The 278226-nt window shown below is 45.3% G+C and overlaps 2 protein-coding genes across 6 annotated transcripts; one reads left to right on the forward strand and one right to left on the reverse strand.

Moving 5' to 3' along the window:
• The first annotated feature begins 10571 nt into the window (after window positions 1-10571).
• RALY (RALY heterogeneous nuclear ribonucleoprotein) lies at window positions 10572-150879 on the forward strand. Of its 5 annotated transcripts, none has more exons than XM_074843146.1 (10): window positions 10572-10721; window positions 60529-60619; window positions 128197-128461; window positions 133537-133609; window positions 141428-141475; window positions 141736-141896; window positions 142548-142661; window positions 143239-143384; window positions 148722-148770; window positions 149022-150879. In XM_074843146.1, exons 3-9 carry the CDS (start codon window positions 128206-128208, stop codon window positions 148764-148766), a joined length of 843 nt encoding a protein of 280 aa, XP_074699247.1. In that variant the 5' UTR covers window positions 10572-10721; window positions 60529-60619; window positions 128197-128205; the 3' UTR covers window positions 148767-148770; window positions 149022-150879. The 5 variants fall into 5 exon arrangements, with proteins under 5 accessions (XP_074699247.1, XP_074699245.1, XP_074699250.1 ...); XM_074843144.1 differs by lacking the exon at window positions 10572-10721 and adding an exon at window positions 11268-11443; XM_074843148.1 differs by lacking the exon at window positions 10572-10721 and adding an exon at window positions 12097-12115.
• Window positions 150880-164279: 13400 nt separating this feature from the next.
• Window positions 164280-175241, reverse strand: EIF2S2 (eukaryotic translation initiation factor 2 subunit beta). Its single transcript, XM_074842899.1, has 9 exons — window positions 175070-175241; window positions 170855-171035; window positions 169821-169924; window positions 168560-168695; window positions 168141-168241; window positions 167557-167705; window positions 166589-166645; window positions 165473-165558; window positions 164280-164749 (listed from the first exon to the last, which is right to left on the reverse strand). Exons 1-9 carry the CDS (start codon window positions 175082-175084, stop codon window positions 164574-164576), a joined length of 1005 nt encoding a protein of 334 aa, XP_074699000.1. The 5' UTR covers window positions 175085-175241; the 3' UTR covers window positions 164280-164573.
• Between the last annotated feature and the right edge of the window lie 102985 nt (window positions 175242-278226).

Below are 278226 nucleotides of genomic sequence, written 5' to 3' on the forward strand. Positions count from 1 at the left end.
TGGTTTGGGTTGTGTCAAGGCTCATGAGGCAGCTGATGGTGGTGGTGAAGTGCTCTCAGAGGGAGAAAGCAGTGGGTGTTGAAGACCACTTCAGCATAGAAGAGGTAAGTTGAACAATCGCTGGAGGAAATAAGACGTGTTTTAAAAGTGAGATTAACCATCAGAAGGGTTGACCAAAATGGTGGCCTAAAGACCTTCTCTTGATACCTTCTCCTCAAGGCAAATTTCTTAGTCAGGTGCTTTTCAGGGAGGTCAGTTTCACAGAATCACAGAATCACAGAACATCTTAAGAAGGGACCCATACGGATCATCAAGTCCAACTCCCAGCTCCTTGCAGGACTACCTGGAACTAAACCATATGACTAAGAGCATTTTCCAGACACTCTTTGAACTCTGACAGGCTTGGTGCTGTGACCCCTTCCCTGAGGAGTCTGTTCCAGGGAAACAACCACCCATTCAGTGAAGAACCTCTTCCTTAATGTCCAACCTGAACTTCCCCTGATGCAGCTTCATTCCATTTCCTCATGTTCTATCACCAGAGAGGGAATATCAGCACCTTTGCCTCTGCTGCCCCCTTGAAGTTTAACCCAGTTTAACCCTATACAAGTCTTCAACATGGCAACAATTGAGCAAAATCCCATTTCATGTACCAGACATCAAATGAGATAATCTATGGCCTCTTCTACTTTCAAAACATCCAAGCCTTTGGCTTTCAGACTCAATAAGTCAAGTCACTCTGTGAGGGCAGGTTCCTCACCGAGTCAAGAGTAGGAACAAACCCAAGCTCCTGCTCTCTCCTCTCATCTACTCTGGGGCACTGCTCACATCTTGTGTGCAGCCCTCACTGCATCACCAGCACAGGCTTGGGCCCATACTCAAGACCAACCTTGCTTCATACCACATGGCTCCAAACTAGTGCTGGACAAACTTCAGGAGGGAAATCCAGGCCTGTGCCCCCCAGCCCAGCACCGCTCCGGCACAAACCGATCCCTTCCTTGCATTCAGGTGCAGGGCTGGATCAGATTGGGCCAAGAAATTCTGGGCAGAAATCCTTATTTTTTTCCCTTTGCCACCATTTTAGCCTTCATCTAATCTATCCTCCTATGGATTTGCTTGTGATGTACTCTGTTATCTGTTTGAAAACAGTCCTAAAATTGACAGTCTTCACAGCGTTGCCTTGGCCCCATTAGGTCTCATAGATCAAGCATTATCTTCTCTACCTGGACTAGGAGGTGACTTGAGGTGCACCTACGTGATGGAGAGACCTGAGTTGAACCCTTCGGGCTCTGCAGTCTTCCTGTCCAACAGCTCAGGAGTTACAGCGTTGACCCCAGAAGCAAAGGCTGTGTTTGAATCTGGTACATCCTAATCTTTTATTCATGGTGGGTCATCCATGGTGACAAAGAGTCAAAGGAAGAGGGGGAAGAAAGATTAGAAGAACAGAGACAGAGCTGCATGGAGGTGCAGATGGGATCTCAGAGGGGACAGTCAGGATTAAGAGACCCATTTTCAAAACTGGCAAATGACTGTAGATGCTTTATGTTTCCAGATTCTGCACTCAGAAGCTAAGGAGCCCCATATTTCCAGTGAGTTAATTCCCACTGAAACAAGGGATGTGTTTTCTGTCTCTTTATTTGCAAATGTTTCAGAACAGTTCTGAGTTTTTCCACGGTATTTGAGAAGATTTACTAAGATCTATGTTGGGTTGTCAGTGAGCATAAACAGGTGTCAGTCCCTTGATCTTCATCGATTTATATCCATTTATGCCAACACAGGATTATTATTTCAAAAAGGTGGCTGTGAGTACCCAAGCTTTACAACCCAAGTTGTTTTAATTGGACTCATAGGTAAAGTGTTTCATGTTTCCAAAGTGAATACTCAGTAGGATGAATTCAAAGACACTTCCACAAAGTTACTGATACATGCTTAAAAGTTGGTGTTTCTGGGAATATTGCTGTCATTTATGCTAGTGTATTTACAGCAAGCAGCAAGAAGCAATGCAAATGCAGTCCATCTGGAACCACTGGCACTAGCATCCATTCAATAATAGCAACCAGCCAGATCTGGATACTTAAATAAGATAATGTTATATGCAACCACTTTTGTTGTTAATGAAGGTAACGTTGTGCATTGAACTAAAGATAGAGACGTGCACACACATCTTGATCCAGACTTCAGAATCTGGGTCTTCACATCCAGAATTTTTTTGTTTGTCCCATTAGAGAAATAATACTGCTAGTGAATTTTAGTTCTGGAGCCAACTTCTGCAAAATCTGAAGGAGGTGGGAAGTTGGATTCAGGCTTATGTCTGTCTACTTTGCTGAACACACTGGAACACTGTGCCCTCATTCAGAAATCCCCAGACTATAGCTCAGAGAAGATGCTCTGCTTGTGAAACAGTCCTGCATTGCCTTTGGTCGCAGGACATTAAAACATTAAAATAAGGGCCCAGAGGAGCAGAGCACGATGCTGCTCACGGCCCAGCAAAGGCTGGTCACCACTTCTGTATTTATGGAAGAGAGAACAAGATAAACTGTTAGAGCAGGAGGTCACTGTCCCAGCACGGAAGGAACTGGGAGAACTGGTGGACTGCTGATATTTTAAGGATTTCTGTTGGTACAGTCATGTCTTTTTTTTCCTAGGAAAAAAGTCCTTAAGAACCATGGATGACTGGGATTCCCAGGAAGTACCAGTAGTACCCAGCAAGTTTTCTACCTTACTGTTTTATGCTGAGGTTAATATTCCCAAATAAAAGACAACCAAGGGAGAGGCAGGTCATGTCACCTTCCACCGCGCAGGACTTTCATTTGCGAAATGTGTAGAAAATTAAGGAGACTACAGTTTTCACAAGTAGTTTGCTTGCTTGCCTTCTCTTCCAATGGCTATGGTTAAAAAGAAAGACCATGAAGAGAAGGATTGTATTTCATCTCTATAGCATCCATCTAAAACACCCCTGAAATGGTTTGCTTGGTCCCCAAGTCACTCTCATTTGAGGCTTCACACTTTTCTTTCTGCTGTTACTTTACATTTCATTATCTCAGTGTTTTCAGATGAAAATAGTCCTACTCTAACAAATTACTGGAAGTGTGTTTTTTCTCTGTTGCAAACAGATTGTTCCCCTGCTCTTCCTCAGCATTCAGCACACCGTGGCAGCAATATGCCTTTCATTAGGTGGACCAGGAGCGTTCTGCATCTTCCGTAATTGTTTCCTCCACAGATGCTGGGATTGATGTGATGGCAATTTCTGTGAGTTCTGTTACCTGTCCTAACACAAAATGCATACATGTGTGGGTACATCCACACATTACCTTTCACTGCCTGCTTACAAGCTGCTGTGGAAGCTGTGGGGGAAACATGGATGTAATTTGCCAGTTAGGTCTACTAATTACAGGACGTGTTTTTTGGAGGAAAAAAAAATAAAAATTGTTTTCACTTGCAGTCTTTCCAATCTGTTTTGAATTAGGAGACACTCAGGATTAGAAAGTGTTTTCTCATTAGAACAAATGTCACAGATTTAAAAACCTCTTCATTTAAATTCCTCCTAATGTTCTTTGGCTTGAACAAGTGAGCTCTTAATGTCCATTTTCATTAAAGCATTTCAATGGGATTTCAGCTGGACACCTAATGACAGCCAGTCTCTGAGAAGTGGATGTGGTCTAACTAAGAAGGGGAACTCCAGGGTAGGAACTTCACCAGAAGCTGTTCTTTTTTTGCTTTTTAGGGAAAAGTGCTAAAGGAAACACAAATTAAGATCTGTCTAGAAAAATGATCCCACGCTTACAGCAGGCAGAAGTACCACATGGTTTGGAAGATGCTGGCTGGGGGTGCTGGGTTTTGCAAAGAGATTGGTCTACGTTTCCCCGAGCCACTACGAATTTTTCTCTTTTTGCTGCTGTACTGGTTTGCAAGTCACCAGCATAGGCTCTGGCAGCTAAGCAGGATTTCTGGATGCAGGCTTTAGCACCCTGCCTCTGCTGTCAGATTCCTCCTCTCCCCCATCCCCTGCCCCCCAGATTTCTCATTCGGGTAAAAGTTTGGTCCTTCCCCCATCTCCCCAGCCAGCTCCCATGATGCTGGATCCATTTACCAGTGCACACCCATGGGAACCACAAGTGAGAAGGACCTTGTTAGCCTTCTCAGGAAAGAAATCCCTTGCGATGCCAGGTGATTTGGACAAGGGCTGCTGGGCCGGTGTCTGATGGTTACAGGAGGGCAGTACCTAAAGTGCTGAAAAATAAGGCATTGTTCAAGCCATTCACATTCCTTTTCTAGAGCATGGAACTAGCAGAGGAAAGCACGCTGATGGGGAATTATCCGGTCCCTCGATGCTCTTTTTTTCCAGCTACTGCCTGGACAGGACCAGGGCCCCCACTTCTCCCTTTTCCCCCAGAGCAGCTTGGGGCACCGCAGAGGGGAGAAGCCAGCCCCTGCCTCTGCTTCACCCCATGGTGCCGTCCCAGGTGGATCCAAAGGCAGGAGAAGGACCTGAAGACCAAGAGCCAGCAGGCAGCCAGAGCAGCATGTGGCAAGTGTTTCTCCACAGTCACTGTACACATGGAAAGGGAAACAAACTGTAGGGTCAGATCTCACTGACAGAAATCAGACAGCTCAGGTGAAGTCAGAAACTTTGCCTGGGTTCACACCAGTAATGTCTGGCTCACTCTCTCCCTCCCTGAGCAATGAATAAATCTGGAGACAGTTAATAATGAAAGACTATTAAGATAAGATTTAGTCTTTATTGTTCTTGTGCTTCCATCATTTGTCAGGCACTCGAACCAAACAGAGGAAATGTCGGTCCGGGAAACGCAGCTGATACCCATATGATAGCAGATTTATTGGTGCTTGTGCCCAGGCACCATCCAAGGGAGCAGGAGTGCTACCTGGGCAGGTGTTGCCACGTGTGACTAGCATTTCTGCTCCCTTCCCTCAGCACAGTATTATTTAAAGCAGTCACCTCCACTTGATAGCTCATAAAAAGTATCACTATTGGAGCTGGGCAGCGTTTCTGGGCCAAAAAACACCTTGACAGGCAATGTGTTGTTTTCAGGAAGAAAATGTTGTCAGCTTGACTGTTTAAACTCCAAAATTCAGGCGAAGAAGTTCATTTCGAATGACCCTTGAAAGTAATATTCTTTATTTGCTTCCCCCTCCCCATCATGTTAATTGTTTTTCTTTCTTTTTAGAGAGAATCCTGCTTGTACTCTCTGACATTCATGGGTTATGAACTGGGTAAGGTGGAGTGAGTGCTTAAGAGTCTATCTTTGATTTCCTCACTTTGGCAGCAGTAAGAAAACATATGAAAATAAGCAGAGGTTTTGTTTTCAGACCATCTTCAGCTGCATGTAGTGTGCAGTTCCTGGAAGAAAAGGCTCTTGAATATACACAGTATATACACAGGAACAAAAAATAATGGCAGTATTAATTTTGCATTGCACAGGTGTTCCTGCACTCGTGGCAGCAGCAGTGTGCAGGAGACTGACATGAAATGTGCAGCCCTTCCCCAAGACAACAGCTGTATGGATACATCGCAGCCGTGTTAGAGGCATCTGCTTTCTGAGATTGTGTTCTCTGAGTTTTTCTCCTTGAACATGAAGTTGGATGAGCCCCAGCTCCCCCCCTCCAACATCCTTTTATTGCTCTTAGACTGACTTTGAGATGGGGCGGAAAAAGAAATCTGACAGAGGTAAGTTCCAAGGTCAGCACCGCTCACCCGTCTCTGTCATCCCACTGAGCTCATAAATTGGTGTTAACACCTCCTGGAAAAAATGACAAATATAAAAAGAGAACTTTGCTCATACTTGGAAGCATACCCATTACTGGGGCAGCCACTGCGGAGCGTGAGTCCAGCAGGACTGCAAGCGCAGGCACAATCCAGACCCGTTCAGCGCTGTTCAGTCCAGCTGCGGTCCCCAGCCCCTGGCAGCACCCTGCCCATCTCCCAGAGCAAGCAGGAGAAAGCTGCCTTTTTAGTCAACTTATTTTTTTTAAACATCATAAAGCATCTATATATTTTTTGGTCCTCTGCTATTAGAAATCTGCTTTTGCAGAATGATCTTTTTTTGGCTTGTTCTTAAAAAAGCTGCTTATAACGTGGCCTCGTGGTGTGGAAAGCACAAATAACTTAGCAGCCTTTAGCAGCACCCCCCTGCTCCCCCCACTAACAATTCTCTTCAGTGGGATTCATAAAATCTATTATTGTTGCTGCAGATTGGCCACGGTGTGACTTTGGAGAAAATTCTTTCTGTGTTGACACTGTTGCTTCATTGTTATTCTTTCTGTACTGGTGGAACAAAATGAAAAATTCATTAAAAACAGAGAAAAAAGGGAAAGAAAGAAAACCACTGGCATTTCTCTATCTCCCAGCACAAAAATCAAATGTAGAAGATTGAAATCAGGGTGATGGGGAGAGAGGGGTAGAGGGTTAAATGTCTGAAGGATTCATAGCCACACATACGGTGTCCTGGACAAACATGCGAATAAAAAGGACCTGTCACCTCCCTTACAGGGTACGGCTATCAAATTAGGAGTCAGGAAGGGTCTCACAGGAGGACTTGCTTTTTTCAGGACATCCCAGCAGGCAGCGACCCATCAGAGGAGCTCCAGGAGCTGCGCCGTGGCCCCAGGGATCTCCCCAAGCAGTGTGCCCTGTTTTCGGCCCCTCTCTCCGAGCCTGGCAAGTCCCCACACACTCTACTTTCCATGCAGGCTGGCACCCGCGGTCCCCCACAGCCCCGAGTTCCCAAAGATGTCCCTTCTAGTCTGGCCTGCCTCATTTTTCCAAGCAGGGTGGCGGGGGCAGGAGGTGGCAGGGAGATGACAGGCCAAGGAGGTGTGGGAAGCTGAGGCTGAATGTCACAGTCTGCACTCTCAAGGACACCGTTTAAGGACTGGAGGGACAGATCCTATCACAAGGCACGGCCAGAGGAGCTGTGCCATGCCCTGGAGCCCTTCCTCGCCCCAGCAAAATTGCTGTTAGTCCTTCAGCCTTAGGACCAGTGCATGACTTCTGTTCAGGGCAGGCAGACCAACGGACTCAGAACAGCAGATCCTCACCTCTCCTCAGATTCCCAGCCTCTCCTGCCCATGAAAGGGACAGAGATGGACAAGGAGCATTGTCTGTGGTTCCTTACATGGGATCCCACACCACCCCATTTACCTTGGAGCTGGCAAAGGTTTTGACATGGTCTCCCACCACATCTTGGCATTCAAGTTGGGACATCACAGTCTGGATGGGTGGCTTTGAAAAGCAGTGAAAGTCTGGCTGGAGAGCTGGGCTCCAAGGAGGTTAGGGGTGGGTTGCGCTCTACCTGGAGGCAGCACCTCCCCTTACAAAGGGAAAGACCTCTCAGCGGTCTTTCCTGGGACCTGTTCTAACAGCCCTAGCAATGACCTGAGGAGGAGACAAAATGCACCCTCAAGATGACCCCAAACATGCAGTCAGTATGCTTGAGGGCAGGGCTGCCACTGAGCACAGCCTTCATGGGCTGGAGGAACAGGCCAACAGGGACCTTATGAAATCTGGTGAGGACAAGTGTGAAGCCCTGAATGCAGGATGGACTGTCCCCTTGCCCCGTACAGGTTGGGGACTGAGCAGCTGGAGAGTAGCTCTGCTGCAAAGGCCCTGGGGTGCCACTGGGCAGAAAGAGAACCTTGAGGAGCAGTGCACCAGGTCGTACAGTCAGTGAACAGAGGGCGATGCCTGCTTCCTCTCCTCAGCAAGATCGACCACATCTGGAACAGCACACGCAGTCGGGGCCCCCCTGGAGCCAAGAGATGTGCTGCTAAACTGGAGTAGATCCAGCAGACTCCCAGGTGGTTGGATGAGATCTCCAGGGTCCCTTCCAGCCTGAGCTCTCCTGGGGTTTTGTGGCTTCTCAATCCTCTTCCCAAACCTGCTACAGGTTTGCTCTGTAGCTGCAGCTTTTTATTCTCATGACAGGTCTCAATCTCCATGATCACCACTACATTACTTTTCCATCCCATGAAGGGGACATCCCCAAAAACAAGCATCTAAATCTTTTTAAAGAATAAAAATGACAAAACATTTCCCAGGATCTCTTCTCAGGAATGTCAGAGGGGAAGAATAATTCTTTTTGTGATCAAGAGACTTAACTTCAAAAGCATCCAAACTGCAGCTCTCTGCGGGGCACCTTTCTGCAGGGTTATTAATAAGAAATAATTGTTTTAAGTGCAGAAAAGTATGTGTACTTTCTATTCCCTTCCAAAAGCCCTGCATCATTTGTCCTTAATGAATAATGAAAGATGCTTTTGTATTGCTTCCCACCCATAGACTTTAAAGTGATTGTTAAGCAATAATAAATAGAACTTAAAGAAAATCAGATTTTGATGAAAACTTAATTCTGGACTAATATGAGAAGCACCTGCTTTTGCAGAAGTTTACAAACAGTACTGGGGCTTTTGTGGGTGGAGAATTTTGGTCAAAAATCTTCATGCCCCAACACTGGAAAAATATCGCTAAATTATTCTGAAACGCTATTGCACAGCTCCATAGAAATTATAATTTGGTGCTATTTGATCCTTCTTCTGGAAGGAAACCAGGAGCCTACCTTGCCCCGGATATGCACTTTGATACTCTGAATGCAGGAGTTCTGTGATTCACTGTCTCCCCTCACCCTGAGAGGGTGATTTAGCACGGGAACCAAAACCCAAGGAGGGAGGAGATTGTTTTCTGAAGGGAGAAGGAGTACAATGTCCCATGACAGACCAGGGTATTTGTATTTCAGTGGAAAAGCCAATGTATTCCACTGGGAAGCTGATGAGGTTCAGCCCTTCTTTGGGAATCTCAGTCTGAAGGTGAAAAACTGAAGCTTGGAAGAGATGTGTGAGTTGCCCAAGATGATCAAGGGGCTGGGCAGCCATGTGAGCAAAGGCTGAGAGAGATGGGTTTGTTCAGCCTCCAGAAGAGAAGGCTTAGGGGAGACCTTATCACCATGTTCCAGTATTTAAAGGGTGGCTACGAAGAGAATGGAGACCCCCTTTTTACAAGGAGCCACATGGAAAAAGCTGGGGGGGTGGGGGGGAAGTAATAGGTACAAGTTACTCGTGGGGAGATTCTGATTGGACACAAGAGGGAAATTTTTCACAATAAGAACAATCAGCCACTGGAATAATCTCCCCAGGGAGGTGGCGGGTTCCCCCACACTGAACACTTTTAAGATTCAGCCAGACAGGCTGCTGGGCCATCTTGTCTAGACCAGGCTTTTGCCAAGAAAGGTTGGACCTTTTTGCCAAGGAAAGTGACCCCTTCCAACCCGGCATTCTGTGATTCTGCTGGGTAGTTATGTTTAACTGAGCACTTAAATGCCACCATAGTTATGTTGGGATCAATGGAGAATACTTCTGGAGGGGCCTGTCTCTGCCTTGATTGCCCATTAATTAATCACAGAATCATCTAGGTTAGAAAGGACCTTGAAGCTCCTCCAGTCCAACCATGAACCTCACCCTGACCGTTCCCAACTACACCAGATCCCTCAGCGCTGGGTCAACCCGACTCTTCAACCCCTCCAGGGATGGGGACTCCCCCCCTGCCCTGGGCAGCCCATTCCAACGCCCAACAGCCCCTTCTGCAAAGAAATCCTTCCTAAGAGCCAGTCTGACCCTGCCCTGGCGCAGCTTGAGGCCATTCCCTCTTGTCCTGGTGCTTGTTCCTTGGTTCAAGAGACTCATCCCCCCTCTCTGCACCCTCCTTTCAGGGAGTTGCAGAGGGCGATGAGGTCTCCCCTCAGCCTCCTCTTCTCCAGACTAAACCCCCCCAGTTCCCTCAGCCGCTCCCCATCAGACCTGAGCTCCAGACCCTGCACCAGCTCCGTTGCCCTTCTCTGGACACGCTCGAGTCATTCAATGGCCTTTTTGGAGTGAGGGGCCCAAAACTGAACCCACTCATCGAGGTGCGGCCTCACCAGTGCCGAGCACAGGGGTGAGATCCCTTCCCTGTCCCTGCTGGCCACGTTATTTCTGACACAAGCCAGGATGCCATTGGCCTTCTTGGCCACCTGCGCACACTGCTGGCTCCTGTTCAGCCGGCTGTCAATCAACACCCCCAGGTCCCTCTCTGACTGGCAGCTCTCCAGCCACTCCTCCCCAAGCCTGTAGCGCTGCTGGGGGTTGTTGTGGCCCAGGGCCAGCACCCGGCATTTGCCCTTAGTGAAGCTCATCCAGTTGGCCTCAGCCCATCGCTCCAGCCTGGCCAGGTCTCTCTGCAGAGCCTCCCTACCCTCGAGCAGACCAACACTCCCACCCAACTTGGTGTCATCTGCAAACTGACTGAGGGGGCACTCGATCCCCTCGTCTAGATATCAATAAAGATGTTAAACAGGAGTGGCCCCAAACCCGAGCCCTGGGGGACACCACTCGTTATTAATCACCTGTGCTATGGCACTACCCCTGAAACGTCTGAACAGGGACAGGCTGAAGGGTTGCAGCGACTGTGCCGGGTCGCTCCTGCGGGCGGGCTCTTGCTCTTCAGGAACACGCCAGAGAGCTGCTGCATAAAATTATTCGCAGCCAATGTCCCGGTGACCCGGGGGCGCGTCCCCCGAGGCGGGACGGCGCTGTGTGCCGGTGGGGGACCCCCGCACCCCCGCACCCGGGGCTGTGCCAGCGCTGCGCGTTACCGCTCACGCATCGCCGCCTGTGTCCGTCCCTCCGCGGCCACGGCTGCTCGCGTGGACTGAGCGGTGGAATGCCGGACGCTACTTTTGGTGAGAAAACATCTCATTTTCTTAAGAGAATTGTTTTCTTCCTCGCGAGTGCGAGCAGCAAGCAAACACAGAACAGAGCAGCCGAGCTGGGAATCGGTCTGTTCCAGCGAGCCCCGAGGGAGAGCGGCAGGGCTGGAGGTCCCGCTCCGCGCGGACTCCGCGGCCCAGCGCGGGCGGCCGAACGCGGTCCGGGGGCACGAACTTGGGCGGCAGATCCGGTGAGCCCGGCTTAGGCAGCGCCGCTCGGGGAGCTCGGCGGGTCGGCAGCTCCTGGAGGCTCCCGGGGCCGGGACCGGCCCCGCCCGCACCCCCCGCCCCGGACTCTTCCACCGCGCCGGCGGCAGCGCGGGAGGGCGCGGGCGGGGTGCGGGGAGGCGGCGCTGCCCTCGGCCGAGGCGCAGCCCAGCCCCGCACAGCCCCGCAGGGCGCAGCCGCTCGGGCGGCGCCGCGGCAGCACCGGGCCCGGGCAGCAGCCGCCGGCGTGGCCGCGTCCCGCCCCCCCCGCGCCGTGTCGTGCGTGTGTGTGTGTGTGTGTGTGTGTCCGTGTCCCCCCCCCCCGTGCCGCGCCGTGGTACGGTCGGCGGGAAGGAGCCGGGGCGGCGGGGCGGTGCGCGGCACTGTGCCGGCGGCTCCCGCGGGGCGAGGGCGGGCTGGGGCCTCGTCCCTCCGTCCTCATCCTCTTCCTCCTCTTCCTCGCCGCCCCCCCGGTACCGTCCTGCCCGGTGAGTGCTCCCCCCGCAGCGCGCTGCCGCCGACCGGCTCCGCGGGGCCGCCGCTTGCGAGACGGAGCGCGCTGTCCCGGGGGCTCCGCTACCGGCGGGTGGCTGGTGCGAATGAGTTACTGCCGCCTTCGTTATTTCTTTTTTCCTTCAATCTTCTCCTTTCCCCCCTATTCACTGTTTTTCTTGTGTGTTTCCTTCCCCCCCCCCCCCCCCCCCCCCCCGGTGCACGTTTTCCCCTGTCTGAGGGAAGGGGGGAGGAAGCGCGGAGATGCCGGTACCTGCGGGATGGGGAAGATCCGCGGGTGAAAGCGGCGGCCGGTGAGAACCCGCCGCGGGGCCGGGCTGGGGCTGCCGGGCTGAGCCCCGCTGGTCCCGGCGCGGGGTGTCGGTGTTCGCAAAGCCACCGCCAGTGACTTTGTGTCCCTTGTGCCGCGGGAGCGCTCGGTCCCCGAGGAGAGGGTCCTTTCGGGCGCTGCTTGGGGCGCTTCGCCCCGGTAAAACCGGCTGCAGAAGGAGCCCGCCGGCCCCCCACGGCGCGGCTTGTGCCCCGGCAGCCGAGGGGCTTCCGTGCGCTCCCCCGCGCGGGTGCTGAGCCCGGCCATCTCCTGAAAGGCAGTTTTGCAGCACTTCAGAATGTCACCTGTCGCGAATAGGTCCGGGTTGGTGATTTCTGTAAGTATTCCAGGTGGTGTGTGAAACCCCGATTTTTACTCCAGGCTGCTGTCAGAATGGCTTTGGCGATCCGTGTGCCGAACAGTGTTAGCTGTGTGTTTAATTTATGATTAGAGAGCCCAGAAGGCTAAGATATAAATTGCCTGCATGGGGAACAGTGTGGATGTGCACCTTTATTTTCCTGACTGTGCTTCTGAGTGTAATTCTCCGGTTTGTTGTCTGGGGTGGGGAAGATCCGGGCTGTGGGGCTAAGCCGGGGATCGGGCTAAGCCGGGGATCAGGCTTTCCCGGGGCTTTCCGCGCTCCTGCAGCCGCTCTGTTTGCTGGTAGCTCTTCTGCTCAGGCTTTGGTGGAGACTGAAGTCGATAGCACACGATTGACTTTACCTTACTTTGGAGGCCAGAAAAAAAAAAAGACCCTCTTACTTCATATTTACTTCATATTAATGAAATCACTGTTGTCTTTTCCCTGCGAATAAATACCGTGAGGCCACGCACAGCCGGTGCCGGTGTGGGCAGCCTGGCAGCTGCTGCTGGCAGGGGCAGCTCAGCCTTGGGCCGGGCTTAGCTGAGCGCTCGGCGGCCGGGCTGAGCCGCTGGCTGTGGGCAGCGCTGGCTGTAATCTCGGCTGAGCAGTCGGGGGGGGGGGGGGAAGGTGCCGCCGTGATGTGGGACCTCTGGCTTATCCCTGCGGTGAGGAGGAAGCCGCCTCTCTGCTACAGGTGCTTCCCCTCCTGCCTTCCCTTTCTCAGCTGAGAAGGGAGGGGGGTGTGGTACTTTCACTTGCATTTTGTCCTGTCTTTTACGCTGCAGTTTGCTCTGACTTGAGGTCTTTGCGTGATTTTCTTCTAATGTAAAGGATTGGGAAGGAGTTTATTTTCTAAACAAAGCTAGCGGCGGAGCTCCTGGATGAGGAGCCTGTGCTGACAGTGTAAAGGGAAGGACGGCTTTTTTCTGATCTTCACGGGTGACCAGGGGGATAAGGAGCCCGTGTCATGAGCAAAACCTCAGCTTAAGCCACAGCAGTGTGGCTCTGTAGCATCCTTTATGGGCTGCCTACTCTCAGCAACAACTTGTCACAGGGTTTATTGCTCACGTTCCTGAAGTCTTTATATGACTCTTGTTTTCGGTGAGCGGCGTTCGGCTTGGCGTGTGATACCTTCCTTCAGGAGGTGCCTATGTTAGGACAGACACTCATTTAGTTCATTGTGCTGTGCCCGTGACGGATTGCTGGGATTCTGTCAAGCTAATGCGTAGCTGGATTTCAGGGGAATGGCAAAGCAGAAGAAGGTGGATCTCTTAAGAACCACTTTCTTTAGAAAAGGCAGATAATAGGCAGCGAGTTTTGGAAGGATGTTTTATTTAGGGATTGTAAAGAGAGGATTAAAGCTCTTGACAGAGAACAGTTTATGTGGAATAAGTGATGGGACTTGATCCTTCAAAAAAATAAAGCTCTAACACGTTCCCATCACCAAGAGAGCTTTCAGCTCTCCTTGTCCCAAATTATTCAGTGAAAGCAACAGAACTTCTTTTGCCTTGAGTTCTTTATTGGTGGCTGCATAAGGTGTTTTCAGACCTAGAAGTAAACTTGCATCTACTCAGAGAAAATGGCTTGTGGATACAAAAATCTTTGATATGCTAAAGGTACTGTACCGGAGTTATCCAAGATGTTAATTACAGGTATTAGAAATAGCTGTGTCTGTTTTGAAGAGAATTGCAGCTTTTCCTTCCTTGCCCGCTTCCATTAAGTTACTGTTTTGCCTGGCACAGGGTTGTGTTCCTGCGTTTGAAGAAGCGCAAAGGCATCGCTTGCAGAATTACTGAAATAAAGAGGATTTGTGGAGAGGAGAAGAACCAAGGATCAAATTTTGGGTCCAAGTTTTGATTCCAAAACAAGTTGTTTGTCTTTTCACAGCTTGAGGTTTGTGATGGAAAGGTTGAAAAAATCCAGCAAGAAAAACATGCCAGAAAAAAAATCTGGAATAAGCTGAACAGTGAATTTCAGAATAAACTGTCATCAGAGAGTGCTTATAAACCTACTGGAGAAAAGGGAGGGAGGAACCATTCAGATCAATAACAAGTTCTCTTTTTGTAACTGTAGAGCTTTAATTATGTAGTTTAAAAAAAATAATCTTAAATGTGTGCTTTTTATACCTGTGTTGGTAGCCAAGGCTAAATCTGCAGAGTTCATGCTGATCTGGGTAATCTGAATAAAGCTGAATAGTAAAGAGGCTCTTAAGAGAATCTGAAACCCACGAGGCATTTTTCAGACCTGAGTTATGTCACTTTTTTTTAGAGGTGCCTGGGGCAATTGCATTTTAAGAAGACAAAGCTTTTGTGTTCAAGCTGGCCTAGAAAAATGCCAGGGATGAATCCAAAGTAAAGGCTTTCAGAAGTTGTCATTTGTGATTAAGTTGATTTTGCTGTTGTGCACCAGAATGCTGCTGCCTTCCTCGGCGTGGCGTGAACTGTGTCTATTTTTATTTTTGCCACCAGTCCTAGTGTACCTGTTTAAATCAAGTGAGTAGGATTACATGGTTTTTCTCACCTGAAAGTGTATATTTAATTAGAAGGTCAGATGTCTGCTAGCTCCATCTCCGATATAAAATTAATTGTATGCTTTACGAAAGGCAGAATTGAGGTGACACCAGGGCAGAGATTGACTGGGAACCAGTGTTCTGCAGAATTAACATCTGCTTGTAAGTGTCTAGTCTCTCATTTAAGATGCTGGAACTGTCAAAGCCAAGGCTTGTAACAATGAGCAAAGACTGTTTTCTTTTGCATGGCTTAGGAAATCCTCAGCTTGCATGGAGACAAACATGCATACAGGTAGTGAATCTAAAGCTTGTCTTGTAGCTTCTCATGTTTCTTGCAGCTTAAAACAATCAGAAATAGTATCCTGTTGTTGCCAGGCTGTGGGCAAATAAGAGGAGGTTCTTCTGTGGAGCCTGAGATGGGGGATAGTGTGCACGATACAACGTGATGTGGAAGCATGAATGTGGAAAAGTGTATCGGCTGCAATCTATAGTTTTGTAAGCTCCCAGTGAGGTCCTCCTTGTTTACGAAAGGTGAAATACTGGGACTACTGTAATGACTTCATTTTCTTAAATAAAAAGAAAACAGTTTTTGTCTTAAAATCGACCCATCTTAAAGTAGCATTGGCCTTATTAACAGCATCCGAAGCTGTATCGCCAAGGGCAGGAGGTACCCCTGGAGTTAACCTCACCTTGAGAGACAACTGCTTTCTGCAGCTTTGTTCTGGATATCCAGGGAAAGGCTATAAGGGCAGCATGAGTCATCTTTTTGGCTCTTGTATAACACTGTTTAACACAAACAATCCTGTTTGTTCTGCTTACTGAGGCCTCTTCTATCTTCCAACATGAAGAGACCTGGGAGTGGATGTACCCTCTCCAGGGGGGACACGATGCGCTACTGCGGCTGTTTTGGAGGTGGGAGGATACTGCATCTGGCACCTAATAATAATATTTTTTTAAAAAGCAAGCCTTGAGAATATGTTGAAACCAAATACTGACATAGAGCAAGATGTGCTGGGGAGAAGCTCCTGAGGCAAGGCTTGGCCTTACCTTTGCAGGGAAGGTTCCCTGATTGATTGAAGGGTTTCTGAGCTTTTGGGTCTACTGTGATGCTGGAGGTGAACAGGAGGATGCTGACCTCTGTTTCAGTAGCATTTCTGCACCTGTAGTAGAGTATTTCCTTTCCTGAACATGCATTTGTAGACTTTGCCAGTGATGTTGCACAACTGTCTTTTTGTTTCAAAAAGTCTGATTTTAAAATAGAAAACATAATGCCAGGTTGTTGGTTTTTTTCTAAAAAAACAAGAATGAGGTAAATAGCATGGGCACCTCTGGGCTATGTCCGTGTGAATTCAGTGAATCCCAGGTGAAGTTTGCAGCATCATCTGAATGTGGTGTGTGATGGTACTAAACAATAGGTGCTGAAAAGCGCCATAGCTTTATCTGATGCTTTTGCAAGCAGCTTATATTTTGACAAATACAGCCACGGTGGGGATGAATGTGAACTCATCTTCTGAGTGCTACTACAAGCAGAATAAGAATGGACAGGCTAAATGTAGGAGCGATAAATATCTGAGGCAGTGCAGCTCCATCTCCTGCTGTGTCAGGATTAAGTGGCTCCTGCTGCATCCCGCCTTCCTCGGAAGGAGAACATCCTTCCACGTGGGGGTTCTGCCCACTAGTGAGAGTACTTAAACATGGAAATAAGGGTGACAGTTTCTTCGAGAGAAGATATTGTGGAAATGATGGCAATGGACACTTGTTCTGGAAGCTGGGAATAGATCAACACTATTATTCATTTTAATGTCATGAGTTCAGGACTACGCCAGCAAAGGACACGATGTGGATGGAGGAGGTGGTTGCACGTGTTCCCCACCGGGCTCTTTTTGTCTTTATTAGTCTAAATCTCATGCTTTCCTTCTGCCTCTAGCAAACTTTTTTTGAAAACTGTCTTGGGAGCATTTGTGAGAAAAATCCTGCCTTTAGAAGGATGTGGAGAGCACTGGTTCTGTCCTGTACAGGGAGAAAATACCTCTGCTTGGAGGTAGGGGATCTGTTTGAACTTGTGGATGAAACCCACTGTCTTAGAGAAATAAGGATGATCTGGTGCTCCATTGAAGAGGTTTGGACCTCAGCCACATGGGCTGCATGGTAGCAACTGCTTCTGTGGATATTGTATGATGGTCAACTGGCAGGCAGTGCCATCGGTGTTCATGTTACCTTTCACCTGGCCTCCACTCTCTTCTCCGTTACATCCTAGACTTGCCAGGACTTCAAAGTGACTCTCCTTGTCTGAGATATGGCCCCTGTGTAGAAGATTGCAGGTGGTCGGTGCTCCAATGTAATTTTTTTTTTTCTTAGCTAGGTTTGAGAAACTGTGTGGTTGCTCTGGGACATAACATTGCAGAGCTGATGGTGCTGCATGGCCTGACGGAGCATGTTCCTGCGGGAAGGGCAGCGTTGTGGTGGTTCGGTTGTTCGACAGCTCCTGGTTTCTGTCCCTGGAGCCCTGTCTGCTTGTAAAACAGGTATTTGCTTGTGACTGTTGGTTCTGCAGCAGTGTGCAATGCTTAGAGCTCTTACCACCTCCCGAAACTCTTCTGGGAGTTTGTAAGAGCTATAAGCACTCCAGAAATCCTTTTGAGCTCCTCTAGTAACTTAGGCTTACTTTTTTTATTTATATCTTCTAACTTTTGCTCCAAGGTTGAGCATGCAATTCTTATTCATGCTTGTGCATTTCAACAGGTCAGTAAAACTCTGCCTTGCACACATACTGCCCACATCTGTGGTTGGTTTAAGAGGCCACATACATTCTCCCCAGTCTGGTACCCAAGCCCAGGGACAGACCTCCCCACATCACTGCAGGCAGTGCATCTGTGCAGCTGCAGGCATGGGTCACTATACATCGTGTCACAAGGATGGGGACCTAGGCCATGGAACAGGCTTTGAAATTTCTGTTTATAAGGTGCTAACCTCATGCAGCCAGCGGCCTTTCTTTACCTCCAGTAGTGTCTTGGCACCCATGGGGCACAGGTGATGGTGAAGAGAAACATCCAATGTTAAATTCCACTGGAGGGATACCCTGTGACGCTCATGCTGTTGAACGGCTTCATGAGCACATGGGGAATCACTCCTGCTGCTGATACATACCAAAGGTGGGCTTTGTGTTTTTTCATCTTAATTAGGAGTGGAGTGCTTTCCTGCAGATGGGTTCCCCAGCCATTTGACTGTGGTATAAACAGCATTTTTGGGGACGGCACGTTAATAAGCAGAAGTTTGCCAACTCCTCCTGTGAGCAGAACCACACCTCATGGCAGAAGAGTGGCAGGAAGGGCTTAGATGATTTTAATTAAAGTTGTTGTGAGGAAGAAATTAAATTTGGTCTCTCTGCCCTGCTCGTATTACGAGGGGAGAGAGCTCAGCTTCTCTGAACTGAGCTATTAGCCACCTTCTGTTTGCCTAGGAAAAAAAGCAATTTCTTTGTCAGCTTTTACCCTGGCTCCTGGGCCCTGATTGCTTGTTTATCTTCAGCAGCTCCCCAAATCACTTTGAAGATGGGCTTAAACATTGATCATCTTTCACAGTCCTTCATCTTTGTTCTGCCAGCAGACATTACAAAAGGTATCTTAAATTACCTCTTTTCCCAAAATGAATGGGCTGTGTATATGGTCCAGGAGAATAAAGCTCTTTCAGCCAAAGTATAAATCAGCTGATGTCTCTGCTCCCAGTTCTGCTGGATTCACCTTCCAGCCCAGTCTGGAAAGCAGTAGGGATTCCAGGAAAGAAAAAAGCCAAGGTGCTACTTAATTTCAAGGCAGAAGCTACCAGTGCTCTGTTCGGTGAACAGGGTCCTGTTTAAAAATTACTTGCTCTCCCTTTATTGCAGCAGTGGGATCTTTCCTCTTCTTGCTGCTCCCTGAAGAAGGGCTGGGAGGGCTCTGCTGGGTGGTGCTGTGCAGGCGGTGGGATGCAGCAGGGAAACGATGCCTGGCACTGGTAGCTGCTGGCAGGGCAGTGGGGAGAAGAAACTTTGGATCTCTCTTCCTCCCTTTCCTGTTTGAGCACTGAGACCTGCCAGGACTGGGAAAAAACACTGCACAACAGCAAAACATTTATTCTGTATAAAACAGGCAGGAGACGGTGGAGGTGGCTAATTCAGTGTAGAAAAGCCCAGAAACTACAGTTGAATAGGAAGCAAGATTTAATAAATAATTATGTAGCGTGTTTGATGGCTACTTTATGTATGCAGATACTTTTTTTTTTTTTTTGTTAGCACTTAAATGGTAACAGCTCATACCAACCTCTTTCCTGAGTTAAGCTGGAAGGGAGTGCTTTACTGACTTGCTATTTAGATGCACAATCACCCTTGTTCCTGTAGCATGTTCCAAAAATACTCGTGAGAGAAGCTCCCGGAGGACTTGGGGTGTGGAGGGGTTTGTCCAGCTGAAGGGCGCTGAGAAGTGGGTGGTGCAGCAGCCTGAGCAGTGGGGGAAGAGGCTGCGTGTGTTCTGATACAGGCTGTCCTCTGCATTCATTGCTTTTATTATCATTTCCTTCTGCAGTTCAATTTGCAGATGCTGTATCACCATCCAATTTTGTGTGCTTCTAGCTGATGATGTATGCCTGTTCAAATACTGATTTGCAAGAGGGTGAAAAACACAGTGCTGGTGACCTCAGAATTAATAGATTTTAGCCATATATGTAGCATAAACATCTATATTTTATAGCTTGTTGTGGGGTATTGGTGCATAGGCTTCTGGCTCAGCAAGTCATAGGCTTTTGCCCATTAAGTCATGTGAGTGATTTATAGCTTGCCCCAAGTCTTCACAGCTGGGTTGCCAATCTACAGCATGTATGGGGAGTAAATATTGTGTGTTTACACAAAGCCTTTTCTCTAGAAGTCCTAAAAAAGAGGATGAACTCCATGCTTCAACAGGCTGCTCAGGCTGAGTGCCATGTCTTGGGGCAAAATGCAGTTGGACAAAGCAGCCCAGCAATATCTTATAAGTATAGACACATTTTTATTTCTTTCCTTGGTTGTAACAGAAGGGGAGCACTACCAAGCATCTCCACAACCCGCAATGATGCGACAGTGATGTGGGTGAGAAAGCTTTGTGCAATGATGGAAAACAGCCTTTAGATCCACTGAATTACTGTTTGGGAAAACACTTTTGGAAGCTGGTGCCCTCTGCCCGTGCTGGACTGCTGTCCTTGCCTGTAAGAAACAGGCTGATGCTGCCTGATTGCAGAGAGTGAGGACTTCTGCTTCTAGTAGCTGGTTTTTAAATTTCCAGCTAAGAGCGGGCAACATGTTTGGATTTTTTTTTTTCTTACCCTGAAGTTTGTCAACTTTTTATTTCACCTTCAGAGCCTCACAGTCATGAGCAAAGGGGAATCCCAGCAAGTAGACTAAAGACTAGCTGATAAAATAGGTGTAAACTGATTAATTTGCTTTATTCTTGTTTATTTCTTGAATTCTGTTTAAAGTTTTCTTGTAAGAATAAAGGAGAGCAGAATAAGGCTTCCCACCCTCTACAGTCACTACCATCCTGGTTCTTGTCCTCTCCCTGGGAAAAAAAAATAAAAAATTTAAACACACATGAAAAATCTAGAGCACTTGCTAGCCAATCTTTGACATCTTTCCTTACAGTAAGATAGTATCTGAAGCTGTTTGCATATAGCTAGTGGGAAGTAGTCATAGCTCTGGAGTTCATGCTCTAAATATATAAAAGGTAGGAGGGCATGTGACTTGGCCTGACCTTGGGTGGTAGCAGAGCTGGGAATAAAGCCAGGTCTCCTTGCTCCCAGTTTGTGCTCTTCAGTGTTAGTTAAACTGTTCTGTTGTCTCTCCTCCCCCAAAACCTGCCTGCAAAAACCTGAGTTGCAGCCGAAGGAGTTGGCAGTGTCTTGCATGCCTGAGCCCAGCCTTCCAAGCCTGCTGCTCTCCCCGTGATTCCCATTCCTTGGGGCTTTACCCTGTCATGGCTGATTTTCTCACAGAGAGGACTGGACCCTGGGAAATGTGATATTTAGCTCAGTGCAGGAGCATAGCAGCCATTTTTGTAAGGCTTAATGTTAGCTTGCAAGGAGAGAACCCTCTGCCAGGCACCTTCCTTGCTAGGAACTTGGCAGATCTGGCTGGAGTGCCCTAATTTTGTTTCATATTGCTGCATCTACTTAATTTTCCTCCTTTTTTTGTCTCGAGATTAAACTCTGGGATACTCTTATGACAACAGAAACCTAATGCACTTGAGCTTTTGATAGGCCATCTGGATGCTGCAGAAGCATGCAGCTTTTTTTTAAAATAGTTTTTTGCACTAGTGCTGGAGGTGATGCAGTTCTCGCCTGATTCAGCAGATCCAGTGCTCTGTTCCTGCACTTGTGCCATTAACCATCACGCAAAACTGCAAAGGTCCCTCTGGGACAGATGTCAGTCCTTCAGACTCCTGCCCAAAGTTGCCGGTGCTTTCAGTTTTGATAACAAAAGCTGTGTCTTAAACAGTCTGGAAAATGATCTGTTGAAAAGTCTGTTTAAAAAAGATGGATGTGGTGATACGGAGTTCCAGTCTGAAGCCTGGTGCAGCTCTCCTGTGTACAGCTGGCTTTTGTTCCTGCACATTTCCAGGCAAAGCAGGTGGTGGTTAATTTTTTTGCATTAAAAAAAATTAATCTATGGAGTGCTATGTGAGGCTACTCACATCTGTGCACTCTATGTAGGTCAGATGCGTGTTCACTTCTTTATGAAGACTAAACTTGACAGCGTTTCCTTTCTGCAACCAGGGAGGGAGAATCACAAAATTCACATGCTGGCTCCATAAGGAATGTCCTTAAGGGAGGACCCCAAAGGGGATGCAGGTGAAGAATGTTAGCTTTACCATGTGCTTCAGGTTTGTGACAATGAGCTTTATTGATGAAAGATTTATCTAAGCTGCGTATCCAGGGTTGATGGAGTGTCATATCAGATTAGCCTTACAGTTCAAAATACTAAATGCCTCTATGCTACGCTTCCAGCAGATGCCTCTTGCTTTGCACTGACTAAAAAGCCTGTTTCCTAATCTCTCAAGCCTGTGTTTCTATTGCTGTATTTCTTAAAATGCAGATCGCTCTCCTTCCTCCCCCCAGTCAATCCTGTTCTGGTATTTTGTGACTTGTTCTGACTCTGGCTGTGGTGGAAGATAAAATGAATTGGAAACAAACAGCCTGTCTTGCCCAGAAGCATGTTAAGAAGCTGATCCAACACCCTGTAAAATGGTTGAGAGTCTCCCTTTGCTTGATGGACATGGCCTCAGATCCAGACGTGTTTGGTGTTGTGGAAGATGCTCTACTAGGGTGAAACTAGTGGGGATCAAAGATACGGTTCTTACTAATCTACCCCCTTGAGCATGTTTGTTTAAAGGCCTAAACCAGTCTGGCTGGTTTCTACATGTTGCGGAGTTTCTTGTCCTCACTCCTGAAGTTATGTGATGATGTAAGAACTTTGTTTCTCACAGAAGGAAGCTCCTATCTTTGCAGAGGAAAAACTTGAAAATGTGACCCCATGGGACCCTAAGCATCCATTAAAAACACATAAACAGATGATCTAGGGCTGATTCTGAAGCCGAAGCAGGAACTAGCTCTGCTACCAGAATTGTTTTTCCTCAGCTGAGATGCCCTTGTAAGTGACCACGATTGAAACAGTGGCAGAGGAGGATCAGAGTAGATGAAGACAGATATATGAATGTCCTTATGCAGTCCAGTGCAGTGTGGAGGATATTTCTAGTATTAAAGCTCATCTGCTTGCACTGCAAGACTATCAAGATACATTAGAAATGAAAGAAGGGCTGCACCTGTCGCCGCCTTCTTCAGCAAACAACTAGCATCTGCAAGGAAATTAATATCATCAACAGCTCTTCCTTCAGCAAATGAATGATCGTCTGCAAGCACCACCAGCCTCCTGAGACCTGAAATTGGATGTGAAGTTCTGTACTGTGGAGCAGCTGGACGAGTAGGCAGCACCTCAGGACCTCTCAGCAATGAGCAGATCCTGGTGACTTGAGCAGACACTCGGCGATCTACCCAGAGCTGACTCGGCTGTGATTGATCTGTGGATTTAGGAGCATTGGTCTTGGAAACTGAGTATGGGGATGTGGACTTTGGACTTCACAGGGTTGCTCAAAATTGCTTGGAAAAGAGCAGTACTGGAGCACTTGATGGGAAATGGAGTAAAACTTCTGTCTGTCCTATTCTGCAAGAATTCTAGCTGGAGTCCTGATTGTCAGTGTGTAAATATGTGAAGGGAGTGTGTGAGGACATCTCAGTACAGATGTTTCTGCTGGAGAGACCACCTTGCTAACTGCTCTGTTGCTGTGCTCAGCAGGAAGTCGAGGGATGAGATGTTTCCTAGGACTGATCTTTCCCTTCTTCCTAAATAAGATGAACAGCCCATTGTTAGGGAAGCTCCTGAGTGCAACCAATCTCTTAAGTCCCTGCTGACCAACTGAAGCTAAGAGGAAACTAATGAAATCACAACACTTTTTTTTTTTGGCCTTTAAAAGGAAAATCTGCTGGTGAGTCAGGAGATTCACTGGGAAATCTGTTTGGGTTGTTTTGGACAGAAGGTGAGCTGAGATGCAGTGGTGACGGTGGTGGTTTAAAATAAAGGCAGAGATCAGAGCAGTGTTGTCGCCGTGCTGTTGGCTCTGGTTTATGCATGAGCACAGAAGTGGAGTCCCCAGAGCTGTTGGGCGTCTCTCGGCTATTCTGGTTGAGGGAAACAGAGAAGCTGAAGTGTTTTTCAGTTTTATGCTGACTTGATTTTAAAACCAGGGTGTAAACTCTGTATTTTTGGAGAATAAAAAAAGGGAGGGAGGAAGAATGTTGTTCCCTGCCCCACATTCACGTGAGAAGTGAAATGACTGTTTTGGTCAAAACAGGTAGTCTTGAACGTTTTCATGGCAATAAGTCCTTTTGAGAAAGGTGTGGATGAAGTTTGTGCTTCAAGGGGAGTGAGCCTGGCTGAGCCTTCCAGCAGCTTGACAAAGCCTTTATTAGTTTTATGTAAATTCAGAGTTAGATGGGAGAAGATGGGATAAGGCTGAGTTCAGGTGTTGCTAATAGCCTCAAAGTTTGGAGGAGAAGAGGATTTTGTTGGGCTTGAGCATTCATTCGGACCTCTAGCCACAGATAAGTGACCATTGCTTTACCTGGTTTCTGAAGAATTGATTCATTTTTCAAATGTTAGGGCTGGTTTTCTCTTAACAAAGACCTTTTGGCTTGAAGGTCTCACTTGCCGAATGTACTAAAGCTCAGGTGTTGGCAAACACGGCCTTTGGTGTACAGACACTTTCAAGACATCTGTCCCTTGCTGTGGCTCTCTTTAGCACTGCTCTTGATCCGGACGAGTGAGTGAAGCCCAGCTTTGTGCTGTTAGCTGGTGGTGGCTCACACAACCTGTGGTTGCTGTTGGGGTGGTGGGCACCATCTTGCTCAGAGGAACCCAGTAACCAGAGAGCCTCTCCCAGCCCAGAGACTGGGCACAGTTGGTCAAGGCAGCCAGTCCTGCGGTGCCAGGAAAGCAGTGCCCGCGTGACACACTTGGAGGCAGGTGGCTCTGCATCAAGTGTACTTGTAATTACTGGGTAGGTTGGCCTCCAGAACCAGGCTGCTTCTTAAGCAGCCCATTAGTTCTCTCCCTCCTCATAACTAGAAGGAAATCAGTCCTGTGCTTGAGCTGTTGGAATAAGTTCCCTGCCAACCAAGTATGACATCTCTGGTAGAGCAGCAAGGGCCATAGAGGTCCTAGGACTGTCAAAGTCTACCAAAGTCTGCCTCTGATCCCACCAACCATGCTATATGCCTCCAGCCCTCTTCTATGAGAGGAATTTATTAACCTTCTGCAGTTATTTTCTCTAGCTGCTCCTTGTCCAGTGCAGCCAAAGCAGTGCAAGGCTGTGTAGGAATGGAGGTGAAACTGCTCCTGCCCTTGAGGCTCTTTGGGACTGGGCTCTACACCCTGCCGAGCCGTAGAGCCTTTGCATACGTAACCTCTCCACTGGGGTGGAGCACATCCCAGTTGCTGATTCTGGAGCAAATCATCACAGTCAGAGTTCAGGAGGCACTTTTGCAGCTCCAGCACTTAACTGAGGTTGTCCCCACTGGCTTGTAGTATTAAAAGGAAGTAAAAGTTCGAATGTGCTGGGTTGGGGAGTCCTGTGTCAGCGCTGCCCTACTGCCAGTCCTGCTGATGCACCAAGGTGAGACCAATGCTTTAATTTGCTCTGTGCACACGTGGATTATTTTGATCTTAAATCATATGGGAATGCTACAAGAGCTGGGAATCCTGTGTCCCCTGCTTGCTCCAGTTTATTAAAATAACACATTCATAAACGGTAACTCTTCAAAGCAGTGTGCTCCAGAAGCTGCAGTGCTGTGTCATGTATAAAACATAACTCTGCAAAAAACAGCCTGTTCCTCTGTGGGCAACTTGTGGTTCTGGCCATCCTTGAATTAATGTTCAAAACCAGGTGTCTCCTGTCCATTTAGCAGAGCCCAAGGCTCCCTTAGATAAGAATATGACACTGGTTGGATGTTGTCAATGAGATCTTACTTGTGCCTTGGAACAGGAATTACTTCCTTACAGGTGTCAGCAGTGCCTCCTATGCTGTGGGATTTAGCTGCAGATTGGCATGAGTTACTTGGTTTAAAGGAAGAGAAAATATACCAGACCAAGCAATTTGACAAAATTTTATTTTTATCTGTATTAAAGTGTATTATGGAGCAACCCCAGCCTAGGCTGAAGCTTTCAAGTGCTGGTGGTTGTGTGTATGTCACCCTGTCCTCCTAGGAAAGAGATGGAGGAGATGGGAGAAGTAACTTTTTATGCCTTGTAAAGGGGGAGAAATGGGATGGTTTCATGATGATTGAATGATGTAAACTGGGGAGCACTCGGAAAAGTCATGTGTGAAACCTCAAGATTCCTGCACATCTGTACTGTCCCATCACAACTGCATGTTTCCCTTGGGTGGAATTTCATGCATTTCAAGGTAATCATCTGTTACAACCAGCTAAAAACTTGAATCAAAAAACGTTCTTCCTGTTTGTGGTATTCCCTGAGTAAAATATCTTTCATTAACCTTTTGTTCTCCATAGACACAGCTTACATTCTTGATGGCTTTGCTATCCTTTTCTGTTCCAAGATAAATTCCCCCCAAATCACAAGTGGTCTCATGATTTCAAATTTTGTATTGTTTTTCGAGTGTTGCACTTTTCTTTCCCCTCTATCTTTGCCTGAACTTCTCCAGGGATCTTTTTTCAAGATCTATTCTGCAAGATTTATTCTTGCAGCCATTTTAGCAAGATGGCTAGTAGCAGACTTGGGGGGGGGGGGGGGAAACCACCCTCAATTTCACATTGCTTGACCTCAAGAGCCCCAAGTGTCAAAAACCCAATAATAAACATTGCCAAATCTCAGAAGGTGGTGGGAACTGGTGACCCTGCACTTTGTATTTGGAGAGACTTGTACTGCAGTTCCAGGTTCCTGCTGCAGAGGTGCCTGCTGGTCTGTTTAAAATGCCATGCTGCACCTTTGCATATGATCAAGGCCTGGGGGGTTTAGGTTTCTTCAAAAAAAAAAAAAAGTTTTAGGCCCCAAAAGCCAATGAAATCCTTGAGGTTCCATATGGCTCCTCTGCTCTGAGTGCATTTTAATTTCTGTACACTGCTTTACTGTTACACTGGCTATAAAGCAGGTAACAGCAATGATCTTGGACAGGCAGCATGGAAAATTGTTATGGTAGATATTAAAAAGTTTCATAACTGTAGTTTGGGGAGCTTTGCTGGGGTGTCAGGGGAGGATGCATCCCTAGCCTCACTCTCTGTAGGACCGATGCATGTCTGCTTTGGTATGAAGTGTCTTTTCACACTTCACAGGCACTCCTGTATCCCTGCTTCCTATTTGATTTGGCTACATGCTGTCGGTGACAGACTTGATGACTTATGCTGGTGCTCCGATGTGTTGTGCAGGCTGAGTTGGAGTCTAATGGCTGGACATGCAAGGTGGCTGTTACCCCTCCAGTGTGCTGTTCTGATTCAGGACCTTGCTGGTGTCGGCATAATGACTTCAAGAGTGACAAAAATGCTGCAGGGCTGATGTCAGGCTTTTTCCAGTGTCTTTGCATGGGGCTTCACACGGCAGTGCAGGAGCAGCGTACACAAAAATGAGAGTAGCTTGTCATTAGCAACAGTTCTCGTGTCAGGATGATGTTTGAACAGAAGTGGCACGGAGCAGGATTGGGTAGTTGGAGAACATGCTGGCCTTGATCCAGCCTCAGCCACCACTTGCTGTACCCTCTTTGGTAGCACAGTTCACTTTGTTCCCAGAAAGGCAGATGAGATGGCAAACAGCAGAGGTGCCTCTGATGTTCATCTTGGTCCACACCTTAGCTGAAGGAGTTGGATGACTTTGAGGGCTTTTTGAACAGATGTGTCTTTTTGGATGTAGTGGAACCTGGACTGTCCTCCAGACCTGCACCACAGACCTGCAGGAGTGGAATCCTGCCTGATGGGTGCTAGCACAAAAATGACAGAGGAAGGTACTGTTTGTTGAAGACATCTAGAGTTGTTGCCTTTATTTCTCTGACAGTCCAATTTGCTTTCAAAACTTGTCAAATTCTTGATCTTCATGGTAACAGTCTCTTCTGCTCTGGAAGAGAGGTCTCCAGGCCAAATTTGTCATTTATCTCTCCCTTCTGTGCTGGAGCAGATAGCTGGCTGGGCAAACCCTGTTAGTATTCCAGTGAGAATCTTAGCTGTCTTCATCACTTGCTGCCTGCATTGTGGGCAGGCCGTGATAATCTGCACTGCTATTTCGTTTGCCCTAGGTATGTGTTAGATGTTGGACAGACTGGGAGGCCCAATGCTCAGCCCCAAAGGGCTGTGACCTCCTGCTGCAGGCAGGGTGTCCAGACAAGCCAAGATCCATCTGATTTCAGGCTACTCGCAGAGGCAATGTTCACATGGAGGTACACTATACACAGAGGTGTTTCCTTTTATAGAGATTTCATTCACTGTGTAGCTTTTTCATGCAAAAACAGTTTTACAGCTGAGCCGAACTTAGCTTGCTGGTATTCTGGTATGGGAGTGATTCTTCTGATTTTGCTACAGCTGCTTTGATACAGTATAATAGAAGAATGGAGCTTTATGATAAATAGGGCCTTAGTGGGGTGAGAAGAGCAGCAGACAGTAGACCTGGACCACACAACTCAAAAGAAACCTTTTGACCTCATGAGATAGCCTTAGTACTTTATTATTCTTGAAAAAAAACAGGTATCTCCTTTCTTCTGTAGAGTCTTGTCCAAAGGTTTCCCTGCTCTTTGTTGTATGCAAGTTAGACCTCATATTTCAGGGGGTGGAACAGCTACAAGCTTCTGGGGTGGTCTGTGTGCCCCAAATTTGTGGGGAAATTGGCTTTGTCACCTCTCTGAATTGAGAGAGGCTGATCCCAGCTCATTAGTAGTGTGAGTGAGCTCAAGAGATGATCCACCAAGGTGGATGTCCAAGCCCTGAAGGCAGGGCTGCAGGTAGGTTCTTCCACAGGATTCACGCAGCACAACCCTAGCAGGATTTGCCTGCATGTGCCATTGCAAGAGCTTTGTTTATTGCTATAATGCTGCTTGGTCTCTGCTCAGATGGACTCATCCTGCATGATGTACCAGCAAAGGCAATGACACTTCCCAAGCCTTTATTTTGCAGTATTACTTAATTCCTTGTTTTGAATACACTCTAAGTGTGTGTCTCTCTCTGTTCCAAAGCTATTGAAGCCTTTGGAAAGTCTCTCACTAGTTTACTAGTTCTTGGATGCAATTCTAGCTGTATATGGAAAATTTGAGGGTAGCCTGCCAAGCTGGTGCAGAATGGCCTGAAGTCCACAAGCAGGCGTTCTCCATTCCCTCTTATTCCCTCTCCCCCCAGCATCTGTGAAACAGGCAGGGAGAAGCAAACCAATGGGGTTTGAAAGGTGCCGTGTTCTCCAGGTGCTTCCTCTTCCCTTTGGGAACTTGGATGTTTTCCATAGTAAAGAGAGTATACCCTTAGCGCCAGCAGCTTTCTGATGAGCAGGATCTCTGAAATGTGAAATCTGAGAATTAAATCCCTCCACATTCACAGACACCTCTGCTGTCCATCCAGGCCAGCTCTGGTCACAGCTGTGTCGCTTCTGCTCTTCCTAATGTGTAATGCTGAAAATCCTGAGCTATTTTTGCAACTCCAATTAATCAAGGAGAAATACTGGATTATTTTTTAATATAATATTCACCCACATCTTTAGGGAGGAGAGGGGTTAGTGAAACTTCATTTCCCTGGGTGCCTTTGTCTTGCGGTTGATAATTATTTTTAAACTGCCCGTCATGTTGTGAGCTGGGTGGTTGTAGAGTTTTTTTGCAGTTGTCAAAATGTCAATTCTAATGAAAGTCTCAGCAGACGTGCTGTACCTAAGTGATTTAAGCCTTTAGGCTAAGCAGGCTGCTGATAGCATTTTCAGATGAGTCAGAAAGGTTTGTGTGTGTCTTTTTTTTAATATATTTTTGTTTGGTTGGAATGTCTTCATCAAAATTGGTTGTTGAGGGTTTTTTCCTTTTCAAAGGCTAAGCTGCTGCCTGCCAGCTTGCCACAGAGCTGTTTGGAATTCAGCATCTTACATGGCAGTCACATCAGGGGAAAAAGAAAGTGCCTGTGTAATAACAATAATTGAAAATTAATAGTAGATTAAATTAATACATAATTAGAAAACACTAATGCTCCTTGTGAACAAAGGCTGATTCCTATAGGAGCCTTATGAATTGAAGAGGAAAAGTATATGACGCTTTCCCTGGGCCCTGTCTATTCTAGCCTGCAGATCATTAAAGCAATTATAATTTCACAGAGGTTTGATCTGGAATTGATTTCTTTGTGATAATTCAATTTAGAGCCTTGCCTCCTCCAGGGTAGATGACAGAATATGAAGTGTATAAATCCTTAGCACTGTCCGCAGGCATGCGTGAAGGCTGGCACCCAGCCAGTGAGGGTTTGCTCTGAAGAATAGTCTTCCTTTGACCACCTGGTTGGAGTGTTGGACCTCTTAGTGCTTAATTAGGAAATTATCAGTATTGGCTTTGTGCCAGGCGATGTTGTAATAGGGGCTGGGTGGGAGGTGTGTAGGGGATGTATACTGAGTTTTTGAGTGCCTTCATCCTTGCTAGGAAGTGTATCAGAAAAATATTTGACCATCTCTTCCACAGCCCATGGCGATATCTTGAAAGATAATTCATGAGGGTGTTCTACCACATGAGCCAACCTTGGTGTTTCCCAGCCCGTCGGCTGCTTTGGGCTCATCCTGATCAGCAAAAGCCAACATAAGCTTGTCTATAGCTGGTAAAAGCAGAACAGTTGGCCCCAGTGATGCAGGGTTAGCTTTACCCCATGTGCAGGGTGGTTCTTCAGCTCTTCCAGAGCTAGGACCACTGATTCAGCCTGTCTTCCCCTTGCTAATCAAGGTGTTTCTTCTCTGGGTCTAGCTGGAGCTGCCTTCTGCTGGCTACCTTCTGTCGGGTCAGGGTGGGACAGGCATGCTCTGCTGCCCTTCCCTGGAGCAGGGTGTCAGGGTGGCTCCACAGCACACCCTGTCTCCTTGCTGGAGGCTCGGTGGCCAAAGCCATTCCAGTTGTGCTTAGAGGGCTCTGCAGAGGAACTGCTTGTCTCCTGCTTTCACATGGCTCCTTCCAAGACTGCCGAAGTGGAGATGTCTGGTATTTTCAGGCACAGGAGGAGGGAGTCCTGTCTGTGACAGTCTGCTCCAGGCCTGGCAGATTGTCCCAAGCAGCTCAGTGCCAGAGATGTGCATGATGGAACGAGAGAAGCTGTGCGGGGAATTAAACGCTGTGTTACACAGACCATGCTGGAGTGTGTACTGGTGTGCACTGGTGGCTGTGCCACCTGCAGCACACTCCTGCCATAGCGTGTGCCTGACATATGCATTGATGCCTGTATAGTCTGGTCAGAAAACAGTGAGTGTATCTTATGGCTTAATCTTTTGCTTGACTCTTACCTCTACCATCTTTAGATCATCTGCTCTTGCTGTCAGACAAAGGCACGTGTAGGATACATCTCTCTGTGTGTGCAAAGTCAGCTGCCCTGTGGCTTGGAGGGGGATGCAGCAGAGGAGAGGGGCGGCCTCAGTCCCTGGGTGCTGTGGAGTGCAGCAACATGCTGTCTTGGAGCTTCACTTGGAGCAGAGGGATGGACTTGTTACTGCCCAGTTGTGATGGGCTTGTGAAGGCATTTTTTTGGTAGCCAGACCTGGGTGTTGTGATAAAATGAGTAGAGAGAGAGATGAGGAAGGGAGGAAAGAAAATAAAGCAGAGGACAGCAAAATACACCAAGGCACAGCGAATCCAATGCAGCAGGGAACACTGGGACCTCATGAAAAATAGTGATAAAGTTTGCTAAGCAACTGCTGTGCTACATGCCTCTCCTCCCAATTAGAGTGCATTAGTGGCTTGCGGGAAGTAACGCAGCCAGCTGAAACTAGTACAGCCAGAAAGAAATATCCCTTTGTTAATTTGCTTTCTTCTTGGCCCAGCACATTTAATTTTTGTTTTGTAGCTTTGTGCACAAACACCCTGCATTTCCCTGATCTCCGAGGCTGTGTGTTTGGGAATCCTGGCGGAACAGCTATTCGGGCTGGGGTTTTGTTCCGGTGTATCAAATCGTATTTGTTAAAGTTGTGACTTCAGTTACTGTTCCATTTCAGGGCTTTTAAAAAATAAAAAAGGAACCTGCTCAGAAGAAAGGAGAGAAATTAAAGAGACTTTTAGCTTTAATTGCATTCATTAGGATTGCTGATGATAACAAGGGAATGTCAGGGAAAGATGAATAAAAAAATTCCATGATTTCAGTCAAAGGTAGGCAGGAGGGATTCATGATTGGGTTACATAACGCTTCTTCACAGTAGCAAGCACTTATTCAATGAGTGCATTTATTTTGATCTTTCTTCTATATTTAGTGAGGGGAAAAAGCCATCTCAGCCTGCAAGAGTTGTACCTCCCAGCGTTCTCCCATGACTGCCGTGGGAGCATGGAGGGGTGACATCCCAATTAGGGCCCACATGGTGGGTGCTGTTGTAGGGAGCAGGGGGCTGCCCGTGCTTCAGGGGGCTCCCCCAGGGCAGTTCCTAGGAGGGCACAAGGTGCTTCCAGTCTTGGGGTGATGCAGGAAGCCCTAAGAGAGGATCTCAAGCACCTGAGCCCTGTGACTAGGGGGTATCACTGCTCCCAGGTGCCACATGAACATGGAGAGGTGATGTGACACTCCATGGGGCCCCATCGCATGACACCTGCTGTTAGGATCCAGTGATGGGGCTTGGGACTGGTTTTTCATGAGTCAGAGAAGTGTAGTGTATTCCAGTCATGAAGAAACCAAACTGGCTGCAGCAAGGAATTTGGAGGCTGAATGTCCTCTAACATAGAGATGGATCTTTTTTTCATTTCTTCTGGATCCCTTTGAAGAAGTCTGTCTCCCCTTCACCCCAGGGACTGTAGCTGCAGAGCAGCACGGTGCCCTGAGCTGCTGCTGGTGAAAGGTCTGATGAGCAGCACCGCACCGCTGCCTGCAGAGGGTTTCTGGAAATGGGAGTTTGTCTGTAAGGGATTCCGATGCTTCAGTATCTGACATTTTGACAAGAACATCTGATATACTGAAAGTAGTAGTCACAGAATAAAAACAAATTTAGAGAATTTGGTGTTTTCCACTCCAGTTTTGGGCTTTGCAGTACCATTCTGGAACATGTTGCTGGGAATGTCAATAAAATAAAACATGAAAATGGGTGTTATTTTGATGTTTTGAAATACTGGTTCAAAAAAATCAAACCTCTTTAGCTTTTGCATTTCTCATTGGAAAAAAAACCATAATTGCACATTTTCTTTCAGGAAAATGGAAACAGTTTTGTTGAGGATTCTTTCATTTTTGTAAAAGAAACCAGTTTTCGGGGGTTGCTGCACACCTGGGTGATGTGACTTGGTCTTTCTCTGATCTGCGTTATTCAGCTGCAGTTATGACTTCTTGTTTGACAGAACCAGTATCATCACTCACTCTGCACTGTGTCTGCTGCTCTTTCCCAGGAAAAAGCTTTACTGTTCCTGCAGTTTCCTTCTCACCTACTAATCTTTTTTTACTTCTGGGATATGCTTAAGCTTTCAAGAGCGTTTTCCTTTTAAAGAGAAGAGGTTAACATGATACAGCTAACGTCTGTACCTTACGTAGCTAAACATTTTGACTGTTCCTGGTGAGTCATATTAGAGCTGTTGGGATCTGAACAAGTGGGGTGAGATCTACTGCTCTTGCTGTAGATGCTGTCACCTTTTCTGAGCAGTTGCCCTTGATAATGAAACACTATTTCAGCTTTATTGGTGTTTTTGTACACTTTTTGCAGTAGCTTTCCCTGTTTCTCCTTCCTTCCACTCTTCCAGTGAAAATGAACAGAGCAGAACTATTTCTTCCTGCAGGTGAAACGTGTCCAGAAAAATTTTGGTCAAATCCAGGTACGTTGCTGGCTTTAATGTGCTGTGATACCTGGGCAATGGTAGCTCTGTGGCTGCCCCTCCTGGGGTCAGGGTCTCAGCATGCTCAGCTTGTGTCCTGAGCAAGTGGGATAGAAAGATGTGATGAGTGTCTATACATTTTTTTTTTTTTTCTTCAACAAGGAATGGAGACCCAGAGGTTGTTCCTGGTCAGAGGATCTCCTGAGTCCTGGGCTGTAAACACAAGGCTGGTCTTTCCTCCTCAGCTGTTTGCAGCTGTGGACATTGTCACCCAGATAAAGGATGAAAATGCATCCCAAAGGGCCATGGAGGCATGCCTGGAAAAGCTGCTCCCAGACAGATCATTTTTTACCCAGTGCCGAGATGAACTTGTATGATAATGAGCTCAAATATATTAGAAAAATGTTACTTAAAGCATCTGGGTCAAATTGAGCTAATTGGATCTAACCTCACTAATTCAGTGCCCCAATTAATTCACTGTGCTCTGAGAAACTGGTGGGAGGACTGTGCTTTGCTATTCTCCAGTGTAGGGCACAGCCCAGCATTTGATTGTGGAAAAGCAGCGAGACGTTTGGCAAGGACTTTGGGACCAAAATGAGTGATGGCCTCATACATATAGCTGCCTGGGGCTGTAAAGTAACTACATCAAACGTGCTGTTTCATGAAAGGCAAAATGTTGGTGGCTCTCTCATATAAAATTTGGGAAGACTGTTTGCTCAGAGGCTTGGATCTTGGCAGTCTCATCAGATGTTAAGTCAGACTGGACCCTCCCCAGTTTGGGAATGGGATAAGCACAGTACTGCCCCAAATACTGTCCTGAGCTATTCCAGATTTTTCAGCCTAGGAAGTTGCTGCGAAAAAAACACCTCATTGTGCAGAGGAATGGTTCTGACTGTGCAGAGGGGTTCATGTTTGCAAGGACCAATGTGTGTAAGTGGGAGTCCCCAGACTGCTGTTGGAAACTCAGGCGCTTGGGTGCAGTCCCTTGCTTTGAGGCACCACCACGTGTGTTAAATACTGCAGCTGACTCTCAGCCGAGCCATGTGCACAGAGGTTCTTCCCAGCGTCTCCCTCAAGCCCTGCAAGCCGTGTGCCTCCAAACCCTTTCTGCCTGGCGCTGCTTGTACGTACCCCACTACGCAGCCCGGGGAGTAAGCTGGTAGGAATATGTCCTTTGTTGCATTCATGAGGTTTGTTTTATTTCCTGCTCTGTGTGTGTTTTGGGGGGTGCATGTCTGTGTTGAATCAAAACGAGATACTGTGCTGCTGGAGGCAAGGTTTGAATTTGATTCCTTCACAGTTTGGTAAAATTAGAGGGCGAGGTGTTTAATGAGAGATCCCCAGGTGAATGCCCCACACCCAGCATCTTGGGAATAGATGTGATGTTCCTAGCTTTACTGACATGCTTGCCTTGCTTTGACCCCTTGATAAGGCACAGTATGGTTACATTTAAGTGATCTGAAGTGCTAAGCTGCTTTTTAAAACTATTTTAAGACAAGGAGAATTGAAAGATCATAGGTTTAGGGACTGAATCCTGTCTCTGGCTGGGTGCGAGGCAGCTGAGCTTACAGAGTTTGGGGTGGGTTAAGGGCAGCAGCTCAAGGACCTCACAGGGATGCTCAGGTGTCTCTGCTTGTCATGAGCACTGAGTTGGGAGAGGAGGAGGTAGAGCCTGTGGGTTGGAGAGCTGGGATCTCAGCTGCTACCTGTGCTCTGAGAAGTGGAAAGGGAAGTCTCGATTGCTTCCCTTCTGCACGCAGATCCACCTTCTTGGAGCAGACCTGTGGGATAATACACGTGCCCTGCCTCTGCAGGGCGAGGACCTGCGATGGCTGAGGTGAGTGAGCACTTGGCGTTTGCTCTGCCTCCCACTGCCCTCTCGCCCTGCCAGGCTTTTCTGCTCCCAGAAATCTTCCGTTTCTTGAGTGCTCTCTTCTTGCTTTACGGTGGGCATTGTTATGTTTGCAGCCAGGAAAGTGGCTTTGCCAGTCACAGGGATCTCTGACTTAAAATGTGGCTATGAATTCATCCATGGTTCAGCAAGCCACTGCCCTGTTACCTGTCAGTGATCAGTCTGAGCCCCATAGGAGCCTTTTTCTGGTGTCACAGAGGACTTACAGGCACCTGGTGTAAGGGAATTGCTTATCTGTACAACTTGATTTCTAGCATGGTGGAGAAATACACATTGGAGACTGTTGAGCTAATAGACTGGAGTAACAATGATACAGGTATGTCTGGCATCTCTGCAGCATTTCTGCATTACTGATGAGACAGGCAGAAGATCACAGGAAGGTTTGAACTAACCTGGCACAAAAATCCCCAGGAAGTACTCTGCTCTGCTGCAGATTTTGAGGAGACATTACAGCCACAGTTAGGATGAAAAGAAAGCTTCATATTGGATGATCTTTAGGATCCAGGGCAAATTTAGCAACATCTTCCCTATTGCAAAGAGGGTAGGTGGAAAGCATCTTTCCTATGCATGGGAAGAAATAAGGAAAATAATTTCCATGTGTCAGGAAGCTGGTAGGGTCGCTGTGGACCTCTCTAGGTCACGGAGGAGATATGGTACAGCAGCCAGAGAAAACATGTTAATCCTTTGTCTGACCTTTCCTGCTTCTGGGAGCCCATGACTGCCCTTCGGGTGCTTGTCCGTGCACAGCAGTGCAAATAATTCATCAGCTTTGCTGTCTCACACTTTCTAACCTATGTAGCAGCTCAGCACAGAAGAACGTCTGATGCGTTTTATTTTTGTCCAATTTTGAACTGGCACTGTAGTTTATAAAGATTAAAAGTCGTTTTGTGATATGAGAGAGAGAAAAATCTTGCAGGTGCACTAGAAACTCCATAGGTCTCAGATTTCACTTTTTGTCAGAGTAGGAAATAGCTGTATGTCCATAACTGTTACTCTTCCTGCCCGTGCACCCCAGGAAAGAAGCAAGACTTGAACTGCCGTGGTGGTTGTATGTAGAAGAGACTTTGTGCCCAGTGAACAGATGGGTTGAGAAACTTGTCTGTGCATAATGTCTCATGGAAACTTTTTATCATAGGAAGATGATGCTTTTTTTCAAGAGGAAGAGCAGCAGAGATGGTAGGACACCAGGTGGATGACAGGGATGCTGTTGTGGTCGCACCTCTTCTCTGAATCTGGGGAAGGTCAGTGCTGAACTGTTGTGGGGGATGTTGAATAACAGCCACTTTCTCAGTCTAGATATGCCTCTGTGTGAAGATAGGGCAGCATGTGACATGCTTGCAAAGTGGTTTGGGCTCACTTGAAATGAGGCATAATACGAAGGTAAGATTGTATTTAATATACCACGTTTAATGGCAGGGCTTTCAGTGGAGCCCAAGTATCTTACTGACTTGCATCTCACTTGCATCTTAATGAATTCCAAGGGTATTTGATCACATACCTTCCCTAGGTGTTTTTGAAAAGCCAAGCCTAACAGCAGGAGGGAATGCAGAAGGATAAGCCATGTGTAGTGCCAGCAATAAAGATAGGTACTGAGTCCTATATATAGAAATTCATCATATAAAGATAGGTGGTTCTATCTCTCCTCTAATATATTCTGCGCTATGTTTCATATGTTCTAGCTTTAGTACCAATAAAGTTTGTTTTAAATTGGATTCTGGGAAAACAAGCAGAAAGGCAAACATAGCAAGAACCTTTGCTGAATAGTGATGTCCTGTCCTGGCTGGGAGCAGGCACGGTAGCTCATGTGCTCCTGCCTTCCTCTTGAAAGCACAGGGGCACTGGAGAAGAGACTCCTGCCAGAAGCAGGAATCCCAAGTTGCTAATCCTGCTTCAACAAGACCTTTACGTTTTCTGAACAGCATGGATCTGCTTAGCTGCATGAATCAGAAATACTCTTCCAATCTGTTTTCCTCTCCCCTTAAGCCAATGGGAATGGGAAATCAATTTAGGACAAATTGAGCTAAATCAAACCGGGGATGATGCTCTTTGAAATCAGGGAAATGCTAATTTAAATCAGGTGGCTGACAACTGTGGTCAAATTGCCAGGACCAGTGTATGCTGGGGGTCAGGTCTGGGCGATGGGTGGCTTGGGGGTGCTACTTTACAAGAGGCTGCTCAGGAACAGCATGCTGCCTGTTCTGCCAGTGCCTGCCTGCTCCCTTCCCTGGAGCACACCCGCTGCCTTCCCAGCCTGTGGGCAGGGCAGCAGAGAGGCATTAATCCTTTTGTAGACATCTCTAGCAGTATCTAGGTGGGATCAGCTGTGGGTGCAGCCACACTCCAAGCCAGACACAAACTAGTTTGCACAGCACTGAGCTGCTGACGAGTCCTTGGGACAGACAGTGTGTCAGTGTGAGGCCAGCATGTCCCTCCACGTCCCCTCTCTCTGCCTGGGCAAGCAGAAATCCTTAGTGTATCTCAGCAGGCAGCTGCAGCCCCTCTGAGGTTTTGTAATGGGGAAGCTGCTGTGGGTGAGCGGGGAGACAGCGATGCTCAAGGAGCTGGGTTCTGTTGGTGACTTCCCCATGCTGGGGCTTCTGGTTCCCATATCTCCAGAGCTAACCAAAGCAGCATTGCTCCAGCTGGGAAGACAAGGATTTGTCTTCTGATGTAAATCACTGCCCCAGATACTACTCTTTTGCCCCAGTGGTTAGTTTGTCTGCTGTGTTCGCAGTAGAGGAGTCTTTAAGACTGCTTCCAAGCATAATGGGATCATTTGGTGCAGGAAGCTGCCACTGGCACCAGCAGTTTGGGGTGGGGAAGCTCAGCCAGATGCATTGTCTTCCTCATCCTCTAAATGCTGGGTTTCCACATCACAGCACATACACTGCGCTGCAGGATTTATGAAGTGGGTGAGTTACATTCGCAAAAAGAGAACCCACCAAGTCCTAGCCAGGAAGACCTTAAGGCAAAGAATAACTGCATTCAGCAGGGACCCTTGGCCTGACCCTGCACACCCTGTGCTGTGCAGAGCGGTAGTTTTACTGACTTGTTTCCTGGATTAGGCTGTGCCATGTATGAGTGCACTGGCTGATCCTTCACCTTAACGACCTTGCTGTGACCTCTCAGAAGTGTGGGTGTTGTGAAGCAGCAGTGGCATGTGAGGTGCTGGGCCCTTGTGTCCCCTCCCCTGGCATCTTGGCACAGAGCTGCTTGCGAAGCCAGTGGGTTGGGGACTCGTACAGTGGTCAGTGTGTGCTGAGCCCTTTTTGGAGGATGCCACAAATCCCACTGGTGTCTGGGGGAGTTGAAAGCACTTACTGCTTCTGTTTGAAGATGAGCACAATCCTCAGAAATAGATACCAGTGTGTTTTCTCTCTTGGGACAGGACTGCCTGGGAAAATGGATGTGACTGTAGTCCATGAAATGCACAGATTTCTTACCAAGGCTGGCAGGGGTAATCCCAGAGTGGATTTTCGCTGGCAGTAACCATTTACCATAGCCAGCCGTTGGTGCAGCCTGTATCTTCTTCTGTAAGGTAATTACCACGATGTTACATCTCCCCATCTTGCTGTGACTTCCATTTTGCCATGTAGACACATGCTTAGTACCCTTTTCATTTCCTGAAGACAAAACAGTGATGGACAGTCAGTCTTCTCAGGAGGGGATGGGGGAGCAGGAGGGAATGGTGTCAGGACCCCCATGGAGCAGGTCTTCCATGTCTCTGGATGCAGAAGCAGAACCCAGCAGTGGTGACATGTTTGTGTTAATCTGTAGCACCTCCACCTTCATGCAAGGACACAGCAAGATTGCCATTGCAGAGATGACAGCGGGGGTGCCTCTGCATTCCCACTCTGAGATAATATTTCCAGGACCCAAGCACTTGCCCATGCATGGGGTTGCATAGCCCTGTGTGAAGTACCGCAGGGAATGGTGATACCTTCCTCTTGGATGTGCTGAGGAGGAGTCTGCAAAGCAGGGGGTGCCCAAGTAGGGGGCTTGGGGGCAACCAGAGTGTTGGCGGAGCAAGGAGAAAAGTGCTGACGCACAGGAGAGAAGCTCATGTTGGGGTGCTGCCTGAGCAGAACCCTCTCCAAAATGTTTGGGTGCGTGCCTCGGGCTGTCCCCTCTGTGTACCCAGCTGCCTCCATCTGTCTTGGCAAGGAGGAACCATGTGTGTGTGTCAGTAAAGTGAGCCAGGAGAGCCCAGCTGAGAGCTGCTGAGCTAGCAGGGGATTGCTTCAGTTGCCTCACGGCTTTGCTGACCCCAGCTGAACTGCTGGGTCCCCTCGTACAGCACCGTTTCGTGAGGGGAGCAGCTCACCTGTGGCACCACCCAAGCGCAGAGCCGGGTTTGGAGCCTCTGCATCGCTTTTGCGGCCGCTGTGCGATGGAGGATTCGCGCTGGGGCCCTGAATGTTAACCATCTGCACAATCTGCCACATAGTTAACGGGTTTTGGAAGCAGCTCATGTTTGGGATTTTGTGAAAGTTTAGAGTTGTTTCACAGGCAGTACACCATGCAGAAACAGGGCCGGGGGGGGGGGGTGTACAGTGATTCCTACAGCAGGGCTTGTATTGCAGCTAACACACATGGTATGCTGGAAGAGGGGCTGGTGTTTCCTTCAGAGGTCTGTCATTCCCCATTTGCTTTCAGCAGAAGGATATTCAGGTGGCAGGGGACATTCTATGGCCCCTCAGAAAAGCCATTCACATTTATCTCCAAACAGTTAAAATTCCATGCTTGTTTGCCTGCAGTTCTGCAGCCTAAGGACTGCCATCATTCAGGCATCTCGTAGCCAAGAGGAAAGTCCTGCCATCCCAATACAGTTCTGCTAACCTTTATGATGGAGCAGTTTAGCTAGGAAGGGCTCTTTGGAGGTCCTTAATCCAGTCTCTGAATTGTCGCAGAAGCTAAAGGAGATGTGTCAGGACTGGGGGGAGATCTGGGAGTGGTGTTGTAGGTCGCTCTTCCTAGCTTGGATGGACTGGTGTTTCACAGCAGAGGGCTGCCTCGTGCTTGACACATGGATTTCCCCCTCATCAGGCTTCTCTATCTCTATCCCAGTGGTCCTTTTTCCAAGGATCCCTCCCCAAACCTCCCTCTGAGCTCTTGTCCCCATTTCACCCTTTAGGGTGCAGTACCTTCCCCCAAAACCATCCCTGCAGGCAGCGCATCTCCAAAGCTCAGAGGCTCCATCCACCCCACTGTACGCAATTCTAGAAAGCAGCGCTCAGTTTGCTCATCCTGTTTGGCTGATGTTCAGCAGCTCCATCATTCTGGAGCGGTTCCAGCACACCCTGTTTGTGCTGTGGCTGGTGCGAGCTGCCTTTGGCTAAGTGCAGGGATGAGGCTTTCGGGCAAGCTAGGTCCTGGGGTTGGAAAAAGACAGACAAATGTGAGAGAGATGAAGCTGGTGGGCGTCACCTTAGAGAAGCAAATGTTCCCCCAGCAGCCACAGGAACTGCTACTGACAGTAAGTTTCCAGCACAGCAACAAAAAGAAAAAAAAATAGTCAAAAACTAAAGAAAATGAAAAATTCCAGAGTGCACTGAAACAGCAAATAAAAGATTACCTTACTGGGCAAGGCTTTTTGACAGGGATACAGACAGGGAGAGACCTATTCTGATGGCCTTGTGGCACTGTCATTCTATGCCATGTGGGATGTGCTGTTGGGAGCGTGCATTTCTCCCAGAGTATATAAAAAGCTGTCCTCTTCTAATCACCACCCACTTATCACCTTTAGGTAAATCAATACTTACTCATCCCTGTAAGATTGTTTCACTCAGTCAAGAAGAGATCCTGAATGAGGAAATCTTTTTTCATAAAATAACTTTTTTCATCAAATTTGAAATGTTTGGAAAAATAGATGTGCCAGGAAAAACGTTGAACAGAAAATGTTCCACTCAGAAGTCTGTTTTGAAAATTCAACTTTCTTTCAAATTTCAGCTTGTAATGAAATCCTCTTTTAATGTTTGTTTCTGTTATTAGGACATCATGGTAAATTCAAACAATTTGTGAAAGTGACCCTTTATTTCAGTCCTGGTCAGATAAAAACCATAATTTATACCAGAGAAAAAGCAGAAGATAAGCTGAACACCAGAGAGATGTAGAGTTTTGAAAGTTTGAGTATTTGAATATTCAGTATTTATTCCTAGGTGTAACAGATATCTAAGTTCAAGGTCTGTCTCAGCTGTACAGAGCAGATTTCTGCTGGGCCCGATTACTCAGCAGTGATTTGGGTTTTTTTCCAGACTAATTTCCATTTTTCCTCCTTTCAAAACCAATCACATGTTTTGTAGAGACTGTTTTGATGTGCAAACTACAACTGAAATCTCTGCTTAAGTGAAGTGAAAATGAACTTCTACCCTAAGTCGGTTTACTCTATGCCTGTACTTTGTTTCCTTCCCCACCTTTATTGCTGTGTCCCCTGGGGTTGAGCGCAGAGATGCAGGTACTGTCGCTGTGGGGGATACATGCTCCCACTCACATCATCAAGCTGCTTCTGCTCATCCTCCTGGCTCTGAAGGTCGCTCCCATCCTGCCCACCCAAGGGGATGGGGTCCTCTCCCAGCAGCAGGTACCTGGGAAGAGTTGGCTGTTTCTCTTTGCCTGTTGGGAGATTTGCTTTGTAAAACATCCTGAACGAGATGTAGGGGGTGGTATTTAGAAGACAGACTTGGAACAGCTCATCTCCTTGATGGCTGCCTGAGATCTTTGGTACTACCCTAAATCTCAATGAGCACTAGTTTTCAGGAGGAAGGCATGATGCCCTGTGAGCAGCTACCCCATGTGTGCAGAAGCTGTAGCTCGTGGTGGATGTGGCTTCCTCTGCTGCACCAGCCATGTTTCTCCTGATCTTGTTCATCAAGTGGTTTTGATGAAGAGCTCTCAGAGGTGTTCAGCTTTGAAAAATGTTTGAAATTCAAGCAGCGCTGCTTATTTGTGATTGGCCTGAGAAGTTAGAGGGTTTCTAAGAGTCACTGAGGGCTGTGATTGCAATGAACAAATGAGCACTTCTAGCCTGAAAAGCTTGCAGATGGAGAGGAAAAGTTTTTATTCCCACAAATAGGACTGGGAGAAATTTGAGTAGCAGGGACCATATACCTAATGGAAAGCTGTGGGAGAGGAAGAAAACAAGGTTTTACTTCATAATTTGACTCCCACCTGGTTGTGCAAATAAACATTTTGTTTAAATTAGCTCCAGACATGACTGCAAACATATATTAGGGGTCCTTCAAATGTTTGTTAAGGACTTTCTTTAAAGTGCTCCTTAATCAAATGCTTTTATCATTGTATTGTGAATGAGTTGTTTCTATAATTGGTTCCCCCTTTTCCCACCCACCAGGACTTCTGCTTGAGAAGCAGTTTAATGGAAAAACTCTTACGGAGAAGGCTATGATTTTAGGAGCTTTATCATCTCTACTGGTTAGAGCTTCCTTTTTCTATCTCCTCCAGCTTTTTTTCAAATCCTGCCATAACTTGGCACAGCTGGAGCTGAGGCAGAGTGTAGATGTTATCTTCTCTGAAGCTCTGGGCCATTTGGCCATCCATGGCCCAACCAGGAGAAGGTGTGGGCCATCCCCTCTGGCTGGCCACCCCATCACTAAGCAAAGCCTTGCTGCGTTGGCTGTGCTACACTGTCCCTGCTTAAGTGGGAGAAGTTACTTAAGGTGCAAATATTGCTCAGAGTAGTAAGGCAGCCATGTGTAAATTTGATAGTAAAGCTGGCTGTTCTCCTGCCAGTAGCTAATTCCATGGCTGGGGGCCATTTCGTGTCTCTGCCTCACTTCCCCAGCTGTAAAAATAGTCTAATGGGAAAACCACGAGTTCCAAGTCTCACAGGAAAGCATTTTCCTGTTGCTTTCCTGAATGCTTTGTGCTTTTGGAGTTTTCCTCTAGGGTGCAGAGAGCACTCAGCCCGTTGCAGGTGCCTGGAGCAGTGATGTGCCAACAGCTATCACAGAAGAAAGAGCTCAGGGAGCTTTTCTAAGCGGCGATGCTGTGGGGTGAGTCCAGATTCTGCTCCTGGCTGTGCCACAGGACGCTTTTCTGTCTTGAGGTGAATTAAAATTACTTTAGATTTCAGTGTCTCCACCTGGCTGGAGTGCTGAAGTCATCTGTATTACAGAGCATGTGGAAATGTCTAGGACCATGTGCTGGCTCTGAAAAATGGACTTGTGATGTGGCACTTGACTCCCAGTGTGAACTGGAGAGGTGGTACCCAAGAGCCTGACAGAGGTGCCAGGTTTGTGAGGGCAGAGCTGTCACCAGTGGGGTACCGCTGCTGTGACCCCGTTGCTGTCCCTTGTTATGGACAATGTGCATACTTGGAATTGGGGTACTCCCTCGCCTGCCTGGGAAGCAGCAGTTGACATGCAGGTGGGCAGAAGACCTGTGGCTGTTTCAGTAGGAGGGAGTGAGCACCTGGCTTGGAGATGGCACTTTTTTCAGGGGTCAGGGAGCTGTGAGACTGAAGGCAGCCAGAGTCTTGGTAAATACTTTGAATCATCAGTAAACATGGTGTCAGGTCCTTTCCAAACACGTATGGAGATGTATGAGTTGGTGTTGCTCACTACAGCGCTGTTACATGATGGACATTAAAACGGAAGAAAAAAATGTTGAATTTATGCTTTCCTGTATCTTCCACCTGATGTTTTCTCTGCTGCCCCATCCTTTGCTCCCTTAGCTTGTGCAGTGTACCAGTGGTGACCCACTTAAGCCCTTTTGAGAGTCAGTGAGGTGTTTTTAGCAGGTGGGTGAGGGTGTGAAGGATGTGTCTGCCAAAGGGTCCCCACGTTTGCTCCTCAGACTGACAGGGGACAAGCAGAGCAGTGGGTGATACCACCTTGGACTTCCCTCCATGATTTTGGCCAAGCACAGTGGAGGTTTGCAGTGAACCACCGTTTCTTTGGTGGCAGGAGATTGAGGCTCTTGGTGATCATTCAGGGGGGTGACTTGTAGCATCACCCAGCTTTTCTGCTGCAGGGCACTCTGTCCACATCTGTGTGTGGGAAGACATGGAGGCAAAATATGAGTTATGCAGCATTGCTGTTGGTACAAGCCTAGATTGAGTCTTTTTCAAATCTTTAAATATTCCTTCAAGGCAGAGTGGATTTAGGGAAAAGCTCTATATTCACATATGTCCAAAGAAGAATAAACAGATGAACTTTTTATATTATAATGTTTTTATGTTAACACTTTCTTTGGGGGACATGGGGAGACATCTTTTGAATTGATTAAATTCAGCTCCTACAAAGCCTGTGGTACCTGGGGATCCACAAGAGAAAGAGAGGAGGATACTGTTCTAAAGAAGTGAAAGGGCAGTGCTGAGGTGAAGTGTAATAAGACGTTTCTGACAGGAGGCCATGAGGGAACTGTCTCTCGTGTGCACACATACACACACAGCCTACAAGATCTATTTATATATAAATAATACAGCTGTTCACTGTGTAACTGGACCCTAAGTAAATACCTCATTTGTTAGAAAAAATGTCCTTTGTCTTCATCTTGGTGACAGGATTTGATGGAAGGACTAACGTACTTATGTGCAAATGACCTTGGAGAATTTTTTTTTCTTTTCTGATTAGTAATGTCATAAGACAATAAAGAAAACCAAACATACCTCCCCTCCCACCCCAAACTCCATGTTTTTTCCATCTATTTGAAACCTCTGGCTGGCAAGGCTAACTTGTATCAGTAGCAGTGCCAGTGGCTGCTTGTCTTAAGCTTGATCCATTCCAGGACACCTGAACATTGCTTTCCTTAGGTCAAACCTAAAGAAATAAGTGAAAGCATTTCTTATATGGCAGCCTCATGCCTGTTGCATCCTATGGTTGGGACAAATGTACTGACACTTAAACTCCAGAAGGTTTTTTCTTCCAGCTGGTTGTTCATCAAGACAGGAGGAGCTAGAAATTATCTCTGAAGACTAAAGCAACTAACTAAAGCAGGCGTGGCCGGGTCAGCCCCTTGAACACTGGACTCTGGCTTGAAGCTTGGCAAGGGACCACCCAACCTGGACTCTGTTTTTTTTTTTTCTGTCTCATAACTGCTCATGAATAATCCCAAACATAAACAATTTGGGGTTTTTTTCTTACAAGCAGCTTTGTGTTGCGAGAAGAGATGGGGAGTCAGCGCAGCCCCTCTGTGCTGGTAGCTGAGGTCTGTTCACAGCCAGCTTGTGGCCGTTTCTGTGTGGCAGTCTCTCCTCTAGCTCAGATGATTTTCTGCCTGGCCTGATGCTTGCCCCTGTGCAAAGCAGCTATATTGCCTCTCAGCTTTCATTTGCTGGGATAAACAAGCCAAAAATGGGCAACCAACTTGCTTGATACTTTTCATTGATGCTTCCCAGCTGGTGCAGCGATGCAGCTGGATCTGGATTGTGTGGGTCTGCACCCCCATCTGCCTGTCTGGTCTTTTGCAAAAGCTGCCTGATCCATTAGGCTTTCTCCAAATTACTTTCTCTGCATTTGGTATATAAATGTTCCATTCCTGTGTCCAAGCCACACTGGTGACTTGGAGACATTCCCTCCTCCTGGCCCAATCCACTGCAGAGAGCCCAGCTGGGTGTTTGGGGCTGGTGCCTCTGGTGCAGCACCAAGTGCTGCAGCATCAGCCTCCCTGTTACTCCATTTGGGCAAGTGAGTATCTTAGCAGAAGAAGAAAATACCAGTAGGAACTGGTCATGATATGTTCCACTTGCTCTTGCCTGATTTCTATCTGTTAGCCATACAAGATCTGCCAGAAGTTAAGCATCATGCACACCTTGTGAAGGTCTCAAAATTGGAGATGTCATTTTTTTCAGATTATCAGTCAGCTCTGGGAGCTACAGAGAAATCTGTTGACGTCTTACGTAACCCCATCCAAGCAATGTTTTTTCCACTGTGTGAAATAACTCAGTGAATTTCTAATTACACAAATCTAATTAAAGGCTGAATGTAACAACTATGCCTAATCATAATGATACGCCCATTTCATTAAAAAAAAAATAAAATTGCTTGTGTACAACCACCCAATTTAGTACAGAATTAATATCCGCCTCTCCGGCTGGAGCTGTGCAAACACTGGCTTGTGTGGGCATCCCTGGGAGGTCCAGTGGCCAAGCCAGGTCTGGTGTGGCTGCATTAGAAACACTGGCTCTTTTGTAAGTAGGTTTTCAAGAAGTGTCTGCGTAAGATGGGGGTGAGGAAGGACCCTCCCAGCTAGCCAGAGCTTTGATGGACTATGATCTGTGCACCATGACCTAGTGTCCAGGTGGCCACTGAACTGGGCTTTAGTGGATTTTGTGTCTGAAGCTCAGCAGTGGTAGAGCAGCAGAGGTGCCTTTGCTTCATTTTCATGTCAGCTCTACTTGATGACTTGGTCTTCTCTGAGACCAAAGTAGCACAAAAAAATGATTTATCCCACACTGGAGATCTTTCCTCCTGTGGCTTTTAGTGCGCCACACCACAGCCTGGAACGGATGGCACCCGTCTGATGAAAGCCTGTTTTGTAAAACTTCAGATCCGCTTTTCCCACGAGGCATGTCTGCCATCAGCAGCGAGATAAAAGCACATAACCACTGCAGCGGGCAGAAAACTAACGCCAGCCACGCTGTCTGGGTGCCAGGCAGCTTGTCAGGCCTCTGCTAACCCATCCACTGGTCTATTGATTCCTCCTTTCAGCTCTAATGCAGTGCCTGCTTTTACAAGGGCTCCAGCAGCATTCCCATCAGGAGAAGGTGGTTTCTTACAGCAAGACATGGACCTTAATCCATGCAATCGAGTGCAAGTTGCAGAGGGAACGTCTGCACTTGTAGGTGTAGAGTTTTCTATTAATACTTTTGCAGTAGTTTATTGCTGAAATCACTCTTGCAAAAGCAACTGTGGCTTTATCCTTTCTTTACCTTGGTGAATGCAGGAGGAAGTTTATCCTACAACATGGAGACTCCACCCAAATTTCTGACTGGCCTGCAAGAATTCAGATATCAGAGGGGAGCCAAATATGGGACAGAGGGAATAATACCAGGGCAGTGAGGTTAAATAGACAGATAATTGATTTTTTTCTGTGCTGGTCTCAGGTGTAAATCCATTGAGGTTAATGAAGTAAGGCAAATTGAATTGGAGACACCTGTATGGAAGCTTAGCCTGGCATATAGCCAGATTCAGAGGCTCCTCTTGGTGCTCCCACGGTGTTTTTAATGGCTCCATCTTGGTGTCAGCATTTTGCTCATTTATGCCAGCTGAGAGGAACTCTGATGGCTGTAACCATTTTAACTTGCAACCAAGAAGGCAAACCTCCCATCTTGTATCTTTACTTAAATACTTGGGTATGTGTGTGTGGGGTTTGTTTCTGATCTACCTGCAGTTATTTCATGGACCACTGTATCCTGCCAGTCCTCCCCAGGGTTGAACTGGTGGGTGGTGTTTGACTTCCCAGCTTCAGCAGGTGGGACAGGAGGAGAAGGGAGGCCTGGCAGTCTATGGATTAATGAGCCTATCAGGATTTGGGTAGGAGGTGATACACAGGTGGGTAAAAGGTGGGTTTGCTAGAAATGGAGGATCCAGCTATAATTTTGGGTGCAGAGGAGATACTCTCCCTGCCAGAAGAGCTGATGCCCGAGCTCCCAGGTGCTGGGATCATGTTGTGCCATGCCTCTTGCTCTAGGCAGGGAGGGGTCCCAGCCCTGGAAGCTGGCACGCTGGCACCAACATAAGCTGTGACCTCTTGGGCCAGAGCTCTCTTAGACCCTTACTCTTGCACACCTTGCATCCCGGCTGAGCGCTGCCCTAGCAGGACCTGCCACCCCCCCAGCATTCTACAGAGGACACTTCACTACAGTACAAAGCATTGTGGGCTGTGCCTGGGTTTCCAACAGAGGTGGCCCAGGAGGAAGGGTTGACCTGATGTCTTCTCAGGCCATAGAGGTGCTTCACTGGTTTCTCTCCTGCTGGCCTTAAAGCTCATGGGAAGGACACGTGTCTCATTACAGAAATGGGTCTGAGGGTTCAGTCACCAGCAGAAGGTCACCTGTCCTTTGCATCGCTTATGCCCGGCCATTGTTAAATCACAAGTGTCTGTCATGGGTAATAGATCATACCCTGTCCATCCCCTGGCTTCTGGTGCATTGCTCCATACAGCTGATTTAGCAGGACCTTTTGCTGCTCATGGCCAGACTTCTGAAAGTTTCTTGAGTCCACTTAGCTCCAGATTTGCTGTTCTAAATGATGCTGACAGTGAGCAGGATGCCTCGTCTTCCCTGCAGCCCCCTAGCTGCTGCTTCCCGACACCTGATGGGCTCTGGCACAGCGCTATTTAACCTCACTAAATGTAAAACTTTGCAGGTGTTACTGGAGAAAAGGACTCTGCCATGCAGCTCTCCCCTGGGTCTCATCTGTACTTCTGTTCTTGGGCTTTCCTTGTGATTACCCAGGCTCCTCTAAGAGCAAGACGGGAGCAAAATCAGGCTGAGAAAACCTTAATCTTATCATGGCCTTTTGCAACATTTTTCCCAAGCTTGGAGATGTTTGGGAAGAAGAGAAGAAGAAAGCTTTACAGACCATAACTTCTATCCCAGTTAAACTTCAAGTAAGGTCAGCCCTGGTACCTCTGATACGCACTGGAATGCACTGGTGTACTGGTATACACTGTTATACGTGCAGCAGCTGCTGCAGAGAAATTGGTTAGTGACAGATGCTGTCCCAAATGCAGCAAAATATTCCTTCAGGCATATTTGTGTCTTCCTGCCCTCTTGTAGTGAAGGACTTCTGGCGAATACAAAATTCTCATGGCAGGGAAGGCACCTACCTGGGGCAAAGCTAATATCCAAATGGCCTGGCTGTTCCTCTTACCCAGGTCTTGGGGGATACTTCGTTCCTGTGTGGCTGATGCTTGCATCTTATCAGCTGTGGCCATCCACAGGCTGGTTGAGCTGTCTGGGCTGTGGCTGTCAGAGCAGGCTCAAGGACCATTCCTGTCGTTGCCACCCACCAGTCATGCCACCTGAGGTTGTATCCCGCTGCTTTTGGTAATCACCTTTTTCCCTGGAGCTCTGACCCTTTGGGCCAATGAAGAACCAAGACCTGTCTGCAGCAGATGCCCTGGTCTGGTGCAGGGCAGGACCCCTGAGGAAGGCGTGGTGGGAGCACTTCAGGGAGCACAGAGCAGCCCAATCCTGCACCAGGGATGCAGGACATCTCCTGCCCAACTCAAGCTGCTGGTAGAGCCTCTGGGAGAGATTTTCATCTTGGATACCACAAACTCTGGACAGGTTTGAGCATGGATCCTGATGAGGCTTGAATCCTGAGCTCCCTATTGTGGTGGCAAGGGGGAAAGCCTTTACTGGAGCAGTGATTTTCACCCCTTGTTGTTTTCCTCTGTTCCTGCACGTTACCCTGCTTCATGCAGCAGCTAAAAATAATTAAAAGAAAGGCGTGAGCCTCCATCAAGGGAAGGGAGACAGGGAACCCCTGTGTCTGCAGGAGAAATTGTACAGCTGGCAGGAGCCTGTCCATCATGCATGCAGCATGTGTGTGGAGGTTTCAGTCTCTTGCTGGATAGTCACTGGCTACATAAACAAACAAACTGTTTTTGTCTTCGGACACCCTACTAATGCCTCTTGCTAGCCTTGACTTTTTGGCTTGTCTCTGTATTTTTAGCTGCAGGACACCCTGTCCCCAAACCCAGAGAGGACCTGAGTTTTCTCATACCTTTCTAAACATGCGAAGCCAACTCTTGCCCTTCTCCTTGTCCCAATTTAGAAAAGGGAGGACGGCAGTGGACTTCCCACTTGTACTGGTGTAGCAAAGCTGAGGACCTGAGATATGAATATCTGTTCGCCTGGGAGTTTATTGATGGTTGTGCTGAATAAGAGCCTTTGAGAAAGCATGAGGAAGGTGTCTCTGTGAGATGCAGTGACATAAGTGTAGAGGAGCCCTCGTGTGCGGACAAGGCAGGGACCCAAGGGTCAAATGTAGACTGAAACTGTTCAGTGCAGGGGTTTCTGCCCTCCATGAGTCTCCATCAGCGTAGCTGGTGGTGGAGCATCTCTGGGTATCCCCAGGTCTGCGTGGGGCAGGCACCACGGCGTGTGTACTCCTCCAGGACTGCGTGTGCAGGTGCCGGTTACACAAGAAGTCCAATACCCTTGGACTGGGGCAGGTTCAGCACCATGTGAACTGCACTTTTCTCCTTGAGCGTGGAACCGAGGGGGTCCAATATGATTTTCCCCCTTCTATCTTTTATCTTGTTCATATACAAAGTAGAGGAACAAACCCCACACTTGATTACATTCAGCAAAATGCAGTATTTCTTTGTATTTTACTGAGAGGGGGAAGAGTTTGGGAGTTTATTCTCTTCTATTTAAAAGTACAAAATGATTTAACACAATGCAAAATTAAATGTCACTTTGAATAAATGATCAAATGTTCTTCCTTTGGCAAGTGCTGAAACAAGCATGTGTTTTATTGTGTGGTAGTTTCAGTCGTGCTGAATCTACTTCTGCATCCTTCTCTACTCATGCAACAGAATCCACCTTTTCAGCCAGCTGAGCCTTTGCACTTACCTAGTCCTGCTTTCAGAGGTCCCGGCCCCATCCGACCATCTCCACCCTGGTCCTTGTCACTGGCTTGGTGGGACTGTGGGCTCACCTCCTTGCCATCCTCTTTGCTCCCTCTTGCTGCACCGAAGTCCTCACTCAGATGCTGGTTTAGGCATAGACTTGAATTTAAGCATCTGAACGGCTCCCTTGATGTAATTAAGGCTATTTGTGTGCTTGAAGTTAAGTACGTGCTGAAGCGTTCTGCTGGATGGAGGCATAAAAGCGCACGAGCTTCAACCGAGCAGTAAAATAGGTTTTATGAGGCACTGGGGGCTGCCAGCCCTACTCCTCATCACAGTGGCTGCTGGTGTAAGATGACCCAGGAATTGTGACGGCTCCCTGCCCTCTGCTGCCACAGACTAAATGTCCCGAGGTCTGTTGTTTGCACCGCACTGGCGTGTGTCCCTGTGAGATTGCATGACCACCTTGTCCCCTGGGAGAGCCACTCAAGGTCGCAGGCTGCTTTCCAACAGCTAGCAAGCCAACAACACCCATAGTTGTAATGTGCTATGGAGATGCTGTTTTGGCCTGTCAAGGTGTCCTGAGGCAGGTGGGGTACAGGGGTGGTGGGAGTGAGTCCCAGCCAGGGTGCCCCTGCATCCACATCCCCCCATCACAGGTGCCATCGTGGGAAGCAACACGCAGGGGTGGTGGAGGGTATTTATTTGGTCAGAGAGATGAAAAGTGAGACTGAATGGATGCAGGTGTAGGTTTTATTTGGTATGAGCAGGCTCCTGTGAGTCCAGCTGTTTACTGGGTCCTGGGGAAGATGGATAAGCACCACCGTGTGCTTCCATCCTGGCAGATTTGGTGATCATGTCTTGAGCTTGCTCTTCTTGTCCTCTGCCAAGAGAGGGTGGTGTGGGCTTACGCTGTTATCCCCCTGCAAACCGGGCTGGGAGAAGGCATTGTGTGCTATGCAAGGCTTAGCTGATTTTCAATTAAAGCAGAAATATGTATGTATTTTAGGGGGCGGTCATACAGTTCCTTACCAAGAGGCTGTTGCTGGATTTGCATGGGCAGTATTACTTGACCTACCTGTGCAACTGGTGCTACCCAAGCTAATAATTTCCTATCTGAGTGTCTATCTGAACAGCATTTTTAAATAGCTCTCTACTGTGCCTGAATTAATGGAAAAAATGGACTAAAAGTAAGATGAGAGTATTGAAGGGAGCAAATGACAAATTGGCTTTAGAGCATGGCAGCAACAAGCACTGTCAGGGGTTCATGCACTGACCTTTATCTAAACAGAACTGTATGTAACAGATAAGAATATTTAACCATAATTAATGTCACATCAGCGCAGAGAACAAAATGACTACATCAAACAGGCAAGAAATCCACTGCAAATTACTCAAAAGAGAAATGTCAGCTTCTTTATATCTGCAACCTGCCTTGTGCTGATGGTGCTGGAATTAGACAGGAGGGCATGCGTGTAAAGAAGCTATTAAAAATGATTTAGGGACTGGATAATGTATACATAAATGAGTGAGAGAGGCAGAATCAACCAGAACAACGGCAGGTCTGCTGGACCAGAGTTGTGTAAAATCAAACGCTAAACTGAGCTGATAATTGAGTGCTGGGATAAATGTGTATAAACCAGTTATCTCCACTGCTCAAGTTTTGACAGATGGTGTAGGGTTTTCCTGCCCCTTCCATCTCCAGGGGATCCTGGTGTGCTGTGCTTCAGCAGACACCTCTCACCCTGGTAGCTGAGCCCCTCTCTATGTTTTATAGATGGGAGGAACCATTGCTGGCCAGCGATGTTGAGGTGTTTTTAATTCTGTTTCCAAGTTGGGGTTGTCCCAACTTCCTGGAGGTTGTTCAGAGGGCAGCTGAGCTGGGATGCTGTGGGGATGTCTGGAGGCTGGTACGTGTCTCTGCTCCCTCCAGCCATGGGCACAGGCAGTGTCAGTGCTGGGCAGTGATGAAGAGCAAAGCAATTTGAGCTCCGAGGGGATGGCTGCGTTCATGCCGCAGACTGGGGGGCAGTCTGCAGCCCCTAATTTAATTTTAAAACAGATGATAGTGTGTGGATGTCCATTCACTAGCAGTGGATTTCATCAGTCCAGGTGACAACAAAAGCTTGAGTGAGGAGTTAATCCCCTCCTGATCTACCTCCTGCTATGGAGCATCCCCTGGCCCTGCAGCTTCAGGCCTGGGCTGGATCTTTGTCAGAGTGATTTGCATCCCTCTGCCCTGGAGTAACTGCCTACTCAGCAATGGTGCAAAGCACACCAGGGCTTGTGAAATGCGTGTGCCTGATGCCGTTATCAGTCCAGGTGTGTAGATGTGACATGACAGCTTCACAGAATCACAGAATCATCTCGGTTGGAAAGGACCTTGAAGATCATCCAGTCCAACCGTTAACCCAGCACTGACAGTTCCCAACTACACCAGATCCCTAAGCGCTATGTTGACCTACTCTTAAACCCCTCCAGGGATGGGGACTCCACCACCTCCCTGGGCAGCCCCTTCCAACACCCAACAACCCCTTCTGGAAAGAAATGCTTCCTAATAGCCAGTCTGACCCTGCCCTGGTGCAGCTTGAGGCCATTCCCTCTTCTCCTGGCGCTTGTTCCTTGGGTCAAGAGACTCATCCCCCCCTTCAGGGAGTTGTAGAGGGCGATGAGGTCTCCCCTCAGCCTCCTCTTCTCCAGACTAAACCCCCCCAGTTCCCTCAGCCGCTCCCCATCAGACCTGTGCTCCAGACCCTGCACCAGCTCCGTTGCCCTTCTCTGGACACGCTCGAGTCATTCAATGGCCTTTTTGGAGTGAGGGGCCCAAAACTGAACCCACTCATCGAGGTGCGGCCTCACCAGTGCCGAGTACAGGGGTGAGATCCCTTCCCTGTCCCTGCTGGCCACGTTATTTCTGACACAAGCCAGGATACCATTGGCCTTCTTGGCCACTTGGGCACACTGCTGGCTCCTGTTCAGCCGGCTGTCAATCAACCCCCCCAGGTCCCTCTCTGACTGGCAGCTCTCCAGCCACTCCTCCCCAAGCCTGTAGCGCTGCTGGGGGTTGTTGTGGCCCAAGTGCAGCACCCGGCATTTGCCCTTAGTGAAGCTCATGCAGTTGGCCTCAGCCCATCGCTCCAGCCTGTGGTTCAGAGCTTGGTAAAATCCCGGGGGAGGGAGATGATGCTTGAGCAGTCCCTGGTGAACCCCGTTTGCTCCAAGTGGAAACCCTCTGGGCCCGGCCCTTCCACCTGGGAGAGTCTCGGTCATTTCGGGAAGAGTGCTGGGCTGTTGCTATTCCTTAGAAATATTTATTGCCAAAAACTGGCAGTAGGTGATGGGAGGCAATCCAGGAGCTGAGCATGGGATTGACACCTTGCTGCACTTCTTGTATTGATGGCTGCAGATGCTGAGCTCATCAAGGTGTGATCTGCCCTCCTTGCCTGAAACAGGCTGTGCTGCCAGCTGAGAGGTGGGTCAGTGCCCCTCTGAGCCAGCTCATAGCCCCCTCTTAAACTTCAGGACAAACAGTTGGTGTCACTCACTCAGCCCAGACTTCGGGAGATTATTCAGAAAATGTACAAATCCAGTAAAAAGTCTGGCCCTAGACATAGTGAGTTACAGTCATTCTTGGCTTCGTTCCCCTACAGGAAGGGAAAAAATACCTAGTCTTATTCTAAAAGGGCCCTTGTGCCCATTGTAATAGCTTATTTCCTAAACATAAATTAATTTATCTGCATGACCTACTGGGGGAAGTGTCATTAGCCTCAGTTAGTAGAGGTGAGGTTGAGACACAGAGCTGGCGCCCAAGGTCATGGAGGACGTCTGGGGAAGAGCCAGGAACCACTCCTGAATCTCATGAATTTCTGGCTGGTACCTTAAAGGCCAGTCCTGTCTGTAATGCCTTACCCAACCTGCAGTCCTGCTGGCCACTGATTAGTTTTGTTGTCAGCATTTTCCTGGTGGGAGGAGGCAGCAAGGTGCCTCCAGATTAGCAAGGTTGTGAAAAATAGCTTTCCAACCAGCCTGGTGACCTTTTGACAGCAGGAGAGAATTTACAGGCAGAAGATGGAGACGTCGTGATTTAAAATTAGAAACGATGGGGAGCTGTATCTTTGCGCCTTGAAGTGGAACAGGAAAACTGACCTGTTCCTGATCCCATCCTGGGTGGCTGGGACATGGTTTAGGGTTTCATATCTCCATTACAGAAAGTGCTCTGGGCTGCCTGCCTCAGGCAAGGCACGCTTTGCTACCAGGTACCTGTGGCCGGGAGCCTTGGCTCGGGGAGCAGGACTGCGTGGGGGAGTGTGGGAGAGGGCAGGGAGCAGAGCTGCCTCCCGGCGCACACAGCAGGCACCATCTCTGCCTAAAAGCTACTGTGCAAAGTTCAGCTCTGCTGGTTCAGTCTGTAAAAGTGTCTGATACACTCAGCTGCTAAATAAACCTAGCCCAAGGTTGGATGAGCAGATAAGTTCCAATTAGAGGATCTGAATATTGATTTACTGGGAAGAAAATATGACATTAAAGGATCACTGGAAGACTAAAGCTGAACTGACGTAATATTTAAAATGAAAGGCCATGAATTTGCATCAGAATATAGGAGCAAGGCTTTGACAAGACAGGCAACTAATTAAAGTGCATCAGTTAAATGGAGTTCCTCCCTATTTTATCTTCCATGGTGGGAAATATAGAAAAGGCACTTGTTAGAAAAATAGGCGCTATTTATATCTAGGTGTTACTGATAACATCCAGAAAGGCACAAAGGGTAGAGATCTCTGCTCTGACTCATGTTTCAGGCATCTCTTTTTCAGGAGGAATGGTACAGTCCTGTCAGACTAAGCAAACAGACAAAGCAGGAGCCCAGGAATGCTGACTGTCTGAGCTGAGCTGCTTTGCATTTGTTCTGAAGTCAAATGGTTTGGTTTCTCCAACTTCCTGTCTCTCCTAGGGCTCTGGTGGGAGTCACCCGCAGGTTTTGGAAGGGCGCTGGAGGGCAGACAAGTGCTGAAATTGTCTTTGTGCAGAAGAGAGGCGGGGGCACAAGCAGGTCCAAGCTCCCAGCTTGCATGGAAAGCCCATACGGGAGAAGATCTCAGCCTGGAGGGACACACATGATGAGCCTGATCTTGGGCTTCCTCAGATGGAAAAGCCTCAGTGATTCAAGCTGTTTTGGGAAGACCTAAGCCAACTGAGCTGCCCTTAATTCTGTGGAGACTCCCTAGCAGCTCAAAGGATGAACTCCAGGTCTCCTTTCCCTTATGAGCAGCATAACCCATCTGCAGAGCTCTCCTTGCTCTTCCTCGGTTTTGTTCTCTGCAGAAGGTTGACTGAAATCCTCAATATTAGCTTGACAGAAGTGCTTCATTGCTTTGTTCCTCCCGGTGCTGGAGCATGGAGAAAGGGGGCTGAGTGACCTGAGGGAAAGCAGAAACCCTCTCCCACCCAACTCAACTCCCAGGGCAAGCTTCAGCACCTTGAGGTCACTTCCACGGTGGTGCACTCTGATCTCACCTGCAAGCATCAACCTCAGCTGGAGTCTTATCCAGGACGGCAAGGGGAGGCAAAGTGATGCCGAAGCAGGAGCAGCAGATTTAGCTCTACCATTTTTGTGTCACACAAAGGCACGTGGCTGCATTAATGTGCCTCCACTCACCCGTCCTCTACGCCAACACCAGCCCTGCCCCACGTTTTGCAGGGGCTGTTGCTGTGCCCTGGCACATAGTGCTGAAATTACCTTCTCTTCCTTTCAAACCACTTGGCTTTGCAAAGATGCCATTTCTTCTCTCCCATTTCAAAAAGAAAATTTTCTGAGAAGTTTGAGGGAACAAAGGAAGAAAGAAACCAAAGAGAAAAGGAGTTTTCAAGTTGTACCATCAGATTCTGGCTGAGACATGCTGCTGGTGTCAACTTTTTTTTATGCGCAACTGGAGCTGGTGCCATTTCACACCTGCTCCATGCTTGTTTAAATGACACATAATTATGATAGGCAGTGTAAAGATGAAGCTTCATCCCCAATTAAACTGCATTTTCTGTCTTTCATTTCCTCCCCCAGTTGAGGAGGAAACCCCTGGAGAGCAAGATTTTTAAGTTTAATGAAGTAGGAGGTGCCTGCAAAATTAAAGGTAATCTTGTTTATTAGAAGAAAATCGGAGCTGATACATAGTGTTTCCAGAATATTGTGTTTCTGTGTGATGCCCTGGGGAGTGTTTCAGGTTACTGGAAATGCCAGTGTAAGAATCACAGGTCATCATATGAGAGAGCATCCGGTCTGTGATAGCTGCTGACTGGAAATGTGTATATTCCCACTGCAGCACCGGGCTGGTCCCTCTTTACTTTTTCTGGAGTTCCTGATCGATCCCACTGCCGGTGCCAGTGCAGCGCCTTGTGTTTGGCATGTGGCCCTAAGGAGAAAGAGGAGCAGCACCAGTCCCACAGGTACATCCCTGCAGGCCCTTTGTGTGAGCCAGAAGGGCATGTTGCCTGTTTTGTACAAAGTATGTTAGAGACCCCCAGCACAGGCTTTCTGTTTGCAGGTGGTCTGACCTCAGCGGTTAGCAACTGGGACAGAACTGTAGCTTTGGGGAAATTAGAAGGTGTTTTCATTGGGGTCTTCATCCCCGCATGAGGTGGGGATGTGAGCATGGTGCTGGGGTGACATTTGCTGTGCTCTGAGCTCTGCCGGAGTGTGAGCACCACCTACCAACCCCACAGCTTTGCTGGGCAAGTTCCCTTTGCTGCTTCATCAAAATTCAGCCCATTGTGGCGAGTCCCCTGCCCTGAGGATGAGCGTTGGGTTTTTAAGGGTCTATGATATATCTTAGTCAGTATCTGCGCTATTTCATCCTTTATTCCTTCCCCCAACTTCCTCTGAATGCCATCCAGCCCCCGTGATTTATTACCCTTCAGTGCATTTCGCTTTTTGTTGGAGAATTTATATTTAATTTTTATGCCCGTTATCATTCAGGGAGAGGAGGGAAATGCTTTGGGAGCCCAGAGTGAAAATAAACCAGCACATTTTAGTGCAGTTACTTTGTTTGAAAGATGTTGTTGTATTTTGGCAGGGTACTTGCCTCCTTCCTCCTTCACTTTTGCATCGTAAGTTGAAGTGGTTCTAGAAAAATCACAGGACTGTGCACTGCACTGATTGCCTCCAGCTTTGTAAGGGCTGGAGACTGCTGCTCCTGCTGCCTGAATTCATTAGGACTCATGCAGTGAAGAGGAACTTGGTGTAAGAGCAAGACAATTTGGTTTTTCGTGTAGCTGGAGACTTGGGAAATGAGGGGATTATGCATCAGCAGAGGTGGACTTCCTTTTCTTAGCTCCCTTGATCTTCTTAGTGGTGAGGTTTTTCTGTGACACCTCCTGTACAGCTTCAACTTCAGGTTATCACGCACCTGTGCTGACCTCATCTGGGTCTGACTTAACATCCGAAGGGACATAGAGATGTAGTATTTTGGCCGTTGGTCTCCAAGAGGTGCACAGTGGAACCAATAGCAGAACTCAGAGCTTCTGATGCTCTTTGATGCACCATGTCCCTCTGCCCCTCATACTTCCCCTCCCCTCCCACACTTTTAGGTTCTTATCAGCAGGAGAAGGCTTTAGGAGCAAGATAAACACTTCTGTCTCAGTTGAGGCATCTGGGTCAGTTTGGGAGGAGGATGGGGAAGGCATTCAGACCTTCATTCAGATCTCAGGCAAAATCTCTGTTCCTCCTTCCTTCCTGGAATTTGCTTCTGTAATTCTCCATCTGCCCTGTTCTGTCTAAGCAATGGCGAAGTAGGGACCTTCAGGGCTCTGGCAGGTATGATCAGAGCAGGCCATGAGCCATTTTCTTTTGCACATCCCTAGGATCTCTGAGAGTTTTGATGTTCAGGGCTCTGCTCAGACCTAAGTTTCTCTTACTCTCTCCCCTCTTCTGCATCTCTCCTGCATGAAGGCCTGTTCTCACAGCATTGCTGCACTCATCGTTGATTCCAACACTTTTACATACTCAGTTGAACTTCTGAGAGATGCTACCAGATCTCTGAGAGGAGAGGCTCAATAAACTTGAATGATGCATCCATTGAAATGGAGGGGGACTGAGGAAACAGCACAGGGGGAAGTTCATCGTCCTGAATGCTTTGTTGGGTTCTTAGATGGTGGGAAATGTGGCCACATGGCAGCATCCCTGCTTTTAGCCTTCATCACTGCAGTGGGTTTCTCATGCAGAGCTTTGAACCCCTGTGCAGGAGAGATTATCCATCGGTGCACTGCCAGAGTGTGCAGAGACTTCTGCTGTGAAAGCCAGCATGTCACCTCTGATCAGTTCATTAGATACGTGTGACCTCATTGTTGGTTGAAGCCCAGTGCTTCATTTCTCTGTCTCTTTAGTGCTTTCTCTGTTTTAATTAAAAGCTTCATTCCAGTTTGACCTTTTGCAGTGCTGTAGCATAACTGAAACTGAATTGAGCCCCTAAGTACAGAGGGTCTCTCCTGGTGGGCTGGGTGGATGAACTATAACCATTCAGCCTAACGTTTATGATGACTGGCAGGAGCCCTGCCTGCCCCTCCTACCCTCCCCGGGGGATCAGACAGCCCATGTATCTGAGTATAGAGCAGGGTGGGAAAAAGTATTGTTCTTTCAATAAAAGCCATGGTTACTCAGGAAATATTGCAGGAGGTGGGAATCATCATCAATTTGAGGAGGGTGGAGAAGGAAGAGTGGGAATCTCACAGTGATTTATTGCCTCTGTTGTAGATCATTGTTAGCCCAAGAAGGCTGATTGGAAGCAATGGGTTTAAATCACTGGGTCTTGTTAATGGCTTGGGCACTGGAGTGGGAGTATGGAGACCTGGATCCAGTTCCCACCAGCTCTGGAGTGTATAGGCGGTGAGCTCGGAGGGACAGTCCTTGTTCTGGAGCCCAGGGCTGAAGAGCACAAAGCACGGAGGATGTCTCGCTACATCCCAGCTATTCAACCACAGCTCCCACTCCTTGTCTGGAGTTCTGGGACTGGTGTGGGGGGAGATTTGGTATGTGTCTGGTTGCAGAGGAGGAAGGAATTGTTGAGACCTAGATTCCCACCTCTAAAGCAGTTAGCCCAGCTCTTACAGGATGAGCAACCATGCTCTGCAGCCTTCCCTGCGAGGAGTGTCGCCTGCCAGCCTGACTGTGCCAACACGGCTGCACCAGGAGCCTGTTCACTGGGCACTGGTGTATTGCCCAGCATAAAAACGCCATAAAAAGTCCTGCAGCTCCCACTACCAAATTGCAGTATCCTGGCTGAGTTTCTACCTGACCAGTCTCTCAAAGTGATGTAAAGTCCCCAGAGGTATTTTGGCTGGGGGGGCGCGTAGAGGAACTGACTTAAAGCTGAACATTTCAATTCCATCAACAAAATGTTTCAATTCAAGTTGGCCTGACCCAAAGCAAAATCAAAACACATTTTCAAAACAGAAAAAAAACCCCATAAAGTTTCTGCTTTACTGTGGGGCATTTCAGTTTGAAGAAACTCTTGTTTTCCCTGAATAAATCCTAGCCATCGTGACCAAACATTCTTGTCTGCTTCTATCTGCCGGTTACCTCGTTCTCTGCAAGCGTTAACATGATGCATCAGTTCTTGTGGGATTTCCCACACCCAAGCTGGTCTGAACCACCTCCCCAGCAGCTATCCCACGTACTCAGCCCTGCGAATGCAACCGACTGTCTGCTCTGGTTTGAGCTCCTTGCTAAGCAGCTCAGAGTCTTAGCTCAGAAAGTCCTAGGTCTGATCCTTGCAGACAGCCCGCCAGCAGCTTTTCTTTCCTATGCAGCATACCCTTCTCTGCTGAGGGTTAGAAAGTACTGGATTATCTACTTACCACAGCTGGCAAAAAACCCTCTGTGTCCTGATTTTTGCAGGGTGAAGCGGAGACTGTAGAGGGGTGCTGCGCCTGCTCCCAGACCAGTGACGGGAAGGACTGACACTCCCCAAGTGCCCACACCAGTCCCAGTAAGTAACTGTGTCTTGAGGTACCTTTAGACGTGAGGAATGGTGGGAGGGATCCCTGCAGTTCCCAGCTGCTGCTGTTCTGCTGTGCGAGGCGGGACCTGGTAGTGAGATCTGGGGCAGTGAGGACACTTTGCTTGAGATGCTGAATTGTATGAGTGGGCTTCATTCTGGGTTCAGGCTGAAGGTTTTCTCTCTTTGAGCCTGCAGAAAGTGGCCTCACTCTGGCCTGGTGTAAGCATTCGAGGAATCAAAGGTTGATGGATGTGCTGAGAATCTTCCATTCCCTCGTGTGCTATTGGCAATAGGAAAAGAATTGCCTTAATTACACCCTGATGGGCAAATTGTGATCGTTTTGGACACAGTGGGTTCGGCATGTTTTGGCTTCTGATTCGTTGCTTATACTTCTAAAAGTTATGTTTGCAGTTTGTTGTGAGTGAACGTGAATATGAACGTGACTTCTGGGTAACGTAGAGGTGGACTCTGCTCTTGACTTTCCTGGTGCACACCCCGGTGCAAGAGGTTGCAAAGAGAAGCTGTGCAGAAGTGCTGCATGTGGGGGACGTTGTGCTCAAGGCAGATACACACCTTGCAGAGCTGGTGGTGTGGTGGAGGAAGGTGCCCAGAGTTTGATTGAAACCCTGGTACTGCCTCTGCACAGGGTAGGCAGAGTGTTCTCTTGAAAATGGGCTGAGAGAAAGCACCCTCTTGATATTCCTTTGAACACCAGCAAATCAGGACTGCGTTTCTTAGCACTTTGATCAGGACAGGGGAGTTCCCCCATCCCCAAAAGGTACAGCAGTGTCCTCAGGCCACAATTTAGGAAGATGACCAGCTCTAAAGTGCTGACAGACACAGCACTGTCAGGACATGAGCTGTAACATCCCCCAGACCTGGCTTGGCTAGGTAGGCTGAGCTGAAAGCATCTCTTTGAAGAAGAGGTTCTGTGGAGGAAAGGAGGAGAAGGGTTTAGGGATCAGGTCCAGTGACAGTGTGTGTGACCTAAGTACTGGGAAATGCTGGTCCAGGAATCGCTGTGGCTATTAGAAGTTTGCTGTGTTCCTGAGCAATGAAGTCAATGAAGTCCTGAGCTGGGATATCTCTTCCTGCTTTTGTGGGAGTTTTTAGTAAGAATGGAGTAACGGGACTCTAGGTGAATAAAACCTGGAGTTTGCTTCAGCAGAGGCTCAATGAAGATTTCAGGGCATAACTGTGCTATGCACAATTCATGGTGTGAAGATGGAACGGTGTAATGTTTTCAGCAGTGACTTTCCCCTCCACTTCCCAGACAGGTGGCTAAAAGCAGGTCCTCAATTTCCAGTTCAACAGGGTTTACAGTCCTAGTGTAACACATATGTTTTATTTGGTATCGTGGCTGGATTTTTCCTTAGAATTTACGTAGGAGGGAGAAAAAAAACATATGTGATCAGGTAAAACTTCTTAACATACAGGTAGGAGCTCTGGTGTTGCGTGGTGGACCCCAGGAGATAACATGTACACAGTAAATAAGGATCTAAGAGTTTTATACTTCTTACATGATTTGGAAATCTAATCCAGGAAACTGCAAATAACAAAGATTCACCTGAACTTTCTCAAACCAAAACCAGGCAGCTGAAGGAGAAAGGGAATTTGGGCTTGCTTATGACTTGTCTAAAACCATTTTCTGCTTCTAGCTTAATATACCTTCCCTTAGTAGTAGTGAGAATATCTTGACACAAAGTAGGACTAAAAAATTCTGACATACAGATATGTTAAACAAATGAGCTGGCTAAAAACCCTTTTCTGCATGAATAAGAGAACTACTGTGCCCTAATTCCATAGATGGGGATTTAACTCAGCAAATGAAATTACGGGATTCAGCAGCGTTGAAGAAATACCTTATTTTTTTAATATTCAAGACATTTTAAAAAGAACACTGCCAGAATTTTTTCGAAGTTTTGTTTTGGCTGTTGGCATATTAAACAGTGCTTTAAACTATGGCATATAAACCAGTGACATATTAAACAGTACTTTAAACTCCTTTTGTACAGGGTATTTACTGTAAGTGAAGAAAAGTGTCTTTTATCCTGCGTGTACAGACTGCAGAGCTTGAACTGCAGCACCTTCTTCAATCTGTGAGTTCTTCACTTTCACAGGACTTCTGAACTCTTGAACGCTGCTCGTTGATTATTTGCTTTTTCATTTTTCACTTCTCCCTCCATTTATTGTGAGCGCACAGAATAAAGGTTGATTCCAGAGGGAGGTGTGAAACTGCCTATTTCTTGGGGGATGGAGAAAAAGCTGTGAAAATATCTGTCATTCAGGCAATTGGCAAAGAGCATTGAGAGTAACTCTGGAGAACTAGGGAGGCTGATGAAAATGCCCATTATTCCGGCAATGCAGGAAAGGTCACAGAAATACCTGTTATTTGAGTCCACCCATACAGGGTTGGAAGTGTCCCGTAGTTAGAGGACACAGAGCATCCTTACGTAGCTCAGTGAAAACTAGGTGGATGAAATTTTCTGTCTGTCTTTTTAGAAAAAACACAGTGTTGGAGCAGGCCATCGCAGTGTCTAATCACAAATAAATCTGACTAATCACTTGTTCAGGTCATTTATCAGCTCCGGCAGTTCCTGTCCTTCCAGGATTAGGATGGCACTCGGTAGCCATTTAAGCTATGATCTGGTAGTGACCTTCTTAGCACCCTGTGGGCCAAGGAAGGAAGCGATGTAACAGGTTTCTTAATTTAGAAAAGATGATGCGGGTCAGGAGGAGGTCGCAGGTGTCGGTGCCCAGCGCAGATGCTGGTAGGTGCAGGCTCTGGGTAAGGGCTGCAGTGTCCGGTGCGAAGGGAGATGCAGGACGTGAATGGTGTATTCACAGGGTTCATGATCAAGTCTAAAAAAGCTGAACTGTGGGACCAAGTTACCCTCTGTGCCCAAGATACCTTTGTCAAGGAAATGAAGGGGCGGTAGGATAACTCATGAATCTCACTATAAAGTTGTAATTCTTTCCAGAGGCTCTACAGGTGACATGAACCATCAGAAAACAACCTCAGTGGTGTGCAGAGCAGGGATAGCCTCCTGTCAACTGCTTCTTCTGCTCTTTGCAACACTCACTTTGCAGCTCTAACATTTCAACAAAAGTGGGCAAGTACTTCATGCCTGGCGCAGACTGGCTTTGCCCTTTGTGGCTTGTTTTTTCTTTTTTTTATTATTTATTCGTCTGTGGACAATTAGATGATGAGATTTCTGCAGTGTGGATTTCTCTTCATACTTTTGCAAGCGTGTGCTGGGAAGATTATTGAATGCAATTATGTCATCAGCAACATCCCTTCCCAGGGCTGGGATACGGTGGAGGAGCAGATGGAGATGAAGTACCGAGTAGTTCAGAGCAGGGTGCAGTGCGCTTGGCTTTCTGTCCCCTGTTACCAGCCCCGTGTGTTTCTGACCACGGACAGACTGAAATGCAAGTATTTGCAGGAGTGCAGTAAAAATCAGTTGTCTTCAGTGGCTTGTGTGTTTTTGAAAACCTCAAAGGAAGGGAGAAGAAACCCAAATAATTGAAGCTTCCCTCAGACAGTTCCCAGTAGATAAAACAAAGTATGTGATTTTGTTTAGTGATAAATGGGAGAAGAGGCTTCAGCCCTGTCCCTGCTGTCTGCTGCAGAGCCCAGAGCATGGTCCTAGCAATGAGAGTGATTGCCAGCCACTGACACAGAGGTGCAGAAGTGGGGGTATGATGCCCATTTGTACCATCCCTTCTGCAGATGGAATGTTGGACGTGCCTGCAGTCACCTGCTTTGGCCGTTGGTTACAGCACAAACTGATGAGTCAAAATAGACCTCAGTAAAAGACAGAAAGAGCGACCCCTTCTAGGCCAACTAGAAGTGGAGACAGGGAGAACTGGTTAAAAAGCTGCCTGGAAAGTGAACCCGGGGTCTGTCGCACCCATTCTGTCTCCTTGTAGACCCAGTGATCCCAGGCTGTCCCAGAAAATGCAGGTGGACCATGAGGATAAGAAGATTGAAGCATGTACACACCCACCGTGCTCCAGCAATGGGAGCCCTGAGACCACCCAGAGAGGACCAATCTGTCTTGACACTTTATGCCAAAGTCCTGGGAATCTTGGTGCCTCTAAAGAGTTTTTCTTTTGCTATAGACTCAGTGTGGTGAGGCTATAATTCTTGTCTCAGGAGACAGAGCTGACGTGGTGGCTGCGAACCATGGATGGGGCGAAGGGCAGTCTGGGCTGTGTAGGACACGAACAGAAATCCCCTCCAAAGCTAATGCTCCCCAACCTTTATCTACAGTAAATAAACGCAAGGACCGTTAAAAATCCTTTCTAAGTAGACTCTCTGGAAGGATTGCCCACATTTCTGTGCTGGAAATAACCTAGTGGCATGTGTGATATTTGTAAGCAGTTACCTGGAGGATGTTTCCAGGCAGCTGGTTCATCTGGAACAGGTTTTGTCTTGAGTAGGTTCGTGCTTGCCTGATGAGAGCAGGCTGCAGAGCCCGCAGAGCAAACGCACGGTGAGAGGAGTGCTCTCCTCACACAGAGACCCCAGTCCATCACTGCTCTCTGCAGGGAAGCAGATGAGTTTTGGGCTAGAAGAGCCATGTTCTTGATGCTAAAGTTTGTTGTGAAAGCAGAGCATGTTGGGAGTTGTTTTGATCGAAGATGATTAGGAGTCATTTAGCAGTTGCAAGCACCAGGAGTGTGGTCTGCAGGCTCAGATCCTGGTGTCAGCCAGCTCTGAAGTTCTCCATAATGGAGCTGTCCCCTCCCTTTGCCCCCATCTGCATTCTGCCTATATGGAGCTGAGCTTAGCTGGCTTTGAGTGGGAACCCAAGCAGTTCCCATAAAGGATCAGGTTTTCCAGCGAGAGCCAAGTCCTGACACACTGAACTGCCGTTCTTCATGCTGGAGCCTTCAGAGGTGGATGCTGGGCGCTGACCTTCACTGAGAAGCTGTTTCCTCATTTCTGCCCATATCAGGCTCGTGTGGCTCTGCTGGGCATGAGTTAGTGGAAGATGAGATGCTAATTAACCCTTCATAAACAGCCTCCTTGCTCTGTGGTTTTAAATAAGCAAATTAATTGCATGGAGCTCTCACCTGCTCTGCAGCAGCAGGAAAGCTGTGGTGTTTCTGGATGCCAAGTGATGGTTTGGGACAGGCCATCACTAGCAGCTCTACCTGGGTGACCCTCCTGCTCTGGACCTTCCACCTGAGTGTGCACTCTGCAAGCAGAAGGTTATGTAGCTCACTCATTTCTCTCATATGAGAAGATAAGAGTGTTTGGTGTTATTTAAGGACAGTAAGGCTGAACAGAAAATCAAAAATATCTTTACATAGCATACATGATCCAGTGGATTGTACTGAACCTGGTTTGAGATTTAAAACCTTCATAATCCAGAAAAACTCCAGCATATGTCTACTTTTAAACCTATAAATTCAGTTAAAACTCTTATGCTCAAAGCAAGCCATGGGTTAGTAATACCTCCTGAGTCAATTTCTAGAGCTGAGCTAGTTTCCTGGGATCAACCCAAAATGTTTGATTCTTTTAAGAACTGAGTAAGCGATTCATAATGAATACTGTATCTGAGAATTAAGTTTGCTACGAATCTTGATCTTACCAAAATAACATGTCAATTTAAGTTATCTGACTTGGGGATTTTTGGTTTTTTCATTTCTGGATGTGCTTTTTGAAATTATCTTCTTTTCAGAGCTTCTCAAGACTTGAAGGTTAATTCAGATTAAGGTACTGTATGAATGGAAAACGTAAAATCTTTTCTGAAATAACTTCTGTGTAAGCACCAGCTGACAGATGATCACATGAGTCATTTCTTCTGCCATGACTGAGGATAATACCTGTGGTCAAACTTCAGGTGAAAACGTTTGCAGAATGAAACCTTAAAAGTTTCTGGATTGCTCCAGAGGGAAGGTCAGAACTGCCCCAGGTGTTAGTGGTCTGTCACAGGCACATCCCCTGGCTGTGTATGTGTCCATTGAACGGGAACCCAGCTGGAGTGAATTTGTGAAGCCTGGAGTGGGGTGGATTGTATTTATTGACACCTTAAATCCTTCTTAGAGAAACAAGCTAGTGGTCAGAAGGACATAGGATGGGTTCTTCTCACATGTTTCTGAACCATCAGGTCCTCACCATCTTGGCTTGTTTTCCCCATCACCTACAAGCTGTTTTCTGCCTCTCCTGTCAAGAACCAGTTGCTGCCCACTCAAGCAGTATTGTGCATTGTGGAGAGAAAAGCCAGGGGACAGGATTTACTGCTAGATGGAGTCAGGTTTAAATGTCTGTCTCCTGAGTTCTCCACTGTAATTTTCCCAGATTCCCTGGCCAGTCGGCTGGGCTTCAGTCATCAAAGGCATCCAGTTGGTGTTGAGGAGCTGGGCCTGAATGTCTCAATTCTCAGCCTCCAAAAGGGAATAGTCTTTCTGCTCCAGCTTGAATGGGTGTTATGACCATGGAAACATTCCTCCGTGAGGTGCTCAGGCACGGGGGACAAGACACAAGTGAGTACCTCAGTGCTGCTCGTTCACTCTGTCCTCTCCTAACCAGATGCAGCTTTCTGGTTGCATCTCTTAAGTACCAGAGCTGGGAAGTGAGTCAGAAAGCAGAAGTCAAGGGAATGCCTTAAAATGAAAATACAAAAATAGATCTCTCTTTGCACATCTTTTCTCGGCTTCCCATTGCAAGTCTGTAATGGCGCGTGCTTGATGGGATATGATGGCTCTGACCTTGTCAGATGCATCAAATATATGACATGTGAGCATGGATTTTTTTTTTTTTAAGGAGAGAAATAAGAATTAGCAAGAAACTCAGAAAAGACAAACAGACAGATGGCCACATTTCTTCATCAATAGAAATCCAGTCCTGAGATTTGCTTCCAGCTTGGCTTGAATTGGAGATTTCAGGAAATGAGCCAAATAGTTGCTTATTTTACTGTCTCCCTTCTGTAGCATTTCATTATCATATGTGCTTCTTCTGTGAGGCACTGACCTTTTGCAGGCAGTGGTGTGACACAGAGATAGAGCGCTAACGTAAGGGACCTTGTGCTGCCTGGAGAGTTTAGGCTGGATTGCTTTCCTGGGTGTACTTTAATATCCAGAGGATGATGGACAATGCCACACACCCTGTGTTTATGATGAGTGGGGCAGGGGGTTGGTTTGGGGTTTTATTTCTTCTAAAATCCTCTCTCTTGTTTGTTTTCTTCCTGAGGGTGGAGGTTCAACTAAAAAAAAACAGGGTCAGTGGATCAGTGAGGATGACCTTGGGATGTGCTGGGTAACATTGGAGGACTAATCTGGGTCTCCAGATTTCCTCTGGTAGATGAGCTCTGTAGGGACAAGCTCTTGGTCATGGGCTGTTCTTACCCCCTTCACAGCAGAGGGACAAACAGGTACCGTGACAGCCTTGGTCTCTTGCCTGTTCTCTCCTGTATGCTAGGGGAAGGCCTTATAATCAAACCTTGTTTCATTCCTCTGCATCTTTCCCTAAAAGCTTGGTTTTGCTGTGCTGTCTGGGAGCCAGGATGTGGCACCTGTGCCCTGTTCACCTCCCATCAGTTATCTCCTCCTCTGCATTGACCTCATCTCATTTGCCTTGTTGTGCCCCATCTCCCCTGCAGACTGTGACTGCAGATTGAGCACGTGCCTGGGTTGCATCAAGCACAAAACCAAACCCGGGTTGTCTCTGGGGTTCCCCAACCAGTGGCATAATAGCTCGGAGCAACGGTGTCAGGAAGAGCTTAGCCTGAAACCGGGCTGGTGGTGGCGGTGGGCTCTGTACCTCCCACCTCAGTGTGCGTGGCCACAGGGTGGATATATGCATTATCACAGAATCATTGAGGTTGGAAAAGACCCTTGGGATCATCGAGTCCAACCCTCAGCCCGACTCTACAAAGTTCTCCCCTACACCACATCCACCAACAGCTCATCTAAACAACCCTTAAACACACCCAGGGATGGTGACTCCACCCCCTCCCTGGGCAGCCTATTCCACTCTCTGACCACTCTTTCTGTGAAACATTTTTTCCTCATGTCCAGTCTAAACCTCCCCTGTTGCAGTTATATATACTTATGTATATTATACTTGAATTTCTTCCAACACACATAAAGCCAGGAAATACCAAAGATTTTGCCTGAATCCTATTGAATAACAGACTTCTACCCTGAAGGTGCTACGTGCAGGGCAGTCTCAGGCCTCTCTGAAGCTGGGTGAATTGAGGGTGTCGTTAATGCTATACCTTTGAACAATGACTCTTTGTAGTTAGGAGGGTTAGTGATTATAGGAATTAGTGTTTTAAAGGGCAAAAGCTTCAAATGTGGTTATATTTGGAGAAATAACTTGGGAAGGGAACATTGTCCTGCTCAGCAGATCTGTCTCCCATGTGACTTCGGGGACGTGCAGCTTAGTGTAGTACAGGTTCGGGAGAAACATCGGTAACAGAGTGCACACACACAGGTGGAAGAGTCTGTCTTACAACAGCTGAACAAGGGAAGCTGCACGGAGCGTGTGCTGACACCCAGCCTGCACTGGCTGTGTGCTCTGTGGCGTTAATTTAAACCACCGTGAAGTTGGTTGCCAACTGATGGGCTGTAAGTGATGCCCTGGTGAGTGGTGAACCATCACCTCGCAGGAACCCAAGGGCTTTCAGTCACTTGCTTGTGCCTTCGTATAAAAGAACAAGGCAGCTTTTGTTTTTTGCTGTGCACCAAAATTCCTACTGCATCTCAGTAGCAAAACTAATGGGAGTGCTACAACAGGTGGGGAATGACTCCAGGGTATGTGCTTGCAGATTGAGTTCATTAATTTTAAGAAATGCACACAAAATAAGGACAGGCACTCTCGGTGGAGATGCAGAGTGGGGTCTCGGGAGCAGCTTGCTTGGCTCTGGATCCAGCACAGACTGCCTCTGATCAAAGCCCTGCGGCACCCAGCTCTGCAGCATGCTAAAGTCAAACTGGTATTTCATTGAACTGAGTCCTAATACCCTGTGTGTCTCTGCTCTGGTATGTTAAAAAGCAGTGGAGATACACCCTTTTCCTACTCTATTTACATTACAGCTTCCATGAGACCTTACCTGCTTCCTATTATGTGTAGGGTACAATGAACTATCATTTAACTATCTATAGTCCGGTTCAAACAGCAGCTATAGAGAAGTTTGTTAGGGCAGAGGGAGCACGTTTAGCTCTCTCTGATGTTGTTAATTATCCATTACTTCTTGTCCTACTTCCCTTACAAGCATTCACTGGGGTGCCTGATCAGTGGCCGCTGAGACCTATGAAGGTGCTTGTGCTGTCTTCTGGGTTGACTTTGGCTGCTGTTGTCAGTGTATTGATCTTGCTTGTACCCTTCCTAGTACATCCAAAAAGTCTGCTTTATACTTTTTTTTTTTTTTTCCATTTGCTTGTCATAGCTTTGAATGCCTTTATTTCTTCTTCTCTCCTCTGACATAGGTATTTTCTGCTTATAATCTTATTAGTCATCTCTGAGCGCCGAAGCAACCTGTTCATTTCAAAGCATGCTGCTGTAAAGGCAGGTGTGATCCAGATTTGTCCAATTCTTTCTTTTCCCTTGTGATTTGAAGGGCCTGAAAATATTTGTGTAATTGTTTCCCCCCCCACACGTGCCCCCAAACCCTCTTCAGCTCTTCTGAAAATTGCATCCCTACTCCTCATGAGAAATCCTCCAAAAGCAAAGCACCGCCTGCGCTACAGTGCAATTAACAGCTGTCTAATGAAACACTGATATAGGGAGCTTTGCAGGGATGGGCAGTAGGAGCTCACAAAGCTCATTGCTCGTGTTGACACGATAACTGGAGGAGGCTCCTGTGGTCTTGGGCAGCCCAGTAAGTGCACCAGCATCCTGGGCTAAAAAGACAGATGCTTTTGAAGCCAGAGGTGGGACTGCCTGTCCCTGCTGACCAGCTGGTCCCGTAGAGGCTGCCTGAGTCCTGACCGCTGCAGAGCTGAAAGCAGGACCTGGATTACAAACAGAAAATCTGTCAGTGCAAAATTGGTGGCATTGGGGGACACCATCCTGCTCTGCACAGAGCTGATGAGCTGCTGCTTATCCTGCCTGGCACGCAACAGTAAATCCTTTGAAAACCGCCATACCCCAGCCCATGACTAATTGCTGCCTTCCTGGTGATGCACCTGAGACTGGGAAGCTGGCGATGGACCACAGGGGTTTGGGCTGACCCCACAGCTCTCTGGAGCACAGTGCCTGGCACAGCAGCCCTGGGGCCCCAATGCACAGAGATCTGGTGCCTTGAGACAGGGCTCAGGGCTGATGAGCAAGGAGACACCAGAGAGCTGTTTCACTCCTGTCTCACAAAGGTGGACAGGAACGAGACTTCAGGAAAGTCCAGGTTCCCTGGTGCTCAGGTGGGATCAATGACTGCCAGGCTGCCGGGTCATGCTGTCTCCATCCAGCCCCTTCTCCATCTCTGGTTCTCCCAGTGCGTGTCATCACTTTGTTCAAAGTGGAACATCTTCAGTGTAAAAGGGTGAAGGGGGCTCACCCCAGGATAACCCTTGAGGGAAGCAGGCTGCTCCCCTGTGCGGTCTGAGACCTGGCATTCAAGTCCCTGATGGCAAATGGACCCAGCAGGGACTTGGATGTAAGTCTGTGTTTGCCACATAAATCCGCTGAGGCCAGGGTCTTCTGCCCATCACCCAAAGCCTGCCTGTCCTATGAACCTGAAGAAGGCAACAGGATGCATCCACACCAGGACATGGGCTAAACTGAACTGCAGTGGCTGAGATGTTGGTGAATTTTGCTCAGAGCTGGGGGATACCTTCAGAGACCTCTGCAGGGAGTCTGTGGTTTCATTTTGGAGAGCCAGAGGGGAGTCCTGGAGGCAGCCAGCTCAAGTCTGACCCTGCTCACCACTTTCCTTGTGTCTCAGCAGACATGCATTTAAGATACCCAGCTAAAATACCCCATCCTGCAGGCAGCACCCATGCCCTCTCCTCTGGGGGCAGAGGGGTCGGTGGAAGGAGACCATTTGCAGGCAGGTGGGGGAGTGAATACTCCACTGCATTTTGGCTGCAAAACCCAAGCAGTGGAGCTTGGTGTACCAGCACCTCCGTATTAGCAACGCTGCCTCCTTCTGCAAGATGCTTCCTTTCTTCTTCAATGGTTTCCTGCTTCTCATAGTCTTGAAAATGCATCTGCATTGTTTATCTGACCCTCACATGTGGTCACAGCCTTTACAGCCTCTGCCTTGGCTCCTATTACACTTTCCAAGGCCTCTTCATTGCCCGGGTTTTCTAATCTTTCCGCCAGCACCCATGTTTTATGCCTTGGTTATGCCTCCCTTCCTTTTAATTAATTTTTCACACTACCTTGCTCGTCCCTGTTGCCCTCTTTTATTTAATTTATTGCTCACTAGCCATCATAACCCCTGGGCAAGCCTTTAATTTATCTTTTCCTGCGTCCCATTGCCCCCCTCTGTCCTTTCCCTTTATTGATTTCTCCAGTTTGATTTCACCCTGTGCTTGCCAACACGGTCTCCTACTCTTCCCTCCCCCTCAAAATTGCTTGGCTGAATTTCTCCCCCCATTAGTGACCTTGCTGCCTTGTAATTCCTGGCCCAACAGGGCTGAGATTGCTGTTTGTTGGGTCCCCACCTTGCTTGTGCTTAGTTTCCACCCCGACTTCCAAGTGTATCAAAATAACCTCTGGGTAATTCCCATCCAAGTGGCTGTGGTAAGGAAATGGTCCTTTTCCAATGTCCCTCCTCCAAATCTAAGAGGTTCAAAGGCTATAACCTGATGTAGCTCCTCCACTGAGTTGCCTGCAGGCAGGCAGTCGCTCCCAGGGGCAGGGATGGACTTGGGTCCGACTCCACCAGGTTTCAGCTCTGACCGACGGGAGAAGTTTGTGCTCTCAGCAGCTCTTTACTCTTGTTGTTATCCTGGAGATGAGGAAGTGCAGCTGTACCTGCCTTGGAGAGACCTTGGCTGCTCACAGCCTGACTCTCTTCTGAAGCTTTTTCCTGGTCTACATTTAAATGGTGAGGATACTGTGGAAGAGGAGAGGGAATAAATGACTTTTCTTCTGTCTTTTAGCTGCCTCCTGCCTGCCACAGCCCAGCTCACAAGAGCTGGGTGTCCACAGGCTCAGATAAAGAGCTTTGCTCTATGGTTATGAAGAATTGAATGCTCTTGTTTACGATCCATAAATAAATGGTCCATTTACTTACAGACCAGTTCCTGCTGTTATCACAATGGGTTTGGAAAACACATTACTACAGATAACACGGGTTATTTTGTCATCTGAATCCATGTGATTTGCAAGCTGAACCCAAAACTGGGAGAGGGTCAGAGGTTGGAACTATATGTTCTAAAAAGCATATAGCAAGGCAAGACCTAGAGCTATTACCTGCTTTCCTGTAGAACAGGCATAGGACATCGGCATGTTGTGGCTCAAAATTGTGATTATCTATATAGTTCCCTGAGCTGTCCACGCTAAAAAATAACTCTGGTTAGATCTGTGCTCATATACGTGGCATCCATTTTCATGGGACGTTGTGTAACTGAGCTTGTTTACGTCTGATGAAGGACCAGAGTGTATAAAGGGTGAGCTTGAACCTGTCTCTAGCAAAGGACACGTTTGGACATATCACCTCCCGTCTCCCAGGCCATCAAATTGGTAAGCCCTTGAGTATATCAGCCCTGGGGTATTATCACCATGTGGGAAATGGGGAAATACAAAGGGCATCTCAAGGGCCACAAAAAGCTTAGATAGGCAGCACAGGAGACAGCTGGGCTCCAGGTGTATGGGGATCAGACGGGTCTGCCTGGCATGGCACGCGTGGCACGCTGGCAAAAGAAGGTCCCACATGTCCCCATGAAGGTCTGTCCCCAAGAAACTAATTGAACATTGTTGGTTTAATTGGTAGGTTGGTTATAAATACTTGTAATTCCGCAGTGAGGTATTGACATGGTTATATTTGGCTAGGAAATAAAATATGGGTACTATATCGTTGAAATTGTCTGTGCCCCAGGTGGAGCTGGCTGCTGCATTCAGCAGAGGTGTGTAGGATGGGCCCCAAGAAGTGGGAATTCATCTCCAGCCTAAGGCAGACCTTCCTCCCTCCACTGTGATCTGAAGTTAAATGCCACAGCCCTTTGTTGGACTGGTTTATTCCATAGATTTTATTCTATTAATTCTCTTTTATTCTTCTTTTTAGTTCTTCCTATTTTCTGTTCTCCCTTCTTCATTTGGGCTTGATATCAAAGATAGCATCATCCTATAACTCTGAAGGTAGGTTGTTTTCATGATGCTTTCAGGGAAATCTATAGGTGTCTGTGAAGTGCTGACTCTTTTTCCAAATTAAGTAAGAATGCCTCCATGTCTATCTTCAAGAATTTTTATCATTGCATAGGAAAAGTAGACCACCTTCCTTCTAACTCTGTTGCTTTATATCTACAGACAGAAATATCCCTTTTTAATGTAAGAAGGGCCCCCCACCCTACCCATATAGTGGTTCACAGCAGTTTGGGCTGGGGGACTTTTTTTCCCAACCTATAAAAGGAAACTTTTGAAGATGATGAAGACCATTTGGGTGGTCTAGGGTAGCTAGGGAAATAAAACCAGAGACAGCTCCCTTTGTCATTGCAACTTGAGCAAGCTTACAAACTGGAGAAGAGAGCTGTACTTTACTGTTAGATCTAGAAAAAGGGGCTTTTGCTTTATTTTTTGTGAAGTTTGTATCAAGACAGTAACTGACAGACAAGGATGCGTAACTGTTGGGATGATTTATCTTCTATTGTGAATTGTGGTTCTTTTGTGAAACACCCCAGGCCCCTCTGTGTGGTGATTGATTCAATACATCTGCCTTCCCCTGTGAATGACATCTCTTCTCGTCTCCATAGGCTCTCTGCAAATAAGGAGCTATAAATAAACAACAATATCCGTATTTGCAGGGGGTGGAAAGCTGCATTGAAGCTTTTCCTTTATATGTTGTAAACAAAAACAGACGATTAAGGGATACTGTAAGTCAAAGCCGTGCAGAAATCAGGAACACAGACAGATGCTGCTTTGTGGCACATGAAACCTGCAGTATTGTAAAAAGCATGTGATACTATTTTGTACTTTGAGAAAAAAAGAGTATAAGGGCATGGAGAGTTTATAACGAGGAACAGCCAAGCCCGTCAGTGAGCTTTTTCTTTCTCAGGCCCACAAGCAGAGTATACACAATGGCATTTGTGGTCCTGGAGGTTCAAGGCTCAATGGACTGGCAAAAGTGATGCACTGAATGGGGGGTGAAAGCCTCTGCTGCTTTCTGGCCCAGGGGGCTGGAGGAAGCTGCAGTTTCCTTTCCCGGCTGTGGAAAGCCTGCTGACACCCACCTGTGGGGAGATTTGGAGAAAAAGCTTGTTGTTGTAGGGCCTCGGTGCAGTGAGCTGAAGGGGAAAGCCTGGGTAATGTCTCCTGTGTCGCGTATCCAGTGATGCAGAGAGGAATTAAGGGTTATACATAATGTAGCAGCATTAATTGGAGCCGCTGGAAAGTTTGATGAGCAATGTAAAATTTGGCTGCTTCTCTGATTTTTGGCTTTAGGACTCTGCGATGAGGGAATTCCTGCAGACATCCTCATCCTGGGGGTACAGCTCATGGGCGCCCTTGGCTCAGGAGGGTGATTCCGTGGGTCACCACCTGGGCAGTGCACCTTACTGGGGCCGTTGGGGCAGCATGCAGGGCTTGCAAACACCTGTGTGGCAGTTCCCACTGGCTTTAAAAGGATTTTCCAGCCATTGGGTTATGAAAAGTGCCTTATTTTGTGTAAAAATAATCTGTTTTAACATTTAACCTGCAGCTGTTCCATTGGGATTTTCCAAATCAGGCTCAGACAATGTTGCTGGCTACTTTGCGATGAGTTGTGATGCTTGACTTTGCAGGAGTACTACTCGCTTTGCACTGCAGTCACAGATGCATACGAGATGCTTGTGGCTATGGATAAGTCAATGGTAAATGTTTCAATCGGAGAGAGGGGCTGATCTTCTGTTGCTCTCAGTATCTGACATCTGGGTTTTTATTCAGACGAGCACTAGCTCAGGAGCTGAATGTCGGAGGCATGCCTGGCTGTTCAGAAGGTTCTTGATTAATTTGTAGCACAAGCCCAAATATTGGAGCCATCTGCCTAGTTGTAGTGGACCTCAGAAGTAAAACCATATGGTATTGTTTTTATTTCTTTGGAGAAGTAACTGAAAGCAAGGTCGACCCTGTTTGCCTCAGAGCAAGCGCTGGTGAAGAAGCTGTGAGCGGGATTAGGACATGAGCCTCGCAGGTGGAGTACATCAGAGTGCTCCTGCTCAGAGCCAGCCACCAAGTCCCCGCCACTTGGTTAAGAGTCTTTCTGTGACTTCATAGGGATGTTTTCCTAAGAGAAATGACCCCAGAAGATGGTTCCCTGAGCTTTTTTTTACAGCAGTGGCATTTCTTCCTCATAAGCATTTTTCCACAGAGCTGTCTCCTTGGTAAACTGTAATCCGTAGATCAGAAGCTCCATCACAGAGCCGCATGTGGCACGAAAATCCTTCACTATCCCTTATCAGCATCTAATTCAATTGCAAGAGAAAACAAAGCCACAGGGGGGGCTCTGCCAGCTGCTCGCTGCTGTCCTGTTTGCCCTTTGTCTGTCCTGCCTTTTAAACTCCTAATGGTGGCATCCAGAGAGAGATGTCACACCTATTGCAGGCAGGGACGTGGCCAGTGTCAGCTCTACCTGCAAAACTGGTGAAGCGTCTCCTTGAGACAACGCTGCTTTGGAGCACAGCAGACCAGGCACAGCACCTCAAATGCAAGATATAGTGGCCGGTGTTGTGGTGTCTGCACTGGAAACCTTTTGTGAAGGCAAGATGGAGTAGAGATGTAGTTTCTGCCTCTGGCCTTTCCCGTGAGCCCCGCCCCAGAGCTGCAGGGGAGCAGAGGGTGCCCTGATGGCTAATCCCAAAGTCCCTCCACCCTGAAAGCCTCTGCTGGGACTGATGCTGCAGCAGCCCCGAGCATGGCAGTGGGGCTGAAGAAGTGCATGAGGTCCATGATGATGACCTGACACTGCCTCGTGCTGTGAGTGTAGGATGCTTCCTACTGCACCGCAAACCAGCTTCTGATCTGGTCAGGGAGAGCTTCTCACATATGCCTACCTTTCTCTGTTCCTCAATCCCTATGGTCTACCTAACCTAATTTCAGAAGTATTTCTATTGTACCCACAACAGTGCGTCAGTCCCTAGGGTGTGTTTTGGGCTTCTTTGTCTTCATCATTTGCAGCATCTGTGTCCACTACCACAGTGCCAGAGCTGCCTTATTGGTGCAGTGAAGCTCATTTTCGGGCAGCAGCATCATCAAACTGGAAGAACATCTGCCTATATTCAGCTGACTTATATTTTCTTCTTAAGCCTTGGCATTAATATCAAACTTGCAAAATTGCAAGGTATTAGGTTTTTATAGAGACGCTGCTCTTTGTGTGACAAGACAGCTGATGGAAGTCTTAATACTGCAGGTGGTGTGCTGCCAATCCATCTAAAGCTGTACTGTATTAGCACTCTGATATCAGAAATATCCCTCCTGGTATCAGAAATATCCTTCCAACAGAGAACTTTGGAAAGCAGAGTACATTGCCATTATGTCTGGGCATGTGTATGCATGCTGCTTTTCTGGCTTCATGTTCAAATTTGCAAAGAATCTGTCACATCAATAATGCCTCCTATGAATTTGGATATTAGTGTGAAAAAAAAAAGAATAACATCCTATTTCCGAAAATGTCAGGTTGCAAGACAGCTGCCGAGGCATGAGGAGGGGATACGGCCGAGGTGGCCATTCACAGCTCTCCCCGTTGGGTTGTGTCTGCAGAACTGGGGGACACTCAGTAACTAACAGCCCCATCTGATGAAAATTCTTACCCCTTTTTCCCCTACCCTCTTCCATACTCATCTTCTCCCTTTCCTGGTGCGAGACAAGACCATGGGCAAATGTGGCTGTAGTCAGTCTGGGGTCCTGAGCCTCCCCAGAATTTGGGGACCCTGCCTGGCTTGGGGGTCCCATATCCAGACCCTCTTCCAGGGGAGACAGTGGAAGGGACGCATGGATGTCTGAAGTGAGATTTGGGCTGGTGACTAGACTGCCATTTTTTTAGTACCAAGAATTTGCTTTCTGTTGGGCCACTTCTATTTTTCAGTTCTAAAAATAACCCAGAACAGTAGGCAGGAAACAAAATGTATAATTTTATAAAATGAAGCTGTTGTGGTTATTGTGGACAGTAATATTTTTAGAGAATTCTTTTTTTCTCACTAAAATTCTTCATAGCGAACAGGCTCTTTCTCCCTGACCTTGTTCCAGTCAGAAAACACATCTTAGTTCAAGGTAAATCCCACTCATCCCTCCGTGATTCACCATTCCCTCACCCTGTACCAGATCCATCACTTGTCTTAGTGTTTAAAGCCAGGAGCACGGCTGGGATGAAAGGCTGAAGAGGGAGAGATACATTGCTCTAAGAACTCCAGCTGCAATGATGGAACAGCATTCAGTGTGGTATGAGCGGTTAGGGCAAAGCATGCAAGTGGATAAATATGCAATATGTTATATGAAGTAACTTGGTGATTCTCAATTAATACCCTAATTGCCTTTTTTTAAATTACTGACTCCAAAATCACTGAGCTGAGTTGTGAGTGCTATGGAATATAAAATTCAAGGACGCTTTATTGACGTTTTGGAATTACAAATTATGTTTGTTGTGAAAAAGTGAAAAACTGTCTGTTTAATTGGTTGTAGGTTGCAATTTGTGTGTACTTAGGTAAGAAAAATGCAGCTATCTAGGGGATTGTTAAAGATCACTTTCCTTTGAGTCAGCAAAGTTCAGAGCTGGGAAGGAAACGGATCTATATTCTATAAAACTTAAAACTAACGAGTAGCTCGGTCCAAGGGATTGCTCTTGGCAGAGTGAGAGATGCGCTGACTTGGGTGGGCCAGTGGTGGGAAGCACAGATTGAGGAAGAGGGAGCCTTCGGCGTTTCTGGCCTCAAAAAGAAAAAGCAGATTATCTCCTAGCTAAGGTGTCCTGACCTTACTTTGTATTACCTTCTGAAATGTGGGGTCAACCCCCTGGGTTAGAAGAAGTTTCTGGCTCCAAACAGTAATTTAGGATTCATCTCTCCTAAAAAATAGATGTCAAAGGCCGACCTGCTTGTCCAGGAATCCTCTCTGGTCCGTAGACAAAAGCAGTGATTCCTCCCATCTTGCATGGATTTCCCAAGAAAAGGGAAATCTAAACTGTCTTTGCCAAAAGCAGCTTGTGTTTCCTGCACCCATGGAAGAAAGTGAAAGCCAGCACAGGTAACGAAGCGCTGGCACCCGCTGAAGGCGCTGGAGGAAGATGAGGTCTCCAGAGCAGAACTGCCTTGGTCCAGGGGTCCCAACGCCGTGGAATAAACAGGCATGTGTCTCAACACAGAACGGTGGTCTCTGCTCTCCAAAATAGCTTCCCCTAGGAGAGTAACGTGATATTGGTGTCTTTCTGACAAAGCCCTTGAAATCACCACTAAAAAGTTTGCTAGTGCAGAAAGATTCGTTAACATCATTAAAGTGAAGCTTATACTCCAGGCGGCAGAAGCCTCTGAAGATTAAAGATCAACATTTAGACTAAGAAGGGGCTCTGCTCTTACTCATTTGATGAATCACAGTATTTGGCACGGGATTTCTTTGCGGAGAAGGAAATTGGGGCTGTCCAGTGTCAGCATTTTCTCTCAGTGAGGAGGAGGATGAAGAACCTGAGGGGATGGATGTGAGAGCATGGCAGTGAAATGAGGGGATGTGGGGAAGTGAGCAGGGAGAGCTGAGGGAAAGGCATAGGTGAGTTGAAACTTGGGTCTCGTGACTGCTTTCCCCTCTACAGCACGTTGCCTCCTTGCCTCTCTGTACTGTCTCCGTGAGCCATGGGGGTGCGGCAGGGTCCTGCCTGCATCTCCTGCCCACGCTGCCTCTCACCGCAGCGCGGGGGTTCTCTCCTTAAGCGATATCTATGGTCTGCTAAATGCAGCAGGAGGTCAGGTGCCTGCCATCTCCACCTTGTCACCAAGCTACCTCCTGTCCTGGTGAAAATAAAGGTGATGCTGAGGTAGAAGGCCCTCATCTTCAGCTGGTGTCGGTTGCTGTAGGTCTTGCAGCCTGAACAAAACAGATCCACCCTGCTGAAACCCTCGCAGCTCTCCTGGGGTCTGTGGGGTGGTGTCCCTGGGCCTGTGAGTCTGCTGCAGTTCTAAAGGCTTACAACTGCAAAATGAACAGTGGTGTTGGAGCAAGGTAGGGAAGGTCACAGCTACAGCCCTCCATACGGTACTGTGCCATGGCCAGTGTTGGGAGAGGCCACCAGGCACTCTTCAAAGCAGCGAAACGTGTGATAGAAGGAGGGGTTGCTCACAGGGTGTACACTGGGATGCTGCTGTCCTGCAATCCTTTTGCTCACAGATTGGCTTTGCGAGCTTGCAGAATAGTTTGCCCCTTTGGGCTCCATTTTCAGGATCCTGCCGGCCATCTCCGCATCTGACCAGGTGCTGGGGCAGAACATTGCCCGTGTACCACTGCACCCAGCACAGGAGTCTGCAGAGACATTTAACCTGTGCCCCTAAAGTCAAAGAGGGCTTTGACATTGACTTCAGTGTGTGTTCTATTGAGTCGCAGCTGGAGGGAGTTAAATCTTTACCATCCCACTGCAACTGCCTTTGAAACAATATAATTAATAGTAATACCTCCTGCTCCAGGCTGAGATTTAGTTGACGAGCAACTGTAAGTTCCTCCTGTGATTTTTTTTTTTTTCCTATTTGTTTTAACCAGATCTAATCAATGCTATAAAGGGCAAAGTGGCAGTATTATTTATTTATCATGGGAGCAGCACAGCAAACAGTCTATCACTTTGCAGTTTGCTGACCAACACTACAGATAATCAGTGTTTTTCAGTCGTTTGCAGGGAAGTCCTGCAGAGTGCGACACATCAATAATGTAATGATTGTAGGATTTGATGGGAAGTCCACCTTTCATAGATTTCATAGCTCTCTGTAGCAGTAACATTGGGTTTTTTGTTCTACAGAACAAAAATAAAAAGGGTGAGTTTTAATTCAAGTGTAGTTTAAAAATTACTTTTTCAGTGCAAATTGTCACGGAAAGTATTTTATTTCAAAGCTGTCATGTTTTTAATATGAAGAATGAAAGCTGTAACATTTACTGAGAAACAGTAAATTGTAACTTGGGGTTTTAATCTAAGAAAAAGGACATAGTGGAAATATTTTTCTACAAGCTTTGTGATTTCATTTCACATATTTCATGGAAAACCTTTCCACTTCCTGACCAGCTGCTCTCCAGCACTGTCAAGAAGGGGGTAATTTTCTAATAGATTTGAGAGGACTCCTTTGCAAGGCCACATTTGCTGCAGCGGCCGTTTGTCCTGACCCGGGCTGGTGTGTCTCTCTCCCCGGTGACTGCCACTTTCATTCCAGTGAACACTTGTGCATCTCATTTGGAAGGATCTCTTTTCACAGCACATGCTTATTCTTCAAGGGCAAAATTTGCTTTCAAGCCCCGCCAGAACAGCGTGGGCTGCCGAAGATAAGAGTGACAAATTGGCACGCGGGGAGTAAACTTGGGTCTTTGAACGCCATCGCCATACCCGGCCTTTCCTCAGATGAAGCACAAACAGGGGCACAGCACTCTCACAGATCACAGCTTATTAAATGCCCTCCTTAAGATTGTGAAAACATTTGCCTCGTTGCCCTAACAAGACGGTTCACCCTGTCCCTCCATCCCTAGTGCTCATCCGTGCCCCTGCAGTTGCAGTCTTTCTCCTCAACTGGTTCATATTTATCCACCTCCTAATTAGCAGTAATTGCTTCGTCTCTCGGGTGGCTGGGCTGAAGTCCTCTCTGGGTCTAAGCACAGGCTTGCATGCCCCTGTGGTGTAGGCAGGAGCCTGATGCGGGGCAGCCCGTGATGCCCGAATCCGGCGTCTCTGGCAGCTCCCACCCGCCCTGGGACAGGGATGAGCAGGAGTGGGCAGGAGCGCTCCCGGCCACAGGGAAAGGGGACGGATCCAGTTACTGCTAGCAGCGACCTCCAGCATTTCGCAGGGCTGGGAACAACTGGCTTCAGTGGACACCTCTCCAAAACCTGCTCTCTCCTGGCTCAAAGAGCCAAAAGGAGCCTTGCCCAGGAGGTTTCGTGGATTGTGCCTACAGAAGAAAAATTTTTAAGCCTCTCACTTTGAGCTGGCCTTTTCCAGAAGGGAGTTACTCACTGCTTGTGTGTCCTCTCAGCTCAGGGCTGGATTTGGGGGAATCCCTGCAGCATCCTTTCATTCAAGACCAGTCCTGTGGCAGCAAGGAGCAGCCTCAGGACCTCCCCAGCAGGGTACCCTGAAATATCCCCAGTCATGTCCCCCCTTGTCACCCCTGTAGAAGAAGACTTGTTGGCCTTCGCTGGGGCTCTGGCTGTTGAGGAGCAGCCTCAGACGTGCAGCTACCTACTGATCCATCTCCTGGTGACGCCGTTCACAGTTAGTGGGACAGTCAGGGTGTAATGCACAAATATTTGCTCTGTCAAGAAGCACTCAGCAGCCTGCAGGTAAATATTATTAGAGCAGTGAGTAGCAGTGACTCTGTTAATACAGTCCCAGAGATACGGGCACATCCTCTGCCAGCATGAACGAGTCCTGGGCTGAGCAGAGCAGCCTGTGCTCACACCAGCTAAGGGTCAGGCACCCCAGTTCCCCCACAGAGCCACACACAGTCCCTCAGTGGGTGATGTGTGTCCTTGGGGGTCAGAGAAAATGTGTCTTTCTTGCTTCTTCAGCCTCTGAAGAAATAACTGCACTGGGTCTGCATTGCTGATGGAAACAGTCTGTAGAGGTGATAACCCCCAGAAGCAGATACCCCACTGGTTTCAGCTGGGGCTCCCAGAGTACGCAGAGCCACTCACCTGTATCAATCCATGGTTCTCCCAGTACATCACTGGGGCAGAGGGTGGTATCTGTGTGCAGTGGCTTAGCCAGGGGCCAGATGCTGGACAGTAAGTGCAGAGAGCTGGTGGCGCCCATGCACTGACCTCGGTGGGATGCCTCTGCCTGCTTGGACCTCCAGCTGGGGAGGACCAGGCAGCTTGTTTGGTGATGGTGAAAGGAGAAGCAGCAGGGAAGGGCTCACAGACATCTCACTTTGTAGCAGTTGCATCAAAGGAGGAAACTTGGATTTTAGTGAGGAGGTTTGCAATATCTATGTAGCATGCAGATCAATAATACGATGCGTAGCAGCTGCTATCAGTAAAGTGTGTCGACGAGCCTCATTAACGTTGGCTTATGAATGCAGTTGAGTGTAATTGTTCCCTGTACTTAAAAACCAGAACCAGGAGAAATTGCTAGAATATATCCTCTGGGTGTGAAGTGCTGGAAATAACGGAGCTGAGGGGTAGACAGATTTAAGAAAGCAAATAAAACATTTCACCTGGTTTTACACAGACAGTCAACTGCTTAAAGCTGTTTCTGCTATCCTGCGAAGCGTGCGGTAGAGGCAGAGTGTCAGAGGGGATGGACTGTGTCTGGGCTGGGGCTCCTGAATCTGGGGTCCCCAGCTAGCATCCCACAGCATGCTGGTGTCTCCCTTGAGTGCAACGTTAACCTGCTGCCCCTGAGCAATGGGAAGGTGTCCCTGGGGATGGATTTCCTTAAGAAGCAACCTGGAGGCATCTCCAGGGTGTTGGCATTAGCCCATCCCCATCATTCCATGATTACTTCTGCCTCCTGGTGTTCACTCACAATCTAACCCAGCTGTGGCCAAGGATCGAGCCTGAGAACCTATGCATGATGAAAGTATCTCTTTCAAAAAGAAAGGCAGTTAAGATATCAACAGTCGAAGACTCCCCTGCTCCCCTTGTCACTGTGCCAGTGGTTAATCATCTCCCTGTTAAAATTTGTGCCCTTTATATCATTTGAATTGGTCGGGCTTCAGCTTACAGCCATTTATTCCTGTTCTGTCTTGACTCTTTTGATTAAAGAGCCCTTTTGTATCCAGTATTGTCTGCAGATGAAAGTTCTTACACAGAGTAATCACATCACCTTCCCATCCCCTTTTTGATAAGCTAAACAGAACAAAGTCTTTAATTTTCTCTTTGTCAAGCATTTTCTTCAACCCTTGAATCATCTTCACAGCTATAGTCTCCACTTTCTCCCTTTTTTTTTAAATCTGTAAAATTTAGATGTTGAATTAGGTGTTTAAGTTTTCAAATCAGAAGTGCAAAAGTCTTGCCAAGCCTCAGGCCCTGAGCGTGGAGACTTGCCTATGCCGGGGCCTAGATCTCACCCTTCGCTGTGCAGCCCCCAGCCCCCAAGACCGCCGCAATGCTTGTTGAGCAGGAAGCCCCTCAATGCCTGGGATTTAGGATCCCAAGGGCTGGCAGGAGGGTGCAGCACAGGTCTGAGCAGGGTCCATGTCATGAAACCAGCCTTGCTAGAAGCTCACCTCCAGGTTGCAGCCTCCTACCATGGTCTTTGCACTGATGGGCGCCCTTCTACCCTGCACGCCACAAGCACCAAACCCATCCTCTCGCTGTCCACCATCTCCTGTAGCAGGAATGAAGAATATTGGGAGAGATCTGGCCATGGCTTTGCCAGGTGGTCGTTCAAAGCCCTGCTACTCCCCAGTCTCCCAGTGAGCAAAGAGAATCTCTCTTGTCCATCTGTAGAGCCACAGCAAGCGCCATTGAGCTCCATGTTGCTCTCACTGAGATCAGTATGTGGCCCCACCAGCCTGCACTGAGCCATCAGTGTGGTTATTTATCACACAATCACACCCGTCGACCCTTTCGGATGAGGAGTGTGAGACACTGCACAGACCAATTCTTCGCAGCCAGCCGTCTGAGCCTGGATAAACAGCTCAGCATGGATTCTGCTCCGCTAAAGCCAACTGTAAAATCCCAGTCTGTGTTCCTCCTGTTGAAGATGCAGAATGAATTTCAGTTTAAAATAACATCAACCCATTTATTATTGCCTTCGTAAATAAGCCCCGGGAGAAGACTGTAGGTCAACATCTGTCTCAGCTTTGGCAATATCATTTTGAGATGAGATCTTCTTAAACTGAGTCAGTGTGAGTTACCAGCTGATATAAGACCTTTTTTCACATAACAAAGCCAAGACAGATACATCATCTCCTTTGTGATCTGGTGCCCCACCAAACTCCCCAACCAACTCTTTAACCCCCTCAGAAAGGCCAGCTCAGGATCAAGTGCACACAGGAATTTATATTGACCTGAAGTTCATTTCTCCTAGCCTTGCTCCCTGGTGCTTTTGTGACATTACTTCTTTCCCTTGGTTGTTCTGGGGACATTCTGTGCTCACAAGGGTGGGTTCAGACAGGCAGTGCCGGTGAGGAGGTGTTTACCTAAACCCTCACTGAGTGTCTACCAGGCTGGAACCACCAGACTCTGTGTGCAGAGGAAGCACCCAAGGCCATCATCACAGAGGACCAAGGGCAGCTCCAGCTCTAGTTGGACATTTTGCTTTCTGATCCTCTCATCAGAATATGCAGGGGAGAAAAGGAGAGACTCAAAGTGACCCAAACTTTTCTGAAACTGTCTTGAAGTTGCCACAACAGCTGTTGATTGCTTCCGGGCTCCTCCAATCTGGTTCACCTGAGAGGAACCTTTTCCTGCTGGTGAAGATGCCCAGGAAAAGTGGACTTGCAGGAGGCAGCATCCTGGTCATGCGGTCATTATAGCAGATGCAAATCTGGGGTATCCTCTTGAAATCAAAGAAGCTGTGGGACTCTGCAGCCATTGAGGATCAAGCCCCTTAATAAATACTCCCATCACCATCTCAGAGCCGTTCCAGTGATGGTGCATCCTCACTTCTTTTCAGCAAACCTTATAGTGGACCCAAAAAGGGGTTATGTTTGCATAGTCTTCACTTTTTTTATATCACCCTCTCATGATTTTTGAAAGCTTAGATATCTGAAGCGCTTAGCTCTGTGTTGAGTGTCTCATTAAATTTCAGAACCCTGCTTTCTTGGGCTCCGTTAATTAGGCGCTTGATTGAAAGTCTAAATCTGAAGACTTGAGTATTGACTACAGCTTTGCTAACCTAAGGTGATCTGTTCAGTGTAGTTAAAACTTACCTAGCCAATTTCTTTTCTTAACGTCCTTCACCCTGCTGTTAAACAGGCATCACAGATTGCTGGAAAACCCTTGTGTTTCTACTGTGTTGGCTGGAGAGAGGCACTAAGATTTATTTTAGCTCTTGAGCTTTGTTGTCACTTGAGTTTTCTGCTGCAGCTGTTGGTTAATAAAGACTGCCTGTCCATTTATCAGGAAGGAACTAAAGACTAGCAAGAATTTTGTCTTGAATGGTCAAGTAGCCCGTTGGGTTTTTGTGTTTGGTGGGGTTTTTTTAAGTACTGTAGAGTATTTCATGTATTTGCATAACATACAAGGAGCCCACTGTCAGATGCCAGCGTGCTTTTCATATCTGCAATTTAGTCTTCATCTGCCTGCAATGGGGTATTTAGAGCCAGTATCCCCATGGACACACATGTTTCTAGGTGGGAGTCAGGTACTTTACGGCATGATGGACCTGACCCTGTGGATCACACATTGGTGCTCCTTTGTCCAAGCAGTTACAAGGTGTGTAGCAAGGACACTGGGCAGCCAAAAGCACACAGCCTGGCTTGCTGGCGTATGCTGCTCCTCCAACCCGCGTTGCTTTTGCATCAGCCACAGAGAGAAACCAGCCAAGGCAGGAGAGCAGATGGAGGGGAACGAAGGACAGGAGGTCTCAGAGGTCCGTGCTCTGCACTGAGCCTGCACTGCCAGGCTGTGAGGAAGAGAAAGAGGAATACTCCCAAAATGAGCTTTCCTGGCTCCATGGCTTGGACTGGAGAGAAACACATGCTGGGTTAGAAATGGGTGGTGCAGAGCTCCCAGGAGAGAGCAAAGCTGGGTGTTGGGAGACCTCCAAGGCAATGAATCTCACTGAGGTGTTTGCAAGTGGGTCACTCATTTGGGTTTATACATGCCCCCCCATTTCTATCAGCCACATGCCAGCAGCACACTGAGACATCACCCAGCTTTGGTATCGGTGGCCAACTCCTTAAGAAAGTGCCATTTCAGGGGCGGCTGTAGCAACTAACTCTCCAGCTTCCTGCTTGCCAATGCTGCTCAAATCAAGCTGTAATCTCCCTGCAAATTGCCAGGTCGGGCAGTACCACTCACCTTGCTAGGGACTGCTAAGCCTGTCTCATGCTTGGTTTTGAAAGAAATGACTTTCTGGGTTTTGTTGTTCTAGGTTCTCCTTGCCTATCTCATAACTGTTTTCTATAAATTGTCTCCTGCAACTGGTATGTTCCAGCTGCTCCAGTATCTGCTCTAGGTTGTACATCTCCTCTCTCCGATCCCTTGACACACAGCCTTTTTCCTTCCCACTCTTCTCCTCCCCCCAGTTCATACCAGCTTGCTTCAATTAGCTGGCCCGCTCGGGCCTTCCTTGGCATGCTCATTTTTTCCCGACAAAGGGGTGACAATCAAGGTAGACTGTAATTTAATTGAATTTTCTTCTGAAGCTTTAAGTGGGATAATCCTAAAGCTTAGTCTTGCCTTTGAGTCACAGCTAATGGCCTTGTCACTTGTGAAAGGTTTTTTTTTTAGTTTCTTGGTCTAATCAGCATCTCTCATTCTTTACCGTCTTTGCTCCTGATAAATATTTCTGACCTGTTTGTAGGCAGAAGATTGCTAAGGCTACACAGCTCCATCTCTGAGCAGACCCGTGTACGTGTGTGCATAGGCAGAAAGGCTCAAAAATGGATTTGGAGGGGAGAAGTGTTACTACTCCATGCAAATGTAGCATTTTTATTTTCTTAAAGTAGTTGGCATTTTCTGTTCTTCTCTACCCAACTCCAGATTTTAAAATGTTAAAAGGGACAGTGATGCAAATGTGTTATAAAGTACAGTCTGCGCAGAACTGTGTCCAAAGTGAAAAAAAAAAGAATTGAGCAGCCCCTGATGTGGGTTTGCTGTTCACTTGTTGACCTTTGTACAAATCTTTTTAGGGTCGGATCTGATCCCTGCAGAGGGGTGACAGTGACACGCAGTCGTAAAAGGTTAATGAATTAGCAGTGGACATGTGAGACTTAGCTGCATTAGCTCCATTTATAGATGGGAATTGAGGCCCAGGAAAGGTTAAATATCTGCCTAGGGTTGCACGTGAGGCTGGCGGCTGAGTGAGGACCTGAATGCAGATCCCCACGTTCTCCTCTGACTGTCCCCGAGCGCCTGCTCTGCTGCCAGGCTCTGCTCTTGTGGGGCAGTGAGGCAGGAGCCCCCCATGCTGCAGCATCGCGGGAACGCACACAGGCCTGGCACCTAGGAAGGGACGGGCTAGTGGAGGTGAAATGATGCAAAAAGTGTCTTGGGATGAATGAAGAACGGCGGGACAGATGAATTCAGAGCAGCAAAATTTAGTGAAATGTGGTAGTGTTTATGTGCAGAGCTTGGTTTCCAGTTTCATGCTGGCCACTCACAGTGAGAGCGTGTTCAAAGAAGGCAGCAGCCTAAACCTCCTCTAAACCAGCTGCTTGTAAAAAAAAACAATTAAAGTACTGGTGGAAACACGCAGGAGGAAGTTGCCATCTTGTGGAAGTTGAAACGCTGGTAGTTGCCAGCACAGCTGGGAGCTGGTTCTGGCAGAGAGGGCTGGACGCAGCATGTCCCTGCCCCTGTGCCATAACACACCCGCCGCCTTCCATGGCCTTTGGGATGCCTTGTCCTCTACTGGTTTGGGATGTTTTTGAGTACTGGTCTCTATAACTTCATGTTTGGGAAATTTGGGGGTTTTTTTGACACAGGGTTTGTTGAGACTGTCAGCAAAGCCCATGTTTTTGGGGCTGTGTCTGCTGGGTTTGCAGCTGTGCTGGCGGCTGGTGATTACCAGGTCACTACCATAGCTGAAACCTTTGCTGCTCTGCAGGCTGAGGGAAAGATAAATAGTTGGTTTGGTCATTACAAGCATGTAGCTGGGAAGTCATGTCTGTCTGTCAAAGGTTTCGGGGTGTTGATTCACATGGGGATGGTTGGGGGGGCGCAGCTGGGGGTGTTGCTCGCAGATTGAGATAATTCCCCTTTACCATCCTGCCTGCTGGGCGAATTCAGCACCTCCAAATTGTGCAGAAACCCCATCTTTACATCTGCAACGTCTTTCCTGCGTGCTTTGCGTAGCTCCAGGTGAGGTTTGCAGCAGATCTGGAGGTGGTTCTGCTCAGCTGGACACGCTTGGTGGGCTTGCAGTGATTACTCCTGGGAGGCAGCAGCTCCAGGACCAGCTCTCTGCAGGCGCGCACTGCTCCTTCAGGGCATCCAAAATCAATTAGAAAGCCTCAGTTACACAATCTTGTCTCTCCTTTGAGGAAGCACAATCCTTCATATTTTTTCTTTTTGACTGAAACGATGAGACAAGGTTGATTCCTCTTTAGATTTCATGTCAACATGGCATGGTGGGCAGAGGGGGCGGGACACCATGGGCAATGCAAATCTCCTCCTTCCTTACTTAAGACCATAGCTTGCATCTTTTTGGAATATAAATTGTAAACTGAGGAGGGCATTAAATAAAGGCTGCGTTTCTCCCTCTCTCCTTCCCTGTCAGCAGAATTTAATCAAAATCCCTCTGTATTCTGCACAGAGCCCCCGGCTTTATACTTTATATCAGGGAGCCAGTCCAGCAAAACACTTAAAGTGGAGGGGTGTCCTGTTGCATGTAATTAGGCTGCTCGTGTGCTTTGATTTAAGCAAATAATTAACTGATTTCCTGGATCAGCACCAGGGTATTGAGCACCTTGCAAACTGCCCCTTCTTCGTGTTGTGGGGTGCAGTATTTCACATGAATTGTGTTAGACCTCTGCTCTGTGCACCTAGTGCCTGGCACCTGGTTATCCTTTCTTCCCTGGTAAACACTGATTTGAAATCTTTAACCCACAAAAAAATCTCTATAAGCATATACGTCATGTGCATTGACTCTGCTTTGTGCTTTGTTACCAAAATCACCACTTCCAGGGGAGGTGCCCTGCCACTGAGATGTGCCACTTGTGATTTCCTTTCTGCAGACGTGCTGGCTCACAGAGAAGGAGAATTCACTGAATAACTCATAGTCATATTCAGGTGGCATGTTTAAATGTTTTGCTTTGCTTAACCAGCTCCTTTCTCAGCTCCTGCTATTAGAATATGATATGACAGAATATTGCAGAATATGATCTCGGAGATCCCAGCTTGGCTCCATCCACAGTGCCAAGCTCCACACACTAATGGGAGGTGTAGTTTGCATTTGGCCCTGATCAGAAGGGCTAGAATTTCATCATTGCCATGTGGTGGACGTTCAGTGACTTGTGTTAAGTGAACAGCATCGTTGCAGTAAAATTGTGAATGCGTGTTGATCCATATTTATAAAATGGAGTTAGTTAATATACTCACTTTCTGGGTTTCATGAGTTTTTCACTGTTTGGGAGATACAGAAAGTGCAGTAAATGAAGGCTGTCTTGATATTATTGAAAGCTTTGCGGAAACATTTTCAAAAATGCCTGCACTTTGGGTAATAAGCCAGTTGAACAGTGTATTTTCTGGGTGCAAAACCTTGGAAAAAGTCTGTTAGTCTGGGAAGTTATACATGAAGTGAGCACGCGTGAGGTACAGGGGGACTTTGGAAGGTGCCACTGAGTGGGGTGGGTGAGGCAGGACATCTATCAAGATTCAGAAGGACCACCAGGATTGTCCTGTGGATAGCAAGGGTCGGCTTATAGCAAGGACTTAGAGTGAAGATCCAATCCTATTTACTGTTTCCACTGAAGGAGCCAAGGGGGGTAGTAGGGTCTGAAGCTGGGAAGATGCTTAATCACAGAATATTCTGAGTCCAGAATTAAGACACAGCCTGATCTGCTGGCGGTGCCCAGCCTGCCATGCTAATGGCCATGGAAATCAATGGCAATTTAACTGAACACTCAGGGCTGTGAGTGGTGGGCTGCAAATGGCAGCTGCCCAGGTGTCAGCCACTTTTGTTCTCTACTTTGGAGGTTTCAGCCTTCAGCCAGAGGGCAGAGCCATACTGGCAGGGGAGCGGGAAGGATAAAGCTGCCTTAGATGGAGGGTCAGAAATCTGGGAATTCACCCCACGAAGGAGAGATTTGGACCAAGCAGCACTTGAGTCCATGTCTTATTTTATTGTTGAGTCTGGTGCTATATTTTATTGTAGAAGTTGCAGAAGCTGACATGCAAGGAAGTTTTTGAAGAATGGATGTCCTATTTTTTAGTGCATCCTACTGAACAAGGTATGGATTTAGTAGAAATGATGCCATGTTGTTTTAGATCTGATGTGTTATATGCCAGAGCAGCGCCTGGACCTGCAGGAGGTTAAATCAAAGACCAGGTCCATGGTCTAGAAACTGTGCAGTTCCCTGGTCCCTCAAAATGCTTAGTGGCATCAGTTCTCAGGCTTTCCCTGCCTGTCCGTGGATAACAGTCTAAGTTGTGGTCAGGAAGAACAGCAGAAAGGGGAGGTCAGAGCTCATGTCAGACAGCAGTGTGGATAAAGAGAGGACAAAATGAAGAGCTGGTGGTAAATAAAGTGTCAAGAAACTCCTCTGCTGTTGAGGACAGGAGGGAGACAGGCTGGAGCCCTTTGCAAGGGGGAACAGTCTGCAATAACTCTGCTTTGCCAGGAACTTCTCGTGGGACGAGAGCATTGTTGCAGTGCCAGGGTTGTGCTGTTTAGATGTTGCGCCCAGATTTGGGAGGACGAATTGATGAGACTTCAGTTACCAGCAGCAGAGCTCGCCCAGCTTGCGCTGGCTGTGTATGCTCACTGTGTGCCAGTGTAGCTCGCACGCAGGAGCAAGGGAGTAGGGTTTAATTCATTTGTGTTTTGCATGGCTATCACCTCTTTGTCACTGCTGCTGCCACCTCTGTAGGACTGCAGTCACCTGTTCTGCCTTCTCTGCCATGTTGCTTCAGTTACTCTACTAATTTAATAGATATACTCGGTGTCACCCTGCACACACGCTGTCCCGTTACTCCTCTCCACGGCTCCTGTAGAGGCAGGTTGGATGGATCTTTTGTTTCACCTGAGCCAGCAGTTTGGATGTTCTTGTGGTTGTTGGTACTAGCAGGAGATATCATGTTCCTGTAAGTGGTTTTGAAGCTGGCTGATGACTTTCTGCTGGGATTTTGGAGGGCTGAAGGCTGTCTCACAACAGACGTCCAACAGCAGCTTCGAGTTCCCATTGAAACCCAATGAGATGGATGTACACATGGATCTGGTCACTGGGGCTACCTTCTCTGGTCATCCTTACTGTGAATATTTGGCCTGCACAGATATGTCTGAGACTAAAACATGGGTATGTTCTCTATGCTTTGGGCCCAGTGCTTTCTCCATGCGGTGCAATACCATATCGCACTGCGAAAGGCACATTTTGTGACCTGTGTTGGTAAGACCTCTTTCTGTAGGTATTCCAGCAACAATCCCATACCTTCACTCTCTGAGGAACTGCTCCTTTTACCCAGACTACATTGAATGTCTCTGTCTACATAACATGCCTGCAAAAATCCCTGAATAGTTTCTGAAATCGGTGGGAAGTGTTCATTGTGCAGGACATTTATCCTTTTTCTTTTGGAAGTAATAGCACCAAAATACGTGTTATAAGCCAGAAGGAGAAAGCTGCTCCCCAGAGCTTTTTGCTGGGGCATTCAGCGTCTTCTCTGAGTAAGCGAAATCACAGCTAAGCAAACACAGGCAGGATCAGGCAGCGTATGGAGCATCTGGGAGCTGCAGAACAAAAGCCTCTTTGCACTCCCAATAAATTGGTCCCGTAGGAATTTTGCTTTGAAATTATAATTGACCCAGGGAAGAAAATTATTTCATGGACTTTGAACTCATTAAAAAACTCCATCATTCATCTACAGTTTATTCCTGACACTTAATCAAAAGAAATTTAATGATCTTTCTAACGAACGTGATTTAATGTTGCTGGGAATGTGTCTACTCCAAAATACATGGCACTGATTGTAGGAGTGGAAGGTGTTTATTAGCTCTGTTTGTCACAGCTGCTAAGCACCTCTCAGGAATTTCAGAAATTTCCACAGTTAGGAACAATCATTTTGGCATTTTCTTTTAATCACAGATTTTTGTGAATTTGTGGAATTCCAACTTTTGTGGAGTTTTGTAGCTTTCAAACCTTTTATACAAATGAAAAATAACATATATCAGTAAACCCCAGATTAAGAAATATTTAGATTTTTTTTTAATCAAACTTTGAGTGGCAATTTTAAATCAAACTTTGAGTACACATATATTAAATTACAGGACATTTACAGCACGGCAGGGTTTGGCTTCAGCCAGCAAACCCTCTAATACAACCTATGTGTAGGAAAGCATCACCGTTCAAGAAAGCATTTTCTTATGTAGCCAGCTTAAACGGGGGGATTAATTTCTCTTAAAGAACTGCTGCAGTTTCATTGACTTCAAGTCATGAAACTACAGTGTCCTGCCCTGGCTGAGTGTCCCTAGGTGTAGTCAGAGCCAGCGTGGGTGCCATGGACTCACTGGACACTGCCCAAAACCGGGGTGTAGCTGTGTGTGGGTGCTGGGTCTTGCAGGCATCCCGCCAGGGCAGGGTGGGAGCTCAGAGCCAGGGCTGCAGTTCCCCTGCACATACTAGTTTTCCTCCTCATACTGAATCTCGTTCAGACTGCGGCAGCTGTTTGCAGCAGGCAAGGAGCAGGTTTGTGTCTCCAAGGACTCTGTGAGCGCTGAGGACCCGCAGGTCCCCGTGCTCGTTGCTGGCCCTGTTCAGCAGCCAGCTGGGCTGTAGCTGCTGCGTGCAAGGGGCGGCAAGCTGATGTGCCTTTGGCACCTGTGCTGGGCCTCCATTTCTGGATGCATTTTCTTTTGTCATTCAGCAGGTTTTGATCAATGCTTTTTCACCCTCAGTGGAAGACAAAAAGTCAGTAATGAATAACATGGGAACAGCTGGTTGAGCTACAGGTGTTGGAGGCCCATTCCTTAAGCAAGGTCTACTCCCCATTTATTTTTACTGGCATTTAGCTCAAGACACTTCAGTGAGAGAGAAGATAGTTTCACTCTGGAAGGTCCTCAAGGAGATACAATTTTGGGAAAAAAATTACACTTCCTACTCAAACTTGAAAGACTTACAAGATCTTGTTTTTAAGTGCCTTTCAGGTGGTGGGTTGCCTTCTTGAACAAGTGATGTCAGACTTAGTCTGTATACAACCATGACGTTTGCTAAGTAGTGCAATACCCTGGACTTTTGTTATTGCCTCTAGTCAAACTGTCTGTATGTCAAAAGAGGTAATGTTTCACCCCAAATCATGCTGCTGTGGTAACGCTGAGATTACAAGACATTTTGGAGAAGGTGGCTACAATACATACCTGCTGTTTTCACTCATCCTGAAAATAGAAGGGTTTGTAAATCCTTTGGTAAGAACTTCTGTAGTAATTTTTTAACAGAGTGTTGTCACCTGGCAATGTTTTCCAGAGGGCAAATAACACCCACTAAAGTCATCCTGGTGTTTCGTTAGGGACTACTCCTGCTCCAGTGAAGTTAATGGAATAGCTGATTGACTTCTGTAAGTGCAGGCCAGAACCTGGGGTTTCATGAGCAGCTGGTGCTCATGCAGAGCAGCTTTTGGTCTCAGTTCATGCACTTTTTGACTGAATTCTGCCAAGATTTCAGCATGAGCTGAACTCTTCCTAGATATCAGGGAATCTAAATTACTATGAAATGTGAATGCGCTAATGGTAGGAAGAGATTCAGACCTTTCACACTGCCAGGCACCAGAGAGTCTGCACAGGAGGAAATGTCTGGCAGAGACATGGATCTTCTTGTGTATAATGACCTCAGGCTGAAAGGTTTTCTGCAACTGGATTGTTCAGAACCTCCCACTCCTCCTTGTAACTTCTCTGATGTCTGAAAAGGGTTGTGCTCATGTTAGAGTCTTACCCAAGAGGGTCTCTAAGACCTTCTTAGAGCTCTTCTCTTCCCAGCCACTGATTTTTATGAAACTTGTAGGAGTTTATGTCTAAGATGCAGTAGCATGAGCAGCTTTCAGCTTTGCCAGGAGCAGGTTCAGAATACGCACACTGACCCAGTCTCATCCTTCTGTCCTGGATTTCATCATTGTCATGAGATTTTCCCCTGTCCATCCTCCAAAGCCATGGTCCTGGGAACCACCATATTTGACATACAGTAGAGATGAGAAGAAGAGAGTTAGTCCAGGGAAACCCACCCAGCCCGTGGAGAGCCATGGCCCGCAGCGTCTGGTCACCCTCCAGTGCAGTGTGGTTGACATTTGCACCTTCCTGGGCACAGCAGATCTCACCCTGCTGCCTCGCACCTCGCAGCGACTGTGCTTGCCTTGGCTGTGCCGTGACTCACACGTTGCACACCCGGTGAGAAACACCCAAAATCACCCTGGAGGTCCTCAGCCTGCGTCACCATGCCTGCCGAGGTGGGGAAGCATCCCACACAGCCCCAAGAGCTGTGGGCAGGGGCTGTGAGCCGAGACGATGCATGTAAGAGGGGATGAGGTCAGATGTGTGTTTGCTTCAAGCCGTATGTTGGATTTCCTACACGTGACTGCTCTTGATCTCCCACTATTGCTTGCAAGAGCTGCCCTGTCATGAAAGAGGCTTTCAGCTCTGCAGCACACGTGCATGAGTCGCTATGATGTGTCTGGCCCTGAATGCCATAGGGACCCCGATAGACGTGTTTCACTGGGGTGCACAGGAAAGAGGTTTGGTTTTACTCTTAATACCTTTAAAATAAAATAAAAGCATGTTTCCTGCTCACCGTTAATCCTCAAGCTGGGTGTACATGCATATGTGAGGCTGAAAACCAGGTCAGTAAATAGAAAATGACACTTTTTAAAGAAAAAAATGTATAAATCTCATAAGGTTTCCTACCCCTGCCTGTAAATCCTGCCTATGCTGGGAAGCAGCAGGGCTCCCCTCCGGTTTCTAAGCTTCTCAAAATGACAAAAATCCCTCAGTGGCAAATCCTAAAATTATTGGGGCAGGGAGAGTGTGAACAGCTAATCAGATCCATCTTGTCATATGCAGAGTCAGGAGGTAGCAAGGATTTATTTTGCCTAGTGAGGGGGATGTAGAATGATGGGACGTACCTGCTCCTTGAGGATCACTGAAAGAGGACAAGTCATTAGTCAGCGTTAGCCATGCGGGCCATAAAATGCCCATCACCCAAAATGGGCCCGGGCAGAACATGTCCCATAGACCCCCACCCTGCAGAGAAGTGCTGCTGGTGACAAGCTGCTTCTTGCACTGCTGTGCTCCCAACCACAGAAATGAGGGGGGCTGCTGAGCTGGTCTCCCACGAGCCCCAGTTTCCATCTCCCTGTACAGGCACCAAGGGAGTCAGCAGATGCTGCACTGTGGTTTAAACCCAGTCATTGCACCACTGAGCCGCACGCTGAAATGTGGAGAAGATGGCTGGTGAAGGGCAGAACTGCTCCCTTGCCATCCCAATGTTAGAAAGCTATTTCTTCCTGGACATGCACACAGAGATAGGATTGTCCTGAGTTATATCTTTGGGGGAGTCATTTGCTCTCCCTTGGAATGGTGATGCCTGATTTTGTTTTGATTGCTTGTCTGGATGTCTTTACCCAGACAAATTAATTCATTTTTTGGCTTTGCAAGAGTGTGACTGATTCAGCAAAGGAGCCATGGAAGATAGCACAGCACAGATGAACATCAGATCAGATTCATGCTGGTGTTGACTATCTACAGTCAACATCATATCGGCCAATATGCCGATCTGGGCTCTCCCAGCCTGCTTTCTCTAAGAGGGAGATTGTCCCCGGATAACCAACTAGGTCCCCTTCAAAAATCCCTTCATCTAATCCCACTCATCCTGTAGAAACCTCAACCCACTTATATTTTCTCCAAATGGAGGCATTTCTCATATATACTCATCCCACTGCAAAGCAGCATAATTATCTACATGTGGCTTGTGCACAAACCCTTGTGTATTTTGAACATCTGACATTTTTCCAAGAATAAACAATAGGATAGTTGTGAAATGTTCGCAAATGTTTCCTTCCCACTTCCCAACCTCCAAGGAGCAAGCAGAAAATATTCAGTGCTTTCAAAAGTTAATGAAATTTTGTATTTTGAAGGAAAAAAATAACAAACAGAAAAATACCCCCCAGATGATGCTGTGACTCTGTCCCTTCATTCTGCCACCTCTGGTCACTTTGTTGCTTTCATCTTGTTGAGAAGTTCATCCTTTTGTCACGTTAATGTTTCTGCTGGTGGGTTGAGTAGCTGAGCTGCTTTAAACAGAAGGTAATGGAGTTTACTCTGGTCTTTTCAGGACAGAGTCAGTCCATAGTGGAGATTCACGAGGGAGGAGTGGTACGGACTAAGGAGCACAGGTTCGAGTTGGACAGGGGACCACTCAGCCCTGTAAGACAGGACCTGTCCTCTCCTTGTGCATCATTTGCCATATTGCCCTCACATCCCTTCTTTTGGCTCCCAAAAGCAAAAGCACCACAAACAATAACCAACAATAAACTGGAATGTGATACTTCTAATTGAAAAAAAAAAAAAAAAAAAAAGCAGTGTTGGACATGTCCGTCTGCCTCCTCCTCAGTGCTGGGCAGAAAGGAAATTGGTTTTATCATCATTAGATTCACACCTGCTCCAGTTCTCTGGTCAGAGTGTCTCTTCTGGCCCCAGTTTGTACTGGAAAATACTGTCAGTGCCAGCTTTGCTTTTTCCTGCTGGATTCAGTGTCAAAACGATGGTCCCAGCAAACATGTCCCAGCACACGCAGCACCCTGAGCCCCGTGGCGCTGGGACCAGCAGCCTGGGAGCCCCTGCCATGCAGCACTCGCAGGCTGTGAGATGCAGTGCAAGCTGTAGGGTGGGACCTGAACATCCTTCGTCTGTGTAAAGTCAAGACAGGTTGCTGGTGCTTGTGGGGATGACAGTTGCTGTGCATCCTTATGCGTAATGGTATTATCCGGGCTGTTGCTATGGTTTCAGCACTAACGGATCAGGTTGTAGGAGGGAAAGCAACCCCTTAGAGAAATAGATCAGTGCTGCTTTGGGAAGGGATTATTAAATATTATTTTGTTATTATTATTGGTGCTTGTTTCACTTCTGTGGCTGCTGGGTGTTTGCAGGGGTGGTAATTAACAGCAGCCCAGCATGCTGTACAGGCAGTTTGTGCTGTGCTGCCTCCAGTCCTGCCCATGGCCCCTGCAACCACTCTTGGGGAGAGCCCAGGACTGGCTGATAACAGTCTCCGTGACAAAATCCCAGCAACAATCCCACTCCTTCTCTAGCACCTAAGGTGGATCTGTGTGCAGGTGTTACTCTGCAGGAGGACAGTGTCTTCAGCCCATTCTACACATGGGAAAACCAAAGCACAGAGCTGCAGAGGGACTCACCAGGGTCCTCAGGGCATCAGAGGGAGAAGCAGAAGTCAACTCTATGTCTCATGAATCTCAAGTCAGTGCTTTATTCATTTCTTTCAACTGAGTGTCTCTCTAGTCTCCTGTGAACTGCCCTTGGGTCTAATTCAAAGCTTTAGGCTGTTTTGGCCTTGGAAGAGTTTTGTCCAAGATGCTTGCCTCAGCTTGGCTGGGATCTTGGGATGATCTGGGCCAGTGTTTCTAAGTGGGAGCCTTTAATCTAGCAGCAAATGATGCATCCCTGCTGCAGGCTGTCGCTAACCCATTAGAAAGACACCCTCTCACTGCTTATTGACCTCTGTGTGTGCTTATGAAAGAAAAATAAATGCTAAGGGATTACTCCCCTAATGAATAGACCTGTGTGTGCATGCATGTAGTGCAGCATCTTACAAGTCCATCTCAGTAGTTTTTAGGTCTGAGAATGAAAGTTATAATGAGTAAAATATTGATTTCCCATAAAAGGGTTTTAATCAAATGCCCTGACACCCCAAGGGGGACAGAACTCTGCTACAACACCAAATTGCACTTCATACACCATCTATTTTTCAAACACTGTATAAATGAGCCTGCCCACTGGATATATGAGAGTTCCCAGATGTCATACATCACAGGGAGCAGGGAGAGCTGTAAGGAGAGCCAGCGCTGTCTGGCGCGGGAAGGGGACGGTCTGGTGAACCCGCTGGGGAGCTCTAGGGAAAGTAACGCTTGTTACTCCCTTTGGCAGGACCTGCAGCCCGTATAAAGGTCTGACAGTGAGACGCTTGCTCAGGCCTTTAAAGTCCTCGTGGCCCTGCTTCTTCTGAAGTGAGGATATTTGTTTTTTCCTTGTTGGGCACCGGCCAAGCTTGCGCTGTGTGAGGAGCAGGAGCTCACTGAGGGGAGGCCACCAGTGTGTGCTCCACCAAACTGGAGTGTGCTGTCACCACTGGCATTGCCCCATGGGACTTTTGACTTTCATAATGTATTCAGCAGAGACCTCATTATGCGTTTTGTAAATGCCAGGTATGGCTGGTGAAGGCAGGAGAAGAGATCCATGGTGCAGACCAGAGACAAGAGGGTTGCCTTTACTCGCTGTCATTGCCTTTAGATCCAGCTGGCCTTTGGCATCAGCTCAGGAGTGAATTTTTGCACATGTTCCTTTTCCCCCTTCATCCTTTGCCTGCGTGGATCTGGTTCCTTATGTCCCTTTTGAGCTCTCTGTCCAGAAGGTGCTCGGACATCTCCTTGCATGGGGAGTGTGTGTCAGGGAGATCTTTCCTGCCTGCTAAGAATGATGCCAACTTGTCACTGGTTATTCCCTTACGCTTCAGGCAGAGGTTGAGCCTTGAACAAGGATTGAAACAACAGAAAGTAGCAACTATTAAAAATAAAGAGAGAGGGAGAGGATTAAGTGAGCAGTCCAGTGTCTCACAGCAGTAGGAGCAGACAGGCCAACCTTCTGGGCTCACAGAGCCCATGGTGCTTGGTAATGAAGAAGCTCTGTTTGAACTTGGGTGCAAGGATTTGGAGACCCTGAGGTGGGAGGCACAAGCACTCTTCTTCTGCACCGATTTGTTGCAGGGCACTGGGTTGTCACTGGTCTTCTGGAGGGCCTAAAGGCTCACCAAAGTCAGTGAAGATAGTTCCTGTGTTTCACTGTGCTTTGGATCCAGATGTACCCCAGTGGCGTTCAGGTGACTTCAGGGGGTTAGTTGGGTGTAACTAACTTCTGAGCCAAAGTTTGAAAGCCTTGGGTTCCTTCTCCAGATGAGCAGCGATGCAAACCCTCTTCTGGAGGCCCAGGAAGAGTCAAAAGCCAAAAGCCATGACTTTTTGCTCTCCTGAGCACTGGGTCTGTATATAAAAGAAAGCACAGTGTGTAAAGAGTCAAAGAAAAACCGCACCAGATCAGGTCCTGAGCTGTGGTGCCGTGCAGCGAGTGATGCATGCCTTTGTGAGACCGAGGGCCGTGGCGCTTTAGCTCAGCTTCCTGTCCCTTGTGAAGCAGCATCTTCCCCTCTGCTGTACCTCATCCCAGGCCGGCATCAAGGCTCTCAGCTGGACAGGATGGCTTTTACCCCACGAGAGGAGGTGTCTGTAGCCTGTTTTAATGATGGACAACAAGTTTCCTGTTTGAATTTTCTGTTCTCTGGACCTTTGAGACACCCAAGCGCCACCACACCTTGGCACAGACCTATTTCAACTCCCTTTCTTCCAGCACCTCGTCAGGAGAGCAGTGAAATCCTTCCTCTTCACCCCAGCTCCTCTCACTTCAGTCTTTCTCCGCTAGCTCTCCAGAGATGATGCTCCAAAATGCCACGTGGGTACTCCTGAGTGGAAACTACATTAATGAACTCTCTTTGAACTCTTATTTTCTACTGTTCAACAGTTAATATCTTCTTCCCAGCACAACTCTCCTCTCTCCTCTTTCCCTCATCACCAGCACAGGACCACAGCAGTTCCCTAAAGCTTTAGGACATGGAGTTTCCCTGCTGTTGCCTGACAAAATAGTTCGTCCCTGCATCTTGTCTGCTTAACGTCTTTTCATACCAGAAACATGCTGTCTTGACTCCTGGCCCCTGGCTGCCAACCCAAGGACCTGCTGCACTCAGCAGGTACAACCGCTGCTCCGTGGGAGATGCGGTGTGTGGCCCGGCTGTGTGTTCACACACAGCAAGCCCAGTAAATTGAACCTGCTGCCCATGCACAGAGGTTTCTGAGATGTGCAGTTGCAGGACCCAAAGCTTGCCTCACCTTTGCAGTGAACTCTAAGATCCTTTTTTTTTTTTTTCCAAATTTGAAATGAATTCTCCAAGATGTAGCTCCATCATTAAGACTCCACTTTTTGTAAAGCATCCAATATGCTTTTTGACTGATAAAAGTCAGCATGTCTCTGCTGACTTCAGCTTACACCACTGGAAGTCTGCTTGCCAGTCCAGTTCTAACGTTATACAACTTACCAACCATGGCCAAACTTTCTGCCAGGGTAAACTGGTTTGACACAATTAAAGTCACCAGTGGTCCATCAGTTTGCTCCAGTACTGAATTACCGGTAGGTTTTTATTTCTTGTATCTTCATTAATATTTTCATATTTTCATTAGAATTATAGTCATGAGAATTGTGTGTTTGAGAGGGAGACTTTTTAATAATAAAGTTCCACTAGAAGCCATGTTTATTTTATGAATAAATTATTTCAGTTCTAGAATAAATTACCCAAAGGAAGGAGAAGTGTCATGCCGCAGCTTCAGTCTCCTGTGGGTTTGCCAGCCCTTGTGGTTCTACCCTGGGCCTCAAGTCTTATGTTCTTAAAACTTCAGTTTTTGTAGGGATATCAGTTGTGAACATGTTCACTTTCAGAAAAATAATAGTGTGTTTCTGCCTATCATGGTGAAAAGCTTGAAAGTTCAGCCTGAATAGGTCTTAAAAAAAGGAGAAGGCTAATGAAAACAACTCAGAGATATGTTTTTAAGATTATCAGGAGCCCAAAAGCATCATGGGATTTTGGCTTGTAGAGGGAACTGGGAGGTGACATGGGATGGCGGAGATGGTAAAGCATGCACGTTGCACAAATGGGTTGGGAGAGGATGTTCAGCATTGTGTCACGCTGCATGGCAGAGCCAGATATGGGATCTAGGTTTTAAAGTGAAGGGGGTTGTTCACAGTAGGCTCTTGTCTGGATTTCAGTCCATCCCAGCTAACCTGTGTGAAGTCTGAAGGCTGGCAGTGTGAGGGCTGGCCTGGACCCCACACCCAGACTGAGAAGGTGAGCTCCTCTAGCTGCAGGAGGCCAGCACAGACCCAAGTGAGAGACCCAGAAATAAAAAAAAATTAAAAAATCATCATATGCTGGCATGGTCGCCTGCATAGCACAGAGCTATGCCGGCCTCCTGATTGACTCGGAGAATGTCAAAGCCAAGCTTGATTTGCTCTTCAGATGGTGGTCCAGTGCTCAGACCCAGCCTGCTGTTTGCATGATGTGCACTGTCCTCTCTTTGTCCACAGCCAGACCACATGGACTTGGTCAAGTCACTTAAGGTGAGCGTGGCAAAAGAACATGGTGCTCAACTCCAGGTTTTGTACCTGGTCATGGGCAAAGGCAAAACATCAAAGATCCTTTGCAGGAGGAAATCCTCTCTCCCCACAAAGCATGGTCTGCTTCATTCTTCACTTTCTTCAGGAGAAATCCAACAGGCATAAGACCCAGCTAGTTTCTGGAGTAGCTGAAGTTAAACAGACTTGAAATATAAGGATAAATTTCAGCATCCAAATCACTGTGACCTTTCCAAATGGTCTGATTTGGAGTTGGGTGATGCCTGGGTCTTTGTTGTATGATCTGAAATGAGATCTGGATCTCTAGTTAAATAGTCATCTCCTAGGTCTTGGATCTTCTCTGAACCTATTCCCCCAATCATGGTTTTAACAGGGGCTACTAACTGATCCTCAAGTAGGGGTTATTGCCTAACTGCAAATGTAGTTTGTACTGATAACATATCCTTCCACCACAAGAAGATAAAAACCTCTCTGGGTCTGGGGTTTGATCTGTGCCAACATAGTGGCAGAAAGGAGTTCGTTGCTGCTCAGGAGTTGGCTGACTTGAGAGGAGCTTCAAGGTGATACTGTTGACCCTGAGGTTCACATTTCACTTGAGGAAAATAAACAGTACATTGGAGACCCGGGTGAAAGCTTTGCCTTCAGGAGCCATTTCAAGCATTTCTGGGAGCCAGTCATTCTCAGCAACTTGCATTATTAGGTTTTGTTTTCATTGCTTCCATATTTTCTCCCCACCTTCCTCTTCCATCCCACCTGACCCTACAGTTGGGAAATTCTCATTTATTTATTATGCTTTGGCTTAAGTAAAATTGCCTTGGCTTTGTAGCAGGGAGCCAGAAAATATTAGCACCATGGAATCAGTATCCTGGAGGTGCATTGCTTGCTTTTTGAATACTTATTTATCCATCCCGGAGGACGTGAGGGTGTGCAGTGTCTGTGCCTCATTGACCTGCCAGGAGCATCCTCCTGGCCCCATATCACCCTCCAAAAGGAGTTGGGTGCCCCTGACAGGGTTCTTCCAGGAGTTATCTGAACTGCTGTTGTTTTGATTAGAGTGGTTTGTCCTTCCCTGTCACACATAATTTCTGTTACGATGGCTCATTTTTCTTGGCTGTAAGTGGAATTGGAGAAAACAGATAAGTTGTCTTGCTTTTCCCCACTGATGAATCATGCTGCCTTCCTTCCCATGCTCTGCACTCTCTAGGTTCACTGTTGCCTTTGCTCCACAATAAATACTTTCCTACTCCCCGTGCTCTGTAAATCTCACCCAAAGCCTGGAAAGTTTTAAAAACGCTCTGTCAAGTCACACTGTTAGAGCCAGCAGAGACTGGGCCCAAAGCAGGAGCATTTCAGCCTCCTCTCGGAATCAGCAGCATTTCAGTGCTGAGGCTGGGACTGGCTCTCAACACGGGGCAGAGCTGAGCCCTGCTGGCAGGGAGCAGGGTCCGTGCGCATGCCCAGGGCATGTAGAGGATCGGAGAGGCACCCCCAGGGCTTGCACCCAAGGGAGAAGGGGACTCTGCATTCAGCCTTTCACGGTCAGTGCCACCCGGCACTTGACACGGGGACATCCATGTTCATCTCCCTTGTGATGTGGTGGAGAGTGCTGCCCCTCTGAAGCCAGAGCCCCCGGCACCCGGGGTGGAGGACCACTGCCTTCACACCACCACACTCCCCAGGAGCCACCAGCAAGTTCTCTGTGACAGCTGGAGGGTGTTTAGAAAGTGGTAGGTGAGAACCCTAGAAATATATCAGGAGCGAGTCATGGAAAGCAGCAAAGTTATACCACCTCCAAGATTAGGGTAATGAGAGCGAGCCAGACCAGGAGCACTGCTAGGGTGTGATTGCAGTGGTTATTGATTTTTTGCAGGAGTGAACCACAGATCAGATTAGGAAATACAGCCCCTTTCTGCAAGGCATACTGCAAGTGAACCAAGGGACAGTCAGGCTCCAAAGAACCTTATGACGATTGTCAGGTTATTGGGAACTGGAAACCCCAGTGGAGCATCCTTGCTACCCACCTTCTAGGTTCTACGGCTGGGATTTTGTAATTTAACTGAATCACCTGAAACTGTTGAATTCCATTAAGAGCCCTAATCTGTCTTAATTTCTTTTAACTTTGCAGAGGGTTTTTGAAGTATAAGGTTAACAGGTTTAATACTCCAGTTCATACCCTCTGGCATGGACCTCTTTTCATTATGGTTTATGACACTGCAGGGGAGGCTGAGATACATAAAAATGTATGTCACAATTTATACCTCTCTGCACCCCTGTTGCTACTTTAAAACAAAATCTAAATTACCTGTCTGCAATGGGTTGGTTGTGTCACACAGCTGTGAGCCAAGGGCAACAGTGTGGCTTTCAAAATGCTGAGGGACGTTTAGCTCTGCTGCTGCTTTAACATTGGTGCTGTCTGTGACAGGGTATGTTCCTCAGTGGGATTGCACATAACATACCTACAGTTTGCACCAGGAGGAGACTCTTAGCCACACGGATAGTGGAAGATCGGATCAACCAGGTTGAGGTTGTAGAGGCTGTCTGATGAAAATATGGCTGTAACTGCATTAAAACAAAAAATCCTGAATCAATTAAAAAAACACTTCTGTACATCTCAGACTGTCAGCCATTCAGCCGTGTCGCAAGGTTATAGAGAGCCAAATCTTTCTCACTTGCTACTTTCCTTTTGATGTCAGGCTGAATGTTTACTCTGCATCAAAGTATCTGGACTTCGGGTGGTTTTTACTAGCAGAAGTAATGTGTGACTCCAGTCCTGCTCTGCTCTGCAAGGGATAAGTTGGTTACAGCTAGATACATCAAAAATCATTTTAAAAGGCTTTTTGCCTGATGGTTACACACCACCTCTCCTCCTGATCCAGCCTTTGGAGTAACTCGGAGGAGCTCCAGGCCTTGTAGATGGTCTCGGTGCCACCACTGCAGTGCTCTGCCCTGGGACCTTCTGCCCAGGCCACTCGGCCTCACGGCACAGAGACACCAGCTTGGCCCACATTCAGTTGCACCAACTTTCTATGGCTCAGGGAAGTACCTGCATTAGGAGAAGAGCCCTTCATCCAGCCAAGTCTGGTTTCTGTCCACTTTGCATCTCACAAGGGTGTATTCTACTTTCTGATGTATGTCAGCATCAGGTAGCTCCTCTGCCTTGCTGACTTGAGAGGAACCACAATGAGTAACCCGTAATAAAGTACCTTTAGCTCTGTGTATATTAATCTCCCTCTTACCATCTTTGGTTTTCATGTCAAATGCAAAGGAGGCTGGGTGCTCCTTGGTATGCTCATGCATGATGGTGGACACAGCAAACTCAAAGCATCTCTTCTGCACCAAGAGGTGCAGGGCTGTCAGGAGCACCCTTGGGACCCTGGGCATAAATGATCCGCAAGCAGAGCAGATGCCTGCAGAGGTTGGGGCCCTTTCAGACTGGCTCAGTGGTATTGCAAGCAGGAGTCTTGCTGTGAGTCCCTTTTGGTGGTGGGGATCTTGAAGTTTTGAGAGGGTTTCTAGAAGTGCTGCAGCTGTGCACAATCTTGGTGGGCTTTGGAGACAGTCTCTACAAACCCATGAGGATGAGGCTTTCGCTGGAGGCACACACTGCCTGGCTTCCTGGCATTAAAAAATTATCATCTGGAGTACACAAGTCAGTGGGGACTGAGGATGGAGAAAACCATGCTTGAAAGAACCAGCATTGAAAGACACCTACACTGGGAATCGCTTTTCCTTCTGCAGGAGCTGCATTCAGGGCCAAGGAGAAACCTACAGAAACAAGGCTGGAGAGGATGTCTTCTGGGAGCCTGTACCCAAGGCAGGGATCCTCCAGCCTCTGCAGGCTGCTCAGCCCTACCCATCCTGCCCTTTCCTTCTCTGCCACATCTGTGCGTGGGGAGAATGGAAAGGGAGAACATATTCTTCACTTGTAAACCCCACTTTGGAAAGCCTTCGAGAGCTCTACCCACGCCCTGCTTTTTACAGGCTCAGTTAAATTTTGTTTTAACCAGAGATGGATACTAAAATGGCCCAAGCAACCAGTTAGCGTGCGAAATAGCACAGCCCTTCCAGGGGCAGGGATGAGGGGATGAAAGAAAGGAGAGGGCTTGGTAGGGTGTTGCCAATGCTGAACTAAAATGCAGCCCATATGTCTGTGGAAAATAAGACATCTGCACTTTATTCCTTCTGCAAGTGCTCCAGTGGGACTTTTTGCATGCTTTGGGAGTAGTGTTCAGTCTACCCCAAAATACAATTTTTAGTCAATGAACTACTCATCTGGAAATGTGCTTTCCAGCTTTACTCTAGCAGTGCTTTATTAGTTGTGTTCATAAAACCATATCCTCTACTCATCCTACTAACCCCATTCAATCTCTTCACTTAATTTGTAGAAGAGCAAATGAGAGATGCCTTTGTCTCTGCATCGTATAAAATATACATTAGTACTTTCACATGGGATGAGCCAACCATTTTACTGGTCAAATAACCTTGCTTCAGAATAAATTCTCCAACTTTCCTGTGGGAGAAAATCCTCACTCCATTCATTTTTTAAACATTCCTTGTAAATTAAGACCTTGGTATTTTCTAAAGCCCTTCACTTCCCTGCCTCATCATTTGTAAGCTTCTAATCCCTTTAATCTTTCTAGTCAGGAGACGTCCAGGCAGCAGGGAGCTTTGTAAAGGTGTGGAAATCTCACCAAATTCCTGTGTAATGCCCTCCTGCTCTGTGCTCCAGGTAGCTCTGCGGTGACACGTTACCTGGCTGCTGGAGGCAGATCAAGGAAGGGCAATGCCAAATGTGCGACATAATGATGTCATGAGTTGAAAGCCAGTTAAGAAGAAAGGGATCTCTTTCTAAACCCTCTGCGAGTCCCTTTCCTCTCCCACCTCCTGAGAGTTTTACCCATCTCTGTCACAGCATGTTTGAGATGGACCATCCATCTCCTCCACTGTACAGCACCAGGAGGGGCCAGGGACAGTACTGCTGTGCTGCCCTTAGTAGATAGCAAATGCCATGTGATGAGCTCAAGGCACAATCGATGCAGAGCATCAAGGTGGCCAAATTTGAGCTTGGCTGTAATTTTTACATATGTACCTATTTAGTGCCTGTATTTGCCCATCTCCTCCTCATTCAGCTATGCTGTGTTTCCCAGAGGCTTCAACTGATGAATTAATTAGAGAGAATAATGGAATTTCCAGAAGCGTTCTGTTGCCCAGATAGACAACTAACTCAAAAGAGTAGACCTGAAATGTGATGAAGGCATGAATTGTCTAGTCCATGGCTTAGTCCTGTAGCTTCTGCAGAAGTCCACTCAGCCCTTTGGTTTAGCAATGGCAGATCTTTGTTTTAGCAAATCTCATCGTCAAATTCTAGGGAATTTTGCCTGAGCGAGGATCAAAAATTTGGCAGCCCGATTCTCAGCAGCACTGTTGGGAGTTTGCCAAGCAGGTTGGCTTAGGAGGTCCTTCACATCAAGCCAGTCCTGACTGGCCGTGCTCTGGCAGGTTGCAGGTGACATGTCAAAGAAACACAATTATGACAAGGAAGCACAAGAGTGACAACAGGAGGATGAGAAATGGTTGCCTTGATGGGGACATTGCCATCTCTTAGGAAGCTGCTGGGCAGGTTACAAATTGCCAACTGCCTTTCATATCTCCTTGAGCTGGGGGCCATCCCTTATGCCCTGTCAGCTGTGCAAGAGAGACAGTTGTAAGGTCCCATTATCCTGTAGGAGCTTTGTTGGACAGCCGAGCAGGGAGCTCTTACACCAAGAATTAGCCAAGAAGGGCAGCTTCTCAAGCAACTGAGACCGGCTCTGCAGCCCCAGAGCTTTGGGAGCTTTGGGCTTTCTCTGGCCGTGGGATACTGGCAGTGGGAAGGTGCATCATGCTTCCACCATCTCACTTAGATACATCTCATTCCATGTACCCCTGAGGTTAGTCATGCTAGCTCAAGAGACCCTCCTCCCAGCTTCCCTGCTCTTTGAGTAAGCCCCTGTGCTGCAGCATCTCCTTTCCCTCATGGCTTGATGTCCTTTAGCAGCATCATTAACTCTCTCTGCCCATATAATGATCCAACAAAGGGAAATAAAGTTAGGGGTGAAATGGTAGCAGCAAGACGTTTCCCTAATCATCCTGTGTGGCCCAGTCCTGCTTCCACCTTCTAGGTTCTGCCTTTTTGTGTAGGAAAAAGCTGTTAGGAGTTTGCTGTTCATCCATGCTGGCCTCTTGCCACACCTGCCCGACTGTCATCAGAACGGGCCATTCTTGTGCTTCAAGGAAGGTCTCCTTGAAGATGACCCAGGTGCCATGGACTCCTTGGGCCTACAGAGCAGTCTCGCATGGAATTCTTCCAAGCTCATGAAAGCTGTTCTCATAAGTCCAGGATCTGCTATTTTTCTTGCTCGCTTCTCCTGGGATGTTCAACTTCACAGTCTCACGGTTGCTGCAACCAAGACTTCTCTTAATCTTCACGTCTTTGTCCCGTTCTTCCTTGTTCATGAATAACAGGTCTAGCAGAGCATCTCTCATTTTCTGCCAGATGAGTCTCTGCACAGCATCCCTGGTCAGGCCCCCAGGCAAGCACCAAACCTGTGGAGGCATCAAGTCACATTGGTCAATAGATGCCCCTGTCACTAGGAGGGTGTCTCCAGGGACTTTCACCCATGGCTTCCTCCTGATTCCAGTGCTTGACTTAGCCTCTGTGGCTCCCATACCTCTCCTCCTTACACGCTCCCAGGGCACTACCCCAGAGCTATAATGCAGATGTGCAGACGGAGAAGACACTTGTCTGCTCCGGCTCATGCATAGCACAAGAGACCTGTGCCATTCATTGCAGCCCATTCCTGTCCCAGAGAGAAATTTCTCCGCAGAGTGCATGCACTCCGCGTGCTGCCTCCTGAAAGCGTGGCTGCGATTGCGTGCAGTTTGATACCACTGCACACTCAGCACTTCATCTCCTCCTGCTCTGCAGCCTGAGCAGAGCCAGGAGAAACCGCAGCTGAATTGATCTCAATGCGGGACTGTAGAGAGTAGAAAGAAGTGTCATCGTGCAAGGTTTCGGGCAGCAAAAAAACCCCAAACAAACATAATGTTAATTCACATGTTCCTGCTATATTTTTGCTAGTGATCTCAACGAAGCAGTGATAATTGCATCAGGAAGCAGTCTCTGTGTGGGCACACAGAAGGGCAATAGTCAGGAAAGGAGCAGTTCAAAGCTCCCATCTCCACTTGCATAGAAACCTGAAGTTTAAACTAACAGGTTTTTGTTCATACTGGATGAGAATTGAACCCTGAACGAAACACCAGAGTGTCTCTTCCCTGCTCAGTTTTAGTGTGCTGGACTGAACTTAAGATTCATCTGGTAATAGTGGCTGTCACAAAACTAATGAAAATGTGGATTTAATTTCAAAGAGAGTTGGAAGTAGGACCTGAACATCCTTTAAATTGGGAAACTAGTACTGTAACAGCCGAAGGCACATTCTTATAGATTTTAGGGGTCTAGGTAAAGTGTTACAACTAAGATTAGCTTTAGCAAGGCAATTGGATCACCTCCTGATTCTGACATGTGTCCTGGTGGTGGCAAAGGGAGGAGAACTCTTCTGGCAGTGAAACAGGAGGGAAACAAATGTAACATGTGCTCAAGCAGTCATGTGTTGAATTCCATATTGAATTTACACGTAAATGGTAGCAGATCTTTTAGGAAAATAATCTGCCTTCATTTAAAAATAATAGAGAATCCATCAAAACAAGGAGTTTCTCAGGCTGATTACCCACAGTGTTAAGCATTTGTACCCTTTTTATAATCTGAGTTTGTCTACCTTCATCTTCCAGTTGCTGGTTTCTGTCATGGCTTGGTCCAGCATATTGATAAATTCTCTTTTCCATCTGTGCTCTCCATCTTACGGCCTGTGGCTGAGTCACCAGGTAAATCCTTCTTTGTCAAGTAACAAAGATTTTGTAAAAAAGTATGTTTTCCAGCCCTTGAATAGTTCTTATGACTGAGCTGTCTCCCAATTGTCTGTGTTTTCCTTGGATTTTGACCAGGAATAGTTCTACCAGGGCCAAAAGCAGAACTATTGATGCCTCCTCAAACCATTACCAGGGCTGATCACCCCACGACTTCACAAGCCATTTTGGGTCTGGTTAGTTTTCCACAGTAAGCTCAAGGACTTTCCAGAGTTTCTGCTTCCAAAGCAGGGTGCCTCACTGTGTGAGTCTAGCCCGCGTGCTCTGTTCCACTATCGTGCGTTCAGCTGTGAGCCCCTCTCTTTGTTATTCTCTGCTCCCCCAACTTTATCTCACCTGCAGACAGCAGCAGTGATGGTTTAATGCCTTCCTCCAGGTCATTAGTAAAGACAGAAAACAGCAAGGGTGCAAAAACTGGCTCCTGGAGTGGCTGAGTGCTGATGGTTGGAGACTTCCCTGTTTAGCCGCGTCTTAATCCAAGCAGATGTTTTACTGTTTAGTTCTTAGTGAAAACATGTGCCACAAGTCACAGATCTTAAAGAAGTCTAAGTTTATCAATACTATTATTACCTTTATAAACCCAGCTTGGGATCTTACTGTAAAATGATCTCGCTTTACTTTGATGAGATGTGTATTCCATATATGTGAGTTGATTGGCATTAATGATCTTACAGACATTATATATAGCAGCTATCACTGCCATCATTTGCATTTACAGGTTGCTTTTCATCAAGGTGATTTGCAGCCATGAACAAATCCTCATGACTTTATATTGAACCCAAAAAGCAACCCCTTTATGCTGATGTGGACTACAGCACAGGGAGGTAAAAGATCATAGTGAAAGAAAGAGGTTTTCTCCCAGCTTTCCCATGTAAGATGTTCTCATGGGTGCTTCAAAGGGTGAGGTTTTCACCTCCTTACATGAAGGATGATCAGCACCCTTAATGTGGAGCCCCCTTACATGAAGGATGATCAGCACCCTTAATGTGGATCCCTCCCGATTTCAGCTGTCCTGAATTGGCAGCCAGCTGCAGAGACAAAGTGTATGTGAGCCATATAGACAAGTTAAGAAATTAAATAACTTTGGAGGAAGTGACTGCAATGATATTTACTCCTCTCCGCTCAGGAGCGAGAGGTCAGCTGGCAAGGTAGCGCTGTGGAAAAACGCCTCTGCAAAGCCAGAAAGATAAACATGACTGTTTATGAATTCTTCCTTTGGAAGAAAAATGTTTTAAATAGCCTGATGTGATAAAAACTGAAAGCAAGACATCTCGCATCACATCTCTGGTCCATCCCAAATGCTCCTGTGGAGCACTGGACTCATGGAGCTGCAGAATGTACCCATGGGTGGAACATCCACAGCCAGTGGTTCTTTACGGGGAGGGAGGGGGACCAGTTCCTTCAGGGCAGATCAAGACAGACCCCTGAGGGCCAACACATTCAGTAGGCGATCCTTGATGAAGAGTCTCCTGATCCTACCCAGCCTCTTCCAGAAACACAGAGAAGGTTTCTCCAAGCCCCTGGAGATCACCTGCCTCGCACCAGCTGATGAAGAGAGTTCTTGCCAACCCCATGGACTCACCAGCCGGTCTTTCCCTCCCTCACTCTCTTCATGAGTTTGGTTTTAAAAAGATGAGAATTTTTTAAAGTAAACACTTTTCCCTTTATTCCTGCCAAAGTGTTTAAGATACATTTGCTCTTCTCCACTGCAAAGGCGGGGTGGGAGTTGTGTTTTGCAAAATCAAAACAGGTTTCACAATATCACCTGGTGCCAGGAGAAAATGCTGGTTACCAGTGGGTTCCCAATACAGTGATTAAATGTGAATGCCAAGTGCTGCCCCTTTGCCATTACATACCCCACCTGCGAAGAACAAAACAGCTATTGCTTTGACCTAATAAAATTAAAGTCTTGTGGATGGACAGGGGTTAGGAAAATACTTTAAAATGGAATTTTCTTGATTTCTCTGTCTCTAGTGTCAGTATTCTGCAGTAGTGAGTTCCTAAGCAATAATTGCGTGTTGTGGAGAGGTGTTGGCATGTTTCAGATTCCTCTATAAAATATAAATGCTTTATAAAACTTCTTGCTTGCCTTTCCCAGAATCACTCTCACAGGACCAGTTGGTGTATCACAAGGGTTTATCTGTGTCATGGGGGTGGGTGCATCACTGTGTGCGTTTGTGTGCACAACCAGCACCCTTGCGAAGTGGAAGATGAGGGAATGGCTGAAACCCCACCAGCAAACCATGAAAGTTTCATAAACCACCTTGAATTCCTAATTTAACTTCATCAGCTTCAGTTCATCAAAGAGCCAGTGCTTGGCTCTGGGCTGTAGGCACAGCAATAGCATGAACTCCCTCATTATTTATTACGAGGTGCCCAGTGGAACAGATCAGCACAATTTGCACTCAGCTCATTTAGCATTTGCAGATGAGCACTAACGAGAGGAAGCAGTGGGTTGGTTGCCGCGGGTTTATCTGTTAGGGTCAATAGCAGATTCCCTGGGGGGGTTCATCATCCATCCGACTGGAACAAGTCCTGGGTGTCTGAGTGCTAAGACCAAGTCTTCAGTGTGTGTGGAAGATGCATGGTGTGCTCTGTAGCAGGAGCAATGTGGTGTCTGCGTTCCTGGGGGATTAAAATAATGCAGGCAAACTCATCCAAGCAGGGCAGGGGGAACTCAAGGTTATGAAAATGAAATCATTCTTCTTCTTTTGCTTTTCCAATGACTCCTACTGTTAAAATGAGTAATTGTGGAGCAGCCGTGTCCAGACAGACCTGTTTCTGCTCACAGTTCTTGGTGATAGTCAAAGATGCCCTATGCAGCAAGGAAGGCTGAAAGTCACGCTGACTTGGGTGAGTCTCCAAAGATCTGTGGATCAGTGATGGTAAGCAAGTCCCAGGCAGCCAGTTTTGCTGATAAAAGATCAGATATGATAGGGTTAAATAAGATAAAATAGGGTTAACAGGATAAATGCCTGCCTGCTTCTGTGCGTGGTCAGGGAGGGTGAATGAAAGATAATCAACCTTTTCGCATGAGGATGTCAGCCAAACAATTCAGGGGACCCAAAGGCAGTTTTTTGCACCAGGCAGGCACGTTAGTCCTCTCTGCTGGCGTTATGGACAGTGGTTAGGCGTTGGCCAAGGATGCAGAGCTCCTGACACAGCGGTCTGACCCATCATGACAGCCCCACGACTGAGTCATGACTGCAGTGTCACATACCTGCTCTGGGTGGCTCCTCCAGGACTCCTCCAATGGGCTGTGATAGAGAAAAGCTTGGGGAAAGGCTCATCCCGAGGATTTTAGTGATAGACTTTATTGCCTGGGAAAGCAAGGTTTGCCATTGTGAATGCTCCCTCCACCATGCCCAACAAATTAAAGCCAAACAGGCAGTAAATTTCCATGGGCCATTACCCCTCTCACAGAAGAGGTTAAGTGTGATGAGGGCCAAATTGCCATTTAATGTGATCTAATTGATTTTATAAGCTGTTGTGTTAACAAGAAGCTCTACGGCATTCCCCCGACATCGCCCAGACAGATTGGTAACATCTGGTGCATGCCCTTCCCCAGCGGTGGGCGAGCACTGGGAGTTGCTGGTAGGCATCAGCTTTGCATGTAACACACACACTGGGGCTGCTCCCCAGGGCAAGAGTTAGAGAAAGGGTGACAGAGTCCTGGAGAGCTTCTACCTTCCTGCCATGTCTCAGGGTCCAGTAGCCTGGCCCTGTCTTCCCTGGGGTATTTGGGAGCCCTGTGTGGGCGAGGGGCAGAAGGAGTGCCCGTCTGGTGCAGGGAAACTGTTCAACATCCCATGGGAAGGGCAAGGCTGAGCAGCCCGCGTTGGTGGGGAGCTGCAGGGAGTGAGTGGTGTCATCCCTGGCAGGCAAATTTGGCTTTAACTGGATGCCTCCATCATGATGATCTATGGGGAGTGACCCCCCCATCCCAGAGCGGAGATGACGGACCATGGCAGGCTCTGCTGGCTGGGCTGAGAAGGGTGTTCCTGTGTCCTGCACCCCAGACAGATCGCTGGTACCGTGCACAACACCAGCTGCTCTCCCAGCTCCTCTCCAAGCAAGCACGGTCTCTCCATGCTTCATGTTCCTCCTCCTTGTGCCATCAGGAGGAGCTTCCCCGGGCAGGGAGCGGGGCACAGCGGGGTGAGCTGGGCAGATCACTGAGCCCTTCTGTGTCTGCAGGGGTTTGTGGCTGCCCCAGCGTGAAAGTGGCAGCACAGCACTTGACACTAACTGTACCCTTTGTCACTGTGCTGCGAGCAAGAAAAACGAGCAAGCTGATTTTTTTATTCTGTTTTTGATGGGGCTACAGAGCTCTTCTGGCCCTGACCTACCACCTGATTCTGGTCATGTCCCAGTGGCCCCAACCCTCAGCTCCTGCAGCCCTTCAGCCATGTCTCCTGCTTGGGAAGCTCCACCTCCCCAGAAGCAGGCCCAAGGCATAATTAACGTTGATAAAGCCGTGTATGGTAGCCAGTGATGCCCTGCACGCATGCAAAGTGTTATTTATTCCTGACTCCCTCTCAGCCTGATGCTGCAGCAATGAAACCCGCCAGCTCTGACTAATGGTCCCAGCAGCTGTGTAGGATATTTGAGTTGCTTTTCGTTTACAGATTCAGTGGGTCCCTGGTAATTGGAACGTGGCAACTTCTAACACATAACAGATGATACAGCAATGGAGGGAATTTGTCATTGCTTCACTCCCCTACGGCAAGAAGGGCTCATAAGTCACAGCTGACAAATCTTTTAATGACTTTTAAACTTCATTTACAGAAAAAAATGACCATAATCAACAAACAATGATGGGTTACTAATCTTTCTGTATTATTAAAAAAAGGGTCTGTGTCTTTGGCCCCTACTATGGGAACTTAATGCTGTGAAGGGAATGGCGATGCTGTCCTGAAGAAGGGCTGGCAGAGTGTGAAGGGATGAAAACAGCATCAACAGAGAGCCCCGAGAGTCTGCACAGTCCTGAACCATCACACATAATCGCGGTATGCCAGACTGGCATGACAATACTGATGGAGAATGAGAGCAGTAGATGACATACTTTCATCTCCAGCTTTGACCCAAAGCCCGCTGCTGGGAAAATCACCAGAGCATCAGTCACCTCTGGGCTTCAGGCGAACCAATGCTGAGGATAGCACAGCACACGGGAGCGGGTGTACCCGCCTTAAAACCAGACTTTATTTTAGTCTTTGCATCCACACAGAACTGGAGAGGCAAAGATCAGTAGATGGGGAGCAGGATTTATTATTTTTCAGGATGAAAAGGAATGGCTGCTCACATAGGTCTGGCTGTAGCGATCATCTCAAGCAGCTCAGCTGCTTTTCAGGTCTCTCTCTGCCATCACTGCAGGCTGCATCTCTCCCATCTGAGATGCTTTCCTTGGGGTGAGCATGCCTCCCCAGTCTCTGTGAAGCCTTGGAGGTGGCATTTAGATAACCAAACATCAGTGAATCCCACCGCAAGTGACGTTGGAGCCCACATCCCTGCAACTTTACGGAGATATGTATCTTAATCATATATGTTATTCTGCATATTTAAAGTGTCTGAAATAATTTTGAAAGGCAATCAGCTGATAATTAACTCTGAGAGAGGAAAGGAGCATGTCAAAAACCTCATCTGTTAAAGAATTGAGGGTTAGCGTGCCAAGGACCAGCAACTTTCTCTTGCTCTGCGCTCCCTAAGGTTCCCCATCCCATGTCCTGCTCCCCCACACCCATTAGCACAATCTCTGGGGAGTGAGTGCCTGGCTTCAGTGATACCTGTGACATGAAGTCCTGTAGTGGGTGGGGGAAACAATCAGCTGGTTTTCTCTGTAGGAAAACATGGACAAGCATTTTGGAGGAACAGTCTGGTCTGGGTCCCAGAGGGACCGCTTTGGTCTGCAGGTGGTGACTGCACTCGTGGTTTCCTCCTCAGCTCATTGTTTTGCCAGATCTCCTGGCATTTGGGGCTTAGCTAAAATCCCCAGCGACAGGAAGCACATGGTGATGTGGAAGTCCCTGGCATCTGCTCGGTAATTCAGAAAAACCAGCCATAGCCCTCATGGCTTGGAAGAGGCCAGGACAGCCCCAGGAGCACAGCACAGCCTGGGCGATGAGCAGGACCAGCCTGGCTGGGAACAGAGCAGCATTTGCGTGTTAAGGAAGCTGTGGCATCAAGATGCAGGACTTCTGCTTGGAATACACCAGCGGAGCTAAATAGCAAGAATTGCATCAGTGAAGCTCCATCTGCAGCAGCTCCTCTTTGAGAGCTGGGTGGCCCTGGCAGGTGATAAAATTATCTGGTGGTGGGTTGGCAGCATGAAGTGGGGTCCATCCTGGAGCCCAGATTTTCCCCCTACTTCAGTGTTGCCCTATGGTGAGAGGTTCACATGTCCTTCTCACAGGAACCTGCATCATGCCTGTCCTGGTTTCAGCTGGGGTAGCGCTCATTGGGTTTTTTTTCTTTCTTCTTAGTAGCTAGAATAGCGCTGTGTTTTGGATCCAGGATGGGATTTGATATGAGAAGAATGCACTGATGTTTTTAGTTGTTGCTAAGAAATCAAGGACTTTTCAACTTCTCATGTCCTGCCAGTGTGCAGGTGCACAAGGAGCTGGCGGAGAGCGCAGCCAAAACAATGGACCTGAACTGGCCAATGGAATATTCCATGTCATCTAACATCATGGTCATTATATAGATAAGGGTCGATTGGGAAGCTCCACTCGGGTTTCTGGGATGTTGGTTTCAGAATTCTCTCTTCTCTGGGATTGCTAGCAGGGAACGGGCTGGGCATCGAGTGGTGGTGAGCATTACCCATTTGCATTTTCTATTATTACTATTATTATCATTATTATTTTTATTTTATTTCAATTATTGAATTGTTTTCATCTCAACCTATGAGTCTCCTTACCCCTTCAACTCTCTCGCCCATTCCCTGGGGGTTGCGGGGGGTGAGCGAGCAGCTGCGTGGTGTTTGGCTGGGTTTAAATTAAACCACAGCAGTGCACTGTGTGGGTGGGACGTGTCCCAGTGTTGGAGCTTGGGAGTGCTCCTCAGGGGCCACCCATTAGACATGACCAGAGGGGTTTTGTATGAGGAGGTGAGCACCGGGCTCATGGGCAGGAGGCTCTTCTGCGGCCAGACTGGGAGCCCCACTCTCCCACCACCCCATTTCCTCTGCGCCGCACGCAGGAGATGCAAAAAGCAGCAGCAAAGAGGCCGCTTCATTAACAGCTAAGAAAGTTCCCAGAAAGTTCACTTGCTTTTCCTCATATATAAATCATTTGCTGTTAAAACAACATTTGGGCTGGTGGAGGATGTTCATTAAGAAACATCAAGTCAATAGGTGGCTGATGAGAACCTGTCTCTGCTGCATACGAGCAAGAGAGTGGGGGATAGAACCATTGTGTTTTCCTATTAGGCTGTGAATGATAAAGGGTTAAAGAATAATTCTCAAGAAATTAGTCATGGCCAGCCATTAATGAGCATCTCGGTAACACACTAATGAGCTGGCTTCAGATGCCTGTAAAAAAGGACTTTAATTAGATTAATACATGTAGCATTGACCATAGCCCAGTAGGTAATCATCAGGTTTTGCACCAGTGGGATTATGGATGACATTCTATTTAATTGCTGTTTCCTTTTCATTTTCTTTCCTTTTTTTTCTTTTAAAGATTCTTTCCTCCAAAGAATTTTGTTTCTGTTCTCAAACATAACGTAAATGTTATCCATGGAATTCTGCATCTGAAAGTGCTGCCAGACTGGGCTTATCTGATTCAATTGACCTTTAAAATTTATTTTGCTGCTGTCAAAAAGAATGTTAGTCTGTTCACGGGAGATTTCCAAGACGATTAGAAGCAGAGACTCCTGAAAAGTCTACTTGTTGCATATTCTGCAATCAAAGGATGATCCTAGCTTTTTTTTTTTTTTTTTAGGAGAAAAATGCCTTAATTTAAAAAATATTTTAATGGAAAAACAGAGTCCAGAAAAGTTCAATGCAATTGGGGAGTCTATGTTCAAGTAGACAAAGAACTGCTGAGGAGCTCCTTCTCATGGGGTGAAACCCAGGTTGTTGATCCACGTAGGCTTCAGAAGATGCCCTAATTCTTGCTTCTAACAGTATTGACAGTGGGATTTCTTTTTTGACATCGTATGCTGCCAGGACTCTCATGTTTTAAATGTGATGTTGTTAGCATGGGAGTGGAAAGCCAAATTTAACCCACCAAGATTGACACCTGCCTGAAAATCCTGATCAGTGCACAACAGATATCCTTGTTTTCAAAGGAATTCAGCCCTGAACCGAAGGGCTCCTTGCTGTCACGTTGCAGTGCTGGTGGGACAGCTTTGGTCTATCTTGGCCCAAGCAGAGATTTTGGCTTTATCAAGAAGATGGGAGAAAACACTGCCTCCAAAGCCGATGCAGATCAGCAGCTTTGGTGTAAAGGCAGAGCATCGTGACCCCATCGTGACCCCATGGCTCCCCTAAGGCAGATACCAGACCTATGTGCATACATACATACATGCACATACCTGCCCACGTCCTGCCCCACAGGGAGCCATGTTAGCTCCAACATGACTGCACACATGTGTGCGATGAACTGTGCAGTGTTTGGATTGAGCCCCAAATTTGTGGAGACAGGCAGGGTGGAGGAGCAGTGCTGCTGCAGGGGCTGCTTGGATGGATCTCAGAGTTTCCAGCCATAGGTCATCCCTTTATCACACTTACTAGGAAGGATTTAAGGCTCTAATGAATAGATTTTTAAGCTTTCTATAGGCATAAATAATATGTAGGACAGATGGTTACGAGCCACAGCTATAAACTATATGCTGACCTGATAGACTTTGTAACCATTGTACCTTTAACAACTGATTAAATACTTATTAAAACAGCTATTGATTATTTATTGCTCCTTTATGAAGGATTTACCAGTTGCACTGAAATTTAAATCAGAGCCAGGTTTTCAAAGTATTGGCAGGATTTCTCCAGTTTGAAATGACTTGTTGTTTTAATTAAAAATTTAAAAATGAGGCTATTTGCATAGCAAGATGGATAGTTGAAGGAAGATGATGAGGGAGCTAATTCTGTTCATGCTGCTGTGCGCTCAGCATCCGCTCGTCTGGGCAGCAGCACCCTGCATCAAACAGGAGCGAATCCCAAATTTGTGGAGAAATCACTCAAAACCAGAGAGGTTAAGGAAACTAATTCTGCCTCGCACCCGGCCGTCTGGCACAGAGGCACCAGCATCCCCACGCTTGCCCGTCGGTGCCGTCAGGCAGCGTGGAGTGGTGACAGCGTGCTGCAGCGATGCCGAGCCTGGAGCGGCTCTGGGAGAGGATGCGCCGATGTAAAAATTCACAGTGCATCAGACGTGGTGTAAAGGAGGATGGATCAAGGGGGCAGAGGCAGCCCCTCCTGCCAGAGCCCTGCGAAATGCAGAACTCGGCATCTGCCACAAGCTGATGGTGTCAGTCTGGATTCTTTGCTTACGTCCTGCAGCAAATGTGCTTTAATGAACCCGACTTGGCTGATGTTTTCTCTCCCTCCCTCTCAGCAGCTTTGCTTTTTCCTCTGTACAGTCCAAGTGCACAGGATGGGTGCAGCCTCCATGTAAAAAGGGGTGAAGGAGTCCAGGGGTGGGCAGCAGCTACCCACCCCGCTTCACCCACCCCGTAAATTGAGACCTGAGTGCTCGGTGGAGAGCAGGCGATGAGGTCAGGTTATAAACACGGCTGTGATCCTGAGCTCCCCAGGAGTTTCCAGCGTGCTTGCAAAGGCAGTAATTGCCAGCTTCTCTCCCATGACCCAGGGTGGTGCAGATGCATCACCATGTGTCATTACGGGCAGTCCCCATCCAGAGCTCTGTCGGTGGCACTGTATCCCCACATGTCGGGTGTTAACACAGTTTCATTCTACCGAGGAAAATATGATGTGCAGGGTGGAAACTGGGCTGAAACTGGGCTCACCACCTAAGCCTGCAGAGCCTGCGTGCTCAGGAGGAGAAAACAGTGTCCTCAGGCAGAAAATGGTCCCCCCAGGAAAAATGTCTGGGGGCTTTTGGGATGCGTAGTGGGCTGCAAGGCAGCATCGGTGCCTTCTGTCTTCTCCATCGCTGCTCCAGCCACAGAACCCTGATGAGATGGCCTGGGTATGGAGAGTGGATAGTGGTGGGTGACACTAGGGCTTGGCGCTGGGGTGCAGAAGAGATGGGCACCTCTGCTGTGACCAGGAGCCAGGTCAGTGATTGCTACTGGCGAAGCCTGAGCCTGGACAGGTCTGGGCTGACTCGTCTGCAAGGTGGAGCCCTGGGAAGTGTTTGGAAAAATTTGCATACCCTGTACAAGGAGTCCCTTGTCTGATGGGAAGTGGGACAGCCCAAAACAGCACTCAGGAGACCCAAGGACCTGCTCTGTGTGCAGCAAAAGCATCCTCCCTTACTGGGCTGTGCTCAGTTGCACTTTACAAGGGAAAAAAAGATTTGCAAAGGGAACCCACAGCTTTACAACAAGCTAGTCTGGCTCCTGATGAGCTGATCTCCAGCTTTCTGGCCCTTCCAGCTCACTCAGCATAGTGGAGATTTCCCCAAAAGACAGCCCTGGTCCTGCAGAACTAGTCTAATAATTGTGACATCTTTGTCTATCCCCTTTTTTTAATAACTTTCTGGTCCCTTAACAATGACATATGGGAGAATTGAAGCTGTTTTCCCCAGAAAACCCAAAGACTGGTTTCCTTCCAGTTTATTCCGTTTATTGAACCACACAACAGTGAACAGGGTCTTCCCACTCTCCGGGAGGAGGGCTGAGGCCCTCTGGGTTTCTGTGCAGGACTTGTTGGGGACTCAGAAGTTATTAAAAAGATTGCAGGGTTTGTGTTGGTTATTAAACTAATGCTTCGAAGCTTGGCTCTGGTGTTTGGGGACTCACTAGCAAATTACTCGCAGCACTTGGGGGAGGAATGATTGGCACCGAGGGTAGTAGGGACTTTGCTTTTAAATACATGTGCATTTCTGTGCCATCATTGGTGCTGTGGCTGTGCAATCACTGGAGTCTCTCTCTCTTGCAGCTGGTCATGTTTCTTTTTAAAACTACTTTTTTTGGCTAAAAGGACTGTTTTAGTCAGAAATCCCTCAGAGCCAAGCATCTGGGTTGATCACTGCCCAAAGCGAGATGCTCAGCATGTGACAGCCATGCCAATTTGTTTGTGCTGGGGCATGTTAACTGCCCTGTTCCTCCCTAAAAATCATCTTTCTTGCCATTTGCAAGAAGGCAGCAAGAAGGACGTATGGACATTAAAGGTTTGGGATGAATGCAGGAGGGCAACCTCCAAAAAGCAGTGAGGTGGTGCAGAATCCAGAAGGACAGGTTTTGTCCTGTGCAGGAGTGTACGAGATGCTTAAAGAATACTTGAACCAAGCTGTGTGTGTCGTTCAGGCTCCCTCCAGCATGTGAGCAGGGGTGCACAGCCCTGGCGTCAGAGCTGAGGACCACCCAGCTCTCCCCAAAGCACAGCGGGTGCACCACGGGCCGTAGCATCCATCACGTGTGCTGGCAAGACACAGGTTTGCTGGTGCTTTTTTCAGCACCCCAAATGCCAGATTTTCCCAAAACGTGGCAGGGAGCAGATTTGGCCCTTTGCCCTATGCCAGACGTCCCCGCAGCATGTCTTCATTTGTCATCTGGCTCCCAGTGGAAAGCCACCAAGTTGGGAGAACTTGTTACTGAGCGGAGCGGGGACAGGATGAAAAAACGCATCTCCCCTTTTGTGAACAAGTGTGATAAGAGAATAACAGCCCGGCTGCATGTTGCCGTCATGCTGAAATAAAGAGAGCTTTCTGCAGGAGAGAGTGGTGGGGCTCAGTGGTTTTTCTTTGCCGCCGCCTTCTTTGACAGTTCGTCACTAAGACTAAGGCCCCTGGGGTTTTCAGACACCTGGCTCTCAATTAAACAGCTAATCTGTGAAGCAAGGCACTTAAAGCAGGGAGGAAAAATGGCTTTTCAAGTAAACCAGCTCTGGCCTTGGGCTGTTACTGGATTGAATATCAATATTTTTAAGGGATTCCTGAGCATTAGTGGCAGCAGGGACCATGACATTGTTCCCAGCCATGCTGTCCTAGGAGGAGAGAAGCGCTGTCGGGGAGAGGACTTTGTCCGTGGGCTTCTCTGCACCTCCCAGCGCTGCAGCGGCCAGAGCAGGGGCATGCGCAGGCAGGCACAGCCTCAACGTGAGCGTGGGAGCTTCGTGGGACCTCAGGGCGGTCCTCAGCACCTCTAAGAAATGGCACAGGGGTGCCATTGACTTTTCGGGTACAAAGGGAGGGAGGGAGGGAGGGAGGGAGGGAGGGAGGAAGGAAGGAAGGAAGGAAGGAAGGAAGGAAGGAAGGAAGGAAGGAAGGAAGGAAGGAAGGAAGGAAGGAAGGAAGGAAGGAAGGAAGGAAGGAAGGAAGGAAGGAAGGAAGGAAGGAAGGAAGGAAGGAACTTCAGACAATCTCATCCTTAAGTCTCGTGTTTGGGAGTGAGAGGTGTTATTATGATGTTTCTGTAAACTCTGGTGAGGCCGGTGGCACCCACCCCTCCACCCCAGACGTCTCCTGTCTAGGCCTCAGTTTCCCTTGCAGAAAACAGGGATAATCATACTAATCCATCCTTGGTGTTCTCTGGGGTCCTACAGATGAACATTTATACATTTATTTATCTATGTCCAAGTATTATTTTTAGTTGCATTTTGTCTTGGTCTCTTTTCCAACTCAAGTCCGTTTTGTTGCAGTTGTGGGTTGGAGGATGAAAGGTAAAATAATAGCTGTGAAAATGCAGCTGCTGAAGACAGCGATAGTTATTAGAATATTAATCTATAACTGGTAATATGTGTCTCTGCTGTGTATATTTTTCTAATCAGACATATCACCAAGATGCTCTGACTCATGCCCACTGGTTTTTACGTGGCATATCAAAGAGGTGGCGGCTTGAGGAGACACTACTTCGCAGCACTGCGCTAGCGAGCTGTGGTGTTTCACGTGGAAGGGACACTAAGCCAGCGTGGCTGATTGCCATGTTGGGTTTAATCCACACACAATGCAAAGTGCTCTGCTGGAGTGTAGTTAGGTGGAGTATGAAATATTAATATGCAATGATTAAAATATCCTTTTCCAGTTGTTATGGTAAGGGGGCCATAAGTGATGAGAAGTGAATATGGTGTGTGGAGAAGAAACCCTAAACGAATGGGACAGAGAAGGCAAGGGAAGCCATTTTCTCCAGGGGATGCCAGGCTTCCATGGGGCAGCAGAAAGCACTTTGCACAGGGTTTTTGAACGAGCAGTGCCAAGTGTTTTATAAACTGCAAAATCAGAGCCATGCAGGCCGCTTGTTAAATGGAGGACATCACTGATGGTGCCCAAAATCTCAGAGCAGTGCCATGCTAGAAGCCCAGAGTCCCAGCTCCCCACCCTTGGACAATGCTCCCTGACTGGGCAGGGACAGCAGTCAGTGGGCAGATGGCACTGGGAGAGCATCCCATCAGCAGGGACATCAGGTCCTCATTGGCTTCCTCCCAAGTCTTTCCCAGAGGCGTGGCCATCACCTTGCGTGACCTTGAGTTTGCCATCTGGTGGCCCCGTCCCATCGCTCGTCAGCCACAGGCACATCTCCTGCACAGACCTACGGTGTCCCGAGATGGCCCCGAAGCCACTGGGGCTTCCACCAGGGAGCCAAGGGAAAGGCTCAACCGAGGGAGGTGGATGCTGAGCTCCCCACTTCACCACCAGTCCCCACCATGGATGGTGAAAGTGACTTCTCCCATCTCTAGCTTGTACAGCCACGGGCTTTATCAGCTTGAGGGGACCCAGCATGCCAGGTGGGGAGGAGACGAGATGGCTCAGGGGATAAACACATGCTAGTGCAACTGCAGGAAGCATGAGAGGAGGTCACAGGAGCCAGACAAGGAGGGTGCGAGGTGGGGACGGGGGAGCAGGGACCTGGGAGAGGAGCAGGTTCCCCTTCATCCCCTCACCTCCATGGTGGCCAAGGCCATACCTTGGGAGATGCCTTAGGAGATGTCCTTCTCCAAGTGAAGATCCATCTTGGTGCCTTAGCACCCTGCTGAGAAATGCCTCAACTTCATCCAGCTCTTTTATTTTTAAAGCAAACCCACAGAGTGGAAGGTCCATTGACAGCAGCAGAGCTGGCTCATGTTGCACCTGCTGAGAGGGGGCAGCCCGCTAGATTTGGGGGAAAACACATGTTTTATGCCCCCACATACCCCTCCAGCCAGCCTTTTCTATTCCCATGCACAGAGGCAGCTTAACCCACATCCCTCCTACACAGGCTTAAGGAGCTCAGCACCCTGATGTAATTGGTGTTTGCAACTGCAAACAGCTGGTCAGAGATTCAGACTATTGTAAATAACACACTTCTGGGCTGGTTAGTATTTGGGCAAACAGCAGCCTGGGGTTTCCCTAAGCTGGGACTGGGGCTAGCAGTAATAAAACTCTTCAGCAATGGTATGTGAAAACAGAGACAGGGGTGTATTTTATTTGAGCACTATATTTTATTTTGAGGAACAGAGCCTGCCTGTGGCTGGGCCTCCAGCCTGCCTGTGGCTGGGCCAGGCCTGGAAATGGTATGGCCAAATTTGACCATCCTGTTCGCCTTCTGTGGCAAAGTATATGGCTGAGGACGTGACACGCCTTAACTTCAGGAAGGCTTTTGACATGGTCTCCTGCAGCATCTCAGCATCCAAGTTGGGACATGGCAGTCCGGATGGGTGGCCTCCCAGAGCAGTGAAAGCTGGATGGTGGGGTTCCAAGGGCAGTGATAAGGGCTTGTACTCTTCCCAGAGGCCAGTTGCAAAAGGAGTTCCTTCAGGAACTGGGGATGGGGGAAAGGAGAGCCATGGGTAGGTAGCAAAATGGGTTGGAGCTTGCATAAACTCTGACAGAAAATCAAGGATGGAAAAGCGGTAGTGCATCATCTAGAGGGGAAGCAGCTAAGTGGGGCCAAGGATGTCCGTGTGGCATGGCCAAGTGTGGGTGACAGAAGTGCCAGGGCAGATTTGCTCTGAAACAAAGAATACAGGCAGCAGGAACTGGAAACTCCAGGAGTCACCAAGCGTAAAGCCACATGTTGAAGTCACTGTCCTGCAACAATGCTGAAACCCCAAGGCAGGGAGAGCCACGGGTTCACACCAGCTTGGATGTGACCTTGGGTAGCAAGACCATCCAGGGCCACCTAGCTACAGATAGCCTACATGTGTGCAGGCTCTCTGAAGGTCCCACATAACCTCAGCCAGTCCCAGCAGGTTTAGGATGGAGATTCCCTGGGGATTGGCCATTCTGGAGCAGCTTCCAGCTGGGCTTTGTGCAGATACTTGAGATTTCTGTGAAACAAGTCCTTGAGGCTCAAGCTGGGTACCCAAAGCGAGCAAATGGCTGAAAACAGCCTTGGCTCTTACTCCGTTTCTCCACCTCTGCACCAGGAATGGGGACAGATTCCTTTGTGAACCTCTTCCAGACTGCACTGCAAAAATATGTTAAAATAGATAGCATTAAACAAGTGTTATTATATAGGTTGGAACTTGGAGCAACCTGAAGAGGTTGGGCACCACTTGCCAAAGATGTGAGAATATAATTCACTTAGATGCCTTTAAAAGTCCTGTCCTTTGGTTATATTTTCCAGTGTTTTTAGGAACACTGTGTCTGCCAAGAATTGTTTTTAAAGTAGTAAAACAAAAGTCTCTGGCCCTTTTAATCCATAAGGGTGAAAGGGAAAATACAACAAGCTAGACTCAGACAAAGTCTAACTTTTTTTTGAGTGGATTTAGCATGGAGACATTTCCAACCTCAGTGGTAGGTTAACAGAGTCACAGGGGTTAGAGCCAGACGAGATTTATTGTGCCATCACATCCTTCCCCTGCTCCGCATAGAGGATCAGCTGTGCAAGGTATCTCCAATGCTCTGTATGATCTGGCTGTAAATGATGAAAGGAATTAAATGTCCAGTCCTTTGTGCTCTCAAAATTAAAGAGGTGGAGGTCTGCACATCACAGCTTGTCTGTTCAGAGCTCATTGATTGCGGTTGGTGTTAAAACACGCCATGTCTCCCCGGGTCGGGCTGCAGGCACCATCTGTGTGTGGTGCTGGGTGAGTCTCCTCTGTTGTCTCTTTACCTCCATGGTGGACTGAAGCTTCAAATCCTGGAGATACAGAGGCACTGGTGGTGAGCCCTAACGCATTTCTGCTTCTCTGTATGGGTAGAATTACCCTCAGGCAAAACGGGACCATGGGTTGGAGCAGCCCCGCACTGGGTATCCCAAGGAGCTGGTAGCTCAGAAGGGACATCCATCGCCCAAGGAGCCAAATGGGGTCATCTGGCAAAGGGGTGAGATAGGTATGATGAAGTTATCCCCCCTAACAGGTTTAAGAGGAGATAGAAGCAACCAGAGATTTTGTGTCCTGTGGGGAAGCTCTGTGAAGGAGAAGATAAGGAGGACTTGGGTTTTTTGAAAATCTTGGGTGCAACCACAAAAAGCATGCCAAAAAATGTGGCTTTTTCCCAGGCTCTGCCTGCCTGGTGAGGAGTGTAGGAAAGACTAACTGTGTGGCTTAGGGCTTGGCAAAGCCGGAGCATCACACGCTGCCAGTGTCAGTGCCTCGGGCAGGCTGGACTGCGGGCAAGCAGAGCCTGCCAGGGCTTGGGGACCAGGGTGACAGGGTCCACAGGAGCTGCACCCGTGCAGTCAGGCAGTTGCCACTGTCCCCACCTCAGACCAAGCTGCTCAGACAAACTTCGGCTTGGAGCCCAGAGAGCCAAAACCCCAAAGCCAGGTGGTGCTTTAGCTCTGCCCAGTGCCAGGACAGACGCTGGGGACTGCCAGGGAGGGGACACCATGGCCCTGCGGTACCAGTGTGTCCCCTGTGCCAGGCTCAGTGACCACCTGGAGTTGTGGACATGCTGGTGGCATTGCCCCAGGTGCTGGAAGAACCTGCAGGTGCTGTTGGAAGGGGCTGGGGAAGAGCAGCATCTCAACGTGCATCATAAAATACCTTCCATAGCTCTGAGCTGACTCTTCCCAGGTAAAAACCACACACTGTGCATGCAGCAGACAATAGAGGTCCCAAAGCATCCCCTTTGTTTCTGGAAGATGAAAATCAAGCTGATGTCTTTGGACAGCTGTAATTTTTGCTGTGGAAATGTGAGCAGGCAGCCCGACAGGCAGCCAGACTAGCTTTAATTTCACACAATTTCCAGCCCCGTCCCTTGGTCCTCTTAGTCCTCAGAGGTGAAGTCTGTTCTCAGAGGCTGTCCATGAAATAACCCAGGCAAGAAACTTGGAGGATCATGCCTTGCAGCTATGGGAAGCAGGTTGGAGTGGCTTCCAGCAGATCCGGCTGATGGTTTAGTGATTTCCAAGCTAACAGTGACACCTCCTGTTTGCACAAAATTCAGCTCAAAGCCCAGCGTGTAAATGCGCAGGCAGGCAGCAGAGTGCAGCTATCAGGAGCACATGGGCTGCTTCGCCACTTAAATCTCTTCATTTGCATCCAGAAAACTCAAGTCCTCTTCCAGCTGCAAGTGCAGATCCACGGGGACGAGGCTGTCCCTGGGTGTGGTGAGAGCTGGCCTGTGCTGGGTGCTCAGCAGGGGAAAGCCCAGGAGGGTGGGTATGAACAAAGGTGCTGGATGCAAACTGATTTAAAAAGAGCAGTCCTTTGTATTGTAACTGAGTATAGAGAGGTCAAAGCTTTCGTATAATAGCATTAAAGCTTTTACTTAGATGTAAAATTTATTTAAATCTTGTTTTGTCCCCTGAAAGCAACCAGCTTACACCCAGAGTATAAGCCAGAGTATAAACCTTGCTGGTTTCCAATAAGAGTTTTGCACTGGCTGTGACAGTCGCCTCCCCAACACACAGGGGCTCTCCAGAGATGGAATTCCCCCAGCTGTGACTACTTGAAGTTGAGGAGCTGGTTCCTTTGCTCCAGGCTTGCTGGGAGATTTATCCCCCACCCCTTCTTTTAAGACTCTGGCAATTCCCTTGTACACCTTCCTGACTCCCAATTTGTTCATTCAGGTGTTCAAGATGTCATTGAAGGTGCAGACAAGCAACATCACGAACAAGAATGACCCCAAGTCCATCAACTCCAGAGTCTTCATTGGCAACCTCAACACAGCCGTGGTCAAGAAGTCAGATGTGGAGACTATTTTCTCCAAGTACGGCCGAGTGGTGGGCTGCTCCGTTCACAAGGGCTACGCCTTCGTACAGTACTCCAACGAGAGGCACGCACGTGCTGCTGTCCTGGGTGAGAATGGGCGTGTGCTTGCTGGCCAGACGCTGGGTAAGTAGTTTCTTCAGCCATTTTGGGTGTCCAGGTGGAACATAGGTTGGTTGCTCCCCAGGGGATGGTGAAGGGATGGCCAGTCCAAGGTCAAACTGGGACATCCATTTGCAGATCAGGGTCAGGGCCAGTGATGGTGAGCACGTCAGGCCCAACCCAGTGATGACCAAGCAGGTCCATAGTGACAAGGCAGGTCTAGAGCCAGGCTGAGAAGTCAGCCAGTGGGTCAGGATCAGCAGGGTCCGTGGCCAGGCACAGGCACTCCTACAACACAGCTCAGGTAGGGGCTGAAGGTTCCTGGGTCCCGTGTGGGTAGGGGCTAGAAGTTGAGGCTGGTCATGGCTATTCAGGCATATCAGGGCTGTGACACTGTGGCCCAAAAACTCATGTTACAGGCTGGGATTGTAGAAGCTAAAACAGTTCTGAATCATCCCATGTCCTTGTCCTTGATCTGGTAGGGAAGAACAAGAGTGGGAAAAGACATTGTTTGTTCTCTTTCTGGACCAGGCCTTACCCTCTGCCTATCAAGAGAGGTGATAGTCTAACTCAGACTTGCTCAGACTAACTACCCAGCTGATGTTAAACAAGATAACTTTCCTCCTAGACACATGAAAGTCTCTCATCTGCACTGCTGTGTGATAAGAGGTAACAAACAAAACCACCCCAGCTGCTCCCAGCTGCATCCTTATTTTGCAGATTGCTCTGAAGTGTCACATGCTGAGAAGCTCTTGTCACCAGCTCTAAGCTGAGAATTGGAACTAGAGACAGTATTTTTAATGAAAAATTGTTAGTTCCAAGCCTGCTGCTGACAGTGGTCCTTGGGCACCCAGGAGAGTGATTTGCAGCCCATTCCCACCCTGCTTCTGTCACAGCAGTCTGAAATAAAAAGTTGCATGCTAGATCTGATCTTTAAGGCAGTGTGCTGTTTCCATCCATGGTTTATTCAAATATGAGAAACTTCTTTTCACTTCTCTTATGGTCCAGAGAGCGGAGCTGCAGACAGACCGAGGCGAAGCGCAGTGTGCCGGGGATGCTTCCAGCCCAGACATTGCCCACGTGTGCAGGGTCTGTAGATATGATGAAGAGAGCCTTGGGGAGCAAAGGAGCTCACTGAAATGCTCCAGACAGACACAGAAGATGCAGCTAGGAGACAGGCAACACTGGCCCACTTAACCAAAGGGAGAGATGAAAGGTTTGCCATGATGGGAACCTCTTACTCCCCTCTCAGTGCTGGTCTCAGAGGTCTGGCATGCCAGCAAGACAAAAGGGCTGTATTGTAACTGGGAGTCCCATACATGTACTGGACGAGGTGCAAATTCAGCTCCCTTTCATCTGCTGTCCCTTCATGGGCCAGTCCTACCACAGAATCACTCAGCAGGCTTTCCTTTGCTGTTCATGGACCAGTATAAACACAGGGACGCTCACCTTTCAGGAGCATCCAGCAGAGAAGAAGAGCGGAACAATGTGGTTAGAAAATGTCTTTGCACAAAACAAGGTAGAAAGTCCCCCCCTAAAAAAGAGGAGATGATGGCCACGTAGGAATGGGAGAGGAAGGACAGCATGGGACCAGCAGGGAACATGGTAGGTATGTTGCTGAAGAGACTGTCCCTGCTTCTGTTCATGGGCAGGCTTTTGGGAGGGTCCTCTGAGGTGATGGTAGACCTTCTCTCCCCAGGTGGGCAGGAAGGTAGGCTGCTCTCTGCCCTGCCAGCTCCAGCCAGTAACTGCAGCAGGGTACAGCCACGGGATCCTGTGGAAGAGCTGCAAACCATGGCTGCCAGGCAAACGGCTGCGTTTGGCATGGCAGGAGCTCATGGGGAATCACTGCCCGCACTGGGGGGCACCATGGCTCAAGGCAGTGCCAGGTGTAGGGGCAGAGTGTCCCCAGCCTGCTCAGGGGCAGCAGCTTGTTGGCAGTGCAAGGCCACCTGTCCCCTGTGCCAGCTGGTGGTCACTCAGCAGGACAGCATCCCTCCCCGAACCCAGAGCCACTCCTGCATGGCAAGCACTGGCTGTAGTGGCTCAGTTGTAGCAGCCCTGCATGGCACAGGTCGAGTGAAACCACCGTTCCTGCCTTGACTGGTCAGGTGGGAAAGAGAATTTGCACCATCATTTAAGAAACGGGAGAACATCGTAGTTTTGCGTGTGATGTGAGTGCTGTGCCTTCCTCTCAGCTGAGTGGGCGTGTAGTTTAAGAATCTCATATCTCCCTCAGCATATCTATCAAGGCTCTTGCAAGCCCTTCTAATAGATCATAGAAAAGCTGCTCCTTGCAGAAACCCCATGAGTGAATGACTCCAGCTCTCGGTGGTACTTGCCCCCTCCGGGAGCATGGTGGCTGCACTGCCATGGGACAGCTGCACGTGCTGGTGGTGGCAGGAGGGCTCAGCCCTCCATTTGCTCCTCAGTACCAGTGATGATTTGCAGGTGACATTTTCCAGCACATACTGGAATGAATGAGCAAAGCAGGCAGCATCTTTTTAGCTCACATGTCCCAGCTAAGGTCAGCTCTCAAGCTAAGTGGTCTGATAGCATTTCTTCCATTTTTTTCTTTTTTCTTCTTCTTTTGTCACCACAAATGCAAACAATCAAACTTGCATTTTGATTGATGAGGTTCAAACCATGGCTGTAGCCCATCCTGTGTTGGGACATGGACTACTCTGCCAGGCAGGTCCCGGCAACCTTTCTCCAGAGGCTCCCAGACACCCCAGTCATTGCAGGAGGCAATTAGCATTCCAGTGGGGGAGCTCTGCACTGGAAGCTGGATCCACACCATAACCTGACCCTACCATGTTGGCCAGACAAAGCACGACCTCCCCATTTAGCATGGGCAAAGGTGCCTGGATGTGAGCAGGAGGGATAGGTACTGCCTTGGGGTGGGCAGATGGATTCAGTGATGCAGAGGAGGGAACCAGAATGGGAATGAGATGCAAAATCTGTCCAGGCTGATGTGCGTGCCTGAGCTCTTGTCTCTCCTTGTTCACTATCAGCAGAATCCTGAGGGATCTGACTGCCCATTACCACTATACCTTGAAAGTATAAATTTCCTGGTCTGTCTGCATGCACCAATGAAGGCTCCACAGTGCTGTTTCTAGCAGTGCTTACCACCAAATTGAGCTAATTGTTGTCATTATCCACCTTTGGGTTCTCATTGTGTCTCCCGTGAAGGGTGTTAATCAGCACTGTGCTATCATTAGCTCTCCATTTTGCAAGAAAAGTGACTGGCAGCTGGCAAGATGCACCCTGACAGCAAAAAGGGTTCACAACAGGGGAACTGGAGCTGAGCAGGAATGTGTTCTGGGATGTACCAAGGAAGAATTTATTCCTCTCTTTCTTTGCAGCAAACAGCACTGCCAGAAGCATTGCATTGCTCAACAGACTTAGAAAGGCACCTGCATGCGTAATGTTCACACTGGCAGCAGTTGTCCATGGACCTGTCCTATGGCCCTGCGGGCTGCTGCTCATGTTCAGGCTCAACGCTCTTCTGCATCCTCCTTAGCAGTTGAGTATGGGAGGATGGAGGGTGAAAGGCAGCAAAGAAAACACATGCTCTGATCTGAATGTGCCTCGAGAGGAACATTCAGTGTAATGGCTGAGTGACACCGTAATACCATACTCGTTATGCAAGCTTATAGTAGGATCCAGCTTCAGTAGGAACGGTGTCTCTTGCTAGACCCTAAGAGGCAGTCCTAGGAATTGCACAGCAAGACATTTGGGCAGTGGGAGCATGCCCGTGCTCCAGAGCTTTGCCCCTCGTGTGCAGCCTGCACTCCTCCTGCTCAGGTTGTGTCAGCAGTGCTGCAGCTTTCTTGTGCTCCTGAAGGTGATTTTCTTGGTTAATAACGAAGTCAGCAGATTGTTCACTTCAGATCACTTAGCAAGCTCTTTATTTTGGTGGTGAGTAGACCAGCCTGTCCACATTTCTCCATAAAGTCCCTTCATGCAGCATGAAAAAAGCAGCAATTAATAAGCTTAAACCTGCTGAGTTTCATGGCATATCTTGCAAGCCATGAAGAGGTGAGAACTTAAGTACCCCAGTTTGCAGTCACAGATCCACGAACCTTGAGCCCCAGCTGGAGACCTTCAAATCCACCTGCACCTCAGAAGCTGTAACTTGTGCCACCAGCTTAGCAGAGGGACGTGTCCCAGTGCTGTGGGGCAGCCCATGTCCAGCCCCATGCAAATGATCCTTTTGGTCTACGTAAGGAAATTCTGTCTTGCTTGGCTCAGATCTGGCATGCCCAGAGGTCTGACACTTACTTAGACAGAAAGGACCTGAAGAACAGAAGAAGTTTAGGGCTGATTTGGAGAAGCCATCAGGGAATTTGCTCACTCCTGGGCTAAGAAACAAAGAGGAGGTGAGGCCTCGTGCTCCCAGTAGCTCATCTCTCTGTGGTTCTGGGGCCACACTCAGCGTTAGATTGCCAGGCTCTCGGCAGCCTCCATGAAATTGGCTGTATCACTTTATTCTCACGTCAAAAGCATGCTTGGCACCGAGGCCGAGGAGAGAAATTTCCTCAGCGGATTAGAGGAGCTCATTCTCACCTTTCCTGGTAGAAGATGCTCCCCTGAGATCAGCTGAGGTGGCTGCAGGCGTGTGCCTGCACCCTGCACAGCGTTTAGTGCAGCCCAGTCCACAGTGATGCCCAGCTGGCTCGTGCTTAGCATTCATTTTTATTCTAGAAGGAGCAAGGGATAAATTGTTAGCAGTTAGCAGCAGTTTTATGTATTGTCCATGCCTTATCATAACAGCACCGAGTTCTCCTGAGAAGCCTGTCCTGAATTTGTGTGTATGGGTTAGACCATGTCCAGGGCATTGACTTCAAAAATAAATGGTTAGTAGCATTTTAAAGGAAAAGGAAGAGGCTTGCCAAGTGCAGAATATATTTGCCTTCTTGTGGAGGTCCAGCAGGGCCCCAAACATGCTAAAAGCAGGTAGAAATGCAATGGGAGGTGTGGAGGAGTTTGTTTCTGCTATGGCAGGGCTGTGCACAGCCTCCCTTGCTCCGTGGTCAGGTACGGCTGCCGGTGAGTGTGGACATGCTGTGTCACAGCTGCGTGTCCATTCGTTGCAGATATCAACATGGCTGGGGAACCTAAACCCAACAGACCTAAAGGGCTGAAGAGAGCAGCCTCCGCGTTGTACAGGTAGGTTTCCACCGTGCCACGTCCCTGCGGTGAGGTCTCCAGGCTGCTATTTACCTTCCAGCTCAGGCTGATTTTCATGCCCCCCACCAGGCTGCTGCCCCAAGCTCCCTGGCCTCTACCCCAGGTAGCCCTGGGCCACTGCTGCACGTTCAGATCTTCTGCTCCCATGAGCTTCTTGGCTTTTGCAATGCCCCTCAGTGCTGGGCTGCAGGGAGGAGAGCCAGCAAGAGGCATCGGCAGCAGACCCGAGGTTGGCCAGTGCCCACGGCATTGTGGGGCTCTGCCTGGGCATGGTCCAACCCGTGAACAGTGTTGGACCTGGAGATCATTGGAGAAAGGCGGGCACTGCCTGATTTAACCACATTAGAGGTCTTGAAAGAACTGTACCAAGAGCAGCGCTCCCCTCCAGCCCCAGCTCCTCCATCTGTGGCACAATGGTGGATGCTGGGTGCTGGGGGAGAAAAGGGAACAAGAGATAATTTAGGGGAAGATGCTGGAGAAAAGGGCAAGAGAAAAATGACAGGGAAAGGGAGAAAAGAAAGGAAGAAAGTGGGAAGCCCTTAGGGCAACAAATGGAGGTAGACCAAGGAGATGGCCAGGGGAAGGCCCAAGAAAGCCTGTGCTGTGGAGCAGTGACCAAGGGATCAAGGGAATGGGAGGGACAGGCGGGACATGGAGTAGGTCTGTGGGGGATGTAGGGTGTTAGAGATATCAGAGTGAGCCTTCAGTGCCACTGTTGCCAGCTCTGGAGACTTTATCAAGATTTTCACAAGAAGTGAAGATTCTTCTTTAAGCCCCAGAGTCTGGAGTCATGGGAATATGGGAGAAACTCATTAAGTTCTTGCTCCTGTGGTTGCAGAAGGAAAAACTTTAAAAGGTATTTGGAGAGTACCCTGCAGGTTCAAGAACCAAAAAACAAATAACAAGATCCCAAAATGTGTTTTATTTATAAATTCTCATTATTTTTAAGCCAGTCTCATGGTACGGAGACTGGGACACGGAGTAAGTAAGGATTTAGAAGGTGTGATGTTGGGAAGAAAAGGCTAAAATCAGTATCAGGGTTATAGGTGAGTGTAATAAAAAAGGATATCATGAGAGAACTGTAGATTTTTCTACAAAAATTAAAAAAAAAAAGTGAGAGGAAAGAAGAGAAATGAAAAAATCTATGATTCAGACTCAGTCCAACATCGGTGTGCTAGGAAATGGCAAACCTCAGTGGTGGCAGCACTCTTCTGGCGTAGGCAAACCCACCAGAGCTTCAGCAACCCTCCCACCACCACCTGCAAGGCATCTGTTGAGACCTTCCACGAGTCTCTCAGCTGAGCTCTTCCTCTGCAGCTTTCACCAGGCAAACTTTTCCTCCCACCCTGGGCCAGCTTGGACCTTCACCAGAACTGAGCCCTCTGGATTCACAAGGGACACCAGTTAAGGGGAAGTAGATCCTGCATTACCCACGCTGATGTATGGAACTAGGGATGATACAGATCTTTCTATTTAGCTGCATGTATACTACTTACATGGTGCTGGTAGCCATAATGCAAATCAATTCATTCCATAGATCTTGCAATAAAGAGCGTTTCATTTACTATTCGTCTGTGCCTTGACCGCTAATCCATTTTTGTTGAAATGGCCAATATTTCAGACTTCCAGGCTGCCATGTAGATGAAGAGAAAGCGAACAAGAGATGTTTTCTTTTTCCCACATATATGGATACGCTAAAATATGGGCCAGAGAACTACACTGCTCTGAGCTTCAGCAATATTTCATCCCAGATTGGCTGTCAGATTTAAACTTTGCCATCTGGACCAGCAGAACTTACGATATCTCACAGAAAGCAGAGAATCCAGGTTTGCAGTGAGCCGTGGTTATAGCTTTCCTAACCATCATAAATTTTTCTAAATGTTAGACTTCAAAAATCACAGCACTATAATTTATAGAAATGCTGTGTTAAATACATAAGATTATTTTTTCAAACGTTGGGTTTTACTTTACCTCACTCCAAGTCTGTATGAGAGGGTGAAGGGGAAGGGAAGGGACGAGAAGAAAAGGGGAGGGAAATCTCATTTTGGACATAGAGGAAACACCAATCTTGACAGTCTTACTTGGTCCTGGTCTGGTGCTCGGGGATCATCCTTTGGGATGTAGCCTCTCATCTACCTCCAGTAGGTAGAACATACACCCAAGTTCATCCCATCATAAATTTTCTCAGGTCTCTCCACAAGAGGGACCTTCAATTAATATAAAACCTTGTGGCAATCACTGCTCTCCCCAGCTCTCTCTGGATCTTCAGGGCCTCCCTCTCTCTGCCTCTGGCATTTGCCAGAACATCCCTTTGCACACGGAAAGTCCCCTGGGTGCTCCTGCCTGGTACCCCGGCCACCGCTGCTGAACGCGGATGTGCCTGGAGACAGTGCACATGAGTTAGTGAGGATGGCTGGAAAATGAACTTGTCTTTTGACCATGTCCCCCAGGGATTTGCATACTGTATCTCAAAACCTTTTGATTTCTGGCAACACTTTTTTTACCTGCATAGTGGATGTCTGGACAGGATTTCCTGGGGCATTCTGGGCCGTGTTCGGGTCAGTGCCAGTGATCCTGCTGTGCTGTGAGCTGGCTGCTTGTTACCATGGGCTGTGAAGGGAAGGTGGCTCTGCCCTTGTCTGTAAGACTGGTGCTAATGTTGCTCTATAGACAAAAGGATGGTGAGGACAACCTATGCAAGAACTGCAAGAGCAACCAAGTGTCTGGCAGCTCAGTCTCTGAAAATGTCAACTGTCTCTGAAATGGTGACAGACACAAACCACTGCAGACTTACTTTCACAGTCTACAGATGCAGGTGGACGATGTCCTTCCAGCTCAGCTGGCATTCACATCCCTTGTTATACCCATTACGGTCCCTGCAGAAAGCTGGTGTCAACCCATCTCCAAAGAGATCCACTCCTCCCACATCTCAGCAGCAGTGCTGGGAGCAATGACACCCCAGCAAGCCCTGGTGCCAAATCCACACGGGCAGGGCTGAGAAACAACCACCGGGCAGAGGAGGAGGCGAGCAGTGGTACCCAAACCCAGCAGAGCCAACACTGGCAGTAAGGATATGCATGCAGCCCCACTGCAGTCCTGGCGTCTTGGAAATGCCGGGCTCCCTTCCCACGTTTCTCTTCTGGCTTCCTGCTACCTTGCTATTTGCAGGAGGAAGGAATCTCACACCAGATACACAAGATGGTAAACGCTCACTATTTGATCAATGCCATATTTTCCAAGTAGCTTTCTAGTGGGTATTATTTCTACTGCTGCAGTAATCAAGGTTGTGCAACCATTAGTAGCAGGATGCAAGCTGAGCACAACATGTCACTTGTGATTATGGGTGCAGGGCTGTCAGCCAGTAATTAAAAGCACGGCCACTCAAATGTACATTTGGTATTCAGGTACATGCTCAGAAATGGCACCACAAATGTAATGCAAAGGCAGTACATACAAACAGTTGCCCTTCAATTATGAATATTTGGATTTTGAACCTTTGTGAGTCATTAATAAATGTTATTTAGTTACTAAAGAAAAAAAAAAACACAGAAGAAATGCATCAGGAGGTGGAAGCATCATGTTACTTGACGCAGCCTTACAGACTTCTGCTGCCTCTCACTCTGATTGTCCCTGCTTTATTTTTAAAGGGCACAATGTCACTAGCTGATTGAAAAATGGCAAAAATTATTCCTGTACACAAAGGAAGGCCTGCCAGGTCACTGAAGAATGATCCATCAGTCTCAGGAAGGTTTATCCTACGTGTAGTGAAATTTTCAGGCACAAAGTGGCCAGATAAATCACCCACACTAAGGCACTCACTTTTACTACCTTTTTTCCTGCATTCATGTTGGAAGACCTGCCTTTTGCTCAACACCTGACATCCAAGGATGCTGATAAAAGCATCCAGCCACTGCCTCCCTGGCATCATCTGTTATACCATGACCTGACGGGCATGTCAGGGTCATACAGTCACAGACTTCCAAAAATCCCTTATTTCAGCCTGCTGCCTTCCATGAGGGCTGTCTCATGGTTAGCAGGTATTGAAAGTGCCACTGCCAGAGCTGAGATCAGGGTGTTTGCTGTCCCACACCACACTGAGTCTAAGGGTGGATTCATCTCACATGAGTTCAGCCTTCTGTGCTGTCAAGGCTTTTATGTGGGCTGGTTGTCTGGACTCCCTTTATGCTTGCTGGATAAAAACAGTTCTTCACCTGACAGTGTTTTAGATGTCTGCCTTCGGATGTGATGTACCATGACCTGGAACTGCCTCTTTCTCTCCTGGCTTGGATTTATCTCTTTACATTCTCAGTGTCTAAAGCCAAGTGGGATGAATCCTACTCTTTTGGGGAAGTCAGGACCAGCTCCCCAGGATAATGCTGCACCTAATTCCTTTTGAAACAGGTAGAAGTGTCTCCAATCCCCTGAGGATTCGGGGCCAGGGCAGGAGTACCCCACACACACCCTCTTGCTTTTCACCCACAAATATTAGCAGATGCTCTTGGACCCACTGCCCTGCAGATCAGGCGTGTTGTAAGACAACTCCACTGCCTCCGTAAAAGCTGCAAAACTGGGCCAGTGATTTCCACCATAAAAATGAAGGCTTTGCTCACACATTCCCTACTGCAAATAACATAATAACATCTACAGTGTTTATTAGCTACTTCATATACCAAACTGCTGTTTTGACTAGTCTTGAAAAGGCTTAGGACTTTATCTGATGTTTTAGGCTTCTCCATCCTTCTCCAGTCCACACCAGGTTGGATCTACAGGTACTTGAGGCCAGGCTTCATCCTGTTGGTGTTGGAGCTGAGCCCAGGAGTGAGGCAGAGGTGCACAAATGCCATGGGGCAGGGTCAGTGAGGGAGCTGCAGGGTGTCCGCCCTGTTGGGGGCTTCATTCCTTGTTCCTAGATGCAAGGCTTTGCCTGGGACAGCACAGACAGCAGCAGGGCAGTGCCCATGCAGTAGGGTTGGAGCTGCAGCTCCTCTCCAGCCCCGTCTCTCCAGGGAGCCAGCCATGTGCTGAGCCCACAATGCTCACAGCTCTACCAGTGGGGCTCCCACGGGGCAGCAAAGGCTTGGAAGAAAAGCCAGCTCAGAGCAGGAGTGTGAATAGGGTGAGAGGACAGGAGTGCAGGCATTTCAAAATTTTGCCAAATGCCCCCAAACTTTGTGTTATTTAGGAGAAAATGGTCTAAAGCTGCCTCATGGTCTCCAAGCCACAGGGAGCTTCCCAGCGAGAGCAACAGCCCATGGAGGGAGTTTTTGCCATGAATAAAGGTACTGCTTCATCCCACTTGGAGTCCTTGAGCTGCAGAGAGATGCCACTGTCTTCTCTTGCCAGTGGCTACAGAGAACATTGGCTCCAGGGCACTGCTGGAGCTAGCCAGAAGCAGTTCACCAGAGCCTGTCAGGATTGACAAATATTACAAAATTGCAGCAATTTCATTTAAGTTGCATCTAAGGGGAAAAAAAAATGAAGAGGGGGGAGAAACATCCTAGTTCAATTTTCCTTTCAAATTACTTCTTATTTTGATTGTGTTTTATGTTTATTGGATTCAAACAGAACTGGAGTCAAACATCCTTGGTGATCAAAATAGATTGGTGGGCTGAGAGGAGCTATTTTCTTGGAGATTTTCTGTATTTCCAGGTTTCATCTGAGGTTTGACTGAAAAACAAGTTACCAGTCACAAAAATCTGTGAAAATACATTTCCTCGTTCCGTACTGCCCATCTCCTCAGCCATTCAAACAGGCTGGTTATATTCCAGCAAGAGCTTATGCGGTAGGAATTACCTTTCCCGTTCAATTCAGAAAAGCACACAAGGGAATAAATACAGCTCACACAGTGGCTGGGACAGAAGGCTGTCACGATATTCATTTCTCCTCTGTGAGCCCAGCAGAAATGTTGTCTACAAGTCAAGTCAGAAGGGGAGGACGCCAAGGCTGAAAAGATGTTGAAATTCATCTATGCTGAGACTGTCAACAAAATGGCTATTTTTCATCATGCAATTGAATTTGGAAGGCTTATGGTGATGACACCACCAGTCACATCTCCCTTCCCGCCCTGCACCGGTGCTGCTTGCTCAGCAGCGGGACCCTGCGTTCAGCATCCTGGCCAGCTGTGGGTGCTGTGGTCAGCAGCTGCGCAGATATAGGTCCAGCTTTATAAAGTACCTCCTTGCTTGAAGTCACCGTGGCAGCACATGATGGTGGCAGCAAACCCCAAAAGAAGCAGTAGGTGCAAATGCTCCTGTTGTCCTTAACCCCTTGCACTAACTGTCTCTGGCCTCAAAGGAGCCCTGATGTCTCCACCCATCCAGATTGTGCTTCTGGTCCCCCTGAGCCACAGCCTGAGTTTCCACATGCTGCCACAGGCTTCTGGGGAACCCAAGGAGCATCCAAGGATCATAGAAAAAACCCATGTAAGAAACCAGCCAGTTACTGAAACTAAAGATTGGCAGGGAAGCCCAGTGCCAGCATAGGCAGGATAGATGTCCTGGGTCAAGCCTGGAATTTCTGGTCCGAACCACGCTTCCCACTGGCTGTCCTGGCCAGCCACATGTTCTTGTCAATCCTTGTCTAAGGTGCAGGACGCCCAATTTACTCTCAGCTCATCCTTCCCTCTCCCCATGCCCCAGTTTCTCCTGGCTCAGAGTCCTTCCCTCTCCCTGTCACTCTCTTTCTTCCCATTAGATTTTCTGGGTTTTGTAAGCCACTTCAAACAGCTTCACAGTGCTGGACAGACTCTTTGCTTTCAAGGGCTGCAATAACCATTCTCTTTGTTCAAAGCAGAGAGGAGGAAACATCAGCATAACTTCTTATTTAACCAGCATTAATTCAGCCAGCAGCACACAAGGGAACCAGACTGTGTTTAGCTGGGGGTAGTTGGTACATTCAGCTCTTCCCCACTGCTGAGAGTGTGCCAGGACATCAGGCAGCCCAGAGCAGGTCTTGTCTCTGAAGAGCTGTGATTGCCCATTGTAACCACCTGGTTTGTGTTGCCTTATGAAAAACCAGCTGCAGCAAGAGAGAAAGTGAGTTACTGGGTCTCCAGGGAGTGAGAGACGTGTTGCTCCAACTTTGGGTTAAAATGCAGTTCAAGGTTAAGAAAACAGGACATAGGCTGGGAGGAGAGAGGTTTAAACATCTTCGTAGTGAAGGTTTTAAATGAATAAATATCCCCTTCTTCCTGACTTCTCCCCCAGCAATTATATATGGTATGAAAAAAAAACGTATAAGGGTGGCAGCAGGGCAGTGCCCTCCTGACACGGGCATGGTCCTGCTGCACAAAAGGCAGGACGGAGGGATATCAGCGACGCCATGAGTACAGTTCAACTGACGCTTTACAGACACAACCCATTAGCCATAGTTTCAACTTCTCTGCGGGGCTGGCCAGGGGTGGAGAGCTGGTCCCTGCTCCCCAGGCCCAGCCATTGCTTCAGCAGACATCCCCACAGGGTGTTTGCAGAAATTGCTCCTCACCCGTTTTGTAGGTTTTGATCCATCCGCACGTCACCTTGCTCCACGTTGAGATAACGGGGTTAACACTCTGCTGCCAACATCACCCTGTCCAGTGCATTCAGCCCCCCCAGGTCTTTCTCCCCGGCTCACCCCAGGTCCCTGCAGACCCTCACAGCTGGGAGGACAAGTGTGTACGCCCGGCCAAGTGGAAGGACAGGGGTTCCCCTATGGAGGGGGAATAAATAAAGGACCTGGGAGGCTCAGCAGGTGATGGGGGAGTAATAATAATAAATTGCCAGCACTAATTAACCCATGCTATCCTGACTGTCTCTGCAGCGGCTACGACTTTGACTATGACTATTACAGAGACGACTTCTACGACAGGTGAGCAGGGGACGCATTTGCCGATGGGGTTTTCTGTGGGGCCAGATCTTCCCTGCAGCACGGCTCCTGCCGTGGGGAGCAAGGTGGGCTGCAGGGGGGTCCATCCCACCCGAGCGCGGGGGGGTCCGCTGGCCAGGCTGTGCCCCAGGTCACCAACCAGCACTGCTTGGGCTCCGGTTGTGGCACCCAACTGCTGGCACAGCAGGGCTGGGGGTGCTGCAGGGGTGCTTCAGCACCCCCATCCTTCCCCCCCACTCCAGGCTCTTCGAGTACCGGGGCCGAGTCTCTCCGGTACCCAGGGTGGTTCCTGTGAAGCGGCCGCGGGTCACCATCCCCCTTGTCCGGCGCGTGAAGGCCACGCTCCCCGTCAAGCTCTTCGCCAGATCGGCTGCCATCGCCAACAGCTCGGCCAAGTTGAAGTGTGAGTATGTGCGGGGGGTGCAGTGGGACAGTGTGGAGACTGATGTGCACATGGACCTCCCATCCCCAGGCGTTCACCCGCAGGGGCGGTGCTCCCAGCGAAAACCTTAAAAAAAAAAAAGTATCTGGAAACAACAGCCCAAGCGAGGGCCTTTCAGAAGCCCCCAGGCTGCAAATGCAGCAGAGGAAGGTGCAAGGACAACCTGATCATGCCAGAGCCTGGTGTCAGCCTCCACAGCGTGCCTGGACAGCAGACACACAGGCTTTTTTGGGTGCATACAACCACCCCCAGCTTTCCCTGTTGGTGCTGTAACAGACAGCCGGGCAGTGAGGGCTGGCAGGGGAGGAGGACACGTTGCTGCTCCACACAAAGCCAGCCTCTCCTCGCCTGCCCACCAGGCCCCGTTAGCTGTGCAGGATGCCCTGCACACCACTCGCCACGGCTCCTGCCAGCACAGACAAGCTCAAATACACCGTGTGGCATCACCACACGTTGACCCCAGGGATGCAAGGAGTATGTTTCTAGTGTGGATTTCCAGTTGATTTTATAATCTGCTGAGAGAGGTGACTGGCACCAGGCAGAGGGGTGAAGCAGGCACCTTGGGTGCTCTGCAGGGCACTAAAACGCCTTTTTTTCCTTCCTTCCTCCAAGTGAAGTGCAGTGAGCTGCAAACAATCAAAACTGAGTTGACACAGATCAAATCCAACATCGATGCTCTCCTGGGCCGACTGGAGCAGATCGCTGAGGAACAGAAGCTCTCCGCAGGTCAGCTGGGTGCGCGTGGATGCCTCGGGGCCAGTCCAAGAATGGGCAAAGTGTGCAAAGCTGGCCTTGAAACCATCGTGGCTCAGAGCACCCTCTGGGCTCTGACTGTGAAGTGCCAACCCTCAGGTTCCAGGGTAGAATCACCGGCAAAAAATACATGCCAAAATTCCCCAAATTATGGAATTGGGTTTTAAAATTGTGAGATTTTTTTTTTCTTTTGTCATATAGTTTGTATTCTTTTACTTTGCTTTTTTGTTCTGTTCTATTCTATTCTATTCTATTCTATTCTATTCTATTCTATTCTATTCTATTCTATTCTATTCTATTCTATTCTATTCTACTCTGCCTCCCACACTCGCTCTGGAGGGATGCAGAACAATGATCTGCTCTGCCCTCTCCAGAGTTGCTTTCAGGCATCTTCCTCAAAATCAGCAAAACTTCCCCTTGCAGAAAAAAACCTAGATCCATTATCTACCTACCAACTGAATTTGCGGGGCCCACTGGATTAGTTTCATTGGGCTCCAGGCATTGCCTCCCCCAGCCCCTGATCCTGGTGGCTTGGCTCTTGCTCTCACAGAGGTACGGAAGAAGGCAGATGGAAGCAAAAGTGAAATCTCGCAGGAAGACACAGCATCAGAGGCAGAGGTCAACACGGAGGAGCCGCTGAATGGGGACGAGGGTGAGGAAGAGGGTCTCGCACGGGATGAGTGTGAAGATGAACTGGTAAGAGAGTTTGAGTAGTACATCCCTCCAGCCGAAGGAGTTCAGTAATGGACCACAGTTTACTGGAACTTACTAAAGCCACAGAAAAATAGTTTTTCCTTCCTCAAAAGAAATTGTATTTAAATTCCATGATTGTTCACAGCTTGTTCTTTCAAACTGTTCTGCTGCTTGCAAAAGCATTGACCTAGCAAATGCATGTGGAGACACTGAAGAAACATGGTTGGCTCTTGAAATTTGGACCACATTTATCCTTGATTTCACAATGATTAATTAATGGTTAAAATAAGTTGTTCTGCTCCCAAGTAATTCTCAGATGGATTGAAACATACGGAAAGACAGGCCCTGTTGTATTAACTGCAGTTTCTTTACAACATGCATTTGCAATGCCCTTTTGTCCGGACAGACACCAAATGGCATAATCCTAGTTACAAGGTCTGAGCAAACCACAACTGCTGTGCATGGAGCTGTGCATCCATGGCGAGGGCCATGCTGAGCGTGGCTGGGCTGATGTCATGTACACATCAGCCCCGTTGGTGTTAGTCCTGCCCTGAATAAGGATACTCCCAGTGAACCCAGTGAGCAAATTTTGTGCCTAGAAAGCATCTAGATGGGAGCCCTGTTCATGGGTACCCTGGTGGTAAGGGTAATACAGGGCACTGTATTACCACTGGCAGCACTGTCATTTATCCCAAATTAAGACTCCTCTGGGAACAGGATCAGCTCCAGACCCAGGCAAAGGGCAGTAGGGTGCTGGGGTGGAAGGACAGCCCTGCTTTGCTGCCCCTTCCACAGGACCACAGTCCTGGGAAGCTGGGCTGGCTGGCACGGCTCTCCCATGGAGGCTGGGGGCTCACCAGGGCAGCCTCTGGCCTCTAGTGAGTGTCCCTGCAACAGCTCTGCTCCTTCCCCACCCTGGCATTGGTTGCAGCAGAAGTGAGGATGAAGCGCAGCATCCCTTTCTTCTTCCTTATCCCTTCACCACTGGGTGACTGAACCACACTGCACATGCATAGCACTCTTCCCATGGCCAAAAAGCTCCTCTCACTCAAAACGCTTCCCAGCTTGTTTGTACTCTTCTACTCTGCCCCACCTTAGTCATGACGCATGAGGGATCTGAACGGGGTCTTTCAGCTGTTTCAGTTTCTGGGGCCTCATGGGTGAAGTCTGTGACTCCTGCTAAATATAAGAAGAGATGATTAAGGGGAGACATCATAACAGACGCTATAAAGAAGAAAGGCAAAAGCTGGCCTCCAACTCTATGTCAATTAGGATAAGGAAAGCCAGGTTTGAATTACATCGAGGGAAACAGATGGTAGAAATTAGGGGGAAACTTGCTGATGCTAATGATGATAAAGCAGCACACAGCCTGTCAACAAAAATATGTGGACTTTCTGCCATTAGCAGCATAAGAAAACAGTGGACAGACATCTGCTGGCAATGATTTTATAAAAGCTGATCTTCATTAAGAGTAGATGAACAAGATAACTATTTCAGCTCCCTTACATCTCTATTTTGTGTAACTCTCTGGTCCTAAAGTGGCATTGAGATCAGAAATATTTTACTGCCAACATCAGACAAGGCTCACATGTGCTCAGCATGGGGCAGGTTAATGTGTGCAGTTTGTCTGCAGAGATGTTCTCTTAAACACTGCAAGGCGACTCACAAAAGCCATTCTTTATATTTTGCTCCTGACCTTGCAACACTGAACAGTTCTGAAGTCTTTCCAGTTCATGGGGAGTGACGCCTTTGTCCCACGTCTCTGTGGCTTACACACATCAGTGTAGCCTTCACCACCTGCTGTCCATGGACATAGTGCCCACACCAGTCCCTAAAAATGTTATCTACCCTTGGCCCTGAAGGGCAGTGGTGGTGCAGGAGAAGTCAGAGTTCACTCAGATCTGATCTAGTAGTTAGTTTACTGAGTTCTAATCAGTGAATTTAGGTATGTAAAATAATAAGTATGGTTGGATTGATAGTCAGTACTCTACTACGCTTAACATTAGTGTGGGATACAAAGATTATTGTGTAAGCTTACTCTATGTTGCATGTATGCAAAAAATGTCACTTACCAACCCATCAATGCCTGGCGTCAGGTAAGGGATCTCTCAGCCTTGAGGGGTAACCATGAGAGGCATCCCTACTCAAGGGGAGATCCCTGCTGTGCAGCCAGCTGCTATGGAGGGAGAGCTCAATGGGCCTTCATGGCTGCAGATATTCATAGCATAAAGTAGTTGATTCGTAGTCAGATTTTCTGCTGTGTTCATGCAGTTTCGGCCACTTACCAGCCCAGTCTCCAGCCAAACCTTTTTTTTGGGTTTGGTGCTGGGTTCTCACCAACAGCCTCACACAATAGGATTAACTTTGTTTAGACTTAGTTGCTGAGCATCTGCCTGGACCAAAGTCCAGTTAGTTCAAACAGGAGGAGCACATCCATCGCGAGTGGGAAAGGCATAGCCTCTGCAAGTCAGGAACCAGACCTGCCAGCGCTTGGGCAGTACCCAGCACAGAGGCTTCCCTGCCATGAACATCTTCCCCATGGTGACAAGTGGGGAAGATCCAATTGGGTCTAGGTCCCACCCATACCCTGTAGACAACTGTAGGATGTCTCCTGGGGAGCAGCAGGCCTGAGCATCCCTGTTTGTAGGGGAGTTCACTGAACCAGAGCTGATGTGAAAATACTACGGCTAAGCAGAGTGGGGCTTCGCAGCGGTGTTAGCCCCACCTGGGTGAGGGGGAGCATTTCAGGCCCCAGGGGAGTCAGGCACACAATTTCCATTGAAAGTCAGTGGGAGCTGGGCAAATACTTCCTTTCAGCCTCATTCCCAGTGCAAAGCTGGCTGCCCTGGTTTTGTGCACAAACCTCTGCTTGGCCTTGGGGAAGTTTCCAACATCACCTGGGGAAATCAAGTCTGAAATACACGCTGCAGCCCACAGGGAGAAGGACAAAGGGCCCCCACTTCCAGCATGAGTTTGTGCCCTTTTTAGAGAGGGTGGGCAGGAAAGGAGCTCCGCAGAGGAAGGATAAAATGTTTCATTCCTACAAGCTCTGCCACTAGGCTCAGGGACCTGGGAGGCCAGAAGACAGACCGGACCAGTGAAAACCAAGCAGAAAAAAAAGCGACATTGAGTCGCCTAGACTTCTCCATGTGCTTTGTCACCAGGTCCCTTGGTCCCCTGCCCCACTGAGCAGTGAGCTTACACTTTCCTTAGCCTTCCTTTTGCTGCTGGTGTACCTGCAGATGCTCTTCTAACTGTCACTGCACACTGGAGGGATGGCTCTGGATTACTCCTGGGTGGCTCAGCTCTGCTTTCCATCTTCTAGGTTCTGCCTTTTCATGTAGGAAAAAGCTCTGTTGAGTGCTTGCTGTTCATCCATGCTGGCCTCCTACCACACCTGCCCAACTGTCATCAGAACGGGCCATTCTTGTGCTTCAGGTGCAGGTGTCCTTAAAGATGACGCAGGCCTCCAGAGCAGTCTCCCATGGGATTTTGCCAAGTAGATCCATGAAAAACCCAAAATCTGCTCTCTTAAGTTCAGGGATTTGATTCTGCTCTTTCTCTTGGACACTTCTCTGAGGATACTCAACTTCACAGTCTCATGGTCACTGCGGCCAAGACTTCTCTCCATCTTTACATCTTTGACCAGTTCTTCTTTGGTCATCAGTAACAGTCGAGAAGAATGTCTTCCCTAGTCAGCTGGTCAGTCAGCTGTGTCAAGTAATTGTTCTTGATGCTCTCCAGAAATCTGGGTTGCTTTCACCCAGCCCTGCTGCCCTCCCACCAGATGCCAGGGTGGTTGAAGTCCCCCAGGAGTGCAAGGGCCTCTGATCAGGAGGCTTCCTCCAACCGTCCAGAGGAGACTTCATATCAGATGGCCTATAGCAGATGCCTGCCATGACATCACCCATGTTGGTCTGTCCCCTGATCCTCACCCACAAGCTCTCAGCTGACTCATCACCTGTTCCAAGGCAAATCCCTGTGCATCTGGACTACTCCTTTGCCCAGAGCACATGCCACCTCACCTGGCTTTCCTGAAGAGCCTGTTCCCAGGGTGCTACCTGCTCTGTCATTACAGAGAAGGAGCCTTTGTTCTGTTGTCAGAAGTCACAAGCCTCCAGACTTTGATCACTTGGGAGTCTCCATCCACAGCTCCTTTGAGCATAGTCTCCAGCCATCCCTTCTTCATGCATTGCAGTCCTGAGGCTTTTCCCCTGTGGGGTCTCTGCAAAGACCCTATTGGTCTCCCTGATGGTAAAAATCTATTTATCTCCCCCAGTGCCCTGTAAACCAGCCTGCTGCTAACAAGGTTGGGACTGGGCTCCCTTGCCTTTCGTTGCAGATCACCTAGCATCCCCTGCAGACATCTCTGGGATCCATTTCCATCTCTAAAATATTCACCACAAAATTTGGCCTGTGCAGGAGATAAAATCCTGCTGCTGAGCACCTAATTCTTTTAATGATACTGCATTGCAGAACGGCTCCAGGAGAGGGGCTTTCACACGCCATGCTTTCAAAACCACTGTTGCATTGGGGAGTGGTTCAGCACACCAGCACTATTATTGTGGCCTTTGGAGTGATGAATATTATGAGTGTTATCATTCTGGATGATGATAACTGCAAACTGGGACCCCTTTCTGTGTTCAACAACAGAATCATTACATCGTGCACAATTTGCCATTGCAGACCGACTGCACCTTAACATCATTAGACAACACTAACAATGCCTGTTCCCTGGTGCAGGCTGTTCCTAGGTCCCAAATTAACTTCTCACAGTGCTATGACAAGGCGTGAGCTGTGCCAGCACATGCAGTAAACCTCATGAAAGTGCTGAGCATGGACTTAACCTGGCCATGCAGAAATTAGGCATTCAGTCTAAGCATGGCAACTCATGCCACCGACTCCCGACCTTCCCTGGGACATGCCCACTGGAGGTGCTGACTCTGGCATAGCCCAGATCACACACCTGACTTTATACAAGCAAAGCTGGGCTTAATTTCAGCCCTTTGAAGTTCAGCAGGAGCCAGACTTCAAAATCCAAGAGGGAATTACACATCCCAGGTTTGTCTGGCAGAGCCCTTCCGGAATAAGGAGCCAGAGGAAAGTTTTGGGTTTGCCTGGGACTGCCTTCCAGAAACCACAGCCACGGCACACCGTGCCCGTATCAGGTGTGTTTTGTAGCTCCTCCACCACGCTGAGCAACCTGACACTGCTCACAGCATGTGAGCTCTCCCACACCACGGTACCAGCTGGTTACCACATGCGAGGTGTCACGGTGTCCCAGACAGGGCAGGAGGGACACATGGTGATTTACTGTTTCTGGTTCTCTTTTCCCTCCAGGAGAACAGCCATTACACAGATGTGGAGGATGCCAGACTACAGTAACCAGGTATAGCTCACTCGCTGCTTTTTAGAGGCTGATTCTGAGCAAAAGCATTCCATGCATGTTGGGGTGGGGGGTTTGCTGCTTCAGAAGATGCTCTTTCCCAGTGATCCTCTGTGTTTTCATAGCACTGAGCCTGGCTGCTCAGCTGGGTCACTGATCAGCCCCTCAAAAACCCCTTTCCTAAATCACAAATCTTTGAGGTTCAAGGAAAACTATGTACCTTTTTTTTCCCCCTCTCTCTTCCCTCCTTGCAGCCCATTCAGAACAGCAACAGTGAGCAACAGTGTGAGGAAAGCACGAGGCTAAACCCTGTCCTGGCACATTGAGCAAGACAAGCTGAATCGAAGTGGTGCTGTCATCTCTACCTGGCATTCAAAAAGGAGAAACATGGCCCGACATCTTCCATCCATCTGTAAAGCAAAGACAAAGAAAACTCATCATCCCAGTGAATCCCCACTACCCCATGCAATGGATTCAGAGCTCTGCAGCCAACAGAAGCAGGAACCAAACCCTGCACAGTCCATAACCATCACAGACTGGATAACGGGAGAGCGGTTGTGTCACCAACTGAGTCAGAGATGTTATAGAGCTTTTCGTAGGAGGGGAGGGAGAACTAAGGCTAACCCAATAAAGATGTTTTTTCCCGTGCTAGGTGAGAGCCAGAGCATTTGCTAACTGGGGGAAAAGTACTGCCTCAGTTTGGACAATTTGTGTTCTCATGTAAAGGTCCTGTTGAGGAAGAGGCTGTGGGGTGAGCTGTCCTCCCAGAACGGTCACCTCCTGTCGTGGCTCTCCTGCCCCACAAGCTGCCACAGGTACACGGTCACTTCCAGGTGGAGAGGAGTCGGTGCTGGTGTATGTGCTGTGCTCTGTGCAGCTGCATGAAGAGAGGGGAAGAGGAAAGGAAGGTGCATGCAGGAAAGCAAGTGATCCCAAGCAGGAGGAACGAAGCATACATCATCTTCAGTGGTTTGGTCTCTTCATTCTCCACTGGGAAGCCACTACGTAAAGGCCGAGCGAGTCTCTGCAGAGTGAGGGGGTGCAAGCATGTGTGGATGAGACCCTTTTCTTGAACCCTTCTCTGCTCCCTGGAAGGGGTGTAATCCTCCCACTTCTCCAGCCCAGTGCCAGAGACATCAGCCCCTTCCCAGGGTGCTGCCATCTCTTGTCCCAGCCTCGCTGGGTCTTCACCCCGACCTGGCCCACCAGCAGAGCGGCTCCTGCTCCCGACTGCGCAGGCTCTGCTCCATCACCGGTCTGACGGGTCTGCACAGCGTGACAGCTTGCCTGAGCGTAATGAGACTGGTAACAGCCAATACCCCCAGCACGATGCATGTGGGTGTGCAAGCACCTCCCCTGCCTCCCCAAATCCAAGCTGCTTTTGACCCTTGTCCTGCGAGCAGAGGGCTGCAGCAGCCAGCATGGGGCTTGTCGTGGGAACCCCCTTACACCACAACACCCAAGAGGTCTCAGCCTTTCTCTTGTTTGTACCTCCTTCGTGGGCTTATCCAGTTTCTTCTGAGTTCAGGGGTAGATGGGACTGAAACTCACGCAGCACTTTATTCAGAACAGATGTGTCCTGCCCGTCTCCCCTCTTCCCCTCCAAAACACACACACATATCAGTGCTTTGAATCCAGAACGGTGTCCACACCTTCTCCTTGGTCAAACCCTCCCACAAAATGTGTGGCCCCCTAGGTCGTGTAGAGTGCTCTGAGAGGGGACTCCTGCTTCCTGCTCCAGCGCCCAAAGCCAGCCCTCATCTATGGCATCTCTCTTTGAAGGGTGAAGGGGAAAACAGGTCCCGGGGGCAATGCTTCCCTCCCCCAAGGGCCATCCTGGAGCAAGCATGGCTCTTGAAGCACAATGTTTTATTTGCATTTCTTAGTTTCAAATAATTCCTGAGGGATTAAAAGGATAATCGTGCTTTCCCCTACCTTTTTCCGGTTCCTGTACAATTTATCCATTGTGTTGTACTGAGCCGTTGTAGAGCTGTTTTCTAGGCTTTGAGAGATGAGCTGCAGTTTTTGCTATGAACTGACTGTGATGCTGATGTTTGGGAGAAAGGTGACCTTGTACATAACAATCCTGTATAATAAAAGAAAGAAATCTAATTTGCTTTCGCTCTCTTCTCTCTCTGTCATATGTACACATACACACACACTTTTTTCCTCTATTTCAGACAATTAGGTTTTCTTTCCCTTCCTAAGCCTCAGCTCTGCCCACAGGATTTGCTTTTCCTTACACAAGGTCTATCCCACTGGGCTGAGCAGAACATCTGGGTTCACAGGGGCTCTGGGAGTTTTCCTCTGGAGACCTGGAAACACATTTGATGCAGGGGACAAATCCAGGCCTTTAATCTCTGGACTTTGCACTGGTCTAGCTCATAACAGACTGGAAAAATGAGGCTGCTGTTCCAGTTTGCACAAGCCAACTGCTTATAAATGCTCTTTAAGCATAGTGTCTGTGGCCATTTCCCCAGTCCCTTCCTCAGCAGAGCAAAGCTCACACCGTGTTGCCAGCTGTGCCTGTGTTCACTGGAGAGATCATCCGAAACCTGGCACATTTGGCACCTGAGCTGTGGCTGAAGGGCACCAGTGACCCCAGTCACATGGGGAGAAGTCAGCAGCTACCACACTTTCAATGCTTTTTTAAGTGTACAGTCCTAGAAAGTTGTCTGCTGAGCCTGGCCTGAGCCATTGTCCAGCACTGGAGGGCAAAGCTGCCTACTGCATCTGTTCAAGTTCCTGGTGAGTCTGGGGATGCTTGAGCATGCGTCTGTCCTCCCATCCTGCCATCAGTCACTTCAAGATGAGGAAAGCAGCCTCATCAGACGAATGGCTGGATGTCTTTGCAGCTGGGAAGAAGGAGGAAGGATGGGGGAAAAAAGAAAAGCAATTCAAAACATTTGGCCATCAAGATCAAAATCAGCCTAACCTTAGGTCCACTGAGCGGTGTACCTGGGCCCGGACAGCGACCATGGCTCTGCCTCAGAGGAGGGCAGAGCGTTTCCCTGCTCCATCCCCACCTCGAGCTCCTGCCTCACCAGCCAAATGCTCAACCCGGCGCTGGGCTGGGGCTGGGTAATTGCAGCACCGTGCAGCTCATCAGCCTTAGGCCATTAGACGTGGTCAAGGTCTCTAGCAAACAACTGGTTTGATTTTGTTAATTATTTGGGGGGGAGAGTGAGGGACTTTGAGCACTCTTATGCAGGCCCCTTTATGGCAATTAACTTGACTATTGGCTGTGGATAGGGCCTCAGCAAAATGAGTTCTGGGTTTTTCATGTTCACTGAGTTATGCATGTGACCATGGGGAAGATCTCTACCTGAAGAGGCAAAGGCACAGCAATGGGGTGGGAAAAGGAATGCAAACTGCCCCTTCCACCCCTTGAGGCAATAAAGCAGCTGCAAAGCCTCCAGCAGACTTCGCTCGGTCCATCAAGAGAGGAACAGAGGGAGAGGAGGTGTCACCCCCTCCCTCTGAGCACTGCTTTCCCAGGGACCGAGAGGGAGGGCAAGGGGAAGGGCAGATTCCCACTGCAGGGGCACGAGGCACAGGGGCAGAGCTTTGGAGAAAGAGGCAGGTGAAAGCACACGAGCAAGAGCAGCCAGGGCTGTAGAGGTGTAAGGACTCCAGAGTATTTATAGAGAACACGCACACAGAGTGCGGACAAAGCCATCGGTGCTATTTAACTGTGCACATCATAGTCAGCTCCTCTTCCCCAACTCCCCCATCCCATCTTTCCAAGCATGAACACACATGTGAGATACAGTGTGGGGTGCTGCATGCTCGGAGCACAACACAGCTCTTTAACCACAGCCCATCCATCCTCATGCTCAACCCCAGCCCAAACCACACTCTGCTGTCACAGGGAACAGACCGCAGTGAGAGCAGAAGCCCCATTACTGGGCTTGTCCTGGTTAACAGAAAGATGTGTGGTCCTCCCCAAAGCATTTTAAATATCCATAACACAAAAAGATCTGTCAGATCTCATTAGCACTTGAAAGAATATAAAGGAGTCCCACCCTACATGCACCCAACCTCCTCTTCCATAACCCAGTGTCCCCATAGAGTTGCTCCCTGTAAATCATCCCTGCCCTGCTGGGATGTGGGAAGACGAGGGTTGGGCCAGTCCATTCTTCCCAGCATTTCCCTCCAGGCAACAGTTAATTCAACATCTGCACATTCTGAAGAAAAATGACCAATGTAAACCGAGCAACTCAACTGAACATACAGTTTCCATCTTGTGAACTGGAAAAAAAAAATGCTTTTGTTAAAGCCTTTCCCCACCACCCACAAAGGCAGGATCTCATTACCAAGTATCCTGGACCTCACTTGGCCTCTCACATTTGCTGCTCTCCTTGTTGCCATCCCACCTGCATTTGGTGGCAACAGCAGCGTGGGCTTGTTGGAAACAAAACCAAAGGTCTCAGCCCCCACTGCCTTGCCTGCACCTCTGCAAAGGAAACATGAAATGTATGAGGTTGCCAACAGACTTTAGGTTTGACTGTGCTGCTCTGGATGGGAATAGCAGGCGTGCAGGACGTTTTGGTGCTCTGCTTTTTCATATGCTGGCCTCAGCAGTCATTAGAGCAATAGAGCAGGATTACTCCAGTCCCAAATCCTCCTTCTATGTGCTTCTGGACATGGAAAGCTAATCTGTTGGGCCAAAACTCCTGTAATCCTGCATCCAGTTTGAGTCAGGAGATGCAACAAAATGACATTAATGAGCATCACAGTGCTGCAGTCCATGCAGCACTTTGGAAATACTTCAGTTACTGCAGCTTTAATACGACCAATTCTTTGGGGAATTTATAAGAGCCAGTTGCTACCTCTGTGAGAGTTGCCATATCCCTTCTTCGCTGTTTTCCCATTATTTGCAGGAGAATTAATTCCATATTTTTCCTCTTATCAGGAAAGTGGTGGAAACACTTGGAGTTGTGGTCAAGAACCCCAAGGGCTCCTGGTGGAGTCTGTCCATCCTCTGCCAGGAAGACACACCCAAGCCTTGGACAGAGACAGTCTGATGTCAAAAGGATTCGGGCATAGCCAAAATCTCCTGTGCACGTCTGGCAGAGGGCCTTGACCAGCCGTTCCTGCCTGTGCTAAGCCCCACGTTGCCAGCACTGCTCACATACCCATCATGGCAGTGTGTGGACGGGCATGTGTCAATACGGATGTGCTGTATCAGTTTAGCAAGAAAAACCTCAAGTTCTGCACCTTTTCATTGCCCAGATTTACTTCCTAGGAGGTGGATTATTTTCTCTGACAGGTTTGAGAGGGTTCCTCAAACACTATTTCCTACAGATCCCAGCTTTCACCCCCTCCCTGGGCTCACAGCCCCAGTGATTCGCCCAAACTAGTCACAAAGGAGACCCAGAGAAAGCGTGATCAAGATAGACAAGGTGCAAGAGGGTGAAAAGGGAAGGATAGGGGTGAGAGATTCGAGTAGAAGCAGGAACCCAGGCTCCCAGCCCTGCCCACAAACCTGCCTGCAGCACGTGAGCTTCCTTGCTGATGTCTTTACTCCCGCTTGCAAGCTGACATCACTGGGGGTGAAGCAGAGCCCAAAGCTGCAGCCTCCCCCATCTGCTCACCGACTGCTTCACCCCTCCTGCCCAATGGTGGGCAACTGCTGCGGCCCCTCCTCAGCCACCGCAGCTGAATTCACCTCGCGTGGGAGCCAGCAATGTCCCCACTTGGCTGTTGGGTTGGCTGCGAGCAGCTGGAAGGGGATGCTCTCAGCCTGTCAGCAGCACAGACCATCACACCCTGAGCACAGCATAAACAGCTCCTCAAGGCCAAGGAGAAAATTTCCTGCATTGGGACCACAACCGAGACCTGGAGGCTTTGGGAACTTTTATTTGCACGTCTCCTTTGATAAAACTGCTTTTTGGTGGCAAGACTGAACTATAGCCTTCTAAACTGCTTAAAGACCAGTCAGGTGTGGGGCCCAGGGACCCAAAAGCAGCATCCTACCTCATCGCAGTGCAGGAGCCCAGCAGCACAGGAGACTCATCCTCATCAGCAGGTCCAGACCACGGCAGCACCACGTTCCCAAGTACCACCAGAGCTGGCTATTAACACTATCACAGCAGGGAGAGCGTGTCCTCAGGCTCTTAACACAAGAAACTAGGAACTTGTTTGCATATCAGTATCTAACATATATTTCAGTAAATGCATTAAGAGCTTTATGTGAAGGGAGTTCAGGCTGGGCAGGAAGCAGGCAGCCAGCAGGAGGAATAGGGACAAAAGTAGAATAATCATAAACATACCATAATGAACTATTTCTGTACCTAAAAGCTCTTCTACATACACCTAATTCACATACACCTGGCTGACTGGGTATGAAGAAGGAATCAGAAATCATTTTAATGTACTCAGAGCACTTATGGCCAACACAGCCACCTGGGACATGCATTTGCATTCAAAAGCCTAAACTTCAAGAGACGCTAAAGAGATAAAAGGAGAAACAAGTATGTGTTAGTGGCGATGGGGGAAGGTGGATTTAAACTAAAAGGGCAGCAATAAAAAAAAAAAAAAAAAGACGAAATTAAAAGAAGTAACAGCACAGGCACCCAACCCTCCAGGACACCTGCAGCCCAAAGTGTAACCCGGCAGACAGATATCCCCATGAATTTTTCCAGTTCTTATGGCTCAGACACACAGGACATCCTAGGAAAAAGCAGCAGAGCAACTTGGAAGGTATCCTGGGGTTATTGCTGCAGTAGCTCAGACAGAATCCATTGTATAGCATTAATAGAAAAACTCACTACAGCCTAGGCCACATGCAGTGAACTTATGCTGAACATGTAACTTAGTTATGTGAAGGGAGGCCCTGAGACCAGGGCATCCTGTGAAAAATAAGGTAGCCACATCTGTCAGCAGAAGCTGCATCGTCAAGATAAGAAAAGGAACAGACAGCCTAGAGATGGAGAAAGGATCCAAAGAGGAACAAGAAGACCCCAGACCCAAATATTACTATTGGACCAAACTGTCATATGAGGGGAGGGCTACTTAGATTGTAAGGCTACAATTGCCCAATGATTTCTTTGTTCAGGGTCCCTCTCCAGAGACACCCAGCTCGAGTTGTTTTTCCACTGTACCATCTGAATAAATTATTTTTATAAGCTTCAATGCCTGAGGCTCTGCTACGGGAAACCTAGGGTAAAGAAATTTCTTTAATAGTTATGTTGAAGCAAAAATATAATTCATATCTGTTTTACTTGTAGTCATTTGCTGTCAGTCTATTACAAAACAGCCCTACCAGACACAGTTGTTCACACCTGAATTTGTCTGGCTGTGGGGGAAAGCAAAGTGGCTTGAACCCAACAGCCATGGACTGGACTCTCCCCTTCCAGAGCGCAAATCCCGAGGACATGGTGAGGGGAGGCACCTCTCCAGGGGCCATACCCACCATGCCTGTGGGAAATTCAGGCTGGGCAGCTTCTCTTCCTGCCAGGAGGCAAACAGAGGGCATGGGGGTGTGGGGAGGCAGGTCAACAACAGCTGGGGCACCCATGTGGCTGATCCTTCATCCGATGGTTCTCCTGCTCTGGTTCTCCTCTCCCCAAAACAAGCAGCTCACTGAGCACTGCACCCTTGCTCCAGCCTCACCATGCCTGTCACATATCTGCACACATGACATAGTTTTCCCAACAAGGCCATCATAAAATTTTCTCTTCCTTCCTTGCAACTCCCAGGAGCATCTCCCAGGTTGTGGAGCTCAGCCCTGGTCAGCACAAGGCTGCAGGCAGGAGCAGGGTGATCAGACAGGGAGCGAGCCACTGGTGGGAAAGGGGCCCAAAACACGGCTGAGATGAACAATGATGACACCACAAAACCAACATTAGAAGTCAAACACTTCAGAACCGTAATAGCAAGGATAAGGACAAAAGATGTATTTGGCTTCTCTAATTTACTCCAGGCCCAGCTTTCAAAATTCAAGTGCTGCTTTTGCAACTCCTCCTCACTGCTTTCAACTCGTGCCTTAACGGATCTGAATTATTTCCCCAGCAAAGAAAGCGTTTCCCCAGCAGCAGAACATACGAAACCTGCACTGAATTTGGGAGCAAGGTACTGAAACTGGCTGGAAACACCACAGATCCAGCCAGCCAAGGCAAAAACCAGAGCACTCACCTGCAAGAGGTACGTTTCATCTGTCATGGTTTTAAGACTATTTCTGTCTCTCATACCACTTCACTGTAACGAACAAAAAATTCTGGTTTTGTTGCCATCGTTTAGGCTGTTTTTCTGGTAAAAGACAGCTTTTTCACTTAATTATAAATGTATATGTTGAAAACAGTATGATGCTGTCTTTCTACAATATCACAGTAGAGACCATTTTCCACATTGTAATTTTTGTTGTGGGATCATTTTTCAATCCAAGACAGATCTCTGCTCCTTCCTTACCAAATAAAAAATAATTGCATTGGCAAGCAAGCAGCAAGGCTCCCTGCCTTTCCAGCTACCAAGCCCAGACATACGGGAGAGTCCTGTGTCCTCCCAAACCTCAGCCAGGAATTATCCTAATAGGATGGGATTTGCATTTAGATATCCAGCTTACACCTTTGCTATCCATCACTACTGGTTGTGTATGGAGAATGTCTGCCTTGGAAAATTGTTAAACACATAGCAGGGACCAACTCAAAGAGTCTTGAACTTGAGCCAGTAAAGAAACTGCTAAGAACATGACAGTGCAGGGGATATGTGAAGAGCAACTCAACCTAAAGATGGAAAAACCCTGCTCACACCCTGATTCATATCAATATAAAACATACAGACAGCACCAGTGAAAAGAGTATATACAGTCTAATCACTTCTGTGCTTAAGACGACAAGGACTGGCCATAGTGATGGTTTGGCAGAGCACTTGATGGGAATGCAGAGGGATGGGCTGTTGCTCTGGGCTGTATTAGTTCCTACCTCTGCCTCATTCCCAGCAGCTCTGCTCCTCACAGCACTCCCCTCTGCCCTTCCTCTGGTTTCTTGTCTCCTTTTAAGCATCATTTCAACCCACAAGGCTGTGGATATAAAAGACCCACTGTGAATATCATACTCTTCTGGAAAACATTCAACGTGTAAGAGGCAAAGCACAGTGCACTGGGCATTACAATCCAAATTAGAAAGGTAAATCTAATATACATAATCACCTTTTTAACAGCAGAGCTCTCAAACAACAGTATTTCAAGATAGCAGGAATACTAACCCAGAACCATTGCCTCTGCACACACAAATCAATACCTTTCCGATTGCATTTCATCGTTTTTTCTCTATGGCATTTGCATACTTGCCCAATCCTCACCCTTTGTTATTTCTATGCATTTTTAATTTTATTTTTCATTACCTACATATTTCCTTTCTATCTTCAAGAACCCTTCAACCTTCACAGCAAAACCACTCTCTGCTGGGGGACGAGCGCAGCTCCATCTCTGGTAAAATGGCAGCAGCAGGACCGCCACGGTGGCAGCAGGAGCTGCAGGACGCCGGCCCAGCGTGGGCTGGGGCTGCAGAGGGGAGGTTAGCCCAGGCAGGAGGGGCTCAGAGCCACAACGATGCAAACACTCCCCGTGTTTGCTTGGAGTTTCCTTCTGCGGGATGATCCTGAGCCATCTGGGGAGAGGACAGCTCTGGCAGCACAGCTGGGACATCCGCTCCTGATCTTCACCCTGCGCTCCAGCTTGGCCCCCTCCTTACTGCTTGGAAGATCCCCTTCGTATCCACACATGTCAAAGCATCCTCCCTCCTGATTTTGGCCAGCTCAGAAGACACCTCTGTGACTGCAGCATCTCCACGAGACGCAGACGGGGCTCCAGCCCCAGCACACTCCTCATTCTTCAAGCCCGAGTATGTTCTTGGTCAGGGGCAAGATTTAATGGCCACCTCCCTCATCCCGAACAAAGTGTAGAGGGAAACAATGTGCTTCAGCACACAACTTAAATGAATTTGAGAAAAGTAGACTAAGGAATTAAAAACAAACTGTCATGTACAAAAAAACCTTTGAGACCACACGGCCAGCCCCAAGCAGCCTCTCACAAACAGGGAAACCTCAGTGGCAACCACAGCCTCAAACTTAAATAATCACTTCAAGAGAACCCAAGAGATCTTTGCACAGCTCCTTCAGAAGAAAAAAAGAAATGCAATCCTCCCTGCTGGCTGGGACTTGTAGGAGAACAACCCATTGTTTGAGGGTGTCAGAAAGTGTGGAAACAATGCAGCAAAGAAAAGCATTTTAAGCTTCATTTCAGATGAGCTCACATTTCCCAGAACTTATTTTTTCATGTTTGTGATGGAAAAAAGGTTATTTTGGTGCTGAACAAAAACAGCACAAGGCCTGCAGCAGGCTTTGAGGACCATGAGCAATATAGAAAGGCATTTCAGTCCACTGATCTAAACTGAAAAAAAATGAAAAGTTTTTACTTGCATTTTGTGCCTTATTTTCAAAATGAATCGCATCTAGGTCTCCCTGTAATGAAGGCAATAACATTCCCTTTCCTTTTCCTTTTTTAATGAAAATGAACACTATCAGAAGAGGACTGTAAGAGCACCTTAGAAGCACCAAGATCCAGCCATGTCACCTATCACTGTTGACAATTAGGGCACAAGCCTGTTTTGTCATCAAAGTCACACAGTCCTCCCCAAGTGCAATGTTTCCATGTGGAAGAAAGAAATACACAAAACCCACGGGATAATTACCCAAAGCAAGGCTGGGGGGGAAAACAAAGGTTTTAAAACTAGTTTGTTTTAATACAGAATATCTGTGATCCCAGAGACCCACAATGAAAGGATGCAACGGGCTGAAAAGGGAGGTACACACATTTCTACTGGATATTCAGCAGAAAAATTATTAATAACAGAGATGTAAAGTTCTATTTCAGAAATCCACAGCTGTTTGCAATATCCAAGAAGGAAAATGGGTGAACAGCAAGCTTACACAGCGAGGAATGAACCCGGCCTTACAGTCACAAGCAGAAGGGAAGTGAGAAGGTATTTTTCTTTCTGCAAGGACAAACCAATTCCTCACGTTTAGCAGACAGCGTGTTTCCAGGGCCAGCTTAAATTTCTACTCTAGGGAAGTATGGTTGCTCCCTTGGGCTTGTGACAGACTAACAGCACAGGTTCAGACATATTCTTATATACAGAATATATAAGAATGTATAGTGTATATAACATATATGATACTTACGTGAATATGTGTATCTTATATGTATGTATCTCTTGTATCTTCATCTATGGTGAAACACCTACAATAAAAGCACAGTCTCCCTGGGCTCTTTCTGAAAACTGAGAGACCGGCTGAACGGCCTCTGGAGACACTTCTCTGTCTTCATTACTGACTACAGAAGAGCTGAAAAAACTGAATTTCTTAGCCGAGGGACTGGATGAGGTCCCTTCAAGCCAAAGGCTTTTACATGTTAAAGATCAGCAAGAGCCCTTGAACCTGTTTCTCTTTAGGATTCCACAATTTCCAAGTGATATCTTCCTCCAAAAGCCTTTTTCCTCCTCCTGTCACGAGATCATTTAAGCAACTTATCAGGATCAGAGCAACCTTTCTTCTCCATCAGCTCTGCATCCGAAGGCACACTGAGGGAAAGGATACATGGAGCTGCATTCCCTTCTCTGCCATAGGATTTTACTGTTTATCCAAAACTCTTTTAGCTATTAGCCCAAATTAGAGCCATTTGAGAAGAGCTTTCCCAAGGCTGACAGACACCTGGGACTAGAGCAAGCCATGGCTTAGGTTAACTGCCAAAATGCCCCTATACGTGCAGAAAGCAGAACATGAGGTAGAGCTATAGAGGTCCAACCTGGCCAATCCTCACGAATATCACGGGCATCCAAACATCTGCAGACTTTAGCCACAGGCCCGCTTTGCACTGCTAGAAAAGCCCGAGAGAGGCTTTCATCAGGACAGGCTTGTCCTGGCACCCAATCACTATCTCTAACCCGGGTGTTTCTGGCCCTTTTCCTCCAAGGACACCAAACTGCCCATTTTTCCCATCATTTCAGTCCCTCATGTTTCTAGGGAAGAGTGAGCTTAGTGGCTGGAAAAACACCACAGTTCACAAGACAGCTCAGAAGCAGCATAACTGAACCCAGAGTTACCATCCAGCACAGTCCATCCAAACCAACATCCTGCCTCTGGCAGGGGCCAGAAACAGGTTGCTCAGGAGAAGAGCTTACACTGAGCAGCCAGGGTGCAAACCCACACATTGCAAGGGCAACGCCTGTCAAACAGAAAGCTACAGAAAATTATATTCTGCTGCTCAGGCAACATGGGACTAACCTTTACTATGACAAAAACAACTTAAAAATAGAAAAGCAAGCAATTATTTTGGAAGCTGATGTGGCTTTGCAGTTTGTTGTCCATACAGGCTGAAGCTGAACTGGCAATTCTTGTGCAGCTGCTGTTTTCTGTTAAACATCTGTGTTCAATTATTTCTCAAAGCCTGGCCTCTCACTTGCTTGGATACTCTTCTGTTAGTCTGGTAATCTGGAATAAACCTCTAGGAAAAAACTGAGCAGGGGGCCAGAACAGATAGCCAGAAAAATGTTATTTAAAAGATTAACAGGTAAATTCTGATGAATCTTAGCTGTCAGCATCACACTCAACTTCATATTCTCTTGACTTTCAGAGTTTTCCTGCTGTTTCTATTTCTGTACCTCCTCCACTAGATACCATCATACGCACTTTCGCCCGACTACAGCAGAACATCCCATGCAATTCGTGACAAATCTTGTTCTGTTTTCAGCAGGAGCAGCAGCTTTGAAAGTCTGGTTTTTCTTCTCCTTGCTTACAGTCTTAGGTGACCAAGCTTCCCTGTCAAACGAGCCCACAACTGACACAAACCAGGGATTTTTGGGTGTGGTGTACATCTGGAGGACACAGTGCATGATGACCCATGCACAGTACTAACGGAAATGCCCCACTCTCAATGCAAGCTTCTTATAAATGCTGCTTCTTTATACCATTTCTGGTTATAAAAATACTACTGCATTGATTAACTCCTTGCTCTGCCCAGAAGCTTCCATGAAGAGTTTAATCTCACTTACTTTTGTAATAGTAAACAGTTGACTATTTCAGCAGAACAGAACCACACCACCTCAAAGGTAGCTGATGCTGCTGCATCTATACTGCACCAGGGCACTCGATTGTTTTCATTTTACTGGTTACTTTGGTGACCTGAGCAGGGTCACCTAACCCTGAGTTCCAACCCTAGAAGATAAAAGCTGGCAAAAGTGGGTTATAAAGAGTATCTACAAATTTCAGGCTGACAGCAACATGACTTTTGTATAGTTCTCCTGGGACCTCCAGTGACAAGTCTCAAAAGATTTTGGGCTGAAAGATGTGTTGCATCTTTACTGCTAGGAAGGAACAGACCTGCAACAGCTTAGATTGCTTCACTAAGGTTTAAGAGAATGCTGGGCATGGCAGGAGCCCTGGAGAGGAGCAACCCAGCTGCATCACTCTACTTTTTGTAGGATCCCATTCTGCTCTGCAGTCTTTCAGTACCTAAAAAAAAAATCTGGCTCCCACATCTCCATATTTTAGCTGAGAAAAAAGCATGGAGAAACACAGTTCTGTTTGCCTCTGAACACATGCCTGCATGCAGACCCCAGGCAAAGAACTCCATCTTTAAGCTACTCCTTACATTCATCTTAAGTACAAAACTCTTACTTTTTTGCATCTGCAAAACACATGGCTGCACTTCAAACTTACATCAGCCTTACAAGCAGCAAGAGGCATTTATGTTTGTAAATTTGTGGTAGACTACAGTTTTTGAATGGACACTGGAAGAAGGTGTTTGTTTTTTAAAAAAAATAAGTAAAAATCAAGTATCTGCTCCTAGAAACAGAAGACACTTCATGCATCAGTGAGGTTATTCCACAGGTTATAACCTACAGCTCAAGATGTTTCACTCAAATATTAGTCATCAAAACCAATGCCTTCAGGATTTCATGCACAAACACAAAATACATCTATAAAATACACCTATAAAGCTCTCCTGTGAGCCAGGAGAGCTCACAGATGATGAGTTTGAACAATTATTTATTAAGTTGATCTTTTTGATCCAAATATACTGAAGTGAAACTCTGTATTTAATGCCCTAAAATACAGCAGCAGCTCAAGGTTATACTGTATTTTTTTTAAAGTATGTTAAAGGTACTTGACCCAGGAAAACGTAAGCATTTAAAAACAGAAAGATTCACTGTTCTTCAGCTATTTCAGTGTCTCCCAACAGCAAGTCACTGAAACAAAAAGGCAACTAGCAGTTCTCCAAAAAGTTTTACTTCCAACAGGAGAATGCGTATTTGCTAGAGAAAAAAACAATACAACAATAATGTTACAAGAGGCACCGATCCTGGCTTTATTCACTTAAAGATACATCCAACATTTGTTATAGCTCACTTGAAATCCAAAATGCTTTTAAGAAACCAACCATAAAACCTTATTTTTGCCTTACAGTGCTGTCAAGTTTTCAAATAGCAAGTAAGTGACTTCCCAGCAAGACTGTGTTTGTATTAACATACATACAAAGATTAAAACTTGGTAGAAACCCTTCAGTTTCTGATATTTGATGAATTGCATTCAGAATGACCACCGTTTTCTCTGGGGAGGCTACTCTGCTTACCTGCATGGATGGGCACCCTGGGTCCTGAGCTACACCTGACCCTGTGCCATTCTGGCGATTCAATGAGAACTGTCCCCCCTCACCGTACTCCAGAGGGATTTCACTCCCCCTTTGCATCTTTGTACTTGGCAGCTGTAACAAAATTTCTACAGCACTAGAAAAACTAGTTAGGACAGCACTATGCATGTCCCCTAGAGATACTGACTGCTAGCAGAGAGAAGTGCACGTTATGATCAAGAAGCGTAATGTGTTAATTTGGAACTCAAACTACTTGGCAGGATCTTCTGTAAATTCAAGATCTATATAAGACACTGTGTTGCAGCCATCATATAATGACATTACACATATCCTTTTTTTTTTTTCTCTCTCCTCTTTTTTGCTGCATTTAGTCAGATACTTTTTAAAGTGGTGAAGAGTGCAGGACTTTTAGAAATACAAAATTTCTCTATTAGAAATTGCAAAATTTAGTATTATGACACTATGAAAGCTTACAGTACAGTTTATCAATCCTATGTTAAAACTCAGCATCCATATGGTGTCTGAACTATCTCAGAGCTACATTCTGCCTAATTAAGCAGTATCAACATGATCTGATGTCACTTTCTGTGCAGAATGCATTCCCATATTAACGTGGCTATAAAAGCATGAGCAGTTCTCATGTTGGTATATTATCCCCCTGACCTTGTGACTGGTTTCTCTGTTTAATGACAGCCTAACTAAAAATAAGCTTGTTACGTAAAAGCAAAATAACGTTTTTCTTAAGTTTTATTCTGGGTCTTGGACAGAGTTCAGTGACATGATCTGCAGAATAACACGCCAACCACTCCTATCAGCTGTTTAAAAAAGAGGAAACTGAAGGAAAAAGCCAAATCGAAGACACTCACTGTTATAGTATCTTTAATTTATCTCATGTTTTACAGAAGTCTGAATGGATTAAAAAGCACCTCCTTTCCCATCACGTTCCTTACAGTTGGTAAAATGTATTCAATGAGCAAATGTATGTGAACAGCTTGAGGATCTGCATCTTGCAAGGATTTCACAGACCAATCAAAAGCCAAATTTCTTGTCGTTTTTACAATCTTGTTTTAATACAATGGTAAATCCACTCCGATTGCAAACCTGTCCAGTCATATCTCCCCAGAACACTTTGCAAAATCCAGTGTTGATTAGCAAACTAGTTAGCTTTGGCACGGAGCTGTGCTCTCTTGCCTGTGACAGCCTGGAAACCAGTTTTGATGCTGGCGACAGAGCAGCGAGAGTGGCAGGTCTCACACTGCAAGAAATATAATCTGGTGTCCTTCTGTAGGATTGTGTCTGGTGACCGACACGTATGACAGGTGACATACTCCTCTGCAGAAAAGAAATTAAGTTGCACTTAAAAGATAATGCATTATCAACTGACAAGACACCACTTCTTCAGCCTTAACAGTTGTCTTGAAAGGCTTTTCAAATGCATCTAACAACTTAGAAGTGGCTTACCATGAAAACCACAGAGGTTGAGGCACCCTAAAAATTCCCCCTAGTTCCCAGGTTTCATCATGCACTGACACTGGTGTTTTAAAAAACAGTAACCACCAGTTAAGACTTCCCACTGTGTTCCATAACTTCCACTGCTGAAACAGCACTCACAGATGTCAGCAGCTCTCGTACAGACACAGCACTACAGCAGTGGGTTTTGTTACACATAATCTGCAAATCCTTTGGCCAGCAGCACACACTCTGTATTTGTTAATTAATGTGTACAACAGACTTTAAAATTTACAATTACTGTTATTTTCCATAGTCCTCATCAAAGCCAAGAAATGAAAGTCAGATGAAAAAGCAGTGATTCTCAAATGCTCTTACTGTTTTCCTCGGTATGTTTTAGTGCCTGGCCAGACTACGACCTCTGTGCTTATTTATAAACATGGTAGAACCACCTGTACTTCATTACTCCATTATAAAGCTGCAGCAAAGTTGTAGCTTCTTAGCACAGAATCTCCATAGCATGCACACACATGTGGCCATACACGGGCACTGATCATCAAAAGAGGCTTGAGAGAAATCTGTACCGGAAAAGGGAGTTATACTTACTGATATATCTTCTCAAGACATTTTCTATCTGTTTTTGCTGGAATCTTCCTTTGATTACAAGTTGGTTGTTACCATCTATTGAGCCACTAATTTAAAAGAAAAATTAGTTCAGTATTTGATTTGCAGAAGATGCCAAGCATTAAAACAAGTCAGGAACATGAAGCGAGATAATGATGCAGCATTCTTCTAGATAAGAGTAAGCCAGAATTACTTTGTGGAAAACAGTGCAAAATTTGGGTAGTTTTGCCCAAGCATAACCCTCACTGCAGTAAAAGAAACTCCATCAGAAGTCAGCCTGATAGTTACACTACCCAACCAGAAGAACTTTACAGAATTGAGAATTAACACCTGCTTATCTCACAGAAGTGACCAAGACAACTCCCTAGTAAGGTGTAGTATGACTAATAAGATCCTCTTCTAGCCATTCTGATGTATTGAGTGTTTTTTCACATCATGGTTTCTAAGTTTTTGTTTAAGTTGTCTGGAGCTGAAGAGACTCCAAAGCCCAATCAAATGGGCATTTGTTATATACACATTGCAATTAAGACTCCTTGATTCTGTGTCTACATATAACAACATTGTAGTCTCTAACAGAGAAATGAAGAGACAACCAGAAAGTACACCAGCATAGCATGAGATCTTTGATAAGAGACATATAAATCAACACTGGTTTTATGCTAAGACAGGTGGATTTACCTGCAGCATTAGCCAGAATAACTAGCTACAGGCCCACGAGACTCGCCATGAGGCAGCCAGGCATTCCCTCTTCCCTAGCTGTCTATCATCTGTCTCAAGCTGACGTGAGCCACAGCACCATCTTCACCAACTGTGACAAACAGCTCTGCTGTCAGAGCATCTTTAAGAAAGGTCCCAAATTGGGAATCCAAACCCTTATCCAAACTGTTCCCTGGGACTTATAGTTTGCCTCTGTTCCTCTTCCCTAAGATGGTATCTCTTCAATCACTCAGCACAGCATCTAAGTGCAGGGAAGAAAAGCCTGATGTTCAAGCACGTATATACAGACCTAAACCCAAGAATTTTATTTTTGATCAGATGTCAACTATGCTGCCATTGCTTCCTACATGCATAAACACATAGATAGCCCAGGAGCCTTACCTTGTACCCAATTCTGCCAACAAAAATGCCAGAAGATGTTTTGGCTGACGATGTAATCTAAAAATAGAGTAAGGATATGTTTAACCTCCCCCTTCAGAGAAATTTGATCGTTATACAGGACTGGCAGGCTAACACGATCCTAAATTACTAAGTTTAAAAGGGGGCAGTGCCAGAGGGTCTGCACCAAAGAGCATGGGCAGACAATGACTGAGGACACAAGAACACTGAAAAGTCCACAAAAACACCCCACCACCTCCCCCAAACCAAACTCACAATTACAGTAACTACTGAAAATAAGTTTTGTATTTGAGATTTTCCATTCCTATTCTCCCATCCCCTGCCATTCCCTGCAAAAAGTGTTACTAGCTACCATTAAAAATTCACTTTAGTATACTACCCAGATCCTCAGTATGATTTCATCAGGACTGGTTTCTGGCACACTTAAACAGATCACATACACGTTCCCAGAAGTGCTCACAAAGAATAGAACTACCCTCACAAGAAATAATTAAGACATAGAAAGCACTGAAGATAGTCATGGAAAAAAAATTACTGAATTCCGTACCATTTACCAAGAGAATAGCATTTGTAGCCAGCTCAAATTAGAAAGCACTTTCCCCACGCTCCCACCCCAAGACTTGCAAATAAGTATCACCGGTGACCCAACTACAGGGTTTATAGAAGCCAGTGAACTCACAAAATCAATAGGTTTAGTTTCAGTCCATGCAACAACCCTACCATTTTCATAATTTAAGCATAAAATAAGAAATTATCTCAATAAATCATCTCCATAAATATCTTCTAACAGAGAGATGTAGAGGAAATGAGCAGTATGACTGAAATAGCTTTCAGCTTGTTTCTGGTTTGCCATAGTCCTTCACCAGGAAACATGCATCCAACACAACAGCCAACAGCACAGAAAAATGCATTCATCTGCTATTCCTGGGAAGTCTTAAGAGGAAACTTACAATTTGCAGATATCTGTAAAGTTGACAAAAGATGTTTTCTTGGTCCCTACTCTTACAACCTGTGGAGGCTTCATGACAAATTTTCGTTTTTCTCCAGCTACCATATCTGGATTTTTTTCCCGCATGATGTTAAATACTCTATTGAGCAACTGCGAAAAAAAGGGATTCACATCTACATGAATATCTTGCATTTCTCAAACGAAGTACATCACTTCTAAAAAGCCTGAAACAGCGTTCACAATGAATATTAGACTGTCTTTGCCCACTAGCATTCCCCTGTATGCTTCTGATCATACACTTAAGTGTTCTGATAAGTGCAAAATAAAAAAAAGCTATTTCCTCAAGGGTTTACTTCATAATCTACAATACCTCAGTCTACCTGCAGAGGTGCTTTAACTATCACTAATGTTACCCTATATGAAAGTCAACTGTGATAAAAGATGTGCTTTCTGTTATTTTTCTGTTTACAAGCTTCTGACTACAAGTCCCTTAAGTTAGAAATAAGAACACAGGAGCATAAGGCCCTCCTCTACTGATGCACATCAATGTGGAAAATATTTTTTAAAAAGTCTTTTGAACATTACCTCGTCATACGTGTAGTCCCTTTCTGAGCCTGCCCATGCAGGTCCTGACTGAAGGCTAAAAGAAATTCCATCATCTTTTTTGCTATCTTCATCCTCAAAAGCTGTGAAGAAATTTGTTTGGGATTCATTAAGAAAAAAACATTCTTTAACCTCATGCTGACACCATTTCTAGAAAGTATCTCAAAGAAGATTCCACTAACATGCAAACACAAGCCTTCCCTGTCTGCCTACAAGGGACACCAGCACTTATGGCAAATTTATACAGTGCTTTTACAGGACATTTTTCTGATAAACAATGCAGCGGTAAAGGTAACAAAAGGAATTTTGAAACAAAAAAGGCACTTGAACAAAACTTATTCACCTACAACATGGACTACCTTTCACTTTCAATGTCTCATTGAGCCAAGTTATCCTTTTACCTTCATCTTTCTCCATTATCTCATCTTCATCTGGAAACTTCACGTTCTTCTTTTTCTTCTTTTTATTGCCCAGCATGATATCAAGGTCATCTTCAGGTTCTACTGCCTCTGGCACATCTCCTTCAATTTTCAAGTCCTGCAAAGAAATAAGACCACAGTTTATAGTATTAAACACAAATCTCCATGGTACAGCATTAGAAATGGTAATAGTAGTACACTATACTAGATGAATACTAGTAATATCCAACACAATCCTGAAATGTAACAGATAAAAATGGAACTAAAGTATGTTGAAGACAGCACTGCACTACACCATGAAGTAGGGCTCAATTTTTATATGTGAAGCATATACAATGATGTACATGCATCTAATAGTGCAGTCTTGTATTAAAACTTACTTTATACTATTTTATTTGAAACAGTTGATTTTGTATTAGGTAATTAATTCAGGCAAAAATCTTCTGGTCTAACTTCTGGCTGGTCAAGAACAAGGTCACGCTATACTCACCTAAAGGCATCAGCCATTTTAGGGCATAAGGGAACAAAACACCCTACATGCCAGACAATAAGGTAAGGCAAAGCTGTTCTATCTGCAGCCAGTCCAATTTTTTTATCAAAGTTCTGCACATGTAGAGCAAGCTTTTTGCCTGTCTAGGGCAGATCAGAGGGACATCTTCTTTCCCAAAAGGCAGAATCTAAAGAAGAGGTTTACATGTAACATTTCTCCGTCCTCTTGCTCTCTGGGCTTGCCAGTTACAGACATGTGATACAAAACCACGACTTGGAATAAAACTTGAGAAGCATAAAAATATCTTGTACACCTTCTGGAACACAGAACAGTAGCCAATCATTTCTAAAGAAAACATCAGAGTAAAAACAGATTTCTTAGCAGATATATACCCTTTATTTGAAGGGCTGGCCTTTAGAGGACTATTCTATGCATGGCTTCTGACATCCATTTACTTCTCTCACCCCAAAAGACAATTAACCTTGATGCTAGTCAACCCCCACTACAGATTGCAGAACTACTTGTCCTTGTGCCAATCATCAGAATTTTTTCTGTTCTGGGCAAAGCGCCCTGCAGAAGCAACATGTTCAGCAGAACCTACTATATATGAAAGACACAGTGAAACATAAGTTTCATTATTAACTGCACTAAGACACAATGACAGACTCAAAACAACTCCTGTACTGCCCATCCCCAGAAAATGAAAGGAAAAAAAGTTTTCAGTTATAGACAAGATGGCCCAGTTATGCAAACCTTTACACCTTCTTCTGCTTCATCTATATCAAATATCTTTTTTGTTTTTTTCTTCTTTTTCTTTTGATTGAAGAAGTTTAAATCATCCAGGTCATCTGTTGCATCTAAAAACAAAGGATTGCCAAAAGAAGTGCAATAACTGTAGAAACAGTTTAGACATTAAGGTTTCTAATTTACATCCAATTCTTCAAAACATTACAGTAAGACATAAGCAATTACCTATAGCCCCTACAGATATCCTTCAGGTTTTAAAGAAATCATTCCCCTCTACCCCCAAGTACCTCAGTACTCTTTTACAGTTTCTGCATCTTCTAACTGCATTTACTTAAGTGCTTAATCTCTCTTTCTGCTGTACAAGTGAAACAAACCACTTCTGTCATTATAGTAGAGATGCTTGAAAAAAAATGAAAAGAAAACTGTAGGAGGAAGGCATAGTTTCTTTAGTCTACTGCAGGAGCCAATTATATCAACAAACTGGATTTAAGTTCACAGCATTCCCTGAATCAGGTCACCTTGAAATGACATTGGCCTCAATTTAAAAAGTAAGGTTATATACACAATCACAAGCTTATTTCCTGAAGGATTCCAAAGAACACTCTAGTTATCACATTCACAGTTGTCCAAAAACTAGAAACCCTTTTAACCATATTTCTGTTAGCACACTCTTGCTTAATTGTTCAAATGAAAACCAGCCATAATTGTGTAATTATTGTAATAACTGAATGTCAAAGACACAGAACTTTTTGCTAACTATTTTAGGGATTCTCTTTTCATTGTCTAACACGAAAGACTCCGAGTCAGGAACATGGAATTTACGTAAGCCACTGGTAGCTTGCTGGATGTCTGTGAACATGATTTCAAGCAGGACGGAAATAAGCCCTCCAAACAGGCAGCAGACTATTTACTCACAAGCCTCTACACAAACCTGGGCCCCAGCATTACACACTGTGATGCCAAATTCTTGAAATAGGGCTTGTAGGCTGAAAATACTGAAGGACTACCTTTGAGAGTTCATCTGTGTGGATTCACTTTACCTTTCTTCCTGCTGTCTTCTTCGTCTGCTTCAACATCTTTGTCTTCTGTTGGCTCTGGTTCAACTTCTTTTGTTTCTGATTGCTGAGTCTCTTCTGCTTGTGTATCCCCTCCTTCTTCATCCAGCATAAAGGGCTTCTTCTTTTTCTTCTTCTTCTTGCTCATAGTGGGATCGAAAATCATCTGTAAAAGTCAAGAATTCCTTAGCATAATAATCACCTATCATTTAGCATTTATAACACCTTTAAGTTTCTCTCAACATTCCTTCAGTTACACAAACTGTTCCTTGGCTTCAGTCTCAACTAGGGATTTTTCTAGGTCTGTGACAACATAATACAGTGATTACCTAGGCTTCTTTAAAAAACAGATCTTGCCCCAAGGCATAACTGATGTGACCAATTACAAGAGATTAGAACACTGCTTGACAGTTTAGAGCTTCTGCTACTTTTCCTATGATAGTCCAAGTCTCCTGCCATCTACGTATTAGTTCAGCTGAAATATATTAAAGCCATGCATCTTTGACAGCCTAGCTACCAGCTACTTCTCCATTTTATTATCATTATGGATTCAAATTTGAAGACTATGCATATCACTCACTGAACCACTCAGCATCAGAAAAAAATTTAAGCACACCTATACACAGAGCCTGATTACATGTCAGTTACACTTTGTACTTCCATGTGAGATACCTTAATCTCCAGATTTATTAAAAGGTGAGATTTACTAACAACTCTATTGACAAGAATGCTCTGGACTAGGGAGAAACCTAGAAGGGGCTGGTGATACAGCAAGACTCTCAACACTGAGGTAGCAAAGGTCTCATCCTTTTCCCCCCACAGGTGGGAGACAACCTCAGAGACCAAGTGTTTAAAAGCTGTTAATGAATTCTATTGCCAGTGAATAAGCTTAATTCACCTAGTCTGTGAAGAAGGCACTAACCCCAGGAATCACTTTTAACCTATTAATTACCTACAGATGTGAGATATTTAACACATGACCTCTTCAGTTTTCCAACACAGGAATGCTTCTTACTTTTTTCACTTAAGATGCAAGTTGGACATCACAGTTTTTGGTCAGTTTTGTTACATACATCTGGCCATAGTTTCACACTGTATTTAATACATCAAACAATTTTAGAGACTTAATGAGACTCTTTCTCCAGTTTTTCCTATCTAGTAATTGAAGAATGTTCTCACAAATAGTTAAAGTTCCACATCATGAATACCCTCACTCACTGCTTCATCAAAGGAGCAGTTCTCCCAACTTCTTGTTTTGTTAAACCCTGCAAGTTTGGCAGTTGCCCTTCCCCCTGAAGCAATCTTTTCCTCACGCTTCTCATTCTCCTACACATAATATTCTTGTGATAGTCTTCCAACTTTCTGGAACTTACATGTTTCATAAAGGCTCTACTGAAAGGCAATAAGCCGCACATACGGGTGTCTGAAGCACAGCACCACACAAGTGTCCACATACATGGGACGCTGAAGCTTGAGGCTTTCAAACTGCTGAAGGGTGTCTTTAGTTGTACACACTGTGCTGGAACGATTTTCAGAAAAGCTCTTTCAGAGGGCTTCCCTCTAATGCTTAGACACACATATGAATCATGCTCTTGTAATGCACAGTAATCAAAGAATGTGCACAACCGGTTACGCTGTCTGCTGGCTTCCTCTCGTAACCTCCAGTCTGATGAAACAGAAGGAAAGCTGCCTGCATCGGCAAAAGTCCACAGCTTTGGGAACAAGCACATGAACACCATTTTCAAGATCATGACTCATTTCAATGAAGAAGCTTTGCAAGACTCTGAAGAGTTTTCCATCTTCTCACATTATTAAGCAAACAAGACTATGCTTAGATCAAGTGTAGTAATTTCCAAGAAGGAACCAGGCCACCTGCCCCAAATCACTCTTTGTGAAGAAAAAGACATCTTTCATCCTGAACCACCATAAAGCACATCTTGTGTCTACAAGAGACAGAATGTGTCTTCAGTGGTATCACACTGAACTGACACACAAGGACAACTGGACACAGGAGATGGTTCAAGGCCAGCTACTTAGTTTTAACACTGAAAAAACAAAGCACTGCTCCATCCAGTCGGGTCAAGCCAAACTTCTGCAAACCTAAGACTTAGTCATAACATGCTAACTGCTCTCAGGAAACTAATATCAGAGTTCCACAACCTGAGGAGGAGATCTATGCCTGAAATATTTTGTTCATCAAGGGCTTCAACAAAAACTAAGCAGGAGTCTTAGGTCACACATGTTTTAACAAATCATGATATAAACCTGATAACCAGGCTGTTCTGTGTTTTTCCTTTCTGAGCTAGACCTTTCATAAATTTCTTCATTCCTTTTCTCTGTTCAGTGTATTTGATTAGTCGAAGCATTATGACACCATTTAAGCACTGAAAAAGTACAAAGTTGCAGGCCCTCTACTGAAATCCCCAGCCCAAATACACCAAACCCAACACTTTCCCTGTGTAGAAATGGTTATAAATTTCCATTCTGTTTCTGCTCTCAGAGCCAAATTCCCATACGGGGTTTTCTCCTCTGTAGACCACACAGTTCTTTCTCACATCCAGCTCCATCTACCTACTCCTTATTTCAAAGGCCTACACAGTCAAAATCCCAACTTACAGAAAAATGAGCAAGTGAAAGAACAGAGGGGAGGAAAAAAATTAAAAAAAAAAAAAGACTCAAAGCTTCATAATCCAAATGCAACTCTCAAGACAGAAGCCAACATTACTCTAAACTGCTGTGACAGTGGCAAACGCTGGGGATTCTAAGAGAGGTCACAAATAAATTCCATTTCATTAGTCTGAATAAACACAGGCATGTCTACAAAGCAGACAGCAACTCAGCACTGATAAAGTTATAGTTCAGGTATCCTTACACTACACTGAGCTGGTGTCTACAATGGAGTGCAAAATTATCAAGACCAATTTGCACGTAAGCACTCTATCTGCTCAAAACAAAGCATTCTCCAACATAATTTACTGGTGTTTCATAAAACTACAGGGCTGGAAGAACTTTCAGATACCGAGTATAATTATATATATCTATATATATCAGGATTTTTAACAGAGCAAATTGATGTTAACAGACTGCTTCCCCCTGCCAATAGGGCCTGTGTCGCCTCTGCTGTGCCACACTTCTGGGCAGCATGTACATGTTTCTACCAGGGAGTTTCATTTTGTATACAGCTCTGAAAATTTTAAGCCACAGTCCAACGTGCCAAAACAAAGTTTTGTAACATCTATACTGGTTTAAGGTGCAAATAAGGTCTTCATGTGTCGTCATCCTCCTCAACTTCATAGGATCGTTGACTTTAAAAAGTGTCACCAACTTAACATCAAGAGCAAACTATCTGACTCCTAACAACCAGACACAGAGAAGTTCTGGAAGGCACGTGTGCTCACTCGCTCTCACACATACACCAGCCAGAAGATCTAACAGCAACAGTTCAACTGTGGTATCTGCCACCATTTTTATTCTCTGTCAAATCTGCTACACAGAGCAATCGAGAGATGTAACTTTACTACACCAGACATTCCTGATAATCACCTCAGTGTCTGAACAAATGCATTACGCAAGAAAAATAATTTTAATGACACTTCAACTGCATACAAATCGGAAAACTCCAGATGAACTGCTCTGTGATCACCTGAGACAGAAAGCACCTGATAGAAGAGAGAGAGGTAAATGAACTGACTAAAGGCTCCGTATCGCTAGCGGAGCACGGAACACGCTGGAGAAGGGGTGGCGGGGGGAATCGGCCTTCCTCCCCGGCCCTGCCTCTGCCGGCGGCGGCGGAACACGGGGAGCTCCAGGCGAGCTTCAGGCCTTCCTCCCACGATACACGGGGCCAGACCGCAGCCGCGGACCAGGCGGGACTCCACAGCGCGCAGAGGCCGGGAAGGCTCCTGGGGAAGGCGCCAGCCCCGCACTCGGCCCGGCCCCCGCCCACCGCACCGTGAGGCGGCCGCAGCCTCCCCTCACGCTGCTCAGGGACGGCGGCGAGCGGGGCAGCGGCCGGCGGAGCCGCGGGACCCCCGCACCGCCGCCCGCCGCAGCAGCCGAGGCGCCGGCTCTGCCCCAGGGCGGAGGCCGCGCGCGCTGCCCGGCGCAGGCCTCAGGCCCGGGCTCCCACATGGCGGCGGCGCCGGCCGCGGCGCAGGCCTCGAGCCCAGCTCCCCCAGGGCGGCGGCCGCCGGGTCTCACCTCGTCGCCCGACATGGCTGCGGCGCGGGAGGCGGGCGGAGCGGCGAGCCCTCAGGGACCAGAGCTCTCCGGGACAGGACGCGACCCGCCGTTGCCGACGCCCGCCGCGCTCGCCTCTTGCATCAGCACTCCCCTCCCCCGCGCCGCCGCGCGCCTCCGCGCCTGCGCAACACCCCGCGCCTGCGCGCCCCGCCGCGGTGCCTGCCGGGAGTTGTCGTTCCCGGGGCCGCGCCTGCGCCGATGGTCACGGCCCGGCCCGGCCCCCCCAGGCCTCGCCCCGCCCGCAGCCCCGAGCTGACCCGGGCGGCGCCGTGCGGGCTCGTTCCGCTGCGAAGGGCCTGCGGAGGAGTCGGGCAGCGGCTGCCGCGGGAGCGGGGGGGGCCGGACGGCGGCAGAACCCCCCCAGCTCAGGGCTGTGCCTGAAGGTGTCCTTGGTGGTCACAGGGCGCCTCTTCCCGGGGTTTTTTGGGCCCCGGAGGATAGCATTTCTTTCCCAGGCTTATTGCACACAAAATCATGAAGGGAATAGGAGGAATAAACTGCACAGGAGGATTTAAACTGCAACAGGGGAGGTTCAGACTGGACATGAGAAAAAAATGTTTCCCAGCAAGAGTGGTCAGAGAGTGGAATAGGCTGCCCAGGGAGGGGGTGGAGTCCCCATCCCTGGGGGTGTTTAAGGGCCGTTTGGATGAGCTGTGGGGGGATGTGGGGTAGGGGAGAAATTTGTAGAGTCGGGCTGAGGGTTGGACTCGATGATCCCGAGGGTCTTTTCCAACCTGAATGATTCTGTGAATACACACCAGAGAATGACAGGCCTGAGGCACAGCAAGCACCCGACTGGGTGGTTGCTCTGGTCAAAGTAACAGATAAATGCAATAGTGCTTTGTCCATCGTTAAAAAAGCAGACCTTGCTTCCCCAGAGTCGTCGACTCCTTGGTGTAGGAAAGGGCTTCTGGGGAGCATCTGGTCCAACCTGCTTGCTCATGCAGAGTCAGCTAGAAACAGGTTGCTCAGGACCTTGTCCTGCGGGGTTTGAGTATCTCCACAGATGGGGTCACCACGACCTCTCTGGGCAACCTGTTGTACCATCTTCACAATAAAAATGTTTTTTCTATGTTTAAGTAGAATTTCCTGTATTTCAACCGGTGCCTGTTGCCCCTTGTCCTGTCACCCAGAAGAATCTGGCTCTGTCTTGTTTACTCCCCCAGTACACACATTGATCATATCCCCCCATCCTTCTCTTTTATAGGTTGAACAATCCAGGCTCTCTCAGCTTCTCCTCGTACGTCAGATGCTCCAGTCCCTTAGTCCTTCTTCTTCATTTCATTTCCCTAATAGAATCATAGAATGGTTTGGGCTGGAAGGGACCTTGAAGATCATCCAGTTCCAACCCCCCTGCCACGGGCAGGGACACCCTCCACTAGCCCAGGTTGCCCAAAGCCCCGTCCAACCTGGCCTTGAACACTGCCAGGGAGGGGGCAGCCACAGCTTCTCTGGGCAACCTGTGCCAGTGTCTCACCACCCTCATTGTAAAAAATGTCTTCCTTATATCTAATCTAAATCTATCTTCTTCCAGTTTAAAACCATTACCCCTAGTACTATCACAAAAGGCCCTGCCAAAAAGTTTATCCCCATCTTTCTTATAAGCCCCCTTTAAGTCCTGGGAGGCTGCTCTAAGGTCTCCCCGGAGCCTTCTCTTCTCCAGCTGAACACCCCCAACTCTCTCAGCCTGTCCTCACAGGGGAGGTGCTCCAGCCCCCCGAGCATCCTCATGGCCTCCTCTGGCCCTGCTCGAACAGGTCTGTGTCCTTCTGATGTTGGTGCCCCCAGAGCTGGACCCTGCACTGCAGGGGGGTGTCTCTCTTGCGGTCCATCCACTCGAGAGGTGTGGGAAGAGAGGTTGCCAGTGAAGACTGAGGCAAAAAAGTTGTTGAGTACCTCAGTCTTCTCCTTGTCTGTTGTTACCAGTTTTCCAGTCTCATTTATCAAGCGGGGTACACTTTCTTTGACCTTCCTTTTCTGGCTGACATACCTGTAGAAGCCCTTCTTCTTATTCTTTGTATCCCTTGCCAAGTTAAGCTCCAGTTGCACCTTGGCCTTCCTGACCCCATCCCTACACAACCAGGCAGTGTCCCTACACTCTTCCCAGGATACCTGTGGCTATTCTTTGGAGACAGCTCTTCACACTCTCTCCATTTCTTGACACAGAGGACGTGTCTCTCTGCCCCTCCTTCCTCACCTGTCCCTTCTAAACAGCCTGCAGCCATCGATAGCCACACTCCAGTCACAGGATTTGTCCCACCAAGTTTCAGTAACAGCAACTAGGTCATAGCTTTCTAGCAGCACAGTGGCTTCCAACTCCTCCTGTTTGTTGCCCATGCTCTCTGCATTGGCGGAGAGGCAGTTCAGCTGGGCTGTCAGCTGTATCACCCTCTTAGAGGAACACCCCTTAGTTCCTTTGAGGTATTTCACTGGTGTTTTCCTGTTGGCTCCTGTTACTTCAGGAGCCCCTGGTTTATCTTTGTAAGACTTCAAGTGTACTCCAGTGTAGACATCAGAGCAACAGGCTGAGGGCCCCCACTAGCACCATGTCCCTCTAACCGTGGCTTGTCATCCCACAGTTTGTCACAGGGAAGCCTGATATTATCCCCCTCCACCTTCAAGTCTAGTTTAAAGCTCTGTCAATGACCCCCACTAGCTCATGAGCAAAGATCTTCCCGCTTTGAGAAAGGTGAATCCTGTCTGACAACAGCAAGCCTGGTGCCATATAGGCCATTCTATTATCGAAAAAACCAAAATTGTGGTGGTGACACCAGCCACGGAGCCATGTATTAATAGACTGGGCCCGTCTGTTTCTTCCAATGTCACTGCCTGCAACTGGAAGGAGAGAGATAAAAATAACCTGTGCTCCAGATTCCCTTACCAACAATCCCAAGGCCCTGAAGTCTCTTTTGATCACCCTTGGACTACACATTGCAGCTTCATCACCACCCACATGGAAGAGCAGCAATGGGTAGTAGTCCAAGGGCCATACCAGGCTAGGAATTTTCCTAGTGATGTCCTTAATCCAGGCCCTAGGGAGGTAGCAGACTTCCCTAATACTAGCTAATAAAGGAACATGGCACTAATACACAACAGAATTACTTACCATGAAGTATGTGTTAAAATTCTGCCTCCCAACCAACTCTGAAATTTCACGCAAGATTTAGTGTTAAAGCAAACAGAGCCATCAGCCCAAACATTGTTACAGGGTGATTTACATTTTAACATTTCCAGACCATTTGCACTCTTGGAGTCCCATAACTTCCCATTATGTGGTGTAAACTTGTACTATTCTTTTTACACTAGCAGGAGATTATGCACACTATATTGTTTAGCTTTTCAGTCACCTACAAGAAAAGACTGACCATCTTGTCTATCCCTGGCCTTCCTTTCATCTACCTTTCTTGCTCACCTCAGTTGGAAATGAGGACACCCAGCATACTCCGTATGCAAAGCCATCAGTTTGGAGACATAGTAGGCACCAGGACAGGATCAGTTTTAGCTTTTCCCAGTATGACTTGAATATTTTTCTGTTAAACCTCTGAAATCCAACTTCAAAAGATTACTTTCCTTTCTTGCTTCAATACCACCACATTTCCCTGGTTATCTGCAGCATTTGTGTCTTTGTCACTTGCTGTTATGTCGCAGGGATACTGTGGATTTTCAGGTACTGCAGGCAGCTGTTATTTAATGCTATTGATAACCTCAGCAGACACATTTGTTGTTGCTGTAACACTGAAGATAGTCTACCACCAAAATCTTCTTCCTTCTTTTGCTGCAAGCATTTGCTTTCAACATCCCTGTCATATTAGACTGTTCACACCGAAACACTTTTCATTGTCATGAAGCCAGAGCGCATGAATTGCTAAAGACTGTGCCTGCACTGGCCTACCCACAGCCCAACACCCACCTCAATCCCCAGAGCTTACCTAGATCACCCTCTTGTCCTGAGACAGGATAACTATATTTTTCTGTCATCACCCTCAATTACATTCGTTTAAGCTCTTCTTAAAAACCACCATGGACAGAGATTCTCTCTGCAGCGTGTTCAAGTGCCTGACAAAAAACATTTCCCCTTCTTCATTGCTGTGACTTAATCCAACGCCTGTTGTAGTGTCTCCTGAGGACACAGAAGCTCACTGTTCTCTGTGTGACAACCCACAGGCCATTGGAATATTGCTGTGCCCTGTCTTGTCTTGCCCTCACAGTCTTCTGTTTTCAAAAGATGCAAATCCAGCCCCCCCCCCCCCGCCCTTTTTCAATGAAATAATAATTTTTTGTTGTCTTCTCATTTTCATTGCTATCTTCTGCACCACACTTATTTATATACATATTTCTTAAGTGCAGTGCCCAATACTGGGCATAGTACTTCCATCGGATGCCTTGGCAGTGCCAAATAGAGCAGCATAATTCCCCTCAATGTCGCATCCATAACATATCTGTTAGTACATTCTAGAATAAGATTCACCATTTTCTTTGTTAGTAATAGTTGGGGACCAACTACTATTGTTGACAAATACCCTGAGATACTTGGTGATCAAAAATCCTTAGATTTCCTCCAGTTGGACTGCCTAGTGAATAATGCATAACATAATGTTGTGCACACACATAATACACAATATTTGAAAAATGTCAGAGGAAAAGCTAGAGGGAGTCGCTAGAAGCGCTCTGTTGGAGTTACGACCTGATCTTCAGATAGAAACCAAAACGTTGTCTTTAAAGCCCTTGGCTGCAGACACTGCAACATCAAAGGCATGCCTGGGAGATCACCTCATAGGGATTTTTTCCCCTCCTCTGCTGACAGACTATTCAGGATGCAGGACTTTCCTGTTCTATTTTCTTCTTTGCTTTTCTTGTGAATTAAATAAAATTAAGAGTGCTGCTACATTAGTTGTTAATTAGTTTTTAGCAGTGACAATAGTTGACCAAGAACAGCTGGAACTAGTATCTTTGATCTGATACTTGGGGAAAAAGATCCTACATGAGTTTTGGTAAGGAAAGCATAGTCTGGGTTAAAGGGTTTGCAGAAACACACAGATGAAAAGGTTTCTTTTTTTTTTCTTTTTTCTTTTTTTTGTTGATGAGCAACGGTCATGACATATTAAGAAGGGGGCATATGATACAGCATGTCAAGTAGAGTTTTAAATTCCCTAACTACAATTCAGTTACTTAAAGCTCAGAAACTGAGAGCACTGGAGGTATTACGCAGTTACCCAAGACAGAGTCTGAAAGTGATGAGCAATCACAGTCTGGGATGAATAAACTTCAAATGCAACCCTGAATTGAAGGGATGGCACAATGAAAATCAGTTATGTGAAATACACTTGTGGAGGCTGTATGTATTCCCACTGAGCATTACCCAGCCCTCCAGAAAAAGACCTTGTGAATTTGCCTTACTGAATTCTGAGCCCTGCTCCAGAGCTGCCTGTGATGCTGAAGTCATGCTTTCATACAGTGCCAAAAACTGAAGACATCAGACATCTGTTTTAAGTAGCTATTACACACATAAACTGAAACTATAGAATCGTGCATGGCTGTTTTGATTTTAGCCATGTTTGTATGATTTCCTGGAAGGCAAAAGGAAAAATTTCATTTCGGCCACTGTTAGGTGATGGCCAAACATCTTTTTCTGTACAGAGTGAAGTTCATTCTTCCATGGTGTTGGTGTAAGCCTAGGCACAATTTAAGGCTTATGTGAGCATTGAGGTTTAAGGTAGATTTTGATTTAAGTTTTGTGTAATTCAGTTTTCACTAAGTCTATGCATAGAATATGCATATGCTCTCAATAAGTAATTTCATTTTAAAACGTCTAGTCTAAAGATTGCTGTGGTGTTAACAGCTGGGCTTAAACTCACTGACACAGGTTTAACCACTGCCCTACAATTCTGTGATCCCTATTTCTGCCCCAAAAGAGTGAAACAGCAAGAAGAAAGATCCTCAATGGAAATCTGGAGGAAACAGGTCTGTGCTTTTAGGGAAGCCCAGAGAATGGATAAAGTAAGTTTGGAGAAGAAAATAGTGGTGTGCAGAAAGAAGGCCTTCTAGAAAAGCAGCCCAGACAAACAGGACCCCTCTGAGGAGGCATCAGGCAGAGGAAGCCTGCAGGACTTAATCACAGCCTGGGGGCGAGGACAGAGGAAGATCTGCTCCACAGCCCAACAGACAGGGACAAGGGTGATATCGTTCTGGCTGTGCAGAAGGGCAATAGCTGAAAAAGGGAGGGGAGGATTTCCAACCCTTCCTGTGGGCTTGCTTTTACAACACATGTTTTTGAAAAGCCAAATTTGCATTTTAATCAGTGCATTCATACAGTGGTGAAAGCTCTTCCCAAAGGGATTCAGCACTTGGTCAAAATGCCTGTGTTTGAGGCTTCTCCCAGCCCACAGTCTAGCATCGTTCAGGCTGAATGCAAGTTTTCCTCTTTCTGTCTTTCACCATGCTTTTATCCACCCAGTGTGTGAAGTCCTCAGTCACTTCAAAACCAACCTCCAAATCCATCCTTGCTCCCCTTTGTCACAACACTCAGAAAAACACAGCAGCGCTTAGGCTGCTGGTGTGCTAGATTCACTGTCAGTATTTTCTTCCCCATCCCTCTGCTGTTTCTTGTCTTTTTCTTGATTTCAGTTATTAAATAATAATAATAAAATAGGTTCTATACTTGCTTTTGAGGCAGAGTGTTCACCAGTGTTTTGAGAGAAAAATGGAAAACAACTTCCAGAGCACTGTTAAATTGTTTATGAGGAAGTGGAATGTGCCATAATTAACCATACTAAAATCCATTTTCCACTCCAAAATTGATCCTGCATTGTTGCCATTGGGGTAAAGAGTAGAATCACTCTCAAACAACTTAAAACAATTAAGGAAATATTACATTGGGCTGCAGTTGCATGAAAATGCACACAAAGTCAGAGGTTTGAAGCCCTTGGCAAAATTTTAAGCAGTGGATTTACATTAGAAAGTCACTTTTGGGCTGTTTGAGAAAAACAGAGACACAAGCAGCGTAAAAAAGGGTGAAAGTTATTGTCCCAAGTTGAACTTTGTGGTAACTGACAGACTTAGCAGAACAATAAGCCAAAAGCTGGGGTCTGAAAGGGGAAAACTCTAGTTACAGTCAATTTTCTTTAATGCAGTTCTTGTTTACAAGAATATACTGTGTCTGCTCTCTGGAATTCAGGAGATAGTCAAGATACAGTCCTCCTGCTAGTCCATCCTTGTCTTGCTTTTCCCTCTCAACACCTTTTAGTCCTTATTTTCTTTTGTTTTCTGTACACAAAGCATTTCTGTCCGATGCTTTCTCAGGTCTGGAGAAGAACTCCACGTCTTTTCATGACCAGAGATTACTTTCTGAAACCTGGCACTATGAAGTTATATATAAACTCTCTTTTCCTGACAGCCACACTCCGTGTCCTTCTGATGTTGGGGGCCCCAGAGCTGGACCCAGCACTGCAGGTGGGACCCCATGAGAGTGGAGCAGAGAGGGAGAATCCCCTCCCTCGACCTGCTGGCCACACTTCTCTTGATGCAGCCCAGCACATGGTTGGCTTTCTGGGCTGCAAGTGCACATTGCCAGCTCATGTCCAGTTTTCCATCCACTAATACCCCCAAGTCCTGCTCCTTGGGGCTGCTCTCAACCCACTCATCCCCCAGCCTGTGTTTGTGCTGGGGATTGCCCTTGACCCACACGCAGGACCTTGCACTTGGCCTCATTGAACTCCATGAGGTTTGCATGTCCCACCTCTCCAGCCTGTCCAGGTCCCTCTGGATGGCACATCCCTTCCCTCCAGTGTGTCACCGCACCACACAGCTTGGTGTTGGCAAACTTGCTGAGGGTGCCTCAATCCCACTGTCCATGTCACCAACAAAGATGTTAAACAGCGCTGGTCCCAACCCCGACCCCTGGGGACACCACTCGTCACTGCTCTCCACTTGGACATTGAGCTGTTGACTGCAACTCTTTGACTGTAAGGAGGTTGCAGAGAGCTGGGGATGAGTCTCTTTAACCAAGTAATAAGCGATAGGACAAGAGGGAATGGCCTCAATGCGCCAGGGAAGGTTTAGACTGGATATTAGGAAGGATTTCTTTGCAGAAGGGGTTGTTGGGCGTTGGAATGGGCTGCCCAGGGAGGTGGTGGAGTCCCCATCCCTGGAGGTGTTCAAGAGTCGAGTCAACAGAGCGCTGAGGGATCTGGTGTAGTTGGGAACTGTCAGTGTTAGATTAATGGTTGGACTGGATGATCTTCAAGGTCTTTTCCAACCTAGACGATTCTGTGATTCTGTGAGTGTGGCCATCCAGCCAATTCCTCATCCGCCGAGTGGTCCATCTGTCAAATCCATGTCTCTCCAATTTAGAGACAAGGATGTCATGCGGGACAGTGTCAAATGCTTTGCACAAGTCCATTCCTATCCCACCAGCCCTTGCCTCTTCATCTTTTATCCTTGCATCCCGCGTCCTTGGGGATTCTGTGGCTACGAGGAGCTGCCAAACAGGGGGTGTGTAGGGAAGACCGAGGTGTGATCACAGCCGACAGACACCACTGCGGTGTCTGCCCTGACAGCAGAAGTGGTGCCAGAGAAACGCCTCACGGGTGCGGGGCTCCCCGCAAGGAGCCGTTCGTGCCGGGCGGAGCCGGGGCCCCGGGGAACGGCGCAGCACCCCCCCACCCCCACCCCCCCCACCCCCGCCGCCGCCAGAGGGCGCCAGCGCAAAGGCGACCAGGCGCGGCGGGGCCGGCCCGGGGGGGTCCCGGTCCGGGGGGGGGCTCAGGGGGTCCCGACTCCTGGCGGCAGCCACGGCAGAGCCGCCCCGGGACAGGGGCTTGGTGCCCCGGAACCACCTCCCCACCGTGTTTGTTGTCACTCCCCTGGGCGGAGTCACAAAGCCTTGAAGAACCGCAAGGCAACAGAAACTGCAGATCTGAAAAAAAAAAAAAAAAAAAAAAAAAGGCTTTTGGGGTGCGGGGCCGCGGTGGGCTGGTGTGTTGTTGGGGTTTTTTTTTGGTTTGTTTTTTTTTTCGCCAAATAAAATGCATAACGCAGGTAGATGATCACCCCCCAGTAGTGCACCCTGGCAGAAGCAAATGCTTCGCTTCAAGCTGGGGCGCAGGGGCGTGAGGGTGTGAGACCCCCCAGGACTCCGGCGGGTTTGCGGGGTTTGCTTTGCTGGTGACCTCGGCGGGCAGCACCTCCTCTGGGAGAGGGGTAAGAGGGGAGTGTGCTGGGTCATGGTAGAGCTCAGAGCCCTTTTTCCTAGAACACTGGAAGATCAGTCAGCTCTCAGTTCAGATCTGCCAGAAACAGCTAAGGCAGAGGTTTATGCCTGAAACCGCTTCCTCGTTACTTGCAAAGGAAAGTTTAAACACACCATTCACTATTTTAGAGGAAAGGGATAAGGCAGGACTTAGTTCTCCTGTCTCCAACTCTTTGCTATTTTGAACATGGTGTTTGCAAACATTTTCAACAGCTGCTAAACAAATCAGCTACTTGAAACCCACTGAAAACCATGAATGTAGAGAGCCTAACTCTCCTATGTCACAACTTAGTTTTATAAACTCTCTGCCTGGATAACTGCACAGAGTGTTCTTTAAAATAAACGACTTGTTCGGTGTGTGAGAAATTCTCAGGTTGGGAAGCATAGCCCTTGTAACGTGGCTTTTATAGTCCGATTTCTGCTTACCTGGTCTGGTAGCTTTGGTAGCCGTAGTCTAGAGCTGGTCTAGGTGCTCCCTGGAAACCTAAAGCACATGCTGTTGCTGTCCCTGCTATTGCTTTGCATGACAAAAATCACAGAAAAATCCGTTCGGGAATGAAGAATATGCAGAGGTTTTGCTAGGTACTGTTTTCAATACAGATGGAAAACAGGAGGAGAAAGAGGGGAAACACCTTTGGGCATTAAAGAAGCCGGGAAACTGAATACACATCCTGGGCAAGCTCTAAATGTGGTTGAGAAGGAGCGGGTGAACCAAGGCTTGGTCCTGAAAGCCATGAACACAGTTCATGTTCAGTTCCTGCTGTATACATAGGAACAAAGGCCTTTGTGCCTTTGTTTGTACATAAGCAAAACTGCATCAATGCTACCTGTCTCCATCAGCCTTTTTTCGTCTTACAGAGGTGCAGAAACCACCTGCAAAACAGTCACATTTGCAGAGGTGCCACTTTTTTCACTTAAGACTTTCCTGCACTTGAGGGTTAACTGAGATCAAAAACATTTTAAGTACTGTTGCTGTTCTTGAGTAGCATCTCACTCAGGAAAAATTGACAACAGATCAAGAACACCACCATGTGTAGGCAAGATTTTAATTGCATCTATTTAAAAAAGGAGTAAGTCCTAACTTAATTGCCATAAAACACTCTGTTCCGTGCCTATATTTCAAAAAGTTGCATGTGGATAAAAATGTCAAAGATATGTCTAGAAACGATACAAGACCATGAACAACCTTTTCCAGATTTGATGGAAATGCCACCTTCTGTCACAAGTTTTGATCAGGCAAATATAGGAAGAAAATGGATACACATGAGCGTATGTTTTAGATTACTTTCTCATCATAGCCCCTCAACTGGAAGTTGACACATACCTATTAGTGATAATTGACAATATGAATCAACACACTTTTTTAAGCATTGACAGAACCAAATTGCATCTCTGTTCCGGAATTCAAACAAAGTCCTGGAAAAAAAAAGAAAGCAATTAGATGCATTTCTGAACTGTCACATAGGCACAGATCTTGTGAATGCATGTATTTCACTTAAGCAGCAGCTTATCTTTCTGTTACCTAAATTTATAATTGATTGACTTAAGACCAGTCAAAATAAATCTCTCATAAAGAAAAGGGAAATGTTGAATGGGTTTTAAAAACCCATTTCAAGCAATTCACCACCTCACACAGATCAAGGATACTCTGTTAAATGTGCAGTCTTGCCAGTGTAACTGCACCCGGAATAGAATTTTTGCAGGGACAAATGTACCAGTCAGACAAGGTGACTAATATCAGCATAAGCTGCACAAACAGAAGTGTGCAGTAGGCTGTGGTAGAAAAGTCAGAGGGATTAGTAAAAATGCTGTTCAGTGTTTTTTTAATTAGCACATTATTGTACAAGCTAAGAAAGGTTTTCAAACACTGGAGTGGTCAGCTGGGTTAAGTTACACTGTGCAACTCATCCACATTCCTAAATGTGATTTCTATGTAGTTACTGTGGAAAAGAGGAGGCCCAGTGTTTTTCACAGTTTTCTGGTTCTTGGTACACAGTAAAGAAAAACCAAAAACCCAAAGTGCTATTCTAGGCATATCATGGCATTGCTTACAGAAAAGTTACAAAGTTTCTGTTGCCTCTAACATCCTGAAGTTCAGTTCCTGGCCTTAAATTGAAGTTAATTTTCGTCGATTTAGCGGTAAGGATCTGATTTGATTCAGTGAATTATTTAAGAATCAAAAAGTCCAAAATGATATCTGATTTCTTGATGCTATTTTCAAATGCTAATGTAACAGAAGCAAGCTGGAAGTACCCTTCCTTCACAAGGTGAGAAAGACTATTCAATCAGTAAAGATCAGCACATCTGGAAGGCTGACAGGCATTCATTTAAAAGCAAACGCCTTAGCTTAATGATGACAGCAAATCCACAGTGAGGATCCAAGCCATTCAATAAATTACAAAGCAACTGATCTGGGTAATGCGGGAACGGCTTCATTAGTCACACATTTTGATAGACTGCAGTGCTTTGGCAGTCCCTGTCATGGACGATCAAAAAATGACTTTTAAGACTCCCTGCATGGCTGCACATAGCATCACACCATCTCAAGCAGACAGTGATACAGACTTTTTGCTTCACCCAATAACTTAACTGGTCCTGGGAGCAAATAATGCTGCCACCATGAGGATGTTGGTGCCCATGGAAAGCAGGGCAAGATTATATCAGTGCTTTTTGATGGGGCTGCACAACTGTTGTGACAGTTCCTGGGACTAAATCATTCCTCACATTGCTCTTTGGCCTTTAGAAACATGGAGCCAGAAGGAAACACTTGGGCTCTGAGGTGTTGATGGCATCGAGGCCTTCAGGTGCCTTGCAGAAGAAGCAGCGCATCACTGCCTGGGTTTCACACCCCAGCTTGGCCTTGCCTCTCTGTCCAATATGAAGAAAATTACCTCAGGCTGGACGTGGTGGTACCCTCAGCCCCCAGTTAGATGTCCAGTCTCCCAGCACAGCACACAAGCAGAGTAGGAGCCTTGCAACCCAGCCAACATGATATGACCAGAAGGCCTGTCCCCCACAAACATGGAGCCAGAGCACTTGGGCTGTGGGAAAGCAAACTCTCTCCATTTCATTTCTTCCTCCAGAGCACAGAGTTGAACTCTCATCACCCATTTCTTCAGTGCACACCCTAGTAAGGCAAAGTGGACAGCAGGGTACTCTGTGGCTTCCTTCAAAGCTGCTCTACATTGCATAAAACACTGAAAACATCCAAGCAGAGGTCATTGTTCTCAGATCTCCAAGGAAAATGCTTTTACCACTGGCCAGCTCTCTCATTCCCTCTGGCTCAGCAAATGCTGGGACCCTCTGTGGTTGTGTATGTGCCTGCCACAGAAATATGGGTGGGATGGGAAAGTTCACTGGTGGAAATGGGAAGAGCTTAAGCAAAGTCTGAAGGATCTTAGGACTGCTGACATTTCATTTTGCCCCAGGCTATGAGAAGATATTAAGTGCCCAATTCCCATTAATTCCAGACACTTGAATATTGTTGGTGTAGTTATTGTTGGTGTGGGCTTTTGCTTCTGTTATTTTTCCTTATCATCTCTTGCATCTGTAGGAGTTACGAATGCGTTGGAAGAGAGCCTGTTCTAAGCACCTGTGTAGGTTGTGCTTACCGCTTCAGGACCCTGTAGCAGATACATCAAAGTGGTCAGCCTTCCTTGAGAACAAACTCTGACAAATGAGCAGTTGTTTAAAATAAATGGAAGTAATCATTTTTCGAGTTATCCAAGAATTCAGATGGATCTGAAGGGAAGAAGGTGCTGAAAATGTGAAAAATAGCTTTGTAGAACAGCCAGATGATTCAGCTATGCAGTGAAACAGGATAAATGTGTCTCAGATGAAGATCAGACATAGCTTTCTTTACGAACAATAATATTTTTAGATTGTTAGCTGCGTGAAATTGCCTTACAAGCCCTAATTTCAGGCCAACCTGTGTTCAAGATACTCAAAAAATTAAAAAAATGTGTTGATCCCAGAATGCTGCTTCTGTTTCTTAGAAGCAGCATGAAAAGAAACGCACAGAAGATTGTTTACAGCCTGAGCATGCAGGGCATAGCTATGGTTAAAATCTGACATAAGAGAAATAACATTTGATTTGATCCAGACATAGCAGAGTTGCTAAACCTAGTGCTTTAACAATATGCTGATCTTTGGGAACTGACAGTGATTTCATTGCCTATTATCACCAGAGAGACAAAAGTCTGCAGGAGCCAAAAATCTGGGGATTTATACACAAGCCTATACTTTTGCATGAAAGCAAAGAAAGATTTCCCAGAACACTCTCCATAAGGACAACCATGGCCGTGTTTGCTTTGTAAGCGCACATCTGGCAGAATGATATTTCAGTGCCAAACACACCTGTGAAGTAGTTGAACTTTCTCTCGTGGAGTATACAGGCTACTTAAGCACATGTGCATTTGGCTTGACCTGGGAGATAATGGATCTCCAACCCGTTGTGTGGTGAGCGGCTCCTACAGCTGTAATCATGTAATCATCCTGGTAGCACTAATTGTAGGTACAATCCTGCTGCATCTTGCTGGAAGAGGGAATGCCAAAGGCAGCCTCGTGTCTCCCTCCCTCTCTCATCTTTGCATGCTCTCACAGCTGTAGGTTCTGTGCAGTCAGCTCGGTGACTGGTGGTTTTACAGAAGGGAAAGACCAAAACCATTTCCCAGCTCAATGTTTGAAGGAAACCTAAATCCGTATAGAGCAAGCATCAATGCTCCCTTTCCCTCATCTGTACCATGTAGGATGTATGTAAGTCCAGAACTAGCCCTATTTAACTGCAGAAGCTAACCTCCCCTTCCAGAAAGGGACATGGCAAGTAAGTGTGGCTCTGGCTGGTGCTTCTCTCTTCAGTCTCTGCAGATGACGCGCATGTGCCTAATACGGTTGCTGAGAAAATATTCTATATTACAGCAATAAGCCAAACAGAAAACAAACAGTCACAAGGAAAAAACATTAATAAAGGCACAAATGAGACCACTCTAAAAAAGAAAAAAAAGAAAAAAGAAAAAAGAGAGTAATTAGCAACATCCTTAGTAATTAGCAACATCCTTGTGGGAACTGGACCAGAGGAGGAGATAGCTTTGTTAGTGGCTATGGGGTACTCTACCAAGGGAAGGGCTAAGGCTTTAGGTAGCCCAGGGCTTCTGACCACCCATCTAATGGTTTCTGTCTTTGAACTACAAATACAAAACTAAATACAAATTAGTTCCCAGATCTGTCTGGGTTTGAACATAAGGGTGCAGGTCCAGAAACGAAACACATTAGGTGGAAAGGAGAATGGGGCACTCCTTTTCCTGCATCTGTCAGTAGCACTGCAGTCTTTGCAGTGCAGCTGTCTGGAAAACCCTGGGCTCCTGAAGAGTGGCTTGATGTTTCCCACAAGTGTCTCTTTCATGGTAAAAAAGCCATTAAGTTCTTAACAAGTAAGCATCTGCCTTGGTTGTTTATAATGAGCCAAGTGAGAAAGAAAACAGAAATCAGGAGCTCAGATTTCAGGAGAGAAAACCGTCATTTTTCTCTGAACACCCTGATCTTGATCTGTAGTCATCTGAAGACATAGGCAAAGCAGCTGAAACATGCCTGGAGATTTATGAAGCTTTGACCACACCCAATTGCTTTGTTGCACACCATACTAGCACTCTCCTTCTGCTACATTTTCCACTGCACACAATAGATTTTAACTTTCAGTCAGGTGTTAGCATAAGAATTCAAGCATCAGAAAGACTTATCTATCCCCATCTACAACTTCAAAATTATCAAGTTTTTAAGCTACTAAAATCTGCTCGAAGAGGCTGTGAGGTTTGCACTGCTAGAAGGCAGCGTGCTCTGCAGCCTCCTTACTCTATAAGCAGCTTTGAGAGCATGTTTCATTTTTGCCGGGTTCCTGAGTTATGGTGCAGCAGTCACGACCAAGGCTGGACTGAAGCCTTGCAGAAGGAGGGTGTTTATTTGAAATGCTCTGAAATGAATTAGTCCAGGAGGCTGGTTTGAGTCATCCCCTGGTGAAGGGACAGATTTTGGCTTAGTGGAGCGGCTGTCTATGATTAAACCATTTCTCCAGAGTTGATTAAACCATATCTCCCCTTAGGGGATAGTCCAGCTTTCAGGAATTCCAGAAGGTGCTTTTCTGGCAGCACTGGAGAAGAAATAAAATTCCTTTCCACATACCTCTTTCCCATGAAAAGCTTACCAAGAGTTGGGAACCCTGTGCACTATAGCATCTTGGACCATTTCCCATCAGTTCCACAGCTTTGCCACCACTGACACTGATTTTGTGGCTATTGTTCTGTTCTTGATTACACATTGCTTCCAAACCACAGACTGGAGGGCCCAAGAATCCTGATATTCAACACTTCCCTGCTGTTTACAGACACTTCCTTTGAGCTTCCAACATGGAGTGAATCATGCCCTCCTTCAGGAGACAACTCAGATGATTTTCTAAGCTTGGTAGCAGTTGCTGCCACAGTTCAAGTGGACAAGATTTGCACTGTACCTCAAAGGCACGGTGTTCTGCTGATCGAGGATGCCAATTAAACTCAGACACCAGAGTGAAAAGAGGAGGCTGATTTTACTGTTAATAATCAAAGGATATAACTAAGTACTACAGGAAATAAGCAGTAAGAAAAATACAGAATAGTACACTTACTGATTACTACATACAGTTAAGCAAGGCAATGCACCTAATCATTACTACACGACGGGGAGAACAGTGAGGAAGAAAGATCCATCTCCACTTGCGTACGTTACCAACATCCAGACCCGCAGGCGCTGGGCAGCCCCGGGTGCAGCGAGGATTTGGAGTCCCTTTCCCTGCAAGTGGGAAGTCCTACGCGATGCATCCACCCGTAGGTGAGGCATCCAAAGTCATGGCAAGCAGGTCCAGCCTTATAGACCAAAACTCAGCAAGTCGGAATAACTCGCACCTTTGTTTTGAGCGGAAACATCTGGTTTCATGCTCCTGTTGGATTCCACCCAAAGCCTGACCAGGGCTCGGGGGGGAGAACCAAGGGAGTTTCTAACAAGGCCAAACACTTGGGTTGTCAGCCTTGAACAAGGCTGAGCAAGGAAAGTTGGATACGTTCTCTCAGCATTTCATCCTCACTACTGGTTATATTCTGTCTAAGCTGCATCTTTCACTAGTGAGCGTACATATTTCCTTAATGATCAGATACTAATAATTAACACTAATGGTAATACAGATTCTACTAATTAACAGATACTAATAATGGCTAATGTTTAGTTGTGAGGTTCACGTAGAGGTCAACTTTGTTTCAGGGCCTATCATTCAGGCCCTAGCACTACACGCAGGCAGTGGGCAGAAGACAACAGATGATGCAGCAGAGCAAGCACCCAGCAGGGACCATTTTGAAAGAGGTGTCTGAGAGGGACAGAAGCTCCTGGCATCTGTTCTGTACAGGAGAAGCTGGGAATCCCTGATGTGTTGAAAGATTTCACGAATAAATTGACTCAAGTCTCTTGTCTCTTGCAGTAAGCAGTTCGCCATCCCAAAGTTACTTAACTTTATTGCCAGGAGGGGAGAAAATTTAGTTCGCTGTCTATTGTTATCACTCCCTTTTTCTAGAAGAAATAGGCAGTCCTCTGTTTCATGACCAAATTTATGACTTCCATTATTGCCACAGCAAGGAATAAACCAAACCACAGAAAATGGTAAGAATCAGTAACCAATGACAAAGATAAATATGGCCCACATATAAAAGTCATGTTTAGCTCACCAGATGACTGGTAACTTCTGAGAAGTATATCTCTTTTGTCTGTGACTCTTGCTTTTCCCTTGCACATCTCTCTCTTTTTAACACAATCTGGAACTTCCCCCCACCTGCAAATATGAACCAGATGTGGTGGGTTGACCCTGACTGGATGCCAGGTGCCCACCAAGCCTCTTGGAAGGGCCCAGGACTACATCCATGCGCAGCAAGCCATAGGGTAATTCGTTAGATTGATTCCCTGATGTTCGTGGCTTTTTCACAGCATGGTCTCTGCAAACACGTAGGAAGACAATACCTGCCCTGAGATATGTAGGAACAAAGCTGTAGAGTCATTCTGACCGTTTTCTCTTTGGGGATGCACTCTGTGCTTTCAGCCCATTCTGTGCTTTCAGTTCCATTCAGGTCTGATCCACAGGCATAAATCCTAGAGTGTGGCAGTTGCTTTGAACCTGAGGCAATGGGTGCATCGCAGGGCATTGGCCAGAGCTGAGATTAGCACAGCTTCTCAGAAGCTGAGACAGTCATCCTGCTAACACAGCCCTCGGCAGTTCCCAGGGCTCTGAGTGCAGCTAATTCAGCCCCTGTTCAGTCCAGGTACTGTCCTGCAATCTGCCTGCTCTACCTGAAGTGGCATTAAAAGGAAAAGAGTTCAGATGATTGCTGTGGTTTTGTAATACATGGTGAAGTTAAGAAAATCCAGATCATGACTCTTTCTGAACAGGCAACAGAAAGATTCTTCCTGGAGAATCTCAAACAAAGTCTTCTAATGTCACAAAATAAAAATCCTCTTTTATAGAGATAATTGAAACCATCTTGTTGTAAGAAACTTGAACCTGAAATGAAAGAAGAAATAACATCCTGATCACATACTTCCCATGAGAACTTTAACTTGCAGGCAGGAACCAAGTGCTTTCTACAATTTAAACCAATAGCAGGTTTTCTTAAAAATGTAGCATCTTCCCACACATTTGCCACCAACATTAATTTTTAAACCTCAGTATGAGAAATTGCAGCTCAGTGTACTTTTACAGATCTGAGAATTCCCAGCAAGTGGTATTCATCATCTGGTAATGAAATCAATATCCTTTTTTTTTTTCAAAGGAACATTGACTCTTTTTGTTATCATCTCTGGCCTCACAAAGTAACTTCCTGCTATATCTTTATTACATATATTATGTAATTTTAATGAGGTTTATGTGCAACTTGCAGCCCTTACAGAAAAAAGAAAGACGTAACTGTGTAAGGAAGATTGGAGATACTTTACTCTTAGCCAATATACTTCCCATATTCTGAAACTACTAACACTATCTGAAAGGCAGAGACTTGGCCTATTTCCAGAGCAGTATTTCTGCCAGTAATAGGATCATATCAGTGCAACACTCCCCATTGTATGTTTTGTTATGAATGGGTCAATTCAAACAGCGTACCTGCAATAGCAAGTTCTTCTTTATGATCTGTAACAACTATCACCCCAGTGAACCTCAAAGATCAATAACCATCCATGTGGAGCTTTACCTTAAAAATTTATATTTTTGTCTGCTTTATCATTTATGTATTGCGATATATAGACATTTCAGAGGGTGCTTTTGTGAATAACGAAGATATACACTTAAACTGAAAAACTAGACACGTGAGTAATTTAGGGTATGGTAGTAAGTTGCCACATCTGCTAAGTTCACTAGGCCACATCCACTAAATTGCAATAACTCTGTGTTTAAAAGTGTAGCCAAAGGTAAGTGCAAAGTGATGCACTTTAGCTGAAGACTCTTCAATGTGGGATGAAGGAAGGCAGCATCCATCATGGGTAAAGGGCGTGCACATGATAGTCACTGTGACTCAGTGATGTGCAGTTTGGGATAGCCTGCTTGCCAGAGTTAACTGCTTAAATTAATGCTTCAGGGAAAGCAAGTCCTGAGAGGGGGGAAAAAAAAAAAAAAAAAAGATGCTTACTGTTGTAAGTCTTTCCAAACTCTTTACATCTCTAGGTTTTTTTGGTTTTGTTTTTGGGTTTTTTTTAAGACTTTCTCTCACTTATTAGCATGTCACCCAGTTTTTAGATATGACAAGTGCTTTCATTCCCTGCAACATTTGATCCAGGTCCCTTTTAATACAAGAAATTGTAATATTTTAAATCTAAATAGGCACCTTGTCATTTCAGGAAGTTCTTCTTGGAAGAAATATAGTTTGGGAAACCCCATTCTCCTTGAAAGTTTTGTCTATATATCTGTTTACTTAGGAACTGGTCCCCTTTGAGCTGGCAGATTTACAGACTCTCCCCTGATCTTAGTCTTCTGGGAAAGCAAGTGGCAGCTAGCTCAAATTCTGCAGGTGTCTGTCTCCTGCTTTTGTCATTCAGGCAGCGGTTTTCCTGCAGGCTCTTCCCAGTACAAGAGACATATTTTTCACTCTTATGGAAATCCATAGTGGCCTTACCAGTAACAGAGGGTACTGCTACTTTGCTTTTTATGAATCCTTTATCTCTGGGGCAAACACAGAAGCAATATTTTTCTTTTGGTTTACCGTTCTGCCTGACATGGGATCTGCCACTCTTTAAGTTCTTTAAAGCCTTAGATGCCAGTTGCTCACCGTGAGTTTGCAGACAGACATGGACACCCTGCACCAGAGCCTGACTCCTCAGAGGTACAAACCAGCTCGGTTTATCCATACTGATGAATTCTTCTCAGCTCAGCCCTCACAGACAGAGCATGACCTCTATTACTGCATTTTCTAGTGCTGGTTTATCTTGTACTTACAATCCAACAGCATTTCTCTGTTTTAAGAATTTAACTCAAAACCAAACTGCACCTTCACAAATAGAGAAAAAAAGAGAAAACCAGCAGGAAGCTGCTACTTTAAACTTGCCAAAAATTTAGAAGTACCTTCTTCAAGTTTGTTTTGAGCTGAAACTCATTTTGTATTCCTATGATGCTGTGGCAGCAACTAAAGATTTTCAGAAGTTCTGCTATGCCTTCAAATTGTACTTCACCAGATTCTTGTGAAAAGCCCACGATGTTAAGCACTGAAATGACACTTTTTCCCCAAGCAGTTACAGAAATACGGACCGCTGCAGAGCTGTATCTTCTATGGAAGTTGTGCAGAAATAACATTCAAGCTTCAGTGTATATTGCCAAATGTCTTTGCTGGAAACCATACATGTTGCCACATGCAGCCATTTAATCTTTCTTCCCATTTTATATCTCCACCCTTGTGGTGAGTTGACCCTGGCTGGACACCAGGTGCCCACCAAAGGTCCTTTATCACTCCCCCTCCTCAACTGGGCAGGGAGAGAAAAAATAGAATGAAAGGCTCATGGGTTGAGATGAGGACTGGGAGCTCGCTCAGCAATTACTGTCATGGGCAAAACAGACTTGACTCAGGGAAATCAATTTAATTTATTACCAATCAAATCAAAGTAGTGTAATCAGAAATAAAACCAAACCTTTTCCCCACCCTTCCTTCTTCTCAGGCTCAACTTTTCACTCCCAGTTTTCTCTACCTTCTCTGCCCAAGCTGCACAGGACAGAGAATGGGGATTATGGTCCATTCATCACACATTGCCTCTGCCACTCCTTCCTCCTCGTCCCCTGCTCCAGCATGGTGTCCCTCCCATGGGAAGCAGTCCTCCATGAACTCCAACACGAGTCCTTCCCACAGGCTGCAGTTCTTCACAAACTGCTCCAGTGTGAGTCCTTTCCATGGGGTGCAGTCCTTCAGGAACAGACTGCTCCAGCGTGGGTCCCCCACGGGGCCACAGCTCCTGCCAGGAGCCTGATCCAGCACGGGCTTCCCACAGGATCACAGCCTCCTTCAGGCACATCCACCTGCTCTGGCGTGGGGTCCTCCCTGGGATGCAGGGGGGTATCTGCTCCCCCGCGGACCTCCCTGGGCGCAGGGCACAGCTGCCTCACCATGGGCTGCACCATGGGCTGCAGGGGTGCCCGGAGCACCTCCTCCCCTCCTTCTTCACTGACCTTAGTGCCTGCAGAGTTGTTCCTCTCATATTCTCACTCGTTTCCTCTGGCTGCTGTCATGCAGCAGTTTTTTCCCCCTTTCTTAAATACGTTACCACAGAGGCACTATCACTGTTGCTGATGGGCTCAGCCTTGGCCAGCAGTGGGTCCGTCTTGGAGCCGGCTGGAGTTGGTTCTGTTGGACATGGGGGAAGGTTCTAGCACCTTTTCTGAGAAGTCACCCCTGTAGCCCCCCCGCTACCAAAACCTTCACACGCAAGCCCAATACAACCCTTGACACCAATTTTCTGTTTTTACCATTTTTTACACTTAAGACAGCAAAACAAACAATAGCAATATTTTTCCCAGAAACGCACCCAAATGCAGAACAATACCTTTCAACACCCACTAAATAAAGAGACTGTCTCAGGATGTCAGCTTTAACCTTAACTTCAAAGCAAATCAAAACCAAATCTCTCTCAATCTCTCCCTCCCCAGGAGGCCCCTGGTCTGCAGGACAGAAAAGAAGGGGGAAAACAAAAAGCAGATTTTTGATATTTAAAGGAATGTTGTGATTTACCCACTTTATAAGTGAGCTAGGAGCAGTCGTGGCCTCGTAGATTAGTCACAATAGTTCACAGCTGAGTTAGTCACCATGAGCTGCCTCCTCCATGGAGGCTGTTGTGCTGGTCTCTTGCCTGGCCGCAGAGCAGCAGACCCAGAAGCCATCCCACCCTGGCAGTCTGCTGCTGTTTGTGCTTCTCAAAGGAAAACAGATGAAACCGCTCTACTCTCGGGGACCTGTGCAGATTTTAAGCTCAAAAGGAGAGAGCCAAAACAAACCAAGAAGCAGCACTCACCTTTTTGCTTCATGGGCTGTAGCTCTTTCGCAAATGTTTCTCAGGCTGATGTGGAGACCTCTCCCAGGCAGAAGTGTCACCTGTGAGAAAAAACATCTTTATATATCATAGGATCCCTGCTGTCATGAGCATTTAAGGTAGCAAAATAAACCACAACTTTTAGAACTTGCTCATTTTTATTATTCTATTTTAGCCCAGTAAAGCCTGTATCTTCATAAACAGGACCTCTATGGTTCATTAGAAAAATGTTTAGTAACAGCCCTCTGTCTCTGAGAATCATGTACTTTGCCCTAGTGGGCAAATTTTGGAGATTTCTCTTTACCCCCCTGCAGAGTAGAAAGTCTTGCAATTGGTTTGGTACTAGGGAAAATGGGAACCTTTCTTGTGATGACAGGAAACTGCGTGACACTTTGATGCTATGGGGGCTTGAAAATATTTTCCAAGCTCTGTTGGCTACTTCTCTTTTTATTTTCCTTCCACATCTCTCACACCAAGTCTTAGCTTAGAGCTTATTTGATTATTTTAGCATTCTTTACATCCATGTATTCACATACAGGTACACATATGTACAGCTACAGTGAAATATAGGTCATTTACTATTGGCTAGGCAGGCAAGGCTTATGTCTTTGACCCAAGGAATGTGTTCTTTCTTGCCCATGTAGTTTGTCTTGAGAAAATCACGCGACTATAACACAGTCCCTCTTCAGAGCTGTGATCTGTTGATTTCTACAGATCTTCTCATTCTGTGCATCTTTCTTCCTTCTTGCCTTTGTCACTCCACAGTAGCTGGGAATGCTTTCGCTGGGCCTTGAGACACCAAAACGCTAATCCCTTGTAATCACAGATTGTCCCATGCCTCTGGCAGATCTGTTTCTCCACTGAAATGATGCCTTGCCTCCTAATTTCATAAGGCATATATCATCAATTTTAGGAGCTACTTCAGCTTTATTGTCACAATGGCTCTGGCACAACAGTGTAATGGAAGTGAACTGGTGTTCGCAGGTAAAATACAGGCACTCTTTTCCAGCAGACTGGGGCACCTTGGGGTGCACAACTCACTGAAACTCCTGTCTTTTGTCTCATGTGACAGTGTCTGCTGGACCTTGCAGTTCCCATGATTCTGCACAGTAGACTCTACTAAGAAGATACAATGTGGTGAAGCAAAATTCTCCTCTAATCTGTCTGCCTTTAATTTTGATCATGAGATTGGTTCTTAAATTTAAAACAATCTAAGGGACTATTATATATATTAAACTAACAGCTCAAACTGTGCGTAAACTGACCCAAAGACCACAGAAACAAACAGAAAGACTCCCACTACCTGTAGGGGATTTATCAGATTGTGAAACCAATTCCACTGGATCACACTGTGTCTGAGACTATGTCAGATGTACTCATGGTCTCACAGTCCTTCTCATCAATGATTAAGGCACTTCCAGAGTGATGGCATTTCCCATGTCCTGCACCTGGACTCACAGATTTAGTTAAGTCAACAGAACTGGACAAGCATTTGTGGGCTGAGATGACAAGATTACACTGAAAGCAGTGCAAGAAATGCCAGCAGTAACAACCTACAACTCCTCCCCAAGAGCTACATTCATACACCTGTAGCTGCCAAGCCACATAGCTGGTACCTCACCTTGGCAGTACGCTAACTTACTGAAGTTATTTATTCATTAAAGAACAGCTGAGTTTTGCAAAGGTCTATGATTGAGGCATTGGATTGGGATTCCTGAAATAAACTTTGCTATTGACTCTCTCTGGGAGACTGTCCAAATGAGTTAGGATTAGATTCACAGCAGCCTTCAGGAAATCCCTTGCAGCTTGCTGGAAATCAAAAACCTGAGTCATGTGTCTGAGGTTCTCAGTGTAATGGATCAGTGCAGCCAAATGGGCCAGAGCTTCAGAGCCTGAACAAGGGTTGTGGGAGCAGCACGCTTAGAAGGAGCAACAAAGTGATCTGGGAATCAAAATTATGCTTTTCCAAATCTCTCCTGCAATTTGCTGCTTGGCTGAGCCATAAATGTGTTTTAATAAGTAGCTTCTGCATTTCAGATGAATACTTTTTTGTCTAGGAGGAAAGTCCAGATGTTGTGTTAACAATTGCAATTCTGTTCTCCACAAGCCTACCAAAGAGAGTCCTAGATTGTACTTAATAGTTCTGCTAAAGGCCTCCCCATGTGAGGACATGATTCTGTGCAGCTTTGAGTACAAAGGGCATCACGTGTAAAACTTACCATGGAAACGCTGCAGTGCAATGCTGCCCAGAGTTGTGCAGCATCCTTAGCCCCTACCTTTCACCTCCATGGAAATTTGAGGTCCTTATCTTCAGGATCAACAGACAAAACATGCATAAAATGGGCAGGGGGAGCTGGGGGTGGCACCAAAAGGCTTTGTAAATCCCTTCCTTTTCAGGCCAGTTGTGTGGATCTCTTGGTAAGGTTGGGAGAAGGTGCCTGGCAATGACAATGCTGGTCTTTGCTGTGCAGACTCGGCAATCCCAAAAGGAGGCCTATTTAGGAGAAATATCACTTCTTTGCTCAACAAGTTTTTCTAGATGCATCTAGGTGATGCCTTCCTCAGCTATTTTTCATATTCCTGACTTTTTACTTATGTTCCTTCATTTTTATCTTTTTGCTTCATGGTTTGTACTTTGAAAGTTCCTGCTGCTCCATTAGCTTTTGCATAATTTAAAATTATATAAACAGTGTTTATGATAATCTGAAACACCGAAGAGGATCAAGTACCTCCCAGGTTGCAGTGATAGCCCTGGCATTGTTTTAAAGGACAGGAAGGAGGGTGACACCCCCTACTTGTAGGGTAGGAGATGGAACAAGAAGTCACAACTGTCCTGGACAAACAGTGTTGGCTTCCTTTGCTAAAATGCAGCCTTCAAAAGGAAGATTTCAGAAGACAACTCCTAGGGTTGGAAAATAACACACTTAAAGAAACTCTAAATATAGTGAGAGGAAGCCAGAAACAGGAATTACAATGTTTCAGAGAACACAAGGAATTGGTAAGGCAGATAGCTCTTCTGTCTTCATTTGATGTAATTTATCACATCTGCAAGCACTCATGCAAAACCCCATTTTTGGGATTATCTTGTTATTTCTTGTGAAGTTTTGTCCCACTAATTGCCCTGTGCTGTTTTTCAAATGCTTGTCAACGGCTCTCCAAAGCAAAGGGCTAAGAAACCACTGTCTGACACTCCAGGCTGAAAACAAGCACACCGCCTTGAGATTTTTTCACTCAGGAAACTCAAAAAGTTTCTAATTGTCTATCAAGGAGGAAAGAAACAAATGTGAATCAACAGTGTAATGCAATATAGATTCCCTCCCAATATTTATGTATGCAAATAGAATAGTATCATTGATCATAAATATTACAACAAAAAGCATCTGCCCATCCTACAGTTTCATATGCCATTAGGAGCTATAAAGTCTGGGTGTCTTCTCTGTAAAAATCACAGAAAACTATTGACTTTCTGGACAATTTTTCTTTTATGATCAAAAGTATGCTCAAATCATTCTTTTAGATTTGAAGAAACATTTCATTTCATTTCTTTGTAATGAAAGATTCTGAAAGCAAATGGTTCTTCAGACAGTGACATCTTTTCTTCTGACGGACATACTTTATAACGGTATGGAAAAGTCTGCATGAGGTTTCTATAACAATGAAAGAATTCTAATTTATTGACAGAATGGTGCTGAATAGGAAACTTGATTTTCAAGTTGAGCCAAAGCTAAATAGTTTCAATTTTCATTCCTCTTTTAATTGCATTCTGTTCTCTACAATTTCAACCACACTATTTCCTTCAATGCATTCCTAAACAAAGCTTTATTTACTAAGATTTCACAGAAATAGAGCCATCTGCAAGAAAAATATTTCTGGCTAAAAATATTTCCTTTGTATTCAATTAAATGTAAACGTTTCGCCCAACAAATCATAGCACTTTCCAAAAGTTCTTAGCATTGAAATGTCTTTCACATGTTTGTTACATAAATTGTAAAGGTACAGCTTATGCTAATGAATTACCAAATTCTAGTAAGAAATTAAGTAAAAGAACAGGTGGAAAGATGACAGACTAACATATTATTGTGCCTATTATTGTGCAAATCAGGGTATCTATTTAATGGAAGGGCAAGGGAAGATACAAGAATGTGAAAGGCAACAGGTTTGAAAGAGTGTTTTATTACCTCAGTGAAATAAATTTGAAATTCATAGTAATTAAATAAAATTGTAGTCAAAAGCTTAACAGGATCCAGAAAAGGTCTAGACACTTATAAGACTAACAAGAATATTCATATTTACCAGAAAGAGGACAGAAGTTCAGAAGAGGCCTGATCTGTTCTGCTCCATGAACTGAACCGTCTGGGTGTGTCAGCATGAAGTTTCTCTGACCTGGTGGTGGGTGCCTGAACTGGATGAGCCACGAGCCCAGGGCAGGGCAGTGTCTTTTATGTATTTACAAAGTACGTGCCTGCTGAGCCATATGTATTTTTCCATTTCTTTGGGTAAGGAAACAGCATCACCTCACTGTCTGCAGTATGTGCTGGGTGACTGATTTCACAGTTGCAGAAGTATTAATGGAATTTTCAAAAGAGATGTTGTAGCTGAGCGCTTCGTTGGGTGCACTCATGTCTAGTCAGGTTATTCAAAGCAAAATGAGTGACATATAAAAGCGACTCCTCTAAATTTGTTCTAGGTATTGCAGAGAAAAGAGTGAATTTTCTGTTCCTGATGCAGAGGTCAGAGAATTGAGAACAGAAGCACGTAGCAAAAATAACATGCACCTAAATAAAAAAAGGCAAGACCTATGCACCACCCGAGGTTACCCCAAACATAGCATGGAAGTCATTTGCTGTTAACTGCCCACTCATTCTTAAAAGTAGACATGTTTCCCCACACTGCAGCCTTTAAATCCTGCGTTTCAAAAGAATGGGAAAAAAAAGTGGGTTTCATAGCTTAAGCAAGGAACTAAGTCAGCATGTTCTATACCTCACACGTTATCTACAAAGGATGTAGCAACCCTACCTCCATGTTTATAAAATGTTTTATGATGCAATATTCATCCTAATTGATTTTTTTTTTAATGCAGTTGGCACGGCTTGAATAAGGCTGAGCCCAGAATGCTTGCATTTTTATTCTTGCAATGTAGGGGGAAAAAACACAGGAGGGGATCAAATCATCAATATTAACTGACCAGCAGTGAGTCCGCAATACAGTTCATGCTCATTTACTGGGATATAGCACCTTGAAACACATCTTTATCTATAGTACAGAATGGGTCTACAGGAAAAATTTCAGCAATCACAACAATCATATATGAAAAATAACTCATCTTGGTAGGTCATGTAGTGCAAATGACCCCAGTCATTCAGACTGTTGGCTCCCAATCACAAGAACCTCTTGGGGAAGGCAGAGAGTCTACAACAAGCTGTACTGATATATTATATTTGCACAACTATATTACTGTACTAAATGAGTACAGAGTTTTGAAATCCAAATCTGTACAGCAAGGAAAAATAGAGAAGAAAACTAGTGGGAGGGAATGGAAGCAGAAACAAAGAAATGGAGGGTGAAAAAGAGAAAGAAAGAAAAAGAATGAACAGGGAAAGACCACATTTTTCTGTAATGAATGAGAAGTCTAGCAGATTAGGGAATTCTTAGACAGGAAGGGGAAGAGAGAGACAAAATTTCTGGGACCTTAGAAACAAAGACAGGGAAAAAGAAATCCAGCTGCAAAGGTTTCTCTGCTCCCCTAATCCCCTGCTGGTTTCCCCATCTCCACACCTAATTTTCAAAGCCTGCCATCTGGTCCTCTCTCTGCCTCAGCCACTTCATATGTGAGCGATGTGACTGAAAATGACATTTCTGTTTCCAATTTACATTACTTCCCCCCCGATTTGTGGTCCTATTGCAAATCTGAAAAAGCAACATCTAAAACTGGACCAGTGTGCTCTTTGCTCATTAAGGTTTAACAGAAGTGTCTTGGCGCTGCAGTTCAACAGTGCTGGTCCTGCTTTCCATGTGCTTCATCCAGGACAGAGTCAAATCTCATAAACAATTGTCTACTCTCCCTAAAAGACTGTAATAGAAATAACCACCTTCCTCATCACACTTTAACATGAATCTAGGGCAAGAACAGACTTTGCTACACAGTACAGCTTCAGGATGCCCATTGGAGGGCGGCAGGAGAGGACCCGCCCGTGGCTGCTCAAGGGCTTGCCAGGGCTGTAGTTATTTACGTGTTGTGGCTCTGTTCGTTGTGGTTGTATGGTCTATCTTAACAGTTTCTCTTAGATTAGAATCAAGATGCTAGACAGGTAACATTTTTGCAAGGTTTCCTTGAGATTTTATCTAAGAAGAATTTCTTGCGTGAGATGCAGGACAGGAACAAAAGAAATAATTTTAAATCTAGCAAATGTGCCTCTAATTGTATGTATCTGAAATGGAGAAGAGGGGGGAAATAAGAAAATTATGTACATAGCTTTATAGTTCAGCCTGTGAGAATTCATCAAGCTAAACTGAATTTAAGCCATTTAAATTAAGATCTATACAGGGTCTAATGCAATTTAGCTACCCTGTTTTAAATGATGACCTTAGTTCTTTCTCAGGTGACCTCTGAGATTGCCAGGGTTATTTGCTCTTTTGAGGACCTAATTGTGCAGTTCTAAAAGTGAAGCCTTTCATTTCATACTCCCAATTCCTTTTCATTGATGTAATTGTACTTAATTTTGCAACCAACAGAAACAAAACAAGGATCAGTTACCCAGGGGGGCCTTCTGAGACAGGAGTGAATGACAACAGTTTGGACTGTGCCTGGAAACAGGTAGGACTTTATTATTTGCCAGCATGGGACTATGGTTTTGTTGGGGTTTGGAGTTTTTGGGGTTTTTTTGGGTTTTGGTTTTTTTGTGGGTTTTTTGTTTTTTTTTTTTTAAAAAAGAAAGAGAAACTGATAAATAGTGGAAGGGAAAAAACACCATAAACTCAAGGTATGGCACAACAACCTACACATAGATACTCCCTCATCCTTCATATTGCAAGGATCAGGGCAATAGTCTTGAATTTCATCCTTGTGTGAGGGAATTGGGTTATCTAACAAAGCAAAGCACATCCACAATAACTTATTTCTGCTGCTGCCCTTCCCCATGAATATGGCTGGAGAGCTGGATAATAGCACCCCAATAACTAACCTCATTCACAGGCTTCTTGCTGACACAGGACCTTTACACCCATCTCTACCACGTCAGCATTAGCACAGCCACTACTGCCTCTCAGTTGGGAGGCAGCACCACGGTCATTGCTGAAATGCCAGTGGGAATGTTTCTGCAAAGAATTCCGAATTTGGGGGTTCAAGTTTTTGGGTTTGTGCAGGATAGACCAACCTGGTTCAGGCAGGCCTCACGCACCATTTGCTGGTCTGAAGTTGTGAGCGTGTTTCTCAAAGAGCCCCTATAAAGGCAGCATTCCTACCCAAACCTACTCCCTGTTCTGTACCAGGTAGGTCTTTTCCCAACTTACTTTGAATCCTGTTTCCATAACCATAGCTAACATTTGTTTAATTCACTTTTTAACTTCTGAGTGCCCATGAAACACATCTACATATGAAACATGGGCTTTATCCGCTTATGATATTTTTTCGTGCATCCAGATGATGCAAGGATAACATAGCCGGGTACTGTGAAGTCCTTGGTGAACCTGAGTAAAGCACTACTGCTGTCCTTTGATTGCAAAGGCGAACTTGTACCAACACTGCTCAGTAGTAGGGCAATTAATATATTTGCTGAGTTTACTATACTGAACCACTTTGCCCCAGCCATTATGAGAGTTAGGGCTGCTAGCATTTTTTTTTTTTTTTGCTACAATAGGTGTTGTTTGGTGCATAATAGCATTTAATTGTAAAAATAATTAATAAAAATGTTGTTTATACAAATTCCTACATTACAAATTAAATTAGAATTAATAAACAAACAAAAATATGTTAGCTGGTGAGCCTTTCCATCTGCTTTCAGGACATGCAAAATGGGATCCCTACAGGCATATATCCTTGTACAATTAGTCCTTGCTCTAATATGTCTCAGTGGGTGGGCTCCCAGCTTTCCACGGTGGCCAAGAGTATTTTGATTTCCTCTGTGACAGAAGATCCAGTATTAACTAATTTTCTCACAAAAAGGCTAGAGGCAGAAGGTCTTGCTCTTACTCTTGGGGTAGGCTGTTAGCCTTAGGCTGTGCACAAAATGTTTAGTTCCTCTCCTAAAGCCAATATGTACTTCAATAAATCCAATTTATTTGGGTTTTGCTATGCATTCAGTAACAGATTAGTTAATAGTTCTTCTTGTAGCCCCACATAATGGAGGTTAGTAGCCAGGTGCCCACCATCATGCTGATGGGTACAGCAGTACCCAGCAGCATCCTGGGCTCTTTATTGCCCTGTCACCTTGTAAATTCAGTGCACCTGCAGGGCACTCTCTAGTCCACAGGCACTGGTAAAGCAGGTGATGGGCATCTGTACTCCAGAACTTTTGTGATGGAGGCCCTGGGCTCACCTTCCCTTTTTTTCAGCCTGATCTCTGTCAAGGGATCAAGTAGGACACATCCTGAAGACTTGTCTCATATCCTCCCCAAACCCCTGAGGCCATTTCCATACGTGAGCTGGTTTGCTCCTGTTGCAGATCCATCGCCACATTATTTATCTAATGCTACTTAAAGGGTATTTTTCTGTGCCTCCTTTTTACCCAGTCACCCTCCTTTTCTGTCCTTCCCCAAGGAAAGGTGTAGGGGAGTTATAGTAGCAAAGACCACTCCTTTTCATTACAGTTACCTTTTATTTTCAGCTGTATTCATTATTTCACAGCCTATTCCTGCCTACCCCAGAGCTTCTAACAAATCCCATGCTGTTGCCACATCTACACACCCTAGGGCTAGACATGTGGACACATTCCTGGGGTCAGGCCATCTACTAAAGTTGTTTTCTATGTTGTCTGGTTATAATTTGGAGCTTGTCCAGCTCTTATTTAAAAGACCACAGACAGAAGCTTTCAACCCCAAATATATTTCTGTGCTTTCATTGGACTTGTGCTCCTCTACTTTGTTTTTCTTTCTTCTATTTCTGCTCTTGCTTTTGAAGTTCACATAGCACGCTGGCCATTTGCTACCATAGGAGCTGCATTTAATCCAGTTTTTACAACTGCTGGTTCAGAAGCAGTAGCATTTCCTTGGCAGGGCTCTCTGGGTCACTCACAGTTAAGCTGCCTTCCACACCTAACAGAGGATACAATACATATGTTTTGCTTAAAGGACTTTTCTGTTGAGCGAAAGCTTTTATTTGTTTTGGGATCAGCTAAGCAGTAACTTGTCTCTTCTCTGAAGGTCTGAATATTTTGATATATTGGAAAATACCAGCTATAGGTGGTACTTCCACATTTCTGCTTGTCCTTCCCCTTTCTGCTTTTACAGTAGCCCAACAATAATCAGTGTTCCAGGATTCATTCATTCAAATGCTTCCAGTTCTCCAAAGACAGGAGCGCAGTTCCTTAGGTCCCAGTTTCCTGTTTTAAAGAACTCTTACTAATCTTTTCCTCCACCCTTTCATGCACCCTGCTTTTCTTCTTTCAGTGGCCAACACTGGATGTATCACTGCAGCAAAGGCCTGAGCACCGTATGGAGGAGAAGGTCTATTCCACATTTGGTTTACACCATCCAGCGGCTTACACTTTCTGGTGTAACGTCTGCCTTTCCACTGTAGCATGATGCAGTTTGCTCCCAGACAGCTTGTGAACAATCACTGCATTGGTTCAGAAGCTGGATCTGAACCCGCAGCATCTGTGGGCTCTGCTACCAGATTTTTCCTGCAGAACTGTTACATGGCCATTGGTTCCCTGATCCATAGTTAAGAAATTGATTATTCCTGCTCCACATTAAGTACCTTCCATGCATCTTTCCTCTTTGACTGGGAGCTGTTGACAGAGCTTCCATGTTTTTCCAGCAGTTTTACAGCTATCTTAGAAGCTTCATTCAGAACATGTTGCTTCAGCTCACGAAAGTGTCATGTATCTGAAATCTTACTAAGCCAAGACATGTGACAGTGTTGCTTATCCATAGCTACAAGTGCTTTTTACCTGGGCAGCTTGTTCGGTGACATTTTGGGAAAAACTGGTAGAAACCTGACTCCCCTGCTGATCCTCTCCCCCGCTGATCCCCTCCCCGTCTCCTTGACGGTTAGGGCTGATTACTGGCTGGTCATACGCAGTCTTCTCCGTCTCCTCAAATTTACGTTGAGATGAAATACATCAAGTCCACCTGATGTGGAAATCTTGAGTTGGGTTAACTTTCCTCTGCCTGTTTCATATCCTAGCCCAAGATGTCAACCATCTTTAAATTGTAAGCTGCTGAATCACAATTGGACAGGTTCATGAGAACTGAAGCAATACAGTGACTGAACTCTTCAATTTAATAGTTTTCTCTTAAGTAGACCAACATTTTTCTTGGACTTGGTCTTTATAGTAATGTTCTTCGATATATTTTTTTGTAGGTTTGATCCCTTATTAGTTACATCCCACTTTGGCCTTTCCAATTTTCTCTGTGCTATTCTTTCATAATATCCTTTGTAAGTTGTCCTAGTAACCACTTCATCTGAGGTAAAAGACTGCAAATCAGACAAACTGACTCCTTAGTACACTTGCCTTTCCTGAGCATTGAAGGAGTTTTAGTCTTTAATATTGCTTCTTTAAGTAATGGTAAATTCTTGTTGCATCCTCTTCCCTTTGCCTTCTCTGATGTCCTATCTCTCAATTCCTTGAGTTCTTGGAGGTTTATTAAGTGTTTTTCCCCCTTGGCCTGTTCTTCCACCTTCCATTCCAAGGATCATGAATTTGACTGCTGAAGTTGTGAAATAGCTGGTTTTAAAATGCAGGCATGCACACAGGACCTTGTGACAGCCAAATGCTCCTTCCACTGCCACTCTGTACTCACCCGGTGCAACTTTAACCTTTTTCCCCGCTACTTCCAACTCTAGGGAGGGCTTCCTAGACCAGAGAAGTGAGGAACAGCATCAAAACAGTGAGTAGAATTCACAAAACATTACCAGCTGGAAAGGACTCTTGACTAGTCAACAACATTTAGAAATGCAGGCTGTCAGAGATGTTTTAATATCAAATTCCGTTGTACACATTCATATGCACCAGCAGAGGGTGGCAGTCCTCAACCCAGATGAGCCATTGACAGCCCCCATACATTTCAGGAGACCTTTGATGAGTCCCCAAAATAACAGCAACCTTCCCCACCTAGTTCTCTTCCAACCACAGTTCTCTTGAACATCACCATGTAACTGCACGACCATCCCAGCCCCAGCAACAAGTTTGTCAATTCCAGACTTAGCCACTGACTGACTTTAACCGCCATAGCCCTGATACTGTTGAAGATCTAACGTAGATCCTCTTGCATGTTGCCTTTACTGACAGGAGTTCTGAAACCACGAGAGATGACATGCTGGTCATGCCATATTTGCATAAGGCAATCTCTGCACTCCGTGCTGCAGGACTCCTCCAGAACCAGCACACAACTATTAAATTCTGAACTGTCTCCTCTGCATTCAGCCTTGCCTCACTAGCAAAACACTACTGTCAACACTTCTATCATTCTGCTTTATGACCTGGGTCTCTTCCCTCTCTCTCTAACGCAATATGTGTAACAACCAACAGGCCATGTTGCTGGCATTTAATTTAACCAAGATGGCAGTTAAAAATACACTCCCACAGAAGCTGAAAAAGGTCAGCCAAGCTCTCCCACCACACATTGGGACTGAATGTATGGATCAACCAAGAACCAGCAAGTACAGCATGAATTAGAACAAAAGCATAGCCTAAATTCATACCAGTTCCAGCCCAGGGTGGACTATATCCACTCAAACTGGGAAAGCCAATATTTTCTTCTGTGGTGGAGACAAATCCCAAGCAGGGACATCTAAATCCACAACTGGTGAATACAGCTGGTGCCAATAACCTCAAGGTAGCAGGTCAGCCTCTGGTGTCCTTTTGTCCCCATCTGGTGCACAGCTGGAGATAGCTGTGTCTGCACTTACAGCTAGAGCTCTTGGGCCTCCCTAGTTCAAAGTCAGCCTTACAAAAAAAGTCATTTGCACCTTTTATTTGAAACAGCTTCATTCTTAGAAGAACAGCAAAGCGGAGCAGACAATATTAGCACCAACAGACTTGCAAGGATCTAAGGTGATCAGTATGATTGGTCATCTGAACATACACATATTGAGTGGCTTCATGCCGTGCAGAAGAACAGCTGCACCCTGTGCATTTGTTGATGTTTAAGTCATCAAAAAAGGAGGCAAAGTAGGTAACAACTCACTGTACTTCAGCCTATCTAGCAGTCAGCTAGCATAGACCCAACAACAGTATTCCACCTTAGGTGCTTCCACCATTCCAGGGCCAGGCTCCTTGTGCAGTCAGCTGAGAGCAGCTTCTCCAGGGATAGATTCAGAGCACACAGTTAGGACCCTTGTTACTGACAAATGCAGGTGCTGGTTGCTGCGCAGAGGCCTGGTTTGAACATATCTTCTGTTACCTCCCTTCCAACAGTACCTCCTAGTTTTCTGGTTCTCATTGCTTCAACTGTAAAAACCTAATATCAGTCTTGTTCAGTGCAAGGATATTTGCCCAACCAGTGTGACGTTGATCCCAGAAGGCAATACAGGATCAAGAATATTTAAATCCTCCTGGGGAAAGCCCTGTGCTGAAAAACAAGGATTAGGTATTTTCCACTGTAAGGACTGCAGACAGTCCACTTACAAATAGAAAATGAAAATATATCAGTACTTTGGAGATCAGCAAGTAAGCCATGGTGAAAGGCTATGTACAGACTAGCTAAATTGGAAGAACTGTAGTAATGTAGAGTAACTGCAGACCCCTGAGGAGTTAAGCTTTAGCTCACTGCAGGGGTGCGGGAAGAGCAAACGCTGTCTCCAGTGCAGAGGTTGGGGGGAAAGATACCCATGCCAAGACCTCCAGACATAGCAGTGCTGCAGGAAGGGGTGGATCTAGGTATAGCCTGTCCAGTTTCCAGAAGCAGCCAGCTCCGTGTATAGCTAGTCTTCTACTATTCAGGGCAATTCAGACTTCTGCAGCCTCTAGAAACCTAAGCCATGCAAAGAAAAGTGCTCCCTTTACAAAAGCTGTATTAGGTTTGATATCTGATGCAATTCTAAAGAGCATTCACAAACATCTAATTAAGTTACCTACACCGCCTGAACTGAACTGGAGACTCTGGACACTGCTTATTCATTCCTGTTTAGGTCCTTTGTATGGTTGCTGCTTCCCAGTTGCCCGTTCTTTAGGTACAGCCTGCATGCTTTCTTTTTAGATGTACAGTTTTGTGTTTGGTTTTTATAAGTTAGATTTATTAGTTGAAGGGGCACAGGTTACTAAGCCAGACTGATTCATGACACACTTCTGTTTCCTTCAGCTTTTGTCTTTGCAGGAGGGCCTGATGAGCTGCATGGAGCTTGTGGGCAGAGCTAAGCCCAGTGCTTGGGGAAATGTCAGCATAACCCAAGGGACACTTCAGATAATTCTTTACTGAAGAACACCCAGTTTGAGAAGAAAATACAACACTCTGCCAAGAAGCCCCGGGCTGCCATGCTGGATGATGCTGTTGGATCTAAGCACTCCTTCACCATGTCCATTAAAGTAGCCACTTGCACTCCTGCCAGTCCCCCGTAGGAACACATTCCCTGAATATTCAACAGTCCCTGAAGAAATCTGTACAAGGATGGCTGAAACACACTGGTTCTCTCTCAACTTCATTTCTGCTCTACTGTCACACACACCTATATACTGTGAGACTGGATCATCTTTTTTGTAGTCTTGATGCAAAGTTTTGACCCAAATGTATGATTGCTGTTCCAGCCCTCAAGCTAAAGAACCACCCTTGTCAGAATGCCAAGATGGTTTCTCTCAACTCTTGCTTCAGTTCACATGGGTAATGGTCTTGGTCCAAAAGCTGATCTTTCAGAGTGGGTGCCTGTTCTGTGAATTAGTCAAGTCAAGCTGTGTGATCAAGGACTATATCTAGCCAGTGAGGCTAGGTAGGCAATCTGTTGGACATAGTACATGGAACTGAGCTCTGAAGCTATTTTGTATTTGGCTTTAGCAAAAGAGGAGGGTACATCCTGTTTCTGCCAGAAGAAAAAGACACTGACTTTTCTGAGCAGAGATTGGGAAATTTGCTAGGCCACATTCCTGGTTTCATGTATCTCAGAGCTGTCCAGATATAGTCACCCAATGGGGGCACAGAGGGCTGTAGCTCATCAATCTGAGATACAGTACCAAAAGTCTTATGACATTATGACCTGGAAACATATATATAGAAAGATAACCTGCTATCCAGCTGGAGCCCAGGCAGCTGTGTGTAGCTGAGAGTTACCAAGTATCATGGCTAGAGCAAGCAGAGTCACAGAAAAGGGCTGTGTCTGAAGACCAGTCAGTTCTAATATATCATTCCTGCACTCTTTGTGGAGTCTTGAACCCTTGGAGAACACACTACTTCTCTGTGTCCAAGAGAGCTTCTCTTCTGCTCCTTGGAAGAACAGAGTGAATGCACGTCTTGAATTATGCAAGATATTTTTTTAAGGTTACCATCCTTTTATGCTACAGCAAAAGTCAATTAAATGCAAGTACAAAGTCAGGCTCAGAATGAAATCGTAGCCCTACTAAAGTGAGACTCGCCGTCTTTTCCAGAGATGCTTTCTGTACAGTTTATCCCATTTTCTGTTTTTTTGCCTAGTACAGACACAGTTACGAAGCACTCTAGAAACCTGTGCACCTTGCCAGTGCATCCACTACTGCACATGCAGTTCAATACTTTGTCATAAAACCTGGCATTTAGCTCCAATTATAAAAATATTTAAAATTAGAACCAAGAAAAATTATGTTAGTACTGAGGTAGGGCTGCTCCCCGCCCTCCTTGTAGGCACACCAATTGATTTACCCTTCATCATGCTTCCAAGAGCACAGGTAAGAATGCACCAGGTAATTTAAAAAAAAAAAATAATTAAAAGCAATTTAACAACTTTAGAATTTTTCTTCTCAAGCTGAAGTAAACCACGTATTTTTCAAACACTGTTCAGGAAAATAGACATTTGAGTTGGGTTTGTGTGTGGTGGGTTTTTTGATAGCGCGGGAGGAGGCTCAGATGTAGCTCCTGAGAGAAGCTTCTTGAAGCTCCCCTGGCTCCAAGTCAGACCCTCCTCTGGCCAAGGCCGGGCCAATTAGCAATTAGTGATGGTGGCTGCACCTCTGTGATAACCTGTTTAAGAAGGGGAACCTGGGAGGAGGAGTTGGAGTTGTGAGGGAAATACCCCTGCAAACACCGAGGTCAGTGGAAGAAAGGAGGAGGGGGGGAGGTTTGCTGGTGCAGAGACCCCCCCCTGCAGCCCGTGCGGAGAGGGCAGGGCCGCCCCCCGCCACCCATGGAGGTCACCGGGGGAGCAGATGCCGACCTGCAGCCCGTGGAGGAGCCCACGCCGGAGCAGGGGGCTGCGGCCGAAGGAGGCCGGGACTCTGAGGGCAGCCCGTGCTGGAGCAGCCCGTTGCTGGGAGCCCTGCAGCCCATGGCAAGGACCCACGCCGGGGCAGTTTGGGAAGAGCTGCGGCCCGTGGGAAGGACTCACATGGGAGAAGTTCATGGAGGACTGTCTCCTGTGAGAGGGACCTCACGCTGGAGCAGGGGGAGAGTGTGGGGAGTCCTGCCCCTGCGGAGGAAGGAGCAGCAGAAATTACGGGTGATGAACTGACCACAACCTCCATCCCTGCCCCCTGCGCTGCTGGAGGGGAGGAGGGAGAGAAATGGGGAGCAAAACTGAGCCTGGGAAGAATGGAGGGGTGGGGGGAAGGTGTTTTTGAGAGGTATTTTCACTGTTCTACTCTGTTTGATTGGTAAATTAAGTGGTGGTGGTGTTCAAATTAAATTGATGTTCTTTTTTCTTCCCCAGTTGAGTCTGTCTTTTGTCAATGACCATAACGGGTGAATCATCTGCCCCTGTCCTTGTCTCGATTCCAGAGCCTTTTGTTTTATTTTCTCCTCTCCATCCCTGAGGGGGAAGAAGTGAGCGAGCAGCTGTGTGGTGCTTTTGTTGCCCACTGGGCTTAAACCATGACAAAATTTCAAGACATCTACCTTTTATTTAGAAGCATCTGAGCTGCATCTAATCAGACCTGAAAGCTTTGAACTTAAGTTCTTCAGACAAATCTCATTACCAAAGAAATAGGCTCCTCCCAACTAAATATAATCAAATGTTATTTTAAAAAGTTGGGGTTTTTTTCTGTCCCAAAATAACTCTATTTCATCTTTCTTTACACTCCTTTAACTACATTATCTGGTAGAAATGTTTCAGAATAGTTACCTACCACCATCGATACTCACACTTTCCTTCAAAATGGACAGCAGAAAAACACCTGGGCTTATAGTGAAATATTAACAACACAAAGCTGAAACAATCTCAAAACTTCTGCGCAGGACACTCAATGTTTATGGAATTAATTTATTGGGCAGCATTCAGCATAAGCAGCTTTATCCCTTCCCTCTGAAAAAAGATCGATTTTACACTGGAGAGATTCTGCCTCAAGACACACAGTTGCCATTATGTAGGACTGGTCAAAAGTTTTGGCCTACAAACCACATATTAAGAACTTTTGCTACAGAGAAAATGAATAGAGTTTTTCATTATCTGAAAGGGTAAAAAGAGATTCCTATCAAGCCTATAGAGTGTACTTGTAATTTTTTGTTATTAACAACTCAGTAAAATTCCATTAGGTAACACTTTCTGATGAGTACTTTTTCTTCCATCAGTGCTCTGATTCAGAAAAGTCAACCAGCACGAACAGACACTAAATGGGAATCAAACTAAAGTTTTCTTTTATTTAATGCTTTTATATTTCTTTCACCATTCTTCCTCAGTATCAAGAGGTTTATCTCATCGTTCTACAGCAGCTGGAAGTCAAAATATAAATTTTTCTGTAGTCATGGTCTCAGTTAATAATTTTAGACTGGGATTCGGGCATGTAACCTTGAAAAGTCTGAAGTTTCTTCAAGTTGTGTTAACATTTGTGTTCTAGACAGAGTAACGTTCCTATGTTAACAAATTAATTTTTTTTTTCCCCTCTATTTTTTGTATAGCTGCAGATGTTGTTTTCTTTATGATCTAGTCTCAGTAAATCCCTTGACAAGTTCTTTTTGTAGCAGCTTCCAACAGACATTTTGACTTCTCTGGATCCTGTTCCAACACCAGCCTTCTGCAGAGCAGAAGGCATTGCATCCCCGTCCTTACAGTGGCACACAACATCAAGAAGGGTGCATCCTGCAGAGCAGGGACACCCATCTGAGCTTGCTGTGGACTCGTGTATCGAGCACTGGACAGCAAACTGCTGCAGATTGCCCAGATATATCTTAAGTTCTCACTCCTCATTCCTGCATCAGTTACAAGCATCCAGAGGCAACTGCAGGTCATTGAAGTCATCTTCCTTTAACAGAATTTCTAAATTCCTCTTGCGTACCCCACAGTATAGGCAAAACAAAATAGCGCCAGATGAACTAGTATGCCCAAATGAGCTTTGAAAAGGAAAACAGCACTACTGCTTCGACATGCTCACAAGCTCCAAAATGCAAAAGATTAAAATAACATTCTGGAAGAGTCTTTTGATTTCACAAGATTTCCTAGTAAAGGAGACTTAGATTCTTTCAGATGAGTCTTCTATATCTGCTGCTTCTTTTTAACTATACCACTGAAGGATCAAAGATGGGAACTGGGAATTCTGGGATTTGCATTGCACACAAAGGAATTGTTTGTGAACGGTCAAGGTTATTTAAAATAACATTTGTGGTGAGCTAAGTGGAGACAGATTCTCATTGGCTTTCTCCCTGAAAACCTCTATTGCTTTTGAAATTTGCCAAACTGGGGAAAATAATAAGCCTAACAAAAAGACTTTGTATTGTCCTCCTTTACATTGTTGTAGAAACTCAAGGCTTCATGAGGACATCAGTCCTAATCCAGTTTTGTGTTACTTGCATGCGGGTTAGAAGATACTAGTGACTTCCAAATGTCGCATGCTCTTTGAGGGACAATGCAGCAGGGGTGAATGTCAGAGAGACTTTGAGGCTGCTAAGTCACGTTCATAAGCATCAGGAAGCAATGACTGTCTTTGTTGTAACTTTCCCACAGCATGCTATTCTATGCTATGAATATTGCTTTCCTGGTCACTAAAATTTAATCTGGGGCATCTGCTACTTCTATCACTAGCAGACAGGGAATTCGTTGAATGCTCTCTTAATTATTACACTGATTTGCTCCAAACTTGGTTTGAGTTGTAGAACACACTGAAATTTAAATTACATTCTAGCTGAAAATATACAGAATGGGCTATAAAACATCCAATTTAAAAAGCTGAGCAGAAAAATGTGTGCATTCCTAATTACATGGCAAACTCCTAAATATCATAACAAAAGAATGTTTTAGGACTATAAATGTAACTGGGTAGAACTGAGCTTAATCAATCATTTCACTGTCAAAAGAGTTATTTTATACAAAGACTTTATTTTTCTAAGACTTAGACTTCATTTTATCCTACCTGTCTTTAATTATCACAGTTGTTTCCCATCATAATTCCTAAGTCAGACCAACTGACCATTATCTGCCTGAAGAACTTACTGCAAGAATGGGACTTCCCCGGGAAGGGGACAAGCCAGAAGCCAAGGGTGACCACAGTGCAAGCCATGGCCTCACCAGCAAGGCACAGTCCCACAGGGTCTAAACAGGGTAGCCAGACCTGGGTACTGCTAACAGGATCCATCAATAGTCCAGGACAAGGACAGCAATGAACCAAGCCTAAGGACCATCCAGACTGTCCAGCAAGGAGCAAAAAGACTATAACATGCACCTAAAACTCATACAGTAGATAGAACATACCTCCAATGGGGCCCATCCAGAAGACTAACTACCTTTCACATACACCCGAGAAGCCAGTACTCCTGCAGCATAGCTGAAGGCTGGAGCTTAAGTGGGGCACCAGGACCCATGAGCAGGGCATGTGGGTGAGAGTCCCAGGTGAGCCTGGTCAGGGACATTAAGCCCTACTAGTGCACTCCAGGCCCTAACACTACTCAGCTATGCTCAGGGCGTGGAGGCCACAGACACTTTTCACTGCTGCAAACTCATTCATCATAGGCATGTGCTCAAGCATCCTCTGTGGTAACTTTGGTTAGCAAAGACTGCGGGTTCAGTGTGGCTCCAGAGCTATTAAAATAGTAGTGGGAAAGAATTTCTATGTCATGGTCAAATTCCCTTAACTATTGCTAGATCTGCAGACTCCCTCTATCCCATTTATTCATATCGTATACAACAGGAATATACAGCTGCTGTAACAGGACAGCCAAGGATTCCCTACCTCCAACTGGGAGACCAGTGATGAGACTGGCTAAAATCCAGTTCCCAGGCAGAATCTGCAAGCATAGCCAGGACTAGCATTTCAGGGGGGTTGTTTGCTTTCTTGCAGAAGCAAGGAAGAAGAGGGTGCAGATTTATCCACAGAAAATTTTGATGAATTTTTGTTTAAAAATAGGGAAAAGCAAGAGAGGGAGAGAAGTGCAAAAAAAAGTCCTGACAATAGCACTCCAGGAGAAAATTTTGAGACCTAGTAACATGCAATGAGGAAGGGTTGGGAGGCACATGAGGAAAGGTTTAAATGCTACTTAGGGTGAAATTCAAAGCTTGGGCATGGCCTCAAAGAGCTGTGCTCTCCAGCAATCCTACTTTACAGGGTGCTGGTGCCTGCTGAGCTCCCACTGAAAACAGTTGCTGTCCTATGCACAATCCTTGCTTTGGTTCCAAGTGCTGTGCTTAGCTCGTGTTTAACTCACTCTTCAACATTTCGGAGCTAAAATTTATGTTCTCCCTTTTAATGAACTACCTAGCATAGGAGCAGTAACTTCTTAGGTGAGGGTGCTGGTGATGATACCAGTATAACCTACGACTCCTCCAGTTACAGCCTTCCCATAATAGTTCTTTATCCCGAGCTCCCCATCTCTTGCAACAAAGACTAGAATAACTCCACTTCTTGCCGTGGAAGAGGTTGTTCATCTTAAGTCAAAATGAGTTCCTTGCAAATGTACAAATTATCTGAGAATATGCATTGCATAAACTAGCGTTGTTAGCAAAATGAGTTATGCGAGAAAAGTAAAATCCTTAGTGTATGTAACAAAACTGGAGAACGGGTGGCTTTTTTCAGAGTATCAGATCCCATACATCAGTAAGTGAATATAAATCAGTAATTCCTAAATAAATCCAAGCAGGTCATGTTTTGTGAGCTTTTGTATAAAATGGGATCCATTTTGCTAGGAAGCAGCAACAAAGGAGGGAAGAAAGGCTAGATAACTGCATCCTTATGGTTTTAAGCCAGCTAATTCTTCTTTTTCTATATGCCAATTAACAAAGCCAGCTATTTCCACTGTTTCTAGAAAACCTCCTAAGGTGGCATTTAACAATTCCATTTCCACACACCTTATCAATGACACGCTTCCCCTGTTATTAAGCTATGATGTGTTTCCCAGCACTGGTGGAATTGGATGTTACTTATGCCATATGACCTCACAAAAGATGAGAGAAAATAGAGATTGTTTTGCACAATATTCTGAATTTGCAGATTAAGTTAGCTGATTAATGAAAGTAAGAAATATTTTAGAAAGGAAAAGGTAATTCCTTTAAAAAGAGTGATTTCTGAAGAAAAATGCTTTCCAGAAATACAGGAGGAGTTATGTCGGCCACTGGGCAAAATTGCTTATTAATGAAAATCAAAGGATGTTGATAGCTTCATTGTCCAAGACAAGAGTCAGGGAGGCAATTCAAGCGGAAGAACTATTGATTGCAAAATGTGCTGAGTGCAAGTGCAAAAGCTCCAGATATCTTCTTGAAGAAAACAAAGAAGAAAGAGGCATACCAATCTATTTTAGACTTCTGGCAAGGGAAAACATCCACTTGAACAAATACAAACAAAATATCTATGATAAGGTAACTAAGGAATGGATGAGGAATAAAATATGAATAAAATGAGAATTAAATTGGAAGGCTAGAGCTGCCACATGTATCTGAATTTATATGAAATTAGCTCTTTGGCATTGCAAACTTGTAGAGGAAATTTATATGTAGCCTATACTCAGAGGTGAATTATCTCTTAAAATGCTTGAAACAGACTCAGTATGGATTTGAAAGTGAAAGAACTCTGGAGCCTATGATGTATTTTTCTCAGTGGTATTTGTGCTCTGTCACTGTGCTCTCATACAGACAATGTTTGAACCTACTCCATTTTATAAAAATATTGTAATATTGATTGAGCAGAGAGCAGAAATCATGATTTCCATTACTGTTCAGATTGCCTTCAAAAGGGAAGAAGCCTCTGACCCAGGAGGTGTACAGTCTCAGTGCAGTGCCCAGCAGCAATGATCCTATCAAGCTCAAGAACATGCAAGAAATGAGAATGAACTTTTGTCTAGAGAGAGAAAAATCCCAAGAGCCACAGCCATGGCTCATCTTCAGTGAGCAAGGTAGACCTCTCATTCCCTGCTATTTTCCTTAGCACTATCAAGATGATCACAAGGATGTCCTGTTCAGGTGTCTTCATGCAGACACACTTCCTATATCCTTCCTCCAACTGTTACATTTTGTTTGTAACTCTAAAATACCTTATTAGTGATAATATACTGTCTCTTTTCTAACTATTCCCTGAAAGAGGCTCCTCAAGAGTTAGCACAAGATGAGCCAGCATATGAAGAAACTGCACATGGATGTCTCCAGGACTTAACTGTGACTCGGCTGTTAAACTCCTGAATGGTCCTGGTGTAGTTTTGGCACATGCTTGGCAATAGGTGCTGTCAAACAAGTCCAGAACATGGTTTGGCACTCAAAATGTCCTAGGGACATTTCCTAATTACTGGTACAGATGAAGCTGTGCAGCTTAAGCCCTCTTCTTTGGCCACAGTTCTCCGACAGTCTCTCAGCAGAATTTGAGCCTGTCCTGCCCCCATGATGTCAAAACTCCACTCAGGCACCTCTGAGTGCAACCTGAACATCAGGCAGTAAAAACCACATTCAAGAGGCTTCCCCATCCTACCCACTCTTTCCAAAGGTGGGTGAGACATGTTGGGGAACAACCTGGAACCCCCAGTGCTGAGTACAGGGGGACAATCACTTCCCTAGTCCTGCTGGCCACACTAGTTCTGACACAAGCCAGGATGCTATTGGCTGCCTTGGCCACCTGGGCACACTGCTGGCTCATATTCAGTCACCTGTTGACCAGCACCCCCAAATGAAGTATTATATCAAAATGTTGCGCTTAGGTATTTACCAGTCATGCTACAGCGTGCTGGCTGAGAGTCCCGGCCTCATCCTATTTGTATCCACTGAAGCCAAGGAGGGGAGTTTGCTGCAGTGCCTGAGGAACAACACCGTGGATTGCATCTCTATTAATCCAGCCCTCAATGCCTTGTGGTGCCCCCAGAAAAGTCAGAGTAATGGCTACATCCCCATCCTAAAGAATTCTGGCATTCAAGTTCTCACGTTAATTGATATGCAGGTAGCTAAGAATATTTCTGGTCTCTGTGTACACAATTTAAGGGCACAGGGGCACATTTAAAGCTGCCTCTTGAGGATGACTCTCGTAAGCCCACTGCCATAGTTGGTAAGTAGTTTCTGTTTGGGAAGAAGATTGCTTCTCAAAGAAAATAGACTGTTTCTACAGCTAGATTAAGACAATTTAAGTCTCTGAAAGGGAGCAGAGATGAGGGAGAAACAGATAAATCCACTAGAGAGCTGATTTAATGATGACAGCGAAATTGGGTGAGAAGATAAATAAGGGTAAAGAGTGAAAAATTTTCTGACAGCTGAAAATTGACTGCAAGCGCTAAGGAAAAAATAACCCCTTGCTTAGTAGAAAAAGGCAACAAAATAGCCACAGCTATTCCTGCCAGTCTTTCCTGTGGAAGATCTCCTCTTGACCCCAAATCTAGCAATCGGCTTAAGCCTGGGAGCATCACCACCACAGCCAGGTTTAGCGGAGAGTTTTCTCAGGATAACTGGAAGCACCAGCATGTTGTTGTTTTTCCAGACATAGCTGCAGCCCCTTGCTTTGGAAGGGGGAAAATGAACAAAAGCCCAACCAGCTCTAAGATGTCCTGACACAGGGGTTAAAGTCCATAGCATCAAAGCTAGGAGGAGGCACAACCTCCATTGCTAACTGGAACTAAGCAGATTGGTTTATGTTCTTGTCAGCACTCCCCATCTCTTTCTCCCACAGTGCTAAAAATTCCCGACTTTTCTTCTCAGAAGAAAATGTTAGCGCTCTCCATTCCCACCCAAACCATAGATACTTTTCAGAACGGTTTAGCCCCGTGGCAGGGAGGGATGGTTTGTTCATCTTATAGGTCGAGAACCATCAGTGCCGACTGGGGCTGCAGCTGTAGAGCCCATCCTTGTCCTCATAGTCTGGGGAAAGAGGCTGGGGAAGCCTTGGTGGCTCTGTTGTTGCCATTGTTGATCTTCCTAGATTCACCACCCTTCAGGTCTTCTGTGCTGCCGGAAGAGAGTGAGGGATTTAGTTCTAACTGATGCCAGCAGTGCTGCTAATTTCATTCCACCTTCACTGAAGCTTCACTGAAACAAATTACAACTTGCATTCTAGCCTGTTCCACATTATTTTGTTTACGCAGAGGAAAAATAAATTGCCTATAATTGCTCTGATATTATTTACCTGTATTCCTTCACTTGGATTATAACTGCCCAGTATCAGATGGGTAAGAATTTGCAAAGGCTTTTCCCTTTTTCTTCATTTTCTCAATTATTGTTAATTTAGAATGTGTCAAAACATGAGATAATACAGCTTATTTTTAAAAGTTACTATGGTTTAGAAGCTGAACTTCCTTAAAACCCTCTATTAATAAATGTTTCACTTCTCCTGGGAAGATAAGTGCAGTAATGACATTATGTGCATTTGTGAAGCTCTTCAGAAATTTCTCCTAAGAACTGCCTGGTGACTTCGCTTTCTTAGTGTATTGCAGGTATGTGCAAGGAGATGAAAGTACATATCTATAACCACAGATGTTTTTAATATTTGGGGAAAAATCCACTGAATGTGTTTTAAGAGTGTTTTGGTAACTATATTTCTCTATAAACGCCACAAATATCTGACTCTACGTCGTGCACTGCAATGGCATAGAGTTCTGTATTGACGTTATTTAGTGGTCAAAGTGTCTGGTTCCAGAAGACTATTGTAAAAAATCCAAATCCAGCAAGTGCTATCTTAATGAAGATTGTGGTTACGGTTCTCTTTATCCTTAAATGTATAATAATCCACAAAGAACATATATCAATGCTTGTATCGAGATGTATACTTATAGCAAGTTTAATGCATAATGTTCTTTTTAGCAGAGAGCTGGGGATGAGTCTCTTTAACCAAGTAATGAGCGATAAGACAAGAGGTAATGGCCTCAAGTTGCACCAGGGAAGATTTAGACTGGATATTAGGAAGGATTTCTTTGCAGAAGGGGTTGTTGGGCGTTGGAATGGGCTGCCCAGGGAGGTGGTGGAGTCCCCATCCCTGGAGGTGTTCAAGAGTCGGGTTGACATGGCGCTTGGGGATCTGGTGTAGTTGGGATCTGTCAGTGCTGGGTTAACGGTTGGACTGGATGATCTTCAAGGTCCTTTCCAACTGAGATGATTCTGTGATTCTGTGATTCTGTGATTTTACAAACATTGTGACAGATACATGCTAGCTATCTATTTACAGAAAGTTTTGAGCTATTAAAATGGCAAAATTAATGTTGAACTTACCATACCACTTTCAACATTCTGATTTAAAATGTTTGCTGAAAAGCTTTTAAACAAGAATTAAAGTGTAATTTAACCAGATTTTCTATTTCAAGGGAAGTCTACTGAGTTGCTTTAAAATCTATGAATAAGCATAGGTTCTTTATTCCTGGGTCCTGTATACTTGATAGATTTTTTCCTTACTTGTTCTTGCTTTCAATTTCCAAAATGCAAGATAAGTTTTACATGATTAGCTTAGAGTTTCAAACGCCGTATTTTCCTTTAATTTATGAAATTGGTTTTGCACAGCACATTTCAACATTGCTCATGCTGAAGGAGTGCAAGCTACAGTTAAATTGTATGTTTTATGTCAGTGTGACAGCTGAAGTTGTCGTACGCTCCTTCCACATTCTGTGTGAAAAAAAGAAGTCTGAGTCTTATGTGATTGTTGAAAGTATCTTGCAATTTTTGGTTGGGTTTCGTTATTTTTTGAAAATCTAGTCCAAGTTTGAAACATTAAATTGGTTCGTGAAAGAACTAAAAATATGTATCTGTTTTGAATAATACATCTTGCAAAAAACCAACTTGCAGGTAAAATCATACTTGCCTGATTAGCAACGCTGGCTTTTCTAGATTGTCCATGAAGCTGAAGAAACAAAACCCTTGCTGATAGGGAAAGATGTTTCAGCTCCTAGATCAAAAAGAAAAAACACTTTAAAAAAGGGGAAGATTAAATCTTTATGTGTTTACCATAGTCATCTCTGTTAAGTCATGGTTTTGTATTTCAACTCCCTACCTAGTGTAACAGCTTGTGATTGTATTTGGAAACTTCTAAATCCCATTTTCTAAGAGACTGAAACTCATAACTCACTTAACTTCTCACTGAAATACGGAGAATCCTCCCCAGTGGGTTTGTGGCATGAAGGACCTGTCAGCGGTGTTTTCCATGTGGAGCACAGCTCTAGAAATCCAAGTGGTAAATTACAGTCCGTGTCTTGCAAGAATTGACACATGTGCTTCACTTTACACACTCCAGATGGGATAATTGGATTCAGTAATATGTTGTACAGCATTTAAACAAGCATTTTTATTAATAATAATTATTATATATTATAATTTTAAAATAATTTCAAAATTATTTTTATTATTTTGTTGTTTAACAAGTAAAAACATCTTTTTCAGGATCTAGGCTTGCCTGCCTCACAACCAAGATCAATGCCTTGCCAGTCTTTTTGTAGGCAGAAGCCCATCCTGACTCTCCCCTGCCCGCCCACATCCCCATCCCCATCCCATCAGTCAAAGCAAATGTTTGGCCTCAGGGTTGGGGTTTTGCTGTTGGTTCAGTTTAGCGCTTAAGAAGTGATCTTAGAGTTTTGCTAGCAAGTCCAATGAGCAAATCCTATTCAGTGTTGGACGGTATTTTAGTACTATTTTATTTAAGGATCCATTACAGCATTAATTGAAAACAGGAGCAAGGGTTTTTTTTCAGATCTGCAAAATAAGTTTGAAAAGTATGCCCACTGTGGAAATGAAAGACAAAGAAGAGAAATGTATTAAGGGAAATAATTGAGATCTAAGAATCTGCAAACCCAGTGGAAATTTATAACTGTGCTTCCATTTTAATATGACATTAAAAGTTTCCAGTCTAAAGCTTCTGGGAGGGAACTAGAGGGAAATATGCAGCAAGATTTTTCACAAACTATTCAAATTCACTGAAAATTACATTCTGTGGAGAAAAAATTCACTGGCAGACTTGGCAAAAAGAAAAGAGATGGCAATGTCAAAATATCATGCTGTTATGAAAAATGTTGCCTTTCAGCACTTCCTTAATGCAACACATTGATTCTTTCACACTGTGTGTACCTTAAACTGCTGAAGAGTTTAGGCAGCAGAAAGAAATGTCTAAATGTATTAATTTATTTAAAATTTCTTTTGCAATTTGCCCTATCACATACTGATTTTTTCCCCCCTTTTTTGTTAGAGACATGTAAAATCTATATTTTACAAAATTCTAGAAAAGAGTTTGTAGTACACAAACACATTGAAAAATTTTAGTTTTCTGTTTTGATGTTGAATAGGAATTAAAAATTTATCCTGAATGTCTACTGCAATGTAATTTTTTCATAATTTTAAATCCACGTTCTCACAATAAGTGTTTGTTGCGAACCTGGTTACAAAGCCTTGCTCCTGATGGTAACTGAAGTTACAGGGTCTGCCTCCATCTCCTTTTGGGAAGGAAAGACAACTCCTTCAAAGCCATCATGGGGCCCAACATAAACCAAGTTTAGTTCACTACTAAAACTTCCAAGACTAATGAACTGGGGGGTTGTTATTCAGTCAAATGGAGAAGATGTGCTGGTGACTGATGTTATGACAAGGACATTATGCATAACGAAGAATAGGTAACCGAGGAATAGAGTCCAACATATCTGCGCTGGTCCACAACTTTGCTCTCAGCTCATTTTGAAGTAGCTCTTGGGCACATTGACAGCTGTGGTGTTTGATGAGCCTCCACATCAGGAGCTTTCTCTTCTTTGATTTTTTGCACATGACCTTTAGAGGTTGCCTGTAATCTTCATGCACATTGTGGTCCTGCTTTTCCCCAGTAGAGAAATTTAAAAAGCTCAAACCACACCCTGAGTACCTTACATGCTTTTCTTTTCTACAAGGAATCCTCTCTGCAGCAGTAAATGCTGACAGTTTATCTGCACTGAATAGCAAAGTCATATTAACAAATCCTGGTCCTTAGCTTAGCCCTGGTGCAGATTGGCATCTTTTACCTTAATTAAGTTGGTCCAGATGGACACCGTTATGAAACCATGGATCAACCATGAGCAATTCAGTTATCTGCATCCAAGCCAGGGGAAAGGTTTGATTGTCTAGTTCATGCTAACCAGAACTGTTTGTGAGTCTCTTCTCTGTTCTACGTAAACTCTGTGGTCTAGGCAAAGATTCAAAAACACTGACAGATTTTAGGTGGTGGTTGAGATCTATAGTTAGGTCTGCACCAATACTGCTTGCTTTAACAATCCCGGTTACAGAAAGGTGCCAAAAAATAGAATAAGAGTAGAGCCAGTTGCAGTTTCTCATTAGAGCTTCTTTTTCCTATAAATTTATATGTATTGCACCAGTAGAAGGGCATATGGAGATGCAAAGACACACTCTGGACACAAAGGAAGTTTTGCTAGTACGTCCATAACCTTGATTTTTTCTACTGGAGGAAATGCATGCTACCTCTAGTGCATAACAGGCCAGTCACTGCAAAGAACAGATCAGTCTGAACAGGCTGTGAGCTGCTAAGAAGCTGGTTTTCCTTCTACTAGCTGTGAAAAAGAGAGTCCATGTTGGATACAGTCTGAATGTTAAGAGTATAATACAAATGCAACGAGAGGCATCCTTAGGCAGCACAACAGAAATCGCCCCTAAATTTTTGTTGTTGGAACAAAACAAAAAAGAGTCAATGTAACATGATAAACTGTTTCACAGCTTGTGAGAAACCACTTCTGAGCATTTTTTAAAACAAACCTTTCAATTAAAAAACCCCACAGTGACTGATTTCCTAAGGATGGGAGTCCAGATTTCTGTCTTCCTACTTGCCATAAGAACAGATGTCACCTATCTGTCATGCGCAGTGGGAGACACGCTAGTACATAATGCAGAGGCACCATTTTTAGATATCATAAACAGCTGTTTGTTGACTCAAATAGGGAGCAAAAGAGTAGAGAAGATAGAGCTCTGGATTTTGCCTGAGCTGTGCGTAACAGCTGGTCATACTGTCAGTTCTGAAGAGCCAGTATGTTGCAGCAAGCTGCATGTGTGACCTACCTCGGGATTCCTGCAGAGCCAAATAAAGGAGGTATGATTATGGAGCAAAAGACCCCATCGCAGTACTGTACTAAATAACTGAGTTACTATAGTCTCAAACAGATAAAATATTTAGATAAGAGCCAACATAGCTTTTGCAGAGAGAAGTTTTGCCCCAGAAATCTAAAAATGTTAAGGCATTAACAGGCAGAGATAAAGATCTGCTGTTGATACACCACAGATAGGGGTTTTTTTTAAAAAAAATGCATCTTTCAACAGTGTCTTTATGAATGCACTTAAAGGAACTAAGCTGTCACAGGACAAGAATTAAGTGCAAGACTGGACACTAGTTTTGTACCCTTTGTAAAGGGTAGGAAAGAATGGTTACTTTTCAGAAAGGAAAGACAGAAGTCCGAAGGCACTTACAGGATGCCTACAGTTGCCAAGTGGTATCTAGTCCTTTTCCAGGTTACTTAAAGTTTGTTGACACAGTTATTCAGAATAACCATACATAAAGCATCAGGAGGTCTTGCAGCAAAGCTTGGTCAATAGAATTTCAACAATTCAAAGAAATGGACGTGGAAGGTGACACCTGAATCCTTGATAACTCCATGAGCATTTTGCAAAGTAGTTATCAGAGTCATTTTCCAAATAAATTCTTAATGTCCTAAATGGCCATTAATAAAAAAATTGGGAAGGGACAACACAGCAACACACTGCATAAACCAGTGATGCATCTATATTTGGAATTCTACATGCAGTTGTGAATGTCAAAAAAGTCCAGAGAGGGGCAAAAAGGATGACCAGAGCTGAGGAACCACTTCCCATCCAAATAAATCAATGTAACACTGGTTCTCAGAAGAGATGACTGAAGAAGGTGCATGTGAAGGACCTATAAAATGGCCAATAATACAGAGAGGAAATGACTGTTCAATATTAATTGAACTCAAGAATTCAACTCAATTTTCAGACAACTGATTTAGTAAAAGATACTCAAAATATGTAAATAAGTTGTTGATTTCCTTGGTGCAGGATATTGTTGAGTTCCAAAGTAGAAAAGGATTTTTTTTACTTGATGGACATACAGTTTGACCCACTATGGCAGTTCTTAAGAAAAGGCTTTTATCTAACGTTCTCAGATCAAGAATGATTTTTTTGGGAAATAGGTTCCTTCTAGTCTGGAAGCAGGACAAAAGTCTGTGATAAAAACAATAGTCACACATCATCTTCAAGTGCTTATTTGACCTAGAAAACCCAGTCTATGCCATGACGGCGGGGTATTGAATTCCCCCACTTTTTAAAAAAGATAAATATTTACTTCCATAGAACGAATGGATGTTAATATTTGAATCAACAGTGCTGTCTGCGCATCGCATACATACAAGTAGAACTTCTGAAAATTGCTCCCATTAGCTGCTGTAGATTGAGTTGTAGAAATGCACAAGGAATTGTGCACTCATCATCTTCCGACATGCCCAGTGGAGATAGCAACAAGCAAGAGCAGTAATCAGCCACGACATTCTCAGCTCCTGGTCTGTGCTTCGTGTCATTTAAAAATGAATGTTCTTACTGACCACTGGGCAGATGACATGGTTGGGGGCAGAATGTTTTTGATTTTACCTGTGCCCTGTTTAACTCTGAGGTTCCAGAAGTCAGTCCTTCACTTTTCTGTAGTCCTGACACAATCATTTTCAGCACTTCCTTACCTGTGAGTGTTTTTGATGCATTGCCCTTCCCAGTGTTGCCTTTTCAGTAGGCACACTCACGTCTTGTGTGCCAAGGCAAAGGCAGACATAGCTGTAGGTAATAAACGTAAGATAAAACAGTGCAAATGTTCAAGCTATTTGTAACTGAGGTTATTCTGTTTAGATACAGGTATGTATAGCACTTTTCCCCTGACAAGCTCAAGTTCCCTAAAGTAATGATTCTGCACCCAAGGCACAGCTAGAAATAAAATTTGCTCTAGTCTTTGAGCTGTGCCTGTGGTTGTATCATGGTCTGGGTCTGTTGGAGACATCACCTTCCTGGGAACAGATAGCTGTCAGTCTGACTGCATTTCTGCACAGTTCAGGTTCAGTCTGGCTGTGCTGACAGCACATGGGCAGGACACGACCTCTAGATACTTCTGAATGTCTTTAGAAATATTCCAAAAATCCTAACATGATCCAGAAAACAGTGTATTGCAGGATGGTTATTAAAAATCACCAACTTCATTGCAGAGTAGAGGGTGCTAATAAAATGTGATGTGCTATTGGTTTTGATGGAGAAAAACCTGTTAAATGTAATAAACACTACAAATTTTCTGTCCTCAGGCAGAGCTAACTAATGATTGCATGTAAGTCAAGAGGAAAAGAGATTTGTGATATGATGCAGACAGTTAAACTCGATAGCTGTTAGTAGACACAACTGTGCTAGACACCTGTATGTCCTCACAAAGATGACCAAGATTAACGTTTTCTGGGTAGGTTTTGGCACCAGTAGCAACACTCATTCTCTTCAGTGTCTTTCGCAGTTAGTTTAAATTGTTATGAGTACAGTGTCTTACTAAAAGCAGCCCTTTCTGTTATATGTGCAACATATTTTAATTCTGAGAACAAAAGGTTTTTTATAGCAAACTATTTCCTTAATGCTCTTTCTGTGCTAAAGTTTCTGTTGCTGTAGTGTTTGGTATGAAGCAATGTATCCAATATTTGTTTTGACACTAAACAGACTTCTGTTAGTATGGTATTACCAATAGGAGTAGAACAGAGTTCTGCAGATCCATAGAGGATCATACAGATATTCAGGTGCAAACCCTTAGCTTGCTTCACTAAATACAACTTTTATCTGAATTTAGCAAATTAGTAAATATTTTAAACAATACAATTTTATAGTCCCAAGCCATACAGAAGCTGCTGAGCCAATATCATCCTAATGCAGTAGAAATGCTAACAGCACAGGACTGAACCTGCAACTTCTTTGAGTATGTAGACAGAAGTAGTTTAAACAGTAACACCTGTAACTTCAGGTACTTACAGCTTGAGTACAGCAGTACCATATATCTTAGTAAAATGCTCAGTCGTCCTACAATGTCTCCATTGAGTGTGCCCAATATAGCTGATGACACCAGGGGTGTCTTGGAGCAGTGGGGTTCTTATCCCAGGGTATTTGGATTCATAAAACTTGCACTCTCTGCTCTAGGCATACTAGGAGTCTGCAGACCTCACGTTAGCCTTTACATAGATGTTCTGCTCCATCAGAGCTCAAGCAGAACAAGTTCACCTCCTACACAAGGTCTTCACCACTGTCAGCTCATACACAGGTTTCAAACCATTCTAAACTAATAATCAAAAGCAAGCACAGGTTGACTAGTTATTGACAGAGACACAGAGGGGGCTTACATTTTGGAAGATGGTCTTCATTGTCAGTTCATGGCGTAGCCAAGCAGGAATGCTGAATGCCATTCATCGGATTCACTCACAGATCCTTCCCTTTTTTTCAGATCATTTGGGTACCCTCAACAGTCCAGTGCCAGCGGGGCAACTCCAGAGATGCACAGACACTCCAGACTAGTTCAGGTACTTAACCCCACCTAGATGTGCTAGTATGAAGCCCTCGACAGATTTGTTGAGATGTTTGCTTTACCCAGTGAAGCAAAGAAAGTTAGTATTTAGGATGTACACTTCAGTAGTTCTACCAGTAACATTAGTTTGTTTCAAGACTTGATGTTATCTCCAACAAAGCTGTTGCTTTCTTCCTCTTATTAGTTCTTTTATAGATGTACAGGCCTTCACAATCCAGTTGTCACTTGTAAGCTTCTTCATTCCCCTCTGTGATAGAGGACTCTCTCCCTGGGTAGGCGACATCAACCTGCAGTCAGGATATCGTTCATAATTTTTCCAGTTAACTTGAAATACCTTCCAGCTCATACTGCTTTGAATAACAAAGTTGTTGATTTTATCTTCTTTCTTGATGGGAAATGGTTTTATTAATTCTTAAGATGCAATGTAATTAAAGGGAAAAAACATTACTTTCAAAGCTCAAATCCTGTCATTATTAACACTTCCAAAATATTTTAGTGGAATAAACAGAGCATTGCAAGACAAGTATTTTGAAATAGTCATTGCCAGTTGTATCCACCTACAGACAGTGACTACATCAGATATTGTACATCTGCTTTTCTTTAAGAGGATATGAGATGTCTTCTGCTGTAGCAGACTCAAAGCTGCAGAAGTTGCAGTGCTTTTCACAGGGTACATGCTCCCAACCATTCAGAACTCATTCCTTAGCAACCCAAACTCTAGGATGTGGTTTGCTGGCTGCAGGGGCAAGAAGAACATTTTCTTTGCCCATTTCTCCCTCCTTCCCACCTCTTCCCAAAAATAAGATTAAATAGATTAGAGGATAAGGCATTGTGGTTTTTACTGCCATTCTGTACTTAAAATAAGCTATTCAAGTGTTGAACAAACGAGTCGGCACATGCCAGAATCTGTGGTCTGCATTAAATCCCGTCCTTGCATCTCCAGAACTGTTAGGACTAAACACACTGTTTTTTCTTAGGAAGTTATTTTTAAACCCATCATCATGTGAATACCTTATTATTTTAATTTTGTTGGACTGTCTTGGTGAGACACCCGTGCCGGAATGGTGCTGAACTGGACAGCTGCTGCCTGCGCGCAGCCTGCGCGGCCCCTGCGCCCCGACCGCCCGGGCTCGGCACCTCAGCCGGCAGAGGGGGGGCGAGCTCTCTCTCAGGGAAGGCGAGCTCTCTCTCAAGGGGGTGGTGGCACATTTTTATGGACGATGACCGTTGTCGGCACTGTCTACTCACAGGTGGGCAAGCGGCTCCCTGCGTGCAGCGCAGCTCCTGCTGCCCCCCGGCTGTAGTGCTGCCCTTGCGCAGGGAGTCTGAGAATTCGTCTTGGCTGGGACTGCTCAGAAGCTGCTCTCCTGGCTCAGATAACTCCAATCTTGATATTAATGTACTTCGTAAACATTAGGACTTACATACGGAAAGTGTGTCAATTTAGACTCAGCAAATAAGATGAAGGAAATCTTGTATAAAAGGAACACGAAGTTATATGACCAAGCATGAGCAGAAAAAGAAATGCCAGAACAGACATGATCAGGTATCACAGGGTCCAAAGCACATAAGAGATGATTTAAAGTAATGACTTATATAGCAATCTCCTAAATTAGTCTACTCTGCTTGATTTTGCCGCTTTTAGGGGGACATATTTTCAGGTTCTCTCAGTAACCACTATGTCCCTAACCTTGCACTTTTAGTCTTTCAGAAATGTTGGTTCTCTCTAAAGGAACAGCAAATAGCCCAGGATTCAATAAAACTGTTAAAATCAGAAACACCTGTCTCTCGTTCTTCAGAACTGCTTTTGTTACAGCATTTACTTTTAAGTTTGCAGTTAACAAGGTTCCAAAATACTCAAAAAGTAGAATCAATGCATAAATGAATCAGTTTCACAAGCAATATTTCAAAATTAAATTAGACTGAAAGCACCTGAAATAAGTAACACTGGATCTAAGGTCTCTTGACATAAATAACATGTGATTAGAAACAGGCAAATAGGACAGAGAAAGTAGAGACTAAAACCAAGGCTCTGTTCTGCACCTCTCCACCATTAAAGATGATCTATTTTCATTCAGCAGATTTTTCTTAAACAAAGATCTGTTATTTAAATGAGGTAGATTGACAGCCTGTTTAGCATATCTGGGAAATAAACTCTTCCTGAATGTGTACCTTTTTCCATCAACATGTAATACTAATTCTGTTAAGCATGTACATTAAGGAAGTATCTACTTACCCAGAAAATTTATTCCAGAAGCCTTCTCTTTCTTTTGTGTCAAGTTGGTTATAATCTCATTTCCTAAATTAGTTTCTCTTTCAGAAGGTACAAAAAAAAAAAATAATTAAAAAGCAGCATATGCTTCTACACAGTAGAAATGAAATGTCTAAATTAACACTAATCAAATGTTACAACTTGAAAGATCCACTTGGTTCTACTTACCCACACTGTAAAGACTCAGAAGATATAGGTGCAAGGAGCTGCTACATTTCCTTTGATAAAACAAAAAGAGGAGGAAATTGTGGTGCCCACCATTCCTGCAAGAGCCTTCAGGCTACCAGACAACTCATCTAGTAAAAGATTTGTGGTTTCATCACAGAGGCAGTTACATTTCAGTTGAAGTGAGTGGTTTCTAGCTCTAAATATGGAAATTCTCAAGTTCTTAAAAATATTTAAAATATTCTGACAGGCACAGTTTGTATGCAGTATTAATATTTTTTTCTTGCCAAACCCAATGAGAATGGATTTCAATTTTGTTTGTTTGTTTGTTTAATAGAAGCTGTGCCCCCGCTACAGTCCTGATCTGTAGTTAAATGGACTATTCTGTTCTCTCACTGGCATACAGAGTTCTGGTTAGCCACCTGTGCAAACAGTCAGGAAGACTTACTGAAAATGCCTATATACATCTAAATGAATTTAGTTTTTACTAAACTTTTCTGACTGCTAGCCCTGGAGGCACTGGAGAGAGTACAGGGAGGCACTGAAATTCACTACATTTCTCTGTATTTCTCCTTGCCCAAGGGAAATAATGAAAGAAATTAGAATCTTTCCCTGAGTTATTAAAAAAAAAAAAAAACAAAAAAAAAACCGCAAAGGTGAAGAAAAAAAAAAAAAGGAAATGGTTGAAATAAGAATAAATATCTAAAATTACAGCAGTATTCCACATTTCCATCCTTATTCCAGATGATTTCTTTGATCCTGCTTACTTTCAGCCGAAGCACAGCAGTAGGTGCATACCCTGGTCCCTGCTGTACTCTTGAGTGTTAGAGCTGAAGATCTCCTAGAAACAGATGGATTCACTCAGTTTTGTAGTTGCATGTAGGGGACTGTGCCATACACGGTTTCCATTTCTTTCAATTTGAAATTGGCCAGCAGAAAGACTGCACAGCTGCAAATTGTAGCCACTCTTTAGATATATTGATGGGTTTTTTTTCCTGTGTTCAAACTGCAGCATTGTTATGCTGTCATCCGGCACAGCAATCACACATCCTGAAAACAAAAACTCATCATTCCACTGGATTCCAAGATAAAATGCATAAAAATTACTTGTTTTCCATATTTCTCCTCAGCCCTTTCTATCACATGTAACCAGATTGAAGCCAACATTCTCTTCCATCAAAGCATTCAAGAGGGGACTGAATTGTTAACTGACTTAACTTTGAACATGCAAACTGCTTTGTTTTCTAGAGGAAAACAGAACATTCAGGCAGCTTTGAGATTCATAGTAATTACTTACACTTGTTTTTAGAGAGTTTCTGTTGATGGGACTCATAGTTCAAACCTGTAACTGCATGGAAAGTGGTTGGGAATCGGGAGATCTCACTTGTTTCCATCACTGCATTTCCATGTAAAGGTCACTTCACCCTCTCTCCTTTTCCTCATTTGTAATGATGCTGACTTCTCTTTGTAAAGCATTTTGCAGTCTAGTGACAAAAGATTATACATGTAAGAGATCAGTATTAAAGCAGTAGTGCCAATGTAATACAGCCGGTGTTCAGAGAAGAATGCAGCATGGTACCAAAACAGTGATTAAGGAACTAGAACCATACAAAACCAACAGTTTCCCCATCCCTCCCCTGAGCCTGGCTCAGACAGTGAGCAAAAAGACATGCCAATACCGTAATTTCCTCAAACAAATCCACTCTTACTATTTTCTCCTCAATTACTTGCTACACTAAACTCCTCTTATCAGAGGATGTACAGTCACCAAAGCAGTCGGTCTGATATGTCAAGAGAGTAGAGTTACCCACACTAGAAGAAAACAGTTGTGTTACCCCTTCCTTCTTCCCCTACAGCGTAACTTACCCCAAGAAGAGCACATGTCAGCTCATTTCAGAGTTTGCTGACATGCCTACAAAGGGTGAACTCTTCAACAACCAATGACAGAGAGCAAGGGACAGCCCCTCCTTACACCACCTCTCTGGTTGCCCACCAGTTAAAGCTGGATACAGGTTTGCACTGGGCATATTGCAGCCCTGTTTATCAAGATTTGGAGGGCCGTGCTCTTTGAATAACTTTCTTGGAGTGGACTCTGAGCATATTTTATTTTTACATTCCCCAGTTTTGAACATAGGGATTGATGTAGAATTTTCAAGGAAACATCAAGAGGAAGATTACAATTGCCCTAGTGCAGCAGACCCTCTGATTTGCATGTGAAAAGTGACTGCCAAGCATAGTTATTGTCCCAGAGTTAACCGTGCTGGTGAGGAATCCTTCAATTTAACACATGGTAGCTTAAGACCAGCACAGATGTTTCATATATTGTTGTCCAGGATGTCCCCAGGCTGTCAGCTGTATGGAAAATCCACAAGCTATGACCCTCACAGAAGGCAAAAATCCTGTGCTAATCAGGGAGCCAGGAGAGAGCTGGACTCTTATGAAAGAAGATTTGGGGCAGCTCCTTCACCCAAAAGGGACAGTGCCCACATTACAAAAAAAAAAAAAAAAAAAAAAAAAAGGAGAGAGAGGAGAAAGACTTTATTCAGAAAACTTAAAAACTTCCAAATTCACAGTCATGTTTCAGATCACAAACCTCCCTTTGTTTCTGGAGAAAAAAATATCGCCCCTCAAACTCACATAAATTGCTTTTTATCAGGTCCATGTATGTTTTGAGAGGAAGAGGCTCTCAAAAAAATCCGACCCTTACTCCTGTGAGATGTTCAGGAGGGAGAGCTAGATTCAGGGAAAAAGACTTTGTTTATGAGCAGCACACATTAGCTTTGCACTGTTGAGACATCAGTGTGCAGAACAGAACTGCCTGGTGAGTACCACTGAGTGAGTACTTGTTGAAGATAAGGGATGACTAATAGGGATGAAGAAGAAGTGGAGGCATTCAATGCCTTTTTTGACTCAGTCTTTAATAACATTGATAGACCTTGAGTTTCCCAGTCCCCTGAGTTGGAGGACCATGAGTGTGGGAACAGTGACTTTCCATTTGTGGACACTGAAATTGTCAGGGATCAGCTGTATCAGCTGAATATTCACAAGTCCGTGGGGCCTGATGAGATTCATCCCAGAGTGCAGAAGAGTCTGGCAGATGTTATGGCAGGACCCCTCTCGATCATCTACCAAAGGTCTTGGGAGTCTCTAGCCAATGTTATTCCAATTTGCAGGCAGGGCATGAGGGAAGACCCAGGAAACTACAGACCTGTTAGTCTAACCTCAGTTCCTGGAAAAATTATAGAGAAGATTATACTGGGTATTATCAAAAAGCATTTAAAAAATAATGCAATCATCAGGCACAGTCAACATGGGTTCACAAAGGGGAAGTCCTGTTTTACTGATCTGATATCCTTCTACAGTAAGGTCACCCACCCAGTGGATGAAGGGAAGGTGGTGGATGTAGTTCTTCTGGATTTTAGTAAGGTTTTTGACATTGTCCTTCACAGCATGCTTCTGGACCAGTTGTCCATATGTGGTATGAGCATGTTCATGGTGCGCTGGGTGAAGAACTGACTGAAGGGCAGAGCTCAGGGGGTTGTAGTGAATGGGGCTACATCTGGCTGGTGACCAGTCACCACCGGTGTTCCTCAGGATTCAATTCTAGAGCCAGTTCTGTTCAATGTATTTATCAATGATCTGGATGGAGGAGTTGAACGCACCATTAGCAAGTTTGCTGATGATACCAAACTGGGAGGTGCTGTTGACCCTCTTGAGGGACAAGAGGCCTTGCAGAGGGATCTAGATAAACTGGAACACTGGGCAACCATTAACGGGATGAAACTTAACAAGAACAAATGGTGGATTCTGCACCTGGGATTGAGTAACAGCGGGCACGAGTATAAACTGGGAGACAAGTGGCTTGAGACAGCCCTGCAGAAAGGGATCTGGGGGTGCTGGTTGGCAGCAGGTCAGTAGCAGCCAGCAGTGTGCCCTGGCAGCCAAAAGGGCAAACCACATCCTGGGGGGCATCAAACAGTGTAACCAGCCGGTCAAAAGAGGGGATTATCCCGTGTGTTCAGTGTTGGTGAGGCCTCACCTTGAGTACTGTGTGCAGTTCTGGGCCCCACCATTTGAGAAGGATGTGAAGGTCCTTGAATGCGTCCAGAGGAGAGCAACCAATATGGTGAAGGAGCTGGAAAGTATGTCCTGTGAGGAGTGGCTCAGGACTCCAGGTCTGTCTAGTTTGGAGAAAAGGAGGGTGAAGGATGACCTCATTGATCTCTGCAGCTTCCTGAGGAGGGGATGTGGAGAGGGAGGTGCCAATCAGTTCTCCCTGAAATCCAGTGACAGGACACATGGGAATGGTTCAAAGCTGCATCAGAAAAGGTTCAGACTGGACATTAGGGAGAAATTCTTTACTGGGAGGGTAGTCAAACGTTGGAACAGGCTTCCTAGAAAGGTGGTTGAAGTCCCAAGCCCATCAGTGTTTAAGAGGCATTTAGACAATGCCCAACTCCACGCTTTAACTTTTGGTCAACCCTGAAGTGGTCAGGCAGTTGGACTAGATGATTGTTGTAGGTCCCTTCCAACTGAAAATATTCTATTCTATTCTATTCTATTCTATTCTATTCTATTCTATTCTATTCTATTCTATTCTAGGCTGAAAAGCTGCCCAGTGGAAAAGAACCTGGGGGTGTTGGTCAACAGCTGGCTGAATATGAGCCAGCAGTGTGCCCAGGTGGCCAAGAAGGCCAATAGCATCCTGGCTTGTATCAGAACTAGTGTGGCCAGCAGGGACAGAGAAGTGATTGTCCCACTGTACTCGGCACTGGTGAGGCCACACAGTGCTGTGTTCAGTTTTGGGCCCCTCACTACAAGAAAGACACTGTGGTGCTGGAGCGTGTCCAAAGAAGGGCAACAAAGCTGATGAAGGGTCTGGAGAGCAAGTCTTATGAGGAGCAGCTGAGGGAACTGGGGTTGTTTAGTCTGGAGAAAAGGAGGCTGAGGGGAGACCTTATCGCTCTCTACAACTACCCAAAAGGAGGTTGTAGTGAGGTGGGTGTTGGTCTCTTTTCCCAAGTAACAAGTAGTAGGACAGAGAAAATGGCCTCAAGTTGCACCAGGGGACATTTAGATTGGTTATTAGGAAAAATTTCTTCACAGAAAGGGTTATCAAACATTGGAACAGGCTGCCCAGGGAAGTGGTTGAGTCACCATCTCTGGAGGCATTTAAAAGACGTGTAGATGTGGCACTTAAGGACATGGTTTAGTGGTGGACTTGGCAGTGTTGGGTTTACAGTTGGATTTGATGATCTTAAGGGTATTTTCCAACCTAAATGATTCCATGATTCTAAACAAATGAAAATAATGTGGAAAGATTACATACATAAAACAAGATACACAAATAGGCAGAAGAATAGATATGGTCCTTCTGAGAACTTAGGGACAGATTGAAATAGTTAACAGAGCTTTTAACAAAAGTGTTGACAGAAATAAGGAACATTTATATAAGGGACCGTTTCATTTAATTACAATTGTTTCCAGGAACAGCAAAACTTGCTTGGATTTAAGAAATTAGACATTCACATGAATATCACATACGCAGCTCTACAAACAGCCTATTCCATTTCAGAGTGATGATAATTTATCACCTTGTGGTATTGCTTTATGATGAACTCAAATACAGCAAGACCAGATGATATAGCATAGGTGGAAGATCTTAGTGGAACTGCAACAACTATGGATTGTAACACAGCTCAATAGCAGCGGATGCGTGAAGCAATGCAGTAAACACTTGAGAAGCCAGAATCCACAATACACACTTTGCAGAGGTTTTACTTTAGTCCTGCTCTAATCTGGTGCCGTGACCTGAATCGCAGAGGTTGGAGTGCGAGTGCATTAGGTGGGCTCCTGGAGTGCACCTTTGGGTACAATTTTACTTGGAATGAACCTGGTGGCTGCAACGCAAACCCAAGGGTGAGAAATGGGGTCTATCAGGAGATATCCTTCAGAAATGTACTCTTGGTCTGAACTCAGACACTAACGTAGGTGCATGTTTTACTTCACACCTACACAAAGCATGTAGAAGCAGCTTCTGTCGTAACTGCCTTGTCTTCACTAGATCCAGATGCTTACACACAGTTTTGATAGATACTATGTTTCTTAATGCTCTCTCAGTAAAAAATTACTTGCAGGTGGCTATTAGTTATTATGGAAAACTTTGATTAGCTATAGTCTACCTGGATTGCTTATCAGTAATCATGAGGAGGGAATATGCAGGCTACATCCCAGCTAACACTGTGTCTTAACTTCCAAGAAAGGAGAAAAAATCCTTAAGAAGCAAAATCAATAACTTTTGGTACAAAAATAACAAATAAATTACAGATAACCTCCACTTCACTTAAGTGACGTCTTACTTTCTCAAACACTACCACCAGTACGGAATAAAACAATTGCCCCCCAGCACGATTTTAAGATGACACGTGAGATTCTGTAATCAGAAATAAAGTTTTACACAACTGTCAAATAATTGCATGTCCATTTGGTAGCACTTACATACCTAACTACCTAACCATTTCCAGGAGAACACTACCCTGCCAGCACCACTCCTTTAAAATGGTTTCCAGGTGCAAACTTCCAGGCAGACTTGAAGTCCATTTGAGAAGATAGGTTTATGGCTAAGCTGCTACACCATAATAGCTGGGGTCACATTCTCTGATATTTGTATTATCCAGTCACTGGAACAAACCTGCAATCATCATGCAGGTAGCCCAGTCGCAGCATCATGAGAAGAGGGAGGGAGAGTACCAGGGCAGCAAATCACCCTTACGGTTTAGCTCACATGCTTTCCTTGAACTTCTCTTCTGCCACTGCTGAAGACAGAGTATGGGGTTAGGCAGACAGACAGTCTGCCCTGGTAGGCATTTCTTGGTTTTTTATGTTCATCACAGAACTTAACATCTTGGATAGTGCTAAGGATAGGGCTCCATGGGAAGGGCTGGCTTTCTGGAACTCAGCTCTTCTAGTACCAAGGTCTGAAGTTAATCCTCTGATTCTTCTTTTCTCTCCTTCTCTTTTTAAACAAGGTAACTTTCAAGGCTTTGTTTATGTATATGAGTACATGCTTTAAAGAGTCTGTGGAGATTCCAAGTAGGGTGATGTATGGACAAGCTACTAACTTAGATACACCTGTCCTAAGGATTAGGTAGAAGGATACCATAAAAAAACATACTCAGGTTTTTCAGTGGACAGCCAGAGGAAAAGCAAGAAGACGACTGAGAAGAGACGGTTAGACCATGATTTCTTCCCTTTGCTTACTTTGAGGGTAAAAGTGTCTGACCTTGCCTGAAGCTATATTGAATCCTGCCCTGGGGAATGACATGCAGACATCACACAGAGGTAGGTTAGTCCGTAATTACAAAAACTTAAGTGGCATTAGAAGAAAAGAAGAGTAAAGAAACTACATGCAACCTGAAGAATAAAGAGATCAACACTTTGCTTGATGTCCCTTACTGTCTGAAGATGCATCAGAGCTGCAGAGACTGACAAAGAAATGCCATTAGCAGGAGTTCCCATCTCAGCTCTGTTTCTTGGAGGAGAATCTCAAAAGATATGTGCAAGGAGCTGGAAGAAGGAAGGAGAGCAATCTTTGCTCCTGAAGCAGCAGCTCTGAGATTATTTTCCTTCCTTTTGATCAAGATGGATTTTTTCCCTCCTCTTTTCCCAGTACTTATTCACAACTTTCTTTTCTGACTGTTAACCAAACAGGAATGCAGTTGATGATATCTTTCTCCCTTGCTTGTTCTCTGAGCTTGGATATCTGCCACTCCCTGTTTAACAGAGGTTAGAATTCATTGCCTGATCTTTAGGCCAAAATACAATTAAACAATAACAGCTTGTCAGCAATCAAGCTTATGGCATTTGAGACCTGACAAACTGTATCACAAGAAATAGCTATTTGAATCTGAAGTTCAAAGTTCAAACCATCTTCTTCCTTACCAACTTTTGTTAACTTAAACCTGTTAGTCGCAATGATTAATTTGAAATCATTTGGAGCTGCTGTTGAGACCTGTTCATGGTAAGAATAGAGTATTGCACCAGTTCACACCGAGAAGTTGTTTTCTACACAGAGAGAAGGATGTATTCTAGCAAAAAGACATTTTCCCTGTGTGATGGTTTTGGCTGGGATAGAGTTAATTTTCTTCACAGTAGCTACTATGGGGCTGTGTTTTGGATTTATGCTGGAAACAGTGTTGGTAACACAGGGATGTTTTAGTTACTGCTGAGCAGGGCTTGCACAGAGTCGAGGCCTCTCCTGCCTCTCACCCCCCCAGCGAGCAGGCTGGGGGTGCACAAGGCGTTGGAGGGGGCCACAGCCAGGACAGCCGACCCCAGCTGGCCAAAGGGCTACCCCAGACCGTGTGGTGTCATGCTCAGCCTGTAAAGCTGGGGAAGAAGGAGGGGGAGACATTTGGAGTGATGGTGTTTGACGGAGCCCTGCTTGCCTGGAGATGGCTGAGCACCTGCCTGCCCATGGGAAGCGGTGAACGAATTCCTTGTTTTGCTTGACTTGTGTGCACGGCTTTTGCTTTACTTATTAAACTGCCTTTATCTCAACCCACGAGTCTTCTCACTTTTACTCTTCCGATTCTCTCCCCATTCCACTGCAGTGGAGTGAGCGAGTGGCTGTGTGGGGCTGAGCTGCCCACTGGGGTTAAACCACAACACCCTGAAAGCCTCATCTTGGAGGGGGAGGGAAAAAACTCACAAAACCACCACCAACAAAAAACCCGCCAAGCATTTAGAGTCATTATTCCAAAAAGAGCACAAAGCTAAGGCAAGAAGTCATCAAACCTGTTAGTGTTTTGGAGAGAGTTCATTGCAATTAATATATTTCTGCAAAATATTTTGCTTTTGTCAAGGTAGCATTTTCTGATATGCATAATTGACACAATCTTTTTCTTTTCATCACTTTCAGTGCATCTAAAAGCCAAGTTCTTGGAAACTATGCTTCAAAATTCTTCATTACAAAAAGCATAAAATAAATCTGTTCAAGATATTGCTGTACAATGTAATAATTCCATCCTTGCTGTTTTAAAAACAGCATTAGAAAAGAATAGCAGAATATGACATTATATCAGGAGACAAAAAGATGTGCTAGTAAACACACAAAAGAAAAGTGTCTTAAGATGGAGAGTGGAAAGTAATAACAAATAAAGATTTTTTCTGTGAGCCTGGGGAGTCATAAACACTGGGTCAGTGCAGTGCCTGAGCCTGAATGATAGGCCCTGAAACAAAGTTGACCTCTACATGAACCTCACAACTAAACATTAGCCATTATTAGTATCTGTTAATTAGTAGAATCTGTATTACCATTAGTGTTAATTATTAGTATCTGATCATTAAGGAAATATGTACGCTCACTAGTGAAAGATGCAGCTTAGACAGAATATAACCAGTAGTGAGGATGAAATGCTGAGAGAACGTATCCAACTTTCCTTGCTCAGCCTTGTTCAAGGCTGACAACCCAAGTGTTTGGCCTTGTTAGAAACTCCCTTGGTTCTCCCCCCCGAGCCCTGGTCAGGCTTTGGGTGGAATCCAACAGGAGCATGAAACCAGATGTTTCCGCTCAAAACAAAGGTGCGAGTTATTCCGACTTGCTGAGTTTTGGTCTATAAGGCTGGACCTGCTTGCCATGACTTTGGATGCCTCACCTACGGGTGGATGCATCGCGTAGGACTTCCCACTTGCAGGGAAAGGGACTCCAAATCCTCGCTGCACCCGGGGCTGCCCAGCGCCTGCGGGTCTGGATGTTGGTAACGTACGCAAGTGGGGATGGATCTTTCTTCCTCACTGTTCTCCCCGTCGTGTAGTAATGATTAGGTGCATTGCCTTGCTTAACTGTATGTAGTAATCAGTAAGTGTACTATTCTGTATTTTTCTTACTGCTTATTTCCTGTGGTACTTAGTTATATCCTTTGATTATTAACAGTAAAATCAGCCTCCTCTTTTCACTCTGGCGTCTGAGTTTAATTGGCATCCTCGATCAGCAGAACAGTCAGCTGACAGAAGAAGTAACAGAAGATTTATAATAAACCAAGAGACATTTTTAATTTGGGGTACTTTGAAATAATGATCCTCAAGTAATATCATCATATTGGTAAGGTAGCAGCCAGAAAGAGTTATTTAAGTGCCTGGAATATGTCAGCAAAGTGATTTTTTTGGCAAGGTAGTGGTAACAGCCACAGTAACAGCTTTGATGTTGGCTTTCCTACAGGTTTTCTTTTCAGGAAACACTCTGAATCCTTGTGTGATATGTGCATTAAAGAGAATACCTATTTGTCTTTAAATCTGGCAAACACATGTTTATAAAATAACCTGATCTGGATAGAACTTTTGTAAAAAATTGCCTTACAATGACAAAATTCTGCTCAGGCTGCCTGTTTGGATGAGAGTGAGTACAATCACTGTCCCTTCCTTCTTCTATTCCTGCTCCAGCAAATTAATGAAGAAGCTTTTTTTTCTTCCTTTGCTTTTCCTGGAGTACTTGAAATGAAACATTTATGAACATTTGGGCCAAGTCAAATGAAATATTTTATTACCAGGGACAGGACATATTCCACATTTTCTATTTTTACAAGCTAAACTTTGTGTATTTCTTCCCCTCCCCATTTTTTCAGTTAAATAAATAACATAAAAACATTAAAATCATCTACCTTCCTAACCAGAAGGGAAGTAAATAAGAGTTACATCATAGTTATACAAATCTTTCACTTGCATTTGTTTTCTTTGATGAGCCTTTAACTTCTCACAGACTTTAACTTCACCAACTCAATGAATGTCACAATCATAATTGATTAACATTAATGCAGATATACCAGGGAGATGTCTGGCACATCATATTATGACAAACAGAATATTGCACTTATAGGCTTTACAGTCTTAAATTTGCTTGCTGAAGTATTATCAGCACTGCAAGCTTGTGTGGGGGAGTCCTTGGATTTCTAACAGCAGCTTCAATGTGACACTCTACCTCTGCAGCATTTAAGAGAGTCAGTTGAAGAGCACCACTTTAAAAAGCAACTTGCAGTATTACATCTTGGCTTGTAGTAGATCCAAATCACATATATCCACTTCAGCAGGTCGCTTGCAGAGCGACCTCCACAGTCCAGAACTTTATGCCTGCCCTGCCTGCATTTTATATTACTCTTAGTCAAAACTGAGGTTTAGCTTTGTTCATGACTTCTGTTAAGATGCTCATTTGCCTTCCGGTTGCTGTGATGATTGTAGGGCCTTCAGGAGTAAGAATTGTTTCAAAAGTATCTGCTTGCTGCCGAAACAACGTTCAAAAAACCTATGCTTTCATTGTGATTTTTGAGCTGTTTTTTCCTTCGAGTATCAGCTTTTGCAGGTGGATAACTATATTAAGATCATTACAGCTGTATGTTCTTATCTCCATAACTCTTCTTCTCCATAGCAGTAACCACAGTTTTCCCCTCTCCCTCACCCCAAGTTGTCTGGTTTTAATCTTGAAACTATAGGCATTTCAATGTCATAAATCAGGTATCTGGGGAGATATTCTTGTCTCTTTATATTAGCTCAAATGAGACAGAGAGAAGACAGAAAAGATATTATCAGGTCAGAAGGGACTGATTTCTGTACAGCTGGATGCAATCTATGCTCCGGCAGGGAGAACTCCTGAACGATGAAGCCAATATCCAGCTTCCTTCTTCCTATGCTCATGAACACGGGCAAAAAAAAACAAAAAAAAGAAAGAAAAAAAAAAGAACAAAATGAAAAAGGGTTCATTCAGAACTAAATCTTATCCACAGCTCACACCACACAAGATTTTACAGTTAAAAGCACACAAAATAATTCTATACATCCTGTTTTCAAACCCAAAGGTTTCCCTTTACATTTTTAGTTAGACGACTGAATTTTCACCCCTGGCTTCCTTTTATCTATGTTCAAAAAACGTAAAAGAGGTTTCTGTGAAAGTACTTAAGATGCTAACAAATGACAGAGGGCATGTGCTCATATGACATAGGACAATGCTCGTAACTACATGACTGAGTGTGAGGTCATAACTACATGAGTGAGTGAGTGGCCTAACCCTGCAAAAACACACCAACACGTGCCTCCACATTTACCAGCCAATGCTTAGTAATATTCCTTCAGTAATAAAATAGGCTTCAAAAATCAAGACCAAATTTCACTATAGTCAACAAGAACAACTTAGGGAATGCATCTTTGCAGTAAACAGCTTTTTTAGTTTTGCAGAAGTAGGATGATACTTGACCACATCTTGAAGCTAGACGACCAAGTAAAAAAAAGCAAAAAGGTAAAATCTCCGCACAGGATCAAAATTTATGTAGGAAAAGGTTAAGCGTCTCTATCTGTAGATCTACACCAGCTTAACGATGTGATTTTCAGAGGCAATGACTATCAATAATTCCATCTTGTGCCCATGAACGGGGAGGTGCTCAACAGCACCTAAAATCTAAAGATTTGTCTCAAACATATTTTTTACAATTTATGTGCTTAAATGATTATGCATGAATATGCTAGCAGGCTTCAAAAAATTTTTTAACTTATTAACATTCTTGTGTCAAAAAAAATCAAGCTAAATAAGGAACCAATATTCTCCAGACCATGCTTCTAATTACATACTCTGTGAACATGCACATTATTTAATTGATAGCATAGTGACACATTATTTAATTGATAGTATAACAGGTGAAAAATTTGTAACCACTTATAAAAAATATACAGAAAACTGTGATAGATAAAATAATGAAAGTACCACTTTAATGATAGCCCCTATATTTCTGTTATCTGCTTAGCGCTTACTGGCTAGAGACTTGGAAAAAAATATCACTCCAGTATACAACTAAAAAGTGCCACTTTGAACATGAAAACCATCCGGGAATACATTGAACTCACCAAGATTTAAGCTTCTGGCTTTTGAAAATTCTTCTCCTTAAACCATCAGTTTTGTACTCATAGATGCCATAGTAATGAGTCCAATGGCCATCTGGAAGAGGAAATATTTTAAATAATTTACTCATGTTGCTTTATGAACTTCAGATCTGCTAGGAGAAGGGCTGGGAGTTGTGCTGTACATAAGTGGTTTCACTGCCCACTTCCCTCTGCTGCTGTCTCAGACCCTTTTCCTGAAAGGGACCAGTACAGAGCTGGCTGAATGCAGGAAAGAAGGTGAGAGACATGCAAAGGGATCTAAACAAAAATTACTGGTTCCCAAAGCAAAATGCATGTGGAGAAGAGAAAAAGATTAAAACACTTTTTAAGTGTAAGGGCGGAGCTGCAAAACAAACAGTAAGTGTACTACTCCTAAGTTATCTCAAACTAAGGGTGAAGTCCATTGCTGAAGTGACACACTTCTGGAAAATGTTGTTCAAGTAACATTTAGACCTCTGATCTAACCTCAACACATTAAGATAGCCATTAATAGCTCCAGTCCTTCAACTTTGAAAATGCAAGTTCTTTAAAATCAGACCAGGACTGTGACATTAACAGAAGCTCCCCAATTCCTGCAAAGAACTTCACAGCAGAAAGTCAACAAAATGTTGATTCCTCTGTGTTTCTTGTAAAATATTCCTTTGGGAAGGAGGTCTGCAGCTTGTAAGCTTCAAATTGTTGTTGAATGCATCTGGTTCATTCAATTGGAGCTACAACGAGAAAACACAAATAATTGACTGAGTTGCTAACTTTCTTCATAAGAAGATAAGGGGAATTTGTGACAAAGACTCATTCAAATGCTGAATCACTGTGAGTTAATGAAAGAGAAGAGGACAGGGCATTAAACTGCTGTAATTGTTTCTATAGATATATAGAAATCAAGTATTAAGACACAACATTTGTAGTAAGAAGTAATATATTAGCTCATCTGAGAGAGGCATCCAGGCTCTGAAAGGTTTTTTAGTGATGCATGCCATAGCATGCCTTGCTTTGGCTTGTACTCAGCAGTCTTGAACAAAAATTAATTTTATATTAAAGGGAGAACTACAATAAGATAGAACAATGCAGTATTATTCTCACCTGAGTATGGACCAAGGAATTAGTGTCATATAAAAATTAGGTTGAATGATTGCCCACATATTCCACTGCTGTACTCCTGGCAAACTTGCCCTTTCTGCCCAGTACTGTATGCCAAATTTTCTCTGACCACATGGTGAACCAAATGTTGTGGCTTTAACAGAAGGCACAAAGGACATGGTGATTCCAGATACCATTTCTCTGCCTGTAAGTATGTCTCAAAATCAGCCCTATCCAACTTTCTTCACTGGCCATCACCAGTAACTTCTCTTAGCACCAATTAATTTTGTCTTTAGCACTTAGCAATAAAGAAATTCCCTCTTGCCTCAAAGCTTGCTATTTTCAGGTATCATTACAGTTTTGACTACATGTGAAAAAGACCCATTTTTCTATAGGTAGATCAGGCAATCTCTGAAGGCAGAGGATGCCAGAAATACGAACAACAACAGCACATTAGAAGTATCCCAGCTGCTATAGCTGTTCCTTGGAAGGAAGAAAAGCAATTTTCTTCTCTTGTTCTAAATGTATTGAAGGAGATATCATCAGTTTGGCTACTTGGAATCACAGTTTTCAGAGCTATATTATACCCTGGGAAGGAGCCAACAGTGGTATTTAGTATTTTAGGTATAATGTCAAAAAAACAAGCCAGAGTCTTTCCTAGTGTTCCTCCCCTGTGGCCATGCTCCTAGCCATGAACATGCCAGACCAGGTCTAGATTTCTTTTATCTAGTTCACAGGCATCTAAATCTAACAGCAGTTATGTAAAATGTCAGCACCCCTGAAGAACCTGAAGTGGAAGACTGATGAACCTCATCCCTCATCTTTGTTCTGAATTCCACTTTGTGCAGAGCTAGTCTGCCACAAAAACCTTCAGGTCATGCTAAGCCTAGTCAGGGCTCTCACAGCTCCAGGAAACCAGATAAAGTTCAACTCAGGCAGCTGGAATATAACCCCTCTTCTAATTCTAATTCTAATTCTAATTCAGCCTATTAAACTATGGGGCTTATATGGATGAAAGATAGCTGCACTGGCTGTATCAATCACAGAATCGTCTAGGTTGGAAAGGACCTTGAAGGTCATCTAGTCCAACCTTTAACCTAGCATTGGCAGTTCCCAACTCCACCAGATCCCTCAGCTCTATGTTGACCCTACTCTTAAACACCTCCAGGGATGGGGACTCCACCACCTCCCTGGGCAGCCCATTCCAACGCCTAACAACCCGTTCTGTAAAGAAATGCTTCCTAATATCCAGTCTAAACCTTCCCTGGCGCAACTTGAGGCCATTCCCTCTTGTCTTATCACTCATTACTTGGTTAAAGAGACTCATCCCCCCTCTCTGCAACCTCCTCTCAGGTTGTTGTAGAGGGCGATGAGGTCTCCCCTCAGCCTCCTCTTCTCCAGACTAAACCCCCCCAGTTCCCTCAGCCGCTCCCCATCAGACCTGTGCTCCAGACCCTGCACCAGCTCCGTTGCCCTTCTCTGGACACACTTGAGTAATTCAATGGCCTTTTTGTAGTGAGGGGCCCAAAACTGAACACAGTAATCGAGGTGCGGCCTCACCAGTACCGAGTACAGGGGTGAGATCCCTTCCCTGTCCCTGCTGGCCACGCTAGTGCTGATACAGGCCAGGATGCCATTGGCCTTCTTGGCCACCTGGGCACACTGCTGGCTCCTGTTCAGCCGGCTGTCAATCAACCCCCCCAGGTCCCTCTCTGACTGGCAGCTCTCCAGCCACTCCTCCCCAAGCCTGTAGCGCTGCTGGGGGTTGTTGTGGCCCAGGGCCAGCACCCGGCATTTGGCCTTAGTGAAGCTCCTCCAGTTGGCCTCAGCCCATTGCTCCAGCCTGGCCAGGTCTCTCTGCAGAGCCTCCCTACCATCAAGCCGATCAACACTCCCACCAAAATCAACAGAGATCACTTGGAGATACTAGTCTGTATTACCTGAAACAAGCCAAATCGGTGAAATGTGCTTCAAAAGGTATATGTGCTCTCTTCTCCCTGTTTTGAAAAATAAAGATAGCTGTTCATTTAGTAACCTTCAAATACAAGTTGTATGAACTGCTCAAGAACAAAGTTTCAGACATTCTGATTAGAAGTCTTTTGCAGATGTGCAGAGTTTTCTTTCTATTTCTAAAGGACCAAAACTACACTCATGCTTTAGCTAAATAAGGGAGAGCAACAACCACTCTGTTGTATTGCACAACAGTTTGGCTTGGGCTGCTCTCAAGATAAGTAGACAACCTGCCATGACCGCCAAGCAAGGACCCCTCAACAAGTACATCTCAGGTAATCATAAAATAGCACGCTTCAAGAGGAGTGATTTTTGCCACTGCAGAAAACTCTGAAGTGTGTAGAGCAGGTCATAATGGAGGGCTTCCTTCTGACACATCTCTTGTGTCATCACCATGAAGCTTGATTTTGACTTAATTCCCGGTTCTCTTTATTGTGAGTGTTCCAGCACATACTAGTCAGCACCAGAGGGGTATCCATGTGGAACAGAGAGCAATTTTCCTCCTGGCAAGCATATTTTTGTAAATGACTGTTCTTATTCCAGCAAAATTTATTTCATACTTTAACTTAAGAGGGGAAAACCAACCCCAAAAAAAACAAACCCAAAAATCCCCACCACACTGTGGTTTAAACCACTTCATCTTGTCAAGCAACAACTGGGCTGGTGGCAGCGGAGTGACTGTGAAGCTGAGATTAAGGAACAGTCAGCAAATGCTGATAGCTAAATTCTCTTTTTGAGATCAAAACTTGAATTACTTGAGAGACTAATGATCATGGGCCGGGGTGAGAAGGTCAGACAGGGCAGCTGTCTGCTCCCATTCCTATGCCATCCTCTGCTCCCACACCTCTCGCTGCACTGACTAAGATATTTGGTAAATACTCACTCGTTGTCCACTGCTGGAGTCAAAGCAAAATGAAAATTCAGGCTAAGAATTTGTCCTGTGGGTGATGCCGAGAGATCTTAAGTTTTCAAGGGAACACAAATCTGAACTAGCACCTGCACAACATGACTTTAGGAAGGGGAACAGTACTTCCAGCAGCAGATTAATAACAGCTATTCGTTAGGCTTGAGCAGAGGGCTCATTTGCTGCAGCATGGCTCACAGAACCACCATCAGTGTTGCTGGGCCAAGTCCCACAGATTTCAGCTGCTAATATTTAATTTCAGCCCATTTGATGAGCCTCATCCAAGTATACTTCCCAAAAGCCAAGACAGATCTTTCTGAAGAAACAAACAAATCAGAAAGTCTTTCATTTTTTTTGTTTGTTAAGACAGAAGGCTTCATAAATTATATGAGCTTTACTCATCCTCATCAACTGAGAATTTGCAGTGGAGAAGCTACTGGAAAACATCTAAAGATTTCAGGGTTTGCTTATTTACATACATGTGCCAGTGAAGAAGGGACAACAAAAGCGACACTGGTTTCCCAGCAGTCACACTACTGAATACAGTTTTCAAATTCTACATTCCTTGCACAGATACTATAAAATCTCTTTTTTCCACAGGGAGACCCTGCACTGTGCCACTTCCAGACATTATCCTACTATGGTACATATTCAGTTCTCAGCTGCCATCCACAAACAGGTGTCTCTCTTCATGCTATAGTCTATAAATATTTTGCCTTCAGCAGAAATGACTTAAGCAGTATTTTTGAAGTTCAAAGAACTGCTTTATTTCTTTTTCAGTTTTGTGTATTTCTGGCTTTGAGGAGAAGCAGAGAACCATAATTTCTTTCTCAGACAATCCTCTTTTCTTCACAGAAAATCCTCTATTTATCACTCAGGTTGGTGTTGAATTTTACTTCAAAACTGCCTGAGAGGTTAATTTTCACTCTATAAAATTGCAATCAATGATCAAGTTTAAAAATGCATGTTTAAGAAATCTTGAACTTCTCTTTCATTGAATAAGCGCACAAAGTAGAGGACTGTTGTATGAACCCAAGCTCAGATGAATAACAGGAGTAATTTTATTCTTTGTATGCTACTACCTTGATCCCACAAACTGCTTTATAAGGTGGACCATATATTCACATATCCATGAAAAATAATTTATTTCAAAATTTGATTAAAAAGAAGTCTTTTTTTGCTTTAGGTATAAAGTTTACATATTTCCCCCCTGCTATTCCTATTATTTCTGAAGATAATAATAATCAAACACCTTGGATTCAGCAATAATTTTCTACAGAAAACTGTATGATCTGTTTCACCAGAAGTATAAATAGTATGAAACATTTTCTTTTTTTTTTGCTTTTTTGTATATTATATTTTTATTTCTTCTCAGAAAAATCTACATGATAAGTACTTTAAAGAACAGCTGTGACAGAGTGAATTTGCTGTTATTTGTAAATGAAAATGTTTACTGTTCTTAAATATTCAGAAGGTTGTTCTATATTCAGGAAAATATTGCAACCTGTCAAACTGTCATTTCTGCAGAATGGTAATTCTGAAAGTTTAGGCTTAAAACCAAGTCACTATTTCATATATGTCAAAACTGTGTTTATACAAACAAGGAAAAGAAAAATCTGCAAATACTGAGAGTCTGCTCAGCTGAGGTTCCAGCCCCTGCAGAAACACAGAAATACACACCTAGCAGATTAAAGTCCCTACAGACAGCTTCTTTGAATGAAACACAGGAAAATATCTCCAGATATTCACTTTTGATGTCACGGCATTTGCTTTGGGATCTAAAAAGATTAGGTTTCATGCAGTCAGAGAGATGGTAAGTCACAAGCATTTTTATTCCCAAAATAATTGATGTTTGAAATATTTATCAGATACGGTGCATTGCACTGAAACACGCATCCACAGTAAGTCAGTCAAGAGTCACATAAGTGATTATCTGAGGAAATCATCATCTGTTTGCAGACCATTTAGGAAAAGAAGTGTTACTAACTGGATTGGGTCATAAAAATAAATGCTGGCTTTTGTGTAGACCATCTTGAAATCCCTTCTCTATTAGGTATCATAAAAATTTACCAGAGCCCAACTTTTAGTTTCTCTTTCCCCCTTTAAGTTCACGCAAACACACACAATCTTGAATCCACTGCCAGAGCTCAGGTGCTCTTTGGCCCCTGTTTCCCTCTGGACACTTTGATCTCTTTCCAAGTGTCATCCTGGGATTTACCTCCTGTGAACACTTACTCTGCTCTTTCCAAGCTTTGTAAGAGGATGTCCTTCCCCCTGGTCCCAAATACTGCTTATTCTTTAGAGGTCTAAGCAAAGTTTATTGAAGAGATCAGAGCAGGGGACCAGTTTTCTGCTCTCACCACCTGACGTCCATCATTCCGAGTTTCAGTTATCCTTCCTAATTCCCAACTTCTTTATTATTCTGTGCCTGAATATGTTGAGTTTGCCTTGAAGTAGGAGACAAATGCAGAGCAAGTAGGGACAAAGCCAGGACAGCTCCTGGAAGCTTTGTCCTATTTGGATGCGAGACAATACATGATTTTCTCCAAGCACAAAGGAGATGGCAGAGGACACCTGAGACTCATCAGGAGGTGGTCAGGGCAGGGCAGCTCTCCAGACTGGTCTGTGTGCACACCTGAGGGCAGTGCTGGACTGCGCACATGCTGCTGGCAGCAGGATTCAGCACTATGCAGGGCTGAGCAATGGAGGGTTTATTTCTCTTATTTCCTCTAAGGGTCTTTGGGTCAGGTTAATCTCCTTGATACCAAAGTTATAAACCTCAGCAACTTCAAAGGCATGAAGTCTGGGACAATATGTGTGTAAAATAAATTTCATAATCAGAATAACTATGACCAGAACAAACTAAAAACATATTTTTTTTTAGCTTCCTAGACCATTTTACAACAAGCTAAACCTAGAGAGAGGACTGAAAGAGAGGACTCCTGTAGAACAAACACACTAATATAGTTAGCTAGTTAGTTAGGATGCTGCTCTAATGCTGGGTTTTTTTTTTTAAGCTCAGCTTCTGTGAATTGTTCAGCCTGCGCTGCACAGGCATCTTGCTCAGGTCTATGCTGACAACCTCACCGCATGACATTTCTGACCTTCTTTCCTGTTTTATTTTTTCCATTTAAAATAAAGTTTTTATTTCTGAAAAAGATCTGTGTTCTTGTCAAATCCATAAACTTAAACCAGAATAGGAATTTGCAAGCTTCTTTCTCTCCCTGCATAAAGTTTACACTAGCAACTTATACCAAGATCTGTATATCAGTAATGCTGAACATTGCCCAGAGTCTCAAGACAAAATTGAGCGTTGTTCTATGGTCTTTTACCTCACCTTTTACAACAGACACACAAAAACTCAATATTTCTAGCAAAATCAGTGAGCATATGCACCACTGATGATGCCTTTAAATAGCCAAAGTGTGCAGGAGCAGAAAGGGTTATCTTCCCTGGCTACTCATGCTTATTTCTACCTGTTGATCACCAGATCAGGGTAATAGTGTGATCTATTTAATACTAACTAGGTTGGATTAATTTCTGATAGTCACACTGAAATTATTACTCACAGGTTTGTTAAATAGTGAATTAGTGGGTGAGGGGAGAGCAGAGAACACTGTCTACCATGATATTCTTGTGTCCAAATTAGGACAATATAGTCTGGATAGTTGGAAAGCTAGATGGGTAAAAAAGACCTGTTTGAACAATTGGGCTGAGAAAGCAGTGCTTATATGCCACCTGAAGACCAGTAACAAGTGGAGTACTGCAGGAACCTATTCTGGGACACGTCCTGTTTAATATCTTTATCAGTGACTTGGAGGAGGCAACAGAGAACTTGCACTTCTACCCTCACTGTCCCCCATATGAACGCTCACTGGACCATGTGTAGAATACCTCACCCCGTTTTGGGCTCCCCCAGTACAAGACAGATATTAACAAACTAAAGTTCATCAAAGGGTGACCAAAGGTGCTGAGGGCACTGAGCACTTGTTCTGTGAGGGGACACTGAGTGACCTGGGCTTGTTGAGCCAAGAGAAAAGAAGGCTTCAGGGAATCTCATTGCTACTAAAACATAAATTCTGCTTCTGTCCAAAATATCCTGCTCAGATCTTGCACTACACCTCTAACTTTGGATGTCTTGGTTCTCTCTCTGCTCCACATGTAATGAACTTAATCTAACTAATTTGCCTTCCACACTTACAGTCGTGCAACCTGGGCCAAGTTGTCTCTATCTGTCAGAAAAGCAATATGATAATTTAGTTGCTCAGACTGCATTTCTGATTATCCTGAGCTTCCAGTCAGTGAGAATTTACCTACTTAGAAGCTCTATGTCCAGTTCAACCAGTGGAATTGCTCTAAAAAGGAAAGCAACTGCCATGACCTGCATGTTTTTCTGGTCAGTCTTTAGATCTGCTCCTTCGAAAAAAAAAAAAAAATATTACCTTTGTTCTGAGCACAGATATTGTACTGGACTCTATGTGCCTTTATGGTAAATTGGTATTTGCCTTAGTTAATTTGCCCATCCTTAAGAAAACTTACATCCGCGTGGGGCAAGAGAGGCAACCTAGACAAAGCACTGCAACATTAAACAAAATCGAGCCCTTAAGGAAGACGAAACAAGAAAAGAAGAATGTGTCATTTATTAAGCAAACAATAAAGCATTGACTTCTTTGCAAAGAACCAAAGTACAAAAACAAAGAGTGGTCTTAGCCTAAGGATTATTTCTCAAGGACTTGTCAGATTTTTGACATGAAACCCTCCCCTCAGACTCGAAGCCTGTACCATTTCAAACTGACAAGTTATAAGGAGGTGCCACCTCCCATCTATAAGTCAACTGAAAAAAGAAATATATGTAACATCTGGAGGGGAATGTGTGGCAGAGTGCCTCTCGTCCCCCCTCCGCCCCCCAAAGCCATAACCACCTGGGGGGTTGTGATGACTGCACCCAGCTTACTTCTGAACTTCGGGGGATGGATGGCAACTTGGTAGCCAAGGGCTGTCTGGAGCGGTAAACCAGAGGGTCTTGCTGGCATGCCAATATGACTATAAGTCAATCATCTTACTCCATAAATAGTGGACAGCCCAGGGCCCGTTGAGCTCTCCAGCCCAGCAGCAGGCTGCACGCCAGCATCTCCCCCTGAGTAGGGACGCCTCTCAAGGTTACTCCCCGAGGTTGAGAGATTCCTTGCCACAACAGACTCTCGGTAAGTGATTAATAGCATGCTAAACTTTGAAATCTTATCTAAGTGATATAAAGGATTGATTGTGCATATATAATCCTGTAGACAAAAAACGTTGACCAAGTCTGGGACTAAGATAGGATCCAGCTGCACCTAGACTCCTCTTTGAGGGGTTTAGAAAGCAAGGGGGTCCTTTCCGAACCTCATGACTCAACAGGAGGTCTCCCTGACAGTTTGTCTGACCGTGTTCTCTATGCAGTAAATAATCAAGTGTACCTTGCCATCAAATATTGTTAAACCACTGTCACATTTACCATTGAATTTTTTTATATCAATAAAGTATATTGTTGCTTCTCTCTTATGAGTGAAGTGCATGACTCCATCCGTGACAGAATGTGACCTTCCCACAGCAGTGTTTCAAACACCAGAGTCTATCCATCCTAGATCTAAGAGGATATCAAGGCCAGATGCTGCTATGGATAGTCAGCCTTAAAATGGTGATAATATTTTCCTTCCATTGCCTTTTCAAGCACTCAGATCTTTAATAAACCGTGATAAACTAAGCCTTTCAAAATTTCGTCCCAAACCATGAATATTGTTTTCATTTTAATAATTAAAAAAACAGGGCAAGCATTGTCGTGGATCCTAGAAAGACCACAGAATCAATAAATTAACACGGCAATTCCACTTTCTGAGAGCTTACTAAATGTGTTCCAACTAACCTACTAGTTCTGTATCTGGAGACTCAAATCTTTGAAGTTTTTCTCTGCTTCACTCACTATGTACATTGTCAGACAGCCAAATTCCAAATTATTATAAGTCTCATCATTTTCACAGAAAGACCATAAGCACAGAAACCCATATACACAATGAATCATTTGCTAGCCATTGTCTTGAAGAACTATATGTTATAATACTACTTATTACTGCTCAACATCTGTCTTAACAGAAAAATCTTGTTAGTCTTATTCTTTGATACTTCATTAATTAACATACATTTACTTAATCTTTCCAAAATATTTTCTCTTGAAACAAAGCTTTCTGCATTAGTTGAATTGCTTGAATTATTCATTGCAAGTAGTCTGTGCAATATTATTTTTTATTTGCATTTCAGTCTAGACATCTACAAATGCATCTTTTTATCCAGTGGAGAAAAACAGGGTGTGAGTCATCCAACCTATATCGGATGTTCCTTTTAGAAAAAGATACTCTAAAGCACTTTCTGTCTTCTGATGGTGAAAGCATTGTGGGCTGATTAGCTTAGCTGTTGACATCTACATTTAGTTACAGGAATTTTATCCATAAAGACTGCAGATTCTCACTGAATACTAAATATTTCTACCTATTTCTTTAAAAACTCTGGATAAAGAGTGTAGTACCAGCAACTCAGTTGTAGACGCTCTGATCAAAACAAGGGAACCTAGAAATTCTGAGGTTGACCTCATGTCTCCAGAACAATAAACTTTTTACGAATGAGTTTAAAGCGTGACTTTGGCAAGGATAAGCACAATGCATAGCATCAAACCATGCTATTGAGGCAGGAGATGAAACATCCTGTTCCCATCAGGCTTGTGTGGGACACCCAACAGTCAGCTCCGTGTGAAATGTGCAGATAACAAAGGAGAACAAAGAAACTCAACTACTGAACAAATCCCTTACCTGTGAGGAATATTAGCTGGCCTATACATTGTTTTCCGTATTTATGACCTCCTTATTTAAGCAGACATTAACAAAGCTGTGCTGTGTCCCATGAGAGCCCATATTTGTGAACTAACACAAAAATTAGATAGAAAATAAACCAAAATTGTCGGATTCTCCCATGTTAAAGAAGCACTTTCTTCATATACTTTGGCTGTATACATTAGTATGCAGCTGCTTTATAGGTGAAATCAGTATCTTTTGGACTTTCATATTCTCCCTCAGAAACACAGGTACCACTGAGATGAAACATACTTTAAGAAAAAAAAAATATATTTCTTTTTAGTTCTGTAATCATGTGCCTTCTTAATTACTGATGACTTTCACCAAAAATGGGAAATTTTTCACGAGGTTCAAAGGGAAGAAAAATAACTCTGTGATACAAGTTATATTCCTAAGAAGTCATATACCTTTTAGATTTTTTTGCTACTTTTTTTTTTTTTACTTTTTGCTGTTTATCAGTTTGAATACACTATAATACTAAATATAATTGCTACAATTGCAAGAGCAGTAAAAAATGAGTATTCTCTGAGTGGGAAGAGATGACCAAAATTCACTCAGTCTATCAAACCCTACACAGGTAAGTCACAGTGCAGTATAAAAATGCACACAGCATTTTATAGGCGTGTAATAGACATAGCATTTCAGCTGAGAACACTTTGCTAAAATTTTTACTTTTGGTGAAAATACTAGATCCAGTGAAACTTCTGCTAAGTAAGCTACTTTTTCCAGATCTGCGGGGCTGCATGCCCTCTTTATCCGCTGCAGTTTGAGTTCAGATGGAAGATAGGGAAGAGAGGCTGGAGAAATTAGGAAACTGCCATGGATTTCCTAGAGCTGGCAATCCACTCAGTGCAGCAGAGGTATTTCCAACTGGACTGCCTGCAGCCAGGGAAATGGCTGTGCATGTACTGTTTATGGACAGCAGGATGAAGATGTTCTCTATTATTTATGAATGCATTTGTGGTGGAGCACTGGCAGGACCAGCATGTGTCCCAGGCATCAGACAGCCCAGCTGGAATGGGAATGACATCTCCACTCAGACTGCCTCTCTCTACCAGAGAGAGAGCTGTGCCCATGCAAACTCGCCTCTTCTCACTCAAAGCTCGCTACCAGATTTCTGTCCAGGACTTTCTGGACAGGAATACAGGCACTCTGTCCTAAACAAAAAGAGAACAGTAGCTTTAATTCATCCACTCAGCAAAACTCCCTTCAATGAAATCTATTACATTAACTTTATAGTTTCTCTTCATTTACAGAAAGGGAAACATTGTGTTTCATAGCTGACTGGCTTGAGCACTCAAGCTGGCATGTACAAACCTCGGGTGAGACTTTTGTTCTTCCCAGTCCCCAACAAAGCACTAAGGGAGGACCTGTCACCAGCCATATGAGCATCATAATTCCTTGGCAAGGGCTAACATTTTTTTCATAGTTACAAAAGAAACCGAGAATACATTTCTGCTATGCAAAACTTTTCATTAAATTAAATTTGACTTTATGAATGACACTAGTTATAAATAAGACTTACAACCCTAGGAATCATCTGAAAGTTCAGAGAAGCACACCCCATTCAAAGAGGCCTTGTTGGAACACATCCTGTTATCTTTTAGTCAGGGGACAAGAGGAGCATGTTTAGCTAAAACCAAGCACAATTCATAGAAGACCTCTGGTTCTTAGAAGAGCTGGATGACAAATAGAAGATATAAATGTGGAAACACTTGAGAAAGGCTCTTTGTGCCTGCTCTTTCTGGGAGACACACCTATTTGGTGTCATGCAGAGGTAAAAGGTGATTCCTTCACTGTATCATTAGCACTATGTGATGCAGGTGATGCAGGAACACCCAAGCTATGGCCAGCACACTCATGCCACGCTCTGCAGTCACCACCAGAGCCATGCACGCAACCAGCAGCCTCACAGCCACACTGGAGTGGGGCTCCCCCAAGCTGTATCACTTCTGCTTCTACTTCTGTCTTCAGTGTGTCCACCATGCCCACACCTACATAGCACCTGAGGTGAGGGGACAGACAGGACAGAGCTGTCACAGGCACCCCCAGCCCAGCCCTGGTGCCAGGGCTGGAGCAGACATGGGGCCCCAGGGGGTGTGGGGGGAGCCCCAGGGCAGCTGGGGCTGGTGACCCCTTGGCACCCTGACACTGTGAAATTATCCCAGGGTTTTTAAACTGATGTGACAGGAGGTTTGGGGGGAAAAAAAGGTTTCTTAGTCACTTTCACTATAATACTGAAAGGGCAGCTCATAGACTAGAGGAGTGGGATATTTTATTATACAGAGAAAATTGATGTAAGCAGAATTACTACATGATTGGAAAGTTTAAAAAATATGACTCTTTACTCCCTGGATAAAGCAAAGGAGAATATGATAAGTAGAGAGAGGAGCTGTATGCACTAAACCTTATTTGCCACAATGGGAGAAGAGTATGCTACAAGGTACAGGAGAGGTCCCTGGGCTGTGCAGCCCACTTTGCCCGTGGTATTTACACAATTACACAACTATTTCACAATACTTCACAAATTGTCCCTTTCCAAGATGCAACTATTTTGTCCACCTGGCAGTGTTGTAGTCCCAATCAACTGCAGCAATCTCTGATGAAACAAACAGCAATAGTGTCTGCCAGTTGCTTGACGTCATCTATTTAGAGGAAAGATCAAAACTGTGGGTCATCTGCTTCTCATCTAAATTCCCACATGCTCATCTAACTTCTATGTCTTCTTTAAGCTGATGAAAACAATCCATGTCCCTTTGTTTTATAGCAGGTTTTAGAATAAATCAGTTATTTAATTTGCCCTCAGTTCTGATGGTACTGCAAGCATATTTGTACATAGTTTTTCCAAATATGCAATGACTTAGACAGCCATGTGTCTCCAAACCAGGTCTGTACCTTACACAGCCGTGTTAACTCTCCTGATGGTGGACTGCCAGGACTCCATAAGAGGAGCTGAAAGGCTCCTGGAAGCCTCCTGGCCTGGTCTCCACCAGAGATAGGCACACTGCTGGGAAGCGTTTTATCTTGTGCTAGGTTTGTGCGTGTGGTAGGGTTTTCGGTAGCGCGCGAGGGGGCTCAGAGGTGGCTCCTGTGGGAATCTGCTAGAAGCTCCCCTGGCTCCAAGTCGGACCCGTCTCTGGCCAAGAATGAGTCAATTAGCGATGGTGGCTGCACCTCTGCAATAACACATTTAAGAAGGGAAATCTAGGAGGGGGAGTGGGAGTTGTAAGGAGGAGTTACGAGGAGGACACCTCTGCGAACACTGAAGTCTCAACTCCCCTGCAGCCCGTGGGGAGAGGGCAGGGCCACCCCCTCGCCACCCATGGAGGTCACTGGTGGAGCAAATGCTGACCTGCAGCCCATGGAGGACCCCACGCCAGAGCAGGGGGCTGCGGCCGAAGAAGGCTGGGACTCTGTGGGAAGAAGAAGCCCCCACTGTTGTAGTTCAGCACTGGGAGGGCTGCAACAGGTGGGGGTGACCCTCACCAGAGCAGCTCAGGAAGGGCTGTGACCTGTGGAAAGGAGTCATGTCAAAGAAAGTTCATGGAGGACTGTCTCCTGTGAGAGGAAGCCCACACTGGAGCAGGGGAAGAGTGTGAGGAGTCCTCTCCCCAAGGAGGAAGGAGCGGCAGGACTGACCATAACCCCCTATTCCCTGTCCCCTGCGCCCCTGGGGAGGAGGAGGTAGAGCAATCGGGAGCAAAGCTGAGTCAGGGAAGAAGGGAGGGTGGGGGGAAGGTGTTTTTAAGATGTGGTAATGCTTCTCACTGTCCTAGTCTGTCTGTTAAGTGCTGTGGTTGTTAGTGTCTGAATTAAATTGATGTTCTTCTTCTTCCCCTAAGGAGTCTGTCTTTTGCCCATGACTGTAATGGGTGAGTCATCCCTCTCTGTCCTTATCTCGATTCCTGAGCCTCTCCTTTTGTTTTTCTCCTTCCCATTCCTGAGGAGGAAGGGGTGAGTGAGTGACCACATGGTGCTTTTCTTGTCGGCTGGGACTAAACCACGACACATCTGGACAAAAAAACATCCAGCAGCACTCACCTGGAAAAAACCCTGACCAGTGCTGGGGCAGTGCAGCTGCAGGAGGAACATCAGAACAAAGTATTAGCCTGCCTTCATATGCAATACCATGATAACATGCTTCATTATATACTGAATAAATACTTCAGAGTATGTATTTGACAAACATACATACACACTTCAAACATCTTGGTTTCAAAGAGTGCACTTGTCTCTTCACCCAGACAATGCCCTTCCACCTTGCAGAATTCATTTTGAATGTCTAGTATCCAACTGTAGTGTCGGGCAACTGAGCTAATACAGACACCTTGATATCACAGGCTTGTGAAAGCAGAAATTAGTCAGATAAAAAGGGGTTTTCCTCTACAGTGTTGAGAAGAAATATACACCCCATAACAGGAGCTATGCTGGGTCCTGAAACAAATTGCTCTATATGTTTAATGACAAGGCACTGACATTTCCTCTGCAATAGATCCCTTTCCCTGAATGCATCATTCTCAGCAAGATTTCTGATATATGTTTTATTAGGATATTATTTTTTACCTTAGTGATCCCACTCTAACTAAAAAGAAAACTAGGCAAAATAATGGTAAATATGCTAGATGCTATGCTGGACCTTGTTCTCACCGACAAGGAGGGGCTGGTGGGGAATGTGAAGCTCAAGGGCAGCCTTGGCTGCAGTGGCCATGGAGTTCAAGATCCTTAGGGCAGTGAGGAGGGCACACAGCAAGTTTGTTACCCTGGGCTTCAGGAGAGCAGACTTTGGCCTCTTCAGGGATCTGCTTGGTAGAGCACCATGGGACAAAGCCCTGGAGGCAAGAGGGGCCCAAGAAAGCTGGTTGATATTCAAGGATCACCTCCTCCAAGCTCAGGAGCGATGCATCTCGGCAAAGAGGAAGTCATATAAAAACTCCAGGAAGCCTGCATGGATGAACAAGGAGCTACTGGACAAGCTCAAACACAGAAAAGGAAGCCTACAGAGGGTGTAAGAAAGGATGGATAGGCTGAGAGGAATACAGAGAAACTGTCCAAGCAGCCAGTGATCAGGTTAGGAAGGCCAAAGACCTGATATAATTAAATCTGGCCAAGGACATCAAGGGCAACAAAAAAGGCTTCTATATGTATGTCAGTGGTAAAAGGAGACTAGGGAAAATGTGAGCCATCTCCAGAAGAAAACAGGAGACCTGGTTACCCAGGATATGGAGAAGGCTGAGGTACTCAATGACTTTTCTGCCTCAGTCTTTACCAGTAAGTGCTCCAGGCACACTGCCCAAGTCACAGAAGGCAAAGGCAGGGACTGGGACAATGAAGAACTGCCCACTGTAGGAGATCAGGTTCAAGACCATCTAAGGAACCTGAAGGTACAAAAGTCCATGGGACCTGACAAGATGCATCCACAGGTCCTGAGGGAACTGATGGATGAAGTGGCTAAGCCAGTATCCATCATATTTGAGAAGTCATGGCAGTCCCCCTGACTAAAAAAGGGGAAATGTAACCCCCATTTTTAAAAAGGGAAAAAAGGAATACCCAGGAAACTACAGGCCAGTCAGTCTCACTTCTGTGCCTGGCAGATCCTCCTGGAAACTATGCTAAGGAACATGGAAAATAAGGAGGTTATTGGTGACAGACAGCATGGCCTCACTAAGGGCAAATCGTGCCTGACAAATTTGGTCACCTTCTACAATGGGTTTACAGCATTGGTGGATAAGGTAAGAGCGACTGACATCATCTACCTGGACTTTTGAAAAGCATTTGACACTATCCTACATGGCATCCTTGTCTAAATTGGAAAGACATGGATTGGATGGATGGACCACTCGGTGGATGAGGAATTGGCTGGATGGCCACACTCAGAGAGTTGCGGTCAATGGCTCAATGTCCAAGTGGAGAGCAGTGACGAGTGGTGTCCTCAGGGGTCGTGTTGGGACCGGCACTGTTTAACATCTTTGTTGGTGACATGGACAGTGGGATCGAGGCACCCTCAGCAAGTTTGCCAACACCAAGCTGTGTGGTGTGGTGACATGCTGGAGGGAAGGGATGTGCCATCAGAGGGACACTGACAGGCTCAAGAGGTGAGCCCATGCAAACCTCGTGAAGTTCAATAAGGCCATGTGCAAGGTCCTGCACATGCGTCAAGGCAATCCCAAGCACAGATACAGGCTGGGTGAAGAGTGGATTGAGAGCAGCCCCAAGGAGAAGGACTTGGGGGTATTAGTGAATGGAAAACTGACTGTGAGCCAGCAACGTGTGCTCGCAGCCCAGAAAGCCAACCGTGTCCTGGGCTGCATCGAGAGCAGTGTGGCCAGGGAGGGGATTCATCTCCTCTACTCTGCTCTCATGAAACCCCCCCTGCAGTGCTGTATCCAGCTCTGGGGGCACCAACATCAGAAAGACACAGACCTGCTCAAGTGGGTCCAGAGGAGGCCGCAAAGATGATCATGGGGCTGGAGCACCTCCCCTGTGAGGACAGGCTGAGAGAGTTGGGGGTGTTCAGCTGGAGAAGAGAAGGCTCTGGGGAGACCTTAGAGCAGCCTCCCAGTACTTAAAGGGGCTACAGGAAAGGTGGGGAGGGACTCTTGATCAGGGGTGTAGGGATAGGATGAGGGGTAATGGTTTTAAACTGGAAGAGGGGAGATTTAGGTTAGATATAAGGAAGAAATTCTTCCCTGTGAGGGTGGTGAGGCCCTGGCACAGATTGCCCGGAGAAGCTGTGGCTGCCCCCTCCCTGGCAGGGTTCAAGGCCAGGTTAGACGGGGCTTTGGGCAACCTGGGCTAGTGGAAGGTGTCCCTGCCCATGGCAGGGGGGTGGGAACTAGATAATCTTTAAGGTCCTTTCCAATCCAAACCATTCTACAATTCTGTGAAATACTGCAAGAACAGGCAATATAGGGTATCCTTACCATAAATATTTTACAATTTAGTCTTTAAGTAAGCACAAAGGCAAGAGCCTTCTTGCAGATCTTGATGGGGCTGTGAAGTTAACTAGGACATCCTGAAAAAAGGACACATTTTTCCTTGTTTTGAAGTTAGTCTTGTCTTGTTTCAGAGTTGGTCCTGTGCACTCATTTGCAACGAAGCTTTTCAAACTAGTATTATTAGGAGTTTCTACACCAGCTACAAAGAACCTTGAGGTCCAAATTTACAGATGGTTTAAAATGAGAACTCCATTTGGACCTATTAACTTCAATCACCTGAAGATCTGGTCCTCGATATTAAACATTTTTATTCAGTACTATATATTATCACTTCTAGGCTAACAGAAAAATTAAACAATATAATTGTGTTGTGTGAAAGGGGACAGTAGAAAAATATACAGCTTGTGGAGAGAGGAGAGTTTCATCTTATACAGTCAGAATTAAAACACTTGTAGAAAAAAAAATTGAGGTTTTGCTTAAAATAGCCTCAGTGACAAAAACATGTCAGTACCCTTCTCAGCTTAATTTTCTTTTAATATACAGCTTAAGAGGCCTGTTTTGTAAATATATAACCAAATTCCCTACGGGAGATCCCCTGTGTAATCACTGTCATAGGAAGCTGAAATAATCAGAGGTTTCAGGCAACTGTGAGGAGGCTCCAGCTGGTTCTGGCAAGGCTATATGCTAGCCATATGTTAGTCCAGGTTCAGCCTGATGCAAACCAGATAAACTGAAACAAGAGCAAAAAGCAGGGAAAATACTGAAAAGGAAGACAAATTGCATGGTTTCCCCTTAAAAATGAAATAAGAATTTTACATGATTACATTTCCAAATTAAACCTCAGTTAAAGTGTAAATTCAGTATTAACTGTTCTTGGTTCTCTGTCTGAACAGTTTACAACAAAAGTTGTTCCAAAACAATTTTGTAACTAGATAATAGAGAATATTTTCATCTACTGAAAGCCTTACTTCCAGCTATTGAAGATTATATGTCCAAGAGCCTGCACAGCCCCAAAACATAAGAAAAAGACCCTAGAAATTTCTTCTCACTGAAGAACATTTCACCATCTTTTTTAAGGTCCCTATCTTTGTTTATCTGCTTCAAGTTGTTCTGTCTTCTTAATTCCTTCTTGAGAAAACTTGAATGAGTAGATTGCTTACATATGTAGTTCCAGTCCCCATACTTAGCAGTGACTGACATGCTCTCGCAGCCTGTGTGTGGTACATTCTGGACTGTGAAAAAGCACAGCTCGCCATGTGCAATGCTTTCAGCCCAGTACTGCTGTCACGCCGCTAGCAAAAATAAAAATCAACAAGTTTTGCACGCAATAAAAACGACGAGAAGGCTTTTAAGACTGCACAATTCTTATTCATGCTTAGTAATTGCTTAATAAAAATTTCCATTCAAATAAATACCCTTATACTTGAGAAAAAGTAGAGCTGCAGAAAGGGAAGCGCAGAGGAGAACCTACCCTGGGCCCAGTTAGCAGAGGCAGGTCTTGCAGAAGTGGAACTTGCCTCACCAAAATGTCATCCCCAGCATCAGAGAAGCAGGAACTGGTTTGGATGCTGTAGTTCCAGACTTCTTCCTCTCCCCTTGTCCTGACATGATCTCCTTGATTCTCATCAATCCAAGTTCCATTTGGTCGCTGTGAAGCACAGCCTCTCCTCCCAGTCCTTGACTCACACAATGGAGGATGATGACCAAGTAGAAGACAGACAGAGAAAGGAGTACAGTCCTAGTAGTGGTCTGCACCTTTCTTTTCTGTGAGTATGGCTTGTACAAGCTGAAGACGTCATGAACCAGACTGTACAAAATGCCGTGGGCTCTTCCCCATGCTCCCCAACACCAGAGACTTTTGGCCACATCCCTGAAGCCCACAGCCAACAGTGCCCAGGCACAGCCCTGACTCAGGACACAGCTGCTGTACAGTGTATGTCCCACAACACTTTCAGCATAAGGATGGATGACGCACCAACACCACAGCAGTAGCGTGAGGTTAACCATGCGTTACAGCCAGGCATCCATACAATCACATATTCGTTATGGTAGCTTTGTGCCTCACCCTGCTGCCCTACATGGCCAGGTTACACCCTCTTCTGCAATATTTGACCCTGGTCTGCCCTGCCCTTTTCTGTCTCCAGGACATGACAGTGTTACCACTGTGGTCCTCCTCTACTTTATGAGTGGGAAAAGAAGAGGAGCCAGAGCCAGGCTGCACTCTCCCTCCTCCTCCCATAGCCATTGGTGTTCCTCCATTTCCCGAGCAAGTTGCTGGAGTAGAGCTGCAGCACATATGGGATCAGTGAGTGCCCTGGAGGTGGGAGGGAAGGAACTGCTCTTCTGTTGGGGAAGGAAGAGGTTTCTAACTGTAGAAGGGGGAAAAAGAGAAGCAGCCCCAAGCCCTCAGATGCACACTGTACTACAAGCCAACGTCATCCTGACACTAAATCAGAACCTCCTGGCAAGGAAACCCAGCAAAGGAACCAGCAAGAGGCATTTGCCTTCTCTACAATCCCCCAAATCTCACTGACCTTTTTTAACCCCCCACAAATTTGACAGGAAGCCAGAACTCAGTGGCTTGATTTTAGCATTGGATGCTCAAAGGTTCCAGTGCTGTTGCCCACCATTACTGAGGTTAAATGAGGATTATTGCTCTGGAGGCCATGAGACCTCATGCCCCTGGAGGAGATGAAATATCTAGTTAGTGAAACCTAATTTTTGAGGGATGTGTGTTTTTCTGGAAAACCTTGAAACCCCAATAGACCAAATGATCTGCCTCCAAAAAGGAAGATACCAAACCAATAGACTTCCCTCTATGATGGCTCTGTGGAGGTAACCTGCTGTCAAGACAATACTGAATATAGTCTTTAGGCCTTTGCTTTCAACTTTTAATAGCTGCCAATACCAAAGGCACAAATCCAACAGGTCACAGCCATAGAAACATAACCATACACAGTCAAATTAACTTATATTTTCAGTTGCTTGCTCCTCTAGAACTGCATACTGGATCGCCTATGTCTTATGTACCTGATGTATAAACTTTTATTCTGTAAGTACAAAGGACCATGTGAACTGACAGCAGTAGTCCCATTTGACATTGCATTGGAGAGGGAGGAAAAAAAATTATAACCCTTTCAAAGTACCGCCCCTGCCAACGTGTCTTGCATATTCAATATAAGCAAGAACTCTCGCATCTTTAGTTCACTGATTGAAGGTTAACTTCTGATTTATATGAGAAGGAAGCAGAACCCGAATGTTAAAAATACAGACAGCAGAAGGCCTATAAGAAAGGTATGTGATAATGCATTTGGAGTCTCATTTCTAATGCAGCTGAACAAAATGTATTGAGTATATCCTGCTGTTCCTTGCTGCCTTTAGGCTATACTACAATGCCAGGATGCCTTAATGCTACAGCAGTTTTTACAGTTACCTCCTTTTCTTCAGGGGTTTATTTTTAAGAAAAATAAATCTATAGAAAGGCCTTAAAACCTGAGTTACCTAGGGAGCTCTACATAAATCAAAGGATTTAGCAGGATTAACTTCACTTAACTTGCAGTGAAATTTCTTACAATGAGAAAAGCCAGAACTGCCAGTCAATGTACAGCACTTCAGCTATGACTTTCAAATCTGGCTGGAAGTACATTCTCCTCAGCTACATGTCTGGCGTGAGTAAATTATTTGTTATTTAAGTGGATGTTTTGCTTTTACTCATAAATTATTCATAAACTACTTTTTTTTAGTGTTTTTCTAAATTACAACAAACTATTTTAGGGAGATAGAGCTCCAGCGAGAACTGTAGGTGTGATATGGACTTATTTAGCAAGCTAAAATGAAAATACAGGGGACAGAGAAATCTATGGTTTAAACACTCTGCTTATATGTATGCATAAATAGATATATATCATTTGTTTTAAAAGTAATAGCACTGGTCAGTTGAAACATGAAGGGTAATAACTACTCACCAGGTTTTGTGAAATAAAAAATGAGACAATGAGTTTTAGTTAAATGAAAATATTAATTTCTGCAACTCTTCTTTATGGGCAAGATAGTGTTTTCTTTCTACTTTTTAAATTATCAGTTTGCCTTTAGAAATTGGACAGTTAAGATTTATAAGTATCTTTTCATATGAAACATCTTCTACTGCTTTTATAGTTTTGTCTCGTACTGGCCTCAAATTCTTTATATTATAAGGGAAAAATACGTAGTCTCTTCATTCTGGAGAGTCAAATCTTGTTTCTGTTTCAGGAGTGATTTCACTGAATGTTAGATTGCTTTTCTTAAGCCATTTCCAAAATTTTTTCATTGCCCTCTTCCAGTACCAGCAACTCTTATTTATAAAAATTATACATCGTATATGTTCAGATTTATACAAGATGTTTTTGTGATGTGCATAGAATTCTGAAACCTGTAAACACACTGATGGCATTAACAAGGATCAGATGTCCGTTGCCTTTCTTGTGTAGAAAATAAGAAGGTGGGAGTTCTGAATATTTGAAGAATTTAATGAATAGGTCTTTAAATGTGATGCCTGAGTCCATGTGCATGCAGTTTTGTGGCTCTCGCAAACACGCTAAAGAAGTTTTACGCTTTAAGATTAATTCTAGCATGTATGTAAGAATGTGCACTCCATTTGTGGAAGGAGGATGGCAAGCTCTGCTAATTTTTTGTAGGGCAATTAGATGAACAATATTCATTTTCCGTACCTTTAAGTTTTAAATGGTAGAAAAGAAAAAAGAAAAAAAAAAAAAACAAGGAAGAAAAATTTATTGTACTGTTGGTTTTGCAAGGGTTTTTTTTCCCTCCCTTTCAAATTCCTTTGCAACAAAAAAATGTGCTGATTTATCTGACAACATACAGTAGGACTACTGAGAACTGCCCAATGCAAAATGTTGCAACAGACAGAAATGTGGGAACATTGATTTAGTATTATAGGGTACTTAAAATCCTTTTCTGTGTTTAATTAGCAAATAGATGTAGTAGAACAATTAAAATTCATTTAGGAGATTCCAAGATACCACCAGCACAGCCTGTTTGAATGCTTCGATACATCCCTCAAAGCACAATAAATCCTTAAGGTGTGAAAAATGTTGTGACTGTAACATGAATAAACAAAGCTATGACTGTGGAATGTAAATGATCTATTTAATTAAAATACTGTTCTTCCTTTCATGCGTTGGTCACAACTATCATTACAACTTGTAATTTAAAATGCAAAGAATACAAGAATTTAATGTAAAATATTGAAGCAAACCTCATTTTATAGATATAGAATGTATGTCTATAGTGCATATATTTGACATTTTGATGCGTAGTGACACACCATCAGAAATACAGCAGGTACTTCAAAGAGTAATGATAATTCCTTCCCTAAAAATATTTACAATTTAAAGTCCTGAAAACCTATCACAGACGTGATCAGAGCTGAAACAGATGTGACAAGTAACATACCTAGAAAATATTACTGGCAATAATTAACGTATGTCTGCCTCCTTTAAGTTTATGTCACTATTGCCTCTTTCTTCCCTGTGTTATTCTTAATTCTCCACTCTACCTGTTTTATTCTTGTTGTCTTTATTCTTCAGGCAAGTGAAGAAACTTTTAACTAAGGACACAGCCTCCTTTTTTACCATTTATATATAAGTTTTATACTTATAAGTATATATATGTATATATATAAGTAAAACTTATATATATAAAACATATGTTTTACTACTTTTTTCTATGAAAGCAGGAGCAAGCCAGATAAGTTTATAAGAGAAATTTGAAATACTTAGCCTTCAATTAAACCCCTTTCTGATTAAGTACAAAAGAAAAACAAACAAACAAACAAAAAACCCCGTTAGGATTAACCTTTTAAATAAACATAATGAAAGATGGTATGGATTAATTTTTTAAGTTTTTCAGTCCATACTTTGCCTAGTATTGTTACAATCCAAAAGCTTTGACATTTTCAATATTTTTATGATCAATATACTCTCTATAGTTCTCTGCAGAAATAAGGTATTTAAATTGCAAAGCAAAATCTTGTATCTCATATTTGCCAAAATATTCTGAAAATTAGGGCAACACGTAAAGAAATAAGGTCAAATCTGGCTGAGAGACTTTAGAACATCATGAGAGGGAAAGACAACCCGTGTTATGAATTTCCTAGCAATGAAAAGGAACGAGAGAAGCTGTGGCAATAGTGACCACAGCATACCAACATGATTGGGAAGGGACGGGGGCACTTTTTTATGTCACATAAACACAACGGTAAATCTAGTAGCTGTAGAACAAGAAAACCTGTAGCTGTGTGTGGGTTTTACTCCTTTTGACAGCTTCCAGTGAAATTGCGTGCTTTCATTTCTCAGATTTGAGGATAAACCATTAAATACCAGACATCTCAAGCCTAAGGATAAGACATTCTTCTGAACTGATATAGTATTGTTTTACCAAAATGTGATGCAACTATTCACAATATTTTACTCAAAAGCATAAATGAGGTCAATTTCACTTGCATCATTCACATGTGTCACTTCTCCAAACGCTAAGGTTTCTCTGACGGTTCTTGAAATATGCCCATCTTCTCCATTATTTACTACAGAAAAGACATTAATTTTGTACCAGTGCAACTCCACAGAACTAGTAGCAAGAGATGTACCACTGAAATAATAATGATCTTCAACTGCCTTCCGCTGATTTTTGCAAAGTCAGGTGTGCATAAAGTGGTATTTCTGAGGCTTTTGTTACGTTTATTCCCATACAAAAGCAAGAACTAGATCAGATATAATCTGTTTAGCCAAGTGATCTGTTTTCAGGAGGGATCAGGACCTCATATTTAAGAGAATGAGAAACGTCACTGAGAGTTGATAGTCCTTCTGCAAAGGAACCCTTTCATGGCTGATTGTATTGTTCGAACCTCATCCTATCATCATGTTTCAGACATTTCATTACTCAATTATTTTTATCCATTTTGTCATGTATGGATAAGGATTTGTTTGCCTGTAATAACCTGTTCCCTTTTTAAAATATCAGGTATATAGGCTTCAAATTTCCACTCTGATGTTCTTTCTATTAAAAGATTTTTGTTAGTTGCCAGTTATTTCAGCTTTACATTCCCAGATCTCACTGTATCTGAAAAATATAAATGTTTCTAATCAGAAAATGTCTGGTAAGACGTATTATTGACTTAAATTGATTCAGAAAGCTTAGAAGAATCTCAAAGTATGGAAATGTGGAAATGTGATTTTGCTCAGGCAGGGCTTCCTATCCTTACACTGTATTGCTGCCCCAAGACACATGTCACTTCTCCTCTTAGAAGTTACCAGCATGATCACATGAATTCTGTAATTGTCCCTTCAAATTGTCTTTCCAGACAATATGTTTAGATCACCTGCTGATATTAACGTGCCACAGAAGCAGAGAACCTTCTTCCTACTAAAACCAGTGACAGTCGTAAATATCAGAAACTTTTTTTTTAAGCTGGGCTTTCAACTTTGTCATTCATACATTAGAAAAAAACACCTTAAGCCAAGTTGCAAAAGTTTTCAGAATAGCAATGGTTTCCTGATAAAAGCATTTGCAACTAAGGAAAAAAAAAATAGAAGTGTAACATTCTTGCTCTGTATAAATGTGGCAAAATAAGGATGGATCAGGTTGCTTTTTTTCACACAAACATAAAATCAAAGAGATGGTGCTGAGAGGAGTCTGGTCTGATACAGCCATGAAAGACATCAAATCCTATTACACAGTTAAAAAAATATGATCTGTAACTATCCACTGACTATCCAGATCCTTACGGGAACAGAAGAAAAACTCCTTCTCTTGTCTCACCCCAGTCTTAATGCAATTAACAACATCTGCAGAAAGATGTGCCCATGAGGAGGATACCAGGTACAGGTAGGAGGTAGGCATGAAAGAGTCAGGGTGTTATGCAACAGTATGTGTTGGGTATAACAAACAGCGCTGAAGGGTATGGTGAGGGAGCCAGAAGAAATTACGAGGAGATGGAGAGGATGACAAAATGGGGGGAACTGACAGAGAGCAAAAAGCGTGGATAATAAAAAAAATAAGGTGAATAAAGGAAAGACAGAAAAGAGCATGAAAACATATCAAAGAGAGGAAAGGGAAACAGTTGGATAGAAAAAGAAGTGTGGAAAAACAAATGTCATAGTTCCTTCTTCATATGTTCATGAGGCAGTACAGAAGAAGAGGAAGAAAAGCCAAGATGTGCCAACTATGGAAAGAAGGCAGAAATAAGGAGAGAAAAGGAAAGTCAAAATAAATACAAAATTAAACTTACAAGAATAGAAAATATAATGAGCCAAATGAAGCACTGACTGAGATCAAACAGAGAAGAGAAAGACACACAAGTGCACACACACAACAAATTTTTCGCAAGGCTACAATGGCTAGTACTGTGAATGCAAACCAGGCTTCCTGTGTCATGTCTGACAACCTAAACCATTCTCCAGAGTGACAGCTGAGTTTCATTTCAAAGCATCACAGAACAAATCCCTGGGATTTCTTTCTTTCTTAAATGAGAAAATTAATTACATCCCATAAATGTCTACAATATAACGAGATGTAAATTCGGTGCCTCAAGGCTGGAATAGAAGCTCAGAGCAGAATTTGGCCCTAATTCAGATAACAGCAGTGTCTGAAAAATAGATTTTCCTTTATGGGAAATTTTGACTAAGTTATTTTTTATTTCAGACTGAAAACAAGATAAAACCAGATCACTGTTAACTTGAACTTTTGAAATGGAATAAGAACAGCAATTTTAAAATAAAGGACATTGCTGATGCTGTAAATTCCCCTGCAGATATCAGCACATAATGTTTTGTAATTTAAATTATTTCAATAGGAAAATTTGGTGGCAGTTAAAGTTTTTTATGTGATAAATGTCAATTTTAACAACTGAGAACATTCCAACCCTCTAAAATTCAATCAGTTCTACTGCTAAGTGTGCCGTTTTATATTCACCACCCAACAAAAGCGAAGCAACACAAGCAAAGAACAATGAGGGAAAAACATGTCCTTTCAAAAGCCTCAGAAATATTTTATGTTTGTGCAAGCCTGTCTTCCTCCCGCTGTTCTAGGTTTCTTCTCAGAGCTACTCAGAAGCTACTCGGAGCACCACACAGTTATTTTGGCTTATATTGTTCGTCTCCACCTGGTCCCTCAAACATTGCTTCTCAAGCATCTCAAACACGTTCAGGTAACTCACAGAACACACATTTTTTTGCCCACATTTCTGATTGCTGGACACATCTTTCCTTCATGCAGGAACTCAGTGGGTAATCCCTAAGTGCTCCAGGATCCAAGCTCTGGATGCTTTTTGGAAAAGCAGAGGCATTTCCTTTAGCAGGAACAGAAATCCCCAGATGTTCTGCAATATAATTTTGCTCATATATTAACACCAAACATCATAGTTTCTGAAAAACTTTTTGGTCTTTGCTATATTTGTCTGTAACAACAGGTGAACAACATTTAAACTGGATTTAGTTACTTAAATTGATGTCACAAAATTTAGGTAAGGTTATCTACACACGTTTCAAATCAAATGGGGGAATTAACTTTCAGTTAGATGTTCAAAGAGTTACAGGCAAAATGGCCTAAGCACGTAACATTGCCCGAAGTATCCCAATCTTCCATGATAGAAGTTATGTCATTATATGTAATTAAACTAATTATCTGCTTATCACCTGGCTGAGTCCTTGTACATTTCTGCTGGTTTGCAAAGCACAGGCTTGGCCACAAATGCCTGGTTTCACATTAAAAACTTAGTCCCTGATGACATCTTTTCACTATTATTGCCATACTCCAGCAGCACCTATCTTAGTAACGAACATTAAAAGAGTGTTACAAATTTTGCGTGGCCAGCAGGGACAGGGAAGGGATCTTACCCCTGTGCTCGGCACTGGTGAGGCTGCACCTCGATGAGTGGGTTCAGTTTTGGGCCCCTCACTCCAAAAAGGCCATTGAATGACTCGAGCGTGTCCAGAGAAGGGCAACGGAGCTGGTGCAGGGTCTGGAGCACAGGTCTGATGGGGAGCGGCTGAGGGAACTGGGGGGGTTTAGTCTGGAGAAGAGGAGGCTGAGGGGAGACCTCATGGCCCTCTACAGCTACCTGAAAGGAGGGTGCAGAGAGGGGGGATGAGTCTCTTGAGCCAAGTAATGAGCTATAAGACAAGAGGGAATGGCCTCAAGTTGCACCAGGGAAGGTTTAGACTGGATATTAGGAAGCATTTCTTTACAGAATGGGTAGTCAGGCGTTGGAATGGGCTGCCCAGGGAGGTGGTGGAGTCCCCATCCCTGGAGGTGTTCAAGAGGTGGGTTGACCCAGCGCTGAGGGATCTGGTGTAGTTGGGATCTGTCAGTGCTGGGTTAACGGTTGGACTAGATGATCTTCAAGGTCCTTTCCAACCGAGATGATTCTGTGATTCTGTGATTCTGTGAAATGTGAGGCTTAGTTACCTTTCTTATTGTGTAACAATGTCAATATTAAATTCTTAATCACTACTACTTTGTAGGCATTTAGAAATTTTTCTTTGACAACATCAGGGCAGAGAATGGAAAAACACATTTCTTCAAATTTTCTTGCAAAAAGAGACATCTTGGATGCAGAAGGTTTTCTTTGATTTATAAAGTTATTCAGTTTGAAGCAAAAAGGTGTTAGCAGCCCTTTTTCACCCTGGTGGGGTTTAATTTAAATGCTGAATATCTACATCAGTGCTATCAGCTTACTGCAGCAGGAGTACTCCCTAACACTGTATTTGCACAGTGATATTACATGGTTATATAAGCCTTTTGTGAAAAGCTGATTTTTCATCAAATTTTATTCTCCAACTGTAATCATGTCCATGTAAATCTGGAATTGTTGCATTACGACTTCAGTAAAACTACTTTAGACTTCTGTCTCTGAAAAAAAATTACCTTGGATTGGGAAAACATACAAATCCATACTCACTTTTAAGTGTTTGAATAACTTCACTCACTTCAATAGATTACCTACATACTTAAAGCACATAGTTACATGCTTTTTCTCCCCTCAGAGTCTTACCATGTCAAATCCTTTTTTAAATTGCATGGCCATGGTCTGTTCATTGTTCTGTTTCACTATGGAAGAGGAGAACTGAAGCTGCAACACTGGAAAGTTAAAACCCCAGTACAAAAAAGAAGAAAACAGCTTTTAATGGAGGAAAAAAAAAAGTAAATAAAATCAGTCTACTGACAGAATATACATACAATACTGCTGATAACAGGAGTTTCCTGGGAAATCAGTCATGACAGATATTCAGGACAATCACAAGAGCACAGTATTTTAACCCAAGCAAATAAATGGCTGCAGTCAGTGAAGAGTTGGGATAATTTACTAGAAAGAAACTGTCCGCAGTATCTTTGTTCCCTCTCAGAAGAAATCTGTGATTAAATAGATGGAAACTGACTTTTCAAACATGGCAAAAAGTGCGCTACTTTCTAGGGAGCACTCAAGGAAAAAAAAAAAAAGGCAACTTCACAATCTGCTAGTGCCTTAAATAAGAAGTAGTAAAAAAAAAAAAATTTAAAACTTTTGATGTTTACAACATTTTCCAATATGTGGATTGTGAGGAGTGGTTCCAACTCCAAAACAGCAATTCCCATGGCCCCCATCTTTTGCCAATGTTCCAAGTCCTGTAAAGTCAGCTTGTGTTACCTTAGTATTGTCTTTCTCACCTAAACCACCACATTTTGGGAGGCCTACTGAAAAAAAAAAAAAAAAATCTCCCAAAAAAGGTATTTTTTTCCAACCTAGGGATAGTCTTAATGAGATCCTAAGGGAACACTAAAAAACTGTCTTTATAAAAATAGACTTGTTAATCACACAAAGAAATACAAAGGGTCTGCAGTTTTATTTCACATCAGGGCCTTTCCCCCCTCTATCACCATTTTTATACAAACACTTCTGAGGCTGTTAAATCAAATTTGAACATTTGGATTCCAAAAACCCATGGACGCTTTGTCATTTATTCCAGTCTGAAACTTTTGGTGCAAACATGAGCCATCTTGTCAGCAGCTAAATAGCTTAACAATTACTTATTTCTATCTATCCTCCTTGCACAGAACTTAACTAAGTAGGCATAAAAAAAAAAAAAAAAAAACAAAACCTCATGGCACACATGACATGCACATGGCTGTAAAATAGCCAACAAAAAGTATTAATATACCATTGAAATGCGTAATTAAACCCTTGAAATTATAAAGGAACATTTGATACGTTTTGAATAATTGTGTTCACATTCTGGTGAACTCATCTGGTTTTTTGTACATGCAGTTATCAAGCTTAAGAAAAAAGCCTTTTCTCCCCTGTGTTCTTACGTTTAGTCACTCCACAGAACTATCTCATTGGAGTGGAGTTAATCAATTAAAAACTCCGCTATTTTCATGCTTAGGAAACTGCTGAGGAGCTGCTTGTGTACATGCCCAGCATTTATAATGATCTTTCTAGGGACTGAGACTGCCAGACACAGAAACTTGCAGTCATGAGCCCTAAACAAGTACTAAAGAGTACAACAGCTTTTTTTATCTGCAGGTCTTTTCAGTTGTTGCCCTGTTCTGTACCTTTTTCCACCTGAGTGACAGAAGAAACTAGCTGCCATCAGCTGAAAATGTCTCTGCTCGAAGACTGCTGGATCAGGACAGTCCCTATGGTTTTCAAATGGGGAGAAAAAGGAGGGGCTGAGGGTCAATATTCCGCCAGATTTTTTCAGAGCAACAGTGAAACAGAGAAGGGGAAAAAAAAAAAAAAATCATTGAGGAAAAGAAGAAGTTCAAGTAGAAAAGAATAGACTGTCTATCCTCATTACACTTTTGTCAGCTCAAATTTGGTAAATGCTTCTGCACTGCTTTCGGGAGGAGGTGATATTTAAAAGCAGGCTGCTCAGCAGTCAAACGGGAGTACAAACAACTCCAAAAGCTTTGCCTATATTCTCTGCAGATCAGCAGAACAAGGGAGACCAGCTGCATTGATTTTCGTTAGGGCCTGATGAATAGGACAACTTACAGTTTCGGTAGGACCAAAACATTTAACCTCTTCTACAGGGCGTTTAACTTCCGCTGTGTTGCTTGGACTTAAAAGATCGTGTTTTACTGCTACATGGCACTGGAAATATTTGTCTTCCTTTGCACTCAAATCAGTCCTGCAAATCTATCTCAGTGGTCTGGGAAGCCGTAAAGTTTTAAAACTCTCTTAACTTTGATATTTTACCTTTTTGCTCTCTGCATTTATTTGCTCCAGTTTTCTGTTCAACTTCATATATTTCTTTTTAAGTATTGCCCATGATTTAGATTGTTTCAATTCTGTTTGATATATCTGGCTCTTCAACTTTTTATTGCAAATTTTGCTTTTTAGTTTACTCTACCTGTATCTAAGTTTTTTTCTGAAATTATTTGAAATGTTATATTATCTCTATACACTCCTTTATTGTGTGATTATAATGTTAAAGTACATTTCCTAAGCTGTATTTTTACACTGCTTCAATTGGTTAGCTAAATTATTTTTTTTCCCGGTCCAAGTGAGGTAAATAAAATTACTATATAATACTGAAACAAAATCTTTATTTTCCTGAAGCTTTTCTAACTCCTGAAAGATTTTAAGGGTTTAGTGTTTATTTGTTTTGGGAGTGGTAATATTTATCTTCAAACTTTGGACTGTAATTCTTTTTCTAATTTGCCCTGTAAGTTCTCTCTATAGCACGTCTCAAAAAAGCAATTCTATGCTATACGTATCCAGGTGTCTAATCCTCCATTAATATTTGTAATATTATATAATATTATGCAAGTTTAGCAAGCAACAGTTGCTTTACGTAGTTAACAAGATATGAAACGTAGAGACAATTTATGATTGCCATTTGTAATACCAGCATTTTTCTTCCAAGCTAAATTTCTACAGCACTTCTATCAATTTTATACTGACTGCGGTCACAGAAAATGAACAATAAAATTGTTCATTTTATTACATTTGTTATTTTCCTAAACAGATGCACTTTTTACTGTTTTCCATATTTTTGTCTACTTTTTTTCCTACTTTATTTCTCCTTGTATATTATACAGCTCTCTTTCTTTTGAGTTGCAGCCATATGATGAAAGAAAAAGATAGCTCATTGTGTTCAGAAGTGCCTTTGTTGTTTTGCTGGCGTTTTCGTAGTTTGTGGGCCATCTTCTTAACATCAGAAACACTTCTGATCGAGACAGGAAGGGTCTTTAGAGATATTATTTGACCTTAGAGTCTGCACATACACCCCCTTTGAGTTACGTGCATTTTATTTGGATAATTTAAAGTCTCTCCAGTCTACATTTTAAGCAGTTTTAGTCACATTTTCTCTCAAAAGGGTCTTTTGAGGCTATTAGGTGGGGGGGGGTGGGGGGGGGTGGGATTTTTGTGGGGTTTTTTTGGTAGGTTTTGGGGGCTTTTTTTGTTGTTTGGCTTTGTTGGGCTTTTTTAAAAAGAACATGTTTCTTATTTGGCTTTCTAAATCTTGAAGTTGCACTGCCCTATGCATCTCTCACTTTACAGAAAAATTATTTTTTCTGCATTGAAGCAGGTTCAGAAAGCTTTCACAAGCGTTCTAGCCCAAATGCAAAAATACACAAATGATCACAGATAGAGAAGATAGCTAGGGAAAAAATGTTATTTTTCTTGTACACGGAAAAAAACAATCACTGAAAACAGAAGCATTTTGCCAGCTTCAGTATAGGTTTTTATCATTAGTCATCCCTTTAATCTGTTACACATGAACTGACTTGTAAGTAGGGCTACACACATGAATTAGCCCCCAGTATTTTGCAGAGTAAAGACCTACTAAAACCCTCCATTAGATAGCTAACACCTTGCTAATTAAGTGTGCATGCTCATGTGGTATACATATTTGCATAGAAGAAATATTGCCTAACTTTTTTATTTTTTAAGTTTTAACATTTCTTAAAAATAGCAAATTTAACAGAAAAACCCACTGACTTCTTGAATAGCATTTGCTTATGAAATTTGTTTTTCAAATCACACTACTTCTCTTTAATCTTCTTTGACTCAGGTGGTTAAAATTTGATTTAATTTGAAATAAGTATATTGAATTTGAGTTATAAGGAAGTAGAAAGCAGCACTGACCAGTGCTCTACTCAGGAAGCACTCACTACACCTCTTCCATTTGCTTCTCTCTGCATTTTTAAATGTTCATGCCATGAAAAAAATCTCACCTACAAATACTTAGGAAGACATTACATTAATAATAGTGTTTAATTAAGCATTTGAAACCCACTCAACATGATAATTTTAACTGTTTAGCAAAATATTAAGTATGTTTTCATCCTGTCAATAGAAGTATCCCAGTTAAAAATGTGTAAACTGAGTGTACACATATAAGCCTGTTTCTATTCTTCCTGCAGGGTACACTTTTTAGAGGATTTTGCCATGTACTTTTCAAAGGTGTCTATAACTGAAGTATTCCCTGCACCAGTGTAAAGCAACCCTGAAATAAGGAGCTCTGCTCAGAGCAGCTGCAGGTCCAATATCCAGCTGCTGATGGGAATGCTGCAGCTGGTAACAACACCTGTGTTTCTTGGTGGTGGTAATATGTTTGCTTAAAAGAAAAATTATAAAGGTGACTGATCCCACTGTGGGGAACCATCCACGATGACCCGCACTGAACCATCAGTTGTAACGTATGATAAAATGAAATAAAGCTCTGTGCCGAGCAGATCTAGTTCAGTCCTGTGATCAATTAAAAACAAGAGTTAGAAAGAATCCATACAGAGACCTTTCTGAGACCAAACCATTCAGAATCCACAAATACTTTTTTCTATCCTATTTTTTACTCAAAGTGGCAGAGAAGCAAATTCGGGCAGATCATCTGAAAGCAATACACTTTGCATTTCAGGGGACACAGTGTATGAAAAAAATAAGTACATGGCAGTTA

The sequence above is a fragment of the Strix aluco genome, chromosome 17 (genome assembly GCF_031877795.1).
Source record: "Strix aluco isolate bStrAlu1 chromosome 17, bStrAlu1.hap1, whole genome shotgun sequence".
NCBI lineage: Eukaryota > Metazoa > Chordata > Aves > Strigiformes > Strigidae > Strix > Strix aluco.

Coding starts and splice junctions, on each gene's coding strand:
- RALY (XM_074843146.1), top strand. CDS start 128,206: ATGTCATTGAAGGTGCAGACAAGCAACATCACGAACAAGAATGACCCC. Junction 141,476..141,735: donor AGAGACGACTTCTACGACAG/GTGAGCAGGGGA, acceptor CCCCCACTCCAG/GCTCTTCGAGTACCGGGGCC. Junction 142,662..143,238: donor GGAACAGAAGCTCTCCGCAG/GTCAGCTGGGTG, acceptor TTGCTCTCACAG/AGGTACGGAAGAAGGCAGAT.
- EIF2S2 (XM_074842899.1), bottom strand. Junction 168,242..168,559: donor GATAATGGAGAAAGATGAAG/GTAAAAGGATAA, acceptor ATTTCTTCACAG/CTTTTGAGGATGAAGATAGC. Junction 164,750..165,472: donor TGTCTTGAGAAGATATATCA/GTAAGTATAACT, acceptor TCTTTTCTGCAG/AGGAGTATGTCACCTGTCAT.